Source organism: Pinus tabuliformis, chromosome J (genome assembly GCF_031772625.1).
Source record: "Pinus tabuliformis cultivar Carrire ecotype Pingquan chromosome J, CPIR1, whole genome shotgun sequence".
In the NCBI taxonomy this organism is placed as follows: Eukaryota; Viridiplantae; Streptophyta; class Pinopsida; order Pinales; family Pinaceae; genus Pinus; species Pinus tabuliformis.
Window position 1 is genome coordinate 329,752,314 of NC_142295.1, and position 288,358 is coordinate 330,040,671.

The window sequence follows — 288,358 nt, forward strand, 5'->3', positions numbered from 1 at the left end:
CATGAATTTCATTGAAGCTATTGTAGATCGTAGTAATAATTAGCGACCACCAGATTTGCATATTTTTTAAAATGATTTTGTTCTTGTTTAATTAGATATTCCAGCATATGATCAATGGAAGAATGTGGATTTTCATGTTGGACGAAGCATTGCACCAATTGTTCCATGCCTCCTTGATGTTGTTTCCCTTCCATCGCTGAGTGATGTTCAACGAGGAAAGCACTTGCACCCAAATATGTCTAGTGGTTGTGCAGGACAAGGGTAAATGATGATTTGATTCCTCCTCCCGTTGACAAATGACACACCAAGAAGGAACCATAAAAGATCTTTTCATCAGATTGATGCCTATAGGTGTCTTTTTCATGATGTTATTCCACATGAAGAGTCACGTTCAAGGTGGTGCCTTGAGTTTCCAGATCGCACACCACCAACATTCCACGACAGTGGGCTTGTGAGCAACATGTATAATAGGGTATCCCTCTTTAGGTGAATATGCTCCATATGTTTTCGAGGCCCAAATCAGATGATCATCGTCATCCCTTATTTGAATGTATGATTCAAATAATGCAGTAGTGTAATTAGTCCAGTCCCGTGTCCACTGATCAAGGATACCAAGATTATCTACAGACTTCCATGCTTGTTGGAATATCGATGAATTTAGTTGATCTACAAAATGTGTTATTGAGTAGATGCCCCTGCCGTTAATAAATGTAATCAGTGTCTGAGAGACTTGGTATAGATTTCTGCATCAAATCCATGGGCCAACCCCAATGCGAACTATTGTGCCATTGTTTATGCACCAAATTAATCCACTCCTCATGATGGGGAGGGTTTGTAGGACAACTTTCCAAATAAAAAATATACCATGTTTGTTCCAAGATGGTAATCGAACCCAATCATTGAGATTTTGGGGCCAAATGTATTTATGAAGATCACTTCTGTCCATAGATTTTTGGTCTTTAGAAGGATCCATCATAATTTGGCAGCCAATGCATGTGAAAAGGCAGGGAGATATTTAAGTCCCCATCCCCCCAATTTTTTTGGCAAAGCAGTGTGGCTCCATTTTACCCAGGCAAAAGGATTTCCCTTGTTGTGCCCCTTCCAGAGGAAATTGCAGCAAATTCTTTGTATTATAGAGAGGATGCCAATTGGTATCTAGGAAAGTGACATCTAGTAAAGCACAATGGCTTCTACAACGGATTTGATAAGCACCCTCTGGACAAGAATCGATTGTTCCAGTTGGTCATCCTTTTTTCTACCTTAGACACCAGCGAGGTCCAGTCGACTATTCTGTATCCATGTGATTTAATGCAGAATCCTAGGTATTTTAATCCCTCCTCCAGCTGAAGGCTTTGGAGGGGAAACTTCATATAGGCTTGTCGATATTCTTGTGGTGAGCATGTCGAGAAGGTAATGGTGGAATTTGGTTGATTAATTTCCAGCCTTGTTGTTGTACAAAATAATTACATTACTTTAGATAGGGTATTGAAGTTATGAATGCCTCCATTGAGAAAAATGAGCACATCATCAATGAAAAGGAGATGACTAAGGATGCATTGATCCATGATTTTGAGGTCCTGTAGCCTCCTAGCTCTTTTCTCATGTGAAATCAGCCTGCTAAATACCTCTGTGACAATGAACAAGAGAAGAGGGGAGAGTGGGCAGTTGTTCCTGAGACCCCTGTAGGCATGGAAGAAATTGGAAGCTGATCCATTTATGAGAACGCTGAAAGAGACATAAGTTATACAACACATAATCCATCGAATGAAGGGGATAGGGAAGCCTAGGTGGGTTAATAACATCCTGATATGGAGCCAACTAACTCAGTCAAAAGCCTTTGGGAGATCAATATTGAGAATGGCACCATTCAAATTCTTCAACTTGATTGAATGGAGGACTTCCTATGTAGTGCCAATGGCTTCGTGAATCTGTCAATTGTGGAGAAATCAAAATTGTGCAGGGGATATGCTATCTAAGAGGATGGGCTTGATACGATTTGTGATGATCTTTGCAATAATCTTAAAAAGGCAGTTGCAAAGGGATATGGGCCGAAAGTCATTAAATGATTGAGTAGATCCCACCTTACGTATGAGAGCAATGAAATTAGTATTTATAGCTTCATACATTCTTCGAGTAGATGTGCATTCCTCGATAACATTGAGAAGGTCCGAGCCTATGGTCTCAAAGAAAGAAAGGTAGAATTCCACCGACCAATATTCCGGACCGAGGCTTTTGTCCTTCTTGAACCATTTCAGGGTGCTCTCCAATTCTCCCATAGATACAGGTTTGTTAAGATCCTCAAATAATTCAGGTTCCACAAATCTAGGGAAGTGTCCAGCTATGCGAATAATTTCAGGAAGTGATGCTCCAGGGGGAGCTTTGAAGAGCTGCTGAAAGTGTGTATTCCCCAAATGTGCCAACTAATGAAAAGTATGAGTTGGTTGACCAGGTTCAGTCGGCATCTTCTAAATGGTATTACTAATCCTCCTCCCCTTAGCAAAGTTGTTAAACAATTTTGTGTTGTCATCCCCTACTTGTAGCCAAATAGCTTTGCTTCTAAGTCTCCATGTCTCCTCCTGATCTAGAAGAATCTTGGATCTCTGTGCCTCCAGCTCAGTGAGTGTGGCCTTTGCTTCAATAGTAGTGAACCCCCCTCCCTAGTCATGAGTTAGATCAGCAATTTGGTGTTCTATATCTGATATGAAATCACCCCTAGGTGACCTCAGGAAATTAATGAAGGTATTACAGACAAATGTGCTAGTGTGTGTGTCTATGTTATCTTGTGCAATGAATCGATAAGATTGGGAAATATACAGAAACTTGAAATAGTAAGAGATCACAGTAACCAAACATAAACACAACAAAATTTAATAAGGAGTTCACCAAATCCTCCTAGGCTACGTCTCTTGGTCCAGCCTTCAGTGGTGGCCTTTTTATAATGTTTTTATAACAGAGTCTTACAATAAGGAGCTCAATCTGAGTCTCAATTGACAGAGGATGATCAGTAGGATGGCACTTGGAATTCCCAAGTCCTTAGAGTTCACAGACTCCCCGTATCAAATTTCGACCTTAATTGGTCTTTGTCTACTCGATTTTTCCCTTACTCTTATGGTCAATTTGGCTTCTCTACCCTCTGTAACTTTGCCTCTCTTTCTGTGTCTCTCGGTCTTCGGCTTCTTCCCTGCTTCTCTGCCTCACTGTGCCCCTGCTTCCCGTCAGCTCGTCGCTTTAAAGCCAGTTCATTCCTTTGACTGTTCATTTTGGCTTCTTGGCTTTCTGGATCATCTGGCTTTGTCCGCTGCGATTCATCTGCCTTGCGTCATCATCACTGTGTAATGCTTCGCAGAGAGGTGGCCACCTGTCTCTTTGCGAACAGAGTGTCAGTTCTTCCTGAACGGTCGTTTTTTTCCATTATTTACTAGATGCCTATGAAACGGATCCTTCTGTCAATTCACTAGTCAAATCAGACTTCAAATCTTATGCATCATAGTTTATTTCTCCCCCAAGTCTGGTCATCCATTGGGTTGAACCTCTGCCATTAATCTGGAGCCCCTAGATCCTACGGTCTTCACTTATATTGCGCAGTTGAGTTGCTCAACCGTTAGTTTGTGATGTAAGCAGTTTCTCTCTCTCCCTGCCGGACATGCATCACTCAGTGTATGGAATCGCTGCGTCCTCGGCCAAATCCACTTAGCACCCGAATGCCTTCGATATTCCACCGGTTTTGAGAGCGGAACCCGCCTTGTCGGTTTTAGCGCTTTTCCATGATTTTCCGATTTTCCTTGTGACCGAGCGCTCGGGGCTTTTCCTTCTTGAGGGGTTTTTCCCAGTGATATGCATATCAGAAAGAGCCTCCATTTCCGGATCTGAGCTTCCCAATTGCCATTTTTGCGCCATGCGCAGTCTCCATGGGCCCTCGATCAGCGCACTTTGACCGAAGGTCGTCGTTGCTCCGTGCTAGCTGCAAATTTCCATTATTCAGAGGTTATTTCTGATAGCTATAAGATTTCTTGAAGCCTGTCATTCATTCTTACCAATCATGAAATTTCTTGAGGATCCAATTCGGATCACGGCCTTGCCATTAAAAAAGCTTTTGGACCACCAAAAATTGGTTTTCAAGCATCGAATAAGTGAGGATACAACTTTCTCACATGTCCAATCTCTATTCGTTTTTCACTACTTGGCTTTGAACCTCTGAGCCCAATTTTGAGGTACTCAACATCTCCCCTGCGCGTCATTCTCACCTTCCTATCCAGAACTGTGTCTTCCTGTAATTCATTAAGATATTCAGGTAATAGGTCATTAATAGAAGGAAATTAACTCTACTCTTCAGGATCTTCAATTAACAAAGGTTCAAATAGTCTCAAGTTGTCTGCATTGACGACTGAGTAGATGTGCATATAAGCTGGCAAATCAAGGCGAAAAGCATTCTCAGCAATTTTCTCAAGGATCCTAAAAGGTCTATACCTTATTGGTTTTAGCTTTTTACCTTCACCTTGCATCCTGTCCTTGCTAATATACAACCAGACTTGATCACCAACTTGGAAACTATGCTCCATCCGATGCTTTTCATGCCTTACCTTGTATTTGGCCTCGCTTTTTTCCAGGTGTTCCTATACTGCCTGATGGATCTCTAGGATTTGTTCAATGAACCTAGTTGCCTTGTCCACATCACTGTGTCCCTCAACTATTGTGTCCTTACCAAAGACAAAATCCAAGGGAGATCTTGGTGTGAAACCAAAACAGGTCTCAAAAGGAGATCTTTGTTTGGAAGAATGTTAGGCTCGATTGTAAGCATGCTACACATAACACAAATGTTCATCCCAAAGCTTAGGATGTTTGCTGCAATATCCCTTGAGCAACTGGATCATCGTCATGTTGACTACTTATATCTGGCCATCAGTTTGTGGATGGAAAGCTGTGCTTTTCTTCAGTTTTGTGTCCATCAGTTCCCACAGACTTGACCAAAACTTCCCCATAAATCTAGTGTCTCGATCAGATATAATGGAAGTGGGTAATCCAAAATGAACCCATACATGTTGAAAGAATAGTTTTGTAGTTTTTTCAGCTATAATCTATTTATTACAAGGTATCAAGATACACATTTTGCTGAACCTATCCACAACAACATATAGATAATCATGACCCTTCCTAGATTTAGGCAGTCCTCCAACAAAGTCGATGGAAACACTTTCCCAAGGATGAGAAGGAACTCGCAATGGAGTGTATAAGTCTAGTTTCATATTGTTGGGCTTGCTTTTACCACACATAGTACACCCTCTTACATATCTAGAAATTGTCTTGTTCATTTTTTGCCAATAAAAAAATCTTTGCAGCTGTGCAACTGTTTTTCTTACCCCAAAGTGACCTGATATTAGAGAAGTGTGTGCTTCTCGAATTACCTTTACTCTTTCAATTTGTGGAATACATAGCTTCCCACAATGATACAAGAGTTGTTCCTTAATATGATAATCCAATTCTTCTACTTGTTTGCCTTGACTTAAAGTTGCATATACATCTTTAAAGTCTATATCTTGAACATATTGTTTAATTTAACTTTCATGTAATACAGAATTATACTTAAGTAGAGTAGATGCATTTATAATGGGTCTAGATAACATATCTGTAATTTTATTATGTATGCCCTTTTTATATCTCATGACTAAATGAAACGACTGTAGGAACCCCATCCACCTATAGTGTCTTGATTGCTGCAACTTAGTCTGGGAGTGTAGATATTGAAGTGGTTGATGATCAGTATGGATAACTATTTCTTTGCCCATTAAGTAATGTTTCCACTTTTTCACACTCTGTACTAATGCGTACAATTCCTTATCATATGTGGGATAGTTATCTATTGCAGAGTTAAATGTCTCATAATGATAACATATGGGTTTACCGTGCTGTATCAACATTGCTCCCATGGCATAGTCACCGACATCTGTTTGGATCTCAAACGGTCTTGGAAGATCTGGCAGTGCTAGTACTGGTGCTGTACTAATCTTTTCTTTCAAGGTGTCGAAATATTTTTGCTGTTTTCCTCCCCACCAAAACTCCTTGTTCAATCCTGTTAAAGCATGTAAGGGAGCTGTAATTAAGGAAAAGTTAAAAATGAACTTTCTCCAATATTGTGCTGCTCCTAAGAAGCTTCTAACTTCTGTAGCAGATTTGGGTTTAGGCTAGTTTACAATGACTTCCACCTTACAGGGATCTATCTTCAATTCACCACCCCCTACTATATGCCCCAAATAATGCAAAGATGTTTTTCCAAATTCACATTTTGAGAGTTTAACATAAAGTTTTTCTCTTTTCAAAACATCTAGTGTCTGCTTAACATGCTTTAAATGTTCTTCCCATGTTTTCCTAAATATAAGAATGTCATCCAGATATAAAATAACAAAATCATCAAGAAAATGTCTAAGCACAACATTCATTATTCTCATGAAAGTAGTAGGAGCATTAGTTAAGCCAAAAGGCATAACCAGCCACTCATACAATCCCTACTTTATTTTGAAAGCAGTCTTCCATGCATCTTGTTCTACGATTCTGACCTAATGATATCCACTATGCAAGTCTAACTTGGAAAAATAAACAACTTCCTTTAACTGATCTAATAGATCATCAATGCAAGGAAGGGGATAACTATTTTTTATTGTTATTTTATTCAGTGCTCGGTAATCAATGCACATTCTCCACGAGCCATCTTTCTTTCTCATAAAAACGATTGGTGACCCACATGGTGATGTGCTAGGTTTGATGAACCCCTTCTCGAGAAACTCCTGCACCTGCTTCTTGATTTCTGCATTCTCTAGAGTGGACAACCTGTACATCCCAATGTTAATCAATGGAGCATCTTGCTGCAAATTAATATCATGCACTATTTCCCTTTTGGGTGGCAGACCTTTAGGTTCTTGAAACAAGATATCATACTCTAAAACAAATTTTTCTAAATCAGCTTACTATTTAGCATCATAGCCCTCAAATACATTAGTTTTATCAGGTTTCTTTTCCTTTACAACCATCAGTAAAAGTTGTTTCCATGAATTTACAATTCGTTTCATCTGCCCTGAGTTTATGAGACTATAATTATTCTTGAGCTTATGAGCTCTTACAAAGTATTCGATTCCATATTTAACAAGTAGATACTTGTTCTCAGCTCTATAGAAAATAGCTTTTCTATCATACAAGTAAGGACTTTCTAAAATAATTCCACATATAGCTAAAAGAATTATATCTAACTCAAACTCATCTACAAATGCTGACCCAAATGAAAACTTGAGTTTGCATTGTCTAGTCACTTGTAGTTGTGCTTTATCACTTAACCAACCTAATGGGTATGGTTTCTTGTGAGGCATAGTTAGTAATCCCAGCTTCTTCACAACTGCTTCAGAAATTAAATTTACTTGTGAGCCACTATCAAACAAAATATCAATCTTTTGATGTTTGGAAATAACTTGAATATGGAAAAGCTCGTGTCTTTTTCTCTCATTTTCTTCATCAATAGTAGATTGTGCAAAATTACTATTAGATGCTTCAGAATTCTTACCTTTTATACCTGTGGCTGCAATGGTTGTTTCATCTCCTGATTCCGACCCCAAATCTTTCTGGATAGCTGCAGCAGCCTTCTTATTCTTGCCCTCGAACTTCTTAGGTCTCAGCTCTGGATGCAGAATCTAACAATGCTCATCATCATGCCCATCCTTTTTATAGTGAGTGCCTGAAGACTTGATTTTCTGTGTAGTGTTGGCCTTCCTCTCTTTCCATTTCTATTTTCTTTTCTCCTTATTCTTGATTGCAATGGGCTTGGATGATCCTCCAACCTATGGGTTCCCATTCTTTCCTCTTGCTTCTAGATGGGTAGCTTGAATAGATACCTCATCTATACTAGTGGGTTTAAACATGAGGATAGTGTGCCTCATGTAGCTGTGTAGGCCACCGATGTACTTCAACAGAGTCTCAGGTGAGTCTAATGAGATTCCTAGGATCAAAGCTCTTTTTGTAAATTCTTGGGTGTAACCTTGTACACTTTTCCCTTTCAATTGGCGAAGAGTTTGCCAGCTCATCATGGTTTGCTGCATGTAGGCCAATCGATAGAACTTTTTTTTTATTACAGAAACAAATTCACTCTAGACAGAAAGAGTCTTACCATGTCTCTTTATGTCAGCTTGTGTCCTGCCTTCACACCAAACCAAGGTAGTGCCCCCAAGGCGTAGGCTGGCCAGCTGAATCTTTCTCTTGTCTGAGTCGATACTCTGCACACTGCAATAAACATCAATTTGTCTAATCCAATTGTCCAGCTTTTCTACATTCAACTCTCCATCATATATTGGTAAATCAAATTTAACATCTAGTTTAATCAAAGATGTCTTCTTTTCATGTTCAGGGCTATTAGGAGGTGTGAGAAATTTTTCTTCTTTCCCTTTGCCTTTTGAGTTGTCATGGAGGAGAGACTCTTCTTCTCCTTTATCTTGTTTGGAGCCTGATGATTCCTCATCTTTATGTTTCCTAAAGTCCTTATAACTTTCCTCTACCATGGATCTCATGGCCAGGAAACTATCTATAAATTGAGGGTCTGGGCCCATGAAACCTTCCTCCGACATTGTCTTCTGAGGGTAGACTCTTCCAATTTCAGGATTAGTTTTGACCAAATCTCCTGCTCCTAATTTGAGCTTTGATCTAGTTAGCATTCAACAGCTAAATCCAACACAAGCTTGTCTAACCTTAAAAACCTATAACTCTGATACCACTTGATCTGAAATCACCCCTAGGTGACCTCAAGATATTAATGAAGGTATTATAGACTCGTTTGCTGGTGTGTGTGTCTATGTTATCTTGTTCAACGGATCAATAAGATTGTGAAATACACAGACACTTGAAACAATAAGAGATCACAGTAAGCAAACATAAACACAACAAAATTTAATAAAGAGTTCACCCAATCCTCCTAGGCTACGTCTCCTGGTCCAGCCTTTAATGGTGGCCTTTGTATTATGTTTCTAAAGTAGAGTCTTACAATAAAGAGATCAATCGGAGTCTCACTTGATAGAGGATGATTAGTAGGATGGCACTTGGAATTCCAAAGTCCTTAGAGTTCACAGACTCCCCTTACCGAATTTCGACATTAATTGGTCTCTCTCTGCTTGATGCTACCCTTACTCTAATGGTTAGCTCGAATTCTCTGCCCTTTGTAACTTTGCCTCTCTTTCTGTGTCTCTCAGCCTTCGGCTTCTTCACTGCTTCTTTACCTCACTGTCCCCCTACTTCCTGTCAGCCCGTGGCTTTCAAGCCAATTCGTTCCTTTGACTGTTCATTTCAGCTTCTCAACTTTCTGGATCACCTGCCTCTGTCCACTGCGACTCCTCTGCCCTGCATCATCATTGCTGTGTAACACTTCGCAAAGAGGTGGCCACTTGTCTCTTTGCGAACTGAGTGTCAGATCTTCCTGAACAGTCGTTTTCTTCTGTTATTTCCCAGATGCCTATGGAACGGATCCTTCTGTTGATTCATTGGTCAAATCGGACTTCCAATCTTATGTGTCGTAGTTTATTTCTCCCCCCGGGTCCGGTCATCCATTGGGTTGAACCTTTGTCGTTGATCTGGAGCCCCCAGATCCTACAGTCTTTGCTTATATCGCGTGGTTGAGTTGCTCGACTGTTAGTCTGTAATGTAAGTGGTTTATCTCTCTCCCCGCTAGACATGCATCACTTAGTGTATGGAATTGCTGGGTCCTTGGCCAAATCCCCTTACCGCTCGAAATGCCTCCGATATTCCACCGGTTTTTAGCGCTTTTCCACAATTTTCTAGTTTTCCTTGTGACCGAGCACTCGAGGCTTTTCCTTCTCGAGGGGTTTTTCCCAACGATACATGATTAGTGCTTTGCACTAATCACGTATCAGAAACAACCTCCATTTTTGGATCTGAGATTCCCAATTGCCATCTTTGCACCATGCACGATCTCCATGGGCAACAGTCAGCGCACTTTGACCGAAGGTCCTCGTTGCTCCTTGTCGGCTATAAATTTCCATTATTTAGAGGTTAATTCTCATAGCTATACGATTTCTTGAAGTCTATCATTCGTTCTTACCAATCATGGAATTGCTTGAGGGTCCAATATGGATCAATATCACAGAGAGTCTGATCATCTTTGGCTTTCTTAGCTTTGACCAAATGTATGGAGAGTATTTTAAGATTCATGGGATTCCTATAGAATCCTTTAGTGAGATTGTGACCGTTTGATGGGGGGTGGTCTCTCCAATACTCGGTAACAAGCCTATGGTAGTCAGGATCCTTTAACCAAGTCGAGTTGAATTTGAAGGGAGCCCTGGGCTTTTGGGATGAACCAACCAGCTCCAGATAGATGGGAGGATGATCAGAGATCCCACCAAATCCCACCCACTGTTTGTAATTTGAGAGAGTAGAAAGAAAATCCTCTTTGATTAGGGTTCTATCCAATCTCCTTCCTAATGATGCATCTCAAATCCTCTTGTTATACCAAGTAGGCATATTTATGTTCATAGGGATAACAATAAGGTGATGCTTCTATAGTAATTGATCCAATTGATCTGAGAGAGGATCCATTTGTGAATGATGTCCCCATGATTCTTCATGTCTAATAGGGAAGCTGAGATTACCTCAAAAAATGGTATTATTGTCATTTATCAGGGAGAGCCCTAATAGGTTGTTCCAGAATTCCAACCTATTACGATTAGGAGCATATATATTGACAATGCGAAGATTTCTTCCGAGCTCCAAGGAGAAGATGTCCATTCCAAGGAAACTAGGGCCTCCCCAAATAGAGATAGGGTTTATGGAGCGAGAATTCATGACCAATGCAATACCCCCTGATCTACCATTAACATCTAGGGCATGAAAGCACCAACCAGGCATCAAAGAGCAAAGTATCCGCATAATATTCTTGGCCTTCCCTAGGGTTTCTTGTAAAAATATAATGTCACATGGCTCAGTGTCCAAGAGCCTCTTGAGAGCTAGTTTTTTAGAGGGACTACCTTGATCCAGGTGGATGTTGGTGGCCACCCACCAAGTCGGCTTGCACCCCAACCATTTTTTCTTTCATATTTTCAGTTTCATTAATTTTAGCACAGTTTACTATTTTTAGTAGTTTTTCGGGTCTTGAACTTCTGGAGCCGTTTTGAGGCCGTAAACAATGTTTTTTGGGAACACCTGGAACAACATGGGTCCATTAATGCTGCTCTTTCAAAAGTGGTAGTTCTCGGATAGATATTTCTAACGAGATATTGTGCACGCCAAACAACGATCGTATGCCAAAGTTAGATCCCCGAGAATTTGATGTACCAATTTACCCAAATGGGGCCCACAATTTGGCGTTTCATCTTCTAGGGTTAGCTTTTTGGATGTTTGGGGTTTTCCATTGTTTCTCAACAATAAATAGGCCTTCGAGCCTCATTGTAACACAGTTCAAAGGCATGTGTCTGCCACATCTCTTCTTAGAGATCAGCTACCATTTCCCTAGCTGTTTTATTTCCATTTATATTTGTAAGCATATTTTAGTATTTTACATTAATGAAATGAAGTATTATTTCCGCTGCAGCTCTGTATTCATGGTTATGTTTGTACGTTATTGCATTCCTGTTTAAATCTGGATCAGTGGTATCAGATTGGTTTTCTTTTTCTGTTTTTTTCTTTGCATGTCCCCAACGAGGTTGGGATATAAGGAGCTAGGGCTCGATCTGGTTTAACCTTTGCAAGATCAGCGTCACAAATCTTGACAGCCTCCCATGGCGGATGAAAAGAAAGATGAGGGGGCAGGAGATCCTATCAAAATCTTGCTCAAAGAAGCCCTTGAGTGTCAAAGGAATGCGATGATGGACAACTTTGCCCAAATCTTTCAGCGACTACCCAGAGGTGATGCATCGACTTCCAACAGCTACTTTGGAAATGCCACACCCTTTAAGGTACAAGTTAATTTTGAAATCCCCATCTTCGAGGGTAAAATAGATGCAGATGCTATAGGTAAATGGTTAAATTTGTTAGAAGGTTATTTTTCTGTTCATGATTTTTCGCGTCAGGAAAATATTATTTTCGCTCTTCTCAAAGCAGCCCCCCACATCAAGGACTAGTGGGAAAACTACTACGAGCAGAAGGATGAAAGTACAGGCTCACTATTTTCAGCCGCAGCCAATTGGAATTCCTTCTAGGATGCCATGAAGGAGAAGTACTACTCTGTCAAAAGCTATGAGGATGAATAAATAAAGTGGAACATGCTGCGGTAGGGAAGGGACCAAGATGTCCCAGAGGTCACAAACATTTTTCATACCCTTCGCACACAATTGGGTACCAAGGATTCTAAGCTACATTTGGTACTCAAATAGTGTAGCTACCTACACAAGTACATCTAGGAAGAGATGGAGTTCCCAAACATCTCCTCACTCAGGACGACGTATTGATACACTGTTAAAATCGAGCAGAAGTTTAAACAGAAGAAGCGAGACTTTGGATCTGCGAATCCGAAGAAAGGGAAAGACTTGCCTAAATCACGGAACCAAGGACAAATCCAAGACAGGGCAACCCAAGACAACCTATCAAAGCCATAAGAAAAGAAAAACACCATAAATTCAAAGGACACAGGAAAGTGGTGTGAGCTCCATAAGAGCCCCACTCAGAATGCAAGTGATTGTTAGAGCAAGCAGTCGTTGAGTGTGAGTTGAAGGCTTTAGAACTCAACAAGGGAAATGGAAAAGGGAAGAAGATCATTGACACAAAGCCTAGTGCCACTGTTGCCACTACCAAGATCCAGAAGAATGAGCCTGAAGATCGAGAGGAGGGGGAGCGCATTTTCCACTCATAGATGTGGGTGAAGGGTTCACTGCTACAATTCATTATTGACAGTGGCAGCCAAAAGAACCTCATTTCAACAGAGGTCATGAAGCGGTTGGGACTACTGACCATACCACACCCACAACCATATAACATCAAGTGGCTTCACCAAGGACGAGATCTCTGAGTTCGCGAGTAGTGTTGCCTTCCCTATAGCATCAAGCCCTTCACAGACAAGGTATTGTGTGATGTTGCACCTTTGGATGTTTGTGATGTATTATTAGGCCAGCCATACTTATGGAGGCGACGTGTTGTGTATGAGTCAAGACCTTGCATTGTTATTATTACTTTGGGTAATTCATTATATAGGATACCAGAGGTAGCCCCACCTACCACCACCTCTTTGATCACTGCTAAGAAAAGTAGCAAGCTCATCTCCAAACTAGGAAATTCATTTTCTATCTGGTTTTCTCCCAAAGTAAGGGGAAGATCATCGCCACATCCATGACCCCCACGAAGGGTTGCTCCACGCAACAACAAAAAAAGGTATATACGGTCATGAAAGAAGATAAGAACATCTTCTTGTCACCCACAGCGACACCGTTCCAATATCAAGTACCGCACAAGTTTCAGGTGGGTGACAAAGTTTGGCTACATCTGCAGAAAGAATGCCTTACAAGAACCCATCAGAAGCACAAACCACTCTAACATGGTCCTTACACCATTAACAAGGTTATGGGAAACAATGCTTTGGAGCACAACATTCCCTCATTCCTTCGCCTGCACCAAGTGTTCAATGTGTACTACCCTCGACCATGCTTCCCACCATCACTTGACACATCAAAGATTGTAGAATAGCTCACCAGGGACCCAACTCAGTAGAAGTTTCCTCATCTGAGGGAGGAACTCAACGCAATGGGGACCATTGCTTCCTGAGGGGGGAGGAATGATCCATGTGGATGTTGGTGGCCACTTGCCAAGTCCACTTGGACCCCCACCATTGTTTCTTTCAGGATTTCAATTTCCTTAATTGTAACACAGTTTACTATTTTTAGCAGTTTTTCTGGTCCTGAACTTCTAGAGCCGTTTTGAGGCCCTAAACAATGTTTTTTGGCAAAAATAGGAGCAAGATCAATCCATGGACCAATGTTCCTCTTGCCAAAGTTGTAGTTCTCGGATAGATCTTTCTAACGAGATATTGTGCATGTCAAATAAAGATTGTATGCCAAAGTTATGACCCCGGGAATTTGATGTACCAATTTACACAAACTGGGGCCCACAGTTTGGCGTTTCATCTTCTAGGGTTAGGTTTTTGGATGTTTAGGGTTTTCCATTATTTCTCAACAATAAATAGGTGTTCGCACCTCATTGTAACACAGTTCAGAGGCATGTAGCCACCACATCTATTCTCAAAGATAAGCTACCATTGCCCTAGCTGGTTTATTTCCATTTCTGTTTGTAAGCATATTTCAGTATTTTACATTAATGAAATGAAGTATTATTTCCACTGCATCTTTTTATTCATGGTGACATTTGTACTTTATTGTGTTTCTGTTTAAATCCGGATCATACCTAAACCACTCCAATTAAAGGATAGCCACTTCATGGGGAGACCGAAGAAAGGGTGTTCTTTGCTCTAAGAACCCTATCCATGGTGCTTTGTCTACCAAGGGCCACATCAATCCCAACAAGAATAATGGCTTTGGAAATCTTAGAAGTTTTCCCCCAAGAGGGTTTGGTCTCAGCCGAAGGTGATGTGATTCCTCATCCAATCGAATCAGCTAGAGTAGGGTTCCAGGATTAGAGATTGTATGAATGTGTGTGAGAAGAGGTGGTAGGCTCAGATGGAATGTATGGGCCAGTGGTATTGACAAAGGGTGGGGCGGTGGAGTAAATAGCCGGTGGAGGATAAAGTAGGAAAGTGAGAGGGGTAGAGTTCAAACAAAGGATGGATGCAAAGAAAACTGAGAATGCGGTAAATCACAATTTCATGAAACATAGGAGTATAGAGGAGGCGAAGTACCCGTGGAATAAGAAACCACCGCAGCAGTCCAGGATCTCATCATGGGCGGGGATATAAGCTGTATATGGACAGTGCATGATGGATGTGATGTGTCCCTAACCATATCTATCAGAATCGCAGGGCATGAAGGTTGATCTTCCACCTGAGGTTCTTCTGGTTGTTGATGCTTTTTTCCCTTTGTTGAAGGAGAATCATATGTCGATATCAAAGGACATTCCTTATACAGGTGCCTAACCTTGTGACATCTTTGACACCTAAAGGGGACCCCTTCATAGTCAAGGATTTTCTTGCGAGAAAAATACATCCAGTGTAGGGTGATCTTCTCCTCCAGTCCTTCCCTAGTATCTAGATGAACCAGGATGGGTGCCATGGATTTGGTACTAGAAGATTCGTATGTCTTGTCATGATCCATATATGTGCTAAGACCATTACCAATACGAATGAACACATCCTCTGACCAGAAGTGTAGCAGCAGTGCAGGAAGATGGACCCATATCGGACCTGTGCACACCCAACTGCTCGCTTTCTGGATCGAAGAGGGGGTTCCATCATTTAAGTAGCACCGAGGCAAGTTCTATATGCCAGTAGCGTGAGAGGATCCAAATTGTATATTCCTCCCTATAGAAGTTGAGGGAAAACCACCCGGAGGTAAGTACAGTGATTGATGGTAGATCTTTAAGGAGGGTGCCCTAGATTTCCACGGTCCAAAGGCGAAGTCTCTCAGCTATGTAGTTTCCTCCCTTAACTCGCCCCACCAAAACCCTATTAGTTGTATCCACCACATCTCCCATAGTGATATCTTCCCCTAGCATGAGATTGATGTCCTTGTCTGTCATTTTGCCACACTTCCTTTCATAACTTTGTTGGATTGAGGTTATGGCGGGTGCTCCTGAAAGGGATCCGTACAACTCTGCAATTTCGCCTGTGGTGAGAGGGATGTGCTCCTATGACTAGAGACAAGAATACTAAAGCAACCTGAAGGAATGGGGAAACTACACAGTGAACATCTAGGGTTAGGGTTAGCTACGCTCGCTGGAGATGTGAAATGGGGGGAGGAAATCCATGATTGTGAGATCTTGAAAGTCGAGGGGGTGATAGAGGGAGCAGAGAATTTGGGAATATCATTGGGAGGGGAATCAAATGTAGGCGAGGGAGAAATGCAGGCCGCAATAAGGTTTAGCATTGTAGGAGAAAGAAAAGGATAGTCTAGTCCAAATGAGGCATCTAGAGTAGCAGAATCTAGTGTGCAGGGCACACATGGCCCATGAAGATCCGTGACAGGTATTTGTTTAGTCCGTGAGAAAGGTGGTGAGCAATAGGAGCCAGAACCCGACATGGCAAGTGGGCATGCCCATATTGTCTCGTAGGGATTCAGGTCAACGAAATAGTCGACAGCTTCTGAGTCCATTCTGACACTTGTGAACGAAATTAGGAATGTAGTAACGGGTGATCCATGGAGGAGGGAGCGTGTCCGCACATCGTAACAATGAAGGTTGCTACAGGGGGGTAGCAGATGGATAATGATTGTAGGAAGTCAAACAGGTCCTATTACCTTAGACCCTGAGGAGTTGTAGCACGGAGCATCGAAGCCATCCTCCGAATGAAAGGTCAGGTTAAAATTCACATTCAAGTAAATTTTTATTTAGAAAAATGGTCCATTACTTTCAATGGTCCAATTCTAATAAGTTCCTCTTCGTAAAGAAATTCTTCATGTTGCAATAGTTTTTGGGTTATATTTATAAAGCTTTTGGTTATGTCAATCATATTAATATTTTTAATGGGATTATTTCCAAAGCAACTCAAACTTCTAGTTCATTTTCGACAATTAATTATATAGTTTTTAAAAACTGCTTTGAAAATTATTTAATTTATTTTTTGTTGATGAATTTTCATAATTATTAGATATTGTTCATCTAAAAATAATAATAACCTCATATATAAATTAAAATTAATAGCCCCCGAGGGTTAGCTCAAATGGTCGAGTTCCCGCTGATAGTACTCTTCGGTTTGAGAGGTCACGGGGTCAAATCTCCTCGACGCCCTCGGGGGTAGGCCTGATGGCCGTGCAGCTCTACGTGGACGTAGCGGCCCACCTCCGGTGCCCCCGTGAACCACATCGAAAAAAAAAAAAAAAAAAAATAAAATAAAATTAATAACCTCACTATTAGATATACGAAATTATAAATTTGGTATAATTTAAAAATTATATAAATTAATTATCACCCCGTAACCACCCTTTTTTTAGAAAATGAAATTAAAAATTAAAATCCCCATTTGTCAAACCAACCAAAAACAACTATAACGTTTATAAAATTCATATCCAAGCCTCGAAAGACTAGAGTTACAATCAGATTAGCTTACTAGTACCTCATTTATGTGAGATAATTTGATAATTTGTGTCAAACGTGTTGTTACACGATTCATGATTATTAATTGGCTCAATCATTTACAGTTTTTTTTAATCAATAATACACAATATATTCAAACGTGTTAGGCACGATTCATGATTATTAATTGGCTCAATCATTTACCCTTTTTCGAAAACAATAATAAACCATTATTCAAATATGTTAACCTACGATTCATGATGATTAATTGTCTCAATCATTTACTTTTTTTGATTAACAACGATAGACAAAAGGATATGCTATGATGCCCGACCCGTCGGCATGATTATAGCTATCGATTCATACCAGATTTATTACTAGCAATTGTCCCAAAAGGTACAAAGAGAGGCCGATAGGATTATTAATTTGGAATTGTAAAATTTAGTAGCAAATATTGCAGAGGGAAATCCCATGATATTACAGAATGAAATCCCATCCTATTACAAGTAAAACTGAGAACCAATCTTGTAGAGTGAAATGCCATCATATTACAAAATGAAATCTCATTATACCACAATACAAGTAAAATTGAAACCAATCTTGTAGAGTGAAATCCCATCATATTACAAAATGAAATCTCATTATATAGGATTTATTAGGGTCATTACAAAGAAAATTAGCATAAGTGGAGAGTTGATTCAGAAGGTATGACATGGACTCTGTAGAGTGAATCCCCTAATATTGTAGAGCGAATCCCATCATATTACAAAATGAAATAGAAGTCTAAAGGATTTATCAGAGACATTACAAAGAACGCTATCCCAGTGGAGAGCTCCTTCACAAGGCAGGACATGGATTCTGCTTATTCACCACAGAAACTCTTGTTGTTGAAGATGAGAAGCAGCACAAAAGTAAGTCATTCCACAACTACTACAAACTTACAACAATATTAACATCCTGCAAATATTCTCATCTATGAGGAGCTTTGGGGGCCTATAGATTACAAGAGAATAGCAGAAATTCTTCACTAAACATGTTAGTAGCGTACTGATCATCTTGGCGGTTGGAGACAGAACTGGTGTTGAAGCTCTCTTTCCTCACAAACCGAGCAGGGGCTTTCTTGTCATAATTCTGAGTACAAAATTTCGCTGTCATTTTCTGCATCTTTCTATTTATATAGATTGTTTGAACTCCTGTACAAAATTTCCCACATAAGAGAAACAAAAGATATTACAATCATATTGTAAGAGAAACAAAAGATATTACAATCATATTGTAAGGGAAATGATCTGGCTACTAACAAATGAAAACCAACATGAAATGATGATCTGTATTAACTGCATGTGGGCATCATACTGTCCTTGTACAGTGACTTAAGCTATTTGGCCAGCAAGAAATGAAAAGAATTCAAAACAAAGATGTTATTACTAATCAAGTTTGACACAAGAATAGATATGCATATTAAGGGACACATCCACCTTTAAAGGAAAAGAAACAAATAATACTAAGATCCCCAGATATATATATATAACAATAGTGTGGAGTTATTTCAACGAGGCTTGTCAAGGTAATCCCAGCTATTGTGGATCATGAGGCATTACTTTAAGAGACAATTACGAGGTCAGTTTCAAAGCAGAGTTGTAGGAGATGGATCAAACAACAGAGCAGAACTTTATGCTTTTTGGTAGATTCTGAAAATAGCAATAGAGAAAGGTTTAAATTGTCTATAGGTGATAAGAGATTCCAAACACATTGCAAAGAGGTCAAATGGAAATTTTAATCAGGAAAATTTGCAGCTGGCCCATCATTGGATGGAATCAGAGAAGCAAGGAAAAATTCCATGTCATTATCTTTTCAGCATGTCTGCAAGGGATAAATATGAAGGCTGATATATTGTCCAAGTAAGCACTGAGGAAGCAAAACAGATGGATGGAGATGATTGAATACCCCATCTGGACCTTCTCATTCAATCTATTTCTAATCAAGCTATTACAGTAATGACCTTTTGGATGGCTGTTTTGGAAGCAGTGTGTTGTAAAATTTCCATGTTTAAGAAACTGATCGTAAGTAGTTTTCTTTGGTGTCTTGAAAAACCTGGAGGATTGCATTAGGTGAAGGTTTTTGAAATTTCTTAAGAGTTCATGTATGGCATAAAACACACACACATATATATGAGAGCACTGGATTTATCAGAGGGTTGGTGGATGGGAGATTGCTGAAGAAGCTGTGGTCTCTTTCCCAATTTCCCTGTGATCCCAGTTTCTGTGGGAAAACTCTCAACATCCAATAAAGGTTGCCAACTACACTCAAGGGAATCAAGTTTTTCTTAAACTCTCAATGAAATTTTGTTTTTTCCTTCTAGTAGAACCCTTTCATTCAGATGTGCTTTTGCATGCTGCAATCTAGAAAAACTTGTTGTCACTTTCATCTTGCCAAAACATGAAGAGTGTAAGTTTCAGACAATAATCTAAAAAGATTTTGCGAACAATTTTTGTCACGTTTATCAAGCCAAAGCATAAAGACTCTAAGCTTCAGAGAAAATTCCATCTTTCAAATTAAACAACATAACATTACAAAACATGCAAGTCTAGAACATAATTTTTTTAAAACTCACAAAACTAATTTCATTACTAATAGTTGGGCAAAAGTTAAAGCATTGCTTCCTGGAAGAGGGCACATATAGATCACAAAACTAATTTCATTACTAATAGTTGGGCAAAAGTTAAAACATTGCTTCCTGGAAGAGGGCACATATAGATTTATATTAAAGAAAGGGTTGAAACGAAAATAAAACACAAATCTCTGTTCTTAAAGTAGTCTTAAGCATGGAATACAATTCAAATTATTTTTTCTGGCTGACTACTGACCCTAAAGAGAGGGGAATTAGTTTAAAAACGTTTTGCCTGCTGGAAACCACATTGAGCTAGCACAGAATCCAACTACCAATTAACTCATAAAGTCACATTTAACTTCAGATACAAGGCATCGCACTAGATATATGGAAGCTTATGTAACAGAAGCTACACATAATGATTTGATCTTAGAGAAAAGCACAACTCAGCAAAACATAGTATGTATTTGTACCTCAGCCAAGGAATTGTGCAGATTGAGCTCCTCCTCAGTCGCTTTTCCTAGCTCACTGATTGATGATTTATCATCGTCATCATCTGCGCAATCCTCTGCCATCTTGTACCTATATGCAACCCATGAAAGCATCCATTTAGGCAGACATTTATATTCAATACAAATCTATGGCTTGGTGTATAAAGAAAGAAAAGCCAACAACCAGAGTCGTCTTTCTTATATTTCTTTACATTCATCAAAATGTGAATATAACTATTAATGGCTGATAACAAGTTCAAAACACAAAGATGTACAGTACATGACATGTGCAACAACACCCTCAGTGAGAATTCCTATGGCTAAATACCAACTGTGTTTGCAATTGTAGCAAATGACAAGCCATTTGATTAAAGACTACCCTCTTGAATATCTTGCACTGTAGAGGAAACAAAAGTTAAAAACCCAGCCTGTGTCATCTTCGTCAAGTATATTTGAGGCCCAGGACCTCACACAAACATCTATGTTTAACGCAGAATACTAATGTAAGATTTTGTAATAATAAAAAATGTCAACAATCAGACTTGTGATTCTCTTATTTCTTTATTATATATTCATCTGTTCGAGAAAACACAGAGATACAGAGCGTGAGATGTGCAATAAATTTTGCCCGCCAAGTTTTGTGCATTATTGAATATCTTATTATAATAAACTACATTAATAACAACCACAAAGAAAACATCCACAAGGCATGAGACTAAAATTATTTCAGCCAAAAACCTATTGCATATCCATTTTAAGTATATTGAATGGCACATTTCAATTGCTCAGATTCAGTTAACCCTTAACATACCCTCAGGTCCATCTCTGCACTTCAGTATCTGGTGTCCAACACTAAGAGTATTATCAATTATATGGAAATTCATTTCTCAGTGTTAATTGATTGATCAAATATAATTGCTTGGAGGTCCTTACATTGAACTGGGAGTTATATATAGATAGCAACCTAACAAGTTTATGTAATATGCACAGCTCAAGTGTTTACACATCCTAATTTTGTTATACAAATTTGGATACTTGGATATGTTTCTAGTTTGGAATTCAAGCTTTTTTCAGAAACAAGAATGGAAACAAGAATTGTAACTTGATCAATACCAACTTACCATTCAATTAAGAGCAGTGGACAACAGACTTCAACAGACTTCATCTGAAGGCATGATGCAAGAACATATTGTTAAACAACCCGCTGTGTCCAGATTCCAGCTATTATAAAAATAGAATGCATATCATACAAAAACAGCTAATTTATTTATGAGATACAAGAGGTTCCAACAGGAAAAAGCCATGAGTGGCAACAAAAGAAAAAGGTTCCTACTTCATAAGCACATGCTCTCGAGCTATGATACATACAACGCATGATTTATGAGAATGCGACCCAACTTTAAGCATAGATTGCAGTATGGGCCATGATGTTCTACTGACAGAAAGGTCATGGTTTCCCATTCTACCATTCCGGCAACTTATTAATTTCTCCAAAAAAATACCATCTCAGCCCTGGTTCAGGGGGTATATGCTAAGAACATATAATAAACTCTTCTTTTCAGCAGGTCTTCCTGCTGTTTATGTATCAACCAATTCAACAATCCACCTCCCATTTTGCAGGAAATGGCACCGAGAAAACAAATTTTACAACATCCAGAGAAGTAGATTACTTGTTGATGCTACCCCTTGCTGACCCCTGTGCTTCTATCTGTTGCATACCCATTTGCAAGTAGGTAGGCGTAAAGAAGATGATTCCAGGTGTCTGGCACCCCAGGTAGACACCAATGGCTGCAATCTTGCCTGTACATCGGAGCTGTTCCTTGTCCTTCCCCTAAATAATACAATGAGGGATGACCATCCTTCCTGAATTCTGTTAAGTATGTTATGTTCAATAACTGAGCATTCTTCTTGCCACTGAGTTGTTTGATTGCTTCAGACATGATTTGATTACTTACTAGCTCCCTTTGAAACCAAGTAGAATTTACCTCTGCCCGAGTTTCCTTATGACACTGCCCTCCAGTATTCCATGACCCTCCTCTGCATTTAAAGATGTCAAACAAGACACTTGATGTCAGAGATTCAGCTTTGCAATACAAGTAGCCTTGAAAGTCATCAAATCCTACCATTTAAGAGGAAAGCATGGTGTAGTGTTTGTGCCCTGAGTTTCAGCAGCTCAAAATCAAAATCAAAATATTAGATAGAAGAATGGTTTTAATTTCCTTTTTCATTTCCATTACATACATTCTCCATCTTCTGAACTGAAAGCATTTGCAAGCAAATTTTATGAATAAATCATTTCTCTAAGTTTAGACCAGTGAAGCCAAAACTACCTGAAGTGAACAGGAGAATAACTGTGCAAGAACACATGGGTTTTCTCAGATTTGGCATGTTGGAGGACCCATTGAACCCATGTCTTCATTGCTCTCCTAAGTGTAGTTTCGACATCCATCTTCATGTCCACAGTATTTCCCTCCTGGAAATAACAACCCCTGCAAAAAACTTCTATCAAAATATTCCAATCCCCTCAAACTAACATAGTTTCTTCTCTCAAAAACTAAAGACCAAAAAACCATGCATACCCTCTTATTGTCTTCTCATAGTTCCACCAGTGTCCTGTGTTGAAGATGAGCACATCTCCATTAGACCAAAGATGTGAAGTATAATCCATGGCATTGACTTTAAGCGTGGTTCGAACCTCAGGAGGAGCTCCCCTAGGCGGGCGGCCCTGGAAAACCAAAAACGGTGACATGTAATATTCTACTATACAATTATAATCTTCAAATTTGAAGGACAGAAATCCCTTGTGCTTTGTGATGGGATTTCCGTGGACTTCGTAAATCTGGGACTTGTTCGGGATTGCTCCGGATAGCATGCAAATCGGAGACTCCCACTGGTTCCTTCCAATGGAATCCCCTACAAACACCACACGATTGTTCCGAATCCTTTTTCATGTCCATTACATACATTCTCCATCTCCTGAACTGAAAGCATTTGCCAGCAAATTTTATGAATAAATCATTTCTCTAAGTTTAGACCAGTGAAGCCAAAACTACTTGAAGTGAACAGGAGAATAACTGTGCAAGAACACATGGGTTTTCTCAGATTTGGCATGCTGGAGGACCCATTGAACCCATGTCTTCATTGCTCTCCTAAGTCCAATTTCGACATCCATCTTCATGTCCACAGTATTGCCCTCCTGGAAATAACAACCCCTGCAAAAAACTTCTATCAAAATATTCCAATCCCCTCAAACTGACATAGTTTCTTCTCTCAAAAACTAAAGACCAAAAAACCATGCATACCCTCTTATTGTCTTCTCATAGTTCCACCAGTGTCCTGTGTTGAAGATGAGCACATCTACATTAGACCAAAGATGTGAAGTATAATCCATGGCATTGACTTTAAGCGTGGTTCGAACCTCAGGAGGAGCTCCCCTAGGCGGGCGGCCCTGGAAAACCAAAAACGGTGACATGTAATATTCTACTGTACAATTATAATCTTCAAATTTGAAGGACAGAAATCCCTTGTGCTTTGTGATGGGATTTCCGTGGACTTCGTAAATCCGGGACTTGTTCGGGATTGCTCTGGATAGCATGCAAATCAGAGACTCCCACTGGTTCCTTCCAATGGAATCCCCTAAAAACACCACACGACTATTCCGAATCCTCTCCAGAAAAGTGTTTGCATTGAACCTGAAGTTCAATTCAAACAAGATATTAAATCTATCTGATGAATGTTGAGAAGAATATGAGCTCAGAAATACACGCACAGATAAACCATAGATTTCAAACTTTTAAAGACACAGAATTTAGCATCAAAGGTCTGAGGGACCGAAAAGAACAGAGCTCATGGCGAGGCCACGTAAAATATTTTCACAGGACCAAGAAGGAGAAAGGATGAAGCATGCCCTCCTAGTTTTCGGCCTCGATCTGATCTGTAACGACACTTGCCCTTATTTTGCGATGGCTAGGTCATGCAGCATGAACTCCCGTAATACGCAGGTAATGAGGTGTCGTAAAAAGTCAGTTCCTGAACAAATACGCAAACAATTGCTCACTCTATACCCGCTAAGTGGTTTCCGTGAACAAATATGAAAAACATTGCCCACTCCGCCAGGTGTCAGCATGAGAATAAGCCTGAACAAATACTAAGAAAATTGTCCAGTCCGCCAGGTGTCAGCATGAGAATTAAAAGGACGACGAAAGTCCCTTTCAAAGGAAGGCCTATTGGCCTAATTAGTTTTATTTCGATTAGTTTTTGAACACTATAAAAATAAAAATATTAGAAATGGAAAATACAATTTTCTATAGAAAAATTATTCTTTTAGATTTAATTGGAAATTAAGTTTCAAGTGTTATCATAAGATTATATTTTTCAATATAGTTTTGCATGTTTAAATTTTAATATTTTTTTAAGCTAAAAATATTAGAGATGGAAAATACAATTTTAAAAAGTTATTCTTTTAGATTTAATTGGAAGTTAAGTTTCAAGTCTTATCATCGTATTATTTTTTTTCATTTTTAAATTTTAATATCTTTCAAATTTTTATGTAGACCTTCAGTTTGAAAGTGTTAATTCATAGTTGATAACTATGAATGCTAGGTATGCTAGGTTGTAAAATACTCATTCCATTGGTATTCCGCTACTTGTCACTATTTGTTGGTCACTATTTGTTTGTGACACTACTATTAATATAATAATAATAGTCATTCTCATTCTATTACTATTCTATTAATTATTTTTTCTCATCTAGTTACTTCTTATTATTTATTATTTATTGGTAAGATTATTATTAATATAATAATAATTTTTATATACATAGAAGGTAGATGAAGAGGTGATGCAATGAATTTGAGCGTCTATTATTTAGAATTAAATGGAAGAGGAAATGCAATGAATTCGAATTTCTAGCATTTAGTTTTATAGGTGCAATGTCCTGAATTATGGGGAGAGACTAACATGATTGGTAAGCTCTATCAAAATACTTGATGCAAGTTGCTTTAGATCTATGCATACGCAATTACAGAGTTAAGAATAAGATGAAACAAATTGTAGATTGCCAATTTTTTTTATCCTAGTATGCTACTATCTCCTATAAAACTATACAAAAAAACGCATTCTTATCTTTACTCTATATTAACATTACCAATCATCTTTATTGTGTCATTCCTCGAAAAACGTGTTAAAATTTGATCCTTTGTTTTGAACTAGTTAGCAATATTGAATTCAAAAAGGAAAATATGTAAATGTAAATGTCTTAAACACAAGTTGACTTGAAACATATTCCTTACAAATATCCTTATCTTACTTGTGTTAGGTACAACTAATATTGTCATGTTTCCTATTAAGTACATAGTCATGCCCACTTTGATAACTATACAAATTCATAGAAACTTCATTAAACACTTGGCATCGCTTCCATGTTTTACAAAAAAATGCTTTATGAAAAGGAAAACTTATACATTGTGGTGGTTACTCTCCAGGAAACGATAATCATGTTCTCACCACCCTTTCATCCTTCAATGTTCATCTGCACCTACAATTGGAAATGTAACGTATGTTGTCTCTTTGAGTCTATTATTGTAAATATACATGCATTGAAAATACTTTTGAAACTAGTGATGTAGTTGCATTACCTAATGATGGGGTTATTGTGGTTGAAAGATGTTCCTTTTATAGCATTTACAAGAGATCAATAAAGAAGTAATCTATGAATGGATATAATCCTAGTCAAAATCTCTATGCATATCATATCCACTACCATGGAAGAAAAAAATTATCATACAAATATTTCCCAAACAACCTTATTGATATTGGAACTAACAGAAATTGGATACAACTAAAAAATATCATATTTCCAACTTCCTTATGAGCTTGCTAGGCGATGGGTGTCAAGAAAGCTCTTGCTTTTCGAAATTCTTCCATATTCAATTTGTATTAGCCACCTGATTTCATTTTGAAATAACAAGTGTTTTAATTATCCAGTTTTTGCAACTTCCATTTCTCAATTAAATCCCTAAGGTTTGAATGAGGTGCACCTACAGAAGTTCCTCCTTCTAGCTTGCTAGGTTGTGGGTAGGGATTTCCCTCTTGTGGCGGGTGGTAGTAAATATTTTTCTTTTGAAACTCCTTCCATGTGCAGCTTAGATTATCTACCTAATTTCATTTTTACAAAATAGGTGTTTTAATTATTCATTTTATGCAGCCTCCACTACTATATAAAAGCCCCAAGATCTGAGACCCAACCGTGCTATTCAATAAGAAGTGGAATCGTAAGGGGTATAGTAATACAAAATTAAGGAAGGAGTGTAAAATAATCATGCTAGAGTAAGGAGAGTGGTCCACCCTATCTAATAGATAATACATTCCAACTCATTTAAGAGTGATCCACCTAGAGGTATCTGATTAGTACAAATGAACCAATCAAAGGATGTGATCTTAGAAGAAAAATCTCTAGTGTAACATAATATAAGAAGGTTTTAAGATCGTTTTTTTTTTGCTACTACCTTGACTCTCACGAGCAATTTCAAACAAGGAAACCATAGAGCCAATAATGTAACATAATATAAAAAATAAGTATTATGATAGCTTTTATTTAGCTTCTACCATGATTCTTGCTGGAAAGTTCACATGGGGAGATCATAGAGGAATATAGGAGGCATGTGACCACTCCCATAAACTAGAGAAGGGACAAATGTATTTCTGACAAGAGTATAGAAATGAAAAACCTCCCCCTACAACCATTTACAATGTTCAATAAAAGAGGCACTTGTAATCCATGTAGCTGGGGTCACATATCTACTAGGTTATATGTTTGGGTCTCAACCATAACTTGTAGGTGGGGGCTCACATCTATGTATAAGTCTTAATTGCAGTTAAAAAGTAATGAATCAATTAAAAATAAATTTTGGTTAAATATATTTACTCATATACTCACCAAGTTCCTATCATGATATACGCCACAACATGCATAATTCCTATAAAAAAAATGGATCTTACTCATCATAGGTATATTATTTTCAACATCGAAATAACAGTAGTAGTGAACCTGTGATTGTCATAAGGAACATTAACGAGAGTGACAACAATGTAAATGGAAGTGATACTAACCTAAATTAGTGTCAAAAATAAAGTTACATGCCTCATTGTAAGGTTATCACCTTCCTATAAGTGTAACAACATATATATGGTGCGAGGCTATGCTTGTCTCTATGTACTAAGGTGAGTAGGCTATAGACTAGTATGCAAGAGCCAAGACCTAGTATTTAGAAAACCTCAATTATTGTACTTCATAAGTTTTTTTGATTTGTTTAGAATTATATACCTAATTTCTTTTACATAAGATGGATATTATGAAAATTCTATAAATTCATGGTTATAAACTTGTAAATATGGCTATTCTTAAAATTATAATATTTCATGATCATAACTTTATAAGCATTTCTATTCTAAATGATAGGTTAACATCACATTTTGATTAAGCAGGGTTTGTTGTTTTTTATATAGGGTCTCTTCAATAATGGAATACAAATTCAATAGTTCCAATATCATTGTCTCTTTAAAGAAATTCATTATGATGCTTAGTAGCACAACATCCATATCTCCAAGTGACATCAATTATGAAGGAATTCGATGCATTTTTCACTAGAATCAACCTATTGGTAAAGTTGTTTCCATTTTTTATTTTCCCAATTTCAATTATTTGAGTGTTTGAATCAAATTACAAAAAGAAAATTGTATTTTCATTTTTTCCAGTATCCACTTAATTTTTACTGATAACCCATTTCACTTTTCTCAATACCAATTTTTGTTGTGTCAGTGGTAGCAAAAATGAAAATAAAAAACCAATTTAATGACCTGTTGGATTTAATAACATATAAGAAACACATGCAAATATGAACGAAGAAATATGAACGAAAAACATAGAGAGCAAGAAACCCCTGTAGGGGAAATATATTAAATTAAACTAGTCCCCTATGTTACATTTTAAGTAAAAATGATTTGATACATAGTTATAATTGACCATAACCTTTAATCAACGATAGTTATTCTGTTCCAACGAAATGTGTAATGTTTCATCCCTATCTTCCTTCATTTCTTGTATCATAAGTAGGATTTACTCCAACATACTAATATTTAGTGAGTACTTGTGATATAAATATACATTCTTCAACTATCTTTGAAATAGTCCCTTCTTCATCTTCATTTTCTATGCCCATTTTTCTTTGCCTTTATGTTCCTACGAAAACATAAAGAATTTCGCTCCTCCATATAATGTGATTAATCGTCATCTTTGGTTATCTTTGGATGACCTATAGGTGTTACACCTATGGTATTTTGCAGTGGCTTACCCGTAACCATTACAATCCTAAATACCTTAAGTGTTTTATTCTTACCACAAGCAACACATCATATCTTATCAAGTGATTTTTATGGTTTCTTCTAAACCCAAACAATGCATTACATTAAGTGATTTTTGTATTTTTTGGTTACCATAAACATCAATGGTTTCAAACATGAACCATCCTTTTATGAATAGGTTTTTACAAATTGGTTTTTTGAGTACCAAGAACTTCTCAACATAGGATAATTTGGGTGTATACATGTATGGTCAAGATTATCATATCATTCATTCTATTACATAAAATTACTAATTCCTATTCAGGCCAATTTATCCCTTATAAAAATAACTAAATAAAGATGATTCCATTTCCATATTAAAATATTATGTAAGGACGATCAATAAACTTCTTGGGGATTCAATTTTATGGATTCATTGCATCCACATCTACATGGTACTATTATTCTTACCTTGCTTCTCTTCTTTCTTCTTTCATTGCATGTTTACCATTTTTCATTCTTCTTTGTGTCTGCACATTCATTTTCCAATGATTCTACGTCATTCTCCCTATCATCATCTTCTTTAAATTTTAAATTCACTTTATTACTACATCATTCTCTCTCTTTGTTTATACCTAATTTTCTTTCTTTGTTGTTGCATCAGTTTCTCTTGCATTATATTCTCTCATCATTCTCTTTGTTGCTACATAGTTATCATTGTATAAAATTATTTTTTTTCATCTTATTCTTTAATTGAATCATCTTTTTTATCCTTTATTCTTCCTACAAAGAACTAATTTTTGATGTCCATATAAAAATAAATCCATATATCGAAATACATGAGTGTCATCCACTATATTTTCTAGTTCTTTATGAGTTCTTTTTAGCTATATGATTCATCAACATCACATATATCTTCCTTGTATCTTGGTCCTCACCTTATAAAACTATCCCAACCTTCTTATATTGATATATCTCACTTTACCCACTTAATCAAAGACTCAAATTTCCTAATTTTGTTTCAAGCTAGCATATGAGTATAGTTGACGCCTCAGTACTTACCCTAGTGGTTAGCTACACAACATGATGTCACAACCTCTATATTCATCACGATACATGCTACATGACTACTACATGTGGGGCTACATGACTACATGTGGGGCCTAAATTAATAGGGCTTACAAAACACCAAGGGGAAAATTGGCCTATTCCTAGACTTTTACAAGACCAAAACTTTCGAGGGTGATAAGTACAAATTGTCATGCACTATCAATAAAAAATATTCACAACACCATGAAAAATACTTTGAAAACTTTTAAAAAATTTCATTTCGAATATGAAACTTAATTTTTTCACTTAATGATTACTTTAAAAATTTAATTAACCGCTTAAATGTAGAGGTTACTCACTTAACTTGGACTTAATTTCCAACTCTCTTCAAACTCTTTGATTTTAATATTTTAACTCAATTTACAAGGACAATGTTACTTTTTCTAAACTCTTTGCATTAATTGTTTTTTAAATAGAAAATATCTTAAGGACTTCACCATATAACTATATGATTCTCATTTTCAAAAAACAAAAGTAATGCTTCCTACTAGTAGATAAAACCCATAATTTTAGGAGGTATTGTGCTTCTCACTATTCACACTTCCATTACCATTAACCACATATAAATTGTTATTGATCGATGCACAACCTAAAATGACCTTTCTCTTACAATTTATGCTAGGATGGTTGGAATGTACTTTAAATAATTGATCCCATAACCTCTATGTGCTTCATAGAATTGCATCTATCTTCTTCAATGATTGGCCAAGATCCCTCTCTCACTAATTTCTTCTACTTTATTTAACTAATTTCCAAAGTTGGACTAGTTTCCCTTTGGCAACAATTATTTTCCTTCAAGCGTTTTTTGAAAAAGGTCTTTTATCACTTAAAGTAACTGCCCACATTCCAGTATATTCAATGCTCAAGAAATTCATAAAGTGGTGTAGTTCTCTAATGCCCTTACTCAAAAACTTTGCAAACATGGTATTTTTAAATTCAACAAAGTAAGGGTGGCCTCGTATTAAAAAACACATTTAATTGCATGTCTCCTTCTTATATCTCAATGTGGATTGAACATTATTATCACATATTTCAATGTGGATTGAACATTCTTATCACATGCACTGGGATTTGATACCAATGATTGGATTTAATATCTTATAATAAACATATGCAAATACATGCAAATATATATGAAGCAATATTAAGAAAAAACACGGGGAAGAAACCTAAAAGGGAAAATCAATTAAAATAAACTAATCCCCTATTTTATATTTTGAGTCCAAATGGTCCTATACATAATTATAGGTGACCATAATAATTATCTTAAGACAGTTATTTTGTTCCAACAATTATTTTGTTCCAACAAAATGCATAATAGTTCATGCCTGACTTCATTTCTCGTTTATAAGTATGAATTATTCCAATATATCCCAAACAATATATTGGAGACATGGGATATGAAGTTAGTGGACCCTTGCAGTTGACATGAATACCTGTATCTAGACGGATCTATTACAATAATGTCAATTATCTTACAACTTATTTTCTCACATTATGTATGGATAATTTCAGTTAGAAGTTGAGAATTTTTCCACGCTTTTGGAATTTTAGTGGAGGAGATGAATTTTTTGAAAAAATAAAAATTGGTAAATTATTCTTCGTTTGCATGTTTCCAAGGTTTCATAGTTACATTAATGGGGAAACAGGGGATTAATATGAAGCATCATCTCAGGCTATGCTAGAATGTCTCACATATTTTTGCTAGGAACAAACCCTATCATTGTGAAAGGAGTTGAGCTCTAATGAGCATGTTCTTCTTATTAAAGAGTTAAGATTTTTAATTTTTATATAATTATTGATTATATTTGCATCATATACTATTGATGAAAATTCGGTTGTCTTTATTTTTAATTTATTTTATTTTCTTACTGTTTTAGAGACTCAAACTTTTATTATCATGCAATTCAAACTTAGTTTCAAACATAGAATTATACTTTCAATGAAGTGTAGATAAATTTGATGATCATTGTGTTTATTTAGAAATTTTATATGCAAGATCTTGACTTAATTATAATAGCTAACAATTAATGTATTCATTTTTTTTCTGTATTCATTTATTTTTTTGTTTCACAACTTATATGTTTTATGCCATTTATAGGTTTTGGCATTTTCTTTTAAATTTATTTTTTCCTTTTTGAACATACTTCATTTGTCCATATATATTGTTCGAAATGTGATACTCTGGTATTTTTGAGGCATTGTAAATAATTAAAAATATTATTAATATAAAAGACATTCAAATCTATTAGAAGATGAAACCAAAAAACAGCCATCTATTGTGTCAAATATGGTCATAATCTTAATAAAGCTATAGAATTATAGAGTTATTTCTAACATTAATATCAAATCCTATTAAATCTATGATTCTCTTCTTTTCAATGGCATGTTAGACCTTGTAACAAACCTATAATGACCTGTGATGGCTAAAATTCATATTCGAGCATTCATGTTATTTGTCATTCAAGAATTACTCCTTATCTTGATTCTAATTCAAGTTCACTCTTGTCAACATAAATTTAATTTGGGTTTCCTTAGCCCTTATCCGTGTAGAAAACCATTGCATTAATACTCATTTGTTGAAGTTCTTATCATTCAACTCCATTATCTTTGTGTTCTAGTATGAGCATGATTTTTCTATGTGCCTGTTGGTGTTGCAACTATAGTCACGCCTTACAATTTCCCATGATTCTAGAAGAACCCTACAATTTTCCATGGCCATAAATTAGTGTGCTCTCTTTTTTTCTATTAAAGTTACAAGTTATGGATAATATATCCAAGACTGGTGTAGTTTTATTTTTATTTACAAATCTGATGATGAATGATTCAAATATTTATTTTAATTGAAAGCTATAGCATTGATGATGTAAGAGCATCTCAATTTCCAAGTCATTCTTGAAAATAAGAAAAGGTGGTTTTGAAATTTGAGAATGAACTCTAATTCCTTGATGTAAATAATTGTATTTTTCAAGTTCTACATAGGATGACTCATAATTTAGAATGTTTGAATAAGATGAGAATTAGTTTATTTGAATGTAATTGAATATGATCTTATAGGAAGAATTCGAATAAGACTCTTATTAAGAAATTGTAGGATCTTAAGAGTGATATTAGGAGGTTGATTAGGAACCAAAATAGGATCTGAAACCAATTCATACCTATCTTTGTTTGTTTATATTCAATGTAATCCTAAGGGAAGTGAATGGTCAAATAAATGAAAATAAGACCATAGAGAGGATAGAGAGAATGAGAAGTTCCATGTAAAAGAACATGTAAATATTTTAATTGAATGAAGTGGAATTTCATGTTAATTGTATTTTATGCATGTTAATGGAATAATTTTAGTTTGTGTAAAATCTATAATTAACAAAATATCAAGGTTTGTGTAAAATATGGGATTATTATGAATTTCAATTTTGTATGCTTGAATAAATTGATGATAGACAAGGGATATATATCATGCATGGAGATTAGATCCTATTTTAAGGATTGGAGATGAGTTGGAAATGAATTTGTATAGGTAGGTGTTCGTAGACAAGATAGGCATAAGAAATCCTTGTTTAGAGATAGTGAAGTTGATTTAAATTTAGAAGGTCAAATTTGGGTTTCAATATAAATCCAATCTTGTGCGGAGTGAGAAGGAAATAGCTTCATATGTGTATTTTCCAAAATAGTTGCATCTATGTTTAGCTGGAATATTATATTTTGTTGAAGGCTCCATAGAGAAAACCTCTCTTGCTAAATGTGAGATCCCACAGAGTGGATTTCTGTATCAAAAGAGAGCGAATGGATAGAAGAGGGTTCTCTATGCAATAAAAAGTTGTAAAAGTGACAAAAGAGGATTTTTGTGAGTCCTGTGGTGTCTGAATTTATATGGTCAAGATATTATAGTAAAGGAGATGGAGGCAGTCTCATTTAAAATAATCTTGTTGTAGGAAGGTGGGATGGAAGAGATTGAGATTGATAGCATGAGGAAGTTACTAAGAGTGAGATGAATACAAGTCACAAAAGGAAAAAAAAATTGAACTTGGAATCACGAAAAAACGCATGGTTCCTTTATACCAAGAGTGATTTGGGAATTTTCATTTAGAGGTAAGCATGGTTTCCATTATAAAGGAAATTTCCTTTTTTAGTATTAATTTGTAATTGTGTTGTAAAGGGAATTCTATCTCTTAGTGAATTGATATATTCTTCAAGACCAAGATGTGGTGAACTGGCATCATTGTCCAATAAGAAATAATGACAAAATCATGGAAATTATGGAATACAACCTAGAAATGTTAATTAATAGAGACTAGAAATTCATGTCTTTTGTTGAATTGGAATCTCGACCAAGATTTTATCATGTAACACACTCATCCCACATCTACCCAAGAAACTAGCCAATCAGGGTAAATCTGTGACGACAGAATACTATAATGGGATTCAACCTCCTAGGTGACCTTAAGGAAGTGTATTCGATGGAAACACATCACACAAACCTTCCATGTCAGCAAAAGAGCTCCCAATAGCCAACCCAAAAAACTCCCAGGAGCTCCCTTGATATAGACAAGTATGCATCCAAAAGGCTCCAGATGCTCCCATAGCATGGGTATGCATGCATTTGGGGACTTTTCTCCCCAAACATCTGCTTGTGACTATATGATTTGTGCCACTTTTTCAGGCCCAAATCCCATGTCACTGACCAAAACTCAATGACACTTTTGGAAATGAACGTACACAACATAACAATGATGCATTTGCAAAAAAAAAATGACAAGGTCTATACTAGACCTCTACTATCCATAACAGGCATTTCAGCAAACATGTCAAAAATATGTAATGTACATGTCTAAACAATAGAGATGAGCATAGGGGTCTCATACTTGTCTGAGAATCAATAAGGAGCATTGTTCCCTTATATCATTAGTTACACTATCATCTACTAGTTCATAGATATATTGTTCATTCATTTACAAATCAAAACATGAGGGCAGCCATACATCACCACTATTATAATCATACTTATAACCAACATAATAACAACAGAAATACCAAGGATACATCAACCATAAAATACATATATAAACCAGTACATTTACATATAATATGTCAAGAGAATAATTTATTATTAATGAATGCAAAAGCTAACATGGGATGGGACTACCACGTTCCACTCGGCTATAGAATGGCTGAGCCAATTCTCTCTTTAGCCATTCACCCCCATGCCATATTCCAAGCGTGAATGTGGGACTCAAACCAAAAGAACCAACCAGGGAATCTCGATGCTACAACGCCTCACTCTCATCCATAGAAACCAGGATTTACTGTAATCCATCCCGAATCACTAGGAAAAACAATAAACATGTGATAATGGGATTCACCACGATCTCCATCGGATCACTACACCAAAACAAGCAGGGATGCCAGTGGATTTATCCACCTACACCGTGAGAAATTTTCCTGTCTCCTAGTCTCTCAGGCTTTACTGCAATCCCCACCAAATCACTAGGCCCCGCACCAAGACCCACTCTCTAGGATTTACCACATATTCCGTTTGAGGATTACTAGGCTTTATGGAGAGCACCCACCTCTAGGCTTTACCATATATCTTGCAATTCACCGGTTTAGGATTGCCAGGCCTGTCGTGGAAACAAAAAATTTTACTTTACCGCAACCCACAATCTAGTTTAGGGGTTACTAGGCCATGTGTTCTATTATTAAAATATCCACCTCACTCAGCTTCGAATCCATCTGGCAATCCAGCTCAACCGAAACATGAGAACCCCATCACACCATGGCTATTCATAAATTTCAAGGCTAGGTTCGAAATACTATCACACCTGGAAAAACCCATGTCATAATAATAAAGAACAACATGCAATACCATGCATGCCAAATCTAGAAAGGAAAACACACATGCAAATCGATACCTGTAAAGAATCTTGTTGTTGCTACTTCATCCTACTCTTCCTTGTTTGCTCTTTCCTTCGTCTTGCCTTCTTTGCATTTCTTGATCCAATGCCAAAGTGCTCCAAGAAAACTCTAAGTGTCCAAGAGTTAGAGAGAGAGAGAATAATGAGAGAGCTCCAAAGTTGAACTGACAAAAGGTTACAAACTGATCCTCATAAACCTTTTCTATCAATTAGGCTTCTATTTTCTTCATTTTCCATTATTTTCCTTCATTTTCCTCCTCACATAAAACCTCTGCCCTTTTACCTTCCTTTTCTCCTAATGTTCATTATTTTGATAAATAAATGTGCAAAAAATGCATTTTTTCCTTTCCAAAGCCTTAGTCATTGCCTTTGCCAATTTCCTTAGCCATAATAAGCCAATGAACACCCACACTAGGATGTGTTTACTAACATTTAGCTTGGAATAAGTGTCCCATCAACCGCGTTATTATTTTTCCCTTTATTAATTCTTATTACATGGAATTTTTACCAGGGCTATTACAAAACCCTCCCCCTTGGGGGAAACTATGCTCGGTGTTCAACCACACCTATACCTCAAAAAAATCACTCAAAATCAAACATTATACCCATGGATATTTATAACATAGCTCAATGCAGTATTTACAATGATGACCCTGTTGAAAAGAAAGAGAAAATAACGACATGAAAACTATAATGACATGCCCCCCATACCACTTATTGGAGCTTTATAACATAGCTCATGGAAGTATTTACATCCATTTCATATGTACATATATCAAAACATCACCAAAAGATGTACCAAAAACATATACCATACATCATACCAAAACTACTTTGCCTCAACTGGCAAACAATGAAGGATACATAGCCTGCATCTAAGCTTCCATCTCTCATGTAGCTTCATCAGGGTTAAAGTTCTTCCACTACACTTTAAACTACTCGATTGCTTGGTTCCGGACCATCAGCACCTTTCTCTTCAATATACACTGAGCTTCTAGTACGAATTCTCCACCTGCAATAAAGACCATTCAATCACATGATCAACATACTTAACATATTTATTAAGTAATGAAACATAGAAAACATCATCGAATTTCATTGTTGGAGGCAACACAAGCTGATAGGCTACTGGTCTGATCCTCTCAATAATCTTGAAATGTCCACAAAACCGTTGTGCTAGCTTGCCACATCATCCAATCTGCAAGGATCTATTCTTTGGTTTAATGTGTAAGTACACCTGTTCCCCAACCTAAAACTCCTTGAACAACATGTTCCGATTTTCATAGCTCTTTGTAACACCATCCTTGCACATCTACCAAAGTAAATGGCCAAACAGGGTAAAGAGGTGATGACAAGTTACTTTGATATGATCCTACCTCCTAAGCGAGATTAAGGAAGTGGAACTGATAGAAACACACCATACAGACCTTCAACATCAGTAATAGGACCACTAGGAACCATCCCAACCTTTCTGCTAACCAACCCCTATGTCCCTCTGAGATTTTAGACCACTTAACCCCCATATGCTCCCATGATATGGGCATGACAAAGTCAAGCAGGCTCTAGATGCTCTCATCGTAACTCATGCCAATATTTAGGGACTATTTCCAGCAAACCTAAGCCAGAGTCCGAGGAATTTAAGGCACTTTTCAAGCCTAGAATTCTAGCCACATCCCAAAACTTGTTGTAACTTCCAAAATCCATTAAACACATTATGACAAGACTACTAAAGAAAAATTAACTCTAGTACTAAGCTTGACCATCCCCAACTAGGACTGACATTCTGTCAAACACTTGGCATCAATGCAATCTACAGGTGTAAACAACATATTTAAGCATAGGGGTCATGTACTTATCTGAGATTCATTATGAGGCACTGCTTCCTTATCACACTAGCTTCATTATCTTCTAATAGGCCATAGATACATTGTTCATTCATTTACAAGTAAAAACATGAGGATATCCATACGTAGCCATTGTCATAATACATGTTTATAACCAAACTAATAGCAACATAAATACCAAGGAAACAATAGCCATATAATCCACATATAAACCAATATAAGAATCATGATATAACAAGGAGAAATAACCTCATATTAATGATGCAAAATCCAACCCAGTATGGGACTACCATGTTCCACCCGACCATAGAATGGCTGAGCCAATTCTCTCTTAATCGATTCATCTGCATGCCATATTCCAAGCATGAATGTGGGATCTCATAGAACATGTCAATCTAGAACCATCTAGGGCTTCCAGAGGCCAACCAACTCAACCCATCAAATAGTGATTCCACCTCACGGTCAAACATCAAAAAACCATCATCATAATGGTCTCTATCTAATCCTTCCAGGGCTCTAGAATCTTTGTTCCAAACAAGGATCGAGGACTAGTAACTCAACCCACAACTTATACCGGGTTTCAGAGAATTTTTCCAACCAAGGCTCCATGACTAGTAACTCAACCCACCAAGGGTTCCAGAGCATTTGTCCAACCAAGGCTCATGGACTAGTAACTCAACTCAAGTTGATGTAGGGCTCTAGAGTGTTTGTCCAACCAAGGCTCCAAGAACTAGTAACTCAACCCAAGCTAAGGAAACATCATAACCAACCCAAAAAAAAAGGAAATAAATCAAGAATCACCATGACTATCTAGGAAATTGTAAGTCTAGGCAAGTTCATTATCAATCCCAACCATCCTCTATGCCAATGACAGATCATGACCAAAAAACCACATGCATATGCCATTCATGCCAAAACTAGTGAGGAAAGCATATATGCAACTCAGTACCTGAATGAAAAACATGTTTTAGTTGTTGATCCCAATGTCCTCCTGTGCTTTCCTTCTCTTCCCTTTCCTTCTTGCTCTAAAACTCTAATTATGGTACACTCTCTAAGTATCCAAGAGCATGAGAGAGAGAGAATAGAGGAGAGCTCCACCAAAATTGAATTGTTCAAGCTTACACTAACCAAGCCTATCCACCGATCCTCATAAGAATTTTTATTAATGAGGCCTCTATTTTCTTCATTTTTCATTATTTTCCTTCATTATCCTCCTCACATGCAACCTATGACCTTTCACCTTCCTTTTCTCCTAATTTCCATTATTTCATAAAGAAAATGCCAATTAATACCTCGTCCCTTTCGAAAGCCTTTGTCATCTCCTTTTGCCAATTTCCTTAGCCGTAATAACTGAAATGAACACCCACTAGGACTTTTTTCCCACCATTCATCTTTGAATATGTGTCCCATGACCATGGTATTATATATTTTTACATGAATTTTTAACCAAGGTTGCTACAGAACCCTCCCCGTGGGAGAACACCATTCTTGGTGTTAAATGACACCTATAACCAGAAAACTGTTAAAAACAAAACATACTACCCATGAAGATTTATAACATAGCTCTTTGTAGTATTTACAATGAACATCTACTAAAACATTAAAAACATATTGTTTACTAGAGCTTTATAACACTGACTCATTATAGTATTTATAATAATACACACATACACATATGCACATTTTCTCAACTAGAAAATAAAATGATATGATGTTTGCATCCACAAAAACGGAATCCATAGGTTCACACCTCCACCCTCATAATAATACTAGGATTCACCTCCTTCCCAGGAATTCCATAATCCATTACAGATTCAAAGTTGCATCCAATGTCTAGCGCTATAATCTTGCGCCAATTTTCCTCTCAGTGAATAGTTACTGACTCATTGTTCCAGGGTGCACTCCCAATGTGCATATGATTCCATCTAGAAATGCTAATGACGAAAATAAATCCATCCCCGATGTTCCCTTCTCTACTACATAGTCCCTCGAGCAATTTGGTCACCCCCTTTCGTGCAATCACATGCCTTCCATGTTCCGCTGGCAAACCCATCCCGAGAAGTCCATCCCTTGGCAAGGCATCCTAACGTAAAAATATAAAAATGAAAGCATATCCATGCCTTAAAACCATCAAATCAGTGATTTCATGCTCATGGCAATAAATGGACACTATTGGGTATTGGTTTCCCACAATGGCCTTACCCTTGAAGTGCTTTACCAACATACTCTTGCATGTTCCAATTCCTTTCACTGACACTGCTAATTCTTGTAGTCAATTTCAACCACCCAACCGGGAATTTTCGTGCTTCTTGTACTAAGCACATAACTTACATTAGATTCAAAATAATTATAAATAAATTCACATCATATCTCATTGGTAGCTCGTTAATAAGGTACACTTGCAATCCTATTCATTTCCTGACACAAGAAGTTAAACTAGTATCTTTGACCAAATCATCAGTATAAACATATCACATCCGGCTAGATCAAATCACAACCATCATAGATCAAAATCATAAATCATATGTAACCATCATAAACCAGAATCGTAGATCACATGTAATTAGCATGAATATAGAACAAAATCATAAATCACATGCATAATAAAACTGAAATAAAACGTTGATACTTATCCTTTAATCAACCCTTAGCTTCTACCTTTGACTTTATTCCGTAGGTACTTTGGATCGGTTTCGACACCCGAAAAACACCTAGTGCCTTATCCTCAACCATGTACACATACACATAGTGTGCATCACTCACACGAGGCATACAACAACATGCATTACATGCACCTACACCTCACATACCACATATATATCTACACCTAGGGTACAACACAACACATACATACACCTACACCCAGGGTACAAACAACAAATACATACAACTACACTTGATGTACAACACAATACATCCATCTTTACCTGATGTACAATACCACACAATACATGTACCTACACTTGGTGTACAACACAAGACAATACATCTATATCTGATGTACAACACCACACAATACATGTACCTACACATGGCATACAACACAACACAATATGTGTACTACACAAAGTACAACACAACAAGTACACATGTCACGATAACATGAATGCGCAATGCACATACATAGTACTACATGTACACAACACAACATGTACGACATGCACATAATACCACATGTACAACACGTACACACTACAACTTGTATAAAGCACCACTTGCACAACATGTGCACAACATCACATCTACACAGCACCACCTGCATAATGTGTAAACAATGCCAAATGTACATCATACCACTTGTACAACGTGTACACAATGCTATATGTAGATAGCACCACATGAATAACATGTACACGACACCACATGTACACAACATCATATGCACAACATGTACATAACACCACCTACACAACACCATATGTACAACATGTACACGACACCACATGCTTGCAGCTCCACTTGTACAATCATGTAGACAACACCATATGTACATAGCATCATATGCACACACCACCACATATCCATCATGTGTTCAGTACAATATATACACAACACCACATATCCAACATGTACATAGCACCATCTATACCCAGCAATGCATATGCAATATTCACATAACACCATATATACAATATACACATAATATCATATGTACACAATACTACCTATGAAACATGTACATAGCACCATATGTACATAGCATCGCACATACTATACGTACACAATACCATATGTATATAGAACAATATATGCAACATGCACGCAACACTATATGTACCACCCTGCCCATAACATTGCATAAACAACATGTACACACATTATATATACACAACACCACATGTGCACAACATCACATATGCAACATGTACCACATATACAACAATAGTACCACACATCCAAAACTACACTGTCTCTACAAAGAAACCTTGCTTCCAATGTCTTATCCATGCTTGTCCTAGCATGTCACAGATGACATTTAGTTCATTTCACTAATGTATCCCTTAGTATATCCTATCCATATCATAGACATAACATAATCGCATATTATTAACTCATAATCACTTGATATTGACCTCATATATTTTTCATGACTACTCTTCCACTTCATTCCTCATAAACGAGGAACCTCTTCATGTCATTAACCTATGTAAGAAATCATTCCTCAACAAGAATGATTCCTAACGACCTTGTAAAACAACAACATGCATACATAAATATATATACATATAAATATTAGCCTTAATAATCATGATATATGGTGACCCTGTGAGACATGACCTACATACATACATACATGTGTACACATATAGACATCAACATAATCATGATTACAACATAATTACTAGATATCATAAGGTCAAGGTTAAGATAGCTCCCTTTATGCATGTAACACATGCACAACATCAAGACCAACAATTCCCAACATAGCCAAGGCATATGATGCCTCAAATCCATTCACTTTACCTTTCTTGATTACCTTTCCCATGAATATCTTGCCATCGTCCATTTACACCAATGGACCCAACCAGTCCAACTGGTTGTCATACTCTTTCCTTCAACTGCCCTTACACATCCACGAAGCTTCATCCAGGTCTTACCTTACCTATTGGGTACCACACAACTCTCCCCAAAATCCATTAAATTTCTCCTTCCCCAACCAATTCTGAAGGCTCTCAAAACAATAAAGGAAAGACGAAGAAGCAAACACAAAGAAAACCATGGAAAATCAACAACAATACAACACCAAAAACAAAGTGGCATGACCATGCACAAGACACAAACAAAACAACAATCAAGCACAAAAAACAACTGAAAGACCAAAAGCACAAGACTGACAACAAATACCATGACTCAATCCCCATGGTTTCAAATGCTTCCAAAGGAAAGGTCAACTTAGGCCTTCTTCAGAATTTCATAGTAGCCTCTCTACCATCCAATCCGTTGCATTGGATTTCCATAAACAGAGAACTATCAGTGCATAAATAAACATAACAATACACTAGTTACCTTATCTTGTTGTATCAAGCACATTGCTTGAAACTAAACACATCCATGCCATCTCTTAAGGGACTCCAATCCTTTGATGAATCTATCCATAAATAGAACCAACTGTTATACCTGTCAACTCAATATTTATGAATATAACACATCCACATAATGTAAGATGAAATCAAGTTTAAGAAGACTTCCAGTATGCAAAAAACTCATTCATTTGGAAATAGGGTTTACAAACATAACCAAAAGAATTCTTGCCCAATTCCTTTCTTTAACATTTTCCTTGTAGCAATTGAGTGTTACTATGCACTATCACATCACCCAACTATTATGTATATAAACACATCAACTATTACCTTTTCATGCTAATACCAAGCATGGATCCTACAACTGGTTACATATGTCAACCACATGTTCCAAATACTAAGACAGTCATATCTATCTAATTGAAATCAACCTTTACAAAGACTAGCAATCATGTCATAATCCATAGTCAACTCACAGCCATTAGACATGTTGCTACAAATGTCACCTACTTAAACTCAAGTATATATCAGCTATCTCAACACATATTTGTTTATAAAATCATCTTAAAACAAGAGCATTTGAATGCATACTCATATTATAAATTCATCAAACATCCAACCAACTTGCAAACATACCATGTTAATTAATCAGCTAGATGAATTAATCAAACAGTCAAGCACCAATATACAACATAAGCAAACTCATACTTTAATCTATCTCAGGGGAGGCTATCTTGTCTACACAATCAATCTAGTTAGCATGATATAACTATACAACACATCAACTCAAACTCAAATAAGATCATGATATCCAATCACTAACTAACTAACATGTTCACATCATAAGCCCATAAACATTTGTCATTCCTGCATAACAATCACGTATGTATGATCGGTATAGGTTAGTACAACACAATGTCACAACTAAGTTGATTCATACTTGAATGTCATAACCCTAACCATTTACATAGACCAATCCAAATTAGTATGATACATATGACGTCAAAATCTTAATTTAATAACCCTAATCATCAAGTTATGAGCATATAACAACAACAAGTTATATATCATGTTCATCAACAACATATAACCTAATCATCAAGCTAACTATCAAAAAATAAGTTAACCTATAACATAACAACAACATATAACATATAAGGTAATCATAAAAACTTAACCTATAACATACTTATCAACAACATATCACATAATCATCTAGTTATCTAACATAAACAACAATAACAATGCATATAACCACAGGTTACTACAACTCATGACAATCTAACACATGTGCACATGACTGCACTAGTCAACTAAAATTTACCATACATGTAACCATAATAACAATATATTAGCAACACGTATATAACCCTAATGCATACAACAATACATTAACTAAAATACCTGCATGCCAAACATACAATCTTGTATGATGATATTCTCTTACCCCAAAGTCTAATGCCACAACCTCATTTTGAGAGTCTGCATCTCATGTTCTATATCAACCAACACATTAGCATCATAACATACAAATATCACAATGATGACCTAATTTCATACAATGACTGCACAATCCATGTCTTTCCTGCCATACATGCATAACCATAACCATGACAATGCATGCATAACATCATATAGACACCAACATGCATAACAAATGTATATACAACCATACACTCAAGACGATACATCCCACAACAACACTATCAACCTTGACATGGTGACATCACTACAACCATGATAAACACCATGCAAATGCAACAAGCATATGGACTATAAGCATAAGCAACACATATGCAACTGACGTAAATCCATGACCAACACCCCACCCATCCAGTCTGAGGGGTGAACCATGCTTTGATACCACTGTGTAAAACCCTCCACCCACATCTACCCAAGTAACATGCAAACTAGGGTAAACATGTGATGAGAAGTTATTATGATATGATTCGACCTCCTAAGTCATGTTAAGGAAGTGGAACCAAAGGACACACACCATACAAGCCTTCAACATCAGCAATAAGACCCCTACGAACCATCCCAACCTTTCTACTAACCAACCCCTAGGTCCCACTAAAATTTTAGACCACTTAAACCCCAGATGCTCCTGTGATAGGATGAAAACGTCCAGGAGGCTCTGGACACTCTCATGACAAGTCATGCCAGTGTCGAGGGACTATTTCCAGTAAACCCGTGCTAGAGTTTGGGGAATTTAAGACAGTTTTCAAGCCTAGAATTTCAGCTACTACCCAGAACTTGTTATAACTTACAAAATCCATTAAACACATTATGACAAGATTGCTAAACCAAAATAACTCCAGTAGTAAGCATGACAATCCACAATCAGGACTGACATTTTGTCAAACACTTGGCATTAATGCAATCTACAGGTGTAAACAACATATTTAGGCATAAGGGTCTCGTACTTATCTGAGATTCGCTATGAGGCACTTCTTCTTATCACATTATCTGCATTATCATCTATTAGGCCATAGATATATTGTTCATTCATTTAAAAGTAAAAACATGAGGAGAGCCATACATAACCACTGTCATAATACATGTGTATAACTAGCATAATAATGACAAAAATACCAAGGAAACAATTGCCATATAATCCACATATAAACGAGTCATTAGGTGAATTTTGAGGTCTAAAATGGGCCTCCTCAGAAAAATGTACAACCAAAACAGACTTTATAAGAACCAATAAGATTCAAGGTGATGATGTCAACCATGGGGGATGACTCACCATTTTTGGAGTAAAAAAGTAAAAATATTAAAAAATAATATAATAATAAAACTATTTTTTCAACTCGTATTTACAACTTATCTCCCTAAGTTTTTACTCAAATTTCGAGAGCGAATACTCGTTGGATGAAAAATTTAATTCCTCATCTCAGGAGTACCCATATTGCATACTTTTGATGGACTCTACTACACGAAAAATGAGAAATACATGAAAACACGTGATTGCAATCACGTTTTTCATGTATTTCTCATTTTTAATTTAGAATGATCCATCAAAATTATACAACACGGGTACACCTTGGATGAAGAATCAAATTATGCATCCAACGAGTGTTTCTACTCTAAATTTGAGTAAACTCATAAGAAGATAAGTTGAAAATACAAGTTGAAAAAATAGTTTTTTCATTTTTCCCTCTAAAATTTGATGATGTCATCTAATCTTATTTTATTATTTCCACTATTATTTTAAATTTCCTTAGGAGGCCCATTTTAGACCTCAAAATTCCCCTAATGATAATACTCATGATATAACAAGGAGAAATAACATCATATAAATGATGCAAAACCCAACCCACTATGGGACTAACATGTTCCACCCGATCGTAGAATGGATGAGCCAATTCTCTCTTCATTCATTCACCATCGTGCCATATTCCAAGCATGAATCTAGAATGTTATCGAACATATCAATCTAGAACCATCTAGGGCTTCCAGAGGCCATCCACCTCAGGCCATAAAACATTGGTTCCACCCCACAGTCGAACATCACAAAAACATCATCAGATTGGTCTCTATCCAAGCCTTCTAAGTCTCCAAATCATTTGTTCAAACCAAGGCTCTAGGACTCCTAACTCAACTTACAACTTATATTGACCTCCAGAGCATTTGTCCATTCAAGGCTCCATGACTAGTAACTCAACCATCTAAGAGCTCTAGAGTGCTTGTCCAACCAAGGCTTTAAGACTAGTAACTCAACCCAAGCTGATACAGGGCTCCAAAGCATTTGTCTAGCAAAGGATCTGGGAACTAGTAACTCAACCCAAGCTAAGGAACATGAGAACCAACCCAAAACAAATAAGGAAATGGAAAGTCTAGGCAAATCTGCTGTCAATCCCATCCATCCTCCATTCCAATGACAGATCATTACCGACAGACCACATGCATATTCCATGCATTCCAAAACTAATGAGGAAAACATACATACAACTTGTTGCCCAGAAGGAAAACTCATTGTAGTTGCTAATCCTGATGTCCTTCTATGCTCTCCTGCTCTTACCTTACCTTCTTGCTCCAAAAATCCAAGTATGACACACTCTCCAAGAGTGCTCCAAGAAACTCTAAGTATTCAAGACTATGAGAGAGAGAGAGAATGGAAGAGAGCTCCACCAAAACTAAACACGCCAAGCTTACATTCACCAAGCCTACCCACTGATTCTCAGAAGCCTTTTTATTAATGAGGCCTCTATTTTCTTCATTTTCCATTATTTTCCTTCATTATCCTCCTCACATGCAACCTGTGACCTTTCACCTTCCTTATCTCCTAATTTCCATTATTTCATAAATAAAATGTCAATTAATGCCTCATGCCTTTCCAAAGCCTTTTCCATTCCCTTTGCCAATTTCCTTAGCCATAATAACCAAAATGAATACCCACTAGGATGTTTTTCCCACCATTCAGCTTGGAATAAATGTCCCATGACCGTGGTCTTATATATTTTTACGTGAATTTTTAAACAGGGTTGTTACAGAACCCTCCCCATTAGGGAACTCCATCCTAGTGTTCAATGACACCCATTACCATAAAATTGCTAAAAACAAAACATATTTCCCATGGATCTTTATAACACAACTCATTACATTATTTACAATGACCATCCACTAAAACATGACAAACATACTATTTACTATAGCTTTATAACACAACTCATTACAATATTTACTATCTTCAAAAGGACGAACACATTAGATCGTGAAGCTAAGACACTAATGTCCCAAGAATTAGAAGAGATGAAGGAGATACAAGATAAAGAAAATTGGAAGACTGTACAAAACAAAAAGAAAGCTACAACACCAATCTCACCAAGAAAGATGAGGAGCCAGACAATTAGAAACTAAGAAAGAAAATTATAGGTTTGATAGACCAATTTGGTCTCAGTGGACGTTAACCATCATCATCATCATCATCATCATCATCAATAATACACATATGCACATTTGCTTAACTAGCAAATAAAAGGATATGGTGCCCACATCTGCAACAAGGGAATCCAAAGGCTCACACCTCCACCCTCAAAGTAATACCAGGATTCACCTCGTTCCCAGGAAGTCTAGAATCCACTACAAATTCAAAGTTGCATCCAATGTCCAACTCTATAATCGTACGCCACTTGTCCTCTTAGTGAACATTTACCATCTCATTATTCTAGAGAACAACCCTAATGTGCATCTGATTCCATATGGAAATTCTAATGATGAAAATAAACCCATCCCCAACCTTCCCTTCTCTGCTACATAGTCCCTAAGAAAATACGGTCACATGCCTTCCAAGTTTCCCTTGCACCCACATCCCGAGTAGTCAATCCCTTGGAAAGGCTTCCTCACATCGGAAGATAAAAAACCAAGGTGTATCCCTACCTTAAAACTATCATACCGAACATAGCATGCCCATGGAAATCAGTGGACACTATTGGGTATCAGTGTCCCATAATGGCCCTACTTCTAAAGTGCTTTACCAACATACTGTTACATGTTTCAATTCCTTTCATTGACGTTGCTAATTCTTATAGTAAATTTCAGCCATCCAACTAGGCATTTCCGTGCTTCTCATATGAAGCACATAACTTCCAATAGATTCAAAATAATTTGAGATAAATTCACATCATACCTCATTGGTGGCTTGTTAATAAGGTACACTTGCAATCCTGTTCGCTTCCTATCACAACAATTCAAACTAGAATCTTTGACAAAATCATCATGTATAAACATATCACATCAGGTTAGCTCAAAAAAAATCCATCATAGATCAAAATCATAAATCATATGTAACCATCATAAACAAAAATAGTAGATCACATGTAATCAACATAGACCATAATTATAAATCACATGCATAATAAAATTGAAATAAAATGCTGATACTTATCCCTTAATCAATCTTTAGCTTTTGCCTTTGTTTTTATTCTGTATGCACTCTAGATCGGTTTCCACACCCAAAAAACACCAAGTGCCTTATCCTCAACGATGTGCACATACACATAGTGTTAACCACTCAAACACAACATACAACACCATGCAATACATGCACCTACACCTCACACACCACACATACATCTACACCTACGGTACAACACAACACATACAGACACCTACACTTAGGGTACAACATAGCACATGCAAACACCTACACCCGATGTACAACACAATACATCCATCTATACCCAATGTACAACACCACATAATACATGTACCTACACCTGGCATACAACAAAATACATTTATACCTGATGTACAACACCACACAATACATGTACCTACACTCGGCATACAACACAACGCAATACATTTTTATCCGATGTAATACACCACACAATACATGTACCTACACATGGTGTACAACACAGCATAACACATGTCCTACACAGAGTACAACACAATGAGTGCACATGTCACGATAACATGACTCAAAATGCACACACATAGTACTACATGTGCACAAAACAACATGTACGGCATGCACATAATACCACATGTACAACACGTACACAGTACCACTTGGACAGAGCACCACCTGCACAATGTGTTCATAGCGTCACATGTACATGGCACCACCTGCATAACATGTACACAATGCCAGATGTACATCATACCACCTATACAATGTGTACACAATGCTAGACATACACAACACCACATGCACGACATGTACACAATAGTACATGTACACAACACCATATGCACGACATGTACACAAAACCACTTTCACATAGCACCATATGTACAACATGTACATGGCACCACATGCTCGCAACACCACTTGTACTATCATGCACACAATGCCATATTTACATAGAACTACATATACAACATCTATATAGCACCCTATGTACACAAAACTGCATATCCAACATGCACAGAGCACCATATGCACACACCATCACATATTCGTCATGTGCACAGTACAATATATACACATCACGGCATATTGAACATGTACATAGCACCATCTATACCCAACACTGCATATGAAATATTCACATAACACCATATACACAATAGACACTCAAAATCATATGTACACAATACTACATGTGCAACATGTACATAGAACCACATATCCTATACGTACATAGCACCATATGTATATAATACAATATATGCAACATGCATGCAACACTATATCTACCACCTTGTACATAACATTGCATGAACAACATGAACACACATTATATATACACAACACTGCATGCACACAACATCATAGATGCAACATGTACCACATATACAAAATATGCACAACATTAGTACCACACATCCCAAACTACACTGTCTCTACTGAGCAACCTTGCTTCCAATCTCTTATCCATGCTTGTCCCAACATGTCGCAAACCATATTGCTTTCATTTTGCTGATGTATCCCTAGGTATATCTTATCCATAACATAGACATAATATAATCACATAATATCAACTCATAACCACATGATACTAACCTCATATTTTTCAAGACTACTCTTCCACTTCATTCCTCATAACCCAAGAAACTCTTCATGTCATTCACCTGTGTAAGTAATCATTCCTCCATAAGAATGATTCCTAATGACCCTGTCAGACAACGACATACATAAATACATATATATACATATAAATATTATATTTAATAACCATGATCCATGGTTACCCTGTCAGACATGATATACATACATACATACATGTGTACACATATACACATCAACATAATCATGATTACAACATAATTATTAGATATGATAAGGTCAAGGTTAAGAGAACTCCCTTTATGCGTACAACACATGTACAACTTGAGGACAAGAGCTCCCAACATAGCCAAGTCATATGATTCCTCAAATCCATTCAGCTTACCTTTCTTTATTACCTTTCCCATGACTATCCTGTCATCATCCATTTACACCAATGGACCCAACCAATCCAACTAGTTGTCATACTCTTTCCTTCAACTTCCCTTATACATCCACCGAGTTTCATCCAGGTCTTACCTTACCTATTGGGTACCACACAACTCTCCACAAACTCCATTAAATTTCTCCTTCCTGACTAATTCCCAAGACTCTCAAAACAATAAAGGCAAGACCAAGAAGCAAACATGAAGAAAACCATGGAAAACTGACAACAATACGACACCACAAAAAAGTGGCATGGCCATGCATAAGACACAAACAAAACTTCAATCAAGCACAACAAATCAACAAAAGAATAAAAGCACAAGATTTACAACATACACCATGAATCAATCCCCATAGTTCCCAGTGCTTCCAAAGTAATGCTCATCTTGGACCTTCTTCAGGATTTCATGGTAGTCTCTCTTCCATGCAATCCCTTACATCATATTTCCATAAACACATAATTGTCAGTGCATAAATGAACATAACAATACACCAGTTACCTTATCTTGTTGTGCCAAGCATGTTGCTTGTAACTGAACACATCCACGCCATATCTCAAGGGACTCCAATAATTTGACAAATATAGCCATAACTAGAACTAACTTTTATATGTGTCAAATACATATTTATGAATATAACCCATATCCAGAAAATGTCAGAAGAAAACAAGGTTAAGAAGACATCTCGTATGAAAATCATGCATTCGTTTTGAATTAGGGTTTATAAACATAGCCAAATGAATTCTTTCCCAATTAATTTATTTTACCTTTTCCTTGCTTCAATTGAGTGTTACTATGCATTATCACATCACCCAATTTTTATTTATATCAAGACATCAACTATTACCTTGTCATGCTAATACTAAGCATGGTTCCTACAATTGTTTACATATGTCAACCACTTGCTCCAAATATCAAGACAATCATATCTATCCATTTGAAATCAACCTTTACAAAGACTAACAATAATTTCATAATCCATAGTCAACTCGTAGTCATTAGACATATTGCTACAACTATCACCTACTTACACTCAAGTATATATCAGCGATCTCAACACGTGTGTGTTAGTACAATCATCTTAAAACAAGATCATTTGAACACATACTCATATTATGAAATTCATAAAACATCCAACCAACTTGCAAACATACCATGTTAATTAATCAACTAGATGACTTAATCAAATAGTCAAGCACCAATATACGACATAAGAAAACTCATACTTTAATGTATCTCAACGGAGGCTATCTTGTCTGCATAATTAATCTAGTTAACATTATATAACTTTACAACACATTAGCTCAAGCAAAAATAATATCATGATATCCAATCAGTAACTAACTAACATTTTCACATCATAATAACATAAACATTTTTCATTCATGTATAACAATCATGTATGCATGATCTACCTAGTTTAGTACAACAAAATGTCACAACTAAGTCGACTCATACATGAATGTCATAACCCTAACCATTTGCATAGACCATTCCAAATTAGTATGATACATTTGACGTCAATATCTTATTGTAAGAACCCTAATCATCAAGTTATGAGCATATAAGTTATATGTCATGCTCATCAACAACATATAACCTAATCATCAAGCTAACTATCAAAAAACAAGTTAACCTATAACATGCTCAAAAACAACATATAACATATAACATAATCATATAAATTTAACCTATAACATACTCATCAACAACATATAACATAATCATCGAGTTATCTAACATAAATTACAAGAGAAATGCATACAACCACAGGTTAGTACCATTCATGACTATTTAACACATGTGCACATGACTAAACTAATAAACTAGCACTTACCATACATATAAGCATAATAACAATAAATTACCAACATGTATATAACCCTAATGCATATAACAATCCATTAACTAACATACCTTCATGCCAAACATACAATACATATACGATGATCTACTCTTACCCCAAAGTCTAACGCCGCAACCTCATTCTAAGAGTCTGCATCTCTTGTTCTATCTCAACCAACACAATAGCATCATAACATACCAATATCATCATGATGACCTAATTGGATACAATTACCTCACAATGCATGTCTGACCTACCATACATGCATAACCATAACAATGACAATGCATGCATAACAACATATAGACACCAATATGCATAAAAACTTCATATACAACCATATAGTCATGACGATACATCCCACAACAACACCATCAACCTTCAAATGGTGACATCACTACAACCATGATCAACACCATGCAAATGCAACAAGCACGTAGACTACAAGAATAAGCAACACATATGCAACCGATGTGAATGCATGACAAACACATTACCCATCCAAATCAAGTGGTGAACCGTGCTCTAATACCACTCTATAACACCCTTCTCCCACATCTACCCAAGTATACAGACAACTAGGGTAAACATGTGATGAGATGTTACTATTATATGATTTGACCTCCTAAGTCATGTTAAGGAAGTGGAACCAGTGGACACACATGATACAAACCTTCAACATCAACAATACGACCCCTAGGAACCCACACAACCTTTCTGCTAACCATCCCCTCAGTCCCTCTGAGATTTTAGACCACTTAACCCCAGGAAGATCCTATTATATGGGAATGACAACATTTAGGAGGCTCTAGACACTCTCATGACAAGGCATGCTAGTGTCTAGGGACTATTTCCAGTAGACCTATGCTAGAATCCAGAAAATTTAAGGAACTTTTCATGCCTAGGATTTCAACCACTACCAAGAAATTGTTGTAACTTTTGGAATCCATTAAAAAAGTTATGATAATACTACTAAATGAAAACTAACTCTAGTACTAAGCCTGACCATCCCCAACTAAGACAAACATTATGTCAAATGCTTGGCATCAATGCAATCTATAGGTGTAAACAACAGATTTAAGCATAGGGGTCTTGTACTTATTTGAGATTCTCTATTAGGGAGTGGTTCCTCATCACATTAGCTACATTATCATCTATTAGGCCATAGATGAATTTTTCATTCATTTACAAGTAAAAACATGACGAGATCTATACATAGCCACTGTCATAATACATGTGTATAACCAACATAATAATAACAGAAATACCAAGGAAACCATTAGGGGATTTTTGATGTCTAAAATGGGCCTCCTAAAGAAATTATAAAATAATATTGGAAACAATAAAATAATATTAGATTACATCATCAAATTTTAGAGGGAAAAAAATAAAAAAATATTTTTTTTCAACTCGTATTTTCAACTTATCTCCTTACGCGTTTACTCAAATTTCGAGTGGAAACCCTCATTGGATGAAAAAATTTATTCCGCATCCAAGGAGTACCCATGTTGTACACTTTTGATGGACCCTACTATATGAAAAATGAGAAATACATGAAAAATGTGATTGCATTTAATCCTTTTACTTTTTTACACCAAAAATGGTGAATCATCCTCCATGGTTGACATCATCATGTTGAATCCTATTGGTTCTTATAAAGTTTATTTTGGTTGTACATTTTTCTTAGGAGGCCCATTTTAAACCTCAAAATTCCCCTAATGAATAACCATATAATCCACATATAAACCAGTATAATACTCATGAGATAACAAGGAGAAATAGCCTCATATTAATGATGCAAAATCCAACCTGGTATGGCCCGACTGCCACATTCCACCTGACCATAGAATGATTGATCCAATTCTCTCTTTAGCCATTCACACCTATGCCATATTCCAAGCATGAATGTGGGATCTCATAAAACACATCAATCCAGAACCATTAAGGTCTTCCAGAGGCCAACCACCTCAACCCATCAAACAATGATTCCACCTCATGGTCAGACATCACAAAACCATAATCATATTTATCTCTATCCAACTCTTTTAGGGCTCTGAAGCATTTTTTCTAAGCAAGGCTCCATGACTAGTAACTCAACCTACAACAGGCTCCAGAGCATTTGTACAACCAAGGCTTGACAACTAGTAACTCAACCCACCAAGGGATCTAGAGCGTTTTTCCAACCAAGGCTCCAGGACTAGTAACTCAACCCAAGTTGATACAGGGATTCAGAGTATTTGTCCAACCAAGGCTCCATGAAATGGAAAAGCTAGGAAATTCCACTGTCAATCATGACAATCCTCCATTCCAATGATAGATGATGACCAACAAACCACATGCATATGCCACGCATGCGAAAACTAGTAAGGAAAACATACATGCATCTCAGTACCTGTAAGAAAAACCCGTTGCAGCTGCTGATTGCTATGCCCTCTTGCACTTTCCTGTTATTCCCAATTCAATTTTGGTATGCCACACTATCCAAGAGTGCTCTAATAAAATATAAGTATTCAAGACTATGAGATAGAGAGAATAGAAGAGAGCTCCACCAAAACTAAATTGGCCAAGTTTAAACTGACCAAGCCTACCCATTGATCCTCAAAAGCCTTTTTATTAATGAGGGCTCTATTTTCTTCATTTTCCATTGTTTTCCTTCATTATCCTCTATTATGAAACCAACTCACAAAATGATAGGAAAGAAAGATCAACGCCTTAGAAATCAACCTCTTCAAGGGGGAATGTCAGATGGAAAGAGTCGATCTTGTGGACAAGATAGACCTTCCTAGAATCTAAAGAAGACCTAATGACAAGCAAACCAACCAGACACTATCTTTCTCTAAATATGCTTCAATAAACAATAGCAAACAAGTGGTTTTAGGGCCTACCTTTGGTCCAACGCAAGCTTGTGGATGCCCTCGCTCCTTTGATCCAAATGCTCCTTTTCACAAATTTGCAAACACAAACAACGCAAACAAATTAAATAGCACCTGAAAAGCCAATTGCATAAAACATATTTAACATGAAAGTCAAGGAGTCCATGAAACAAATAACATAATATACTTGTTGAGAAAAATGAGTTTGATTGTATTAATTCAAAAGAAGAACCTTACAACCTTTGCCTTGACGCTGTACAAGCTCCTCCCAGGGTCCAACAAGATGTCTTCTCTACTTTGACAAGTTTCACTCACTCTCCAATGGAACCAAGAGGTATGTGATCTCTCCTCTCAAGCTCAACCAAAGAGTCTTAATTTCACCAGCATTTACCCTCAAAATGTTCAGCTTCTAACCTCTCTAGTCCTCATCCCAACGCCTGTATTTATAGTGCAATGGAGGGAAGTTACTAGGTCCTCCCTCAAAGGGATAAAGCCCTCCTTCAAAGGGATAGCTCCTTTAGTCAAGGGATTAGCTCCTTCTCTTTTGGGATGCATGAACCACCTCAGAGCGAACAATCCACGTCAAAATTCCTTCTAGAAAACTCTAGAATTAACCCAAAGTGAGTTTTTTAAGATAAAAATTGCGCCTTTTGACTTTCACAGGGGTCCGCAACTACACCGTTAGGGACAGAGCAGGTAGGTACGCAGCTTTTGTACACAGAAGGTGCGGGGCCACAGGTGACCATAGAAGAAAGTGCGGAACCAGAGTTACATTGATTTTTAATGTCTTTCTCCCATTTCCAAAGCTTGATTTGAAGATTTGAGGTCTTAGACTTGCTTAGGAGGACTGTACAAGTGATGATGGACCCATACTGACTGCAAATAATCATGGTGACGATATTTTTCTGTAACAGGGAAGCCTCCTTTACGTTACAAAAATGAACAATTCTTGGATGATACAAATGACTAAACCTACTTTCTATATATAGGAGTCGAAGGGGTCACAATATATTCAAAGTAGACATAACAATAATAATATAAGGGAACAACAAAAACAATAGTGGGGACAATAGGGGCACAATAATAAGAATAAGAGATACATTGACAATAGTAATGAGGGAATCACTAGTATTATAGGGACCTAACATGCCCCTCTCCTTCAAAAGGTGCTGTCCTCAACGATTGAGTATTTTTGGATGCTTCTGTATGAAATTCTCATTCTCGGATGTGGAATCTTCAGTGGGTAAGTTCTTCCACTTGATGAGATACTCCGGAATTGATCAATTTCGTAGCTGTTGAGTTCTTGTTTCTGTGATTACTTTAGGTTCCAATATGATTTTCCCTTCCGTGTCAAGTTATGGCAATATTGTTTGAACTAGGAGCTTGTCACCTATAACCTTCTTTAAACATTAAACATGGAAAACAAGCTGCACTTGGGAAGCTGCAGGAAGCTCCAATTTGTATGCCATTGTACCATTCTTTTGCAACACCTTTTATGGACCATAATACTTTGGTGATAATTTATTATCCTTCTTAGCTTGCCTAAGGGACATTTGTTTATATGGTTGTATCCGTAGGAATACCCAGTCACCAACATCAAAACTTCTTTCACTGTGATGTTGATCTTCCTGTTGTTTCATTCTATTATGTGCCAGAGTGAGGTTATCCTTTAAGAGTTGGAAACTTCTTGTTGATGCTCATTGTGATCTTCCACTACTTGAACCTTAGAATTTTCTCTTAAATATGATGTGATGGATGGTGGATGACATCCATAAAGTTCCATAAATGGGGTCATTTTTTCTATAGTATGGAAGGAAGTGTTATACCACCATTCAGCCAGAGGCAACCATTTCACCCATTGTGTCTGTTTATCAGAGACAAAGCAACACATATATCCTTCCAAACATTCTTTTACTATCTCATTTTGCCCATAAGATTGAGGATGATAAGATGAGCTATGAGCTAACTAAGTACCAAGACAAGAAAATAATTCTGTCCAAAAATTTCCAGTGAAAATGGGATCTCTGTCGCTTACAATAATATTTGGGTTTCCATGTAGCTTTTGAATTGTTTCCATAAATGCATTAGAAACTCTACTGGCTTTAAATGGATGACATAATTCACAAAATTGTGCATACTTGGTAAGTCTGTCAACTACCACCATGATGGCACTCTTTTCTTCAGACTTGGGTAAAACTGTGATAAAATCCATTGAAACCTCCTCCCAATGTTGGCTTGGAATGGACAAAGATCGTAATAGACCCGGGGTCTTAATTGTTTCAATTTTATTTTGTTGGCAAACCAAACATTCTTCCAAAAACTTTTGAATATCTGATTTAAAGCCATCCCAAAAAAATCCCTTCTTAACCTTGTGGTAAGTTTTTAAAATCCTGAGTGCACTCCTAAGGGAGAAGTGCGCAATTCCATAAGAATCTTTTGTTTGAGTTGGCAATTATTACCCAGGTATAAGCGATATTTGTACTATAACGAATCATTTTTCTAGCTAAATGTCTTAGATGTACTGGGATATTCTTACATCTTCTGAATGAGTGCCCACACTTCTTCATCATTCTTCCATTCATCACTTGCTTCATTTATCCAATCTAGTTGGATAATAGAAATGGCACAAAGAAATGCTTCCACATCCTCATCCTTTCTTGGGAGTGCATCTGCCACAACATTTTGCTTGCCTTTTTTGTAGATGATTTCAAAGCCATAACCCAACATCTTTGTCACCAATTTTTGTTTCTCTTCTAAAGATAATATTTGTTCTAAAAAGTATTTAATACTATCATCATATGTTTTTACCTTGAAGTGTCTTCCCATTAGGTAGGGTTGCCATTTCTTAAGTGCATGTAGTATTTCCAACATTTCCTTCTCATAAATATCTTTGTGTAAATAATTCCCTTTGATTGGATTACTTTCGAAAGCAATGGGTCTTTCTTCTTGCATTAAAACAACAACAATTCCATTTCCTGAGGCATCACATTCCACAATAAAGGTTTTTGTGAAGCGTAGCTAAGACTGATGCTTGTCACATTTCCACTTTAAGATGTTCAAAGGCCTTCATTGCTTATCGAGTCCATGAAAATGCATCTTTCTTCAATAATGTTGTTAGAGGTGCTGCTATTCTCCCATAATTATTAACAAACTTGCGATAACATCCTGTCAGCTCGAGAAATCCTCGCAGATACTTTATGGATGTGGGTATTTTTCATTCCTTAATGGCTTTAATTTTGCTAGGGTCTACCTTAACATCTTCATGAGATAAATATGACCCATATATTCCATCTCTTGTACTCCAAAAAAACATTTGGAACCTTTTGAATATAATTGTTTCTGATTCAATAGTTTGAGCACCCTCTCAACATGTTGAACATGATCCTTCGAAGACTTGCTATAGATTAGTATATCAACAAAAAATACTAACACAAATTTTATAAGGAAGGGTTTGAAAATGGACTTCATCAAACCTTGAAATGTAGAAGGTGCATTGGTAAGGCCAAAAGGCATGACCAAAAATTCATAATGATCCTCATGAGTTCTAAATGTTGTTTTTAGAATGTCTTCAATCTTCATTCTGATTTGATGATATCCTCAATGAAGATCCAACATGGTGAAGTAAATTGATCCATGCAATTCATCCAATAATTCATCAATGAAAAGAATGGGAAATTTATCTTTAATAGTGAGCTTGTAGAGCTCCCTATAATCCGGACACATGCGCCATGACCCATTCTTATTGTGCACCAATACTACTGGAGCAGAGAAAGAACTTTGACTTGGTTGAATTATACCAGCCTCTAGCATTTCTGCAACCATACATTCAATTTCACTCTTTTGGGCATACGGATATCTGTAAGGCCCGATGTTTGGAGGAACACTTCCTGGAATCAAACAAATAGAATGATCATGATCACGAATAGGTGGGAGGCCTTTGGGAGCTGCAAATATGTTGGAATGATTGTCCAATAATTTTTCGAGATCTAGAGAAATAGATGATTTCGACGTGGAAACCTCTAGATAACATAATTGTGCAATTACGCTTTGTTGTTCTCTCTTTAGGAGCTTTTCCATTCAATTATAGCTGATTATATTTCCCAGTTTCCCTATGATACCCCTTAATTCAACTTCCTTTCCTTCCAAAGAAAATTTCATGAAAAGTTCTTGAAAATTAAAAGCTATTGTAGCTAAGGGTTGTAGCCATTAGACTCCTAGTACAACATCAGCACCACCCATTGGAATGGAAAGCATTGGGCTATTCAATACATATTCATTCATGGATAGCTCGATATTATGGCACTTTCCAGAGCAATTTATGGTTCCTCCACTTGCCACCATCACTTGACACTCTGGTGTTGGATATAGGAAGCAATTCAATTCCTTTGCTATATTACAATGAATAGAATTATGGGTACTTCTTGAATCAATCAACACTATTAACTTTTTCTTCTTGATATGTCCTTCTATCTTGATAGTTTGAGGAGTGGTAAATCTGGCCAATGCATTACAAGATATGGTCGGATTCATTTCTTCTTTCTCTAGGGTTTGTTCCTGGTGTATATCCTCTTATTTTGACATTTATTTTTCCTTTTCTTCCTCCTCTTCATAATCTATTTAAAATAATTTCTTCTCAGGGCACTTATGACCTTTAGTGTATTTTCTATCACAACTGTAACAAAGCCCTTTTTCTCTTTTTTCTTCCAACTATTGTGGTGTCAACCTTGTAGGTTGTGGAAGGCCAGGGGCAACAACACTTCCATCTTTATAGTTGTGAGTGGTAGACGTCCTTGTTTCCATAATTTTACTTTCCATTTTTCTTGCCAACATGAATGGCTTCTCCAATGAATCATGTTCCCAAAGGCGAACCTCATGTAGGATGTTATCCTTTAAAGTCCCTATTAAAACATCAATCCTATGCTCCTCTGGAATATATTTTACCCTTATATTCAATTTTTGAAAGTCCTCAATGTGCTCCCTCATTGAACCCTTTTGTTTGATATTTATCAATTGGCTAAAAAAAGTGTTGCTTTTTGTATCCTCATAATGTGCTATCATTTCTTCTATAAAAATTGCCCAAGTCACAATTTTTTTATGAAAGAAAAGCCATCGATACCATACAAACTGATTTGGTTCCAAATATAAAGTTGCAATAAGTACCTTTTATGTGTTTTTCACATTATGGAGATCAAAATATTGCTCCATCTATAGTATCCATGTTACAGGATCCTTGCCATCAAATTTCCCCATATCGATCTTTGGAACATGGTGGGTCTTCAATCCATCGTTAGAGTCTACAAAATTATGATTAGCATTTATTTTGTTCTCATCATGAGTTTTCACTATTACTTTTCACCATTAGGAAGCCTTTCTTGTAGAAACTTTGTCAAACCTTCCTTCCAAATTTCCATGTCCTTATTCAAATCTTCAATGTTGTCTTTCATACCATCCATATTAACTTGCATTCCATTCATATTAGCGTCCACACCATTAATCTTAGCTTCCACACCTTTCTTCAAACCATCAATCTTAGCTTTTGTTACCTTTTGTGAGAGTGAAATTTGTTGCACTTGGTTTGGTAATTTTTATATATCATGTTGCATTTCTTCATCTTCTTCATGAGTCATGCTAGAGATTTCAGGTTTCTTACTAGGTGTTTTCAAATGTTATGAAACCAGCTCACAAAAAGTTAGAAAAGAAAGATCAACGCCTTAGAAATCAGCCTCTTCGAGGGGGCAACCTCCTTTACATTACACAAATGAACAATTCTTGGATGATACAAATTACAAGACCTCCTTTCTATTTATAGCAGTCTAATGGGTAATAATATAATCAGAGCCAACATAACAATAATAATGTAAGGGCACAACAATAACAATAGTGGGCTACTATGGGGCACAATAATAACAATATGGGGACTACATGGGCACAATAATATAATAAGGGTGTTGCACTAATAACAATAAGGGGTTACACTAGTAGTATAGGGACCTATCATGCCCCTCTCCTTCAAAAAGTGTTTTTGTCAATGCTTGAGTAGTTCTATATGCTTCTATATAAAATTCTCATCCTCCCCATGTGGAATCCTCAGTGGGTAAGTTCTTCAACTTGATGAGATACTCTGAAATTGATTGATCTCGTAGCCGTCACATTCTTGTTTTCATGATTGCTTCAAATTCCAATATGATTTTTCCTTCCTGATCCAGTTCCAACAATATTGTTTGAACTGGGAGCTTGTTAGCTATAACCATCTTTAAGAATGAAACCTGGAAAATAGGGGGTACTCGGGAAGATGCAGAAAGCTCCAATTTGTATTCCATTGTACCAATATTTTGCAGCACCTTGTAAGGAGCATACTACTTTCGTGATAATTCGTTATCCTTCTTAGCTTGCTTGAGGGACATTTTTTTGTATGGTTCTATTCGTAAAAATACCCATTCACCTCTATCAAAACTTCCTTCACTGCGATGTTCATCTACCTGTTGTTTCATTCTATTCTACACCAAAGTGGGGTTATCCTTTAGAAGTTGGAGAACTTGTTGTTGATTCTTGATGTGATCTTTCATTGCTTGAAGCTTTTTCTTCTTCATATGTCCTTCTATCTTGAGATTTTGAGGAGAGGTAATTCATACCAATTGTTATTGAGAAATCTAGTGTCCACTCAGAGCTGCTAGTCCCACTAAGACGGGTAGCTATCTTAGAAATAAACAAACTAAAACTACTTTCGTTTTCCTTTATGAGAAGTAGATGAGAGGGGAGCAAAGAATACCAACCTCAGTCTTGCTTTTGGTTCCTTGCTTGGTTCCTCTCCCTTCTAACAGATCTTTGTCGCTCCTTCTTCATTTACCCAGCTTCAAAGAGCACCCGTGGAATCAAAGCAGCATAAAACTATCAAAGAACATAGATCTACAATCACAAACAATATAGGACCAGATATATATTGATCACACAAATGCATATACCATCAAACATACAAGAACGTGGAGGAAAAATTGAATAGCTTTATTAATATCAAGAGTAGCAAAGAGGATTACAACCCATTGTTCTGACCCAGCGTCATCCTCTTAGCATGAAAGCCCTTCTTCACCTCATGAAAAGCTTACATCACCCAACACTATGATATTGCACCAGGAAACCAGCAGCACTTCCTTACAAGATACAAGATTCCAGCCTCTAGATCTCTGTGATGAGGGATCCATATATAGATGATTGTAGGGGGGTGAGTCAGTTTCTGGGATTTTGATTAGTGTCCTCTCTCTGATAGTTCTTGATTCCACTTGGAGATTGATGATCTCTTACTCATCCCTGAGAAAATTCAGAGAGGCAAGTGTCACAGGAGAAGTTTCTGGAAGATTCCATGATCATCCACCTTGCAAACTATCTCTGGCATTTGTCTATTCTTGCCCATCGCACCCTACAGAAGGGCCTTCCAGTATGCATCACACCCTTTACACTGAGTAGGTGAGATGCATCGTACCCTCTGCACTGGGCATTCTGTATGGTCCAGTTTTGACCAGTTCTGGGTAGTTTTCTGTGGAGAACTTCTGGCAGATGATGTAATCAACTGACCTTGTTCATTTAGGGTATGAAACAACACTTTTAGGGACTTATAAGCCCTTGGTTTATGGACATATATGATTGGGGTTGTAGTGGACGACGTGATCACCTTCACATAGTTTACAAGGAAATTTACATTTTCTTTTCTATCCAGATACTTCTCTTTCACTAGTTGACGGTGTACTTTCAACATGATTATCAGATGTCGATGACACCAGATTGTGAAAATGAGAAGACCAGTCCCTTAAGATTCGAGGGATGCAAGGACAATCTTGATGATAGTGGTCTCCTTTGCAAATGACACATGGAGATTTAGGCTTGGATGGTGCAGTGTGTGGATTTTCGCTAGACGATGCACGGTTGCCCCTTTTTGCCTTTGGCTCCTTCTTCTTCTTTTCCTTCTTCTCCTTCTTAGTTACTTGATTCTCAGCTTTACCAGCTTCGTCAAGCGAAGAGGAAGGAGGAGAGGGAGAAACGGATGAAGTAGAAAGTTGGGGGGTAACTCTAGTATCATCTAGTTTCTGACTTGATTGTTCAGGAATCACGGTGTTCTAAATGACAGAGGTAGAGAAGAGCCATATTGGCAAGCTAATTGTCAATCCTGGAAGTGACAATGTGGCCATATGAGGTGCACCAACATCTCCCCAAGAGGAGAAAGGACTAGGATTTCCTGCAAGGAGAAATCCTTGGTTGGTAGACTCCATTTTCCTCAACCTAAGACCAACGCGGGAATGGTGATGTTATTCTGATTAAAATAAATTTTATATGCTTTGACACAACTTGTTTTTTCAATTTTTAAGAGTCGAGAAAAAAAAAAAGATGACTCTAGTTGCCTTCGATTTTTAATGAGCCCGAAGTGACAAATGCTTAGATGGACCTTTTCCTTTAAGGAGTCTGAAAAGGAACGAAAGAGACTATTCTGGAAGTCTAGATAGAAGGATTACCAAACCAATCGTAAAACTGTAGAATACTTTTTACCGTACAATAGTCAATCTTCCCGAATGCTGTGTTCAGTGCGTTGCGATCGATAGGGCGGTGGACATGGCTTCCTAAGGATAAAGGATATAGCCTATTGTGGTCTCCCAATATATACTCGACGGTACGTGGGAGCACAAGTCCGTACTGGCACTTGTCGTCTCAAAGAGGAGGAATCACCCAACCTACGATGAAATCGATAGTTACCAAGCTTTACGATGCCGGAATATGTCTCTAGCTTAGACTTCTAAATGTTGTGCGTTAGGTTCCAAAGCGTTTTTATGTTCATTGAATTTATTTTACAGTTGATCTTTCTTAAGAAATTTTCCTTTCAGGTTCACCGAATGATGTAGATATATAATTCCTAAAATGCGATCTAAGATGATAAACAATCGTTTAATCTTCTTTTTGCAATGAAAATCCTAGCTACTAAGGAAAGAGAAATGAGATTCTTTCAACATAGAGCACAGAGCACACACTAGATGCACTATCCTAAATCAAACCAACAAGCAGTCTAAATGCAAATGCACATGCATGTATTTTTTTTCAGCCTTCTTAATGTGTGAATGACAAGAAGAATGCTAAGTACAAATCTGAATTATCTTTTCAAAGCGACAGTACTAACAATTTTTCTTCAAAATACGAAAGGAAGATAATGACGACACTTTGCGATTTTGAATTGAAAACTACTTTCGACACTTGAAAAACCACTAATTCAAATCAAATACAAGGGTAACAGTATAATTGAATGTCAAGAACAATAGGATCCTTTTTCTACAACTGAAAATGACACTTGCGACACTTCCAAGTCAAGAAACGACAGTTCGATTACGCTACTTTTTTGTAAAAGAGAACTAAAAATGGCGCACAATACATAAAAAAATTTACAGTTCTTTGCACAATGGAGGCGGAATGATGGAAAGGAAGGGGGTTTCCACAGAGGTGTACTGATCACAGATAGCAAAACTCCTGAATAGAGCTAGAGAGAGTAAACAAACAACCAAAATTTGGAAGCAGAAGAGGCCTTGTCTGGTCAACGCACCTGTTACACAGGGAAAGTGCGCTGCAACGCACCTACTGCACACGGGAGGTGTGATGCATCCATATTCCCAAGAGGAGAAGGTGCAATGGTCCAGAGACGAGACTTCGACTTAGTTCTTGGTCACAGTTTGCAGCTCAGTTCAGGGATTTAGGCCGAGCAAGTGATGTTCAGTAAATATAAATCACAGGAGTTGATCTAATGAGGTTACTAGAGCCACCACCAGGGAAATTAGAATGTTTGCAAATCAATTGTTCAATTGATAAAAAAAACCTGGAGATAGACTGAAGCAACATTGATCTACCTTGTATTTGCATAGCAAATGTAGTTTGAAGGCTAGCTGGCTTAACTTCAGGCTCTGTCTGTAAGTTTATAAAACAAACAAATATAGATAAGAAAACAAGCTATTCGTTCCCCAATGGAGTCGCCATTTTGTTATTGGGAAATCTAGTGTCGACTCAGAGCTGCTAGTCCCACTAAGATGGGTAGCTATCTTAGAAACAAACAAACTAAAACTACTTTTGTTTTCCTTTATGAGAAGTAGATGAGAGGGGAGCAAAGAATACCAACCTCAGTCTTGCGCTTGGTTCCTTTCTTGGTCCCTCTCCCTTCTGACAGATATTTTCCATTCCTTCTTCATTTACCCAACTTCAAAGAGCACCTGTGGAATCAAAGCAGCATAATACTATCAAGGAACAGAGATCTACAATCATAAAAAATATAAGACCAGATATATATTGACCACACAAATTCATATACCATCAAACATACAAGAATGTGGAGGAAAACTTGAATAGCTTTATTAATATCAAGAGTAGCAAAGAGGATTACAACCCATTATTCTTACCCAATGTCATCCTCTCAGCATGAAAGCCCTTCTTCACCTCATGAAAAGCTTAGATCACCCAACACTATGATATTGCACCAGGAAACCAGCAGCACTTCCTTACAAGATAAAAGATTCCAGCCTTTGGAGCTCTGTGATGAGGGATCCATATATAGATGATTGTAGGGGGGTGAGTCAGTTTCTGGGATTTTGATTGGTGTCCTCTCTCTGATAGTTCTTGAATTCACTTGGAGATTGATGATCTCTTACTCATCCCTGGGCGAATTCAGAGAGGAAAGTGTCATAGGAGAAGTTTCTGGAAGATTCCATGATCATCCACCGTGCAAACTGTCTCTGCCATTTGTCTATTCTCTCCCATCGCATCCTACAAAAGGGCCTTCTAGTATGCATTGCACCCTTTACACTGAACATGTGAGATGCATCGCACCTTCTGCACTGGGCATTCTGTGTGGTCCAGTTTTCACCAGTTCTCAGTAGTTTTCTGTGGAGAACTTCTGGGAGATGATGTAATCAGTTGACCTTGTTCCTTTAGGGTATGAAACAATAATTTTAGGGACTTAGAAGCCCTTGGTTTATGGAAATATATGATTGGGGTTACAATGCCCAAAAATGTCTATAACACCAATGCATTACAAGATATGGTCTGATTCATTTCTTGATGCTTGATGTGATCTTTCACTTCTTGAACCTTTTCCTTCTTGATATGTCCTTCTAACTTGAGAGTTTGAGCAGTGGTAATTATTGCCAATGCTTTACAGGATATGGTCAGATTCATTTGTTCTTTCTTTGGGGTCAGTTCCTGGTGTATATCCTCCTGTTTTTACGTTTCTTGATCCTTTTCTTCCTCCTCTTCACAATCTATGTAAAATAATTTCTTCTCAACACACTTATTACCTTTAGTGTATTTGCTATCACAATTGTAACAAAGCCCTTTTTCTCTTTTTTCTTTCAATTGTTGTGTTGTAAACCTTATAGGTTGTGGAAGGAAAGAAGAAAAAACACTTCCATATTTATAGTTGTGAGTGGTAGCTTTCAATTTTTCTTTCCAACTTGAATGCCTTCACCATTGAATCAAGTTCCCAAAGACGAACCTCATATTCAACGTTATCCTTTAAAGTCCCTATGAAGGCATCAATCCTTTACTTCTCTGGAATATCATTTACCCTTACATTCAATTTTTGGAAGTCCTCAATGTGCTCTGCCATTGAACCCTTTTGCTTGAGATTTATCAGTTGGCTAAAGAAGGTTTTGCTTTTTGTATCCTCATAACGCTCTATCATTTCCTCCGTGAAAATTGACCGAGTGACAAGTGATTTATGAGAACAAAGCCCTTTATACCATAAAAATTAATTTGCTTCTAAATATAAAGATGAAATATGTACCTTTTGTAACATTTGTACACCATGTAGATCAAAATATTGCTCCATCTGTAGTATCCAATTTACCAGGTCCTTGCCATCAAACTTCTTCATATCTCTTTTGCTTGCTTTTAGGAGCTCGATCTTGAAATGACTGTAGCTCTGTAATTTCAGATCTCCCATTTCTAAAATTGCATCCTATGGTATCTCTCTGAGTCCTCTTTCTAACCCTACTAGTCTAATCAATATTGGATTCTTCAAGAAAGAGTTATGTCAAATATCCTATGATGACATGATTATACACTGGTTCATTAGAGCTAGCTTGTATGACATTCCACATGTCACTGTTTTGACCTTAGGATCTAAAAGCAATTTACATAAAACTAGAGCCCATCTTCTTTCTGTAACATCTTACGAAATTTGAATCTGATTCTCAGAGAGAAAGTTATGACGATTTTCCCAAGGTCACTTGTTTGGAATGTAATTTGGGAGTCTGCAAAAACACTACCTTCATCAGAGCATATCTATGCAAATAGAGCGAGACAAGAACTAAAATTTGGACCCAAGATTCACCACAATTCAAGCTCAAATGGGTCTTTTTTAGCTTCTAAAACATTGTAGAAAAAAAGTTATATAAAATTTCCACGATGATCTATTTGAAGCAGGGAAACCCTAGAATCCAAAGCTCTGATACCAAATGTTAAGAAACCAGCTCACAAAAAGATAGAAAAGAAAGATCAACGCCTTAGAAATCAACATCTTCTAGAGGGAAACCTTCTTTACATTACACAAATGAACAATTCTTGGATGATACAAATGACTAAACCTCCTTTCTATATATAGGAGTCTAAGGGGTCACAATATAATCAAAGCCGACATAACAATAATAATATAAGGGCACAAAAATAAGAATAGTTGGCTTCTATGGGGCACACTAATAACAATTTGGGGAAAATAAGGGCATAATAATAACAATAAGGGCTACACTGACAATAGTAATGGGGGAATCACTAGTATTATAGGGACCTAACATCCTCCTGACTTGCAGCCTATGACCTTTCACCTTCCTTTTCTCCTAATTTCAATTATTTCATAGATAAAATTCCAATTAATACCTCATGCGATTCTGAAGCCTTTAGCATTGCCTTTGCCAATTTCCTTAGCCATAATAACTAAAATCAACACCCACAAGGATGTTTTTCCCACCATTAAGCTTGGAATATGTGTCCCATTACCGTGGTCTTATATATATTTTACATGAATTTTTGACTAGGAATGCTACACTCTTCTACCTATCCTGTGTTTCTTTTAAATTCTTCTTGATTTCCTGCATTTCCTACTCCATGGCTGCCAACATATCTCGTCCAATACCCACACTGTTAACTGGATCACTCCAACTGATGGGAGTATTGAAACTCTGTCCATACAATGCCTCGAAATGACTCATCATCAATGATTCATAATAACCATTGTTGTATGCAAACTCAACCAGTGGAAGATACTCCTCCCATATTCTTTATTGGTACATCACATACATCCTTAGCATATCCTCCAAGATCCTATTGACCCTCTCTGTTTATCCATTTCTCTACAAAAGATAAGTTGTACTGAAGGCCAACTCTATACCCAAACCTGCAAACAACTCCTTCCAAAACTTCGAAGTGAACTTTTCATCCCTATTTGACACAATCCTCTTTAGAACACCATGCAATCTAACCACATCTCTGATGAAAACCTGTGCCATGTCACTAGCTGAATACATAGTCTTAATTGGAATGAAGTGCGAAAACTTTGTCAATCTGTCCACAAAAATGATGATGCAATCATGTCGTCTCACTATCCTCGATAAACCTATCATGAATTTCATGGAAATGACCTTCCATTTCCACTCTAGAATCGCAATAGGTTGTAGCAATCTAACTAGATACCTACACTCTTCCTTTACCTATTGACAATCCAAACATATAGTCACGAACTCTACTACATTCTTCTTCAGATCCTACCAATAATAAAAATTCTTCACTACAGTCAATATATTCTGATAGCCTGGGTGACATGTATATGGTTTCACATGAGAATCTCTCAAGATCACCTTCTTGAGCTCACTGTTTTCTGGAACATATATACTGTTCCTAAATCTAACGAACGCATCTGCCGTGAGACAATCGTACACATCCTGTGCACCTATACCTGCACTTGTACCTGTACTTCTACCTATACCACTACATGTACCTGTACCTATACTCTGTTACAACCTATGCATAATCTGCATATACCTGACATCCTGCTATCCTACCCACAAGATCATATCCTATAAATATATCCCATAAGAACTCATAGTTGCTATATGATTTACTTGTATCTTCTTGGTAAGAGCATCTACAACCCTATTTTCCTTTCCCTTGATGTACCTAATCTCGAAGTCGAACTCGCTGATCTTGGCCAACCATCTAGATTGCGTAGAATTAAGATTCAACTGGTCAAATAGATATCACAAACCATTGTGACCACTCATCAATGCAAACATCCTTCCAAGAAGATAGTGCCTCCCAATCTTCAATACATGTATGATCGTTGTTAGTTCAAGATCATGTGTCGAATAGTTTTGCTCATTCTCATTCAACTTTTGTGACTCATAGCACACTACTTGTCCTTCCTTCATAAGGACTTCAACAAGTCCTCTCTTGTGAGAATCTATACATACTACAAACTCTTTGTATAGAACTGTGATCTTTAACACTAGTACATGAGTCAACAACTTCTTAAGCTACTCAAAACTAGCGTCACACTCCTCTGTAATTATGTAATAGGATAATAAATCTACGAGAAGTTCTTGATGAACCTCTTGTAGTATCTTTCTAACCCCATGAAATATATCACCTCATCCATATTCCTAGGAGCTTCCTACTGCATGATAGCTCTTATCTTCTCTAGATCCACTATTATGCCCTATTTTATCACCTGGATTGAACCTCAGGCTGAAGGGAGGCAAGCGAGGGTAACCACAAACCATGCTTAGCTAAGTAGCTAGCCCTACTAGGCTAGGAGAGGGCTCTCTCTCTGTATGGATCTTAGCCAAGATGATTAGATCAGGGACAAGTTTTTAGGCTAGGTACAATAGCACAATGTTTTTATTGAGGTTTTGAAAGTGTTTTTCCAGATTAGGAGGAGCTAGGTAGTTTAGGTCTGGGAAATTAGGTTAGAAATGCAGGGTGTTCTATGGGGTAAGGTAGGCATAGGCTTTAGCACTCTAGGCTTGATTTATTAAGGTGTTTTGAGACTGGTGAGATGATAGGAAGAGCATGTGATTACCATGAGTTCTTCTTAAATTGTAGAAAACATGAAATATTGAATGATTTCCCAAGGCAGAGCACTGATACAATGGATTCTACCTATCAAACTTGAAAACATTCGACTAGAAGCAACGAAATGAATGATGGCATAAATAAAACATGTAAACATATAATCATAGAAGAAGGAACTGTACTAAAACTGCATACCATAGGGATCCGATAAAACTAGCTGCAATTCTTATTAATTTCCTTGCCAAACTGCTTACAAAGGTGTACAATCAGGGTCTGAGCATCCAATTGAGTCCAAACCTAAACAAAGAGAAATAAGAAGAAGATATAGACAAGTATTCAACCTCCTCCCATCCTCAGGGGTCGAATCCCTATGATGAGGAGCTAATCTAACTAATACTGAACAAGAAACAAGAATATAGGCATCATCAATAACTTGCCTCTAAAAGTGAAAAACTGATTCATTTGGGCTCAAACTAACTTCTAAGGCAACGAATCTACCCTCTATTACTATTTATCTATCATAATTACATGCCAATTCATCATTTACAAAGGGTAAATCATCCACCATGAGGGAGAATCGATGAAAACAGTCAAAAACTCAGAAAATGATAATCTTGTGCAAAACTGCCCAAAGCACAGCGCCACTTTCAGGTCCTTTTTGGAGACCTTCCCGGCATCCAAATTGAGACCATGATAGCTAATTGGAAAGGTCTTCAAGTCTACTTTCCAAAACACCTACATTTTTTGCATTTGAAGCTCATGTCACCCCTCAAAACTGTATTCTCTAAAGACTGCTTCTGTGTGTCCAAAAAGTGCCGGAAAGGTCATTTTTAGGGTGTTTTTTGACCTTTTAGTGGACAAGTTCTACCCTAGAAACTTCAAAAATTTCTAGTGTGCATGTCCTCTCTGCCCTAAATCCAAAAATGTAAACCATTTCTTCAATGATTGCCCCTAGGAAAAGCGCAGCGCCACTTCTTGAACACGCAGCGCCACTTCAATCAAACGTTTGACTTCGCTTCTGATGTCCAAATTGAGTGTGGAATAGGTCGTGGGGAAGTATGTTGTGTTTTCTTTCCATAACATCTTGAATTTTTCAATTTGGAGTTCATTTGCCCTGTCAAAAGATCAATCTCCCAGGACTAGTCAAAATGTGCAGAATGAGGCTGCCAAAATGCATAGTGATATTGCAGTAAACTTTTGAAGGTCTTCCTCAACTCCAAATTGAGCTCATGATAGCTCATTGGAAAGCCCTCCATGTCTAGTTATCATTTGACTCATCTTGCAAGTAATTGGGTCACTCTAGCTAGGAGAAAGCTTTATTTTTCCAAAGTCACTCCAAAAGTGTAGCAACTCTCCTGAGACAAATGTTGTTTTGGACATTTCTCCCAAACCATGAGACCTGTGTAAAAAGTGAAGGATTTTTTTCTACTTGAGTCTATTATGGACACAAAACTCTCTTACTTTTGTGAAATTCTTCTTTTCTTGCTCAGGAACGTCATTTGAATAAAACCTATCCCAATGTATGGAACAGGGGATTTGTAGAAATGAAGAGAAATGAAGGGGATGAGGGGCTTCTTAATTCTTGAGAAACTTTTGGGAAGTAGGGAGGGATGTTATGAAGCAAGGGAAAGTGTAATTTCAAGGATTGAGTTATGGGAAGGGGTCCAAAAGCTCAAAGCACAGGCCTAACCTAGAAAAGTGTCAAATTGTAGCAATAGGATAGGGTTTGTGGGAAAATGATGAATATGAGGGATATCAGTGATGGGAAGTGTTGAAGAAGGTATATTAAGGATAGGGGAAGGTGTATGAGCATCAGGATACAAGTTTTGTTGATGATATGACTATCCAAGAAAAATTACCTTCAAAACCCTAGGAGAGGGAAATGAGCCTTATCTAAGCACAACTGAAGCACGAACAAGGTGAAAAATGACCCATTGGAACCTGAAATAATGATGACAGCTCTTCAAATGATGGTACACTCAGCGGAATGGTGACATGGGCCAATACTTGGAAAACTTTGGAAGGAGTAAAAAAAATCCTAAACCTAATAACTAGTGACCAAATTTTACTTGAAGACTCACTGAAATGACAAAATTTGACTTCGACACCCTAAGACCACTTTGTAAGATCATGTTTGATCGCTCGTGGAAGGTTGCAATGACTAACTCTAACACCCTCCTTTGAGACAACATGTCCCAGGTAATGTACCTCAGTCTAAAATAAATTGTACTTGCTGAGCTTCACATACAACTAATTCTCTATCAACAACCTCAACACTGCTGCCAAATGCTCGGCATGATCTTCCTCATTTTTAGAATATAACAATATGTCATTAGTGAAATAAATAACAAACTTATCCAAATAGGGATGCAAGACAATATTCATCAAACACATAAATGTAGTTGGGGCATTAGTTAAAGGGAATGGAACTACGTAAAAACTCATAATGCCCATACTTGGTCCGAAAAGTTGTCTTGTAAATGTCCTCCTCTTTGATGCATACCCAACAATATCTATATCTTAGAAAAATCTTCGAGAACAATGCTACTCGCTTCAGCTGATCAAACAAGGCATCAATCCTCAGAAATGGATATCAGTTCTTAATGGTCAATTTCTTCAACTTTCCGTAGTCAATGCATAATATGAGAGTACCACCTTTATTCTTTACAAACAATACAGGTGCACCCCAAGGTGATACACTTGGCCTAATGTATCCTTTGTCGAGCATCTCTTTTAGCTAGAAATTTAACTCTACCAACTCAGGTGTGTTAATCCTATATGGTTCTTTTGATGTTGGATCTTCCCATGGCACTAACTCAATAGAAAAATCTACTTCCTTGTGATGTGGAAACTCTTAAATCTCTGTGGGAAACACATCCTAAAATTATTGCGGAACTGGGTACCTACTCAAAACATATACATTCTCAACTTCCTTACCTTTGTCACTAGAAATATGCACTGCAAATAACACACACCCTTTTCTATGACTACACTTTGCCTGCATAGCTGTCACCATCCTAAATAATGTGGCTTTCTTTTTTCCCTATAAAACTCTTGGTTCCCCATTGTCATCCAAGCACTCGATGTCTTTGTCATAAAAATCCATCTTAGTCGTATGAAGGTACAACCAATCCATGCCCAAAAACATATTGTATGATAAAACGGTAATACATTCAAATGCGTTTTTGTAGACATGCCATTCAACTTAAATGCACAAGCTCTTACCCATTGATGAAAGTGCTTCTCTGTACTTGTATCCAACTACACTAACCAAGATTTTTCATGCACTTATTTAATCAAACTACACTTATCCACAAAGTTAGGACTAACATAACTATAATTAGATCTTGGATGAGTCAAAATAGAAACAATTGGATCATAAAGCTTACAGTCCATCTCAATGATAGACGCATGATGGTTTTCCTGTCTGTTATCTAGTGCTACATAGATAAGAGGGGCACTCTGACCAATTCCCCAACACTTTTCAGCTCTTTTGCACTATATATTTGAGGCCTACCACTCTAATTCTGTGGACAATCTATCTTAAAGTGTTCATTACCACATGTCCAATGCTCTAATATTCTAGTACCATCACCTCTATGCTATTGTTATGACCCATGTCATTGTCTAGCTACATTGAAATTATTTTTTGGTGCCACATTTTCTCTCTTCTGCATTCTCAGGCCTTGCTCTTTTTGGTTGCCATTACCTTTACCTTTATCTTTCCCTTTCCATCCTTGCTGACATTCATTCTTACACTTTGATTATTAATAGCAATGTTTAAACTTCCAAATAACCTCCTCAGGTGACTTAGACTCATCATACTTAATCCGATCTCTAAATTCTAATGGAAAACGACTGAAAAATCTCTAAACTTTAGCCTTATCATCTTTAAGATACGGTACATACCTTAATAGCTCTAGGAACTTAGTCATGTACTCTTTGTTTTTCATTGATCCCATCATTAGCTCATATAATTCTTTGGCCTTATTATCATAGTACCTTTATGACAAGTACTTCTTCCTGAAAAGCCTCTTGAACTCATGCCAACTCAAGTCCTCTATCCTAATGTTTTTGACCCGCTTCACATCTTCCCACCAGATATCTTCTTTACCTCTCAGGCAAAAGATAGCTACTCTGAACTTCATATTATTTGTGTAATTATGCAACTCAAACAAATTCTTCATCACAAGAATCTAAGCCTCTGCATCTTTCGGCTTCTTCAAGTCTCCATCGAAATTAGGTGGCTTTTCATTCTTAAATTCATATAGAAAGTATCCCCTATCACTCCTCGTTTAAGGGTGATAACGACGACGATCATAATGCCTATCGGAACTAGATCTAGAGTAGTAACTGTGTCCATCACCTCTCCTATATGGAGTATCCAACAACCTTCCATCTCTCACTGTGTCATCTCTATATGACTTGCGATCACCATGAGACCTACTGCTATATGCCCCATTAGTTCTTTCCTCCTACTCATGGATGATCCTAAGTGGCCCCTGTCATTGCAATTCTGACAAACTGTGAAGGAAGTTTGCATTAACCTCTACTTGTTTCTCTTGTCCCTGCATGATCTTTTCATTGTCCTCCTTACAGCTCTTTATTTCTTTTGTCAAGCTTCTCAATGTGTCTACTAACTCAGAAGAGTGCCCAACACCATGTTTCTCATCTAATTCATAGGGAGAATATTTGTAGTCTACCATATTGCTAGTAATTTTGATCTCTTTCCTGCAAGGCATACTATGTTAGCTAAATCAAATCACAATAAAACAACACACCTTAGCAAAATTCTAGGAGGATATCTCATATATAATATCAACTAATCATCATAGTACATGTATAACATAATCATGACAACATATATACATATAATACATAAGCATATAAGTATATAACCATCATTCTAGCTAGAGTCTAGTCATCAATGCATGACCATATCAACTACACATGCCATGACCTCATGCATGAAAACAACAACCATACCAATGTAGACTGACAATACATAAGCATAAACAACATGTAACTAATCATACAATCATGATGACACTTCCCAACAACAAAATCCTCTTTCACATGGTGACATCACTACAACCATGACCGACACCATGCATATGAAACAAGAATATATACCACTAGGATGATTAACACACATGCAACCGACATGAATGCATGACCAACATACATCACCCATCTAGTCTGAGGGGTGAAACATGCTATGATACAACTCTATAACACCCTCATCCCACATCTACCCAAGTAACCAAAAAACTGGGTTAAATATGTGACAAGAGGCTACTATAATGGGATTGAACCTCCTAGGTGGCCTTAAGGAAGTGGAATCGACGGAAACATATCACACAAACGTTCCACATCAGCATCAGAACTCCCAGGAGCCAACCCAATCACCTAAGTTACCAAACCCTGCAACCAACTGAATTTTTAAACAACTAAACCCTCATATGCTCCCTTGATATGGATAAGAATGCATCCAAGAGGCTCCAGATGCTCCCACAACATGGGTATGCATGCATATGGGGACTTTTATCCTCAAACCTATGCCTGTCACTCTAGTATTTGTGCCACCTTTTTAGGCCCAGAGCCTAGGTCACTGCCTAAAACTCAATGACACTTTCAGAACTGAATGTACACAACATAAAATTGATTCATTTTCAAAAACAATGAAAAGGTCTAGACTAGACCCCTACTAGCCATGACAAACATTTCCTCAAACATGTCACAAATATGTAATGTACATGGATAAAAAAGAGAGCTTAACATAGGGGTCTCATAAATACCTAAGAATTGGTAAGAAGCATTGTTCCCTTATATCATTAGCTACATTATCATCTATTAGGTCATAGATACATTTTTCATTCATTTACAAATCAAAACATGAGGATAGCCATACATCACTACTATCATAATACATGCTTATAACCAGAATAATAACAATAGAAATACCAAGGATACATCAGTCATAGAATACACATATAAACCAGTAAATTTACACGTAATATGTTAAGGGAGGAACCTCTTATTAATGAATGCAAAATCCAACTTGGGATGCGGCTAGCATGTTCCACCCAACCATATAATGGTTAAGATAATTCTCTCTTCATCCATTCACACCCGTGCCATACTCCAAGCATGAATGTGGGACTCAAACCAAAAGAACCAACGAGGGAATCACGAGGCTACACCATATCACCCTCATCCATAGAAACCAGGATTTATCGTAATCCATCCTAGATCACTAGGTGAAAAAATAAACATGTAATAACACACTTCACCGTGATCTCAGCTAGATCATTAGGAAAAAGCACGCATGGATGCCACCAGATTTCTCCACCTACACTATGAGGAATTTTCTTGTCTTCTAGCCTTTTAAGCTTTACTGGAATCCACACTGGATCACTGTGCCCTAAATCGAGACCCACTCTACAGGATTTACCACATATCCCATCCTGGGATTACTAGGCCTGATCGAGAGAACCCACCTCTAGGATTTACCATGTATCCCGTCATTCATCTGTCGAGGATTCCTAGGGCCACCGAGGAATTACAAAATATGGCTTTACTGCAACCCATAGTCCTTTCAGGGGTTACTAGGCCATGTGTTCTATTATTCAGAGATCCACCTCACTCAGCTTCGAATCCATCCGTAAATCTAGCTCAACTGAAACTTAAGAATCCCATCACACCATGACTATTCATAAATGGCAAGACTAAGCTAGAAACATTGTCACACCTAGAAAAACCCATGCCATAACAACAAATAACTTTACATTCAAATTGATACCTAAAAATAATTTTGTTGTATTTTCTTGATCCTTCACTTCATTCCTTTCTCCATCCTTCCTCTTTCCTTCTTTGCCTTTCTTGATCCAATGCCAAAGTGCTCCAAGAAAAATCTAAGTGAGAGAGAGAGAGAGAATAATGAGAGAACTCCAAAACGGAATTGAAAAAAGGTTACAAACTGATCCTCAAAATCCTTTTCATAAATTAGGCCTCTATTTTCATTATTTTCCTTCATTTTACTCCTCACATGCAACATGTGACCTTTTATCTTCCTTTTCTCCTAATTTCCATTATTTTCATAAATAAATGTACCAAAAATGTCATTTTTCCTTTCGAAATGCTTAGCCATTTCATTTTCCAATTTCCTTAGTCATAATAAACCAATGAACACCCACACTAGGATGTTTTTCCCAACAATTAGCTTGCAATAAGTGTCCCATCAACTGTTGTTATTCTTTTTCCCTTTAATAACTTTTATTACATGGAATTTTCATGAGAGTTAATACACATTGGAGAAGATACAATGGCCAAGATTCCTTGGAGTAGTACAAAGGATAATTTCTACATATTAGGCCAAGGGAAGATACATTAGTTAACTACCGAGGGATAGATATTACCCTAGAAATTATTGTAAATTGGAACTCCATCTTCATTTTTTTTTTTAAGGTTTAACTAGTGTCAGCATTAAAAAGCATCAAGACAAAACAATTTACATAGGTTGATGTGTTGTCACATATCGTCTCGGTCTTATGACCTCGGGCATTTGTGAGGTATACAAAGTCGTATAATTCATAAATTTTGAGACTAAGATTCAAGGTTATGGTGTGATTCCATAGACACAAATGGTCACATGCGCTGTTTCTGCCAGAGCTAGACTAACCTTCAGGCCACCAAGCATAGACTTTGGGGTTTAATAATTGGCACAATGGAAAGAAAAATAAGTGAGTGATAACGTTAATGTAGAAAAGAAACACACATATAACTTAGTAATTGGCCTACAACATTTGTTCTATTAAAGTAGGTTAAAAACTGCTTATTTTGATGATTTAGGAAACTCAATGATATTGACAGCACCAGAAGAAAACCAGCATAGGAGACATAGGAGACATTAGCAAAGCTATTGAGGTATGGTTTTCAAATTTTAAATTTTGATAGTGTGAAGGATATTTTTTGTAGTGGTTGAAGTAGTGAAGATATTGGAAGAATATGTTTAAGATAGGGAAATGGTGGAGCAAGGCTACAATATATTGAAACATTTGGTAGCACATGGAATCATGGTTTGAAAAAGGTATCATCTAAATATCTAAAGGATTGAAGGAAGGATATAGAGCTTGCAAAACTTGCATGAGCTCAAGTTCGGTAAAATATGATAAGTGAAATGCCTTTACATTATTAATTTGAGTTCAACAAGGAATGGATATTTTTAGGTTAAGCTCTTGGATAAAGAACATTGCACTTCTTTGAGAATATGAGAAAGATTGTCTATATTTGAAAGAAAGTGGAAAATATTTTTCTTGAAAGAAAATTTGAAGGAAGCATGTTCAAAAGAAGAAAATGATATTAGAAGAACTACAATAATAGAGTCAATAGAGGATGATGGAAAATTGCAACAATAATACATGCTCAAGGGAAGCTGAACATAGAGTTAAATTGTGTTATCTTTTTAATTAATTTGTGAAGGAAATTATTGACTACAAGTAGGAGTGGTAAAGGATGTTTGTAGTACAAGGACTATAGCAAGAATAGAGAAATTTCTTAAGATGATGGAAAAGAAACTTATAGTAGGACAACAAAATTTCTTAAAGAGTAGGCAAGATGATTTTAGAAGTTAGAAGAGTAAGGAGGGGTTCCAGAGGAGGGACAACAAAAATACTAGAGGAGACTATTCCATGGAAGATCCTATTAAGGTATTTCGTAGTAGGGTAATGGATATAGTTTGTTACATAAGCTTGACTGCAGCTCACAGTGAACAAGAGGAAGCTCATAGAGCAATGAGGAGTATGATGACTGATGGTCATAAGAAAGTTTCTAAGAGAAACCATAAAAATCCAAGTCATGACAAACTTAATAGAGAAATAGGTACAATTAAAGTACAACTAGAGGTGATGAGAGAATTTTTATAAAGTGATGAGGAAGACCAAAGATGCAGATGGATTATGTGGAAGGAAGTGATGTGGAATATGTTGCAGGTAAATCTTAAGCAAAAGATGAATGCCTAGTTAGGGAATGAGAAGCACAAAGGGGTTGAGTTTAAGCAGAGGATAATGACTAAAGGAAGTGTTTTCATTTATTTTTTAACGAGAGTAAGGACATTTACTTGGGGAGGAATATAATGATGATGCCAATAAGACACTTCATGAGAGTCTCACGAATTATGTCGATTTGATGATTAAAACATCAATTGAACGCCTTATTTTTTTAAAGCTAGCAATTTGGGTATGATTGCGGATTTTAATGAAGATGATGGACAGTGATTGAAGCATGTCTTAAATATGGAGAAGAGTGGACAAAACCTGATTTCTATTCTAAAAGAGGATGGGACACCATTGTCTCATAAATACCTTCAAATAGAGGTTCATACTCAATCAAAGAATGTAGTTTTTAAAGGACAATTACATAAATCTATTTTGGAAGAAAATAGAATGAAATTGACTGGTGAAGATAGTCAAAGGAGAGATGGGAAAAAATTTAGATGCAATTCTTGAGAAATATGAATAAGAGTTACAATTGTTGGAATTTTTTTTTAAATATTCTATGTCAGCAAGGGATATTACAATTTAAGAGGAGGAATGTTCACATGTTCTTGACACCAAATATGTGTTTACAACATTTGAGGAAGCTGAGGTAAGTTTAAATTTATAAATTGATTGTGAAAACACAGGCCTAGAAATTAAAGAAGAACGTGAGACAATAATTAGAGAAATAGAAGCTAATATATTTCCTAATGATAGAGTCAAACCTCAAGTAAAACATTATTATTTAATGTTTAATAATTTTGACGAAGAAATGAGGTCTTTAGAGAAATGGTCAAGAGAGGATACAAGTGATGAACCCTATAAAATGTTTATATAATTACCTTATTTGGAGAGACAAATCATGAAGCTATACAACAATGGCTTAGAGGAGGAATAAATACAACAAACAGAAATCATTAGAAACAATAATTTTATGCAAAGAAGCAACATGTAACAACAAGATTATAGTTAGGACAAAAAAAATTATGGGATGAGAATATTGATGGTGAAAGTTCCTAGGAAGAGGCATCCTGGTATAAGAAGGGGAATCAAATGTAGAGTGAAAATGAATATACATGATTGCATCCGTAAAGCTAATGAAAAATTAAAGTATAAGGTTTGGAAACCTAGAAAGTTGAAGATAGTAGCAATATAAGAAACTAAACAACAACATGAAATGGATGATCAACTACAATATAAAGTTTGGGATCTGAGAAGATTGTGACGTCAAAGGCTTATGATGAGAAGGTCATATTTTTTATACCTTTTTAGTCTGATCCATGAGTCTCTCAACTCCCAAGTCATAATTTGACAAATAAATAAAAGGGGTTTTAACATTTGAGAAGGAACTCTAATTGCCTAATGTAAATAATTGTATTTTTAAATTTCTTGATAGGATGAGTCATAATCTAGGACTTTTGGGATGAGAATTAGTTTATTTGGATATAACTGAACCTTCTCTTATAGGAAAAATTTAAATATGACTCTTACTAAGAGATTATAGGATCTTAAGAGTGATGAGGTTGATTAGTAATGAGAACAAGATCTTAAGCCAATTGAAATATATTCTTATTTGCATATATATTCAATGTAATTCTAAGGGAAGCAAATGGCCAAATAAATCAAAATCAAACCATAGATAGGATATATGGAAGAAGAAGTTCTGTGTAGAAGCATATGTACAAATTTTAATGGAATGAAATATAATTTCATGTTAATTGTATTGTCTCTATGTTAGTGGAAGAATTCTAGTCTATGTAAAGTCTAGAATTAGCAAGATCTTGGGGTCTGTGTGAAATTTGAGATCATTATGATTTTTAATTTTGTATGCATGGCTAGAACTAATTATATATGAGGGAGATATGTCATGCAAGAATATTATATCCTATGTTGAGGATTGGAGACAAGTTGGGAATGAATTTGTATAGGTAAGTGTTTGCAGAAGAGACTAGCATAATAAATCCTTATTGTTGGATAGGTAAATCCCCTCTGTGGACAGAGGCGATCCCACTAGCCTATAACAGAACTAGCCACAATCAAACCACGCTGCTACGCAAGTTCCTAGTTATGCATCAAAGGTAAATCAAGAAGACTAACCTGGAGTCCAACGCTATGATTGAAGCAGAGTTGATATCCCCACTCCCTTGCTCCAACAGATCACAAACGAACACCTGCACATGCAAAGGAAGAGACAGATACCAACATAAAAACTACCAAGGCACAACTATATTTCAGTCAGAAAGGAAATAAATCAACACATCACCATGATAGATAATGAGATTGGAACTATAATAGCAGTCGATCATCAATTAATAAACAGGAAAAGTTACAACCATTGTTCTGACGTCGACCCTTCTCCTGGCTGGGCGAGTAACTATATGTGTCTTGCAATGCATCTCCTCTCTGGCAGCATAACCTCTCTAGCACTCACTAGCATTCCTCCAAGAACTCAAGAACTCAACATCTAACACTCCATGACCAATAATCATCACTACTATCACTCAATCACTAAATCACTAGCACTAGCTTGTCCAATGCATAATGACAAGCTTATATAGATGAAGAAGGGAGGAGGATACGATGAACCGGGACACCTTTCGCGGATTAGCATTATCCTCAAAAGCCATAAAGATGGATAAAGCTCGACAAAAGACTGATTTTTTATCCTCAGAAAAGCTCCATGTAATGAAGGAAACAACAGTCGGACGTGCGTTAAGGAAAAAAGCACGACTAAATTTGGTTGGCGCGACTGTTGCTCTAAGACAGAGCGCCAATGGTCGCGCCCTCTTTTGAGGATCTCCACCATTGGCGCGGGTAGAATACTGTGGACTTGCGCCAATGGAAAAAGATCACTTTTCAGGGATAATCTGCAGAAGATGTCTTCAGGGAACATGGAGTACATACTCAGGGGAACATAATGCAAGTGTTTTTAGACTTTGTCACTTCTTATAACTCCCGGGATGGGTCCTCCAAGGTACGACAAGAGGAGTAACAGGGATGGTGACAAATTACTGTGTAACAGATTCCCCCTAAAGCATGAAGCCCGAGAGGTGGAGAGGGGTGAAATGCTTTACAAGAACACACATAAGAACACATAAGAGCACATATAGTTACTGCCGCCGAGGAGCTGTATTAAGAGACATGACTGATAGTTCAATTACATGAAGTACGTGGTATGGTCGCGGCCATCCATAAGAGAGTACATAAATAATCTGGATCCATAGTATGGACGTAGCCATCTGGTTAGGATCAATGAACTGACTCAGGTATGGTCGCAGCCATCCAGTGAATGAGTCAAGTACCAAGAATCACGCCTGGATTACAACAGACACAATCCAGGGTCTTGCGCTCCATCTCGACCCGAACAAGAGTACAAGTCCAAGCATGTGAATATATGAGCTGAAGTTGAACATGCATGAACATCGTCTGATTACCAGTCAATAATGGAAACTGTTAACAGATGCGAGAGGTAGCACCAATAATGACAATGGCCCTCAAGGTACATAGGTACAATCTACGGCATGTCAATCAATGGTCTGAAGTCGAACACTCGTAGAATCATTCGATCGGAGGCCAATGATGAAAACCTCACGTCGAACACGAAGAACCTGCCATTGAGGCATGTAGGCTCCAAGGCACCGGAAAGGAGTCTCTAGATCAATTCCCTGGATAATGAGTTGAAGTCGACAGGGAGTGACCTTGATCGAAGGTGGGCCATAATGTTTCCCACATTATCGACATGAGACAGAGAGATGAAGTTGTGAATCAAGATTGTGCAAACTATCAGAGGGAGGTTGTTTTGCAGAGGTCAACTTCTCTTGAACATATCGGCGGCACATTAACGGAATTGGCAGTATTTGACATCAATGTATCAAAGGTCATGATGACGAGGCAATGAGTGAATGAGAGGTCAAATAGGGTACCCAAGTCCATGGAAGCAAGTGAAAGATATGAGATGAAATATCCCCACTCCGGACACGAAAGCAAAAAGTGCCATGTTCAAGAGCGACATACTGCCGTTACGGTAATAATTATGGTTCAAAAATTTTCTTTTCTCCCCGCCATTTCTGGCGAGTACCCCAGTTATTTTTAACAAGCTTGATGGGGATAGCATATGCTTGTGTTGTGAAAAAATCTGATGTCATTAAGCTTTAACAAGTCTGACAAAGGAAGAACTCGGTGTCTTTTCATGTTTAGGGAGTTTGAAAAGACAACAGAAAAGGAAACTTCAGGGATGTCCTTTTTCGTAAAGTTGTGTCTCTCGGGCCCGAAAAAGTATAAAATAATACCCGAAAGAACCGCCCGATCATTACGATCGAGGAGTACTTTTCATGATTAGTGACTTCGACCTGAAAAAGTAAAAAAGTGGTCAAAACCACGTCGTTTCGTAACCACTAACGAGTTTGAAACGACAAAAACCCGGTAATCTTTTTATGTTTTAACGGTCGACAAAAAGAACTTAAAACGACTGCCCCTTATCACCATTTAACGAGTCAAGAGGGGCGACTCGGCAATCTTTTCCTCTTTAAATGGTCAGAAAAGAGCTGAAAGCGGACCTCCATTTTTATTTTCTTTAACGAGTCAAAAAGGGAAAAATACTCGGCAATCTTTTCATATTTTACGAGTCAAAAAAGAGCGTAAAGGCGACTTGTCCTGAAGGAACGAGTGGTATAAGGGATAGTAACTAGTTCCGGTAATGGTGGAACTCACTTGAAACACGTAAAGGTTAAGAGGCTGGCTAATAAAACCACTCATCGCTGCGGTTCCTCAGGAAAGGAGAAACAACCAAGTGAAAGCATATGATCGGCCAAAAAGATGGTGGCGATGGAATGAAACAACCAAGGCTCATCTAGCAGGATTTAGCGGATAAAAGACAATCACGGGATGTAAATGGGTTCATTTTTACACAAGCTTGAACCATGGAGAACTTTGCTTGTTAAAATTTTTTGTTGCATGCCCCCAGCATGATGCCCTCAGCATGATCATACAAATCGAGGTACATGCCCCACAAGCTTCATGGCATTCACAGAGTGGATGGAATGAAGGTTTACTTGCAAAGACTTGATTTTGAAGGGGGATGCATGCCCCCCGGGCTTCAGTCACGCGCTCGGGTGAGCTGTCGTCATCAACGGACCTTGAAGTAACCTTTTTCGTGTTTTACCAAGCTCAAAAAATCGAAAAAAAGGAGCTCGTTAATTTGTTTGAGTGGCACTAATCCCTGTCAACATACAAAAACAGCGTAAAATCCTACTTTGACATAAAAATATTCACAAAAACATGATTTCAATGTGTTTTTTAAGCCAAAAGAAGTTATAAATAGTGAAATAGTAAAAAATAAAATTACTTTTCACTTTTTACCTTGTAAGTTTATCGTTGGAGGGTTTTGGGTGCAAACGTCAACTGCTGATTGCGACCAATCCAGGAGACCATTCGAGCCGCCGTTTGAAACAGGTAAGAGGCCTCATCTTTAGCTCCATTTCTATTCAATTTATTTAGTTTTTCTTCCACAGAATGATCTTCTGCAAGGAGGATTGCAAAAATTAGGGTTGCGCCCATTGGCGCGAGTTTTCCTCACGGGACCGCGCCAATGGGCAATTCGCATAATTTTGACCATTGAACCTGCATTTTCTTTGATTTTTGGTTTCACCATTGATCTCATGATGTCATTTTGTTGTTTTGGTTGCAGGAATTGGTCAAAATGGCTATAGAATGGAGAGAAAGGGAACATGAGGCCATAGATGCTTTGGCATTGGAAGATGACGCATGCATGGATGCTTTGCGAGATTGTGGCTTGAAAAAATTCTTCCTTACCTCATATCTACGTGCACAGCCCGAGTTACTAAGGTTTATTGTGGATGTCTGGGATATTGAGGATCAGGTATTCCATCTAAAAGACCAGACATTGGAGTTGGATGTCTCTGATGTCTATTTTATTACTGGACTATCTCGGCGGGGCGTACGGCCCATCTTGACCGGTAGTAGACCTTCTGGGGAAAAAATGGGGGAGGTAATGGCCAGAGTTTGTCCTGGGGCCCATTTTGGATCCAATAGTGCCAAGGTGGACATTGTCACTATCCCAGATTTGGTGCTACGAGTGGTACTATTCACTATCACTCGGATGGCTGGTATATATATATACATATGTTCATGGTTCATTATTGTGTTTTCATGTGCTTGCTTACATAATGTTTTAATTACAAATTATGCAGATGTCTATCTAATACATGATTGGCCAATGCATCAGATAATGTGTTTAATTGTCTCGGAACATGTTGATATGTAATAAAATCAAAATGCCTTTCTAACAACCTTACACGTAAATACAACCTTAGTATATGATGGTTTCTGATGGAATATTGCTCGTTGAGCTGGTGGACAACAAGTTGAGAGTCCAGGTTTACTATCAATGCGCGAATACCGAAATTAATTGCTCTAGCAAGTAGCTCGATTACAGCATAGTATTCGGCGACATTGTTAGTAGTACGGCCTAAACACACACCCTGGCAATCTATTAGCTCGCTATGAGGATCGTAGATTACCCATGCCGCAGAAGACAAATCGCGGGTGCTGCGGTAGGCACCATCAGCGAAACCAACATAAGGTGCATCCGGCATCTGCACAAGAAGCGAAAAACACAATAAGTGGTAGCTATGCCTCGAAAACCGACACACAATACACAAAAGTACATGTATGTACACAATAAAATGTACCATCATCACGCATAGTACTTTTTCAAGTAACGCCCATTTCGGGGCTTCCCAAGAGGGTTTCCTTCATAATCAATCAGCTTGTAGGCCCCTTTCTGCAGGACTCTCTTGAAAATATAAGGGCCTAGCCACATAGACTCGAGCTTTCCTGCGCCTAGCTTATCTTTCGCTTGATCATAGAGTAGGACCAAGTCTCCCTCAACGAAAGAACGTGGATGGACGGTCTGATCGAAGTGAGTCTTGACTCGCTTCTTTTGAGTTTCGATGGCCAAAGAGGCCAGGCGACGAGTCTCATCTAACCGTTCTAGGTAAAGAAGCCGTTCTTCTAACGGGGTAGTGTTGGGAAGCAGTTCGATGGCTAATTTCAATGAAGGGATCTCACATTCAATTGGAAGGGTAGCCTCTAGTCCATAAACTAGTTGAAATGGAGTGAAACCAGTGGCATCCTTCACGAAGGTTCGGTAAGCCCATAAGGCAGGGAATAACATCAAATGCCAGTTAGATTTATGCACACCAATGATACGTTGAAGCATTGTAACCAAGATTTTATTGACAGCTTCAACTTGACCATTGGACTGAGGGTAGTATGGAGTTGAACTATCGTGTTGCAAGCCTAGCTGGGTTGTTAATTCTGACATCATATGATTACGGAAATGCTTTCCGTGATCAATGACAATGGCTTGAGGGACGCCGAATCGCGAAATAACATGATTGAATAAAAATTGCGCCGCAGTGTGACCGTCTTCAGTTAATGTAGGCATCGCCTCGGCCCATTTAGTAAAGTAATCGATGGCAACGATGACAAACCCATGCCCCCCGGCCGAGCGAGGGTTATAGGTCATATAATCAATTCCCCATTTTGCAAAGGGACCGACGGAAACCACAGGGTGCAACGGAGCAGAAGGTGCTCGCATTTTCCGCTGGTATATCTGGCACTCATGACAAGAACAGACGGCAAGGATGCAATCCTTGAAAATAGAGGGCCAAAAATAGCCAGCACGAAGGATTTTTCGGGCTGTAGCATATCCAGACATATGTCCGCCACAAGCACCAGAGTGGCAGTCATTTAGAACCCGTTCAGATTCCTTTAGAGTAAGACAACGGCGGAGAACGGAGTCTGCACCAAGACGATATAATGTATCTCCAATGATACGGTAGGGTTGAGATTGATGACGAATCCTCCGCCGAGCGTCTTTAGACACACCCGGGCGGAAGGAGGACGTTTGCAGATATGTGATTATATCTCCGTACCATGGATCGAGGGTGCTAATGAGGAACAGGGTTTCATTTGGTATTTGGTCTTCTGCAGGCGGGGTTGAGGAAGAAGATGGCAAAGAGCAAATTAACTCAGCAAACACAAGGGATTTCTTAGACTTGGCAGTGGTAAATTCCAAGTCAAACTCTTGGAGGATAACAATCCACTTTGAGTATTTGCCCCCTAGTAACTGGCGTGACAATATATACGTCATGGGGTTGCAATCAGAAATGACAGTAGTAGTACGCAAAAGAATATAATGACGGAAGCGTTGTACAGCACAAACTGCAGCTAGTGCCAACTTTTCGATATAAGCATATCGAGTTTCCGTGTCTAACAGGTTGCGGCTGAGATAGTAAATAACATGTTCAGTGTTATCATCATCAGTTTGGACAAGAACCATGCCGATAGTGGTATCGGCGGCAGCCAAATACCAGGTGTAGTCGTGATAATAATTCGGAGGACGAAGCAATGGAGCAGAAACAAGTAAACTCTTGAGACGTTCAAAAGATTCCTGAGCTGTGGCATCCCAATGGAAAGGGATATCACGCTTCAGTAATCGCGTAAAACCTTTAGCTACCTCGGCATAGTTGGGAACAAAACGGCGTAAAAAATTGGCTTTCCCCTGCAAACTTGGCAACTGATGCAAAGAATTTGGGGGAGGGAGAATGACGATAGCTTCGACTTTAAGGGGATCCAAACGGATGCCTTCTCTAGAAACGATAAAACCAAGAAGTCTGCTAGATTCAATGCAGAAGACACATTTGTGGGGATTTAGCCGGATTTGGTAGTACCGACAGCGAAGAAAGATTTCGCGAAGGTGTTTAGGGTGGTCCTGACGTTTAGCTGAATGAGCAGGAAGATCATCCAGATAAGGTTGCACAATATGCCGAATGTCATGAAATGCATACGACATTGCGCGCTGGAAGGTAGCACCGGCATTTTTAAGACCGAAAGGGAGCTTCTTATAGGCAAAAGTCCCCCATGGGCAAATAAAGGCCGTTTTGTGTTGATCAACAGGAGCAATATTGATCTGGTTATAACCGGAGAAACCGTCCATAAAAGAATACATTTCACTGCCGGCACACTCGTCAATGATCTGATCAGTGAATGGTGTGGGAAAATTATCTTTAGGACAAGCTTTGTTTATATCACGGTAATCGACACAAACCTGGATTGTACCTTGTTTTTTAGTTACAGGGACTATGTTAGAAACCCAATCTGTAAGAGGAATAGGGTAAATAAAACCGGCGTTAAGAAGCTTTTCTACTTCGGCCTTAATTGCCGCAGCCTTCTGAGGGTGTACTGGGCGTAGACATTGACGAACAGGCTTAGCATCTGGGTACGTGATTATTTCATGCATCACTATACTAGAATCAATGCCAGGCATTTTTTCATAGGACCAAGCGAAAACATCACGAAATTTGCGAAAAAGTTCGGAATAAAGTTGACTCTCCGCTGGAGTACAAGTGACTCCGATATGAAGATGCTCGACTATCCCGGGTTTAACAGAGATGTCGAGGGGTTGGGTTCATGTAATGTTTGCCATATTTCCTTCAGAAAAAACCTGATCAATTTGAATAGGTGTTTGAAGGATTTGTGATGGTAGACAAGGAGCAAACCGCTCGAGGCATGTCAGGAAATGCTGCGAGGCAGGGAGAAATGAGGAACGATGGTGAGAACTGTACTAGGGAGGTTCCTCTAGAGACATAGTCTCAATAATAGCTTCGTCGGAGAGGAATATTTCTCCTAGAGAATCCGAAGAAGCCTTATCTAGAAGTCCTGAGGATGGAGTAAGCGTAGAGGAGGGAGCCGAGGCAGCAATGATTTCAACATAATTAAACTCGGCGGGACTCAATGGCATCTGGTCGCCCCAGGAATCTACTTGGTCTGTAGGGGGTACGAGCCACGGATCAGAGCCAATAGCGATCATATTGACAGAGGTGACATTTAGAGGAGGGAGTGGAAAAACACCCATAAGATCAAGATCTTTGAAAAGTCCAGCTCCCAGAGTCTTAGGTAATTTGGAGGTATGGTCCACGAACGGGATGGTGCCTTCAGAAGAAGAAGCAAAAAAAGAGAGCTGGTCAATGGTAACGATCTTCCCTTGATGAGGAAAACGGATGATTCGGAAGAAAGATGAAGCAACAGCTTGCATTGCGTATATCCAGCTACGTCCGAGAAGGAGGTTGTAGGTTAGAGTAGCATCAACGACTTCAACTTCCATCTCGACCGTCTTCCCTTTGAAAGAGATTGGTAAACGTTGGAGTATACCGTAAGGACGGGACGCTCTTCCATCAAAAGCTTCCAAGGTAGTGGGAGATTGACTCAACGTCGTAGATCCAATAGCTTTCAAACAGGCAATGGACATGATGCAAGTTGAGGCACCTTCATCAATAACTGTACGATGAATCGTCTTGGAATCAATAATTAACTGTATAAGGAAGGCGATTTGGGGAGGTAGTCCTAGAGTGTGGCGTTCTAAGTCAAAAGTTATTAAATCTGAATCGGTCGGGTCTATGCCACCAATGGCAGATAGCATGGACTTCCTCTGAGAAGGGCAGCTCTGGAGAACCTCTAAAGCGGACATAGCTGACGGAGTCTGTGCTAAGTCCTCAATGATGTTGTAGTGCTGTGCAGCACGAGCATTCGGATTATACGAGGATTTCCGGAGTACTCCTTTTGGAGGGGGTCGAAGAGGCGTTTCAGTGGTAGGTCTCTCGATGTGGAGCGGACCTGAACTGAACGGGGGAGCACTTGGGGGAACCTCAGGCTCCTTCCCGGCAGATGACGAATAATCTTTCGTTCGAGTACTGATATTAATGGGTATTGTACCAGCCATAAACACTTGAGAACCAAAGGAAGAGGGAGGCTGAGTAGGGTCAGCCACCATTTGAGTTTTTTGAGTGTGTTGGGTGGGAAAAGGCTCTTTGAGCACCGCAGGAGTCCAAGAGGTGCCTTTTAATAAACGACTAACTTCGGACCGCCTCGGGCAATCCTTGGTAAAGTGATTTTCATCGCAAATAAGACAAGGATATTTGGGTTTGCGTTTAGTGCCGTCCTCAGGTTGAGGTTTTTGGGTTTCCTGCTTAGGTTGCTCCGGCTTATTTTTCGCTTTCCGTTTTTTCTTATCTTTCGAGGCCTTGTTTTCCGTATTAGATTGGACAGCATTAACCTCAAAAGTAACATTCAGAGCAGAATTTATCACACTCGAGACTACCGAGTTTGAAAACAACCATACGGGCAAACCGATGGTTAACCCAGGCAAAGACAAAGTTGCGATATACTGAACATCGACATTTCCAACAGAAGGAAATGGACTAGGGTTTCCATCAGGGGGAACACCTTGGCTGGTGGACTCAGGGAAGGATTCCATTTGAACGAGAAAGAATCCTACTCAAGCTAACACAAACAAAATCTAATTGGGTAAATGTTATCGTGGCCAATAAATTTTAAGACACTGAACTTAACCTTTTCATTTTTTAAGAGTCGAGAAAAGGATAAAAGATGACTCTAGTCTCCTTCGAATATTTAATGAGCACGAAGTGACAAGACGCTCACAGGCACCTTTTCGTTTAGGGAGTCCGAAAAGGATCAAAAGTGACTGCTCTGGAATTCTAGGTAGAGGGTGTGCCAAACTTTTCGTAAAACCACAGAATACTTTTTAGGGTACGGGTGGTCAATCTTCGTGAATGTTGTGTTCACTGCATTGCGAATCGTAGGGCGGCTGACACGGCTTCCTATGGATAAAGGCTTTATTCCTATAGGGGTCTCCCAATATATACGTGACGGTACGTGGGAGCACAGTCTGTATTGGCACCTATCGTTTCACCATGGAGGAATCACCCAACCACTCGACAATAAACTACCAGGTTTAAAGACGCCGTAACACGTCTCTAACCTAGACCTCTAGAGTATTTGCGTTATGTTCCAATGCGTTGTTATGTTCATTGAGTTCATTTTAAAGTTTATCTTCGATTATGTTTCAGTTTTTGGTCCTACCGTATGTGATATCTCAAAAACTTCTTAAATGCAAACTATATGCCAAAATTATATCATTTGATTCGATGAATTCTATCTACAGGAGGGTTGAGATCTTGACAAACGAAATGATCACTCAACCAACAACAAAGATCCTAATGCAGCTAATAACAAGAAACAAATTTTTTTCTTTTTAATAGCAACAAATAACGATAAATGCTAACTACTATGATGCAAGAGATTTTTTGTTTTTCTTTCCTTTAAGATGGCATGATGCATGTGAACAAATTCTAAGAGATATACACAATCCAAGTTCAGTCAATGAAATAGAACCAATTCTGAAACACTAAAATGAACCATGCAAGCAAGGAAAAACACAAAGACTAGTGAACTCCAACGAGGCTAGAAGTGAAGTATTCAGAGTATAGAAGATCAAGCTTTAACAAAGCACTGGATAGGTGCAGAACACAACCAACAAGTTGACTGGATAATCAAGAGATCGAAACTTCGCACAGAAGGCTAGACATGCAAAGTCACTAGATATCCTAGGGCTGAGATGAAAATCAATAGAAATGAGCAAACAGCTGAGGGATACAGGCTAAGACCAGTCAAGCAGAGGTTCAACACAGTTCCAGAGGCTGAAAGAGATATATAAAGAGACTGAATGAGCTTTCCACCCACACACAGGAAAAATTTACAGAGCTGGCGCGACTGTCAGCTTGCAACTTGCGCTACCATAGGATTGGCGCTAGTTGCTTTTGAGCAACATGCGCCAACTGACGCGACTGTCAGAGAAATAACCGCACCAATTAAGCTTGCCAACTAGAAAAATAAATGATACGACCTCAGGTTGGGTTGACAGTGCTCAGATGGGTCAAACAGTAAAGAATAAACTCAAAACTGACTCAGGAAGCTCATTCACTCAAGCAAGCAGAAGAAAATTAACATGCAAGACAAAAATAAAATAGTTACTCCCCAGTGGAGTCGCCAAATTGTTGGATAGGTAAATCCCCTCTGCAGACAGAGGCGGTCCCACTAGCCTATAACAGAACTAGCCACAATCAAACCACGCTGCTACGCAAGTTCCTAGTTATGCATCAAAGGTGAATCAAGAAGACTAACCTGGAGTCCAACGCTATGATTGAAGCAGAGTTGATATCCCCGCTCCCTTGCTCCAACAGATCACAAACGGACACCTACACATGCAAAGGAAGAGACAGATACCAATATAAAAACTACCAAGGCACAACTATATTTCAGTCAGAAAGGAAATAAATCAACACATCACCATGATAGATAATGAGATTGGAACTATAATAGCAGTCACTCATCAATTAATAAAAAGGAAAAGTTACAACCATTGTTCTGACGTCGACCCTTCTCCTGGCTGGGCGAGTAACTATATGTGTCTTGCAATGCATCTCCTCTCTGGAAGCATAACCTCTCTAACACTCACTAGCATTCCTCCAAGAACTCAAGAACTCAACATCTAACACTCCATGACCAATAATCATCACTACTATCACTCAATCACTAAATCACTAGCACTAGCTTGTCCAATGCATAATGACAAGCTTATATAGATGAAGAAGGGAGGAGGATACGATGAACCGGGACACCTTTCGCGGATTAGCATTATCCTCAAAAGCCATAAAGATGGATAAAGCTCGACAAAAGACTGATTTTTTGTCCTCAGAAAAGCTCCATGTAATGAAGGAAACAACAGTTGGACGTGCGTTAAGGCAAAAAGCACGACTAAATTTGGTTGGCGCGACTGTTGCTCTAAGACAGAGCGCCAATGGTCGCGCCCTCTTTCGAGGATCTCCACCATTGGCGCGGGTAGAATACTGTGGACTTGCGCCAATGGAAAAAGATCACTTTTCAGGGATAATCTGCAGAAGATGTCTTCAGGGAACATGGAGTACATACTCAGGGGAACATAATGCAAGTGTTTTTAGACTTCGTCAATTATTATAACTCCCGGGATGGGTCCTCCAATGTACGACAAGAGGAGTAACAAGGATGGTGACAAATTACTGTGTAATACTTATCTAGACACAATGAAGTTGAATTAAACATGAAAGTTAAAATTTAGGTTTTGATATAAATCCAATTCTATGTAGATGTTTGTGTGTTTAGATAGGCATATTATATCTTATTGAAGGATTGATAGAGAAAACCTCTCTTGGTAAATGTGAGATCCAATAGAGTGGATCTTTGTATCAGAAGAACTAATGGATATAAGATGGTTATCTATGAAATAACAAGTCTTAGAAGTGATAGAAGAGGATTTATATGACTCCCGTGGTGATTGAATGTATATAGTCAGGATATCCTACTAAAGAAGATAGAGGAAATATCATTTAAGACAATCTCATTGTAGGAAGGTGGGATGGAAGAGATCAAGATTGAGAGCATGTCGAAGTCACCAAGAATGAGTTGAAGATGAACCACGAAAGGAAAACGTGATTAAACTTGGAATGATGAAAAAAATCATGATTCATTGATAAATCATTGAGGAACAAGAGCATTTTCATTTCTAGAGAATGTAAATCAAACATCTTCGAAAAAGAGAGAGGGTGATTTGGGTGTTTTCACTGAGAGGTAAGCATGGTTTCCGTCATAAAAGAAATTGATTTCTAATTATTAATTTGTAATTGTGTGCTATAGATGGAATTCAATCTCTTAAAGACTTGATATATTCTTTGAGATCAAACTTTGGTGAATTGGCATCATTATCCAGCAAAAAATCTTGACAAAATCATGGAAGTGATGGACTGAGACCTAGAAACATTAATTAATGGAGAATAGGCATTCACGTCTTCTGTTGAATGAGAGTCTCCACTTGATTCATGAACAAATATTACTTGTTGTAGCATGGAAGAAAACACTGAGATATTAGGTCGAGGGTTGATATGTTAGTTGACGGTTGAGGGAGAGATATCTTTCCTAGACAATTATTGTAAATTGGAACTCCATCTCAATGTCTTTTTAAAAAAAAAGGCCAGATGTGGTTTCATTAAAAAGAAACAAGATAGAAAAATATACATTTTTTGACGTGTTGTCACATCTCATCTCGATATTGGGACCTCAGGTATTTGTGAGGCATAAGAAGTGGTAGCATTTATAAAAAGTCGAGACTAATATTTGACATCATGATCCCAGTCCTTAGATACAACATGGTCACATGCACTATTTCTACTAGATCAAGTCGCCTAGTGTAAATTTTGGGGTTTTAGACTTGGCACAAGGGAATGATAAAGGAGTCACTGCTAGGGTTAATGTAGAAATCCAATAACACATATAACTAAAGAAACTGGTCTGCACCACTTGACATGTGATAACAATAGTGAATATGAGAAACCTCCAAGCCATTTTGGCTCATCGTAGAGACCACTCCCTATAGTGGTATCTAGCTCCACCACATTTTGTTGTTATATTTTAATTGGCATGCTAGGTAGGGGAATGAAGTATAAAAATAAAAATGGGAATCATATTTATCAATAAACCTATCCATATTCTAGAATGGATTCTTTAGTTGAGCATTGTATTAAACGAAAATTCACTGGTCATAATGGTGGTATAAATATTCCATGCTCAAATGCCTCACGCAATTCTTCAATTCGGTTCTTCTTTCATATATATATAATTGTTTGTATACATTAATCACACAATTTCTTTAACCTAACACTAGATGCATGAATCCTTGTGAGAATTTTAGGCTAATTAATGCTTATTGGGGTGGTTACAGTTGTTTATTCTTAGATTTTTGGCTATGTTCAGGTATAGTATCTATTGATATTAGTTTAGTATTTGATATGTCTTTCATAGAACCACATGATATTAAATGTATGTTTTTAGATGGATGGATCTCAATGTTATATATATAAAGTAGTTTACAATAAGAGAGTACTATTGCTCTTCTTGATTTTCATAAACCTTTGTTGAAAACTCATTCCCTCACCTTCACTATTGGCATAGTGTTCAATAGTAAAGATAAATATCAAGAATGGTTCAAAAATATAAAACATACAACCATTCCCAAAGATTTTTCAGATGGTGTCTCTGAATAAGAGGAGAATAGTGGACCTAATAAGCATACATCAAACATGGTTCTAGTGATATAAAAGAATAAAGAAAATAAAGTTTATGCCCTAAGAACTGTATTAATAGGTGAATGATTGTATCATCATATTGTTGCAACTATATATTCTTATAGTGCTCTAAATAAGTTAAAGTATTTGTATGGCTGACACTTACTATTGGAACTCGTGCAATTGTTAATGAAACTCTTCAACATGGAGCTAAAGGATGATGACCTCATGGCACTATATTCTGAGATGTAGGCCATCATTCATGAAATATATTAAACTAGAGTGAATATAAATCTTTCTCTTACAACCTTCATCAAGCCTCTCTTTCATACACACTTTGTGTAACTTGAATCCCTACAAGCTAGTGATGAACTAAAGTCTATTGCATTTGACTCTTTAGTGGAGAAAGTTCCATAACATCAAAAATAATATGGAAGGAAGAAGAAAATAACTCAACCACTAGAGAGATCATATGCCTTTATCATAAAGGAAATAATCAACTACATGATTCTCTTAGAAGAGATATTGGTAAAAGAGGACTTGGAAGAAGGAATTTTAGATGTAGGGGGACAAGACAAAACAAAAGCAACAAGCCTAACCCTCATTATATCTATTGTGGAAAAAATGGGTATATTTCATATAATCCCCTAGGATAATATCAAATGCAAGAAATATTATAAAGAAGGCATGGTTGAAAAAATGCATCCAACAAAATCTGAAGCACCCAAATATGCTAACCACATTATTTTCCATTAAAATATTCATTCCATGTTTCATTTTCTTACTGGAGATATTATTGGTTTCTTGGCATAATTTCAACATGTCACATGACATTTTGGAGATACTTATTTTAATATTTCAATAATAATGTAGATGGAATAGTGTATTTTGTAGATAAATCAAGTCTCAAATCCTTTGGACTTGGCACCATCAAGCTCAAACTATCTAGATTCCCTAATTTTCTTCTATATGACATATTGTATATACCAGAGCTATGAAGTACTTTTACATCCCTTCTACACATTTGATAATAGTGTAATCCATTCATATATTTTATGCCCAAGTAGAAATAAAGAATGATTCTGATAATGTGGTTGTCATTAATTGGAGTGGAGGATGAAAGATTGTTGAAGTTGAAAGGGACAACTAATCATGCATAGAATTACACATACCTATGTCATCACAATGAAGGTATTTTTCCATCTATTCTTCTATGGAAATCTATATTTGGATATATTAATTATGATATCCTTCATTTATTGAAAACTAATTGTGTTTTTAGTTTTCCTACTATTCCTAGGAAACTAAAGTGATGCGATGCATGTTTCCTTGGAAAATATAAAAATAACCCTTCTATGATTCCACTTGCAAAGCATGTAGAAAACTTGGATTGGTACACTCTAATATATGTGGCACCATGTTTTTCCTATCTGGTAATGTAAATAAATATATAATGACTTTTACTGATGATTACACTAGGGTGTGTTGGGTCTACTTTTTGAAAGATAAATCTCAAGGTTTTGAAACTTTTAGAAATTTTCATGTATGGATTCAAAATGAAGCAAAATCACACATTATCTCTCTTCATATTTATAATGGAAGAGAATATACATCTAATGAATTTATAAACTATCTTCCCTAACATGGGATTCAACATCAAGCCACCATTGCATACAATCCTCAATAAAATGGTGTATTTGAAAGAATGAATAGGACTATCATCTTCAATATGGTTTATTCCATCATATTTTTCATAAATGTAAAGTTTATGTTTTGAGATAATGTAGTTATATGTGTAGTATCTTGGATCAATCTTTGAATTATTGTTTTGAATCACCATCTCCCCCTCATGAAGTTTTAGCTGCTTCATAAGATTAGGAAGATCATTGAATGATTTGATTGAGAGGATTGCAAGGCTAAATATTGATGTAATCCTAATGTAGATTGCTCCATTTCAACCGATCGAGCAATCTAAATTATCTAAAAATGGTCCACCAAAATGTCTCATGAAAACACCTGAAAGTGTTCATCTTTATGACGTTGGAAATTAAAAAACCATTGATCCCACAATTGATTGAGGTGATGTAGATAATTATAATCCAAGTTATATAGATGATATGGATGTTTCATATCATTGTGAACTAAATTCATCTACTAATTTTGAATCAACTTCCTTTTAAGAAGCTACTTCTCTTAATCAATGGAAACAATCAATGTAGGAGAAGTATGATGCTCTCATCAAGAATGGGACATGGAAGTTGAGTTATTCTCCACTTGGAATGAAACCAATTAGCTACAAGTAGTTCTACATGAGCACAAATCACATGGCTCACTTGAAAAGTACAAAGAAAGGCATGTGGAAAGAGAATTTTCATAGAAGCAAGTTGTTGACAATAAGGTTAGTTTTTCACCCATATAAAAATAGGCCACCATCCAAACTTTGTTTCTATTGATAGCATAGAATGGATGGAAATCCCATCAAATGGATGTAAACACTTATTTCTTAAATGGAGACTTGAATGTGTGTCTTTCGTGACCTACTAGAAGGTTTTGTTGTGAAGGATCATGAACAAAAAGTAGGTAAACTCATAAAATACTTATATGACCTAAACAAGCACCGCAAGGCTATTATTAAATGTTATTGAGCATCTTCCAAAATTGAATTTCAAACATTTTAATATTGATGATGCACATATGTTTTTCTAGAAATTTGGAAAAGCTATTGTATATCTTGTAGTGAATGTAGATGATCTTTTAGGATAAAGAACAATAAAATATATATTACATCCATAAAGAAATAATTGAAGAAGATGCTTGAGATGATAGTTTTGGGATGTCTTCACCACTAATTGGGAAGTAATGAAGTGGCTCAACATCCAAAGTACATATTCATTTTCCAAAAGAACTACATTGGATTATTGTTGAATATGTTAGTTGTGGTTAAATGTAAATCCCTATGTAATCCAATGGAAAAAATTGAAACTTGGATCAAAAGAGGGGAAGGAATTTGAGGGTGCAAATAAATACAAATATCTTGTGTGAAGTATTATCTACCTTACCACCCCCAATGCAAGTATTTCATTTGTTGTTGCATTTCTTTCTAGGTTTATGCAAAAACCTTCTGACAAACATTGTTTTTCTACAAAAAGAGTTTTATAATATTTAATGGAACTCAAGGCTTTGGAATGAAATATTCACAGGGGATTCCTTTTGCTTGATTGAATATTATAATTTATACTCTTATGGGAGAAAATAAAATGGAGTATCTAATTTAGTTTATCTCATGAATCTTGGATCAATAGTTGTCTCCTAGGGGTCATGAAAATAATCAATTCCAACCAATTGCACAAAAAAGTAGAATATATGGAATTTGAAAAAGCAACAAAGGAGATTATGTGGATTAGGAAAATACTTGAATATTTGATAGATATATAAGTGAATTATACTCCTTTTTTATTTAAAACAACTTTTACAATCAAGTTGCTAGGAATCCTATAATCTATGATTGAACTAAACAAATCAACATAAAATATCATTTGATTTGACATCATGTCGAGACGAAGACTATTGATTTGAGACATTTTTCCACAAATGAACAAAGTATAGACATCTTCACCAAAGCATTCATAAGGGAAAAGTTTTAAAAGTTAAAAATGATGCTTGGGATCAGAAACACCCCAACAACTTGGCGAGCAGGATGTTAGACACATAATCGTACCAAATTTTTTTCATTATAAATTATTTTCAATATTAGGAATATGAGTATATAAAAATACTAGAATATATGTGAATCTCTTTGAAAATCAAACCAAAGGTCACTCATATATTGGGTTAAATATGGTTCTAAGCTTAATGAAAAGTATCCAATGTTAGAGTTATCTATGTGATATAGAAAAGTCAATTCTTCTATTTAATTTAAAACTTAAAGAAAATATCATCATTGAAGTAAGTCTTATAGAATATCTAGAATTTTCATTAGAAATTTTTGACCTCGCTCGAGTGGACTAGATTATAAAACACTCTCTTTCTTCACTCAATGAATAGTTTGAATCCTTATCTCTTATATCACATGTAACTAAAGTAGATTTTGACATGAATTTTTTAACAAACTAAATTTCATAAATGGCTTCTTTCAATAATAAAATTTGGCAGGTGATTAGTAAGTTTTTTGAGTTTTTCCCAATGAAAATTACCTAGAAATTCTTAGTCCATATGAACTACAATATGGTACCTATCTCTTCGAAACAAACTAGGACTCAGTAGGTTGTCACTAAATTCTTTTTGGGAATTAGTTATGAGTTTTGAGTAGAGTTCATATTATGAGATTTATAACTTAGATTGATTTTTATTAGTTCCCTTTCTATTTTCTACTTTATTTTAGGATAAAAAATTATGTAACTTGTATACGGTTTATGATCACCTTGGGGATTCGTTTTGGTACTAGAAACATTTAAAGACTTGGAAGCATCATTTTTGGTAGTTTCAAGGTGCCTAGAAGCCATGTACATTTCTGAGAAATGTTTCATACAATTTATAATAGTTTTGAGGGGTTTCCAGCTATGTTTTATTAAAATTTCCTTGGGGTTTTGTGGGTTCAAATGAAGCTTTAAGGTATTGAAATCAAATTCCCAGTGTTCTTCAAGAAATTTCGTTCAATTTTTCTTATTGATATTTTATATTTCTATTCAAGTTCTCATTCAGCATTGGACTCTAGTTGTCATCATTTCTAGACGCTTGCTTCCACATTTCCTATTTCATATTTATAAATCTTGGTGGAACATAAAAGTAAAGCCATTTTTGAAGGAAAAGCGGCCATTTTTGTAAGTATAGATATATAATTTAACTTATGAATTTCAATTGATATGAAGTTATAACCCAACTTTCTTCCATTTGTTCATTCTAAATGATAGATTTGTTATTCAATTATTGGTGCTTAATTATGGATGTGAATATTTTTATTGAATGTAATGCTCATTTTTTTTATGTTGCGTGATTGATCTTTTCAAAGATAATAAAATTTTCGTTGTTAATATGTTTCATGATTGTTCATTTGCACTAAATCTAGAACCAATTCCCGAAGAATCTTAACTATTGAGGAAACAACATTTTCTTTTTTTTTTGTAACTAGAAGATCTATCATCTTGCTTGACATGTAGCTACTAGTAAACCTTTAGAGGCATATGATTTGTACAGCTACCAGTAGGCTAGGGCTATCTCCTTAGGGATTGCACAATATTTGAACTCAAGACTAATCTTTGGTGAGGCTTATTTTCACGATCATTGCTAATTGAGCTATCCCAACAGACATTATAAGAGAGAGAGAAAAATGATGTATGGTACTAAAGGCCATATGTGAGGGAAATCTTGCTAAATCTAGAACCAATTCCGGAAGCACCACAACTATTTAAGAAATGACATTATAAGAGAGAAAAAAATGGCGGAGTATGGGACTAAAGGCCATATGTGAGGGAAATATTGTTGTGGTGCATTTCTCTAGAGTCCAAGTACTCGTTATCATAGAATCTATTCTAGATAAGGAGCTAGGAAGAAACAAAATAATAAAAAAAGTTTTGATTATGATTAACTTAGTGAGAAACATCAAGCATCAATTTCATTATTAGAATATTTATATGGTTCTAAGAATGACACAATTAATTATTTCACTTTATTAAAAAATATCATAGGTTAATTATATTAATTTGAAAAAATATAATAATATGGAGTACAAGAAGAATAAATAAATAAGAAGAAGTCAGTGATAAGGTTAATTTAGAAAACAAAACACGCATATAACTTAGGAATTTGCCTACACCATTTGTTGTATTAAAGTAGGTTAAAAATTGCTTATTTTGATGATTTAGGAAATTCAATGATATTTATAGCAACAGAAGAAAACCAGTATAGGAGACATAGGAGACATAGGAGACATCAACAAAGCTATTGAGGTATGGTTTTCAAATTTTAAATTTTGATAGTGTGAAGGATATTTTTTGTAGTTGTTGAAGTAGTAAAGATATTGGATGAATATGTTTAAGATAGAGAAATGGTGGATCAAGGCTACAATATATGGAAACATTTGTTGGCATAGGGAATCAAGGTTTGAAAAAGGTATCATCTAGATATCTAAAGGATTGAAGGAAGGATATAGAGCTTGCAAAACTTGGATGAGCTCAAGTTTGGTAAAATATGATAAGTGAAATGCCTTTACATTATTAATTTGAGTTAAACAAGGAATGGATATTTTTAGGTTAAGCTCTTGGATAAAGAACATTGAATTTCTTTGAGAATATGAGAAAGATTGTCTATATTTGGAAGAAAGTGGAAAATATTTTTCTTGAAAGAAAATTTGAAGGAAGCATGTTCAAAAGTTGAAAAGGATATTAGAAGGACTAAAATAGTAGAGTCAATAGAGGATGATGTAAAGGATGTTTTTAATTAATTTGTGAAGGAAATTATTGACTACAAGTATGAGTGGTAAAGGATGTTTGTAGTTCAAGGACTATAGCTAAGAATAGAGGAATCTCTTAAGACGATGGAAAAGAAACTTATAGCAGGACAAAAAATTTTCTCAACGAGTAGGCTAGATGATTTTAGAAGCTAGAAGAGTAAGGAGGGGTTCTAGAGAAGGGACAATAAAAATACCACAGGAGACTATTCCATGGAAGATCCTATTAAGGTATTTCATAGTAGGGTAATGGATATAGTTTGTTACATAAGCTTGATTGCAGCTCACAGTGAGCAAGAGGAAGCTCATACAGGAGTGAGGAGTATGATGATTAATGGTCATAAGAAAGTTTCTAAGAGAAACCATAGAAATCCAAGTCATGACAAACTTAATAGAGAAATAGGTATAATTAAAGTACAACTGGAGGTGATGAGAGAATTTTTATAAAGAGATGAGGAAGACCAAAGGTGCTGATGGATTATGTGGAAGGAAGTGATGTGGAATATGTTGCAGGTAAATCTTAAGAAAAATATGAATGCCTAGTTAGGGAATGAGAAGCACAAAGGGGTTGAGTTTAAGCAGAGGATAATGACTAAAGGAAGAGTTTTCATTTTTTAAATGAGAGTAAGGAGATTTACTTGGGGAGGAAGATAATGATGATGCCAATAAGAAACTTCATGAGAGTCTCACGAAATATGTCGATTTGACGATTAAAACATCAATTGAGGCTTTAATACCTTGTTGTTTTAAAGCTAACAATTTTGGTATGATTGCAGATTTTAATGAAGATGATGGACAGTGATTGAAGCACGTATTAAAGATGGAGAAGAGTGGACAAAACCTAATTTCTATTCTAAAAGAGGATGGGACACCATTGTCTCATAAATACCTTGAAATGGAGGTTCATACACAATCAAATAATGTAGTTTTTAAAGGACAATTACATAAATCTATTTTGGAAGAAAATAGAATGAAATTGACTGGTGAAGACAATTGGAGAGATGGGGAAAAAAATTTAGATGCAATTCTTGAGAAATATGAAGAAAAGTTACCATTGTTGGAAATTTTTTTTGAAATATTCTATGTCAACAAGGGATATTACAATTGAAGAGGAGAAATGTTCACATGTTCTTGACACCAAAGATGTGTTTACAACATTCGAGGAAGCTGAGGTAAGTTTAAATTTATAAATTGATTGTGAAAATGCAAGCCTAGAAATTAAAGATGAATGTGAGACTATAATTAGAGAAATAGAAGCTAATATATTTCCTAATGATAGAGTCAAACCTCAAGTAAAACATTATTATTTAATGTTTAATAGTTTTGATGAAGAAATGAGGTCTTTATAGGAATGGTTAAGAGAGGATACAAGTGATGAACCCTATAAAACATTTATAGAATTATCTTATTTGGAGAGACAAATCATGAGGCCATACAATAGTGGCTTAGAGGAGGAATAAATACAACAAATAAAGAGCATTAGAAACAATAATTTAATGCAAAGAAGAAACATGTAACAACAAGATTATAGTTGGGACAAACAAAATTATAGGATGAGAATGTTGATGGTGAAAGTTCCTAGGAAGAGGCATACTGGTATAAGAAGGGAAATTAAATGCAGAGTGAAAATGAACATACATTGGGTAAAGCTAATGGAAAATTAAAGTATAAGGTTTGGAAACCTAGAAAGATTAAGATAGTAGCAATATAAGAAACTAAACAACAACATGAAATGGATGAACAACTACAATATAAAGTTTGGGATCTGAGAAGAAAATGACATCAAAGGCTTATGATGAGAAGGTCATAATTTTTCTACCTTTTGAGTCTGATGCATGGCTCCCTCAACTCCCAAGTCATTTTTTGAAAAATAAATAAAAGGGGTTTTAACATTTGAGAAGGAACTCTAATTCCTTAATGTAAATAATTGTATTTTTAAATTTCTTGATAGGATGAGTCATAATCTAGAACATTTGGGATGAGAATTAGTTTATTTGGATTTAACTGAATCTTCTCTTATAGGGAAAATTTGAATATGAATCTTACTAAGAGATTATAGGATCTTAAGAGTGATGAGGTTGTCTAGGAATGTGAACAAGATCTTAAGCCAATTCAAATATATTCTTATTTGCATATATATTCAATGTAATTCTAATGGAAGCAAATGGCCAAATAAATGAAAATCTAACCATAGAGAGGATATATATAAGAAGAAGTTATGTGCAGAAGCATATGTACAAATTTTAATGGAATGAAATATAATTTCATGTTAATTGTATTGTCTCCATGTTAGTGGAAGAATTCTAGTCTATGTAAAGTCTAGAATTAGCAGGATCTTGGGGTCTGTGTGAAATTTGAGATCATTATGAATTTTAATTTTGTTTCGGTGGCTAGAACTAATGATAGAAGAGGGATATATGTCATGCAAGAAGATTATATCCTATTTCGAGGATTGGAGACAAGTTGGGAATGAATTTGTATAGGTAAGTGTTTGCAGAAGAGACGAGCATCATAAATCCTTATCTAGACACAATGAAGTTGAATTAAACATGAAAGTTAAAATTTAGGTTTTGGTATAAATCCAATCTCATGTAGATGTTTGTGTGTTTATATAGGCATATTAGATTTTATTGAAGGATTGATAGAGAAAGCCTCTCATGGTAAATATGAGATCCAATAGAGTGGATCTTTGTATAAGAAGAACTAATGGATATAAGATGGTTATCTATGAAATAACATCTCTTAGAAGTGATAGAAGAGGATTTATATGAGTCCCATGGTGATTGAATGTATATAGTCAAGATATCCTACTAAAGGAGATAGAGGAAATATCATTTAAGCCAATCTCATTGTAGGAAGGTGGGATGGAAGAGATCAAGATTGAGAGCATGTCGAAGTCACCGAGAATGAGTTGAAGACGAACCACAAAAGGAAAATGTGATTAAACTTGGAATGATGAAAAAAATCATGATTCATTGATAAATGATTGAGTAACAAGAGCGTTTTCATTTCTAGAGAATGTAAAGCTAACATCGTCGAAAAAAAGAGAGGGTGATTTGGGTGTTTTCACTGAGAGGTAAGCATGGTTTCCGTCATAAAAGAAATTGATTTATGATTATTAATTTGTAATTTCACTTTATAGAGGGAATTAAATCTCTTAGATACTTGAGATATTCTTCGAGATGAAGCTTTTGTGAATAGGAATCATTATCCAACAAAAAATCTTGACAAAATCATGGAAGTGATGGACTGAAACCTAGAAACATTAAATAATGGAGAATAGGCATTCATGTCTTTTGTTGAAAGAGAGTCTCCACTTGATTCATCATCAAAGATTACTTGTTGTAGCATGGAGGAGAACACTGAGATATTAGGTCGAGGGTTGATATGTTAGTGACGGTTGAGGGAGAGAGATCTTTCCTCGACAATTATTGTAAATTGGAACTCCATCTCGATGTCTTTTTTTTTAAAGAGGTAGGACGTGGTTGCATTAAAAAGAACCAAGATAGAAAAATTTACATTTGTTGATGTGTTGTTACATCTCATCTCAATATTGGGACGTCAGGTATTTGCGAGGCATAAAAAGTGGTAGCGTTTATAAAAAGCTGAGACTAAGATTTGACGTCATGATCCCAGTTCTTAGATACAACATGGTCACATGCACTATTTCTACTAGATCAAGTCACCTAGTGTAATTTTTTGGGTTTTAGACTTGGCACAAGGGAACAAAAAAGGAGCGACTGCTAGGGTTAATGTAGAAAGCCAATAACACATATAACTGAGGAAACTGGCCTGCACCAATTGACATGTGATAACAATAGTGAATATGAGAAATCTCCAAGCCATTTTGGCTCATGGTAGAGACCACTCCCTATAGTGGTATGTAGCTCCACCACACTTTGTCGTTAGATTTTAATTGGCATGCCAGGTAGGGGAATGAAGTATAAAAACAAAAATGGGAATCATATTTATCAATAAACCTATCCCTATTCTACAAGGGATACTTCAGTTGAGCATTGTATTAAAGGAAACTTCACTGGTCATAATGGTGGTATAAATATTCCATGCTCAAATGCCTCACGTGATTCTTCAATTTGGTTCTCCTTTCATATATATATAATTGTTTGTATACATTAAGCACGCAATTTCTTTAATCTAACACTAGATGCATGAGTCATGGTGAGAATTTTAGGCTACTTAATGCTTATTGGAGTGGTTACAACTGCTTATTCTTAGATTTTTGGCTAAGTTCAGGTATAGTATCTATTGATATTAGTTTAATATTTGATATGTCTTTTATAGAACCAGATGATATTAAATGTATCTTTTTATATGGATGGATCTTAATGTGACATATATAAAGTAGTTTGCAATAAGAGAGTATTATTGCTTTTATTGATTTTCATAGATAGAATATAATTTTTACTTTACTCGCTTAAGTCATATCTTAAACCTTTGTTGAAAATTCATTCCCTCGCCTTCACTATTGGCATAGTGCTCAATAGTAAAGATAAATATCAAGAACGGTTCAAAAATATCAAACATACACCCATTCCCAATGATTTTTGGGATGGTATCTCTGAATAAGAGGAGAATCGTGGACCTAATAAGCCTACATCAAACATGGTTCTAGCGATATAAAAGAACAAAGAAAATAATGTTTATGCCCTAAGAACTGTATTAATAAGTGAGGGGTTGTATCATCATATTGTTGCCACTATAGATTCTTATAGTGCTCTAAATAAGCTAAAGTATTTGTATGGCTCACACTTAGTATTGGAAATTGTGCAATTGTTAATGAAACTCTTCAACATGAAGCTAAAGGATGATGACCTCATGGCACTATATTCTGAGATGCAGGCCATCATTGATGAAATAGATTAAACTAGAGTGAAAATAAATCTTTCTCTCACAGCCTTCATCAAGCCTCTCTTTCATACACACCCTCACTAAGTTGAATCCCTACAAGCTAGTGACAAACTAAAGTCTATTGCATTTGACTCTTTGGTGGAGAAAGTTGCATAACATCTGTTAACACCCAGGTTGTTCCCTTTGACTCCCAAGGGAATACGGCCGGGGTAACCACTAACCAATCTTTGGATTACAGATTCTAGCCCAACTGTAATCAGAGAGGGCTCTCTCTTTATGGTTTGTCTCTGTTTTGAGAAGAATTTTAGGCTAGCTATGAGGCTCAAGGTTTGTTTTTTGGACTTGGTTGGGTGATGGTTTCAATCAAGATATATATGTGTTCACTAATTTGTTCTAGGCCATTGGGCATGGAGTCAGTGGTCCTTTAGTAGTTTGGTGTGCTGTGTTGATACAGTAGTGGTGCTGCAGAGCTGGTTAAGTGTCTGAGAAATAATGCTTTGAAATTGTGATTGAGTGTGATGTGTCCAGTTCATGAAAGGAAGTTAAGAATCTTCCAATAAACTGATATGTAAAAGAAGTGAAAATATTATTTAGAGGCAGTGAAGAATTTCTAGACAACATTCACATTATAGAATTAATGAAAAACATGAGCATTTAAGAATTCATGTCCATAGTTAATTCTGAAGAAAACATTTATAGCAATGAAAGATTGAGCACAGGGTGTAACCAAACATATCCTGAACTATCCCTTTTCTCTATTGCTAGATTAGTGAAACATGAGCATTATTTAGTAACATAAGAAGACAGAACAGAGATTAAGGAAAACTTATTATTTCATCAGACAGCACAAGAATTCTGCAACAGCACGTATGTCATTAGCAAGACATCAAAGTTCCAGGAAATCACTGAGCTGGTCCAGCCCTTTGTATTAGATAATCTGAAAGTGTACAATAGATTTGCCTCAGAGTGAAAATCACCAACCCCTTATGCGTTGCTAAGGGGGGTATATATACAAAATTTACATAGAAAAAATATCAAGGAAATGAGTGAATGGCTTATTGATGTTATGCCAACTCCTAGAGCGTTGTAGCTGAGAAATTTAATGCTGTAATAACTCTTCAGTGCCTTAGCGGTCCAAAATAGTCAGAAACTGTTGACTTGGTGGCTGTTGGAGTCGGTTGAGGGTACGCTGTCCAAAAATCTGCGTATCTTCTTATCCTTTGGGCTAACTGTCGTTCTCCATGTGCTTAGTCACCTTTCAGCTGCCTTAAATGCTAACTTTTTCTGTTGTTTGTCTTCTAGTTAATTGGAGCTGGCAATGACCGAGCAACTGGAGCTATCGTGGCAGAATTTGAAGCATTGCCTGCCACCAATCCTCCTTGGGCAGCTGATGTCTTCTAATCTTTATCAAAGTTTCGTCGGCCTCTGTATATCTGTAAAAGTTTGGAGGAGTTTCAAAAAGGTGATTTACCTCATTTTCAATAAAAAACAGGCCTTCAAGTTTATTGTATAGGCTCTGTCCTGTTGGAGGCCCTGTTTCCTCAGATGTACTGCCAGATGTAGTGATTTGATTTTCAATATAAGTTGCCATCCTGTTGGTAAATTGATCTCGGGAGATCAGTCTTCTTGCACCGCTTAGTAGGCTGGGCAGTCCCTTTGCTTGCAACACTGCCATCTTGACTTTATACTCCTCCACATCAGCCTGTATTTCATAGCACTTCCTCTCCACAGTTTGTACATAATTTCTGAGAGTTAGCACCTTTTTGGCTGTGAGGACAGCCTCTGTTCTGTTGACAATGCTGATGGCTGCCAGTTCCTCCTTTTCTTGCCTGTTCAAAAAATCTATCATTATGTTTGCCTGTTCAAGTTTGTCTCCCAGTAATTCTTTGGCCCTCTGAATTTCTGTCTGTGCTTGGCCAATTAAATCCATCTGCTCATGTATAGTTTTGATTGACCTCCATTGTTGAGTGATGGATTGGCCAATTTTGGCCCATATAATTCTTTTAATCTCAGCCATGGCACTCTCCAGATTTAGCTCTTTCTCTAAGGCCTTTATCTTTTCTTTTAGGGCCTTTATTTCTCTACCTTGCTCTGCTACAGTCACTTTTGATTTATCATACCTGGCATCCAGTTCTGCCAATTTTTCCTTGGCCTTTTTTATCTCATTTGCTTGGAGCTCCATTTCTTTGATGGCCTTAGTCAATTCTTCTACGCTTGTGTTGGAATCTGGAGCTGTTGTTGTTGCTGCTACTTCTGTTGTGGGGGCCACTGCTGCCTCTGTAGTTGTTGCAGTGGTTGAAGTAGTTGGAGGAGCTTGGGATGTGGATTCTCCCTGTTTATCTTGTAATTCCCCTTCAAGCTCTTTCTCCAAATCAAGGACCTTTTGGTTTAGCTGCATTATGAGGTCGAGTTGATCATCGACGTACTTTTCCTTTTGTAGCTCTGCTGTTCGAGGGTGCTCTGTGGGCAGCAGCTTTAACCTCTTCTTTAATGCATTCAGGTCATCCTCCTTTTTCTTCATAAGGGCCCTTACACCCTTTGGATCCTTAGGATCATGTCCTAGGTCGATAATAATGTCCTCAAGTGATTTTATTCTGTTGTCTTTGGCTAGGGAGAACATTCTTTCAAAATCCAACTGAGTGTTGGTATTTTTTAGTGATTCTTTCAGCTCATGGGCCATGGTTGCCCTGTCCACCAAAGTTGTATAAACCATCTCTCCAGTCTGTTTGTGGAGTTCAATTTGGTTCATGGGATGGATGTCTTTGGCTAGGACCTCCACCCTTGTCTTCACATAATCTGCCCTTGATTTTGGATTGGGCACTGTAGGTTTGAAATGGTTGAGGATCATTTTCTCCTCTTGAATGCCATATACAGACATTAGCCTTTCTTTTTGGGCTGGTGTTGTATTAAGAAATTGTTTGTAGACTTCCACCCTCAGCAAGTCATTCTGTGCCTTAATTTGCTTGAAAGAATCCTTAGTGATTTTGGGTTTCTGGCTCTACTGAGAGGAGGAGGACACCTCCAAACCCAGTTGTAATCCTTGCTCCTGCTGAAAGGAGCTTGTACCTGTATGCTGGCTGCCCTCCCTCTCTTTCCTTGAACTGTCAAGGATTTCTTCAGTGATGTCTTCTACCTCTGGGGAATCAGCTCTTTGCCTGTTGGTCTGGGGTTGTTGGGAGGATCCACTAGCAGGAGTGGACTCTTCTCTGTCTCTTTTTGTACCCCTCTCCTGCTGTGCTGGGGTCTGCATAATTGGAGCTATTTGTGGCTCAGTTTGTGGAGGGGGAGTCTGCTCTTGCGACTGCTCTGGTTGCTGCCCTTGTTGCTGCTCACTTGAAGGGGCAGGTTTTTCTTTCACGGTTTCTTTTTCATCATCCATTATCCCTTTCCCTTTGTCTATTCCTGGTGCTGCTGTAGACGGTGCCTGTGTGGCTGGTGCAGTTCTTGAGGCCGAGGTCCCTTCTCCTGCTGAGTGCGGTCGTTTGAAGGGTACCTACTGCATAGAATCTAGGTCAAGAGTCTTTTCCAGTTCTCTGACATTCTTTAACATTGTCTCTTCTTCAGTTAATTTTTCAATTAAAGTATCCTACTGCCATTCTTGCTGGTTGGCATGTTTTTCAATGTGTGGATATTTGCAATGCTTATAACCTAGTAGCCTGTACTTGACTCTTCTAGTAGTAATGAAGCCTTCAGGGTCATAAGGGACCCACCGGAAACTATGTGATAGCTTGTATTTGTTTCTGAGGATTAGGTCAGCATCTTCCCATCCTTCTTTTTTATTCATGATGAAGGGGCCCACTTGGTGCTTGAATTTGAGATGGGCTTTCTTTTTGGAGCTGTGAAAGTGAGTGAGGTCAGATTGAATTAACTGCCTATAATACTCCAAGGCAAATATCCTCATAGGCACATATTTTGGGAGCCTGTATGGACAGAGCTCACAGCCATAGACTCTGATGACTGTATGCTCCTCATATAGGTACCAATCACCTATTTTGTAATTCTTGGAGAGCTGCAAGACCTTCTGAATTTCAGTTGATATTCTGGGAGGAGGGGACCTCATCAATAAGCAAGAGACAGGGTATACAAATTGGTCAATAAATTCACAATAGGAATAGGGTGAATTTTGGACTTTGTGATAGACAGATGTCCATAAGATAACAGATCTTCTTTCCCCTCTATAATCCAGCTTTTTGATATAGCATGGAAAAACCTCCGACTGATAGTACATGAAAAGGTGATAGATATAGGATGAATACTTGAAGACACCCTGTCTGTCTACTTTGCACAGCTGATCATGAATCTTGTTAGCTATGAACTTGGCAAAGTTATATTTGCGGGCAGGGGGTTGGCCTGGGCTGTAAGCAGCTAGCAATACTAGCATTGTTTCATCCACATGCTCACTGGTTCTGTATCCCAACACATAAGCAATCATGTCTAGCAACAGTCTGCCTACCTCTGTAAAATAGACATCCAAGTAGGGAGGTGGCCCTGTAGGTTGGCATTCATGTCTCATAAATGTCCTGGTGACCTTCTGAATATCCTCATTGGTCATCTTGGCACCAGTGTCCAGCAGATAATTCATGGAAAATGGGAACAACAGCTCAGTTTGATCAAAGTGGAGCATCTTATTGATGGTTTCTGGATTAATGTGAAAGATGATGCTCCCAAATGGAGAGTTAATAGCTCTTTGTTGCACATCATAGTTTTCAGCACATAGGTGAATAATCTCAGGAAAAACATTGACAGAGGGGAGACAGTAGTATGGCAGATTTGACTCCCATATCCCATATGTATCATGACCATTCAGGTAGTCATCTCTTAATTGCCTGAAGGTCTGCAAAAAGTCCTTGTTGCCCACAAAGTCTTCAGTGAGGTAGTCCCTGTCAGCAAGAGGCAAGGACTCCAAGTCTTTGTTTGGTGCATTTAAAGGAGCAACACTGAGGGCTGAGGGTGCAAGAGCAGCCATTGTGTAATCTGATTTTGAACAAGGTGAGTGCAATGGTTTGCAAGGTTGTTCAGAGCTTGAGTGACAGGCTCACTGTAGACAATGCTTGAAATGTTCTTCACAGTGGAAGAGGCAGGATTGGCAGACTTGTTTCTGCTGTTTTTGGTAAATTCACAGGGATTTTGAATTGATGGGGATGATTGCATAGGGTGAGCTAGCTTCAATTTGGTGACATGCAGCCTTGGGCCTCCACCCGGCAAAAGGGAACAATGTCGGGCAAGTTCGAGGCCGAATTTGTAAATTTCAACCGTGAATTATCATTTTAATACCGAATTCTCGGGGCAAAGGGTAATGCAGGTGGATTTAATGGCAAATTAAGTGGCAGACAGTGTGCAATTTAGGATTTGACCAATGCTTATGGGAGAATTCACATAGAAATGGCATGCATAGGGGTGAAACAGTGAACTTGCGGTGAAATACCTAGAAAACAAGCACGGGACGCCTTCGGGTCGAACAGGGGGAGCTCACTGCAGCTGAATTTCCAAGTTATAGAGGCCGCAACTTCGAATTTGATGGCTGGGGCCAATTTCGCGGTAAACAGGTGGACAATGGCTGCGTCGTTTTCGCGTGAAAATGACCACAAACGGCTAGTTCGGCCGTTTTTAACGACAAAATTGGGCAAAAAGGGACATTAGCGCCTTTTCCGCCAATGACGTCAGCATGACGTCATGACAGGCCCGGGTACGGAGGTGACGTGGATGCTGAGCTGGAGGCTAGCATGGCTGGACGAGGTGGCAGGCGGATGCGGTGGCAGGGCCACGTGGAGGGCCATGGGGCGCGGGGGCGGATGGAGTGGCATGACATCATATTGACGTGGGTGCTGACGTGCGGGAGGGGTGGTATCGGGAAGGCGGTAAGCGGTCTCCCCGCACCACTTTTGGAGATAGGCGGTATCGGGGAGGGGGGCTCCGAACAACCCCAGCACGTGCCACACGTCCCGTCTATGGCCCCCAATACCTCCCTTCCCCGGACGTTAAAGGGAGGCAGGTCGGGATGTGAGATCGACTGCCCACCATTGGATTGGGGGCGGCGGCCATCGGACGGCTGGCGGGTATTGTGGTCAACGGCGCAGCTTTGGGTTGGGTCCTGCCCGACCATTAAAATATTCCATTTAATATTTTGGGCGCGGGACTATAGGTTTAAGGGTTTTTTGTGGGTTTTTTCGGGTTTTTGGGTTAATCTGTAGGAAAAAAGGGTTCATAGTGGGTTTGAGCAGAGGGAAAGGGGTTTTTTGTGGAATTTTTGAACAGAGGGGAGGTGAGGGCTTAGGATGAGGTTATTACTCTAACCAGAGGTTAGAGCAATCCTATGACAGGGTTGACCATAGTCCCTGGTGGACTATTGTCTCCCTTAACAAACTTATTTAGCTATAGTGCTAAAAAGGGAGGATATTTATACATTGCTTTGGGGTTTATACACCATGGTGTTATAATAGTAAGGGGAAGGGAATCATAAGGGATTTAGTATAGATACAGTCAGTAGTTAGTACTGGGGGGAATAAGAATGGGAAATGGTGTTTACTAAGCTTTTTGGAACTCAAACTTAGTTAGGAAGTAGATCAAAATGAAAAGAATTTTTACACAAGAAATGTGGCTTCTTTTCAGGAATAAGAACCAACATAACACCTTAAAAGCTTTCATGAATCACAACTGATGAAGGGATGTTAATAATGAATGTGAAAGGGGGGAAAAGGAAGTTAGTGATGCTCCTTTGCTTTGCTGTAACATGATGGAGAAGAGGAGCTTCTCTATTCACTGATATTCCTTTGCAAACAGGTTATCAAACACTCACTTGAAAGGAATAACATTTCTGCAACCCCATCTGCCTACCCCTCTATTTCCTAGCATTTTTTGTTTCTTCATGAAGGGTGCACTTAGACTTGCAGACCCTTATGTGCCTTTTCTTTTCTTTTGGATTTTTATTTTTATTTTCTATCTATAACTACCCTTATTGCTTCCAAGGTCCCAGATTAAGCAGTTGGGAACCTTACTTCTCTACCTAGCTACTTGTCTGCCAAGGTTAAACAGTTTGGACAGACTTCTTTCTCTATTCTACAACAGAAAATTGAAACATGGCAGGATCCAGATTAGGCTGTTGGACCATCCATCAAAATTGAGTCAACATCAAGCTATGTACACATGTTTTCTCTTGGAAATATGGGATCTTTGCATCACCAAAGCAGAGCATATTTGGACCTTTCTTTGCCAATCATGAAATATGAAACCTATTGGTATAGGTAGCTAACAGTGGCTCCACATGGGGATGGTTTTTCCATCTGAAAGACCAAGAACAGCAGGTCAGAAAGCCTTGGCCCTTGATCTGTTATTACCAAAATTTGAAAATTCTCTCTTTGTATTTCAAAACTAGAGGCTATTACCTCTGTGGAATTTCTGGGATGTAAAGCCCCTTTTCTGCTTATTTGTAGTGACTTCTCAAACTGAACTATTTATCTGCTGAAAGAAAATATATACAGCTGATTATGTACAGGGAAAACTTAGGCTGCACTCATGGATGGTAGTCAAAATAGTGCTTTAACATCCTGCCATTCACAGGACCTTCATCCAAATCAGCTTCATCAAGACTTTTAAGGAAATAAGTATTGTTTCCTTGTATTGCTTGAACAGCAAATGGTCCTCTCCAAAGGGAATCAAATTTTCCATGTTTTCCCTTATCTTCTCTTCTTGAATCCCACTTGAGGACTTTGTCTCCAATGTTGAAATCTTCTGCCTTGGTCCTTCTATCAAAAGCTTTCTTTAACTTTTCTTGTAAAACTTGAACTCTGCTGTAAACTTGGTCTCTAGTTTGCTGCAAGCATATTATTTGATTGATCCTTCTTTGCATGTCATTTGGCTCAGCTTGACTTTCTTGAAGTAGTTTCATAACAGGAACCCCTAGTGATGAAGGGAATTTGGCTTCTAATCCATAGACTAACTCATATGGGCTGACCCCAATTGATCTCTTGGTTGTTAGTCTATCTGCCCATAAGGCATTGACCAGCTTCTTATGCCAATTCTTCTTATTTTCTTCTAACACCTTCTTTATGATGTTTACAAGGCTTTTATTTGATGATTCAGCCAGGCCATTACCTTGGGGATAGTATGCAGTAGAATGGCCCAAGGTAATGTGAAATTTGTGGCAGAAATTCACCATCTTCTTAGATCTGAAGGCAACAGCATTGTCTGTTATTATCTTATCAGGACAACCAAATCTAGAAAGAATATTGGTCTCAAGGAACTGAATGATAGTGGAATCATTTGCTTGTCTACATGGAACAGCTTCGATCCATTTAGTAAAGTAATCTGTAGCTGTTAGAATCCATCTGTGTTGGCCTGAAGATGAGGGATGAATTTCCCCAATGAAATCCAATCCCCATTGTTGAAAAGGTCTCTCTGTTGCAATAGGCCTCAAAGGAAGTTGTAGTAACTTTGTCTTTCCCTCAAACACTTGGAATTTATGACATGAAGTGGTAAATTTTTTGACATCAGCAAAAATAGTGGGCCAATAGTAACCAGCCCTCAGCATTTTATCCACAGTGGATTTCCAATACAAGTGTCCACCACAGTCACCTGCATGAAATTCTTTCATGATACTGTTAGTCTCATTCTCAATCAAGCAATTCAACAATATACCCTCATGGTTTTTCCAAAGCAAATTGCCATCCATAACACAAAATCTTGAAGCTTTCATTTTTAAGAACCTAGATTTAGTTCTGGACAATCCTGGGATAGCACTCAGGTTTTGTAGTACATAACAGATATCAGAATACCAAGGGGATTGTTCAAAGGCTACATTGATCTTTGGAGTCGCCAACTCCGGTTCATTTTCCAGCTGGTTTATGTCTAAGGCTTGGAAGTTTGCTTCTGTCATTAATTTGGCCAAGCCTTGCCCTTTTATCAGTTTTGTGGGTTTTATTTCAATATCAAATTCCAAGATGTTGGCAATCCATTTTCCTCTTCTGCCCTCTAAGTTCTCTTGAGTAAGTATGTCTTTCACAATGGGACTTGGCACATAAGCTATAACATGGGAATAGAGGATATAGATCCTGAAGTCTTTGATGGCTTTGACCAAAGCATAAGCTTGTTTCTCCATGATTTGATATTTCAGAGGTGCATCTCTAAGAGCTCTACTAAAGAAAGCAATGGGTTTCTCATTTCCTTGGTCATATTTCTGTAATAAGACAACAACAATGGTATGCTGGGAGGCAAAAGAGAAAATAATGAATTCTCTATCAAATTGAGGGTTTGTTAAGATTGGTGTTTGGGTAAGGGCCAACTTTATGCCTTCAAAAGCTTGATTTACTTCTACCGTCCATTTCACTTTTGAATCCTTCTTTAGCATGTTATTCAGTAATTTGATCAGTTCTGCTAAGTTTGGGATAAACCTCCTTAAAAAGTTAATCTTTCCCAAGAAAGCTTGCAATTCTTTGATGTTTCTAGGGTGGGGCATTTGTAAGATAGCTTGTATCTTGTCTGGGTCAATTCTAATGCCATCCTTTGAAATGATATGACCTAACAGCTTACCTTCTTCTAAACCAAACAGGGATTTCTTGGGATTTAAAGAAATTCCATACTTCCTACAGGTTATGAATATTTGCATTAGATGTTTCAAATGTTCTTGGTCTGATTTTGAGAAAGGTGTGAGATCATCTAAATAAATGACAAGGAAGTCATGAATCTCTTTAGCAAAAGCAATATCAATTGCTCTTTGAAATGTAGCCCCTGCATTCTTCAATCCAAAAGGCATTTTTACATATTTGAAGGTTCCCCACAGGGTTGTAAATGTTGTTTTGTCCTGATCATCACGGTGAACTAGGATCTGGTTGAAACCTGAGAATCCATCAAGTAAAGAAATTCTTGAGGCCCCCACTACTCTTTGCAAGATGTGATCCATCTTGGGTAAGGGGTAATTATCTTTCAAGGACACTTGATTCAAGTTCCTTAGATCAACACAAAGCCTTATTTCACCAGTTTTCTTTCTGGTAGGAACCAAGTTTGAAACCCAATCAGAAAATCTGATTGGTGCTATGATGCTAGCCTTAAACATTTTCTGTACCTCTTGCTCCATTGTTGGGAGAAGCATAGGATTGATTCTCCTAAGTTTTTGCTTAAAGGGTTTTTGATTTGGCTTGAGAGGGATAGTGTGTTGAATAACAGAGGTGTCATAGGATTTTAGATCCTCATAACTCCATGCAAAGACATTTTGGAATTCTTTAAAGAGGTCAATGTATTTAGGCTTCTGATCAAGTGGTAAAGATGCAGGCAACTTAATTATCTTGGGTTGTTCTGCAGTTCCAATGTTACACTCTTCTATGGTAGTATTGAGGGGCTGCAATTTTGGCTTCCTGAGAATATCATTTGAGTCGAAAATGTCTTCCAAGGGAGTAAGGCCTGTCGGGAGGAAGTTGTCTTTCAGTTGTATAATTTTAGCTTCATTATCAGCTATCTCCTCACAACTGATTTGTTTAAGTTCTTGTAGATTTTCTTTGTTGAAAATGGTTGGATGCAACATTTGGTTTGCTGTTTTGGGCGAAATACTTGTTTGGTGTTGTTCACCTAGTGTTTGTGAATCACTTGCAACATCGATATCAATGTTTAGCCCTGAAAATTCTTGCTGTAAAGTCAAGAATTGATTTATATGGGTATCATCCTCAAACACCTGCCAGTCCTTGACATTGTTTGGGACAGAAGGTCTGTGTTTTACCTTAGCTGTAAAGCAATGTTGGGGTTCAAAAGGAAGTTTACAAGTGCTTGCAAATGTAGCCAAGCTATGAGCATGCAGGTTATGGGTTCTAGGAATTTTGGTAATTTTAAATTCAGTGAAGGACTGCAGTAGTTCAGCAGCAGCAGATCTATAAGATCTCAGTCTTTTGTCATTGCTAACAAAATTACCCTTCACTTGTTGGATGACTAGGTCTAAGTCTCCTAGGATTGAAACCTTTATGGCTTCTAAGGATTTTACTAGCTTGAGGCCTAGTAAGAGAGCTTCATATTCTGCCATGTTGTTGGTGCACCTGAAGTTTAACCTCTAGGCTCGGCCTTCTGCATGACTGTTTTGTTTATTATGTATCCAAACCCCTGCTCTTGCCCCTAATTTGTTGACTGACCCATCGAATTCAAGGAACCATAGGATATCTTGTTTTAGGGAAAAATTGTCAACTGTTATGGGAGTTAGCATCAATAATTTGACATCTTGGCTTGTATTTGGTTTTCCATCTTGAACTGCTTTATTAATTGATTTCTCAATCATTATGTCTTGAACAACAGTTCCTTCATTTATATGTTGATCTTGTTTGAGTGTTTGGTTTTCTTCATCACTTGTGGGACCTGTATTATTACTGAAGAGAATATAGGAGTCTATGTCAGAATGGACAGCATATATGGGAAAGTTTTGAGGTTTTTCTTCGCTGCTGACCATGTATTTCATAAGTGACTCTCTATATAACCTCTTGGGTTGACCAAAGACTGAGATGGTGGCATATGACATGTCTAATTGTAGGGAACCTTGGAGTTTAGCCCCCCATGATCTTGATAATAGCATCCCATATTTAGGTGGGATATCAGCAACTACAACATCCATTAGAATTGTTTTATTTGGGTACTGAACAAGGGACACACATAAGTCTTTTATCAAGCCTAAACACTTAACTTGGCTGGAGTCAAATGAGAATAGGTCCTTATATGGTCTTGTAATATCTAGATTCAATCTCTCCATGACTGATTTAGGCATCAGGTTGTGAGAGGCCCCTGAGTCAAACATTGCATTGTGTAGTATCTTATCATGAACATGTAAACTGACATAAAAAGGTAAGATCCCTGTGACTGCTGTTTTTCCATCAACTTCTGGACCGAACAGCAATTCTGGGGTGTCATCCAACACATTGACATTATCTTTATTGCGAGTAAGTTGAAGGGACTTCTTGATTTGTTGTTTATAAATGTCATGCTTGGCTAGTTCTGAAAGAGGAATAGCTACCTTCAATTTGCCAATCTCAGCTTCTAAGTCAAAGGGTTTTTCAGATTGGATCTTGGTGTTGTGGATGACAGTCTTTTCCTTGTTCACTAAGTCTTCTTCTTGATTCTTATCTTGATCTTGAGGCTTGTCCTTCTTACTCATCTCTTAAGGAGTGTTACTTGGAATGGGCTCTAAGGGTGATGTAGCCATAGGCTGTTGTTTTGCAGGCAATGGTTCAGTGACTTCTTGCACGGTTATTTCATCTGTAACTGAATCAGTTGTGTCATTCGGTTCTGTGACTATGGCTCTTTTGGGCTGCTGGTTATCCTTTATTTTTTCAGGCTGTGTTACATTTATACTTTTGCTTCTTAGCTTATATTTTTTGTGAACTTCATAAACAGCTGTGTCATGGCCTTGTTTAAAGTCAAATGACTCACCTGACCTGGTTTGGAATTGTTGAATGTCATCATCTTTATGATCCTCTTGACTCAAGAAAACTTGCTTCTCATCATTCAGGCCCATCAGGTTAATGTGGGTGTCATCTGTTTGCTCATTCGAAGTGGATGCCTCAGTATAGTTTTCCTGGAAAGGAGGCCTAATGTCTGGATCAGAACCGGCCTTGCCCACGTTTGGGTTTTGATTTCTCCTAAAATTGGGATTTCTGATAGGGTTATTTTGTGGTGCTTCCCATGATGACTTTCTCTCAACTGATTCTACTCTATCACCCAATATCTTCATACCAGTGAGTATTGCATCCAGTTTTTGATCAAAGGCTGAGTGTTCTTCTTTGAAAGTGGTTCTCTTTTCTAGTCTTGCCCTGTTTCTTTTGGCAATGAGGTTAGCCTCTACTGTGACAGCAACCTTCTGGGCATCTTCAAGGGTTTCAGGAGCTCTTTCCTTCAACTGATATGCCATATCAGGGTCAAAACCATCAGGAAACTTGTACAAGGCTAAATCAGGAGGAGGTCTTAAATTTTGTGGTATTGCGTTATATACGTTGTTGAATCTTGCACAATACTCCAAAATGGTCTCTTGAGGACCTCGTTTGATTGTATCATATTCACCAAGTATGTGCAGGGGATCTTTCTTTTTCTCCCATCTGTTAGTAAAGGCTTGATAAAGGTCATCAGGGGTTGTAATGGTATTTACAGCCAGTGATCTAAACCAAGTTCTTACATCCCCTGTGAGGCTCTGAACAAAGATTCTCATTCTCACACTGTCATCATCTATTTCATAGTTCTCAAAGTGGTCTTGCATCCTTCTAGCATGCTGAATTGCTGTGAAAGGGCCAGTGGAGTCAAAATATGAGATCTTAGATTGGTAGTCCTGGGGTAGAGCTGCAGCATTGGCAGGCAACTGCAGGGGTGCATATCTATTAGCCATATTTGCAGGATTTATAGGATTGACAGGGATAAATGGGATAGCATGAACTACTGGTACAATAGGGGGATTGGGAATGGTAGAAACTAGAGTGTTGGTCAAGGGAACATGTGCAGTGGATGGAGGTGTGAAAGAAGGGCTTTGAGATGTGGATGGTGAACTGGGGGAATCAAGGGTAGACCGAAATAGAACCTTGGTCAGAGTTGGAACACGGTTTGGATAAGCTGTCTCAGGACTCAAATCAGTAGGATTTTCCTGCCTTTGCTGTTTCCTAATGATTTTGGGGATTGTATTAGGGTTTTCAAAAATAGCTGGTGGATTGGGGTCAGGATTTGACCTAGTGTGTCTAGTTTCCCTTTTAGGAGCCAGCTTCTGAACTTGTTTTTGTTATTTTAGGATATTTTTAGAACTGTTTCAAGGGACTGCTCAAGCTTTTAGAACCACTGTCTATGGACAGACAACAGTTGAAAAATAAGATGCTGTCCCCAGTGGAGTCGCCAATTATGTTAACACCCAGGTTGTTCCCTTTGACTCCCAAGGGAATACGACCAGGGTAACCACTAACCAATCTTTGGATTACAGATTCTAGCCCAACTGTAATCAGAGAGGGCTCTCTCTTTATGGTTTGTCTCTATTTTGAGAAGAATTTTAGGCTAGCTATGAGGCTCAAGGTTTGGTTTTTGGACTTGGTTAGGTGATGGTTTCAATCAAGATATATATGTGTTCACTAATTTGTTCTAGGCCATTGGGCATGGAGTCAGTGGTCCTTTAGTAGTTTGGTGTGCTGTGTTGATACAGTAGTGGTGCTGCAGAGCTGGTTAAGTGTCTGAGAAATAATGCTTTGAAATTGTGATTGAGTGTGATGTGTCCAGTTCATGAAAGGCAGTTAAGAATCTTCCAATAAACTGATATGCAAAAGAAGTGAAAATATTATTTAGAAGCAGTGAAGAATTTCTAGACAACATTCACATTATAGAATTAATGAAAAACATGAGCATTTAAGAATTCATGTCCATAGTTAATTCTGAAGAAAACATTTACAGCAATAAAAGATTGAGCACAGGGTGTAACCAAACATATCCTGCACTATCCCTTTTCTCTATTGCTAGATTAGTGAAACATGAGCATGATTTAGTAACATAAGAAGACAGAACAGAGATTAAGGAAAACTTATTATTTCATCAGACAGCACAAGAATTCTGCAACAGCACGTATGTCATCAGCAAGACATCAAAGTTCCAGGAAATCACTGAGCTGGTCCAGCCCTTTGTATTAGATAATCTGAAAGTGTACAATAGATTTGCCTCAGAGTGAAAATCACCAACCCCTTATGCGTTGCTAAGGGGGGTATATATACAAAATTTACATAGGAAAAATATCAAGGAAATGAGTTAATGGCTCATTGATGTTATGCCAACTCCTGGAGCGTTGTAGCTGAGAAATTTAATGCTGTAATAACTCTTCAGTGCTTTAGCGGTCCAAAATAGTCAGAAATTGTTGACTTGGTGGCTGTTGGAGTCGGTTGAGGGTACGCTGTCCAAAAATCCGCGTATCTTCTTATCCTTTGGGCTAGCTGTCGTTCTCCATGTGCTTAGTCACCTTTCAGCTGCCTTAAATGCTAACTTTTTCTGCTGTTTGTCTTCTAGTTAATTGGAGCTGGCAATGACCGAGCAACTGGAGCTATCGTGGCAGAATTTGAAGCATTGCCTGCCACCAATCCTCCTTGGGTAGCTGATGTCTTCTAATCTTTATCAAAGTTTCGTTGGCCTCTGTATATCTGTAAAAGTTTGGAGGAGTTTCAAAAAGGTGATTTACCTCATTTTCAATAAAAAACGGGCCTTCAAGTTTATTGTATAGGCTCTGTCCTATTGGAGGCCCCGTTTCCTCAGATGTACTGCCAAATGCAGTGATTTGATTTTCAATATAAGTTGTCATCCTGTTGGTAAATTGATCTCGGGAGATCAGTCTTCCTGCACCGCTTAGTAGGCTGGGCAGTCCCTTTGCTTGCAGCACTGCCATCTTGACTTTATACTCCTCCACATCAGCCTGTATTTCATAGCACTTCCTCTCCACAGTTTGTACATAATTTCTGAGAGTTAGCACCTTTTTGGCTGTGAGGACAGCCTCTGTTCTGTTGACAATGCCGATGGCTGCCAGTTCCTCCTTTTCTTGCCTGTTCAAAAAATCTATCATTCTGTTTGCCTATTCAGGTTTGTCTCCCAGTAATGCTTTGGCCCTCTGAATTTCTGTTTGTGCTTGGCCAATTAAATCCATCTGCTCATGTATAGTTTTGATTGACCTCCATTGTTGAGTGATGGATTAGCCAATTTTGGCCCATAGAATTCTTTTTATCTCAGCCATGGCACTCTCCAGATTTAGCTCTTTCTCTAAGGCCTTTATCTTTTCTTTTAGGGCTTTTATTTCTCTGCCTTGCTCTGCTATAGTCACTTTTGATTTATCATACTTGGCATCCAGTTCTGCCAATTTTTCCTTGGCCTTTTTTATCTCATTTGCCTGGAGCTCCATTTCTTTGATGGCCTTAGTCAATTCTTCTACGCTTGTGCTGGAATCTGGAGCTGTTGTTGTTGCTGCTGCTTCTGTTGTGGGTGCCACTGCTGCCTCTGTAGTTGTTGCAGTGGTTGAAGTAGTTGGAGGAGCTTGGGATGTGGATTCTCCCTGTTTATCTATTAATGCCCCTTCAAGCTCTTTCTCCAAATCAAGGACCTTTTGGTTTAGCTGCATTATGAGGTCCAGTTGCTCATCGGCCTGCTTTTCCTTTTGTAGCTCTGCTATTTGAGAGTGCTTTGTGGGCAGCAGCTTTAACCTCTTCTTTAATGCATTCAGGTCATCCTCCTTTTTCTTCATAAGGGCCCTTACACCCTTTGGATCCTTAGGATCATGTCCTAGGTCGATAATAATGTCCTCAAGTGATTTTATTCTGTTGTCTTTGGCTAGGGAGGACATTCTTTCAAAATCCAACTGAGTGTTGGTATTTTATAGTGATTCTTTCAGCGCATGGGCCATGGTTGCCCTATCCACCAAGGTTGCATAAACCATCTCTCCAGTCTGTTTGTGGAGTTCAATTTGGTCCATGGGATGGATGTCTTTGGCTAGGACCTCCACCCTTGTCTTCACATAATCTGCCCCTGATTTTGGATTGGGCACTGTAGGTTTGAAATGGCTGAGGATCATTTTCTCCTCTTGAATGTCATATACAGACATTAGCCTTTCTTTTTGTGCTAGTGTTGCATTAAGAAATTGTTTGTAGACTTCCACCCTCAGAAAGTCATTATGTGCCTTAATTTGCTTGAAGGAAGCCTTAGTGCTTTTGGTCTTCTGGCTCTGCTGAGAGGAGGAGGACACCTCCAAACCAAGTTGTAATCCTTGCTCCTTCTGAAAGGAGCTTGTACCTGTATGCTGGCTGCCCTCCCTGTCTTTCCTTGAACTGTCAAGGATTTCTTCAGTGATGTCTTCTACCTCTGGGGAATCAGCTCTTTGCCTGTTGGTCTGGGGTTGTTGGGAGGATCCACTAGCAGGAGTGGACTCTTCTCTGTCTCTTTTTGTACCCATCTCCTCCTGTGCTGGGGTCTGCATAATTGGAGCTATTTGTGGCTCAGTTTGTGGAGGGGGAGTTTTCTCTTGCGGCTGCTCTGGTTGCTGCCCTTGTTGCTGCTCACTTGAAGGGGCAATTTTTTCTTTTACGGTTTCTTTTTCAGCATCCATTATCCCTTTCCCTTTGTTTGTTCCTGGTGCTGCTGTAGACGGTGCCTGTGTGCCTGGTGCAGTTCTTGAGGCCGAGGTCCCTTCTCCTACTGAGTGCGGTCGTTTGAAGCTTACCTGCTGCACAGAATCTAGGTCAAGAGTCTTTTCCAGTTCTCTGACATTTTTTAACATTGTCTCTTCTTCAGTTAATTTTTCAATTAAAGTATCCTGCTGCCATTCTTGCTGGTTGGCATATTTTTCAATGTGTGGATATTTGCAATGCTTATAACCTAGTAGCCTATACTTGACTCTTCTAGTAGTAATGAAGCCTTCAGGATCATAAGGGACCCACCGGAAACTATGTGATAGCTTGTATTTGTTTCTGAGGATTAGGTCAGCATCTTCCCATCCTTCTTTTTTATTCATGATGAAGGGGCCCACCTGGTGCTTTAATTTGAGATGGGCTTTCTTTTTGGAGCTGTGAAAGTGAGTGAGGTCAGATTGAATTAACTGCCTATAATACTCCAAGGCAAATATCTTCATAGGCACATATTTTGGGAGCCTGTATGGACAGAGCTCACAGCCATAGACGCTGATGACTGTATGCTCCTCATATAGGTACCAATCACCTATTTTGTAATTCTTGGAGAGCTGCAGGACCTTCTGAATTTCAGTTGATATTCTGGGAGGAGGGGACCTCATCAATAAGCAAGAGACAGGGTATACAAATTGTTCAATAAATTCACAATAGGAATAGGGTGAATTTTGGACTTTGTGATAGACAGATGTCCAGAAGATAACAGATCTTCTTTCCCCTCTATAATCCAGCTTTTTGATATAGCATGGAAAAACCTCCGACTGATAGTACATGAAAAGGTGATAGATATAGGATGAATACTTGAAGACACCCTGTCTATCTACTTTGCACAGCTGATCATGAATCTTGTTAGCTATGAACTTGGCAAAGTTATATTTGCGGGCAGGGGGTTGGCGTGGGCTGTAAGCAGCTAGCAATACCAGCATTGTTTCATCCACATGCTCACTGGTTCTGTATCCCAACACATAAGCAATCATGTCTAGCAACAGTCTGCCTACCTCTGTAAAATAGACATCCAAGTAGGGAGGTGGCCCTGTAGGTTGGCATTCAGGTCTCATAAATGTCCTGGTGACCTTCTGAATATCCTCACTGGTCATCTTGGCACCAGTGTCCAGCAGATAATTCATGGAAAATGGGAACAGCAACTCAGTTTGATCAAAGTGGAGCATCTTATTGATGGTTTTAGGATTAATGTGAAAGAGGATGCTCCTAGATGGAGACTTAATAGCTCTTTGCTGCACATCATAGTTTTCAACACATAGGCGAATAATCTCAGGAAAAACATTGACAGAGGGGAGACAGTAGTATGGCAGATTTGACTCCCATATCCCATATGTATCATGACCATTCAGGTAGTCATCTCTTAATTGCCTGAAGGTCTGCAAAATGTCCCTGTTTCCCACAAAGTCTTCAATGAGGTAGTCCCTGTCAGCAAGACGCAAGGACTCCAGGTATTTGTTTGGTGCATTTAAAGGAGCAACACTGAGGGCTAAGGGTGCAGGAGCAGCCATTGTGTAATCTAATTTTGAACAAGGTGAGTGCAATGGTTTGCAAGGTTGTTCAGATCTTGAGTGACAGGCTCGCTGTAGACAATGTTTGAAATGTTCTTCACAGTGGAAAAGGCAGGCTTGGCAGACTTGTTTCTGCTGTTTTTGGTAAATTCACAGGGATTGTGAATTGATGGGGATGATTGCAGAGGGTGAGCTAGCTTCAATTTGGTGACATGCAGCCTTGGGCCTCCACCCGGCAAAAGGGAACAATGCCGGGCAAGTTCGAGGCCGAATTTGTAAATTTCAACCGTGAATTATCGTTTTAATACCGAATTCTCAGGGCAAAGGGTAATGCAGGTGGATTTAATGGCAAATTAAGTGGCAGACAATGTGCAATTTAGGATTTGACCAATGCTTATGGGAGAATTCACATAGAAATGGCATGCATAGGGGCGAAACAGGGAACTTGCGGTGAATACCTGGAAAACAAGCACGGGACGCCTTCGGGCCGAACAGGGGGAGCTCACTGCAGCTGAATTTCCAAGTTATAGCGGCCGCAACTTCGAATTTGATGGCTGGAGGCAATTTCGCGGCAAACAGGTCGACAATGGCTGCGTCGTTTTCGCGTGAAAATGACCACAAACGGCTAGTTCGGGCGTTTTTAACGACAAAATTGGGCAAAAAGGGTCATTGGCGCCTTTTCCGCCAATGACGTCAGCATGACGTCATGGCGGGCCCGGGTACGGAGGTGACGTGGATGCTGAGCTGGAGGCCAGCGTGGCTGGACGAGGTGGCAGGCGGATGCGGTGGCAGGGCCACGTGGAGGGCCACGGGGCGCGGGGGCGGATGGAGTGGCATGACATCATATTGACGTGGGCGCTGACGTGCGGGAGGGGTGGTATCGGGGAGGCGGTAAGCGGTCTCCCCGCACTGCTTTTGGTGATAGGCGGTATCAGGGAGGGGGGCTCCGAACAACCCCAGTGCGTGCCACACGTCCCGGGTATGGCCCCCAATACCGCCCTTCCCCGGACGTTAAAGGGAGGCAGGTCGGGATGTGAGATCGACCGCCCACCGTTGGATCGGGGGCGGCGGCCATCGGACGGCTGGCGGGTACTGTGGTCAACGGCGCAGCTTTGGGTTGGGTCCCGCCCGACCATTAAAATATTCCATTTAATATTTTGGGCGCGGGACTATAGGTTTAAGGGTTTTTTGTGGGTTTTTTCGGGTTTTTGGGTTAATCTGTAGGAAAAAAGGGTTCATAGTGGGTTTGAGCAGAGGGAAAGGGGTTTTTTGTGGAATTTTTGAACAGAGGGGAGGTGAGGGCTTAGGATGAGGTTATTACTCTAACCAGAGGTTAGAGCAATCCTATGACAGGGTTGACCATAGTCCCTGGTGGACTATTGTCTCCCTTAACAAACTTATTTAGCTATAGTGCTAAAAAGGGAGGATATTTATACATTGCTTAGGGGTTTATACACCATGGTGTTATAATAGTAAGGGGAAGGGAAACATAAGGGATTTAGTATAGATACAGTCAGTAGTTAGTACTGGGGGGAATAAGAATGGGAAATGGTGTTTACTAAGCTTTTTGGAACTCAAACTTAGTTAGGAAGTAGATCAAAATGAAAAGATTTTTTACACAAGAAATGTGGCTTCTTTTCAGGAATAAGAACCAACATAACACCTTAAAAGCTTTCATGAATCACAACTGATGAAGGGATGTTAATAATGAATGTGAAAGGGGGGAAAAGGAAGTTAGTGATGCTCCTTTGCTTTGCTGTAACATGATGGAGAAGAGGAGCTTCTCTATTCACTGATATTCCTTTGCAAACAGGTTATCAAGCACTCACTTGAAAGGAATAACATTTCTGCAACCCCATCTGCCTACCCCTCTATTTCCTAGCATTTTTTGTTTCTTCATGAAGGGTGCACTTAGACTTGCAGACCCTTATGTGCCTTTTCTTTTCTTTTGGCTTTTTCTTTTGATTTTCTATCTAGAACTACCCTTATTGCTTCCAAGGTCCCAGATTAAGCAGTTGGGAACCTTACTTCTCTACCTAGCTACTTGTCTGCCAAGGTTAAACAGTTTGGACAGACTTCTTTCTCTATTCTACAACAGAAAATTGAAACATGGCAGGATCCAGATTAGGCTGTTGGACCATCCATCAAAATTGAGTCAACATCAAGCTATGTACACATGTTTTCTCTTGGAAATATGGGATCTTTGCATCACCAAAGCAGAGCATATTTGGACCTTTCTTTGCCAATCATGAAATATGAAACCTATTGGTATAGGTAGCTAACAACATCAAAAATAATTTGGAAGGAAGAATAAAATGACTCAACCACTAGAGAGATTATATGCCTTTCTCGTAAAGGAAATAATCAATTACATGATTCTTCTAGAGGAGATATTGGTAAAAGGGGACTTGGAAGAAGGAATTTTAGATGTAGGGGGACGAGACAAAACAAAGGCAACAAACCTAACCTTCATTATATCCATTGTGGAAAAAATGGGTATATTGCATATAATCCCCTAGGATAATATTAAATGCAAGAAATATTATAAAAAAGGCATGGTTGAAAAAATGCATCCAACAAAATCTAAAGCACCCAAATATGCTAACTACGTTATTTTCCATTAAAATATTCATTCCATATTTCATTTTCTTCTTGGAGATATTATTGGTTTTTTGGCATAATTTAGCATGTTACATGACATTTTCTAGAGACTTATTTGAATATTTCAATAATAATGTAGATGGAATACTGTATTTTGTAGATAAATCAAGTCTCAAATCCTTTGGACTTGGCACCATCAAGCTCAAACTATCTAGATTCCCTAATTTTCTTCTATATGACATACTCTATATATGAGAGTTATGAAGTACTTTTCCATCCCTTCTACACATTTGATAATAGGGTAATCCATTCATATATTTTATGCCAAAGTAGAAATAAGGAATGATTCTGATAATGTGGTTGTCATTAATTGGAGTTGAGGATGAAAGATTGTTAAAGTTGAAAGGAACATATACTCATGCATAGAATTACACATACCTATGTCATCACAATGAAGGTATTTTTCCATCTATTCTTCTATGGAAATCTATATTTGTATAAATTAATTATGATATGCTTCATTTATTGAAACATAATTGTGTTTTTAGTTTTCCTACTATTCCTAGGAAACTAAAGTGATGTGATTGTTGTTGGGAAAAGTATCCAATACGGAATGACCCTATCCCACTCTAAGGGTGATAGTACCTCAGCAACAACCGAATGCAAAGCTATTCAAGATTACTTCTTTATGAGATGTAAGAGAGAGGACAAAGAGATCCACTAACCGTTATCTTCCGCTAATGATTGATCCAATCTTCCCTCTTTGCTGCTTGTTCCCAGCTCCTTGCTCTTTCACTGGCCTAGCTACACCAAAATCCTGCAAAATGACAAGAGAGGGAAACTACAAGCAACGTACATTCATAATTGATTCAAGGATTAGAATAAATCAAATATACAAGCATCAATACGCCATTGAGACACATGCATATAGAAGAACCTCAAATGCTTTATTAATGGAAGAAATAAAGTTCTGAGAGTGTTACAACCATAAGAGGCCCAATCCAGCAACACCTCCCAGCAGAAAGAAATCTCCTCTTCACCAACTTCAAGCAAATCACCCAATAGTTCTATACTCAAACCAACAGCACTTCCTTACATTCACAAGATTCCAGCCTCCAGATCTCATAGAGTAGAGATCCTTATATAGAAGTTTTGGAGAAAGGATGAGTCAGCTTGAGCTTGGCATGGAGCTGACTAGTGTCCTCTCCCACTTCAGTTATTCTTCAGTTCTTGAGTCCACTTGGAGGTTCTTGCTTCCACTTGGAGATTTAGACCCTCTTACTCATCACTAGGCGAATTCCCTGATCCAAGTGTCATTTTGGAAGCTTCCTGGGCATTGACACCTTGAAGAATGACTGTGCCACTTGGCCAAACTCGCCCAACGCAGGTAGCCTTCATTGCTGTTGACATTCAGCACAGGTACCGAGTGGAGCAGTTGACATTCAGCGCAAATGCTCGGTGGAGCAGTTGACATGATTCAGAATTAGCTTGTTTTTGAGTGTTTTCAGGTGGAGAACTGATATTTAGTGCTGTGGTTTTCTGACCTTGTTCCTCTAGGGGTAGGAACAACATGTTTAGGGACTTTGGATCCCTCAGATTATTGACATTTCATGCTTCATTCTGTAAGGCACAAAAATGTCTATAACAGTTGCCCCCTAAAGTATGAGGTCATTCATCGGGTGAAATGCTTTATCAGGAGGATCCGAAGTTCATTCAATCGCTGAGAGGCGCCCTGTAATAAAATACAATACAATACATTATTTTTCATTCTGCTTTCATGATCTAGCTGAGGCGGGCATTCCCATGCTCAGCTTTATAAATTCATTTTGGTACATATAACAGATGATCGTCTGATGTTAGACTGATAATTCTCTGCTGAAATTATCATCCTTTGAGTAGGATGATCATCTGTTGCAATAATGTACATATCAAATGTCTTTATATTTCCTGAATATATATATCGCAGCCCGGATGGATGAAACTAGATCCGGGGTCTTCAAACTCGTTCGATCTTCACTCTAAGTACAAGTCGATCCATGTGAGAATTGCGCTGAAGTTGAACATGGAAAGACATCGCTTGATTACCGGTCAATAATGTAAACCGTTAACAAGCACGAGAGGAATCACCGATAATGATAATGACCCTCAAGGTACTACAGTACAATTCACGTGGTGTGAATATAGGACTTGGCGTCGAGCACCACGCAAAATCTTCTGGTCGAAGGTCATTGATGTATACCTATCGCCGGAAGTGAGAAACTTACCATTGAGGCATGCAAGCTTCAAAGTACTGAGGGGGGTGTTCCTAGATCAACTTCTTGGATAATGATCTCAAGTCGACAAGAAGTGATCCGTCAAAGGAGGGCCTTAATGAATCCCACATCAATGACGCGGAACGGAGCTAATGATTTTAGTGGAGGTGAAAACAATCTGTGAGATATGATTTAGGGTGGCGATCATGGCTGGATGAAGGATAATGTATGGCAGTGGACGGGACACGGTTGACTCTTTCTGAACAACATCTCTTGAACATATAACGACACTGATGTGATGGATCGGTAGCATTACCCCAAATGTGGATGGTTTGGCGAAGACCATGGTGATGAGACCGGTGAATGAAACAACCCAACCCAATGTGATATGGAGGACAAAGTGTCATGTTCAAGAGCGACTTGCTACCATTAAATCTTTAAGGTTCTCCCAATTTTTCCCCAGTCATTTCTGACCAGTACCTCTTTATTTTTGTCAAGCTTGAGGAGGATAACATATGCTTGTTCTATAACCTGCCCTTCGGGCAAGCCCATCGCTATGTTTTAACGAGCCTAGCGATAGGGAAACTCGTTCTCATCTAAAGACAAGTTTGTCGCTAATTAATTATTTTAACGAGTCTAGCGACAAAGACAACTCGGTCCTTTTCATTTTTAGAGAGTCTGAAAAGGTACAGAAAGTTAACTCCAAAATTCCTTTTTCATCATCTAATCCCTTAATTCCGAAAAAGTATAAAACAATACAGAAGGGATGAGTTTTCGATAACTTTAACGAGCCGAATAAAACAAGCGCTCGACCTTTTTGTGTAATAATCCCTCAAGTCCAAAAAGATTAAAATCTAGAGGAGGGATAGCTCTTCCGGTCACTTTAACGAGCTGGAAGGCCAAAACTCGGCAAACTTTTCATATTTTACGAGTTAGGAGAAAAGAGCTCAAAGAAGACTCGTCTTTTGAGGAACGAGTGATAAACAGGGATAACAGTAGATTCCAGGTACAGGTTGGAATTTTCCAATCACGGCAGTGTCACAAGGATGGCTAAGTGAAATCACTCTTCGCAGTTGTTCCTCAAAATGGGTAAACAATCATATGGGGGTGAACGATCGGCCAAATGGAATGGAGGTGGCAGGTGCAAACACGACCAAGGCTTTTTATGGCTAATAAATTTACGATCACAATGGTTATTTACCGGAATAGGTTCATTTTTTAATGAGCTTAAACTCTGGAGGAAACTCTTGCTCATGCTTTTCTATTTTTTAACGAGCATAAATTCCACGGTAAAACTGCTCGATCTTATGTTTATTTTTTAATGAGCATGAACTATGTGCTAAAACTGCTCGGATCTTCGCTTTTCTATTTTTTAACGAGCATAAATTTCGCGGTAAAACTTCTCGATATACCAGTCATAAGATAAGAAATGTCCCCTGTGAGATCTCTATTTTTTAAGGAGTTTCATCTTCACTAAGCTTTACTCCATCTCATCCTTTCTTTATGCAAGTTCGGAAACGGCTAATCCAAAAAACAGATAAATAACCGCTCTTAGCTTGCACTCCAAAAGGTTTGCATGCCCCCAGGTGTAAAATACAATTTCAAGGCTGCCCCTCCTCTCCCCCACCTCTATTTTTCTTCGGGTGTTCACAGCTACTTATCGTCTTGCTAGTATAATGTTAACGATACTTGTCTTCTCGTTATTTTTAATGGGTCTTATGCGGTACTTGTCTTCCCGTCAGCCCAACTTTTAACAGATCTTTTGCAAGATCGCAAGAGAACAGCTACTTGCGACAAGAGAACAGCTACTTGCGACAAGAGAAGAACACTACTCACAGACAAAACATTTGTGTTATTGAGGGAGGCTTGCCTCTTTCTGGTTACCCAAAGATTGTTCTGTTAATCTTTCAAACTGAACACTTCCTCGGCAATGTCTACCGAAATAGACAAGGGTGAATGACTGTTGTCAAACACGTAACCTTGACAAAAGAATCCTATTCTAGAACAACCCCTCTTCCAACCACGGACGGGGTACGGACTAGTCATATTCTTTCGCGGAAATTCTACCTTATACCCAGGGTTTCCTCTACCCGAAGCAGACCAGGATGCATGCCCCCTGGGTTCCAGTCCTATCTTTCCGAATCACTCGCGCTCATCGGGAAGGAGGACTGGGGGTGGAGACATTTCTTGAGTGAATAGACCATTGAGGGTTGGTATATGACTATTTTCGATGCGTGATCCCGGAAATGAAAGTTGGTCTACGAGCTTGACCATTCTTCCTTCGTGTGGAAAACACATTACTCTAAAGAGTGAGGAGACTATAGCTCCCATGCAATATATATAGTCTCGTCCAAGGAGTAGGTTATAATCCAAGGGTCCTTGAACGACCATCACGTTCATTTGAACGGTCTTCCCTTTCAATGTAACAGGTACATTGGGGAGGATCCCTAATGGTCGACTGGTTCCTTTATCAAAACCCGAGAGATTTCTTATCTCAGGCAAAAGTGTCGGGGAACCCAGTGCTTTCCAAGCAACAGAGGAAAGGATACTCACAGATGCCCCTTCATCAATGATAGTGCCAGCCATTACCATTCTATAAATTTGGACTATGATTCTGAATGGTATACTGGCTGGCAACCGGGGTCTGCCTAGTTGATTCCAATCAAAGGACACAACCAGGTTGCTTGGTGGTGGGACCGAATACACGGCCGGATATGACCCTGACGATGTTCCTTCCTACGATAAAGGAATGGGCGCATTGCCCTGATGCTCATCAGAATCTGTGTTGATGAAAAGAATCTGAATGGTGTCGTCCTTATTCTCTTCAGTGAGGGTGTCATTTGAAGATGAATCTTCAGTGACGGTGTCATTTGAGGATGAAACCTCTGAAGGAAGAACCGGGTCAATTGCCGTATCGACCTTTAGACTTTCGTCTGGTCTGGATTCAGTAGGTTCATTTTCAATGACCGACGCTTCAGCTGACCACTTGAGCAGGCCAACTGTATTTTCAACCAACGAAGGACTTGGCACGAGTTTTTTGTATCCAGGAGGAAGTCTCAACGGTGAAACTGGGCGATCTTCCAAAACTCTCTTCGCTTCGTCTAAGAAGGGACAACGGTGGATGGCATGATTGCCTTCACACAGTCTGCAGGGGGATCTTGCTCCCCCTCTTTGTCTTGAACCTTCACTTTCGCTGGTTGACGGTAAGCATTCAACATGGCTATCAGAGGTTGATGCTCCCGAATTGTGCAAACGAGGGGACCAGTCCCTTAGTATCCGGGGAATACAGGGACAATCTCTATGGAAGTGGTCTCCTTTACATATGACACATGGCGATTTAGGCCCGGTCTGTGCTGTGTGTGGATTTTTGTCAGATGTCTTTTGCTTGCCCCTAGATGCCTTAGGCTCCTTCTTCTTCTTCTCTCTCTTCTTCTTCTCCTTCTTCTCCATGGGAGCTTGGCTTTTGCCGGCTCTACCTTGCGAAGATGAAGGATTGGAGGAAGAGTTATAGGAAGTAGAAGGCTGGTGGGCAGCTCTAGACTGATCTAACTGTTGACTCGACTGTTCAGGAAACATGGTGTTCTGAACTACATTGGTTGAGAATAGCCAAATTGGCAGGCCAATTGTCAGTCCTGGAAGCGACAATGTGGCCATGTGGGGCGCACCAACTTCTCCCCAAGAGGAGAAAGGACTAGGATTTCCATCATGTGGAATTCCTTGGTTGGGGCATTCCATGTTCTCAACCTACAGATCAACGCAGGAATGGGAGGTGATTATGTTCCGTTTAAAATATATTTTATAACGACGCTTTATACACAACTTGCTTTTTCACTTTTTAAGAGTCGAGAAAAAGCTAAAGATGACTCTAGTCTCCTTTGATGTTTTAACGAGCCCGAAGTGACAAATGCTCGGATGGACTTTTTCAGTTATAGAGTTTGAAAAAGGCCAAAAGAAACTGCTCTGGAGTTCTAGGCAGAGGGTGTGCCATACTTTTTGCAAAACCATAGAATACGTTTTACGGTACGAGTGGTCGATCTTCGTGAATGTTGTGTTCACTGCATTGCGATCAGTAGGGCGGCCGACACGGTTTCCTATGGATAAAGGCTTTGTTCCTATAGGGGTCTCCCAATATATATGCGACGGTACGTGGGAGCACAAGTCCGTATTGATACTTATCGCTTCACCGTGGAGGAATCACCCAACCACTCAACGCTAAGATATCACGTTTAACGATGCCGGAACACGTCTCTAGCTTAGACCTCTATGTGTTTGCGTTATGTTTCAATGCGTTGTTATGTAAATTCAATTTATTTTAAGGTTGATCTTGTTTAGCAGTTTGCCTTTATGGATCACCACGAGATGTATAGTAACACTCCTAAATGCAGTCTAAGATGATAAGCAAGCTTTTCAATCTTTCAACTTTGAAAATCTTAACTACTGAGGGAAAAGAAAGATAACATATTTTCACACAGATCATAGAGCACACACTAATGCATTTTTCCCTAAATCAACATGCAAACTGTCATAATGCACATGCACAATGCAAGTATTTCTTTTCTCTTTCTTAATGTTTGTGCGACACAAAAAGAAAGTTGTTGTATAATTTCGAATTCAATTTCAAGTGAAAGCAAACAAGCTTGTCCAAAATCAAAAGAAACCTTAAGATTTACTTGTTTCGACAGTAGAAATGTATGAAATCAAACCATATGACGAAAGCAAAAGCTCAATCAGCTATGAACAACAAACAAACTAACTCTTAAGATCAAAACGACACTTTACCACAGGTCTAGATCTAAGAGGCCACAGCAAGACTAGTTCACTTTCGTTATGGGAAACTGCAAATGATACAAGAAATACACAAAGAACAAACACAGTTTCTTTATACAACCGAGGCGGAATAGTGGCAAGGAAAGTTGGTTTCAGATAGGTACATTGACTGGTAACAGGCTGCAAAAACAAGAGTGAAAACAGGGCAAGAAACAGCAGGAAACCCCAGTAGCACAAGGCAAGACTAGTTCAGCGCAGGTAGTACACAGGCAGTTTGACCTTCAGCGCAGGTAGCCCCTTCGGGAACTGCGCTGAAATGCAGACAGCCTTCACACAACCTGCACTGAAGAACGAAACTTTCGTTTCTCTTGGTTTCCGGGTCACAGATTGCTAAAAAATTCACAGTTTTTGGCCAAATCAGAAGCTATCAGTCAAGTACACACTAAGGGATGAAAAGGAGGATGAAAAGCTATCACTAAGAGCTATTTAGAGTCCTTGTGGATCAGCTCTTCAAATCATAAACTTGCCCAGAAACTGAGCTAGAGTAGCTGCCCTCTACTTTGCATTTGAAAGATCCAAATGCAGTTTGATTCGGTACTCCCTTTGTTTATGAAATGAATAGCAAAAACACAAACAACCAACAAGATACGATCCCCAGCGGAGTCGCCAATTTGTTGTTGGGAAAAGTATCCAATACGGAATGACCCTATCCCACTCTAAGGGTGATAGTACCTCAGCAACAACCGAATGCAAAGCTATTCAAGATTACTTCTTTATGAGATGTAAGAGAGAGGAGAAAGAGATCCACTAACCGTTATCTTCCGCTAATGATTGATCCAATCTTCCCTCTTTGCTGCTTGTTCCCAGCTCCTTGCTCTTTCACTGGCCCAGCTACACCAAAATCCTGCAAAATGACAAGAGAGGGAAACTACAAGCAACATACATTCATAATTGATTCAAGGATTAGAATAAATCAAATATACAAGCATCAATACGCCATTGAGACACATGCATATAGAAGAACCTCAAATGCTTTATTAATGGAAGAAGTAAAGTTCTGAGAGTGTTACAACCATAAGAGGCCCAATCCAGCAACACCTCCCAGCAGAAAGAAATCTCCTCTTCACCTCCTTCAAGCAAATCACCCAATAGTTCTATACTCAAACCAACAGCACTTCCTTACATTCACAAGATTCCAGCCTCCAGATCTCATAGAGTAGAGATCCTTATATAGAAGTTTTGGAGAAAGGATGAGTCAGCTTGAGCTTGGCATGGAGCTGACTAGTGTCCTCTCCCACTTCAGTTATTCTTCAGTTCTTGAGTCCACTTGGAGGTTCTTGCTTCCACTTGGAAATTTAGACCCTCTTACTCATCACTAGGCGAATTCCCTGATCCAAGTGTCATTTTGGAAGCTTCCTGGGCATTGACACCTTGAAGAATGACTGTGCCACTTGGCCAAACTCGCCCAGCACAGGTAGCCTTCATTGCTGTTGACATTCAGCGCAGGTACCGAGTGGAGCAGTTGACATTCAGCGCAAATGCTCAGTGGAGCAGTTGACATGATTCAGAATTAGCTTGTTTTTGAGTGTTTTCAGGTGGAGAACTGATATTTAGTGCTGTGGTTTGCTGACCTTGTTCCTCTAGGGGTAGGAACAACATGTTTAGGGACTTTGGATCCCTCAGATTATTGACATTTCATGCTTCATGCTGTAAGGCACAAAAATTTCTATAACAGTGATGGATGTTTCCTTGGAAAATATAAAAATAACCCTCCTATGATTCCACTTCCAAAGCATATAGAAAACTTGGATTGGTACACTCTAATATATGTGGCACCATGTTTGTTCTATCTAGTAATGTAAATAGATATATAATGACTTCTATTGATGATTACACTAGGGTGTGTTGGGTGTACATTTTGAAAGATAAATCTCAAGATTTTGAAACTTTTAGAAATTTTCATGTATGGATTCAAAATGAAGAAAAATCACACATTATCTCTCTTCATATTTATAATGGAAGAGGATATACATCTAATGAATTTATAAATATCTTCCCTAACATGGGATTCAACATCAAGCCACTATTGCATACAATCCTCAATAAAATGGTGTATTTGAAAGAACGAATAGGACTATCATATTCGATATGGTTTATTCCATGATATTTTTCATAAATGTAAAGTTGATGTTTTGAGATAATGTAGTTATATGTGTAGTACCTTGGATCAATCTCTGTATTCTCGTTTTGAAGCACCATCTCCCCCTTATGAAGTTTTAGCCGCTTCATAAGATTAGGAAGATCATTGAATGATTTGATTGAGAGCATTGGGAGGCTAAATATTGATGTAATCTTGATGCAGATTGCTCCATCTCAACCGGTCAAGCAATCTAATGATCTAAAAAGAGTCCACCAAAATGTCTCATGAAAACACTTGAAAGTGTTCATCTTTATGACGTTGGAAATTAAAAAACCAGTGATCCCACCATAGATTGAGGTGATGTAGATAATTCTAATCCAGGTTATATAAATGATATGGATGTTTCATATCATTGTGAACTAAATTTATCTACTAGTTTTGAATCAACTACCTTTTAAGAAGCTACTTCTCAAAATCAATGGAGACAATCAATGTAGGAGAAGTATGATGCTCTCATCAAGAATGGGACATGGAAGTTGAGTTATTCTCCACTTGGAATGAAACCAATTAGCTACATGTAGTTCTACATGAGCACATATCATATGGCTCACTTGAAAAGTACAAAGCAAGGAACATGGAAAGAGCATTTGCGTAGAAGCAAGTTGTCGACAATAAGGTTAGTTTTTCCCCCATATAAAAATAGGCCACCATCCAGAATCTCTTTTTACTGATAGCATAGAATGGATGGAAAGCCCATCAAATGGATGTGAATACTTATTTTTTGAATGGAGACTCGAAAGTGTGTCTTTCATGTCCTAACTAGAAGGTTTTGTTGTGAAGGATCATGAACAAAAAGTAGGTGAACTCATAAAATACTTATATGACCTAAAACAAGCACCATAAGCCTAGTATTAAAAGTTATTGAGCATATTCCAAAATTGAATTTCAAACATTTTAATATTGATGATGTACATATGTTTTTCTAGAAATTTGGAAAATCTATTGTATATATTGTAGTGAATGTAGATTATTTTTTAGGATAAAGAACAATAAAATATATATTGCATCCATAAAGAAATAATTGAAGAAGATACTTGAGATGATAGTTTTGGGATGTCTTCACCACTAAATGGGAAGTAATGAAGTGGCTCAACATCCAAAGTACATATTCATTTGCCAAAGGAACTACATTGGATTATTGTTGAATATGTTAGTTGTGGTTAAATATAAACCCCTATCTAATCCAATGGAACAAAATTGAAACCTGCATCAAAAGAAGGGAAGGAATTTGAGGGTGCAAATAAATACAAATATATTGTGTGAAGTATTATCTACCTTACCACCCCCAATGTCAGTATTTCATTTGTTGTTCCGTTTCTTTCCAGGTTTATGCAAAAACCTTGTGAAGGCCATTGTTTTTCTACAAAAAGAGTTTTATAATATTTAATGGAACTCAAGGCTTCGGAATGAAACATTCACAGCGGGATTCCTTTTGCTTGATTGAATATTATAATTTATACTTTTATGGGAGAAAATAAAATGGAGTATCCACTTTAGGCTATCTCATGAATCTTGGATCAATAGTTATCTCCTAGGGGTCATGAAAATAATCTATTCCAACCAATATCACAAAAAAGTAGAATATATGGAATTTGAAAAAGCAACAAAGGAGATTATGTGAATTAGTAAAATACTTGAATATTTCATAGATATATAAGTGAATTGTACTCCTTTTTTATTTAAAACAACTTTTACAATCAAGTTGCTAGGAATCCTATAATATATGATTGAACTAAACAAACCAACATAAAATATCATTTTCTTTGACATCATGTAGAGACCAAGACTATTGATTTGAGAGATTTTTCCACAACTGAACAAAGTATATACATCTTCACCAAAGTATTCATAAGGGAAAGGTTTTAAAAATTCAAAATGATGCTTGGGATAAAAAACACCCCATCAACTTGGTGGGGGGATGTTAGACACATAATCCTACCAAGTTTTTTTCATTATAAATAATTTTCAATATTAGGAATATGAATATATAAAAATACGAGAATATATGTGAATCTCTTTGAAAATCAAGCCAAATGTCACTCATATATTCGGTTAAATATGGTTCTAAGCTTAATGAAAAGTATCCAATGTTAGAGTTATGTAGGTGATATAGAAAAGTCAATTGTTCTTATAAATTTTTAAAACTTAAATAAAATATCATCATTGAAGTAAGTCTTATAGAATATCTAGAATTTTCATTACAAATTTTGGACCTCACGTGAGTGGCCCAGATTATAAAACACTCTCTTTCTTCACTCAATGAATAGTTTGAATCCTTATCTCTTATATCACATGCAACTAAAGTAGATTGTGACATGAATTTTCTAACAAACTACAATTCATAAATGAATTCTTTCAATAATCAATTTTGACATGTGATTAGTAAGTTTTTTGAGTTTTTCCCAATGAAAATTACCTAGAAATTCTTAGTCCATATGAACTACAATATGGTACCTATCTCTTCGAAACAAACTAGGAATTGGTAGGTTGTCACTAAATTTTATTTGGGAATTAGTTATGAGTTTTGAGTAGAGTTCATATTATGAGCTTTATAACTTAGCTTGATTTTTATTAGTTCCCCTTTCTATTTTCTACTTTATTTTAGGATAAAAAATTATGTAACTTGGATACGGTTTATGATCACCTTGGGGATTCGTTTTGTTACTAGAAACATTTAAAGACTTGGAAGCATCATTTTTTGTAGTTTCAAGGTGCTTAGAAGCCATGTAGATTTCTGGGAAATGTTTCATACAATTTATAATAGTTTTGAAGGGTTTCTGGCTATGTTTTATTGAAATTTCCTTGGGTTTTTTGTGGGTTTAGATGAAGCTTTAAGGTATTCAAATAAAATTGCCAATGTTCTTCAAGCAAATTAGTTCGATTTTTCTTATTGATATTTTATATTTCTATCCAAGTTCTCATTCATCATTGGACTCTAGTTGTCATCATTTCTAGACACTTGCTTCCACATTTCCTAGTTAATATTTATAAATCTTGGTGCATCATAAAAGTAAAGCCATTTTTGAAGGGAAAAGGACCATTTTCGTAAGTATAGATATATAATTTAATTTATGCATTTCAATTGATATGAAGTTATAACTCAACTTTCTTCAACTTGTTCATTCTAAAGGATGGATTTGTTATTCAATTATTGGTGCTTAATTATGGATGTGAATATATTTATTGAATGTAATGCTAATTTTTTTATATTGTATGATTGATCTTTTCAAAGATAATAAAATTTTCATTGTTAATATGTTTCATGATGATTGATTTGCACTAAATCTAGAACCAATTCCCGAAGAATCTTAACTATTGAGGAAACAACATTTTATTTTTTTTATAACTAGAAGACCTATCATCCTTCCTGACATGTAGCTACTAGTAAACCTTTAGGGGCATATGATTTGTACAACTACCCGTAGGCCTAGGCTATCTCCTTAGGGATTGCACAATATTTGAACTCAAGTTTTATGTTTGGTGAGGCTTACTTTCACTATCATTATCAATTGAGATATCCCAACAGACAATATAATAGAGAGAGAGAAAAATGGAGTATGGGACTAAAGGCCATATGTGAGCAAAATCTTGCTAAATCTAGAACCAATTCCCGAAGCGTCACAATTATTTAAGACATGACTTTATAAGAGAGAAAATAATGGTGGAGTATGGTACTAAAGGCCATATGTGAGGGAAATATTGTTGTGGTTCATTTTTCTAGAGTCCAAGTACTCTTTAATCATAGAATCTAGATAAGGAGCTAAGAAGAAACAAAATAAAAAAAAAAAAGTTTTGATTATGATTAACTTAGTGAGAAACATCAAGCATCAATTTAATTATTAGAATGTTTATATGGTTCTATGAATAACACAATTAACTATTCACTTTATTCAAAAATATCATAGGTTAATTATATTAGTTTGAAATAATATAATAATATGGAATGAAAAAAAAAAAAAAAAAATCATGGGAGTAGATAATTTGACGTATAGCTTTTGAGCGTTACAAATATAAGAATAAAAAGTGAGTTCTCCTTCTCCTTTCTCACTGAATTTGTGAATGTTTTCTTATCTCTTATTTAGTTCACAAGAAGCAATAAATATATATATATATATATATATATATATATATATATATATATATATATATATATATATAAACTTATAATTAAACAAATAACCTCATTTTTCTTATGAACTTTTTTAGGTAAGGACATCACCATTGCAGTGACCATTGTTATTTATAAGGTTATAAAACAAATTTATTATTATCATTATCCAAATAAATATGATTCAAAACAATCAACATGAAAAAAAAGAACATTTTGGCAGGGACATCAATGTCTAAAATGGATGATTACATCACCACTTAATTATAAATAATGACTTGTTCAATACTTTGATTGTTATTATTTATAGAGGTTGACACTTTCAATACATTGAGTATTATTATCAGTCCCTACCTCCACCAGGGAATATAATTTTCATCTCGGTAATGAAAGTCCATTGAACATTAATAATTTCACTGAAATTTGAACCTATATCCAAAGGTTCCTGACACATGTATTCCCATTTTTTATATAAACCAGTTTTTATTTTCCATTATTTTTCAGAGTGGATAAACAATTTAATTTTTTTTATTAATGGTAAGTGTGGATGCTCTACGATTGATCACTATAGCTAAGGATATGAAAATGACCTTTGTTGCAACTAAGGCTCTCACATTGGCATCTTCTATATCCATATTGACATTTAAATCACTGGCATCATTATGGCACACAGGTAAAATGTTTTTATAGTTACTAACAATATTTCTATCATCCTCCCTTAACCTCTCCTCTCCTCTTCGAAGTTCCCACAATATCATGGATACTTGCATGAAGACATATATTCTCCTCCACCTGATTCCATGATCTAACTCCACCTAATTCCATGACAGAAAACAATGAAATATTCTGATGCAACCTTATGGCTGCACAACCAGTATACCTTATCGGGATTTCAATCCCCCTTAATGGCCAATAAATTTTATATATCCATTATTCTTTTCCAGCATAGGTTCAGACTTCAAGAAAGGTTTGATTTTATCCGCAAGGAAGTCCTCTCCAAAAGCCTTTATCTATATTTATTTCAACTTAAAAAAGATATTTGATGGGCTCTCCAGATAAAACACATGCGATTACCTTTGGTTCATCTCCACTTAAGCCAAAGTATTCCATAATTGGGTTCCCAACATTAGCATTGTCAGAATCAACATGCACAAAAAGGATCTTCCCCTTAAATGCTTTTGGAGCTTCTTGAAATGATGGAATGACCTTTTCATAATCCTTGGCCGTTACAAGGAGTAGGATTTGGTTCTTTATAGAACTGTTGATTGTCATATTAGCACCTTCCCTGGTGAAAGTCATCACTAATGGGAGCTTGTTTGCAAAGACAAACTTAGTTACGATAGCTTTCTCGAATTTTCCATGAAAATGGGATATTTTTCAGGTGCCTTCTTCAATAGTACCAATGCTGGCCTCTTTGTCTTTGTCTTAATGCTAAGAATAGTGGCTACATGTTCACTAACTATTTGACAGAAGAACACGTCATCTTCTTTCCTGGATGCTGCTTTGACTTCTTATTTTCAGTGCCCTCTAATGAGTCAAACAAACCAACAGCAGTTGTGGTTCCTGAGTCCAATAGAGTTTTTGTATCCTCAGTTGTGATGAGATCAGATACCTCAGGTCCAGTTTTGTTTTTCCACCTTTCAGGCAGGGTCTCCAGATCTCTGAGTGGATCCCTAATCAATAGAAGTATTGGTTCATTTACACCCAGATGGCGATTTCCATGAACTGGAAATTAACAAACACCACGCAAAGACTTCCCATGGTGATTCTAGTGACATTAACAATTTATTACTGACTCTGGATTTAACCTATGACAGGTTCCTATGATACAACATACAAAACTTGATTCATATCAATCACAATGATTTCCATGCTAGAAAGGTATTCAAACCCTTCTATAGGAACCTCGTAATTCATGTGGCATTAACTACCAGGAGAAACCCATTCAGCGATCACAATTCATGCATTCAAACTTTTCCATTTCATATTACAGGGATAGCACGCGAATTCCCAAGAAACATTTCATATATTCAATAATCATTCATAGACCGTCACAGAAATCACACAGAGATTTCTGAGTAGACACTCACACTTGTCCAATTGATCATGGGGAGATCAAGTCATAGAAGCATAGAACTATTACTGATTTAATATGTAGAATCTTTATTAACATATTGTTATAGACATTTTTGTTCCTTACAGCTTTGGGCATGAAATGTCCATAATCCAAGGGATCCAAAGTCCCTAAAAGTGTTGTTCCTGCCCCTAAAGGAACAAGGTCAACCAATGACAGCTTCTCCCAGAAGTTCTCCACCAAAAACTACTCAGAATCAGTCAAATCAGGATCAATTCAAGTGCTCCACTAGCTGCCTGCGTTGCAAAGCACCCCAGTACACTAGCTAGGTGCGTTGCAACGCACCTAAATGCACTACCAGGGTGCACTAAGCGAGAAATTCCAAATGGCAGTGTCATTCCGCGAGGTGTACAGACAATGGAAGCTTCCAGAATCTTCCTCAATGACACTTGCCTCACTGAGTTCGACCAAGGATGAGTAAGAGGCTCTCAGCCTCCAAGTGGAAGCAAGAACTGACAGAGAGAAGCCACAAGTCAAAACATAAGCTGACTCATCCTCTCTGCTTACATCTATATATGGATCCCTCATCCCAGAGATCCAGAGGCTGGAATTTTGTACTTTGCAGAGAATTGCTGTTGGTTTGAGATTGAGATTAGTACATTGGGTGATTTATGCTTTGTTGGAGGTGAGGAAAGGATTCCTTTGCTGGGAGGTAGATGATGGATCGGGACTCACTTGGTTGTATCTCCTCTCGGACTTTCTTATCATATCAATAAAACTATTTGAGTTTCTTCTACATGCTTGTATATCAGTGACGTTTTGTTATATTTGCATGTTTAGCTTAATCTGATCCTGAGCTTTTTATGAATGTAAATCTATATCTTCATGTAGTTTCTCTCTTCTGTGATCTTGTAGGAACTTAGTGAAGCTGGGCCAGTAAGGGAGCAGGCAGTGGGAAGCGAACAAAGAGAAGAGCGATTGGATCAACAAACTAGCGAAAGACACAGGTTAGTTACATCCTTCCTCTTCATTTACATTTCATAAAGAAGAATACTCAAGTAGTTTTCCTTGTTTGTTGCTAAGGCACTGTCACACCTTAGAGTGGGATAGGGGCGTTCTGAATAGATACTTTTCCCAACAACAAAATGGCGACTCCGTTGGGGAGCGTATCTAGTTAGTCTATTTGTGTTTCTATTGTTGCTCTTCTCATAAACTTAGGAGTGGCGAATCGAACTGCATTTGCCATTTACAAATGCAAAGTGGAGATCTGCTACTCTAGTCCATTCACTGGGCCTGTTTATGATCTGAACAGATGATCCAAAAATGCTCTAATTTCCCTTTTGTGATAGCTCTTAGTCCTCCTTTAAATCATCCCTCTAATTGTACCTTGTTGATAGCTTTTATCCGGCCAAAAACCTTAGATCGAACTGCAAACCGTGACCCAGAACCCGGAGACAATTCTCATTTCTGCTTCAGCGCAGGCTCTGTGAAGAGATTCTGCATTTCAACGCAGGTCCCGAGAGGGCTACCTGTGCTGCAATTCAGTTTCTCTGTGCAGCAGGTGCGCTGATCAGCCTTTGCCCTGTGCAACTGTGGTTCTTTGCTTCTTTTTGTTCAGTTTTATCCTTGATTTTTGCAGCCTGTTATCAGTGAGTGTACCTATCTGAAAACTTCTTTTCTTTGCCTTAATTTCGCCTCGGTTGTATAAGAGAAACTGTATTTGTTTTTATGTATTTGTTACATCATTTGCAGTTTCCCATTACAAAAGTAAACTAGTCATATTGTCGCCCTTAGATCTAGACCTGTCGTAAGTGTCGTTTTCATCTTAGGAGTGAGTTTGTTTGCTGTTGACAGTTGATTACGCTTTTACTTTTGTCGTTTGGTTTGAATTTATGAATTTCTAGTGTCGAAACAAGTGTTTATTTCAAAATCATAAAGTGTCGTAATCGTCTCTACTTTGTTGATTTCGAAAAAGAAGCTTATTTGTGTTTTTCACTTGAAATCGAATTCAAATTTGTACAAAAACTTTCTTTTTAGGCATCAATATTAAGAAAGTGAAAACAAATACATGCACAAGTGCATTTGCATTTTGACAGTTTGTATGGTTTGATTTAGGAAAAGTGCATTTACAGTGTGCTCTTTGCTCTTTGACAAAAGATTGTGTCTTTCTTTTCCCCTTGTAGCTAGGATTTTCATTGTTGAAAAGAGATAAATGCTTGCTTATCATCTTTAGATTGCATTTAGGAATTTCATCTACATCTCGTGGTGATCCAAAAAGGCAAACTTCTAAGAAATATCAACCTAAAATAAATTGAATGAACTTAACAACGCTTTGTAACTTAACGCACAACATAGAGGTCTAGGCTAGAGACGTGTTCCGACGTCGTAAAACCTAGTGACTGTCGGCCTCACTGATGGTTGGGTGATTCCTCCTGAGAGACGATAAGTGCCAGTACGGATTGTGCTCCCATGTACCATCGAGTATATATTGGGAGACCCCTATAGGCATAAAACCTTTATCCATAGGAAGTCGTGTCGGCCGCCCTACTGATCGCAATGCACTGAACACAGCATTCAGGAAGATTGACCGCCCGTACCTTAAAAAGTATTCTGCGGTTTTGCGATTGGTTTGGCACACCCTCTACCTAGAACTCCAGAGCAGTCCCTTTTGTTCCTTTTCAGACTCTTTAATGGAAAAGGTCCATCTGAGCACTTGTCACTTCAGGCTCATTAAAAATCGAAGGAGACTAGAGTCATCTTTTGCTTTTTCTCGACTCTTTAAAATTGAAAAAGCAAGTTGTGTCCAAGCGTCATTAAAATTTATTTTAAACGGAATATTCATACCCTTTTTCCTGCGTTGATCTTTAGGTTGAGAAAATGGAGCCTACCAACTAAGGAATTCCCCTTGGTGGAAATCTTAGTCCCTTCTCCTCATGGGGATATGTTGGTGCGCCCCATATGGCCACATTGTCGCTTCCAGGACTGACAATTGGCTTGCCGGTCTGGCTCTTCTCAACCAATGTCATTCAGAACACCACTATTCCTGAACAATCGAATCAGCAGTTAGACCAGTCCAGAGTTACCTGCCAACCTTCTACTTCCTCTAATTATTCCTCTCCTCCTTCCTCTTCGCTTGACGGGGCTGGCAAAGCCAAAAGTCAAGTTCCTAAGGAGAAGAAGGAAAAGAAGAAGAAAGAGAAGAAGAATAAGGAGCCAAAAGCGACTGGGGGCAAACGAGTGTCGTCTAACGAAAATCCACACACTGCACTGACCAGGCCTAAATCTCCATGTGTCATTTGCAAGGGAGACCACTTTCACAGAGATTGTCCCTGCATCCCTCGGATACTAAGGGACTGGTCTCCCCGTTTGCACAATTCGATGGCGTCAACCTCTGATAGCCATGTTGAAAGCACACCGTCAACTAGCAAAAGTGAAGTCCCAGGACAAAAAGGGAGAGCTAGATCTCCTTGTAAACTGTGCGAAGGCAATCACGCCATCCACCGTTGTTCCTTCTTAGATGAAGCTAAAAGAGTTTTGGATGATCGTCTGGTTTCACCGTTACGACTTCCTCCTGGATATAAAAAACTCTTGCCGAGTCCTTCGTTAATTGAAAATCCGGCTGGCCCACTCAAGTGGTCAGCTGAAGCGCTGGTCATTGAAGATGAACCAGCTGAATCCATACCCGACGAAAGTCAAAAGGTCGAGGCGGCAGTTGACCCGGTCTTGCCTTCGGAGGATTTATCTTCGAATGACACAGTCACTGAAGAGAACAAGGATGACACCGTCCAAATTCTCTTCATCAACACAGACTCCGACGAACACGGGAGCAACCTACCCATTCCTTTATCGCAGGAAGGAAGTTTGTCAGAGCCGTACCCAGCCGTCTACTCGGTCCCACCTCCAAGCAACCTCGTTGTCTCCTTCGACTGGAATCAACTAGGCAGACCCCGTTTACCAGCAAGCATACCATTCAGAATTATCATCCAAATATATAGAATGGTCATGGCTAGTACCATCATCGATGAGGGGGCTTCTGTGAGTATCCTTTCCTCTACTACTTGGAAAGCGCTTGGTTCGCCATCGCTTTTGCCTGAGATGAGAAATTTGACAGGCTTTGATAAAGGAACAAGTCGACCTTTAGGGATCCTCCCCAATGTGCCCATAACATTGAAAGGGAAGACCGTTCAAATGAACGTGATGGTCGTTCAAGGACCCTTGGATTATAACCTACTCCTTGGACGAGACTATATTTATTGCATGGGAGCCATCATCTCCTCACTCTTTAGAGTAATGTGTTTTCCGCACGAAGGAAGAATGGTCAAGCTCATGGACTAGCTTTCATTTCACGGATCACGCATCGCAAATAGTCATATACCATCCCTAAATGGTCTCTTCACGCAAGAAATGTCTCAACCCACGGTCCGTCCTCCCGATGAGCGCGAGTGATTCGGAAGGATATGACTGGAACCCAGGGGGCATGCGTCCTGGTCTGCTTCGGCAGGAAATCTTTAGGTATAGGGTAGGTTTCCACTGGAGAATATGACTAGTTCGTACCCCGTCCATGATTGGAAGAGGGGTTGTTCTAGAATAAGATTCTTTTGTCAAAGTTATGTGAATCGGCGGGCGTCATCATTCACCTTTGTTTATCTCGGTAGACATCGTCGAAGAAGTGTTTTGTTTGCTGCGCAAATGAGACAATCTTTGGTAACCTGAAAGAGGTAGGCCTTTCCTAGTAGAACAAATGTTTTATCTGCAAATTGAGGGGTAACCTTGAAATCGTACTTTATACCTGGGGGCATGCAAACCTTTCGGAGTGCAAGCAAGGGGCGGCTATTTATTTTTTAAATTTTTAGGACCTCTAACCCTTTAAACTCGTAGGATTAGTCGTTTCCGAACTTGCATAAAGAAAGGATGCGGGGCAAAGCTTTGTAAGGCACAAGCTCCATAAAAAATGGCATCTTACATGAGACATTCTTATCATATGACTGGATTATTGAGCAGTTTTAGCACATAGTTCATGCTCGTTAATAAACATAAGATCGAGCAAGTGTTTCAACCCGCATTTAAGCTCATTAAAAAATGAACTATCCTCTGGTAAATAACCACCGTGAATGTAACATTATCAGCCATTAAAGCCTTGGTCGTGTTTGCACCGTCACCTCCACTTTTCCATTGGCCGATCATTCACCTCCATTTGATTGTTTACCCATTTTGAGGAATAGCTGCGAAGAGTGATTTCACTAGCCATCCTTGTGACACTGCCGTGCTTGGAAAATTCCAACCCTTACCTGGAATCAGCTGCTACCCATTTTATCACTCGTTCCTCAAAAGACGAGTCTTCTTTAAGCTCTTTTCATCTGACTCGTAAAATATGAAAAGATTGCCGAGTTTTGGCCTTCCAGCTCGTTAAAGTGACAGGAAGAGCTATCCCTCCTCTAGATTTTAATCTTTTTGGACCTGAGGGATTATTGCACAAAAAGATCGAGCGCTTGTTTTGTTCGGCTCGTTAAAACTATCGAAAATTCATTCCTTTTGTATTGTTTTATACTTTTTCGCACTTAAGGGATTAGATGACGAAAAAGGAATTCCAGAGTTAACTTTACGTACCTTTTCAGACTCTCTAAAAATGAAAAGGACCGAGTTATCTTTGTCGTTAGACTCCTTAAAAACATTAATAGCGAAAAACTTGTCTTTAGACGAGAATGAGTTTCACTATCGCTAGGCTCGTTAAAACATTGCGATGGGTTTGCCCGAAAGGAAAATTATAGAACAAGCATATGTTATCCTCCTCAAACTTGACAAAAATAAAGAGGTACTGGTCAGCAATGACTGGGGAAAAATTGGGAAGAAACTCAAAGAACCTTTATTGGTAGCAAGTCGCTCTTGAACATGACACTTCCACTCTGTGCCTGAGTCGGGTTGGGTTGTTTCATTCACCGGTCACATCACCATGGTTTTGCCATACCATCCACCTTTGGGGTAAATGCTACCAATCCATCATATAAGTGTCGCCGATATGTTCAAGAGAAGTCATCCAGAGAAGTCACCCGTGTCCCATCCACTACCATACATTAAACTTCATTCTTTCATGACCGCCACCCTGAACCATATATCACCAGATCGTTTTCACCTCCATCAAAATCATTTTCTCCGTTCTGTGTCACTGATGTGGGATACATTAAGGCCCTCCTTTGACGGCTCGCTTGTTGTCGACATCAGCTCATTATCCAAGAAGTTGATCTAGGAACGCCCCCCTCAGTACTTTCAAGCTTGCATGCCTCAATGGCAAGTTTCTCACTTCCGGCGACAGGTATACATCAATGACCTTCGACCGAAAGATTTTGCGTGGTGTTCGAAGCCAAGTCCTTTATTCACACCATGTGAATTGTACTGCAGTACCTTGAGGGTCATTATCATTATCGGTGATTCCTCTCGCGCTTGTTAACAATTTACATCATTGACTGGTAATCAAGCGATGTCTTTCCATGTTCGACTTCAGAACATTTCTCACATGGATCAAATTGTACTTAGAGTGAAGATCGGACGAGATTGAAGACCCCGGATCTAGTTTCATCCATCCGGGCTACAATATATATTCAGGAGAAATAAAGACATTGACATGTACAACATTGCAGCACAGATAATCATCCTACCAAAAGGATGATGATTTCATCAGAATCATCAGTCTACCATTAGACGATTGTCTGTCCTATGTACATAAAAATGAATTTATAAAGCTGAGCATGGGAATGCCTGCCTCAGCTAGATCATGAAAACAGTATGAAAAATAATGTATTGTATTGTATCTTATTACAGGTCTCCTCCCAGCATTGAAAAAACTTCGGATCCTCCTAATAAAGCATTTCACCCGATAAACGGCCTCATACTTTAGGGGGAAACTGTTATAGAAATTTTTGTGCCTTACAGCTTTGGGCATGAAATGTCCATAATCCAAGGGATCCAAAGTCCCTAAAAGTGTTGTTCCTGCCCCTAAAGGAACAAGGTCAACCAATGACAGCTTCTCCCAAAATTTCTCCACCAAAAACTACTCAGAATCAGTCAAATCAGGATCAATTCAAGTGCTCCACTAGCTGTCTGCATTGCAAAGCACCCCAGTACACTAGCTAGGTGCGTTGCAACGCACCTAAATGCACTACCAGGGTGCACTGAGCGAGAAATTCCAAATGGCAGTGTCATTCCGCGAGGTGTACAGACAATGGAAGCTTCCAGAATCTTCCTCAATGACACTTACCTCACTGAGTTCGACCAAGGATGAGTAAGAGGCTCTCAGCCTCCAAGTGGAAGCAAGAACTGACAAAGAGAAGCCACAAGTCAAAACATAAGCTGACTCATCCTCTCTGCTTACATCTATATATGGATCCCTCATCCCAGAGATCCAGAGGCTGGAATTTTGTACTTTGCAGAGAATTGTTGTTGGTTTGAGATTGAGATTAGTACATTGGGTGATTTATGCTTTGTTGGAGGTGAGGAAGGGATTCCTTTGCTGGGAGGTAGATGCTGGATTGGGACTCACTTGGTTGTATCTACTCTGGGACTTTCTTATCATATCAATAAAACTATTTGAGTTTCTTCTACATGCTTGTATATCAGTGATGTCTTGTTATATTTGCATGTTTAGCTTAATCTGATCCTGAGCTTTTTATGAATGTAAATCTATATCTTCGTGTAGTTTCTCTCTTCTGTTATCTTGCAGGAACTTAGTGAAGCTGGGCTAGTAAGGGAGCAGGCAGCGGGAAGCGAACAAAGAGAAGAGCGATTGGATCAACAAACTAGCGAAAGGCATAGGTTAGTTACATCGTTCCTCTTCATTTACATTTCATAAAGAAGAATACTCAAGTAGTTTTCCTTGTTTGTTGCTAAGGCACTGTCACACCTTAGAGTGGGATAGGGGCATTCTAAATAGATACTTTTCCCAACAACACATATTATTGTTACCTCAATGGCCTGATCATACAAGGATGGGTGTGCTTTTCCCTGGCCCTCTCTATCTGTCAGATCTCCCCTCATTCAATCTATCTCCCCTCTCTCCTCTGTTACATTCTTCAAATATATCTTCTATACCTAGGATTCTGAACCAGTTATGATTCAGTTCCACCTTTTCCTCAACTAGATCTTCATATCCCCAATGACCCACAAACCTCTAAATAACACCTAACTTAGGATTTCTTATCCCTAAAAAATCTCACCAGACTAGATCTAATCAGGTTCTCAAACATTCGAGAACATCTACAATTCAAACCTATTACTAACTTATAAAAGTACATTTAATCGACCCTAGGAAACCAACTTCCTAGTAATACCAGTAACCCCCTGAGATTACATAGATATAATTTGGTACTTGAGCCAATGCTCCTGCATCAGACTCCCACACTTGAAAACATTCATGATCTCCTAATCATGTGTTTTCAAAAAGAAAAAATTTCCTCCTGGACCCAGACTTTGTTCTGGAGTTGTCCATATGCTCTACTCCTCTGTTTCTGCTGCATGTCAAGTGCGTCCTCCTTCATCTTCCTTCTCTGGTAAATTAGGTTTATGTCCTGACTGATCACTTTTTCTGACGCTGCCAACCTTTGCCTTTTGGTCTGCTTCAACATCAGCTTCCTTATGTTCTCAATCTCTGTTTCTAGTTGATCTTCTTGCTGGTCTTCTTCATTAATTCTTCCTTCCTACTTTAGGTTGTTGTTGTTGTCCAGCTACATCTTCCTCTATTTCACACATTCAAACTATGTGTCTCCTTTCAACAATATTTCAACTTTTTGTTCTGCATTTTCTTCTTTCATCAACACTTCAGTGTGTTGATTTAACTCCTTCAAAGAGTTTTCAAGTTTTTCCTCTGCATCATCTATTCTAATAATGTTTCCTTGCCCTGGTTCACAGTTGTGAACTTCTTCCTCTACTTCTGCTTCCTTTACTACAGACCTCTTGCAGTCTTCATCAGGTACTAGTGCTTTTATCCATTTCTCCAGTAACTCTAGCTCCTTCTCCCATACATTAGCTTCTTGATGAGAGCTTCTTTCTTCTTCTCCTTGATCCTGTTGTTGACTTCTTGTCATTTCCAACTCTTCTTCCTTTTCTTCACCTTTTTCTAGGTGAATTTTTGTTTCATGTCTTCTTCCTTGAGGTATGTTTTTCAGGTTGATCAACTCAACATCTTCCATGGTTGACTCAATCATGCCTATTATCATGACAACATGATGATCTTTTACTATGTTTTCAGAAATCATAGTCTCTCCTTCATGAAATTCTCTAACAATCTTCATTGGTTGTCCTTTTTTACCTTTATATGTTGCTTTCACTAATATTTTTGAGCGCTCACCTTCTATGCAGTTTTCTCTTCCAACACTGTCAACTACACTCCAAGCGGGTGATACTGAATCGCTTGAAAACAATGTTGAGGAGCCATTGGGTGGAGAGGAACCATAGGTAGGACCACATGCTTCCTGCCAAGAAATGTCTCTACCAACTATGTGCAACCCTATTATTGACACATTAGCTAGCTCAATGGAATCAGAATGTCCTGATGTGACAGGGTGATTGTTGTTTCCCAAAGTTAAACTTACCAAATTTCGAGTTTCTTTTAATGCTCTAAGATTACCTCTATCACCACAAAGACAAGATGTCGGCAACTTAACCCTTCCTTCGATTGATATGTCCCCACCTGCCAACTTCTCAAGGTAACCAACTTGATGTGCATCTCAAACCACGGGAGCAGAACAGGGTTGATCACTACTTTTGGTGGCATTTCTGCGAGGTTTTTGTTGACCAACAAATGAAATATTAAACGATGATTTGTCTTCCCCTTCCTGTCAAACTGATACTTCCACGTCATCTAAATCCTCTTTGACCTCTTTTGTCTCTCTCAGGCTGCTCTTGGAAAGTTGCACATCCTCTACAGAATATTTTTTAGATGTTACATCTTGAACTAAAAAATTCTTTTCTACTGATAAAACACTCTTCCTGATGCTCATATGGCCTTCTTGCATACCTGAACTTCCTTCGAGGGGTAACATTGTAGCCAAGCTTTCTGACAACGATGTATGCAATGTTGGAAGCTTATGTGGAACATCAATTACTTTATTTGCATCTTTCCCATAAGGTTGTGTTTCCATGGTTCCATCAGTTTTACCTTCTGTCACCAGTTCAACCTATTTCTCTAAATTTCCTTCTAGTCTTCCTGTCAACATTTTAGGATATCTCCTTGAGCTTTCCTCAAGGTTTCCTGTTAACATTTCAGTATGCTGATCCAAGTTCTCTTCTTAAATTTTGAGACCCTCATACAATCTCACCTCTTCCTCATCATCACCCAGAGATATTCCTTCCTCTGGCTTGTAGATAACTTAATCTACTCCTCCTGCTTCTTCAAGCATTTTCCTCTGAACGATTTTGCCTGTGGCATCTTCAATTTGTATCCTTGACTCAAAGAATTTGATTTCCTTTGTCCATAAGTCAATCTCCTTTTGCTTCCACCTCATCTGTAATGAATGCCAAATCTCCTTCTTTCTTTTTAATGGAAAGTTCCATCCTCTTTTCTGGTCTTCTGGTTCTTGTAGTAGCTCCGTCAATATCTCCAATCTTGCTTTCATGTCAGCAAGTTGCTTGTCAAGCTCCTCTTGACTCATCCTCTTCATGTCGTTTGTCTTGGCATCCTTTCCTCTACAGTGGCTTTCTTCAGAACCTCTCCAATGATCTTCCATCATCTTTGTCTTCACCTTCTCTTCATGAGCTCCTCACTCCACTGCAACAAGCCTCTGCAACAGCAAGTCCTCCTTACTGCAATCTTACCTCACTAAGCTCTCCTCACTCAGTCATTTGGTAAGCATGGTCCTCTATCTGGAACCTTCTCTTGAGCAACATATTTTCTCCTTCTAGGCTTTTTCAAGCTCTCACTCTCCCTTGAGAACAATTCAGTTGTCCTCGCTGTCCAATCTCTTGTTGGATTCTTCAGGTTCATTGCCGCTTCAGAGTGCTTTCTTTGCTCCGCTTTTCCCTTTTCTTGCTACTGAAAACCTTCAATCACAGTTTATGAACTCAGTTAAAACAAATATCATCATATATATTTTTTTATGATCCCTGCAGGATCATGTCCATCTACATTTTGCATGGACTATCTCAAATTATTTGCTTCTACAAATTCTTTCTTTGAGAGTAAAACTCTTCTCCTCTCTGTTCTACTACGTCTTTGGATTTAAAATCTCCCATGAGAATGAAATTCTCAGCTCTCTCAGCTATATTTCATCTATGTTATCTTTGATCTCTATTGTCCTTGGCCATTTTCCCTCTACAACTTTTCCTAGGGAGTATAAATTACATCCCATATTTGTTATCTTACCTCCTTGCTACTATCAGCTTTTGTCTTTTTCCAAGACCTGCATTCTCCCTGTGCAACCTTTGAACCCTTGCACACAAACCACGCATGTTTTTTCCTTTTGTCCTGCCAATATTTTTGATTACCAGCTCTATCACCTAAGCTGGTCACACTGTTACCATTATGTTCAGGTCACACTGTTACCATTATATTCAGATCAGCTCTGCCTTGTCATTAGGTGCTGGCTACCAAAAATTTCACTTCCTCTGTCAACTTTATCTTCACCCTTGATCTTCCATCACACTGTTCATCTAACGGTTCCAAAACTTCATGATTTTGCACGTTCTGCTACAATTCTCTAAGAACTTCGCAAAAGTTCTTCTACAGTCTCACTGTCGTAATCTGGTACCAAACTTCATTCATTCAACATGTTGTTGTTTCCATACCTCTGTAGTCTTAAATCTTCATGAGCAAACATCTCTCCGCAAGAAATTTCTTCCTTAACCTCGCTCTGATAACAAAAAGGATGCAACCTTATGGCTGCACAACCAGTATACCTTATCGAGATTTAAATCCCCCTTAATGGCCAATAAATTTTATATCTCGATCATTTTTTACCGGCACAGGTTCAGAATTCAAGAAACGCTTGAGTTTATCTGCAAGGAAGTCCTCTCCAAAAGCCTTTATCCATATTTATTTCAACTTCAAAAAGATATTTGATGTGCTGTCTAGATAAAACACATGCGATTACCTTTGGTTCATCTCCACTTAAGCCAAAGTATTCCATAATTGGGTTCCCAACATCAGCATTTTTAGAATCAACATGCACAAAAAGGATCTTTCCCTTAAATGCTTTTGCAGCTTCTTGAAATGATGGAATGCCCTTTTCATAATCCTTGGCAGTTACAAGGAGCAGGATTTGGTTCTTTATAGAATTTTCGATTATCATATTAGCACCTTCCCTGGTGAAAGTCATCACTAATGGGAGCTTGTTTGCAAAGACAAACTCAGTTACAGTAGCTTTCTCGAATTTTCCATCAAAATGGGATATTTTTTCAGGCACCTTCTTCAATAGTACCAATGCTGCCCTCTTTGTCTTTGTGTTAATGCCAAGAACAGCGGCTACGCGTTCACTAACTGTTTGACAAAAGAACACGTCATCTTCTTGCCTGGACGCTGCTTCAACTTCTTATTTTCAGTGCCCTTTAATAAGTCAAACAAACCGACATTAGATGTGGTTCCTGAGTCCAATAGAGTTTCTGCATCCTCAGGTGTGATGAGATCGGATACCTCAGGTCCAGTTTTGTTTTTCCACCTTTCAGGCAGGGTCTCCAGATCTCTGAGCGGATCCCTAATCAATAGAAGTATTGGTTCATTTACACCGAGATGGCGATTTCCGTGAACTGGAAATTAACAAACACCATGCAGAGACTTCCCATGGCGATTCCAGTGACATTAACAATTTATTACTGACTTTGGATTTAACCTATGACAGGTTCCTCTGATACAACATACAAAACTTGATTCATATCAATCACAACGATTTCTATGCCAGAAAGGTATTCAAACCCTTCTACAGGAACCTCGTAATTCCTGTGCCATTAACTACCAGGAGAAACCCATTCAGCGATCACAATTCATGCATTCAAACATTGCCATTTCGTATTATAGGGATTGCATGCGAATTCCTAAGAAACATTTCATATATTCATTAATCATTCACAGACCATCACAGAAATCACACAGAGATTTCTGAGCAGACACTTACACACTTGTCCAATTGATCATGGGGAGATCAAGTCACAGAAGCACAGAACTATTACAGATTTAATATGCAGAATCTTTATTAACATATTACTGTTACCTCAATGGCCTGATCATACAAGGATGGGTGTGCTCTGCCCTGGCCCTCTCTATCTGTCAGACCTCCCCTCATTCAATCTATCTCCCCTCTCTCCTATATTACATTCTTCGAATATATCTTCTATACCGAGGATTCTAAACCGGCTATGATTCAGTTCCACCTTTTCCTCAACTAGATCTTGATATGCTCAACGACCCACAAACCTCTAACTAACACCTAAATTAGGATTTCTTATCCCTACAAAATCTCACCAAACTAGATCTAATCAGGTTCTGAAACATTCGAGAACATTTACAATTCAAACCTATTAATAACTTATAGAAATATATTTAATCGACCCTAGGAAACCAAATTCCTAGTAATACCAGCAACCCCCTAAGCTAACGTAGATATAATTTGGTACTTGATCCAGTGCTCCTGCATCATATTCCAATAGTAAAAACACATTTCTTTTGAAATCGCCCACTACTCTTGCATTACCAATTGCTGCTTCTTGTTTCTAAATTTGAAATTCTTACCTTAGTAGTTTTGCTTCTTCTTAATGAATTTAACATTATAGATTGTTTGGTATTTTTTATATTATTTGTTTAACTACCTTTATGTGATGTACATTGCACTCGAATCCATTAGGGATCACAGGGAGTATTCTGAAAAAGCAATTTTTTGCATTTGTTTTTAGTGGTTTTTAACACATTGTTTTCATTTCTAGCAGTTTTGTAGAGTATGGTGGTTTAGCTCATAGTTTTGTAGTTTTGGTTAAGGAATTACGATTATATTCTAATTTGACGTAAATGGATTGGTGATTTATGGAAGCCACTATCTATATATATATATATATATATATATATATATATATATATATATATATATATATATATATATCTCTATATCTATATCTATATCTATATCTATATCTATATCTATATCTATATCTATATATATATATATATATATATATATATATATATATATATATATATATATATATATATATATAGTAATACTATAAAGGGGGATGTTATGTATCAATTTTCCATTGCATTTTTTCTATTTTACTAAGTATTTGTTTGTAGCAATTAACTATAAAGGGTTAAAATCTACATTTGGTATCAAAACAATTTTGGCTTAATGGGGATGCTTTTGTTGCTAATAGATTTTCTTAGGCTTGTGGTAGACCCTACTATATTGGGAAATACATGGAATCAATTCTTGTGATGAAAGGATATGGAAAGCAGTTCAAAGATAGAGATTGATAAATTCAATGTGCAAAGTTTTGAGTTATGGCAACTCAAAATTGGTATAGGTATTAGTGGACAAATATCAATATATCATAATGGTTCTAGTTACTACACTAGCAATGATTCTTATGGAAGACTGTAACAAGTTTAATCAATAGGAAAAGAGCACAATATGATTATGTCTATTGGACTTTGTATTATTGAATGTTCTAGGAGAAACTAAAATGAAGACATTATGGAACATGTTAGGCACCTTCTATTAGTCTAAGTCCCTAGTCAACAAATTGTTTCTATGGAAAAATTTATATAAATGGAGGATGGTGACAGGGCATCTAAACTCGTTCAATACAATTTTAAGTTAGTTTTTATCTATTGACATTAATATATTGACATTAATATTTCAGATGAAGATAAGTTTATTAAATTTTTGTATTCTTTACCTAAATAGTGGGACAATTTGTTTGTTTCCATAGATAGTATTGCAAGTACCTTAAGTTTCTATGTTATAGTCTCATTCTTGTTATTGGAAGAGATGAGATAGAAAAACATGGAACATTAAATTTTTCTATATGAAAGCACTCTCATAATAGAAATAAAAATACGTCCTCAATTCAGAGCTATATATTGACAAAGTTCTAAATCTCCAAGAATATTGGTGAAGGTATGTTCCAGATGTAAAAAATAAGGGCATTACAAGAAATACTATAATCCAAAATTATAGAAAAGAGAAGTGATCTGATGAGGTTCCTTCTATAGAAGTAAAAACCTCCTTAGATGAAAGAGAGGATGTGTATTTGTCTTATTAAGTGCACATGTAGATCATGAGGCTGGGATAGTCAAATCAAGAGCTTCCTTTCATATGGCTTCTCATAAAAGTTGGTTTTACAAGTATAAAAGATATGATGGTGGTGAGTTTCAAAGTTCAATTTGAAACTCATTTGTGGAACGATTTTATGATTGAAATTTATGTATGAATGTATATGTATTATTAAAGAAAACTCAGCTTCACTTATAAATTAAAATGAGAAAAAGAAAAAAATATTAAAAATGAATGTAATTAAGTTATTTGTTGGATACGATTTTACATAATCTAACCTTATGTTTTGTTTACATTGAAACATTTAGAGAGACGAGTACACTACATCGCAATATGTCTAGTAAGATTTTTTTTCCACGTATTTAAAGTGAGAGATATTCTCTATATGTTGTTGGTTTTGATTAGTAGTACATCAAAATGCTCTTTTAATACATTTGTTAATAGCTCCTTTCAACTAATCAAAGGTTAAGCCTATCTTCAAACAAACATTTCAAAATATTGTGAGATTCTAAATGTAAAATTTTATTTCCTTTTGCAAAATATTAAGTGAGGAGTCCAATTTTAATGTATCTGGTAATATTTTCATATTTTCGCTTAATATAAAATCATAGATATCGAAATGTATAAACAACATTATAGCAAATTTTTAATAGACAATTCGAGACATGAGGGAAAACAAATTCTTCCACAAACTAATCAAATAAATTGCAAAAATAAATTTTCCATAATAAATATAGAATAAATACTCTTATGTTAAGGTGGTTAATATAGAATTTTGTTTCACCAACAATGATCAAACATAAAAATCACAATTGGTGATAACCTTGAATGAATATCTTGGTAATTGTGAAATGATTAATAGAATATTTCTTAAACTCAATGTTGATTAACATTCGATGATTCCATAATATGATTCCACATCCCTTCTCTCATTTATGATATTAACAAGGGTGGTTTGCAGCAGTAGTCACTGTCGTATAGATGTGGAAAATAAAGAAATATAACTGAATATACACAAGTCAGAAGCTAACAATAGGAAAATCAAACTATACACTAGTCAGAAGCTAACGTCTACATTTGGAATTCCAATGATGACTGTTAGCCAGTGATGGCTCTTATTTCATGGATTATAGCTCACTTAACATCTTGACTAATGTTAAAATAAGAATATTAAATTTATATTCATATCACTTTTAAATCTACATTACATAAATTCAAAAGAGATTTATGTAAAATCGTTAACTATGAAGAGGAACATGTAAATTAAAAGTTGAATAAATAGTGTTTTTGTTTTTTATCATCTAAATTGCAATCCAAAATACAAAAACATATCTCAGTTACCTAATCACCTAGTTACCAAACACAATCTATTATCCCGATCTCTCATCTTTTCGATTCACACATAGCTGGTCCGAATACATAGCTATCTTACAACAAAAACAACCCAATAGATACTGCTATAGGTCACCTCAGCACCCGGTTAGTTCCCAGATTCCTGAATTTCTATAATGAACATGTTCCCAAATGAAATATTTTACTTCCCATGGGTCTCTACCTTTTATCTAATCAACCAGCTCATACATGGGTCTCTACCTTTTATGTATAACTCATGTATGTTAGTTCAGTTAGAGACCCAGTTGAGATCAGATGGAGGGGCAGTGTACTATCGATTGATAGGATATTCCTTGGCGAATATTCCTTGCATGCAAAAGGAATATTATTCCTCATGGATTGCGCAGTTGGACCTGAGGTTACAGTGAGTGTGATGAGGCCAATTCTCACATGTGATATCATTGGACCGCAATCAAAACTGCATAAGGAAATAGGAGGCTTGGAGGGCTTGAGTAAGATATATTCTATGTCTGTTGAGTCTGTGAGCAGTATTGTTTGATTACAGAGAGAGCATGATAGCTTGAGAACTGATTCTTTTTATAACTTGAACAAGATTTCCACTTGTATGATAATACAGAGTTGGGGTTTTAGGCTAGTGCTTTCCCGAGTGATATATCTTCTGTGTTATGGTTGATTAAATCTCATTCTCAATTATATCTATTTATGCTTGATGATGCTCATGTTCGATTAAGCTTCTGCTAAATTGTTGTAGAAGTAGATCAAGTGTTTTCTTTAGTACATTGCATTACTAGGTGATCTACAGTGGGAAATTTCTACATGGTATCGGAGTAAAGGTGATCAAGGCAGAACAATATACAAGCAGGAGAAGTTCAAAGTTGGGTTTTTGAATATTGAATTCAGTTGTTATCACATCTGTTTCACCAATGGCGTTCAGCGGTTTAAGACTCGAATATGCCCTTGATGGAAGTTCGAATTATATAGCTTGGAAGGATCACATGGAGGCAGTATTGGAAGATAACGGTCTCAAGGACTTCATTGATCAAGAAGTCCAAAAGCCGACTGATGCTACTCAACTGGCGGAATGAAAAGAGTGTGCGGCTAGAGCAAGGAGAATCCTCCTGGAGGGAGTTTGAGATTACATTGTCTCGAGACTCCATGGGAAGGAGACTCCATTTTCGATGTGGAAAACAGTGAAAGATCTTTATCAGAATAGCAGCAATCAGAGGAAGCTAGCGCTGAAGGACAAACTTTGCAAGATCAAGTACGAAAAGGGTGACACAATCTCTACGTTCCTGAACAAGCTCACAACCTGTAGGGATGAGCTTGCAAGTGTAGGGGTCATGACTGCTGATGACGACATGGTGAGTCTAGCACTCCTTAGTCTTCCAAAGAGCTGGCATAACTACCAGGACTCGGTTAATAGAAGAGAGAAACTGCCAAATTGGGAACAACTTTGGTTGGACCTGATGTATGAGGAGATAAGTCGGAGCATTAGGGATGGATCTTCATCAAAACAAGATGATGAAGAGAATATAGCTTTAGCGAGTAAAGCTAAGAAAGGGAAAGGGAAGGCATCCCAATCCAAATCTTCTCATGGTGGGAAGAAGGTTGACAAGTCAAAGGTGTGATGCTTTCACTGTCATGAAGTGGGCCATTATGCTATGAATTGTCCACAGAAGAAATCCAAGAAGGGTTCCTCAAAGGGATCTGATGGTGATGCACTAGCTTCACAATTTGAGCTGGATTTCTTACTTATCGCATGCATGGTTTCATCCATGGTGGGATGTGTTTGGTACCTGGATAGTGGAGCTTCTTTCCACATGTCGGGTGACAAGAATCTTTTCAGTACATTGGAGGAGAAGGATCTCCAGATGCGGATCGAGATGGGCGATGATGGAAAATACTGTGTCTCAGGTGAAGGTACAGTTGTGTTTCAGAGGGAGCATGATGCTCCTCTCACCCTATCTGCTGTGACATATGTACCAGGTTTGAAAAGGAATCTTGTGTCTATTGCTACCTGGAAGTTAAAGGCTATGATGTAGTCTTTAGTAAAGGAAAAGCGTTCTTAAGGCATATCGACACCAGACAGACCAAGCGAATAGGGATTCAAGTTAAGAATCTCTAAGTTGGAGGTAGATGATTGTGCTGCACTGAGTTCCAAAGAAGAGGTGGTGCAAAGCCAAGATGTTGGTGAGTTGTGGGATAGAAGACTGGGCCACTTGCATCACGGGGCCTTGAAGATCATGCAACAAATTTCTACTCGCTTACCCAAGGGAAAACTGGAGCAAACAAACACATGCAAAGGATGCACCCTGGGTAAGTATGTGAAAGCTTCCTTTTAGAATCGGGATAGTAGAGCTGGACCAATCCTAGAGCGAGTTCACTCAGATGTATGTGTACCATTCTCTACAGCCTCCATCACTAGGCAAAGGTACTATGTTATTTTCATTGATGATTTTCTTTGTAGATGTTGGATCTACTTTATGAAAAATAAGGATCAAACCTTCTTGAGGTTTTATGAGTTTAAAGCCTTGGCAGAGAAAGAATCTGGGAAGAAAGTAAAAGCCTTGCATAGTGACAATGGTGGAGAGTATGTTTCCCAGTAGTTTAAAGACTTCTGCGCTGTAGAAGGAATTAAAAGGGAACTGATGGCACCCCATAACCCACAACAGAATGGGGTGGCCAAAAGGAAGAACATATTTATTGTGGGAGTAGCTTGAGCGATGTTGCGTGACCAAGGCCTACCACTTCATCTGTGGGCTAAGGCATGCAATACAATAGTGTACCTTCATAACAGAAGTCCTCATCGTATTTTGGGGATGAAGACACCTATGGAGGCTTTTTCGGGGAGGTGACCAGATGTGAGTCACTTCTGCATCTTTGGATCACCATTTTTCTGTCATGTGACCAAAGATGCTTGGAAGAAGCTATACCCAACAGCTGAGTTGGGGATACTTGTGGGGTACATAGATACACTCCACAACTATCATGTGTTTCTGCCTGCCAGTTAGAGGACCATAGTGCACAGGGATTTGAAGTTCGACGAGCAGAGAGCCATGCGAGTGTCACTGGAGAGGGAGTTCAAGTTGCATGGAAATGAGGAACTTTTAGTTCGAAAGGAAGAGGAGCCTCCTGATGATGTGGATCAGCCACATGCAGAGGATCCAGTAATGGAGACCACGACTCCTGGAGAGTCTTCCAGAGATGGGCGGAAACGCTCGCAAGAAGCTGACAAATTGATGCAGGATGTAAGAGAGAATGTGGGGCAGCCATCCTCTCATCGTAGACAGAGGAGATCTCCCGAGAGATACACTAGCTACATGGCCTTGGTTGGGGAGTGTGTAGTGACCGAACCTTCTTCTTTTCAGGAGGCAGTGCAGCAACCAGTCTGGTTTGATGCAATGGTAGTAGAGTACGATTCTATCATATAGAACAGTGTGTGGGATGTTGTCCCTAGACTTGCGGACAAATCAGTGGTTAGTTCCTAATGGCTTTACAAGGTAAAGTAGGCAACTGATGGTAGTGTTGAGAAACACAAGGCAAGGTTTGTTGCCGAAGGTTTCTCACCGGTTGAGGGGATCGACTACAATGAGACCTTTGCTCCTGTAGCAAGGTACTCATCTATCAGATCAATGCTATCTCTATCAGCTCAGATGGGTTGTAAGATTCATCAAATGGATGTGAAGATGGCGTTCCTCAATGGGAAGATTGAGGAAGAGGTATACATTGAGCAGCCTGAAGGATTTGAGACCTTCAATCGCGAGTCACATGTCTGCCAACTCAAGCGAGCACTGTATGGGCTAAAGCAAGCACCCTGTGCTTGGTATACGAGGATCGACAGGTATTTCACCGGGTTGGGCTTCACCAAGAGTGAAGCAGATGTGAACCTTTACCATGTCATGGTAGAAGGTAAGCCATTGATTATTGTACTTTATGTCGATGATCTGATTTTGACAGGTGAGGATCAGCTAATCAAATCTTGCAAGGAGGACCTTGCAAGAGAGTTCAAGATGGACATGGGGCTCATGCACTACTTTCTAGGCATGGAAGTGTGGCAGAAATATGGGGAAGTATTTTTGTCTCAAGGAAAGTATGCCAATGAGATACTCAAGCACTTTCACATGGAGAAGTGCAAGCCCATGCAGACTCCTCTAGCTGGGAACTAGAGGAAGGAGGATGCTACTTCAGGTGAGGTAGTAGCTGCTATTGCATATTGGTAGTCGGTGGGTTCACTCACGTATTTGGTGAACACATGACCCGGCTTATGTTTTGCAGTGAACCAGCTGAGTCAAGCTATGGTTCAGCCTACCAAGATATTTTGGAAGGCAGCGAAGCATGTGCTGATATATCTCAGAGGCACTACACAGTATGGATTATGGTACAGACAGATAGAGGGAGTGAAGCTGCAAGGCTTCACATATGCGGATTGGGTAGGTATTCCATCAGACCAGAAGAGCACTTCTGGAGGAATCTTCAACCTTGGTTCAGCTACAGTTTCTTGATATAGTAGGAAATAGAGATTAGTTGCACTTAGCTCAGCAGAGGCTGAATACATGGCTGCGAGTCAGGCAGCATGTGAGGCCATTTGGATGGAGAAGATTCTAGTGGGATTTTTTGGTTAGATGATGGATCCTACAGTGATATACTGTGATAATAAGAGTTGCATAAAACTCTCTGAGAATCCAGTGTTTCATGATAGGTCGAAGCATATAGATATCCGTTACCATCGTCTACAGGACTGTGTGGTCAAGAGGATCATGATGTTGCAGTATGTTTCAACCGAGGAGTAGGATGCATATATTTTGACAAAGGCATTGTCAAAATGAAAGTTCGAGTTCCACAAAGACAAGATCGAGGTTGTTGATAATCCCTTTCTTGTTGAGAGGGAGTGTTGAAAAGTGTGCAACAAGAAATGTTAAAAATAGAAATTGCTAAAAATAACACTGCTATAAATAGCCAAGCTATAAATAGTAGTTCAACCATTGGAGATCTTAGCTACAATGGGTGAAAAGTGAAAGTGCTAAAAATAGATTTTCTAAAAATAGCATTTCAGGATCCCTTCTTATTTTAGTCAGTCCTTGGACTAAGCATAGGAAGTAAAATTCGAATTTGATATCAACAGCAGTTTGGAAATTAATTAATTAATTCATCTTGAGTTAATTAGTTAAGGAAAGTCAAACTTGAAGTCTATGTGAGGACATGCAACAGTTTCTCCTTTGATTGATGGATTTAACCTTTAGTTAAAGAGATAAGGATGAGTTGTAATATTGAGTTGTAATCAATTGACTTAGTTTAACTTAGTCAAGTCCAGTTAGATTAATTTAACAATTTATTAAATTAATGAGAGTTTAGTTAGTTAATTGTTGCATGCATGTAACTACTGTATTTCAGATAACTGAGTATTCACTCATCTATAACTCATGCATGTCAGTTAAGCCAGAGACCCAGTTGAGATCAGATGGAGGTACAATGTACTATCAGTTGCTAGGATATTCCTTGGTGAATATTCCTTGCATGCAGAAGGAATATTATTCCTTATGGACTGCATAGTTGGACTTGAGGTTACAGTGAGTGTGATGAGGCCAATTCACACATGTGATATCATTGGACCCCAATCAAAACTGAGGAAGGAAATGGGAGGCTTGAAGGGCTTCAGGAAGATATATTCTATGTCTATTGAGTCTATGAGCAATATTGTTTGATTACAGAGAGAGCAGGATATCTTGAGAGCTGATTCTTTTTGTAACTTGAACAAGATTTCCACTTGTATGTGTTGGCTAGTTGATTTGTTTATTGATTAACAATCAAGTACCACATTAAATTGTCAACCTGGGAAAGTATTTTATTTCAAAGGCTACCACGTACTATATGTACTTAACTCTAAAAGCATTAAAAAGCTGTAGTATACGTAATTCTCACGTTATGTTATAACAGTGTACTGTAAAGATAAAATGAAAGCAGTTAATTTAAGATGACAAATCTGAAAAGAAAAGCGATGGATGCTCTGTTAGCAGAGGATCAGGACCCTATCCTCTTGGAAGGATGTTAAACACCTGCCCCTGTAGCCAGATTGCTAATACACACTGGAATTCTAATTCACCAGTGAAATACAGTTTCAAACGATTAACAAAACAGAGTGCCAGCAAAAAGGAAATTATCAGAGGTAATGCTACATAATCCAAAACAGAATACCAGCATAAAGAAATTACCAAACACACTTACACACTTGACAGAAAAGTAAATGGGTGAATCTTGTGAGGAAGGTGGGCCCAGTCCCTCTCACAAGATTCCCCAGAACACAAATACTAGATTAGATGCTCAGAACAATCTTCTATTCATCTGCCAAAAGATCCAGTTACAATGAGAGTTCAGACTCTGCTGTTGTCTTTCAAAATTCCCTTTACAAAACTATTTTCTCCCCCCCTTCTCTAATGTAGATGTCTCCTCTTTATAGAGGAGACATCTATTACAATAGACTATCACAGTTCATTCAGTTAACCCTTTATGTCCAAAAATAAGAGTTACAGGATGCTGTTATAACAATGTGACAGTGTATTCTTTCTTGAGTTTCTTTCTGTTACATAGCTGGTAACCGATCTTCGACCGTCTTCTTGGGATCCTCGCATTATCCTTCGTCGTTTCCCCATGGTTGTTGATTTAGTAAACCCGTGCTGTTCCTGATATTTTAGCAACTGTGTTTTACCCTTTTTGGACAATTGCTGATCATGATGCGTTAGCGCGGAATTCTGGTGATCTTCAGATAGTTTCCGTTTGTTATTTCCAGTTATCGCAAAATATCATTCCCCTGCTTTAGATAGTTTCCGTTGCTGGCTGTAGCAACTGCGTAGTTGCTACTTCTGGTGTCGGAGCAACTGCGTTGTTGTTGTTTCTGGTGTTACAGCAACTGCGTAGTTGCTGTTTCTGGTGTTACAACAACTATGAATTATAATTCCTGTAGACTTTAGACAGTTCAACGGTTACCTGGCAACTTAGTTAGCTTTTCCAACGATAAATATAAAGATAATCATGAATATCTAATGAACAATTAAACATATAGATATGCGGAGAATTACTTCATACCATGGGGTGATTAAGTCATTATGTAATCAAAGCTTTCAACTATTGAACTGAAAAAGGATAATATTATGGCCAAAATATAAGGTAAAAAATGGTCAATTCTGAATCCTAACATCCCCCCCAACTGAAGAGATTGCATGTCCTCATGCAATGCTTACTCTGAGTCAGAATCGGAGTACTGGGATGAACAGTGTAGATTACTGAGACAATAGTTATAGGAAGTGGCATCAAACTTATCTCTGAACCCACAGACAGTCTTTATTTGCCTCCATGCTGCTGCTTCTTCCTTTTTGGATGATCCAAATTGGCCCTTGTATTGTTCACCAGATAACCATAGAAGTGGAAATTTAAATCTGTAGCCAATCCAATTCTCAGCACAGTATTTCATGAATCTAACATAGTAAGGTACCCTTGAGAGTGCTGCCTATAAATTAGGTGGATTATAAGGGTGATATTCCTGCCTCTCCTTGGGGCAGTTTTCCCAGAACAAGTTATTTGCCTTGACAGCCAAGGGTGCCTTAGTTCTCACATAATGTTGACAGTCTCTCAGGACCACTGCTTGTAGTTTCCTGACGTGGTCCTTCATTTCAGGATCACTTATCATTCTTTGATGATGTGCAATGAAGGTGGCTGCGTTCTGAGGTTCAGCCCTAATCCACAGAAGGAAATTCTGTTCATTATGTTGAGCTGAAGTAAAAGCGTTCTGCCATGTAAGTTGGTTTGTTAAAAAGGAGATGAAAGCTCTCAGCTGTATGTCGCCAACAATAGGTAGCATATTCATATTTCTTTCTTCGGTCATGGCTTCATTATGGAGATAAAGCTCGCATAGCAAATTTTGATGATTTTTAGGTGCCTCTGGAAAGGTTTGCATAAATTGCTCTGATGTAACCACCTGATGAGGTCTTCCTTCCCTAACAGCCTTTATCTGTAAGAATGTCAGTCTTTCCCTAAAAAATGTTGCATAATTGAAAGAGGGTTTCCTTGTGGCAAGTATTCTTTGGAATAATTCAAACATTTGGGACAATCTGGCTTTTAGTTCCTTAATTTCTTTGTACTGAGCTCTACACTGCTCAAGTGCTTCCCAGTTCCTATATGCATAATTGAACCAGGTCCCCTTTTGCTGTTGGAATGCTTTGCCTCGTGACAGCTCATATTCTCTCCACCATTTTCCTTTTAGTTCTTGAAAACTATCTGTTTCTGTGCATGCATCACTAACAGAGGGAAGTTCTGTTTGTGTAAAGGCATCAACAAGGGTAATCTGCTCTGTGATAATTGGAGTACGCCGGGATGATCCAATGTCTTCCTTTCCGTTTCCAGCTACTATTTCTTCTTCATGTTCTATATTCTGTACTGATTCCTGTGTATCTGCTTCCTCTTCTTGTTCTGTGGCGATTTGGGTAGGCCGAGGTGAGTCTATGCCTTTTTCCTCATTTCCTCCTGTTTCCTGTGTAACTGCTTCCTCTTCTTGTTCTATGGCGATTTGGGTAGGTCAGGGTGAGTCTATGCCTTTTTCCTCATTTCCTCCTGTTTCCTGTGTAACTACTTCCTCTTCTTGTTCTATGGTGATTTGGGTAGGCCGGGGTGAGTCTATATTTTCTTCTTCATTTTCTTCTTTTTCCATGGCAGTTTGAATAGGCCTGGGTGAGTCCATGTTTTCTTCTTCATTTTCTTCTTTTTCCATGGCAGTTTGAATAGGCCTGGGTGAGTCCATGTTTTCTTCTTCATTTTCTTTTGTAACCATTTCTTCCTCTCGTTCCATGGCAATTTGGGTAGGTCGTGGTGACTTTTCCTCTTCTTTATTCCCTGTTACCTCCTGCATAGTTTCTGGAGAACTTGCTGGTTCTTGTGTTTCAGCAAGTTCTTCTATTTTCTCCCATGCAGTTTCTGGAGAACTTACTGGTTCTTGTGTGTCAGCAAGTTCTTCTGTTTTCTCTTGTGCAGTTTCTGGAGAACTTACTGGTTCTTGTGTGTCAGCAAGTTCTTCAGTTTTCTCTGGTGCAGTTTCTGGAGAACTTACTGGTTCTTGTGTGTCAGCAAGTTCTTCTGTTTGCTCTGGTGCAGTTTCTGGAGAACTTACTGGTTCTTGTGTGTTAGCAAGTTCTTCTGTTTGCTCTGGTGCAGTTTCTGTAGAGCCTGTTGGTTCTTGTGTGACAACAGGTTCTTCTGTCTGCTCCTGCACCTTTTCTGGAGATCCTGTTGGTTCTTGTGTGACAACAGGTCCTTCTGTCTACTCCTGCACCGTTTCGGGAGAGCCTGTTGGTTCTTGTGTGACAACAGGTTCTTCTCTCTGCTCCTGCACCTTTTCTGGAGAGCCTGTTGGTTCTTGTGTGACAACAGGTTCTTCTGTCTGCTCCTGCACCTTTTTTGGAGAGCCTATTGGTTCTTGTGTGACAACATGTTCTTTTATCTGAACCACAACAGCAGGGACTTCATTCATTGGTTCTACCACTACCTTGTATCCTGCTTGAGTATATATGTCACCACAACTCGTACACACATATTCATTGTCCTTACTCTTCTCTGCTACAGATGCTACTCGTGCTAAAATATGCAGGCTAAATTCATTTTGATAGGCTTCCTTGACCCTTATTATTTCCTCTTGGTAGTCCTGAATCTGACCTTTTAGAAATTCAATTTCTTCCTGCAGAGCAGATATGGTGGGCTGAGCTTGTGGAGCAGCAGGTTCCAGTGGATGCAGAGGTTGTGCTTCAACATTAATTTGATCCCTTATACCCTCGACAGGTGGTTCTTGTGTGTCACCTGGGGTAGTGGCTGTTTCATGTGTTGCAGCTTCTTGGCCAATATTACCTTGGGTGTCGGCAGCTGGTTCTTGTGTGTCAGCTGCCTTAAAATATGATGTCACAAAACTGTGAACACTCTGCATCTCAGCCTCCGAGGGTGAGGGAGAGGAGTTTCTAGGGCTGGTGGAAATGCGGGTTTCTAAGGTGATGGGTGGTGAGCTGGGAGGGGTGTGGCTAGGAGATTCGGCTATTGCAAACGACCGAGTCCTTTGCTTGGGTAGAGAAGCAGGGAATTTAGGCATTTTTCTTTTCAAACTGGCTTTCTTTAAGATAGGGACAGTGGTAGAAATAGCAGCTGCTTTAGCCGAAGCCCTAGTTCTTCTTCTTTTTGGTGGGGTTTCTATTTTCCTCTGCATTTTCCATTTGAGCAAGGTAATAGGGATGTTATCATCAGAGTCGTCGGTAGAAATACCAAGTATAGGAATGGATGGATTGGTTCTGTTGGGGGATGGAGTTGTTTCCGTGGGTATTTCTACTGCTGATTGCTCATTTTCAGCAACTTGTGGGGGTGTTTGCTGGAGGACTTCTTTAGGAATGTCGTCTGCTTGCTGAGGGATTTCTTCGGGTATTTGCTCAGGAATGTTCTCTGTTTGCTGAGGGATCTCTACATCTGGCTGAGGTACGTCTTCAGCTTGGTGAAGAATTTCCTCTTCCTGATGAGGAATTTCCTGTTTCGGCTGTGGAATTTCTGCCTCTTGATGGGGGTTAATGGGGGGTGGAGGGTTATTTAAGGCGAGGCCTCTATTTATCAGCAATTGAGCTAAATAGTGGTGTTTCAAGGAAAGAAGCGGACGCTTTGCATTGACAGTGTAACGTGACATATTTTTAATACATCCCAATAAATAATATGGCATGTTTATCAACTGACCATTCCTCAAATGATTCAACAAGACGAAATCATGCTGGTAAATTACCTGGTACCGGCCTTCGCACGTCAGGTATTGCTTCACAAATTCGGCAACTTTCGACCACGGTTGAGGCAATGACTGAAGTGCTACACCTCTTCCCTTCGATTCCACCTGCTCGCCTTGTTGAAGAAAATCCTACTGCGCATTAAGGATCAAGTGCTTCCTACTGAACCACCGTATGCCATTAGCTGGTAGCCCGATAACTTGGGCTATGACTTCCTCCGTTACTAGGATTTGGACTCCTTGAACAATAGAAAATCCTTCTATTAAATTGCATGCAAAATCGAGGACTTGCTGCACGTCGAAGTCTGGAAGTCTCCTGAAATAATCTAGCCATCCCGCTTGCAGAAAGATTTGATCAACTTCGGGATAGAGCTCAAGAAGTGCTGTTGTGCCAGGTTCATATGTGATGAGATTTCCTCCCATAGCTGTTGTTTCAGTGAATTTCACAGTTCAGGGCCGAGTTTCCGAATTCAGTTCAGAGTAAACCGTTGCAAATGGTAACATGCCGTGATAAGGTGACTTTTACATATTACCGGGAGAGTTAAGGGCGGTGGCAGTTGGCGTAGTATGCAATTATGAGAGCGCTTTGGTAATCCCCCCTCTCTATGCGTAAGCGATATGATTGGAAGTACAATTATTTGGTAGTCCTATCAGCTTCTCCGCATTAACTATTATTTAATGTCCATACATAATCATTTGTACCTTTATGTTTTACCTTTTTGGTTGCTGCGTCAAAAAGTATTGTCTTATCTTTTGCTGGATCATAATGATTACCGTGGGTCTAAGAGCATGAGAATACTGGCGATTTTTGATAATAATGACGGGAAGTGATGGCGGAGTATCGTAATCATCACAGGAAGTGGTGTATTTTATAAAAAAAATCGTTTCTTGGGGCTAAAGTGGAGAGACTGGTGTTTTTATAAATGAGATAATTGCTAAAAAGGTATTACGGGATCGGGAAGTGGTGTTGCAGCAACGGGGCTTGGTGTTGCAGCCACTGGAAGTGATGTTACATCATCGGGAAAAGATGTTGTAGCAATATGAAAAGGTGTTGCAGCATGGGAACTGGTGTTGCAGCAATGGGAATCGGTGTTGCAGCAACGGGAATTGGTGTTGCAGCAACGAGAATTGGTGTTGCAGCAACGGGAATTGCAAGTCCGCAAAGTGATTCCTTTAAAGATTTCATTCTTAGCTATTTTCCATAGCTCAAATCTGCAAAATACTGAAATATAATATGGTAACCCTTGGCAGGGATTATTAGTAATTAAAAATAATACCTATCCTAAAAAAAATGCATAAATAAACAGAAATTTAAGTGCTTTGAGGAACAGCAAGTTCCCCTGGAAAAGAATAATGTTTAATTGCCATGCAAGTGGCCTTAAAATCTTCTTTAGAAACAGGCCTCTGATATAAACGAAGTCGATAACCATTTACTAGTAGTGGTGTTCTGCGTCCATCAATTGTTAAACGTCTAACTGTCGCATTTGGAAAAACAACATCCACTTCATAAGGCCCTAACCACCTTGTTCTTAACTTATCTTGGAAATTCTCGAAACAGGAATCATAAAGTAGAGCCCAGTTACCTTTCTGGAACTGATTTTGCTTTATGGTTCTGTCATGCCACCTGCTTCTTTGTTGCTGTATCATGGTTGTTTGATGGATGGCATCCAGTCTCTTCTCATCCAATTCTTGAAGTTGTTGTAACCTGGCTGTCTGTGCATCAGTCAAATCAAGGTTAACAGCTAAAGCAGTTCTTAAAGTTTTGATCTCAAACACTACAGGGAAAATAACGTTCTTTCCAAAAACTAATTCATAAGGTGAAAAGCCTGTAGTATTCCTCCAAGTAGTTCTATAGGCCCATAATGCCTCGGACAACCTTTGAAACCAGTCCCTTCTATTCTCCTTTATTGTTTTTGTTAGGATGGCTTCTATGACTTTATTGGTGCTTTCTACCTGCCCATTTGCTTGGGGGTGATAAGGTGTAGTCATTTTGTGCTTAATATGATATTTCTGAAGCGTATTTTTGAAGCCATGAGAGTTGAAAGGAGGTCCTCCATCTGTGACTAATTCTCTAGGCAATCCAAATCTAACAAAGATTTCTTCAAATAAAAATGTTAGTACTGCTTCTTCATTAGCTTTAAGGAGTGCCTTAGCTTCTACCCATTTAGTCATGTAATCTGTGCATACTAATATGTACACTCTTTTATTGGATGGAGGATTAATGGGACCTATAAAATCTAATGCCCATTTCTCAAAAGGTTCAAGAATTACTTGGGGATTGAGTGGCATTTCATCCCTGTGATTAGGCTGGCCCATTCTTTGACAGCTATCACAGGCCTTGACATATTTTCTAGCATCTTTGAAGAGTGATGGCCAATAATAACCCATTCTGAGTACCTTGTGTGCTATTCTTTTATCTGCAAAATGTCCTCCACAAGGGCCATCATGACAAGCTTTTAATACATCATAAATTTCATCTTCACCAATGCACCTTCGGATTTCATGATCGATTCCTGTATGGAAAAGACACCCGCTTATCCAGCTGTACCTAGCACTTTGCTGAACGATCTTTCTTCTTTCCCTGTGTGATAGGTGTGATGGTAATTTTCCTGCAACTAGATAATTGGCAATGTCTGCATACCAAGGTGAGTGAGCAGATACTGCAAATAAATATTCATCAGGAAAAGAGTCATCTACTGGAGCATTTTCATCAGTTTTTAATCGAGAAAGGAAATCAGCAACTACATTTTCTTTTCCTGGCCTATCTACAATTTTGATGTCAAATTCTTGTAATAATAACAACCATCTCGTGACTCGGGCATTTGTGACTGATTTATTCATCAAGTATTTAATGGCTGAGTGATCAGTATGCACAAAAGTAGTGTAGCCAGTAATATAATGTCGAAATTTATTGATAGCATAAATAACTGCTAGAAATTCCTTCTCAGTGACTGTATAATTCAATTCAGCCAGTGTCATATTCTTATTGATAAAATAAATGGCATAGGGAAGACTATTTTCTTCCTGACCCAAGATAGCTCCAATTGCAGTGTCTGAGGCATCAGAGGATATATGAAAGGGTAGTGCCCAATCAGGTCCTCTCAAAATGGGAGCTGCAGACAACTGATGTTTGAGTTCATTAAATGATTTTTCACAATCATCAGTCCACTTAAATTCAACATTCTTTGTTAATAACACAAATAGAGGAGAAGCTATTTTGGAAAATTTCTTAATAAATCTTCTATAGTATCGAGCATGTCCTAAAAAGCTTCTTACATCAGTTTGTGTTTTAGGGATAGGGAGGGTCTGAATTACCTATATTTTAGCTGGATCGACTTGAATTCCTAGGAATGAGACAAAGTGACCCAATACAATACCTTGATTCATCATCATATGACACTTTTCAGTGCTTAAGGCAAGGTGTGCTTCTATACACCGCTTAAGTACTTTTTCAAGATTCTGCAGTGCATCCTCAAAAGTCACTCCATAAGGAGTAAAGTCATCCATAAATATTTCTAATGAATCATTTAGCATATCATAAAAAATCCCTATCACTGCTTTTTGGAATGTTGCTGGAGCATTACATAGTCCAAATGGAAGTACCCTGTAAGCAAAGGTCCCCCATGGGCTAGTAAACGTGGTCTTGTCCTGGTCTTGGGGTGCAATCTTAATCTGATTATATCCACTAAACCCGTCCAAGAATGAAAAGAATTTCTTACCTGCCAAATTATCCAATACCTGATCAATGAATGGTAAAGGGAAATGGTCTTTCTGGGTGGCTTTATTCAGTGCTCTGTAATCCACACATACTCTCCATTTGCCATTTTTCTTGGGTACAATCACAAGTGGGGAAACCCACTCACTATCAGATATAGGATATATAAATCCTGCATTCAAGAGTTTTTGAAGTTCCTCCTTCACAATTTCCCTTAGATTGGGATTCATTCGCCGCTGGGGTTGACAGACTAGCCGGGATCCCTCTTTAATATAAATACGGTGAGTGCATAGCTCAGGGGAGATCCCTTTCATATCTGTATAGTCCCATGTGAATGCTTCTTTATTTTTCTGGAGTAACTTTATTAACTGCTGTTTTTCATTATTAGTTAAGTTAGGATTTATATTTAATGTTTTTCCAGGCTCAATTTCTATTGTTGTACTTTTGGAGGGGCTGCCTACTGTTGTCTGAAATAGACTTTTATCTTTTAGGTTCTGCTGAGATTCAGATTCTAAGATTGCAGTGAAGTGATTATACATTTCTGGGCTGACCGAAGAAGGTTCAGAAATGAAGCTGCTGATTAATTCATCTTCAGTAGAGTCTTTGAAGGTTAAGGATTGTCCGATAGTCAATATAGGTTGGGTTTCTTCATCCTCATAATCTACCCATACAGAATTATCATTATTAATCATGGGTGTAGCATGAGGATAGAGGGTAAGCTGTTTGGATTCCTGCCCATTAGAGATGGTCATTGATCCTAATCTACAGCTGATGAAAGCGTCTGCTGTAGCCAGCCAAGGTCTTCCTAGAATCAGCGGATGACCCCCCAACCTTGTTTTAGTTTGTAACACCACAAAGTCAGCTGGGTAATTCCAGGATTCTACAGAAATTATTAAATCTTCAATGACCCCTTCCGGTTTAATTGTAGAGCGATCAGCCAATTCTAGGATGGTTGGAGTTTCCCTAATAAAGTTTTTTAACTGAAGCAATTGTGTTGTTTCAAGTGTCATAATATTTATTGCAGCACCTAAATCTACTAGAACTTTAGAGACAAAAGTTTTTCCAACCTGGACTGTTACTGTAGGGTGACCAAGGTCACCATATTTCACAGGATGATCTTTTTCTGTCATTAAAGCAGTCAGTTCTCCCATCACATGAACTGTGAGGGGGTCCTTAGCTTTTCTTCCAGGTTTTTTTATGCAAATATCTCTAACAGTCCTAGCATAAATGGGAACATCTCTTAATGCTTGCAATAATGGGATTTTAACGTACAAATTCTGTAGCTCGCCTAAAAGGTTAAAAGCAGGTTGCTCAAGTGTTTTAGTGAGAGCTAGCCATTCAGGAAATGGTGGATCTGCTGTTTGATCATTGTTGTTAGATGTTGCCTCTACTGTTTTAGCATTAGCTGATTTTTCTTTTGTAACTTCCTCTTTATCAGAGTCATTAATGTCATCAATGATTGGTTCAACAATTATCCTTGAGCGAAGGTGGATATCATTACATTGCATGGGGGAGACAGACTGATTTTGAATATCAATTGCTTGCAAGGCTTTATTATTATTTGGTTTAGGATTGGGTTGCACAGGCAACTGCGGTCTAATTGCCTGGTTATTTGGAGGAGTATTGGATGGTAAGGAAAGAGACTATTGATGTTGAGGAAATGGCATCTGTTGGGCTGCCCAGCCTGGGTTCCATTGATTAAAATACGGTTGTTGGGGAGCCCAAGGATTCCATATGGTAGGATCAGGAAAAGGAAGATTTGGTTGCTGCATAGGTGGAAAATTCATTGTGTTAAAGGGTGGGTACTGCATTTGGTTCATGGGTGGGTAATTTGTTTGAAAAGGAGAGTGATTCTTCCAACAACTAAATGTTGTGTTAGAATTCATACCTTGTCTTTGTGGCCACTGCCTCCTTTGTGTTATCAGGTACACTGCTTCAGCCTCTTCTTCAGTTGACTGCAATGCTGCTTTAATTCCAGGCAGGGAAGGGCATTGCTGGGTTTCATGGTCCTTTTCGCAGATTGTATAGATTGGTACCTTATCTAGTGGGAATTCCCTGAGTGGGTGTTTTTCTCTGCATTTGGAACAAAAAATAGCTAGGGAAGCTTCTTCTTCTGCCTGTTTCTATTTTACTTGCAGAGCATCAATTTGTGAAGAAAAAGAGCTTAACATTTCAATTTTAAATTCTTCTAATAAATTACCTATTTCAGCCCTTGTTGCTCCTCCACTTGCTGACTTCTGAACTCTTGAACATACATTGTCCCTGCTTTTTGATCTACTCACTGCTCCTCTTGAACATCTCATGCAGAGGTTAACAATTTCATCAAATGGCTCTTTAGAAATGTCTCCTTTTCCTAACATATTCAACATGTCCAAGCAGTCATCTCGGACCCCTTTCAGCAATATTGTTTTCAGAATATCCTTACTCATGTTAGGGTGGTCAGACCGCTGTAAATTATACTGCAGTCTTTCCACAAAGTCTTCCAGATTCTCATCCTCCTTCTGAACCATTTTAAACAATTATTCTTTCCTTTCTCTTGTCTGGCAGTAATATTGATATTTGGCCAGAAATCTTTCTTTCATTTGATCCCAGGTAGTGATTGCCTGAGCTCCTAAGCTCATAAACCACCTTAATGCATTCCCTTTCAGTGTTGCTGGGAATAGTTTTAGTTTCTTATTAGGGCTCACATAATCATAACTTCTACATAGTTTATCGAATTCAAAGAGGAATTCATCTGGGTCTTCAGAGGATAACCCATGAAAGTTGGGTAATGCTGAGAGTGGAATGTTCTTCATGGGGTTTGCTCCTCTTGGGAGCTCCCCAATAGGGAATTCCAGGGTAGAGAGTGAATTTTCCCCTCTTCCTTCTGTTCTATTATCCTCCATTGGTCTTTTTCCTGAATCACTTGCTTTATCTTCTGTATCTTCTGTTTCTTCAGGTTCTTCTACCGGTTCCTCAGTATATTCTGGTACTTCCAGCTTTCTTTCAGGTCCTAGTATTTCCTCTATCTGTCGATCTATTTGTGAGGAATGTTGGATCTGAGGCCTTCAGGAACTCGTCCTCTGTGATGTCTCGGCTTTGGAGATAATTTCGTCAATAAAGGTTTTTCTTCCTCCTCCGCCCTTGCCTCCTGTGAAATTAGGTTTCCTGCGTCCTCTCATGCACTTGTTATTCTCAAAAAGAAATCATCAATGCTTTTAGAAATCTCTAGTCGCCTTCCCCGGAAACAGCGCCAAAATGTTGGCTAGTTGATTTTGTTTATTGATTAACAATCAAGTACCACATTAAATTGTCAACCTGGGAAAGTCTTTTATTTCAAAGGATACCGCGTACTGTATGTACTTAACTCTAAAAGCATTAAAAAGCTGTAGTGTACGTAATTCTCACGTTATGTTATAACAATGTACTGTAAAGATAAAATGAAAGCAGTTAATTTAAGATGACAAATCTGAAAAGAAAAGCGATGGATGCTCTGTTAGCAGAGGATCAGGACCCTATCCTCTTGGAAGGATGTTCAGCACCTGCCCCTGTATCCAGATTGCTAATAAACACTGGAATTCTAATTCACCGGTGAAATACAGTTTCAAACGATTAACAAAACAGAGTGCCAGCAAAAAGGAAATTATCAGAGGTAATGCTACAGAATCCAAAACAGAGTACCAGCATAAAGAAATTACCAAACACACTTACACCCTTGACAGAAAAGTAAATGGGTGAATCTCGTGAGGAAGGTGGGCCCAGTCCCTCTCACAAGATTCCCCAGAACACAAATACTAGATTAGATGCTCAGAACAATCTTCTATTCATCTGCCAAAAGATCCAGTTACAATGAGAGTTCAGACTCTGCTGTTGTCTTTCAAAATTCCCTTTACAAAACTATTTTCTCCCACCCTTCTCTAATGTAGATGTCTCCTCTTTATAGAGGAGACATCTATTACAATAGACTATCACAGTTCGTTCAGTTAACCCTTTATGTCCAAAAATAAGAGTTACAGGATGTTGTTATAACAGTGTGACAATATATTCTTTCTTGAGTTTCTTTCTGTTACACAGCTAGTAACCGAACTTCGACCATCTTCTTGGGATCATCGCACTATCCTTCATCATTTCCCCATGGTTGTTGATTTAGTAAACCCGTGCTGTTCCTGATATTTTAGGAACTGTGTTTTACCCTTTTTGGACAATTGCTGATCATGCTGCGTCAGCGCGGAATTCTGGCGATCTTTAGATAATTGCCATTTGTTATTTCCAGTTATCGCAAAATATCATTCCCCTGCTTTAGATAGTTGCCGTTGCTGGCTGTAGCAACTGCGTAGTTGCTACTTCTGTTGTTGCAGCAACTGCGTAGTTGTTGTTTCTGGTGTTACAACAACTGCGTAGTTGCTATTTCTGGTGTTACAGCAACTATGAATTATAATTCCTGCAGACTTTAGACAGTTCAATGGTTACTTGGCAACTTAGTTAGCTTTTCCAACGATAAATATAAAGATAATAATGAATATGTAATGAACAATTAAACATATAGATATGCGGAGAATTACTTCATACCTTGGGGTGATTAAGTCATTATGTAATCAAAGCTTTCAACTATTGAACTGAAAAAGGATAATATTATGGCCAAAATATAAGGTAAAAAATGGTCAATTCTGAATCCTAACAGTATGATAATATAGAGTTGGGGTTTTAGGCTGGTGCTTTCCCCAGTGATATATCATTTGTGCTATGGTTGATTACTTCTCATTCTTAGTTATATATGTTCATGCTTGATGTTGCTCATGTTCGATTAAGCTTCCGCTCAATTGTTGTAGAAGTAGATCAAGTGTTTTGCTTTAGTACATTGCATTACCAAGTGATCTACAGTGGAAAATTTCTACACTTATCGGCTAGTGTTTTCTCTTTTTGATGTAGTTAGAAAATGGAACCCAAGATGATGCAAAACCTCGTGTAGAACCATTAGACATTCGTAAGATCAATAGGAAAAATTTCACAGCCTAATTCAAGGGAAAAAGAATAGGCTTGGTTCGTTAGGTTTGCTGTATGGATGCCCAATGCTCATTGTTGCCTTGCTCTATCTCTCATTTTTTCCTTGCTCTATCTCAAATCTACCAGTTTGAGAAAGATGGGAAGCAATTTCACTTCCTTCAAATGAAAAAGCCAAGAAGTCGCATGCAACTTGCCATGAAGTTGTGGTCTTGCAATGGCAGTGTGATGCAGAAGCATCCTAGTCAGAATATTTATTGTTCATTTGGTTGATTTAGGGGGTGATGTTTTTAATTATTTTTATGAATGTTAAATAAATTGATTGGAAATCTATGTGTGAGGTTTCCAGTTGTGAAATATTCTCAACTATGTGAGAATATCGCGGATAATTAATGTGTGTAGATCCCGTAGAAATCTAAGGTATTACTGGATCCTTAAATAGGAATTAGTGGAGCGATTTATGGAGAAGATTATGGATTTATAATAATCCATAACTATGTACTTATTTCTATAAATGTGATAGTTTTCAGAAGATTAGAGAGAGTTAGAAAAAGCTAAGTAGTGGAGTGAATAGATCAGAGCACGAGATGTTCTGTACATATATGCAAATACTATTATGAATGAAAGGAGTGTTGTGTACAAAGTTGATTTTGTGTGATTTTATTATGTGATTGAATCCTTTAATCATAGGTTGAATCCTCTATTAAATACTAGTTTTTTTTTATCCCCGATTGAATGCAGATAGAGATTGAATGAAGAAATGAATCATCATTGATCACCGGATGAATCAATGACGATCTATTACGAGAAGATCGACGGTGTTCACTGGTGAATGCGCACACAACTTAACATAAGAAATGGACCCAAAACATTATAAGATTGAGTTAGTTGATAAATTCATTGAGAAACACCGAAGAAGAGTGGAAACCGTCTGATCAACAGATCCATAGATCTAATGGATATCACGCACTAACAAGCGTTGAAGTTTAACTCTAAAATCAGATGCGATCATTTATATAATTGAGTTAATAACTCAGTTAATCTGGGCCGTTCCTTTAAAGGTGGCAAGATTCGATGGATATCACATCAAAAAGTGCATGGGTTTTATTATAGATTTCGGACCCGAGAAGGGTAAAAACTGTAGTTTTATTTCCTTTCAGTTCTATGGGGAAGATAAAGATTTGTGGAAAAGGCGGATGTGATAGGTTTATGTGTCAGAGTCTTAATTCCTTTTGATTCTGTGGTAATTGAAGTTTTGGCCATATTTCGGGTAATTTAACAGTTTCAGTTATTTCTGCAGAATAACTAAAATTAAAGGCGGATGACTAAAACTCCAAAGGAAATCTGAGAAGAACTTCCACTTGTGCTTGAAGAGATCGTTACTGGATTTGAACGATTATCTCTAACACCTGCAGCCAGACCACCACGATGGCTTTGGATATGGAGTGGATTGGGATATAATATGTATTATGTATTATGTATTGCAATGGAGAGTGAAAAACATTAAATGTTATTCCACTAATGTTAAAACAAAACTAGCATTAAACTAGCATTGCATTGAAGTTTAAAACTTTTTATCCTAAGTTTTAATAAAATCATACAATTTTCCAAGTAATAAGAGGTCAAATTTGAAACTTTGGATAAAATTTTGATTGATCAAATATTTATGTTAAAAGATTGCTTAAAAATTTGAATAGGGTGGTTAGTCAAATCACACTAATGTTGGGTCAATTTCTATCGAATGCTATAGTCCTTTTGTTGTTGAAGGCAAGGGCTAATAATGCTACTCTTTGAAAATCAATTACTAATGTGGAGTTTTAAAAGGAAATTAACTAGCATTTGCAACAGATGTTGCAAAGATAACGCCATAAGGTAGTAGAAAAGGAACTAGTAGCTTGAAGTGTCTTGTAAAATCAATGCAAGCTTTGCAAAACATTATAATATTTCAAAATGATATATCTACAAGCTGTCCACGACATTATAATATTTCAAAATGATATATTTACAATTTCCAAGATCATTCAATCAACATTTATTACCACGACATAGAACAATATAAACTTTTGATCACCCTATCAGGACACAAATGAGAATGTTGAAGGTACTTTCCTTGGACACAACTTTTGAAGTGCTTCCATGGTGCTGGATAATATCTACAATAAACATATGATAGTTATTGTATAAAAATAAATATGGGAAGCAAGTTACAATACTTCTAATCAAAATCAACATCACAATTACAGTAATGGAACAAATTGTCAAGCTAAGTCTAAGCAATTCTAGAGACTAATACTAAAAATTAATTGTTTGGCATCATGTATCATTCTAGATGTATTATAAAATATAGCCTTTCTAGTATTACCTTTTTACACAGTCAATGTATAACTTATGTGGTAATGGTAATGGTAGAACCATATGTCTTATTTCCATGAACTTTGGGCAATTTTCTCTTACTCTATCATTATAGTGAGTTGCAACACATTTTGAAGAGTTCTCTTATCTAATATGTTGTTATATCATTAAGGTACATGATTGGCCATGCATTACTATAACATTATAGTGAGTTGCGACATGTTTTGAAGCGTTGCCTTATCCAATATGTTGTTATATCGTGATGGTACATGGTTGGCCATGCATAATTCTAATGCAGAAAATTGACTCTGATGAACTATCTTTAATTGTTAAACACCTTAAGTTGCAACACATTTTTAAGCATTGCCTTATCTAATATGTTGTTATATCATGATGGTACATGATCGGCGATGCATAATTCTAATGCAAAACATTGACTATGTTTTAGATGAACTATCTTTAATTGTTAAACACCTTAACTTGAAAAACACATTTGCTATATTAGTGTGTTAATTACAAATGAGAAAACATATTCATATCTATCTATGTATTTTTTTATATGACTAGTGATCTTGCACAGAAGGTTGTATAATATACCATACAACACTTTGTGATTGAGTTACCAAAAGTGTCACACAAGAAAGCTACTTTTAAAAAGCATGAATCTATTGCAATTAATCTTAAACATTTATTATGTATGTAAATACAAGACCACTCCAATTACCAATTTTATTAATAATAAAGAAAAGAAGATTAATCAATAACAAAATAATTTTAATGTACAAATCCAATTCTATAGATACTGTAACATTTTGTTCAAAAAATTTAATCGAAAAAATTTGTATAGTTCATACGTACTCCATTCCAATTATATTTTTTTTTCCGAAGAAAAAACAAAACTTTTTATTAACATAATAAAAAGTTTACATTCTGTAGGATCTCTGTTCAGAGCTGATGGCTCATCTGGAGCTGATCTGGACTGTCTAAAAGCATTTAAAAACAGAACTCAGTCTAGAGATGACTGACTGTCTCGTCTTCCCCTCTTCCGGAGGTTTAAATACATTCCATTCTGGTGCACGTCTTGGGGTCTCCTTCCGTGAAGGAAAACAACCCCTTACATCAAGCTGTCCATAAAACTATACATCTGAGAATATATAAAGAGTTTTGATAGACTGTTTTTTGTTGCCCGAGCAAAATTTTACAAAATATATATGAGAAATGACTGTAAAAGATAAAAACATTTTGACCATGAGAACAAAAACTGTATGCAGAAAAAAAGAAAGAGGGATCCTCGCTCATTGAGGAGGAGCAAAAGGGGCCTGTTGTGAAATGTTTTGCTGCCCCTGGAAGTATTCCTCTATTGACCAGCAGCCCAAATCCTGTTGTAAACCAGCTTTAGAAAGCTGATCTGCTTCTTCATTTTTATCCCTGTAAATATGACAGATGTGAAAACTGTTAAAAGAGGACTTTAATAACAAAATTTCTTCTAACAGAGGCTTTAAAATCTGGTTTTGACAAGACGCATTTCCATTGACCCATTTTATGACATTCAGTGAGTCGCCGAAGATTTGAATAGTGGAGATGTTCCTCTGAAGTAGCCAGCAAAGAAGAAGACGTAAAGCAGACAACTCAGCATAATTGTTTGACCCAGAACCTAGTCCGACAGAAGCTTTTAGGAAATGATCAGAGGTTAAATGAATGCTTATCCCAGCTCCAGCCCTGTTATTCTGGGATGCTCCATCAAAAAAGGCCCAAGGAATGCCTTCCTTGATAATAAGAGGCTTGTCACGGTTAGGTGGATTTTTTGCTTCAGGGGCCGGGATAGCAGAGTATATGGCTGCGCAATTAGAAGCAATGACAGATGAGGGAATGATTTTGTCTTGAAATATACATTTGTTTCTCGCAAGCCATACACCCCAAAAGAAAATTAGAGGTAGGTTTCTCATATTTCCATCCGGGTAGTTCTGCCACCATTTTCTCCATGCTTCTTCCAAAGGTTCTGACCCCCACTGAGCTTTAACATTAAGCAAAACTGTAAGCTCTTCCCAAATCTTTAAAGAAACTGTGCAAGATGTAAAAAGATGTCTTATAGTTTCCTCATCAGATTTACATAAAGGGCATCTTCCTGGACCAACAAGGTATCTAGCTTGTAAAATGTCCCAAGTTGGGATTTTTCTTTTTAGCAAACACCATAGGAAAATCCTGGCCTTTGCTGGGCTTTGAAGCTTCCAAATGCTTTTAGACCACCACTCGGGATTATCCCACCCTTTCTGTTTCATTAAGAAGGAGTATCCATCTTTGGGGTAGTATTCTCCAGTTTTCCCCTGAGCCCAGATCAGCATATCAGGTTCGTTTTTGAGTCTGACATGAGAACGATGGAGTTCTTGGATGAAGGAGGCCCATTCGTTCTTCCATCTGATATTTAAACCTAAATCTTCATCATTTTTCCATGCCTGACCCCATATAGTGGAGTGGCCTACTTTCTCCACCTGGTTTAGTGTGACTATTCCTTTGCTGTCAAGGTGTCTGAGGAGACCAGGTGACAAAGCAAAAGCTTCATTGCAACCTACCCAGGGGTCCCTGCCGATTCTAATGTGACTTCCATCTCCCACTTTCCAAGCCAGGCCTTGTTCTATCACAGAGAAAGCCTCCAGCGTGGCCTTCCAAATGACTGATATATTCTTCTTTTTCTTTTCCTGGCTCCGGATCCAGTCTTCCAAAGGGACTGGGTCTATATACTTCCTTTTAACCACCTTTGTCCAGAGATTCTCCATCGAGATTATCCTCCACCCGGACTTTGCTGCCAGTGATAAACTGAACTCAGGGAGTCTTTTGATTCCCCATCCACCCCATTCTTTTGGCCTGGCAATCTTATCCCATGCCACCCAGGGAAGAACCGAAGATTCCTTTGCTGAGCCTGCCCATAAAAATCTGCTGCAAATCTTCCTGATTTTCTCCATCACACCTTTGGGGACCCAAGTTAGAGCTGCCCAGTATACTGGGATGGCTAACAAGACTGATTTGAGGAGGGTCAATCTGCCTGCTCTGGAAAGCCACCTGAAACTCCAATGATTTATTCTGGCTTCTATCTTTGCTATGAGCCAGTTCCAATCCTCTTTCTTGTATGCTACTGGCTTTAACCAGAACCCCAAATATTTAAAAGGAGTGTCCAGAGGCTGAAGAGGAAAAGAAAAAAGATTGGTCATTCTGGCTCTTTCTCTTCTGTCAAGGTCTGCCACACAGATTTGTGATTTTCTAGTGTTTATCTGCATTCCAGTGGCTTTCAAAAAGAGATCAAAAATGCTTTTAAACTCCTTAATTTCGTTAGATGAACCATTTGAAAAAATCAAAATGTCATCAACAAAAAGCAAATGAGAGATAAAGAGGTTAATTGCTACCTCGATACCTTTTACCTTCCCCTCTCTTCTGGCTTTGTGGATCAATCTGCTCAGACCTTCTGCCACTAGCAAGAACAGGAGCGGTGATAAAGGGCAGCCCTGCCTAAGACCTCTTTGGCTGTTGAAAAAGGGGGAAGCTGAGCCATTGATCAGAACAGCAAAACTGACATTTGTAATACATCCCATAATCCAGCTGGTGAAAGAATAGTTGAAACCCAAATGAGTCAGCAGCATCCGGAGATAAAGCCAGTTGATGCGATCATAGGCTTTGGATAAGTCTATTTTTAAGACCGCACCCTTCATTTTCTTTTGTCTGACACTGTGAATAACCTCCTGTGCTACCCCAATGGCTTCATGAATTTGTCTTCCATCTAGAAACCCAAATTGTTCCATTGATATGTTTCTTGACAAGATAGGAAAGATTCGGATAGCAATCACCTTGGCTATGATTTTATATATACAGTTGCACAGGGAAATCGGCCTAAAGTCTTCAAAATTCTCCGGATCATCCTTCTTTGGAATGAGGGCTATGAAGGTAGAATTAAAAGGCCTGAAGACTTCTCCCTTCTGTCTTGATTCTTCTATTACATCAGTGATTTCAGAGCCTATAAGGTCAAAGAAGAAAAGGAAGAGTTCAATAGTCCACCCATCAGGGCCAGGACTCTTGTCTTTAGCCATAATTTTCATCGCTGCTTCAACCTCCTCCTTGGTAACAGGAATAGAAAGCTCTTCTGCTTCTTCCTCCTCTACAAACCTCGGAAAGCATTGAGCTGTCCTAAGGACTTCAGCTATGGTGGCCTCCCCTGGATCAGAGAAGATTCTCTCAAAATGTCTCTTTCCTAAGCCCGAAAGATCTGAAAAGGAACTGACCTCCCTTCCTTCTTCATCTTTGAGGCTCCAAATGGTGTTTACAGATTTTCTTCCTTTTGCATAGTTATGAAAAAAGCTAGTATTTTCATCTCCTGATTTTAACCATATTGCCCGACTCTTGATCCTCCATTCTTCCTCCTTGTCTAAAAGAATTTTGTTTTGAAGCTTCTCCAGGTGTAGAATTCTATCCTTTGAAGCCTGCGACTGATAACCATCCTCCTCAATGCTCTCCAAAATCTTCAATTCCTCCCTGATTTTGGATAGTTCTTCATTTTGTTTCAACTTCCTGTCCTTTGCCCATGTTATAGTTGCTTTTTTTAGTCTCTTAAGATTCTCCATGAACAGAAAGCTTTTGTCCTCTCTTACATTATTGCCCGGGTGGATCCATGTATCCTTAAAAAGAGTGCTGAAGGATGGATCTTGAAGCCAGGAAGGGTTGAATTTGAAGGGGGCCGGAGGCTTAGGTGGGGGAAAAGATAGATCCAAAAAAATAGGAAAGTGATCAGAATTGCCTACTTCCTCCACCCACTGTCTAAAAATAGGAGCTTTTGATATGAGGGCCTCGGAAAGAAGAAAACGATCTAATCTCTTGGCAATCCGATCCTCCCCTACTCTTCTATTCCTCCAGGTAGGCTTAAGTTTTACCGGGGAGGGATCTGAGAGATTGTTGTCCACAAGGAGGTTATGAAAGAAATCCGACAAGGGGTCCTCCCTGGCTGAAGGGCCCCATGCCTCAGCTCTTCCTATTGAAAAATTTAGGTCTCCTCCCACAATCAGCATAGAAGACTTCATTAGAGATTTTGCCATCAAATCGACCCAGAATAATTCTCTTCCTTGGCAAGGACCATAGATGTTTACAATAGTAAAGGGGAGGGAAAAAACAGGTGAGAGGACCTCCATACCCAGAACTTGCTTCGTCCCCCACTGATTGATGACTTTAATTCTTCCTTCTTTAAACCCAATTGCAAGACCCCCGGAGTGGCCAGTTGAGTCAATAGCGGTAAAGGCCCATCCTGGCAAGAGGGCCTTTAACATAGCTTCCACCTCTGCACCTTTCCCCAAAGTTTCTTGAAGAAATACAATGTCTGCTTTTGAGTTTAGAATCCAGTCTCGCAGGGCCAATTTTTTAGGTTTACTGGCCAAACCTCTACAGTTCCAGGAGGACAAAATCATTTGATAACCTGATCGGGGGTCTGCACAGCTCTAAGAACCCCAGGGATAGAGTGTTGTTTTCCATCGGCCACGTCAAGCTTGGCTTTCAGCTTTGCCTTTGAAAGGTCCGATTTCCTACCTCTCTTGTTCTTGGCAGAGCTTTGGGCAAGGGACTGTCCTAAACCCCCAGCAGCAACAGGTAAACCAGATTTTCCCCCCATGGATCTTAAGTTATATGGGCACGGGGTATGGATTAATGGGGGAGCAAGAGGAGGCCACTTTTCTTCACTATTCAAATCAAGAGACGGTAATGCATCCGAAATTGTGTCAATATCAGACATGATTTTTGGAGGTTCAGCTTTCTCATTTTGGCCCATGTTATGAGAGGGGAAAATAGATGGCGAAATATGCATAGAATTTGAAATATGCTCAGGATTTTGAAGAGAGAAAGGAGGAGAGCCTGAGCACATACCCTTATCCTGATCGCTGTTGGGGAATTGTTCTGCCGCTGCATCCTTGGCGTTCTCCTCCACTGCTGCCGCCGAAGGGAAATCATTGATCTGAGTCGCCTCATGGATCTGGGGTTCTTCCGCCGCTGACTCTTTCTGGTTCCCCTCGATCTCCATTTCTTCAACTGTCTGGCTCGCATTTCCTTCTCTCTCCTGAGGAGGAGGTGCCCGATTGAAAGCTGGTTCTCTAAAAACAGGGGTCCTTCGGAATCTTCGCCTTCTTCTGAACAGCGGGCAGTCCTTGGCAAGGTGCCCATACTCATGACAACGATGGCACCGAAAGGGCAAGTGCTCGTAATCGAGGAGCTGCTCGAACACATAATCTTTGTACTGCAAATTAATCTTTTGAGGGAGGCCACCGCTCGGATTAAGGCTCACCAGAATGCGGGCCATTGCCCTGTTCTTCGTCTCCAAAAAGGACATATCGGCCTCCAGGAAAGAGCCCAGTCTATTACCAATTGCTTTGAACACAGCTTCTGTCCATAAGAACGAAGGAAGGCCCGGAGCCCTCACCCACACCGGAAATTCATCAGTTCTCTCCTTAAGAGCATCGAAGAGGGGGCTCCATTTCTTCATCAAAACCGGTATATTCCCTATGCTCCAATTCCGTTCCAACACCCATTCTGCAGCCTCCTTATCCTCGAAACGGAACATGAACCAGCCTTTGGCTAAACATTGGGCCTCAAACCGAAGAGGTCTGTCCGAAACGAAGCATTGTTCTCCCCAAGCTTGAATAAATTCTGACGAAAATTTCTTTCCTCTGGCCCTTCCAACAAGGGTACTGTCTGCAACTTCTAAAGATTCTTCAATGGAGATTTCCATGCCTAGGACTAAATTCCCTTCTATTTCCTGAGAACCAATCGGCCTTTGGGGTTTTCGTTTCTCACCTTTCTTCCTTGAATCTTCAGCAGTAACCCTGGTTTCCCCGACACCGCCCGTCCATTCTGGGCCCTCCTGGAACGAATCCGCGGGAAGATCTACCTCTGGCTGTGACTGAACAGGGGCAGAGATGACATGGGCGGGGCTCCCAGAAGAATGAGGACCATAAGTCGCGTCATCGAAACCTCCCGGCTCTCCCGCAGAGTTGTCGAATTGACCCACGAAACCTTCAGCTGGGATTTCTTTAGAGAAAGGGGAAACCTTCGGCAGCGAAACCCTGGAGAGCGGAAAAACCCCACCAGAAGCCCTACCTTTACCAAGGCCAGAGGAAAGCCCCAAATTTGCTGTATCCTCAAAACCCTTCAAGGAGAAATTCCGGAAAGACCCTAGATTACCCTTGTTTTCAGAGAAAATTGCGCCTGTTGACGACCCATCCGCCACAGCCTCCCTGTCCGTCGGCTTGAAAGAGACCTGGTTACGAGGGTTGATGGATCCCCTGCCCGAGCCACTGCTTTGGATTAAAAATGATGGTTTTACCTCCTGAGAGAAAGCCTCCTGCCTCGGAAGCTCAAAAGCTCCGAAATACTGCTCCACATTTTGAACTGTGGGATCCTTACCCCACATAGAAAGGATATCCTCCAGTTCCGGGTCCAAGTCCACCAACTCATTCGGATTAACCATGGTTTAGAGGTGCGAACCAAGGAAAGCGACAGCAAACAGACAAAGATGACGAGCGCCCACACCTAAGAAACTAGTAAACGGAAAACGGGAGACTGCAGCTTCAACTTTTAAAAATGTTCCTTCACAGAAAAAACGCAAAAACGGAAAGACAACCACCTCCACCTGCCAGTCATCCGTGGGGTGTCTTTCTGCGCCTTCACCCGAACGCGGAAACCTGCCTACAGCTCTCAGCCGTGACCTGTGCGAGGTTCCACCCGAAACCCTCGCCTCCAAACCCTAGCCATTTTTTTCGATTCCAATTATATTTATGTAAATCATATATTTAAAATGAACTAAATATTTTTTAATATAATATTCTCAATTGTTGTTTAATTCTTGTTTAGAAAAAAAACACCTTTTTTAAAATTTATAATTTTTTTATTAATTCATCCTTCAAACATACTATACATATATATATATATATATATATATATATATATATATATATATATATATATATATAATTATTAGTGTAAGTAAAATAGTATGCTAATAAATTTATCAAGGAAATAAAAATTAATAATTTGATAAAAATGAATATTTTTTTATTAAGAATTATTGATGTAAAAAATATTCATTTCAATATTTTAATATTATTTTGAGTATTTTGAAATTTTTGTAGATTTCAGAATTTATTATATATTTCTACTTTAAAAAACACATAGCATTAAAATCTAAAATTTCACATGTATTTTGTTGATTTAGAAAAAAAACATTATTTCCTATAAATTCTGGTTAGTGAAAAAAAAATCATCTTCCAAAGCTAAATGGCGAGGGTGACATGAAACAATATACAATGAAGTTCATATAATTTTCTTGTTCTTATTTGCTTGGCTTTGTGTTTGGCAAAGGAAAGTAAGTACTTATAATCTTTTCCAATAAGCATGATCCTTCTTAAAAAACCTTGCTCTGTAAAAGGTCATCTTCCTCCTGCCATGCTACTGGTAATTATTATAATAATAATAATAAAAAAAAAAAATGTGTTATAAATCGGTTCATACTACCATATCACTAAAATCCAAAATTTATCATCTATTTTGCTGAGCTAAAAGAACCCAAATTTTTTCAATGCAAAAAAAACCCTCTACCACAGCAAAATGATGAGGACAAAGTAAAACATCGTTTTACAATGACGTTTCTAAAATTCTCTCGCTAGGAAAAGGAAAGTGAGTACTTATAATCTCCACTATGAAGCACGATCCTTCTTAATAAACCTTGTTATGTACAAAGTTATCTTCTACAGAAAAAGGCACAGGAGGCCATAGGAAAATGCATGTGTTGAAGGTAGTACCCACAGCGTGACATAACCTTGCACACGACAACCATTATTTTGTAGGATCTCGTTTATTGCAGGGGAATATAAGTCCTTACTTTCATCTGCCAACAATATACGAACAAGAATGTTATGGAAAGTTTTTTTTGTACCTTAATGTTTCATCTCGATCTCATTTTTCTTTGAAGGAGAATTTATAAAGTTATGCCAACAATATAAGAACAAGAATATTATGGAGAGTTTTCTGTACCTTAATCTTTCATCTCGGACTCATTTTGCTCTGAAGGAGAATTTATAAAGCTCAGCAGAATATACGATAGTCACTAAGTGAAAGATATGAGAAATTTGACTGGTGGCCGGTGGGATTGCTTCCTCTCCCAACAATATACGAACAAGAATAAAAATATTATGGAAAGTTTTTTGTACCTTAATAAGATATATAACCACCCTGTTCAATATAAAAGGGGGGTTCACTATGTGCTCTGTCTACACATGAGATTAGACCCAAAAAAAAAAAAAAAAAGAAAGAAAAGAAAGAAAGAATGACTACCTTCTGAAGAAGATTGCTTTGCATCTACTTCATTAGACATTGTCCATCGATTTTCTTTGTATTGCACAACTTTTCCGTTTCGAACAATAATGACAGAGCATCATGTCGGGAGAATTTTGTACAAGATAGTTTGAATAGTTCCTTTTTTGCCTGAAATAAAATGCTTGAGGCAACAAGTTGGCCTCACCGGAAGCTTTCAAGAACGAGAACCTAAAATATGAAGCCTTTGGTGAAAAAAAAGGGGAAAAATTTGTATCTTTCAAAGCTTTGCATAGTTAAAAATAAAAAAAAACAAACACACATATTTCTACCCGAGCTTTCTCATCTTCCTGGGATTTCCCAACTGTTTATTGCAAAAACTACACATCACACTAAATTCCTGAGAAGCTTTAAGAAGATATTTCATAACAGTAACATTATTACTTCAAAGTGGGTGTCTGCGAGCAGGTAGTGTCTTCTGAGATTTATTCTATTTGATATGAAAGGCATCTACAATGTATACTACGAATTCAAAAGGCTAGAATACCAACACCGTTAGAACAACCAATTTCCGCAATAGACACTATGCAAGCGCTATTCTGACTAGCGTTTGCATCAAATCTTTAGGGCGCCTCATAAACATAAAGGAATTTGATTTCTATTATGGTAAGATTACAAGATTAATTTCCTTAATGATTTTATTGGTCTTAGCCGAGAACCACGAATGAATTCCAAGCTAAAATCGGGATTTGAAGAAATACACACAAAAAGGATGAAATTTTAAATGCCTGCCATTTAGAAGAGACAAGGAAGGATAGCATACAGTAAGAGCGATCATGGTGTCTCTGGGTCAAGACACAACAGTAACAGTCCACAAAATTAAATCTACTGCTTGCCGAAGGAAACCTATCAATATCACTTCTTGTCATTTCCTGTCGACCTCTAGGCTGGCTCTGCCACCGCTGAATGTGATTTTTCATCTTGCACAAATACTTTTTCAAGTCTCTTTTTAGCTCAGCTACCTAACGCCGAGGCTTAATATTGAATGGGAAAATAAAGACTTCAGTTATTTTTCCACACTGAGAGTACAAGAATTGAAGTAGAAATAGTAATGTAAATTTAAGTCGAAAATGAAAACATAAAAATTGAAAAAACCAAATTTGGGATTAGTTAAATTCATATAAAAAGAGGAATTTCAATATGTAAATATTTTTTAGTACTAAATTTAAAAAAAATTATAATTCTAAATAATTGATCTAGTTAATAATATAATAAATTTAATTAAATATACTTATTATATTTTGATACTTATCATAAATTAATATCTATTTATATTTATCAATTATTTAATTTATATAACCTTATTAACCTATATAATGATTTCATTTCCCATTTCTTTCCGAAAACTACTTAGGCAAATGAATTGGTGATGCATTGTGATTTTTGGGATTTTACAAATGCATCCCTTTTCTTGGTTTTCCCGAGCATTTCTATTCGACTTATATGGGGCGTTTTATAATTAGTAAAATGCCAAGGAAACCCAATAAAAATGTAAATATGCACATAATTGATGGTATTATTTGTATCCACTTGTAATATGTAAAACAATAAAACTTTAACACAATTAGAAATAAGTAATTTGTCTTTTTTTTTTTTTAATTATTACCATATGCTTAAACACCTATGAGTATATGCATTCTTTGAATAATTATTATGGTAATCCGATACTTTGGTTAATGGATGGCATACCATACCTGCTTGAAATGTTATTAAAAACCACACCATAATCCGTCATGCTCCAATAAACATTGCAACTTAACTATGCACTATAAGGTTTGCCCGAAGGTTCGCAAAGGAGGTGAGGGTGACATCTATCGGTCATCACGGTGGAAAACTGGGTACATCTGAACCATTGTCTTTTTCAGAGCTAATCCGATGGTCCAACTTCTTCCACAATCAGTTAGGGTATCAAACGTGCGAAGCCGTGCCATCAGTTTGGCTCATTTGCTCTCTGCTGCTCCTCATGGCCGAGCTCTGCAACTTGGCATCGGTGGCTCTGTTGTTTTGGAATTTCCCCACGTTAACCAACTGAACCAATGCAGGTTCTTTCACCCATTTGGTTAGACAGGTCTCAATCTTTACCATTGGCAATTCCGGCTATGGTTTATTTTTCTGGGCTCTCTCTGAACCCTCGATTGGATTGCAGGGAGCATACAGGTGACTGGTCTCTGATTTTACGTCAGGGTTAATAGAAGGTAACCTACACAGTTTTCAGGTGCAAATGACATAGTTTCCTATTACAGGCGGTGAGCTACTTACGATTTTGTTCCTGCTCTTTAAATTACAGCTTATCCCTTCATTTAGTTTCCTTACGATTCTCACCCCAATTTGTTTTGTATGTGACAGTCATTGCTCCTCAGACAATTTGGGCACCAGTAGCACTGCTGCAACTATATCCTGACTATAAACAGGTGTTGATTTGCTTGCGGTCATGTAGTTTATAGGTTAAGAATTGTGGGTTTCCTTTTTGTGAGTTTTGTTGAACTGTTATTTAGACAAATGTAGAGCCTCTTGGCAATTTTGACTCGGAAGAGGGTTTCCTACTCATTAACTATGAAATTGGTTTCCATTGTCTAGTTGTTTTGTATGTGACATGTATTGCTCCTCAAGCAATTTGGGCACTGGTAGCATTGCTGCAACTATATCCTGACTATAAACAAGTGTTGATTTTCTTGCGGCCGGGTAGTTTATAGGTTAAGAATTGTTGGCTTCCTTTTTGTGAGTTTTGTTGAACTTTTATTTAAACAAATGTAGAGCCTCTTGGCAATTTTGACCAAAAAGAGGGTTTCGTACTTGTTAACTGTGAAATTGGTTTCCACTATCTTTTCCTGTGGGTTTATGGTATTTCATTGAATGCTTTATGTGTGTGTGTATAAATATATATATATATATATATATATATATATATATATATGCTTACAGAATTTTATGCTTTAAATTCTTGATGTCTTGTTGAATGTATTCAGTTCCTGAATTTAGACAATTTTAAGAATGGAAATTGTGGTTTAGTCTGGTTCAGTTTATACCTGAACAGAGGAACTTGAACAGAGGTTTGAAGGGGACTGGACTCAGTAGCTGTGCACTCGACAGCCTGGTCTCAACCCCTTCGACAACCCAGTTCACCTAACAAGGGTATTTCTCCTATACATAACAAAAAATTTATTTTCCGGAACTAGTTATAGTCAATTAACTCTTACTGTATTCATATAATATTTCGCATTCAAGGTCTTATTTTGTTTTTATTGAGTTATCTTTGTAACAACAGTTATGATTTCAAGAACTTGGGGTTCACGGTTAACCCTCTCGGCCATAAGGTCTGTTTCCCTTCCTATTACCTACCGGCCTAATATTTATCCATGTCAAGGACTCGGTGGAGGTTCCGCAGGTTGTAGCCATGAAAAATACCACCTCGTTGAGTCATGGAAACAGGTTTGGGCAGAGAGGTTCTAGGCTTCCAATCTTGTTCTGGCAGTACCCATTTTGCCCGGCTCTAGCACAGGCACACTTTCCTGTAGGTGATACGAGACTGGTTTTCGTTCTGCTTCCATTGTGTCATCTTTTATTATGACTGCTTCAGAAGCAATTTTCTTTTCCCTCCTATTTCATTACTGGAACCTCCCTGCAAAGCCAGAGACCCCTCCCCCATACTGTCCCTTCTTTCAAGGGTTACAGTTCTCGGGCATATACTAGATTTGCAAAAGTTTTATAGAATCAATACATAAATTTTCTTTAATAATTACAATATTACACACACACAATTTAACTGTTATAGGTCCAAAGATTGAATTTTGTTGTGAGAATCAATCATAGTTTTGTTGTAAGAAGCATTATTGGGAAGAAAAAGGCACAACGTTTCAGGGAGTGACTATCACGTGGCAAACAAGGATAACTAGGATGAATTACAACCTCTTTTTCTGCCTACACAATTTCAGTAGAGCATGGAGCTTTGTAAAATGTCGAAATCTATATAATTTTATGTCCAAGAGAATTGAAATTATTAGCAATTTAATTTATATTTTGGTTCAAGTTTTTTCTCTGGCTATGAATTGTCATATCGTGATTCGAATTTTCTTTTCATTATCTAGTGAAGGAATTTTCTTAGAGGCCAATACTCCGATTACTGTAATTTTTTCTTTGGCTATGGAATTTTCGTAAAGGATCGATTCCTGTAATTATTAATTTTCAAGAGAAATTAATCTTTATTTTTCCATTAGAAGTATGTTCAATCTCTGGTTTGTATTATTATCATTCATATTTTTTTTTGGCGTGAAAAAAATAGTTTTAAATTTGGAAAGAAAAAATGTTTTTTGGGAATTATTTTTAGGTCAATGTTGAACTATTCAGAACTTGACATTTATCACAAACTTCATAAATTAATTGATGGTAAATTTTTTTTAATCCAGCATTTACCCTAACTGTATATTGTTTATATTTGATAGATAGTAAGTGTCATTATCAAGTTCCTCGAGATACTCAAATACATCTAGGTGGACAGTTGGGTACATCTGAACAATTGTCTCTTCTGGAGCTAATCCGACACTCCACCTTCTTCCACAATCAGTTAGGGTATCAAACTCAGGAAGTCATGCCCTCAGTTTGGTTCATTCGCTCTCCACTACTCCTCATGGTCGAGCTCTACAACTTGGCATCGATGGCTCTGTTGTTTTGGAATTTCCCCACGTTAACCAACTGAACCAATGCAGGTTCTTTCACCCATTTGGTTAGACATGTCTCAATCTTTACCATTGGCAATTCCGGCTATGGTTTATTTTTCTGGGCTCTCTCTGAACCCTTGATTACATTGCAGGGAGCATACAGGTGACTGGTCTCTGATTTTACGTCAGGGTTAATAGAAGGTAACCTACACAGTTTTCAGGTGCAAATGACATAGTTTCCTATTACAGGCGGTGAGCTACTTATTATTTTGTTCCTACTCTTTAAATTACAGCTTATCCCTTCTTTTAGTTTCCTGAAGATTCTCACCCCAATTTGTTTTGTATGTGACAGTCATTACTCCTCAGACAATTTGGGCACCAGTAGCACTGCTGCAACTATATCCCGACTATAAACAGGTGTTGATTTGCTTGCGGTCATGTAGTTTATAGGTTAAGAATTGTGGGTTTCCTTTTTGTGAGTTTTGTTGAACTGTTATTTAGACAAATGTAGAGCCTCTTGGCAATTTTGACCCAGAAGAGGGTTTCCTACTCATTAACTATGAAATTGGTTTCCACTGTCTATTTGTTTTGTATGTGACAGGTATTGCTCCTCAAGCAATTTGGGCACCGGTAGCACTGCTGCAACTATATCCTGACTATAAACAAGTGTTGATTTTCTTGCGGCCGGGTAGTTTATAGGTTAAGAATTGTGGGCTTCCTTTTTGTGAGTTTTGTTGAACTTTTATTTAAACAAATGTAGAGCCTCTTGGCAATTTTGACCAAAAAGAGGGTTTCGTACTTGTTAACTGTGAAATTGGTTTCCACTATCTTTTCCTGTGGGTTTATGGTATTTCATTGAATGCTTTATGTGTGTGTATAAATATAAATATAAATATATATATATATATATATGTTTACAAAATTTTATATTTTAAATTCTTGATGTCTTGTTGAATGTATTCAGTTCCTGAATTTAGACAATTTTAAGAATGGAAATTGTGGTTTAGTCTGGTTCAGTTTATACCTGAACAGAGGAACTTGAACAGAGGTTTGAAGGGGACTGGACTCGGTAGCTGTGCACTCGACAGCCTGGTCTCAACCCCTTCGACAACCCAGTTCACCTAACAAGGGTTTTTCTCCTATACATAACAGAAAATTTATTTTCCGGAACTAGTTATAGTCAATTAACTCTTACTGTATTCATATAATATTTTGCATTCAAGGTCTTATTTTGTTTTTATTGAGTTATCTTTGTAACAACAGTTATGATTTCAAGAACTTGGGGTTCACGGTTAACCCTCTCGGCCATAAGGTCTGTTTCCCTTCCTATTACCTACTGGCCTAATATTTGTCCATGTCAAGGACTCGGTTGAGGTTCCGCAGGTTGTAGCCATGAATAATACCACCTCGTTGAGTCATGGAAAAGGTTTTGGGCAGAGAGGTTCCAGACTTCCATTCTTGTTCTGGCAATACCCATTTTGTCCGGCTCTACCACAGGCACACTTTCCTGTAGGTGATACGATACTGGTTTTCGTTCTGCTTCCAATGCGTCATCTTTTATTATGACTGCTTCAAAAGCAATTTTCTTTTCCCTCCTATTTCATTACTGGAACTTCCCTGCAAAGCCAGAGACCCCTCCCCCGTATTGTCCCTTCTTTCAAGGGTTATAGTTCTCGGGCATATACTAGATTTGCAAAAGTTTTATAGAATCAATACATAAATTTTCTTTAATAATTACAATATTACACACACACAATTTAACTATTATAGGCCCAAAGATTGAATTTTGTTGTGAGAATCAATCATAGTTTTGTTGTAAGAAGCATTATTGGGAAGAAAAAGGCACAACGTTTCAGGGAGTGACTATCACGTGGCAAACAAGGATGACTAGGATGAATTACAACCTCTTTTTCTGCCTACACAATTTCAGTAGAGCATGGAGCTTTGTAAAATGTCGAAATCTATATAATTTTATGTCCAGGAGAATTGAAATTATTAGCAATTTAATTTATATTTTGGTTCAAGTTTTTTCTCTGGCTATGAATTGTCATATCGTGATTCGAATTTTCTTTTCATTATCTAGTGAAGGAATTTTCTTAGAGGCCAATACTTCGATTACTGTAATTTTTTCTTTGGCTATGGAATTTTCGTAAAGGATCGATTCCTGTAATTATTAATTTTCAAGAGAAATTAATCTTTATTTTTCCATTAGAAGTATGTTCAATCTCTCGTTTGTATTATTATCATTCATATTTTTTTTTGGCGTGAAAAAAATAGTTTTAAATTTGGAAAGAAAAAATGTTTTTTGGGAATTATTTTTAGGTCAATGTTGAACTATTCAGAACTTGACATTTATCACAAACTTCATAAATTAATTGATGGTAAATTTTTTTTAATCCAGCATTTACCCTAACTGTATATTGTTTATATTTGATAGATAGTAAGTGTCATTATCAAGTTCCTCGAGATACTCAAATACATCTAGGTGGACAGTTGGGTACATCTGAACAATTGTCTCTTCTGGAGCTAATCCGACAGTCCACCTTCTTCCACAATCAGTTAGGGTATCAAACGCAGGAAGTCATGCCCTCAGTTTGGTTCATTCGCTCTCCACTACTCCTCATGGTCGAGCTCTACAACTTGGAATCGATGGCTCTGTTGTTTTGGAATTTCCCCACGTTAACCAGGTGAACCAACACAGGTTCTTTCACCCATTTGGTTAGACAAGTCTCAATCTTTACCATTGGAAATTCAGGCTATGGTTTATTTTTCTGGGCTCTCTCTGAACCCTTAATTGGATTGCAGGGTGCATATAGGTGATTGGTATTTGTTTTTATGTCAGGGTTAATAGAAGGTAACCTACACAGTTTCCTGGTTTCCCCATTCAAGGTAATAGCTACTATGTGTTTGACCTCCAGTTTGTGTCCATTCCTTATAGATACTCTGCTTCCGATGTCCATTCCCGGTAGATACTTTGCTTCTGATGGAATTAAGACTGCTCTTGAGAGTTGTGAATGATGTTCCATCCAAAATTCCAACACCATCTTGCCCTAATTCCCCGAATTCATCAGTCAGGTTTCCTAAGAGGATGGTGTTTCAACAGTTTGATGCCTTCTCTAAAATGTTCTAATGGAGATTTAAAATTCATTTATTTAGTATATAAATGATGCAATCTAATGGAGATTTTACATTTTTTGGAAAAATTTATTGAAATTAAAATTTAAGATTACTTCATTTATATATTTAGTATATAAATGATGAACTCTAATGGAGATAACAATTGGTTCTTATGCATTAGTACTTTACTTTCTATATTATTGAATGTTAATTTTACATTTTTGAAATGTTTATTTTCTAGAGGGGAAAGACAATTAAAAAATTGTGGAGAAAATTTTACATTTTTGAAATGCAACACAGCAGTCCATCCAGTTCACTGATGCAACACAACGATAGGGGAAAGACAATTAAAAAGTTGTGGAGAAAATTTTACATTTTTGAAATGCAACATAGTAGTCCATCCAGTTCACTAATGCAACATAACAGTCTGTCCAGTTCACTAATGCAACACAATGATAGGTGTAAGAGTGAATCGAACCTTAAACCTCTAGATGGAAAATTCTTTAAAAGAAAGATGCATTACTAACCATGATGTAGTGGCCCTTGTTGATGAGCGTTGCAAGTGCAAGGTCATAGCTTCTATGTAGTGGGCCAAGCTCCCGACAAAATGTGGCATTGCTCTTCACAACATTGATGGGAGACTGTTGCGGCCTTGCTCTTCACAACATTGATGGGAGATTGTTTCATCCAACGACCGCAGGCCCCACCATTCATCGTTGAGATTCCACCAATTTTCAGGCCCCTTGGGACCCTGTTTGTACTCAAATAGTCGTTATAGTATGAGCAGTTATAACTAGTTTCGCTTCCGCAGGCCCACCATTCATGGTTGTGCTTCCACCAGTTTTCAGGCCCCTTGGGACCCTCTTTGTACTCGAACAACCGTTACAGTATGAACCATTAGAATGATTTTCCTTTATCGAACAGTTGAACCTCTTTCAATCGTCTAACACATAATCGTATGGTCCACAAAAATGACATGTGGGCAAGAGGAGAGTTGATTTCAAAGGGGAATGCCTTACTGCATAATTACTTGGAAAAGGATCAAATTTAGTTCTATGTAGATTTTCAATCCAATTTTTTCGCATGTATGGGTATCAATGGTGCGTAAGACATTTAGTCAAGGATAGGAAATATGGAGGTCCATCCTCAAAATCCTTATGTTCCCTTATTTATAGCTCATGTTCCCAAGAAAAAATATCATATTGATAAATAAATTATGATTATTGCCTTATATAATATTATGTATGAAATCATTTCCAAAGTGTTGATGATTTCCTTAAACCACTTCTTTCCAAAAATTGTATTCCAAGAGGAAGTATGATTTATGATAAGGAGTTATCCATTGGATAAGGTCATTGTTGCACGGAAAATTGTCCACTCCATCGAATCCTAAAAATAAAATGGAATGAACATCAAATTAGATATGTCCTTGGTTGTTTATCCGTGAGATATTGAATAATTTTGTGTATGATGATCATGGATCTAGTGAGTGGATAGTTGTGTTAAAAATATTACAAATAGAAGACTCAAGGTTGGGTGGGAAGGGAATGCGAGGGAACCCTAATGAAATCCCTTGAAAATGCTAAGCTTAAGCCTGTTTCTAAAACCCTAATTATGATTTATGTTAGGACAATATAGGAGTGAGAAAAGGGATGAAATATGGATTGGTTTCCAATAGGAGAACCCTAGCCACTTGATCCTTGTGAGAAAGATAGTGATTCCATGTGAGAAAGAAAGTAGATATTGTAGGTTGATGACCTATGTTTTTGTGTGGAATAGGAAAATTGCTAATAAACTATGGAGGAGCTAGAGAGAGGTGAATTAGTGTTAAGTTGTGGAATATAAAACATAATAAATAAATAATATATTTTTATGAATTATAATGGATTAGATCCTACCATCATGGATATTATATCACATAAATGAAATTAGGCATATCATTGAAACGCCTATGATAAAGTATTGGATAGGAAAAAAAAATCAAATGAGAGGTAATGGATTGCAATAAATATTGTGTCCACTTGGGGCATAGGGAAGGTGGATTCTTATAAATAGCTCCAAAGGTTTGCAAATCCTTGGTTGTATTGCTAAGAGTTTGAATTTTCAAGAGTATATGGAAGCCAAGTTAAATTCGTTGATATCAAAATATGAGTATCAAAGAGCCTTACATAAAAAAACCATGAACAAAAAAAATAAAAACCATAACAATAAAGAAAATAGAGCAAAAATTGAAAAAGTAGAATTGATTGCTTACTTTATTACTAATGCAAATGCCTCTATATAGTAAATATGGAATGTTGTATTGGATAAAATCAATATTATGTTGGTTGTGATCCTTGATTGTCTTATCGATGCATATGTTAGTTGTGATCCCTATATTATAAGGTAAAATAGATGCATATGTTGTAGATAAATGACTGAATATGTTGGAAGGTTAGTTTTCAATCCATAGTTTCTTTGATAGGGAGAATATTAATTTTTCACTACTTAAGGCTACCTTGCATGGAAAACACTATTGTGAAACTTACAATGAGAAAAGGTCCAAGAAACGCTATTTGTTTACAATGGCCCCCTCTTGGAACTCTTTTCAAGACATTGTCAAGGAATAATATTACCTCGTGGGGACCTATGAGGACAAGTACATACAATGGACCACACTATGGAAGCGAAGGGACTAAGACATGCATGAGTTAATAAATACTTATATTATTGTACACACAAAGGTGGGTATCAAAGACTCTGAGTGACATTTGGTGCTCAAGTACCTCGAATGTCTACAAAAATAACTTCAGGAAGAAATTAAGTTCCTAGACATCTCCTTGCTTGGTATAGCATACTGATATGCTGCCAAGATTAAACAAAAAGTTAAACAAAATAAACTGTTGGGCCCCTATAATACCAGTGATTACCCATTACTATTGTAGTTATACCCCTTATTAATATTGTTGTGCCCCGATTGCCCCCATATTGTTATTACTGTGCCCCATAGAATCCCTTTATTGTTATTTTTGTGGCTTTATATTATTATTGTTAGGTCGGCTAGATTATATTGTGACTCCTTAGACTCCTATATATAGAAAGGAGGTTTTTTCATTTGAATCATCCAAGAATTGTTCATTTATGTAATGTAAAGGAGGTTGCCCCCTCGAAGAGGCTGAATTCTAAGGCGTTGATCTATCTTTTCTATCTTTTCTTGAGCTGGTTTCGTAACATTTGGTAAAAGAGCTTTGGATTCTAGGGTTTCGCTGCTCCAAACAGTTCATCGTGGAATTTTTGCTATAACTTTTTTTCTGCGATGTTTCAGAAGTTGAAAAAAAAACCCATTTGAGAATATATCACGCTGAACCTCGGGTCCAAATTTCAAATATTTTTGTAGTATATTTGCGGAGATATGATCTGAGGAAATTGGTATTTTTCCAGACTCCTGAATTACATTCCAAACAGGTGACCTGGGGAAAATTGTCATAACTTTTTCTCTGTGGATCGGATTGAAATTTTGTAAGAAGGTACAGAAAGAGGATGGACTATAGTTTCTTGTATACATTTTTCAAATCCAAAGGTTGAAACAGTGACTCGTGGCACGTCGTACAAGTTCGCTCTACTGAACTAGTCTATAATCAAGTCACTGTGGGAGATTTCGTATAACTCTTCCTTGGAGAATCCAATTTGGGTCAGACTTGTGGCATTGGAAAGAGGACACAAAGGGCTACTGCAGGTCACAAATTCAGAACTAGATGATTGAAAAGTACAGAGATACATCAGAGGCAATATCGAGCTCCTACAAAGTGAAAAAAGGTGTGTAGATTTTCTTAAATGTTTGCTTAAGCTTGGTTTGAAAATTTATTTTGAAGGAATTCAAAAGGCATAATAGAGCATTATTATCGGTAACTGATGCCCCGAGGAAAGAAATGCAAACACCTAGTAAGGAACCTGAAAGCTCTAGCATGACTCATGAAGAAGAAGAAGAAATGCTATATGATATATCAAAATTACAAGAACAAGTGCAACAAGTGTCACTTGCACAAAAGGAAACAGAATCTAAGATGGATGGTTTAAGGAAAGATGTAGAAGCTAAGATGGATGGTTTAAAGAAAGGTGTAGAAGCTAAGATGGATTGTTTAAAGAAAGGCATAGAAGCTAAAATTGATGGCATGGATGATAAGATGGAAGAATTGAAGATAAATATGAATAAGTTGCTACAAGAAATGGTCACTAAGGTGAAAGGGTACTAAAGGAAACTCATGATGAGAACAAAAGAAATGTTAATCATGATTCCATAGACTCTAATGTTGGATCGAAGACTCACCATATTCCAAAAATCGATATGAGGAAGTTTGATGGCAAGGATCCCGCCACATGGATATTACAGATGGAGCAATTCTTCGATCTCAATAATGTGCAAAACACACAAAAGGTACGTATGGCAACTTTATATTTGGAACCAAATCAGTTTGTATGGTATCAATGGCTTTGCTCTCGTAAACAATTTATCACTTGGGCAATTTTTTTGGAAGAATTGATAGCACATTATGAGGATACAAAAAGCAACACTTTTTTTAGCCAATTGATAAGTCTCAAACAAAAGGGTTCAATAATGGAGCACATTGAGGAGTTCCAAAAATTGAACATAAGGGTAAAAGATATTCCAGAGGAGCATAGGATTGATGTGTTCATAGGGTCTTTAAAGGATAATATCCAACATGATGTTCGCCTTTGGGAACCTGATTCATTAGAGAAGGCATTCAGGTTAGCAAGAAAAATGGAAAGCAAAATTATGGCAACCAGGAAGCATACCACTCACAACTATAAAGACGGAAGTGTTGTTGCCCATAGTCTTCCACAACCTATAAGGTTGACACCACAACAATTGGAAGAAAAAAGAGCAAAAGGGCTTTGTTACAGTTGTGATAGCAAATACACTAAAGGTCATAAGTGTGCTGAGAAGAAATTATTCTACATAGATTGTGAAGAGGAAGAAGAAAAGGAGCAAGAAAGGTCAAAAGAAGAGGATATACTCCAGGAACAAAGCCTAGATGAAGAACAAATAAATCCGACCATATCTTGTAATGCATTGGCGGGAATTACCACTCCTCAAACCATCAAGATAGAAGGACAAATCAAGAAGAAAAAGGTAATAGTGTTGATTGATTCAGGAAGCACCCACAATTTTATTCATTGTAAGGTAGCAAAAGAATTGAATTGCTTCCTATATCCAGCACCAGAGTGTCAAGTGATGATTGCAAATGGAGGAACAATAAATTGCTCTGGAAAGTGCCATAATATCAAGCTATCCATGGGAGAATATGTATTGACTAGCCCAATGCTTTCCATTCCAATGGGAGGTGTTGATGTTGTACTAGGAGTCCAATGGCTACAATCCTTGGGTACAATAGCTTTTAATTTTCAAGAACTTTCATCAAATTTTCTACGAAAGGAAAGGAAGTTGAATTAAGGGGTATTGCAGGGAAACCAGGAAAGATAATCAGCTCTAATGGTATGACAAAGCTTCTAAAAAAGGAGCAAAGAGGTGTAATTGCACAATTATGTTCGCTAGATGTTTCCACATCGAAATCATCTATTTCTCCAGATCTCCAAAAAGTCCTGGACAATCATTCCAAGGTATTTGAGACTCCCAAAGGTCTCCCACCTATGCGTGATCATGATCATGCTATTCATCTGATTCCAGGAAGTGTTCCTCCAAACATCAGGCCGTACAGATATCCCTATGTCCAAAAGAGTGAAATTGAACGTATGGTTGCAGAAATGCTAGAGGCTGGTATAATTCAACCGAGTCAAAGTTCTTTCTCTGCTCCAGTAGTATTGGTGCACAAGAAGGATGGATCATGGCGCATGTGTCCGGATTATAGGGAGCTCAACAAGCTCACTATTAAAGATAAGTTCCCCATTCCTGTCATTGATGAATTACTGGATGAATTGCATGGATCAATTTACTTCACCAAGTTGGATCTTCGTTCAGGATATCATCAAATCAGAATGAAGACTGAAGACATTCTGAAAACAACATTTAGAACTCATGAGGGTCATTATGAATTTTTGGTCATGCCTTTTGGCCTTACCAATGCACCTTCAACATTTCAAGGTTTGATGAATTCAATTTTCAAACCATTCCTTAGAAAATTTGTGTTAGTATTTTTTGATGATATACTAATCTACAGCAAGTCTTGGAAGGATCATGTTGAACATGTTGACAGGGTGCTACAACTATTGGAGGAGAAACAATTATATGCAAAAAGATCCAAATGTTTCTTTGGAGTCCAGGAGGTGGAATATCTGGGTCATATTGTATCTCATGAAGGAGTTAAGGTAGACCCTAGCAAAATTAAAGCCATTAAGGAATGGAAAATCCCCACATCCATAAAGCATCTGCGAGGATTTCTTGGGTTGACAGGGTATTATCGCAAGTTTGTTAAGAATTATGGGAGAATAGCAGCACCTCTAACAACATTATTGAAGAAAGATGCATTTTCATGGACTCTGGAAGCAACAAAGGCCTTTGAACATCTTAAAGAGGCAATGTGCCAAGCACCGGTCTTAGCTACACCGGACTTCACAAAAACCTTTATTGTGGAATGTGATGCTTCAGGAAATGGAATTGGTGCTGTTCTAATGCAAGATGAAAGACCCATTGCTTTTGAAAGTCGTCCAATCAAGGGAAAGTTTTTAAGCAAAGCTATTTATGAGAAGGAAATGTTGGCAATACTCCATGCACTTAAGAAATGGCGACCCTACCTAATGGGAAGACACTTCAAGGTAAAAACGGATCATGATAGCCTTAAATACTTTTTAGAACAAAGATTATCCTCTGAAGAGCAACAAAAGTGGGTCACAAAGATGTTGGGTTATGACTTTGAAATCATCTACAAAAAAGGGAAGCAAAATGTGGTGGCAGATGCACTCTCAAGAAAGGATGAGGATGTGGAAGCATTGTTGTGCGCCATTTCTATTATCCAACCAGATTGGATAAATGAAGCAAGGGAGGAATGGAAGAATGACGAAGAAGTGTGGGCACTTATTCGAAAGTTACAACAAGATTCCAGTATGTCTGATACATTTAGCTGGCAAAATGATTCGTTATGGTACAAAGATCGCTTATACCTCTGTAAGAATTCCCAGCTAAAACAAAAGATTCTTATGGAATTGCACACTTCTCCCTTAGGAGGGCACTCAGGATTTTTAAAAACTTACCACAGGGTTAAGAAGGAATTTTTTTGGGATGGCCTTAAATCAGATATTCAAAAGTTTGTGGCGGAATGTTTGGTTTGCCAACAAAATAAAGTTGAAACAATTAAGACACCGGGTCTATTACAACCTTTATCCATTCCAAGCCAACGTTGGGAGGAGGTTTCAATGGATTTTATCACAGGTTTACCCAAGTCTGAGGGAAAGAGTGTCATCATGGTGGTAGTTGACAGACTTACCAAGTATGCACACTTTTGTGCATTATCACATCCATTTAAAGCCAGTACAGTTTCTACTGCATTTATGGAAACAATTCAAAAGCTACATGGAAACCCAAAGATTATTGTAAGTGACAGAGATCCCATTTTCACTGGAAATTTTTGGACAGAATTATTTTCTTGTCTTGGTACTCAGTTAGCTCATAGCTCATCTTATCATCCTCAATCTGATGGGCAAACTGAGATAGTAAACAAATGTTTGGAAGGATATCTTCGTTGCTTTGTATCTGATAAACAGACACAATGGGTCAAATGGTTGCCTCTGGCTGAATGGTGGTATAACACTTCCTTCCATACAGCAACAAAAATGACCCCATTTATGGCACTTTATGGGTATCAACCACCATCCATCACATCATATTTAAGAGAAAATTCTAAGGTTCAGGCAGTGGAACATCACATCGAACATCAACAACAAGTCCTCCAACTCTTAAAGGATAACCTCGTGTTGGCACAGAATAGAATGAAACAACAGGCAGATCAACATCGCAGTGAAAGAAGTTTTGATGTAGGTGATTGGGTATTCCTATGGCTACAACCATATAAGCAGAAGGATAATAAATTATCACCAAAGTATTATGGTCCATACAAGGTGTTGCAAAAGATTGGTACTATGGCATACAAATTGGAGCTTCCTGCAGCTTCTCGATTGCACCCAGTTTTCCATGTTTCATGTTTAAAGAAGGTTATAGGCGACAAGCTCCCAGTTCAAACAATATTGCCAGAACTTGACGAGGAAGGAAAAATTATATTGGAACCAGAAGCAGTCACAGAAACAAGAACTCGACAGCTACGAAATCGATCAATTTCAGAGTATCTTATCAAGTGGAAGAACTTATCCGCTGAAGATTCTACATGGGAGGATGAGAATTTTATGCAGAAGTATCCAGAACTACTCAAGCGTTGATGAAAACACTTTTTTGAAGGAGAGGGGCATGTTGGATCCCTATAATACTAGTGATTACCCCATTACTATTGTAGTTATACCCCTTATTAATATTGTTGTGCCCCTATTGCCCCCATATTGTTATTACTGTGCCCCATAGAATCCCTCTATTGTTATTTTTGTGGCTTTATATTATTACTGTTAGGTCGGCTGGATTATATTATGACTCCTTAGACTCCTATATATAGAAATGAGGTTTGGTCTTTTGAATCATCTAAGAATTGTTCATTTGTGTAATGTGAAGGAGGTTGACCCCTCGAAGAGGCTGAATTCTAAGGCGTTAATCTATCTTTTCTATCTTTTCTTGAGCTGGTTTCATAACATAAACACGACTTTGACTCTGTGGATCAGAAGAATGGCAAGAGCGCCCCCAAACTATAGAACAAAGGAAAAATTCAAGGTGGAGTGACCCAAGACAACCCATTGAAGCTGTAAGAAAATAATGGCACCATGAAGATGAAGAAGAACATAGGAAAGTGGTGCAAGTTCCACAAGAGCACTACTCACAACATGAATGAGTGTCATGCTAAGAATTCATTGGTGACTGAACTGAAAGCTTAAGATTTTGATGCATGTTATGATTCTAAGCGAGAACTTGAGAAGAGGAATGACAATTTGAAGTAGATTATTAATGTAGAACCCAGTGCCAATGTTTCCACCTCCAAGGTCCAGAAGGTGGAGCCCAAATATCTAGAGGAGGGCGAGCATCTCTTCCACTCATAGATGTGGGTGAAGGATTCTCGACTACAGTTCATTATCGACATAGGGAGCCAAAAGAACCTCATTTTAGCAGAGGTTGTGAAGTGGTTGGGCCTACTGATCACACCACACTCATAGTCATACACCATTGGGTGGTTTCACCAAGGAAGAGATATTCACATCATCAAGCAGTGTTTCCTTCCCTACAACATCAAGCCATTCACAAATGAGGTATTGTGTGATGTTTCTCCTTTTGAATTTTGTGATGTGTTATTAGGCCAACTATACTTGTGGAAGCGTCATGTTGTGTATGTGTGTAGACCTTGCATTTTTATTGTTACTTCGGGAAATAATTTATAAAGTTTATTGGAGATATCTCTGCCTACCACAATCTCTTTGATCTTTGCTACGAAATGTAGTAAGATAATCTCCTAGACCAAGAACTTTGTTTTCTTTATAATTTTCTCTCAAAGAAACGGGAAGATAGTGACCACATCCATGGCCCCCATGAAGCTTCCCCCACATAGCATAACCAGGTTGATAAAGTCATGGAAGAATACAGGAAGATATTCTCCTCACCCACATGGGTACCTTTACACTATCAGGTCAAGCATCCAATCGATCTAACTCCCATAGCACCTCTACAAAATGGGCCTATATACAAACACTCTAGTCGTGAAAATGAAGAAATCAGGTGGTAGATAAAACCTTGTGGGAGCTTGATTGTACTTGTACAGAAGAAGGATGGAACCTAGAGACTTTGCATTGATTATTGGACACTAAAAAAATTCTTTGTCTGGAATAGGCATCAATTCCCATGGATTTATGACCTTCTTGACCAGCTCTAAGGGGGAAAGTCTCTCAGCAAGATCAATTCGAAGTCTGGCTATCACTAGGTTCCATTAGAACTCACAAATGTATGGAAGACTTCCTTGAAATCAATGGAAAGCCTTTTCGAGTTGTTGGTCATCCCTTTTAGATTGACAAATTCCCCTGTAACTTTTATGAGGACGATGGACAACATCTTGTTTCACTTCACCAACTCATTTGTGGTTGTATATCTGGATGACATACTCATCTTTAGCAAGAGTTGGAAAGAGTACCTGCAACACATTTGGCAGGTCCTTCAAAACTTACATTAGCAAAAAATATGTACAAACTTGGAGAAATGCACATTTGGCATGAGCGAGGTCCAATATCTGATCTACATCATTGATGGGAAAGGCCTACATGTGGATCCAACTAAGATCGAGTTAATTCAGTATTTCCCAACCCGGCCACTCTAACAGAGCTTCACAACTTTTTTAGCCATGACAGTTTTTTATCAGAGGTTCATGTTGAGGTTTTCTCATATTACTTCACCTCTGAGTTAGGTTACCATAGATAGAGCGAAAGCAATTTTTTTTTGGTCTGAGTCCTGATAGAAGGTGTTTGTTGAGCTTGCACTGCCTTTGTTATGCACCTGAACTCACATTCCCAAACCTACAAAAACCATTTTAAATTGACATAGATCCCTTTGGCTATTTGATTGGTGCAGTTCTCACCCAACAGGGGCATACAGTGGCCTATCACAGTGAAACACTTTTTGATACAATTTAGAAACACCCCACCTATGATAAAGAGATATATTCCATCATGCATGTGCGCTGACAATGGAAGCATTAAATTATGGGGAAAGAGACAATCATCCACACATATCACTAACGTATTTAGTTTATCCAAACAGAAGGTAAGTTGCAGAATGATACTCATTAGAAGTGGTCTACATATCTACCACAATCCACTTGAAAATGAAATATAACAATGGCAACACCAATCATTTTGAAAATTGCCTTAGTTGGCCCCCAATTGCAACATTGACTATTGTTCTCAACTCTTGTGGCCATGAGACCTCCAGATGGTCATAACTATACTAAATGATCCAAAGTTCACCACCACATACCAAATTGTATTGGATGGTAAGAAAGTTCGAGATTTCCACCTCCATAATGCATTATTATGTTACCTGGGCCAATTTTTTGTTCCTCCAAGTGAGCATTACAAGTTGATTTTGGAGCCACACTATAGTTATGTTACAAGTTGCTTTGGTGTGATGAAAACTATGGTTGTACTACAGAAGTATTTCTATTGTCCAAGACTTTGGCAGGACGTTGCAAAATATATCAGATCCCACACTTGTGCCATCGCCAAGTCAAACATAAAAAAGAAAGGCCTATGCACACCTTTGTGTACTCCCATCTGGCCCTAGGAATCCATTTGCATGGACTATATACGAAGCATCCCTTATACCAAGCATGGTAATGACTATGTATTTGTGATTTTGGACCAAATTTCTAAGATGGCTATATTGACAACTTGCAAAAAGAGTATCACAGCAGAGGACACTGCCAAACTCTTCTTTGAATTAGTATGGGTACATTTTTAGATCTTGTTGACCATTATATTAAATTGAGATAACAGGTTCCTAGGAACATTTTGGTTGATCCTCTAGACATTATTGGAAACTATGCTCACCAAGTCGACTATGTTCCATCCCCAAATTGATGGTCAGATAGAGGGAATGAACAAGATGACAATGCACATACTACGCATGTACAGCTCCAAACATCCATCAACCTGGGATGAGATCCTTCCTTATGTTCAACACAATTATAACAAAGCTATCCATAGATTAACTAGCCATAGTTATTTTCAAGTGTGTCTAGGCTTTCAACTATTGTTTCTGATTGAGTTAGGATGCATCATATGACTACACATATAGAATCCACACATGTCTAGTCTGATGTTGATAAAGAAACCCAGTTTATTGAATGCACCCAACACATATTCTAGCAAGTGCACGACATCTTGGATAAGTCCAGTGCCAAGTACAAGTAGCAGCATGATCAACATTGGGTGCCACACAAGTTTCTAGTGGGGGACAAAGTTTGGATTCATTTGCAGAAACAATGCCTTACAGGAGCCCATTGGAAGCTTAAACCACTCTAATATGGGCCTTAGACCATCACCAAGGTTATGGGAGACAATTATTATGAGCTGAAAATTACCCTATTCCTTGGCCTACACCGAGTGTTCAATGTGCACTACCTTTAGCCATACTTTCCACCATTACTGGACACATTAGACATTGTAGAATATCCCATACGAATAAAGTTAAACTTAGACTTGGTGGAATAATACAAAACTAATCATATCATGAATATGTAGATTAAGAGCACTCACCAATAGAATATCCAACTATATTGGGTTGTCAAAGCTGTCGAATTTCTGCACCAAAGCAAGTGGCTCACCAAGGACAATGTTCAATAGAGGTTTTCCCATCTCATGGAGGCACTAAATGCAATGGGGACAATTAATTCCTAAGTGGGGAGGAATAATCTAGGAGGATATTGGTGGCCACCCACCCATTACACTTGGACCCCCACCATTTTTTACAGTATCTTTCATTGTAGCATAATTTACTGTTTTTGGCAGTTTTTTGGGTCCTAACATTTCAGAGTCGTTTTGAGGCACCAAACTACATTTTCTTTTTTGTTTTTTTTTATCGCAAAATAGGAAAACCCATAGCTTGCAATAAAGGTTTGCAATCAAAATTTATAGTCCACAGATAAATCTTTCTAACTAGGTATTATACATGTCAAATAGAGATCATATTCCAAAGTTACTGTTATGAAACCAGCTCACAAAAAGATAGAAAAGATAGATCAACGTCTTAGGAATAAGCCTCTTCAAGGGGGCAACCTCCTTCACATTACACAAATGAACAATTATTAGTTGATTCAAATGACAAAACCTCTTTTCTACATATAGGAGTCTAAGGGGTCACAATATAACTAAAGACGACCTAACAATAATAATATAAAGGCACAAAAATAACAATAGTGGGATTCGATGGGGCACAATAATAACAATATGGGGACAATAAGGGCACAACAATAACAATAAGGGATACAATGACAATAGTAATGGGGGAATCACTAGTATTATAGGGACGTAACATGCCCCTCTCCTTCAAGAAAGTGTTTTCCTCAACGCTTGAGTAGTTTTGGATGCTTCTATATAAAATTCTCATTCTCCCATGTGGAATCTTCAACGGGTAAATTCTTCCACTTAATGAGATACTCTGAAATTGATCAATTTCATAGCTTTCAAGTTCTTGTTTCTTTGACTACTTCAGGTTCCAATATGATTTTTCCTTCCTCATCAAGTTCTGGCAATATTGTTTGAACTGGAAGCTTGTCACCTATAACCTTTTTTAAGCATGAAACATGGAAAACTGGGTGCACTCGAGAAGTTGCAGGGAGCTCCAATTTGTATGCCATAGTATGTATCTTTTGCAACACCTTCTATGGACCATAATACCTTGGTGATAATTTATTATCCTTCGTAGCTTGCTTGAGGGACAATTTTTTATATGGTTGTAACTATAGGAATACCCAATCACCTACATCAAAACTTCTTTCGTTGCGATGTTGATCTGCTTGTTGTTTCATTCTATTACATGCCAAGGTGAGGTTATCCTTTAAGAGTTGGAGAACTTGTTGTTGATACTCGATATGATCTTCCACTGCTTGAACCTTAGAATTTTCTCTTAAATATGATGTCATGGATGGTGGATGATATCCGTAAAGTGCCATAAATGGGGTCATTTTTGTTGCAGTATGGAAGGAAGTTTTATACCACCATTCAGCCAGAGGCAACCATTTGACCCATTGTGTCTGTTTATCAGATACAAAGCAACAAAGATATCCTTCCAAATATTTTTTTACTATCTCAGTTTTCTCATCAGATTGAGGATGATAAGATGAGCTATGAGCTAACTAAGTACCAAGACAAGAAAATAATTATGTCAAAAAATTTCCAGTGGAAATGGGATCTCTGTCACTTACAATAATCTTTGGGTTTCCACGTAGCTTTTGAATTGCTTCCATAAATGCAGTAGAAATTGTACTCGCTTTAAATGGATGAGATAATGCACAAAAGTGTGCATACTTGGTAAGTCTGTCAACTACCACCATGATAACACTCTTTCCTTCGAACTTGGTTAAACCTATGATAAAATTCATTGAAACCTCCTCCCAACGTTGGCTTGGAATGGATAAAGGTTGTAATAGTCTCGGGGTCTTAATTATTTCAACTTTATTTTCTTGGCAAACCAAACATTCCACCACAAACTTTTGAATATCAAATTTAAGGCCATCCCAAAAGAAATCCTTCTTAACCCTGTGGTAGGTTTTTAGAAATCCTGAGTGCCATCCTAAGGGAGAGGTGTGCAATTCCCTAACAATCTTTTGTTTGAGTTGGGAATTCTTACATAGGTATAACCGATCCTTGTACCATAACGAATCATTTTTCCAGCTAAATGTATCATATGTAGTGAGATCTTGTTGTATCTTATCAATCAATGCCCACACTTCCTTGTCATTCTTCCATTCATTGCTTGCTTTGTTTATCCAATCTAGTTGGATAATAGAAATGGTGTAAAGAAATGCTTCCACATCCTCATTCTTTCTCGAGAGTGCATCTGCCACAACATTTTTCTTCCCCTTTTTGTAGATGATTTTAAAGTCATAACCCAACATCTTTGTGACCCATTTTTGTTGCTCTTCTGAAGATAATATTTGTTATAAAAGGTATTTAAGACTATCATGATCTATTTTTACCTTAAAGTGTCTTCCCATTAGGTAAGGTTGCCATTTCTTAAGTGCATGTAATATTTCCAACATTTCCTTCTCATAAATAGCTTTGTGTAAATACATTCTTTGATTGGATGACTTTCGAAAACAATGGGTCTTTCTTCTTGAATTAAAACAACACCAATTCCATTTCCTGAGGCATCACATTCAACAATAAAGGTTTTTGTGAGGTCCAGTGTAGCTCGGACTAGTGCTTGGCACATTGCCTCTTTAAGATGTTCAAAGGCCTTCATTGCTTCTGGAGTCCATGAAAATTCATCTTTCTTCAATAATGTTGTTAGAGGTGCTGCTATTCTCCCATAATTCTTAACAAACTTGCGATAATACCCTGTCAACTCGAGAAATCCTCGTAGATGCTTTATGGATATGGGGATTTTCCATTCATTAATGGTTTTAATTTTTCTAGGGTCTACCTTAACACCTTCATGAGATACAATATGACCCAGATATTCCACCTCTTGTACTCCAAAGAAACATTTGGAGATTTTTGCATATAATTGTTTCTCCTCTAATAGTTTGAGCACCATGTCAACATGTTGGGCATGATCCTTCCAAAACTTGTTGTAGATTAGTATATCATTAAAAAGTACTAACATAAATTTTCTAAGGAAGGGTTTGAAAATGGAATTCATCAAACCTTGAAATGTAGAAGGTGCATTAGTAAGGCCAAAAGGCATGACCAAAAATTCATAATGACCCTCATGAGTTCTAAATTTTGTTTTTGGAATGTCTTCAGTCTTCATTTTGATTTGATGATATCTTGAATGAATATCCAACTTGGTGAAGTAAATTGATCCATGCAATTCATCCAATAATACATCAATGACAAGAATGGGAAATTTATCTTTAATAGTGAGCTTGTTGAGATCCCTATAATCTGGACACATGCACCATGATCCATCCTTCTTGTAAACCAATACTACTAGAGTAGAGAAAGAACTTTGATTAGTTTGAATTATACCAGCCTCTAACATTTTTGCAACCATACGTTCAATTTCACTCTTTTGGACATAGGGATATCTGTAAGGCCTAATGTTTGGAGGAACACTTCTTATAATCAAATTAATAGCATGAACATGATCACGAGTAGGTGGGAGGCCTTTGGGAGTCTCAAATACCTTGGAATGATTTTCCAAGACTTTTTGGAGATCTGGAGAAACGGATGATTTCGATGTGGGAACCTCTAGTGAACATAATTGTGCAATTATGCCTCATTGTTATTTATTTATAAGCTTTGTCATTCCGTTAGAGCTGATTATCTTTCCTGGTTTCCCTATGATACCCCTTAATTCAACTTCCATTCCTTCTGAAGAGAATTTCATGAAAAGTTCTTGAAAATTAAAAGCTATTGTACCCAAGGATTGTAGCCATCGGATTCCTAGTACAACATCAGAACCACCCATTGGAATGGAAAGCATTGGTCTATTCAATACATATTCTCCCATGGATAGCGTGATATTATGGCACTTTCCTAAGAAATTTACGGTTTCTCCATTTGCAACCATCACTTAACACTCTGGTGTTCGATATAGGAAGCAATTCAATTCCTTGGCTATCTTACAATGAATAAAATTATGGGTACTTCCTGAATCAATCAACACTGTTACCTTTTTCTTCTGGACATGCCCTTCTATCTTGATAGTTTAAGGAGTGGCAATTCCAGCCAATGCATTACAAGATATGGTTGGATTCATTTCTTCTTTTTCTAGGGTTTGTTCTTGGTGTATATCCTCTTCTTTTGTCATTTCTTGTTCCTTTTATTCCTCCTCTTCACAATCTATGTAAAATAATTTCTTCTCAGCACACTTATGACCTTTAGTGTATTTGCTATCACAACTGTAACAAAACCCTTTTTCTCTTTTTTCTTCCAATTGTTGTGGTGTCAACCTTGTAGGTTGTGGATGGCTAGGGGCAATAACACTTCCATCTTTATGATTGCGAGTGGTAAGCTTCCTTGTTGCCATAATTTTGCTTTCCATTTTTCTTGCCAACCTAAATGACTTCTCCAATGAATTTGGTTCCCAAAGGTGAACCTCATGTTGAATATTATCTTTTAAAGTCCCTATCAACACCTCAATCCTATGCTCCTCTCGAATATCTTTTACCCTTATATTTAATTTTTGGAAGTCCTCAATGTGCTCCATCATTGAATCCTTTTGTTTGAGATTTATCAGTTGGCTAAAAAAAGTGTTTCTTTTTGTATCCTCATAATGTGCTATCATTTCATCCATAAAAATAACCCAAGTGACAATTTTTTTACAAGAGCAAAGCCATCGATACCATACAAACTGATTTGGTACCAAATATAAAGTTGCAATGCACACCTTTTGTGTGTTTTGCACATTATGAAGATCGAAAAATTGCTCCATCTGTAGTATCCATGTTCTGGGATCCTTGCCATCAAACTTCCTCATATCGATCTTTGGAACATGGTGGTTCTTTGATACACTATTAGAGTCTATGAAATCATGATTAACATTTATTTTGTTCCCATCATGAGTTTCCTTTACTACCCTTTCACCATTAGTAAGCATTTCTTGTAGAAAATTTGTCAAATTTGTCTTCAAATCTATCTTTAAATCTTCCATGCCTTTCCTTAAATCATCCATCTTAGCTTCCACACCATCCATCTTAGCTTCCACATCATCCATCTTAGCTTCCATGTCATTCATATTAGCTTCTACACCTTTCTTTAAACCATCCATCTTAGCTTCCACGCCATACATTTTAGCTTCTACATCTTTCTTTAAGCCGTCCATCTTAGCTTCTATTACTTTTTGTGTGAATGAAATTTGTTGCACTTGGTCTCGTAATTTTAACATATCATGTTGCATTTCTTCCTCTTCTTCATGAGTCATGCTAGAGATTTCAGGTTTCTTACCAGGTGTTTCCATCTTCTTTCTTCGGGGCATCAACTACCGATAATAATGTGTCACTGTGCCCTTTGAATTCCTTCAAACTAATTTTTCAAACCAAGCTTATGCAAAAATTTAAAGAAAACTACACACCTTTCTTTACTTTATAGGAGCTCGATATTGAATCCGATGTATCTCTGTAATTTTGGATCTCCAAGGTCTGAAATTACTTCCTGCGGTAACCCTCTAAGTAATATTTCTAACCCCTCAATTCTGATCAAGATTGGATTCTTCAATGAAGAGTTATGTTGAATCTCTCACGATGGCTTGAGTATAGACTGGTCTAGTAGAACGAACTTGTACGATGTGTCGCAGGTCATTGTTTCAACCTTAGGTTCTCAAAATGATACCCAAAAAACTACAATCCGTCCTCTTTCTATAACTTCTTACGAAAATTCAATCTAATGCTCAGAGCGAACATTATGATGATTTTTCCAATGTCACCTGTTTGGAATGTAATTCAGGGGCCTGCAAAAACCCTAACTTCCTTAGATTATATCTTTGCAAATATAGCAAGACAAGATCTAAAATTCGGGCCCTGGGTTTAGACTGATTCCATCTCAAATGGATTATTTTTTTAGCTTCTGAAAAATTGTAGCAAAAATTCCACGATGACCTGTTTGGAGTAGCAAAACCCTAGAATCCAAACCTCTGATACCAAATGTTATGAAACCAGCTCACAAAAAGATAGAAAAGATAGATCAACGCCTTAGAAATAAGCCTCTTTGAGGGGGAAACCTCTTTTACACAAATGAGAAATTCTTAAATGATTCAAATGATAAAACATCCTTTCTATATATAGGAGTCTAAGGGGTCACAATATAACCAAAGCCGACCTAACAATAATAATATAAAGGCACAAAAATAACAATAGTGGGATTCTATGGGGCACAATAATAACAATATGGGGACAATAGGAGCACAACAATAACAATAAGGGATACAACGAAAATAGTAATGGGAGAATCACTAGTATTATAGGGACCTAATAGTTACGACCCCAGGAAGTTGATGTACCAATTTACCCTAATGGGGCCCATAAACTTTTGGCGCTTCATCTCCTACGGTCAGGTATTTGGATGTTTAGGATCTTCCATTGTTTCTCAATAATAATATTCCTTTAAGCCTCATTGCAACAAAGTTCATAAGGCATGTAGATACCACATATCTTCTCGTAGATAAGCTACCATCACCTGATCTAGTTTATTTCCATTTTGCATGTAAACAATTTTCAGTACTTTGTTATTAATGAATTGAAGTTTTGTTTTCATTATATCTCTATTTTTATGTTTATATATGTATTTAATTTGATTCCTTCATAAATACGGATCAGTGGTATCAGAGAATTTTTCTCTTTCTCTGTTTTTTTGTGCATGTCCCCAATGAGGTTGGAGTATAAGGAGTTGAGACTTGAACTGGTTGAGCCTTTGCAAAACCATCCCTATCGACACTGATGACTTCCCATGGTGGAAGAAAAGAAAGATGAGGGATCAGGAGGTCATATAAAATTATTTCTAGAAGAATCCCTCAATTGATAAAGGAATGAGATGACAAAAACATTTTCCCATATCCTTCAGTGGATGCTCGCCAATGATGCATCTTCATTTGACACTCACTTTGGAGGCATCACCCCCTTCAAGGTAAAAGTGAACTTTGATATCCAAATAGCAAATGTCAAATAGATGAAGATGTTGTAGATAAATGGTTGAATATGTTGGAAGGTTATTTTTTTGGTCCATAGTTTCTCTAATAAGGAGAAGATTGCTTTTTCATAGCTTAAGTTTGTCCCCCATGTCAAGGACTAGTGGGAAAATTAATATGAGAAAAGGGAAGAGGAACCCTCTTTGTTTACAACCACCCCATCTTGGAACTATTTTCGAGACACTGTCAAGGAATAGTATTACCCTGTGGGGAGCTATGAGGACAGGTACATACAATGGACTACACTGTGACATCAATGGGACCATGATGTGCATAAGATCGCAAATATTTTTCATACTCTCTACAAAAATTTCAGTATCAAATATTCTGAGCAACATCTGGTGCTCAAGGACTAGGGTTGTCTACACAAATACATTTAGGAAGAAATGGAGTTCCTGGAATCCTCTTTGATTAGTGCAGCATACCAATATGCTGCCAAGATTTAACAAAAAATTAAACAAAATAAGTGTGACTTTAGATTTGTGAATTAGAAGTAGGGCAAGAGTGCCCCCAAACCACAGAAAAAAGGATAGAGCCAAGGTGGAGAGACCTAGTAGAACCCATCAAAGCCACAAGAAAAGAATGGAATCATGAAGATAAAGAATGGCGCAGGAAAGTGGTGTGAATTCCATAAGAGCCCCACTCAAAACAAAAATGAGTGTCATGCCAAGCAGTCATTGGTTGTCAAGTTGAAAGATTCAGATTCCAATGCATGTTTTGATTCTGAGCTAGAAACCGACAACGGGAACAATAAGGGAAAGCAGACTATTGACGCAAAACTCAGTGCATTTAATGTTTCCACCACCAAGGTCCAGAAGATTGAGCTCGAAGATCGATAGGAGGGGGGTGTTTCTTCCACTCACAAATGTGGGTGAAGGGCTCCTCACTACAGTTCATTATCAACATGGGAAGCTAAAAGAGCCTCATTTTAGCAGAGGTCATGAAGATATTTAGCCTATTGACCACACCACATGTTAGGGCCCTATAATACTACTTTATTCCCTTATTATTGTTTTCGTTGTATCCCTTTATTGTTATTTTTGTGGCCATGTTGTTCGTAGATTGTTATTATTGTGCCCCATAGAAGCCCACTATTATTATTGTTCTGCCCTTATATTATTATTGTTAAGTCAGCTCTGATTATATTGTGACCCATTATACTCCTATATATAGAGAGGAGGTTTTGTCATTTGAATCATCCAAAAATTGTTCATTTGTGTAATGTAAAGGAGGTTGCCCAATAGCACACCTTTAGTCATACACCATCAAGTGGCTTAACCAAGGATGATATCTCCACGTCAACCAACAATGCAACCTCTCCTATAGCATCAAGTCCTTCACAGATGAGGTATTGTGTGATGTTTCTCCTCTTGAAGTTTGTGATGTGTTATTAGTCCAAGAATACTTATCGAAGCATCATGTTGTCTATGAGTACAGACCTCACACTATTATTATGACTTTGGGAAATAAATTATACATGATACTAGAGGCAGCCCTGCATATTGCCATCTCTTTGATCTTTGCTAAGAAATGCAGTAATATCATCTCCCAAACAGGGATTTTATTATCATTTTTTATTCACTTTCAAAGCAAGGGGAAGATAGTGGCCACATCAGTGGACCCTAGGGAGGATTCCCACACATAACAGAAGTAGGTGGATAAGGTTGTGGAAGAATACAAAAACATATTATCCTCCCTCACATGGGTACGTTTTCACTTTCAAGTCAAGCATTCGATCGATTTGACTCCTAGAGCACCTCTACCCAATGGGTCGATATATTGTTGCACCATTTAGGAAAATGAAGAAATTAAGTGGAAAATTTACGAGTTACTACAAAAAGGGCACATCTGACCAAGTTACTCAACTTGTGGGAGCTTGATTGTACTTGTATATAAGAAATATGGAACCTGGAGACTCTACATTGATTATTGGGCACTAAACAAAATCACTATCAGAAATAAGTTCCAATCCCATGAATTGATGACCTTCTTGACCAGCTTAAGGGAGCCAAGTATTTTAGCAAGATTGATTTGAAGTTTAGATATCACTAGGTGCTAATAGAACCCTTAGTTATATGGAAGACCACCTTCAAATCCAAGGAGTGCCTTTTTGAGTGGTTGGTCATGCATTTCAGTTTGACAAATTCCCTTTTAACATTTATGAGGCTGATGGATGACCTCTTGTGGCCATACAAAAACTTGTTCATGGTTGTATATATGAAGGACATCCTCATCTTTAGCAAGAGTTGGGATGAGTGCCTACAACACATTCAGTAGGTCCTTCAAACCCTATGGCAACATAAACTATGTGCCAACTTGGAGAAATGCACATTTGGCATGAGTCAGGTCCAATATCTGTGCTACATCGTTGATGAGCAAGGTGTGCATGTGGATTTGGCTAAGATCCAAGTCATTTGAGATTGGCCAGCCTCGACCACTCTAACAAAGCTTCACAACCTTTTGGGCCTTGGTAATTTTTATCAAATGTTTGTGTTGTTATTCTCTTATGTCACTTGGCCTTTGAGTTAGGTTACCAAGGGTAGAGTGAAAATGATTTTTTTTTGTCTAAGTCCCAATAGTAGGCATTCATTGAGCTAAAGCACCATCTCTGCTCTATATGTATATTCACATTTCCAGACCTATAACAACAATTTTAAATTATGACAGATTCCTCCAACTATGCAACTGGTGAAGTTCTAGCCAAAAAAGGGAATTTAGTGGCCTATAACTGTGCAACGCTTTCTAATACAAATAAAAAATACCCCATCTATGATAAAGAGATGCATTCCATCATGCAGGCATGCCAACAATGGAAGCATTACATTCTAGGTAATGAGACGGTCATCCACACAGATCATCAAACTCTTGAATTTACCCAGACATAAGGGAAGCTGTAGAATGATCGACATCAGAAGTGGTCTACATATTTGTAAAAATTCCACTTGAAAAATAAATACAAGAAGGGAAATACCAATCATGTTGTAGATTGCCTCTGTTGGCGTCAATTTTAGCACTAACTATTGTTCTCAACTCTTGTGGTCGCTAGACCTCTTGATGGCTGTAGTCATACCAAAATGATCCAGAGTTCACCAACACATATCAAATGCTAGTGGATGGAAATAAAGTTCGATATTTCCACCTCCATAACACATTATTGTTCTACCCGGGTCACCTCTATGTTCCTTCAAGAAAGCATGCAAATATTATTTTGGAGGCACATTAAAGTCAGGTCACAAGACATTTTGGTCTAGAGAAAATTATGTCATACTATAGAAGTATTTTTATTGGCCAAGATTTCGACGTCACATTATAAAATATATCATATCCTGCACTGCCTGTGCCATCACCAAGTCAACCATCAAGATGTAAGGCCTGTACACTCCTCTTCCTACTCCCATCCATTATTGGCTTGTTGGGGCCTGACCCAGGTTCAGAGTTTAATTAGCCAAACAAATCCCTGTACTACTGGCCCTTTCGGCAATAGTCCGCGGGGCGCAGACTGAGGTCTCACCCGAAGTAGTATGGGAGGGTGCCAAAACCAAGTTTCCACACCCTTGAGATGTCTGAAAGGTTTGACTAGTCCCACTGTTTGTCCCTATATTCAGGTCACTTTGCACACTTGCCTCTTCTTCACGGCCTGATAAACTGCCTTCGCGCAACCCTAACTAGGGGTTGTGGAGCTTCCATGCTGCTAGAGCCGCACTCTGCACTGTTACCTGAGATTTTACTTATCTTCCTATACTAGTTAATTACCTTTGCGTACTTGGATGTCTTATGTTATAATTATTTATACAAAACATTCATATAAGTTCGTGCAACAAATAAACAATATACTTGTAAATTATACCAAATCATATATTAAAATAGGAAAAGATGAACAAAAATATGGTAAAATTCTCTTTATTGATTCTTCCAACATTTACAGACTCAACCTGCCCTACGCACTCAGCTATGGACTACTAGGCCTCTGCGCACTCAGCTGTAGAGCCTTCCCCTACCCTACAACCCAAAGAAACACTTTACACTTTTACTTAATCACTTAGAATTCTCATCCTCCTATTTTATTTTTCATTTCGTTATCTTATACACTTAGAGCCTCGCTCTATTTATACAATCCCATGGTCCGCAGACCATGTGTAGGTCTTACATTACAAAAAGTAGGGCAGACAACCTTGTGACTCTATTATGATTTTGCGCTCCGCGCCCGCAATTTGCGGAGCTTTCACAAGAGGATTTGGCCAACACTTGGGCTTTAAGCCCCAAAACATGTCTTGGGGGGATTCTATGCCCAACATGCCCCCAACACAAAAATCATGACTCGCCCTCGAGTCACTCTGTCGGCGTGGAGATCTTCGCGTGGAGTCCTTCCAACTCTGCTCAAACTATTGCAAGGTTGGTAGCACATTGAGTTGTTGCCTGTTGGATCTGCTGCATGCGTTATTCCAATACCGTGGTGTCGGAAGTGTTTCTCTGCATCTGTGCTTGTATCCCCTCCATGTGTGCGAGCTTGCCTTCAATATCTGCTATGATGGTGAAGGCCTCGTCAATCCAAGGATGCACGCACACCTTCAGGACTGCTTCCTTGTGTTGTGTCGCGTCCACCGGTTCTTTTAGCGCTTTGGCATGTTGCATCCATGCAAGCCTCTGAGTGAGGGCCACCATCTGTGTAGTTCCTTTGATGTTGTCATACTGCTATTGGAGTTCTCACGCCTCTGTCTCTAAGCACTGTGTTATAGACATTTTTGTGCCTTACAACATTGAGCATGAAATGTCCATAATCTAAGGGATCCAAAGTCCCTAAACATGTTGTTCCTACCCCTAGAGGAACAAGGCTAACAAACCACAACAATTCACAGAAGTTCTCCACCAGAAACTGCTCAAAAACAAGTCAATTCAGGATCATGTCAATGGCTCCACTGGCTGTCTGCGCTGAATGTCAAAGCCAACACTGGCTACCTGCGCTGAATGTCAAAGCCAACACTGGCTACCTGCGCTGAGCGAGAGTGGACATGTGGCAAGCTCATTTCTCAAGGTTTCAAAAGCCAGGAAGCTTCCAAAATGACACTTGCCTCAGGGAATTCGTCTATGATGAGTAAGAGGTTCCAAATCTCCAAATGGAAGCAAGAACCTCCAAGTGGAATCAAGAACTGACAGAGGGAGAGGACACTAGTCAGATCTCAAGCTGACTCATCCTCTCTCCAAACATCTATAAATGGATCTCTCCTCCATGAGATCTAGAGGCTAGAATTTTGTTATTGCAAAGAATTGCTGTTGGTTTGAGACTGGAATCATTGGGTGCTTAATGCTTTGAAGGGAGGTGAAGATAGGAATTCCATTCTGCTGGGAAGGAGATGCTGGATTGGAGCCCTCTGGGTTGTATCTCTTCCTGAACCTTGTTATTCATCAATAAAGCTATCTTGGTTTCTCCTATATACTGATGTATCTTTGATGTATGATTGCATTAGTATGTTTAGTTTACTTCTAATCCTGAACTAGTTATGTTTATGAATCTATGTCTTTGTGTAGTGTTCTTCTCTTGTAATCTTGCAGAGACCTGTTGAAGCTGGGCGAGCGAGAAGACAAGTAGTTGTGAACTCCCAAAGAGAAGAGAAACCAGATCGAGGGACAAACGGAAGACACCGGTTAGTCCATCCATCTCTCTTCATTCTTAATTCATAAAGGAAGAATACTAGAATAGCTGTCTCTGTTTGTTGCTAAGGCACTGTCACACCTTAGGTGGATAGGATCGTCCTGTATAGGCATTTTTCCCCACAACAAATTGGCGACTCCGCTGGGGAGATTTGTTTTAGTCATTTTATTTGTGTCTCTATCATTGTTTATTTCATAGACTCAACAGCAACAATCGAACTGCTTCTGCTATTCTCAGTTGCAAAGTAGACAGTTTCTGCCTTGATCCAATCGCTGGATTTGTCTATGATCTGAACAATGGACTCACAAATGATTTGATGATCCTTTGTGATAGATCTTAGTACCCCCTCAAAGCATCCCTTTGATTGTACCTTGCTTGTTGCTTTTATTTGGCCTGAAACAGTAGATTAATTAGCAATCTGTGACCCAGAACCTAGTGAGAAACTCTCGTTTCTCCTTTAGCGCGACCCCTGTTAAGGGATTCTGCATTTCAATGCAGGTCCCGTGAAGGCCACCTGCGCTGAATGTCAAAACCCCAGTGTTGAGGTTGCACTGATCCAGTTAGGCCTTGTGCAGCTGGTGTTCTCTGCTATGTTTTGCCTTGTTTTGATCTCTGATTTTTGCAGCCTGTAACCAGCATAGGTACCAGTCTGATAACTCCTTTTCTCTGCTTAAATTCTGCCTCCTTTTGTACAAAAATATTGTGAGTGTTTTTATGTGTTTGTGGCGTCATTTACAATTTTCCTTTGCATGAGTGAAATAATCATCCTGTAGCCCTTGATTCAGATCTGTTGATTGTGATCTTAGGAGAGAGTTCATTGGCTGTTTACAGTTGATTATACATTTACTTTTGCTTGTGGTTTGAGTTTGTCTCTTTTAAGTGTCGAAACAAGTGTTCATTTCGAAAGTCGTAAAGTGTTGTATTCTCTTCTACCCTTTCTGATTTCGAAAAAGTAAACTTGTTTGTATTTGTCATTTAAAAGCAAATTCAAAGTTGTACAAAAAGCTTTCTTCGTAGGCATCAACACTAAGAAAGCGGAAAACAAACACCTGCATTGTGCATTTGCATCTTGATAGTTTGCATGTTTGATTTAGGAAAAGTGCATTAGAGTGTGCTGATTGCTCTTTGAGAAAAGATGGTGTCTTTCTTTTCCCTTAGTAGCTAGGATTTTCAAAGTTGAAAAGATATAAAGCTTGCTTATCATCTTTAGACTGCATTTAGGAATTGTATCATACATCTCGTGGTGATCCAGAAAGGAAAACTTCTAAAAAGATCAACTTAAAATAAACTGAATGAACTTAACAACGCTTTGCAACATAACGCACAACATAGAGGTCTAGGCTAGAGACGTGTTCCGGCGTCGTAAAGCCAGGTGACTGTCGATCTCGTTGAAGGTGCGTGATTCCTCCTGAGGGACGATAGCGCCAGTACGGATTGTGCTCCCACGTACCGTCGCGTATATATTGGGAGACCCCTATAGGAATTTAACCTTTATCCATAGGAACCCGTGTCGGCCGCCCTACTGATCGCAATGCACTGAACACAACATTCAGGAAGATCGACCGCCCGTACCTTAAAAAGTATTCTGCGGTTTTGCGAAAAGTTTGGCACACCCTCTGCCTAGAACTCCAGAGCAGTTCCTTTTGGCCTTTTTCAGACTCTATAACAAGAAAAGTCCATCTGAGCATTTGTCACTTCGGGCTCGTTAAAACATCGAAGGAGACTAGAGTCATCTTTAGCTTTTTCTCGACTCTTTAAAAGTGAAAAAGCAAGTTGTGTCTAAAGCGTCATTAACAATTTATTTTAAACGGAACAATCACCCTTTATTCCCGCGTTGATCTTTAGGTTGAAAAGATGGAGCCCACCAACCAAGGAATTCCCCTTGGTGGAAATCCTAGTCCCTTCTCCTCTTGGGGAGATGTTGGTGTGCCCCACATGGCCACATTGTCGCTTCCAGGACTGACAATTAGCCTGCTGGTCTGGCTCTTTTCAGCCAATGTCGTTCAGAACACCACGATTCCTGAACAGTCGAGTCAACAGTTAGACCAGACTAGAGTTGCCCACCAGCCTTCGACTTCATATAATTCTTCCTCTCCTCCTTCCTCTTCGCTTGACGGAACTGGTAAAACAAAAAACCGGGTTCCTAAGGAGAAGAAGGAAAAGAAGAAGAAAGAGAAGAAAAAGAAGGAGCCAAAAGTAACTGGGGGCAAACAAGTGTCGTCTGACAAAAATCCACACACAGAACTGACCAGGCCTAAATCGCCATGTGTCATATGCAAGGGAGACCACTTCCACAGAGATTGTCCCTGCATCCCTCGGATACTAAGGGACTGGTCTCCCCGTTTGCACAATTCGGTAGCGTCGACCTCTGATAGCCATGTTGACTGCTCACCATCAACTAGCGGGAGTGAAGCCCCAGGACAGAGAGGGAAAGCTAAATTTCCCTACAGACTGTGTGAAGGCGATCATGCCATCCACCGTTGTCCCTTCTTAGACGAGGCAAAAAGAGTTTTGGAAGATCGCCCGATTTTACGAGCGCAACTTCCTCCTGGATATCAAAGACTCCTGCCAAGTCCTTCGCTAGTTGAGAACCCGGCTGGCCCACTCAGGTGGTCAGCCGAAGCGCTTATCATTGAAGATGAACCGTCTGAATCCATACCTGACGAAAGTCAAAAGGTTGAGGCGGTAGTTGACCCGGTTTTTCCTTCAGAGGCTCTATCTTCGAATGATACCATCACAGAGGAGAATAAAGACGACACCGTCCAAATTCTCTTCATCAACACTGACTCTGATGAACAAGGGGGCAATACCCCCATTCCTTTATCACAGGAAGGAAGTTTGTCAGAACGATATCCGGCCGTCTATTCGGTCCCACCACCAAGCAACCTACTTGTCTCGTTCGACTGGAACCAACTAGGCAGACCCCGATTACTAGCCAGCATGCCATTCAGAATTATCGTTCAAAGATACAGAATGGTAATGGCTGGCACTATCATTGATGAGGGGGCATCTGTGAGTATCCTTTCCTCTATTGCTTGGAAAGCGCTTGGTTCGCCAGCGCTTTTGCCTGAAATGAGAAATCTATCAGGCTTTGATAAAGGAACTAGTCGACCTTTAGGGATCCTCCCCAATGTGCCCATAACATTGAAAGGGAAGACCGTTCAAATGAACGTGATGGTCGTTCAAGGACCCTTGGATTATAACCTACTCCTTGGATGAGACTATATATATTGCATGGGAGCCGTCGTCTCCTCACTCTTTAGAGTAATGTGTTTTCCGCATGAAGGAAGAGTGGTCAAGCTCGTGGACCAACTTTCATTTCCCGGATCACGTATCGCAAATAGTCATGTACCATCCCTAAATGGTCTATTCACGTAAGAAGTGTCTCAACCCATGGTCCGTCCTCCTGATGAGCGCGAGTAATCCGGGAGGATATGACTGGAACCCAGAGGGCATGCGTCCTGGTCTGCTTCGGCAGGGAAACTTTGGGTATAGAGTAGGTTTCCGCGGGAGAATATGACTAGTCCGTACCCCGTCCGTAGAGGAAGAGGGGTTGTTCTAGAATAAGATTCTTTTGTCAAGGTTACGTGAGTTGGCAGGCTACGTCGCTCACCTTTGGTAGACATCGCCGAAGAAGTGTTTTGTTCATAGCCACGAACGAGACAATCTTTGGGTAACCTGAAAGAGGTAACCCTCTCTCGTTAAAACAAATGTTTTGACGGAAGAGAAGTAGAGGTAACCTTGAAATCGTACTTTATACCTGGAGGCATGCAAACCTTTTGGAGTGCAAGCGAGGGGCGACTATTTATTTTTTAAATTTGTAGGACCTCTAACCCTTTAAACTCGTAGGATTAGTCGTTTCCGAACTTTCATAAAGAAAGGATCTGGAGCAAAGCTTACGTAAGATCTAAGATCCCTAAAAAATAGCATCTTCAATGAGACACTCTTATCATATGACTGGGTTAATCAAGCAATTTTAGCACAGAGTTCATGCTCATTAAAAAATAAACACAACATCCGAGCAGTTTTAACGCGGACTTCATGCTCGTTAAAAAATAAACATAAGCAATGAGCAAGTGTTTCCACCGGCGTTTAAGCTCATTTTAAAATAAAAAATGAACCACTACCCGGTAAATAACGACTGTGAATGTAATTTATCAGCCATTAAAGCCTTGGTCGTGTTTGCACCGTCACCTCCACTTTTCATTTGGCCGATCGTTCACCTCCATATGATTGTTTACCGATTTTGAGGAACAGCTGCGAAGAGTGATTTCACCTAGCCATCCTTGTGACACTGTCGTGATTGGAAAATTCCAACCTGTACCTGGAATTAGCTGCTAACCCTGTTTATCACTCGTTCCCCAAAAGATGAGTCTTCTTTAAGCTCTTTTCAACTGACTCGTAAAATATGAAAAGATTGTCGAGTCCTTGGCCTTCCAGCTCGTTAAAGGGACAGAAAGTGTTATCCCTCCTCTAGATTTTAATCTTTTTGGACCTGAGGGATTATTGCACAAAAATATCGAGTGCTTGTTTTTTTCGGCTCGTTAAAACTATCGAAAACTCATCCCTTTTGTATTGTTTTATACTTTTTCGGACTAAAGGGATTAGATGACGAAAAAGGAATTTCGGAGTTAACTTTATGTACCTTTTTAGACTCTCTAAAAATGAAAAGGACAGAGTTATCTTTGTCGTTAGACTTGTTAAAATCACTAAATAGCGACAAACTTGTCTTTAGACGAGAACAAGTTTCACTATCGCTAGGCTCGTTAAAACATAGCGATGGGCTTGCCCGAAGGGCAGGTTATAGAACAAGCATATGTTATCCTCCTCAAGCTTGACAAAAATAAAGAGGTACTGTTCAGCAATGACTAGGGAAAAATTAGGAGAAACTCAAGAAAACTTGATGGTAGCAAGTCACTCTTGAACATGACACTTTTCCTCCGTACCACAATCGGGTTGGGTTGTTTCATTCACCGGTCACATCACCATGGTATCTCCATACCATCCATATTTGGGGTAATGCTACCGATCCATCGCATCAGTGTCGCCATATGTTCAAGAGAAGTCGTTCAGAAAAGTCAACCATGTCCCATCCACTGCCATACATTATCCTTCATCCTTTCATGACCGCCACCCTGAATCATATGTCACAGATCGTTTTCACCTCCATCAAAATCATTAGCTCCGTTCCGTGTCATTGATGTGGGATTCATTAAGGCCCTCCTTTGATGGATCGCTTGTTGTTGACATCAGCTCATTATCCGAGAAGTTGATCTAGGGACAACCCCTTCAGTACTTTGAAGCTTGCATGCCTCAATGGCAAGTTTCTCACTTCCGGTGACAGGTATACATCAATGACCTTCGACCGGAAGATTTTGCGTGGTGTTCGACGCCAAGTCCTTTATTCACACCACGTGAATTGTACTGCAGTACCTTGAGGGTCATTATCATTATCGGTGATTCCTCTCGCGCTTGTTAACAATTTACCTCATTGACCGGTAATCAAGCGATGTCTTTCCATGTTCGACTTCAGAACATTTCTCACATGGATCGACTTGTACTTAGAGTGAAGATCAAACAAGTTTGAAGACCCCGAATCTAGTTTCATCCATCCAGGATGCGATATATATTCAGGAAAAATAAAGACATTGACATGTGCATCATTGCAGCAGATAGTCATCCTACTCAAAGGATGATAATTTCATCAAAATTATCAGTCTACCATCAGACGATTGTCTGTTCTATGTACAGAAAAATGAATTTATAAAGCCAAGCATGGGAATGCCCGCCTCAGCTAGACCATGAAAGCAATATGAAAAATAATGTATTGTATTGTATCTTATTACAGGTCTCCTCCCAGCATTGGATGAACTTCGGACCCTCCTGGATAAAGCATTTCACCCGATAAACGGCCTCATACTTTAGGGGGCAACTGTTATAGACATTTTTGTGCCTTACAGCATTGAGAATGAAATGTCCATAATCTAAGGGATCCAAAGTCCCTAAACATGTTGTTCCTACCCCTAGAGGAACAAGGCTAACAAACCACAACAATTCACAGAAGTTCTCCAACAGAAACTGCTCAAAAACAAGTCAATTCAGGATCATGTCAATGGCTCCACTGGCTGTCTGCGCTGAATGTCAAATCCAACACTGGCTACCTACGCTAAATGTCAAAGCCAACACTGGCTACCTGCGCTGAGCGAGAGTGGACATGTGGCAAGCTCATTTCTCAAGGTGTCAAAACCCAGGAAGCTTCCAAAATGACACTTGCCTCAGGGAATTCGACTATGATGAGTAAGAGGTTCCAAATCTCCAAGTGGAAGCAAGAACCTCCAAGTGGAATCAAGAACTGACAGAGGGAGAGGACACTAGTCAGATCTCAAGCTGACTCGTCCTCTCTCCAAACATTTATAAATGGATCTCTCCTCCATGAGATCTAGAGGCTGGAATTTTGTTATTGCAAAGAATTGCTGTTGGTTTGAGACTGGAATCATTGGGTGCTTAATGCTTTGAAGGGAGGTGAAGATAGGAATTCCATTCTGCTGGGAAGGAGATGCTAGATTGGAGCCCTCTGGGTTGTATCTCTTCCTGAACCTTGTTATTCATCAATAAAGCTATCTTGGTTTCTCCTATATACTGATGTATCTTTGATGTATGATTGCATTAGTATGTTTAGTTTACTTCTAATCCTGAACTAGTTATGTTTATGAATCTATGTCTTTGTGTAGTGTTCTTCTCTTGTAATCTTGCAGAGACCTGTTGAAGCTGGGCGAGCAAGAAGACAAGTAGCTATGAACTCCCAAAGAGAATAGAAATCGGATCGAGGGACAAACGGAAGACACCGGTTAGTCCATCCATCTCTCTTCATTCTTAATTCATAAAGGAAGAATACTAGAATAGCTGTCTCTATTTGTTGCTAAGGCACTGTCACACCTTAGGTGGATAGGATCATCCTGTATAGGCATTTTTCCCCACAACAAACTGGATGTTGGGGTCCTCCTGTAGATTTGTGAGGACCTCAAATGACTCTTCCAACATGCTGGTGCAGCCTCGCACTGCACTGCCAATCTCGTCCAGTCCTGTTGTAATAGTGCTAGCGTGCTATTCTTTGAATTCCATAGGGGTGGACGGTTGTGCCTTTAACCGCAACTCAACGATCTGAAGGTTCAGCTCTAGCTGAACCTTTGTCATTTCCTCCCACGCCTTGTGCACCACTGCTGCTAGCCTATGGATGTGTGCCTTGGTTGGTGTGTCTGTTGGGATGGCTAGCTCCGAGACACTTTGGCAAGCTTCATCTAGTACCTATACCAGCTATTGATTCTATGACACCACTTCGTCGTGCTACAAGCTCAACTATTCCATGCTCATTTTCTACTCACTGGGGACTTGCAATGCGCAACCCTCCCTAGCCGACAGTTCTGCAGTTATCCCATCCTGCGGGATGTATAAGGTCTCTTACAGGAGTGAAACCATGTTGATGCTGAGACCCTTCAGCGCACTAACCATAGGCCTGTCGGCCTCATTTGTTGTCATTAGTGCCCCTTCTAGTAGAACTATGGTATTCATCACCCAAGCACGCAATATCTTTTCTGCTACCATTTTTTCGACTGCAAGGCTGGTCAAAAGGGTACCAGCTGGAGGAGGGCTCGCCTACAACTCCTGCAGTTGCGCTCTGAGGGTCCCTAACACAATCTAGTTCCCCTGCATAAAATTTTGGAGGGCCTCGGAGGTGACATCACGCACTGTCTCACCGATGTCGTGCAAATCACCCTCGGTTAGGGTGATTAGGTCAATAGACAACTTCAATGCCTTGACCTTCTTGCACAGTCCTGCCCGCTCAGTCGGGTGTTGACGCGATTTGTTGGTCTGCGCCTCGCACTTCTTCCTCTACTTCCTGGCCATGCGAAGGTGACGTTTGGCCCTTGCGCACCTACATGGCTACCTCCTGTGCTACATTTGCTGCAGCCTTTTCCTGTTAAGTTATTGTCTGTGCAGTGTCCCGCACCGCTCGTGCTTCTGCTGCCACTGCTTCCTTCCTTATCTTTTCTGCCAACTGTGCGATGCACAGTTTGGCCTCTTCTTTCTTCCTCTGTGCCGCCGATTTCTCTATCTCCACAATGTCTGGAGCATGCCACTCCGACGGCCATGTCTCCAGTATGTCAAAGATGACATCATTTGTGGCTACAAAAGGTAGCTTTCTCCATTCTTTGGCCAGGTCCTTGCGCGCTCTGATGTATATGCTATGGATGTCCACTTTAAATTCCGCAAAACTCTACATGTTGTAGACAGTGGGTGACAACCGCGGCTTGCAGTTAATCTCCATTCTGAGGTTCATCTCCATGAACACCTAGATTATCTTATTATCGCGGATCCTATTTGCATCCCTTGTGGCCAAGAGCGAAGCATACTTCGTGGCCTCCAGCAGATCCCTATCAATTGTGGGGAATTGACTATCTTCCGACAATTCCCCTACCACAAGTACTATGGATAGCATAAGCCATGCATAGTGGAATGTTTTTCCGTATTCCTGAGCTTCGCGACAATTCTCCAAGAATTCCTTGTAGAGGAACTCTGACGAGTTAAACTAGACCCCCTCGGTGCACTGTTCAGCAAGTGCTACCACCGGTGTGAGTACCTCGTCTGTGTGGCACTTGTGCATAACCTTACCGTCTAGTATTTGGGTTGTCACTCTCACTGCTTTATCATTGATGCTAGATATGGCGTAGCCCCTTTTTTTTTCCCAGCTTGTATTTCTTCTTCATGGCCTCTGTAATGGCCAAGTCACTGCTCTTCCCTTCCAAGATGTTTGCGAGGTCCTCTCCTTTGCATGGAAGCCAAGAAATGTGGTTAATCAAGTCTATCGTGATGGGGATGGGCTCCTCCAGCCATAAACACCCATCATGCACCAAGTAGAGCAGCTGCCTAATGATGAAAATTTTTATTGGGGCGCGGTGGAAATGTGGCACCTAGAGCAAGTTAACTACCTCGGCCTTTTCCACTCCGTGCAACCACTGTTGCAGCTCTAATTCTGTAACCGCTAACAAGATGTTCTGCTTTGGATTCATGAGGTTCGAGGTCTCAAGGTGAGGGAACTTCTCATGGTCAATGAGCTCCCAATCTTCAAATTTTAAGCTGGGCACCTGTCCCAGGTGCGTGCCATGAAAAATAATGTTGTCTGGGGGGAGCAGGGTCTGGAGTGAGCTCTTGGTATTGTCAAGGTCCTTGGGTAATCTAGGCTTCCCTTTCCACAGGGGGACATAGGCGGGTAGCTTTGTCAGGGGGTGCGCAGGCTCAGTTTCCTCCTCCATGCCTTTGTACTCATCCTCTTCAATGATAAGGTCCTCCAGGTCTTCTTCTTCTTCATCGGTCTCTATGGTGGCCACTTTTCCATTCTCCAACATTCACAGCTTGGTGCACACGGAGTTCTGCGAGGACACGCGTATGGGAACCATCGCTTGTTTGTCCTTCATTGGTCTTGGCGTGCATAATGATTTCGAGATTTCTACCACAATCTCGGCACCTTACAGAGCATTCCCCACAGCCAAGGCTTGCGCGGCCTCTTCAACAATCATTTCTATTATTTCCATAACTTCCTTACTTGCTGCCATTGTGTCCATCCAAAAATCTATCACTTGCGAACTCAGGGGCTCAATCAACACTCGGCACAAAACAAATAGGGCTCTACTCAATACATCAATTCACAAATGATCAAGTGTTGTTTGTTGGGTAGCCCCTTATAACTTATAGCTATTTTTGAATTTGAATTCGACTGTTCCCCACAAATCCAGTTCATTAATGCTCCCTTGGTGGCAGATTTTCTCAAATCTTGCCCATAAATCGTGTCTTAAATGTTTGCCACCTACTCCATTTGGTCTCAAGTCAAGCATCCCATCATGAATAGTGACTTCAATGGTCACTTTCTGTCCAGCTCGTGTGGTAGTGCAGCCCCCCGTGCGCGGTTGTGGACCTTGTGAATCTTTGCTTCTCCGTGCAGCTCCCAGGCATAATAGTTTATAGTCCTGCACTTCCTTTCAACTGCCTGGAGTGCTAAGACTGTACTTCCCTCAGCTAGTCAGGTGGTCACACCACCTATGTAACGTTTCATCCTGTCATCCATTACGTTTCCTTGAAAATACCCACCTTTTATTGTTACGAGCAGCATTGCACACATTATCATCTGCAATGCGCTACCATGGTTGATTTGCTTAGTAATGTGCGGTCCAAGCCAAGGCATCAGACTGATCAATTCGTGGAGACTGGCCTCAAACTTGTCATCGTGGTCATGCGCATCCTGCCTTATCACCCTGTTCCTTTTACAGATGAAATATTTCTTCATCTCGTCCTCCAACTTCTTGACTTCCGCGTCTACCAAAGCGCTTTTCTTCCCTAACCGTACCCTTTCTTCTTCAAGTTCTTGGATCCTAGAATTTCCCTGTTGGATTTCTTCTTCCAAGGTTCCACAAACTGTTGTATCTACCGGTGCTATCATGTGTGGTCTAAGCTTTTCATATACTATAGGGCTTACAACGTTTTTTTTATACTCTAGCCTTGGCGGTGCTGGGGCGGTCAGGTTCTTGCATGCGGTCCTATAAGCCCATAGAATCGCTAGTACGCGTAGGTCCTAGTTAGTCCACTTCGCATTGTGGACCTTGTTCAGCACTGCGCGTACTTTGTTAAAGGCTTCTGCGTGGATATCCTTCTGTGCACCTGGTCTTTCTATACTTTGTGGTCCTAATCGGAGGGGTCATTCACACCATTTCCTTACCTGCACCTACTTACTGATTGTGTCTCCTACCACGAGGACTGTGTGCATTTGTGATAGTTTCACACCATATGCCTGTATCCACCTAGATAGCTAGGTGCACGGGCCATTTCGTCTGATAATCTTGTCTGTTAATTGCATCGGAGGCTTCCCAAATCATGTGCGCATCATTATTTTACAGTTGCGCTAGTCCTCAAAACTTCTTTGGTGCGTACCCACCATCTTGTCGGCGTAGCTCATGGTACCCATTTCAGAGCATCGAAGCACTACTATTCTGACACTTCTCTTTCAAATTTGTTCAGGAAGTCAGCTACCTCGCTTAACCTGTCATACGTAGGAAGATCTCTTACCTCTGTTGCTACGCATCGCACCGACCTTGTCATCATGTTACAGTTGAGCATGGTTACCTCGTCTAACCGATTCTACCATCGTTCTATCTACTTGTGAGAATATGATCTGCAGGAGCTTTTTTGCTCCCATGATATTTGGCCATCCGCGGTTGGATTTACCCAGTCTTTCTCCCACGCAGTTATCTTGTAGATGCAGTCCAGATCATCATTGATGTTGTAGTCGCGCACTAGCTTTGTGTAGTGTGATCCTTCTGCAAGGTCCAAAGGTACCACTATGCACAAATGTTTTCTCAAATATTATCTTGTGCTTCTTTAGATTATCACTCCATTCATGTCAGTGGCCCAATCTATTCCTGATAGCACGAGGTAGGAATTGTTGTCATCAACAATCTCTATCACTTCGAAATCTGCTAGTGTTCTTGCTCCTTCGATATCTACTGTGATTCCTTGAAATCTCCCCATAGGTAGGATATTTTGTTGGTTCTCCATTCACAGTTGGATAGGAGACCATTGCAACATAGGCCTACCCATGCACTCCCATGTCTGCTTTGGCAGGACGTTTGCATCTGATCCTAGATCTAGAATCACTTGGTCCATCTCATATTCCCCAATCTGAGTGGTCAATCTCATCTCCCTTCCTGTTCACGTCTTGTGCTTCCTGAGCTTTCGGACTACGTGCGGTTCTCCTGGCGCAGTCCTAGCGCAAATAGTTATGAATTATTGCCACCCCTTTACAACCTTGCTATCACACAGCAGCTTCATGCATGTCTCCAAGAACATAGTGAGCATTGATGGGTCTATCTCTGGTTCTAGTCTGTCTTTACTTCCTGAAGTGGAGGCATCAACAAAGCTCCTCTTAGCTCCAATAAGGTCTCCTTAGCGTGCTCCAAATCAAATTCTGGTTCCTTCATTGGAGCCTTGCAAACGCAGGTACTTTCTTCAGGTTGCTTGCCCTTGTCATCCCCTCTCATAATTCCACTCCGGAGCACGATACTTACATTAGGGTCTTCCTCGTGTGGCTCAAACCTCATCATTTGTAGGTTCTAAGTTGGGGGAGGTTGGAGTGCTCCTTTATCCCCAGCCTCGCTATCAGTGTGGGACAATCCTCCGTCTCATGATCAAAAAATGTACAATACAAGCATGATCGTCATGTTGGATTCCTACAATCGCGGGCATAATACCCTTGCCCTCCACAATTGTAACATATCAGTTGTTCACGACCTCTTCCTTGTCCCCCTCCACCTCGGCCTTGTGCACACCCCTAAAATCCGTTGTGCGCCATTCCTATGTTTTGATCGAGGGCCCGTGTTTTAGCCTAAACTCTGTAGGCAGGAGTTCGATCCATCATCAGCTCATAAATTCTATAGGTGTGCTCATCATGTCTTGCTGACCTACAGAAATTATAGAACAACTACTGCGAATTTTGCATATACTTCTGTAATAGATGGTAGATATCTGTAGAATGCTTTCCTCCTATCTGACAAATCATGCACCATAGTGCAAGCGCCACGCTTGGTCCTGCTTGTGCCTCTGGTATTAATGGCATTGGCCCTCCTCCCACAAGGTAATTCATGAACACCGGGTAGTGGTCCTTGTCATGCCCCTGGCCCTTACATTTTACGCAGCATACCTCATCGCGCATCTCTGGGCTGGTTTTCCTGTCTTGTTTCAAACTTTGCATCTCAAGGCACAAGTTTTTCAACTGCGCATGAATCTTCTGAACTCCTAGGTTGGGATCTTGTATCGGGGTCTCGTTTAATCTCATCGCGACCTCCAAGGCCTCAGTCTAAGTGGTTAGCCTTTATTGTGATAACGCATTTCATAGATACAGTGTTAACGACGCTACAAACCATTCGCGGTGTTTCCAATCTATTAAAGTCATGTTAGCTTCGTGAATTGTGCACTTCAGTCTTTGATCCAACTCCCAAGGGGTCTCGCCTGGTAACATTGTGATTTACTTCAACCCAATGATCAATTGTTCCTCTGAATTTGGCCTGCTAAATTCTTTGTTTAGCGCATCTTGGATATTCTCGATCCCTGCATTCGGATTTTAATTGGAATGCTTAATGTACCAAGTCAGTGCGATCTTGTAGAGCGCTGACCAATGTCGCCTTCTTTATATTGTCATCCATGATTCCCTATGCTTCCCGTATAGCTTTTATCACAAACCAAAACTGGTCCGGATCTTCATTCCCTACTCCCTTGAACACTGGTAGCTTTATCGCGCTTGCCATACTACTTTGCGGCGGTGGTGAAGGTGGTATGGGTGAAGATGGGGGTGAAGACAGTGAAACTAGTGGTGGTGTGGGTGGGGGTGGTATGTTCAGAATCCTTTGCCTTCTCAGATTGGTCGTACTTCTTGGCAAGACCTTCGCGAGCTCTTCTTCACCCCCTCGTGGAGGTAAAATTGAGGGGCTAGTTTCTAGTTCTATGCTACCTTCATTTTTGTAGACTTTCCCACTTCGTGTAGCCCCAAACATCAATTTATTCACATAACTGGTAGAATTTTAATCCAAGTGTTCAAATAATTAACGTACTTACCTCGCGGTCCTTTGAGGAAGCGTCATTCTGCCTCGCTATAGCTGATTGAAATATCTACTATGAATTCGGTGATGAATCCTCCTATGATTTGATCAAGCTAGTGATCAACAGTGCACGCCATCTTATCTTCTAATTCTTCCAGTCTTCGCACCAATTCTGGAGTCCATAAAATAGTTCTGTCGAGTTTACACCATCCTTGGCTATCTACTAGCTTCGCGATCCACTCATACAACTCAATGGGGAAGGACACAAATAAAATATCGTGGATCTCTGTATATAAGTAGCAGTCTAACCACTCTTCCTTTGATAGTCGCAGATTCCTATTTTCCTGTGCTGCGAACTCGTGAATCTTCCTGTCCGACCAATCTTCAATTACTTTCTTAGTCAGATTCCAGCGATACGACATCAGACATCTCTATGCAGATCCTGGTCCCGGCAACAAAACCATTTTTTGGCTTTTTGGGGCCTGACCCAAGTTCGGAGTTTAATTAGCCAAAGAAATCCCTATACTACTGGCGCTTTCGAAAATAGCCTGTGGGGCATGGACTGAGACCTCACCCGAAGTAGTATGGGAGGGTGCTAGAACCAAGTTTCCACACCCTTAAGATGTTTGAGATATTTGACTGGTCCCACTGTTTGTACCTGCACGCTGGTCACTTCACGCACTTCCTTGTTCCTCACAGCCTGATACACTGCCTTTGTGTAACCCTAACTAGGGGCTATGGAGCTTCCACACTGCTAGAGTTGTACTCTATGATGTTACCCGAGATCTTACTTATCTTCCCATACCAGTTTATTACCTCTGTGTACTTGGATGTCTTACGTTATAATTATTTATACAAAACATTCATATAAGTTGGTGTAGCAAATAAACAATATACTTGCAAATTATACCCAATCATATATTAAAATAGGAAAAGATGCACAGAAATATGTCTCTTTATTGATTCTTCCAATGGTTACAGACTCAACCTACACTGCGCACTCAGCTGCAGGGGTCCGTACACTCAGCTGCGGACTACTAGGCCTCTATGCACTTAGCTGTAGAGCCTTCCCCTACCCTACGACCCAAAGACACACTTTACACTTTTACTTAATCACTTATACTTCTCATCCTCCTATGCTCTTTTTCAGTTAGTTATCTTATACACTTAGAGCCTCACTCTATTTATACAATCCCATGGTCTGCGGACCATGAGTAGGTCTATCCAGTCGACATTACATTACAAAAACTAGGGTAGACAACCCTGTGACTCTATTATGATTTCACTCTCCGCGCCCGCAATTCGCGGAGCTTTTATAAAAGGATTTGTTCAACACTTGGGCTTTAAGCTCCAAAACATGTCTTGGGGGGATTCCATGCCCAACATCCATCCCTTAGAATGCATCTGTATGGACTATTTTTTTGTCCTCCCTTACACCAAGCATGGTAATGACTATGTATTTGTGGTCATGGACAAATTATCTAAGATGGCTATATTGGTTTCTTGTAGGAAGAGTATCACAACAAAAAGCACTGCCAAATTCTTCTTTGAACAAGTATGGGTACGTTTTGGAATCCTGCAAATCATTATATCATATTAGGATAGTAGGTTCCTTAACACATTCTGGTTAAGTCTCTAGACAATATTGGACACTAATCTCACCAAGTCGACTGCATTCCATCCCCAGAATAATGGCCAGACAGAGGTCGTCAACATCATGATAGTGCATACTATGCATGTACAACGCGAAGTATCCAGCAAACTGGGATGAGAGCCTTCCTTATGTGAAAGATAGTTAAATAGAGCTCTCCATATCTTGAATAGAAACAGTCCTTTTCATGTGGGTATGGGTTTTCAACCATTATGTCTTATTGATGTTTCCATGCCTCATGTGACTACAAAGACAAAATCCACACATGTACATTTTGAGGTTGATAAAGCAATAGGGTTTATTTGAAACATCAAACACATCCTCCAATATGTGTACAACATCTTGGATAAGCCCAATTCCAAGTACAATCAACAACATGATCAACATCAAGGGCTAGAAAAGTTTCAGGTGAGTGAGAAATTCTGGTTCCATTTGTAGAAAGAACACCTTACCGGAGTCCATCGGAATATTAGACCACTCTTATATGGGACTTACACCATCAGCAAGGCTATGGGAGATAATGATTTTGAGCTCAACGTTCTCGCATTCCTTGGCCTACACCCAATGTTCAATGTGGACCGCCTTCATCCATACTTTCCATTGTTTTTGGACACATCAGACATTACAAAACAACTCACACCAATGGAGCTAAAATTAGACTACATGGAACAAGCCATAACTGATCGAATCATGGACACATAGACCAATATCACTTGCTAGCATAAGATCCAACATATCGGGTTGTCAAATTTGGCCAACTCCTGCACAAAGGAAAGTGACCCACCAAGGACCAAGTTCAGCAGAAGTTTCTCCATCTGATTGAGGCACTCAACAGAACATGGACCATTGCTTCCTAAGGGGGTAGGAATGATCTAGGTGGATATTGGTGGCCAACCTCCTATTCCACTTGGACCCCAATGATATTTTCTTTCAGTTTCCTTAATTGTAGCACAATTTTCTATTTTTGGCAGTTTTACGGGCCTTGAGCTTCTAGATCAATTTTGACTTCGTAAATGATGTAATATTTTTGGGAAACAAAAAAATAGGGAGCATTCAGTAGGGGATTTTAGTAAAAATTTATATTCCTTATATAGTTATTTCTAATGAGGTATCTTATGCATCAAACGTAGATCATTTGTCAAATTTACGTCCTCAGTAGGTTCATGTACTAATTTACCCCAACAGGGCCCATAGGCGTTTCATGCTTCATCTCGTAGGGATATATTTTTGGATGTTCAGGGTCTTCCATTCTTTTTCAATAATAAAGAGGTATTCGATCCGTATTGTGACACAGTTAAGAACACATGTAACCACCACATCTCTTCTAAGAGATAAGATACCATCAACTGAGCTAGTTTATTTCCATTCTGCATGTAAACAATTTTTAGTACTTTGTTATTAATGAATGGAAGTTCTATTTTTTTTGTATCTCTTTGTTTATGTTTATATCTATATTTCATTTTGTTCCTTCATAAATCTGTATCAGTGGTATCAGAGCAATTTTCTCTTTCTCTATTTTTTCATGCATGTCACCAATGAGGCCAGGGTATAAGGAGTTGGGAATTGAACTAGTTGAGTCTTTGCAAGACCGTCCCTACAGACATCAACAACCTCCCATGGTGGAATAAAAGAAAGATGAGGGAGCAAGATATCCTATCAAATTTTTACTCAAAGAATCCCTTAAGCGGCAAAGGAATGATATGATGGAAAACTTTTCCTAAATCCTATGGTGGATGCTCACTGGTGACACATATTCATCCAACAGTCACTTTGGACGTGTCACCCCTTCAAGGTACAAGTGAAATTCGATTTCCTTATATTCAAAGATCAAATATATGCACATGCTATAGATAAATGGTTGTTTTTCTTTGGAAGGTTATTTTTCAATCCATAGTTTCTCTGATAGGGAGAAGATTACATTTTCAATACTTAAGGTTGCCCCTTATGTCAAGGATTGGTGGGAAGCTTACTATGAGGAAAGGGTCAATGAACCCAATTTTTTTGCAACTTCCCCCTCTTAAAACTCTTTCCAAGATGTTGTCAAGGAATAATATTAACCCATGGGGAGATATGAGGACAAGTACATACAATGGACCACACTATGGCAGCATAGGGATCAACATGTGCATGAGCTCACAAATATTTTTCATACTCTATGTACAAAGTTAGGTATCAAAGACTCTAAGTAACATCTAGTGCTCAAGTACTACAAAAATGTGCATAAATATATTTAGGAAGAATTGGAGTTACTAGATATCTCCTCGCTTGGTGCAACATACCAATATGCTACCAAGATTGAACAAAAATTTAAATAAAAGAAGCGTGACTTTGGATCTATGAATCAGATGCAAGGAAAGCATGCCCCAAAACCACAGAATAGAGGACAAAGCCAAGGTGGAGTGACCCAAGATAAACCATTGAGGCTACAAGAAAAGAATGGCATCATGATGATGAAGAAGGACACGGAAAAGTGGTGTGTGTTCCATAAGAGCCCCAGTCACAACACGAATGAGTGTCACACCAACAAGCCATCGGTGATCAAGGTAAAATATTCAGAGTCCAATGCATGTTCTGATTTTGAGCTAGAACCTGACAAGGGGAATGAAAATGGGAAGCATATTATTGGCGCACAACCTAGTGCCACTTTTTCAACCGCCAAGGTCCAGAAGAATGAGCCCGAAGATCTTGAGGAGGGGGAGCGTCTCTTCAACTCATAGATGTGGGTGAAGGGTTCTATGTTGTAGTTCATTCTCAATAGAAAAAGCCAAAATAACCTCATTTCAGTAGACGTCATGAAGTGGTTGGGCCTACCGACCACACAATTGCTGCAGTCATACTCCATCAGTTGGCTTCACCAATGAAGAGATCTTTGCATCAACGAGTAGTATTTTTTCCTTCACTAGAGCATTAAGCCCTTCATGGATGAGGAAATGTGTGATGTTGCTCCTCTTGAATTTTGAGATGTGTTTTTAGGCCACCCATACTTTGGAAGCATCATGTAGTGTATGATTCCAAACATCAAACTGTTACTATTACTTTGGGTAATAACTTATACAGGATACTGAAGGTAGCCCTGCCAACCACTATCTCTTTGATCTTTGCTAAGAAATGTAGTAAGATTATCTCATATATCGAGAAATTTGTTTTTGTTTTTGTTTTTTTGTTTTTTTTGTTTTTGTTTTAATTTTTTGGTTTTTGTTTTTGTTTTTGTTTTTTTTGCTTTTTTGTTTTGTTTTGTTTTTATGTTTTGTTTGTTTGTTTGTTTGTTTGTTTGTTTTGTTTTGTTTTTTTGCTTTTTTGTTTTGTTTTGTGTGTGTTTTTTTTTTCTTTTCTGATTCCCTCTCAATGCAAGGAGAATATATTGACCACCTCCATAGCCCCAGGAAGGGTTCCCCTATGTAGCATAAGAAGGTGGATAAAATCATGGAAGAATACAAGGACATATTCTCCTCACCTGCATGGGTACCTTTGCACTGTGAGGTCAAGAATTTCATTGATCTGACACCCAAAACACCTCTACCCAATGGCTCAATATACCTTCACTCCATTCGATAAAATGAATAAATCAAGCAGTAGATCAATTAGATGAAGAAAAAATGGCACATTCGACCAAGTTCCTCACCTTGTGGGAGCTTGATTGTTCTTGTACAAAAGAAATATGGAACCTAGATATTTTGCACTAGTTATTAGGCACTAAAAAAAATCATTGTCAGGAATAGGTATCCAATCCCATAGATTGATGACCCTCTTGACCATCTCAAAGGGGGAAATTATTTCAGTGAGAATGATATGAAGTCTGGCTATCACTAGGTGCAAATAGAACCCATAGATGGATGGAAGACTACCTTTGAATCCAAGGAGAGCCTTTTCGAGTGGTTGGTCATGCCTTTTAGGTTGATAAATGCCCCTGAAAATTTGATGAGGCTGATGGATGAAATATTGTGTCCATTCACCAACTTGTTCATGATTGTATATTTGGATGACATTCTCATCTTTAGAAATATTTTGGAAGAGAACCTACAGCATATTCAGTAGTTCCTTTAAACCTACACCAACACAAACTATGTGCCAACTTGGAGAAATGCACATTTTGCATGAGTCATCTCCAATATCTGGGCTACCTCATTGATGAGCAAGGTTTTTATGTGGATCCACCAAAGATCCAAGTCATTCGAGATTGGCCAACCCGAACCGCTCTAATAGAGTTTCACAGTTTTTTGGGCCTTCCCAACTTTTATTGGAGATTCGTGTTGGGATCCTCTCATATCACTCGGGCTCCGAGTCAAGCTTCGAAGGGTTAAGTGAAAGCAATTTTTTTCTAGTACGAGTCCCAATAGAAGACATTCATTGATCTAAATCAATGCCTCTGCTCTGCACCTGTACTCACATTACTAGACCTGCAACAACCATTTGAAATTGAGAGGAACACCTTTGACTATGCGATCGATGTAGTTCTTGCTAGAAAATAAGAAAGGCGGACATATTTTATTATTCTTGATAACTACTTGTGATGTTTCTTATTATTACGATTCTTTATATATTCTTTCACTTATTTCATCAAGAAATTACCAAAGAAGCAGCATATAAAACAATAGACACCAGATATAGGAACTATGCCAGGGTAAAACCCCCCTCGAGGGGAAAAACCAGTCAAGAAATTCTTCCTTTCAATAGTATTCTTTGAGACTCTTCACCCTACACCAACACTAGACCTTCCCTCTACACCAAGTCAGCCTCCCAGAATTTCAACACCTTTTCCAGCAACTTCAACTTGGCAGTAACTTCTGGCAACATAGAAACTTCAAAGACTTCAATCTCCCAATCTAGGGCATGGAACAAAAAGAGAGAGGCACCAAAATTTCAATTTTTCCTTTCTCCTTAGACTTCTCCAAACTCGCATGTACTTCAGCATCCTGGCAATAGACTTCACACTCTTCCCAGATATAAGACATATCAAACTTCTTGTGAGAGAGAGTGTTCCAAATGGATTCAATGTGCTTGTATTTATAGGCTGCATGTGAAGTTGAATTAGTCTCCTTAGGCCAACTTGGTGTGGAGGATACATAAATTATATTTGACTCAATACTTAAACTTTTTGCATGATTCAAAAACCTAAGAAGGGTCTCCTTAAAAGTACAATGACTCTATTGACTAAGAATAAATCCTATAATTCCTTAATGGGGACTTTGACATAAAACATGGTGACCCAAGCATGAAATCCATGCTTTAATAAGTCACAATAATTATAATAAAAATTATTTTATTTATTATTTTGATAAGTACATTACATGATGACTCAAATACATTAAATGAAGAACGAACCTAGTTACATTTTCCAACATTCCCTCTTAACTAGGGAGGTATTCATCATGTACAAGTACAATGAAATATCTCAAACTATATAAACCATGAAGAACTTTAGGCATCACAATGCCACGGACTAGATTCCTAACCAGGGAAATCTATCCATTAGTCTCTCAACAATTTAGGCATCGCAATGCCACAGACTAGATTCATGACCAAGGAAATCTATTCATGTGGGAGAAAAATGAAATCACAAACCACAAACTTGCTAACCACAAACTTGTAACACCCTCCGAGGTAGATGTGCATATAAACAACATAATAGGAACAAAAATACAATAAACATATCGGCCATCAAAATCCATATATATATCAGTACATTTTCACATGAAAATAAAGGGAATGAAATTTTCATTAATAAATGCAATGAACCAACCGGTGATGGGACTACCATGTTCCACCTGACCATAGATTGACTGAGCTAAGTCTCTCTTCAATCAATCACCCCTGTGCCATATTCCAAACATGAATGTGGGACTCATAGAACACATCAAAAAACACCAATCAATGTGGATGCCACCAGAGTTCTCCGCCTACACCGTGAGGAATTTGAGTGCCTCCTAGTCTCTCAGGCTTTACTGTGCATCTGCAGTCTGATCCAGGGATCACTAGGCCCTACATTGAGACATACTCTAGGCTTTACCATGCATTCCATCCTGGAATCACTAGTCCCAACGGAGAGAAAATCCACATCTTGGCTTTATTGTATATCCCACCATTCACCTGCAAGGATTCCTAGGCCCACCGAGGCACACAATATGGCTTTACTGCAACCCAAAGTGTGGTTCAAGGTTTACTAGTCCAATGGCTTCATTCATCCTCAGTTCGGTTCAGGGACCACTACCACCATGTGTTTGTCAATTCAGAGATCCACCCCACTTAGCTTCGAATCCAATCTGGCCATCCCCCACAAAATACATGAGAGAACCCATCTCATCAAAGCTATCAGGAAATGGCAAGGCTAGGCTAAAAATACTGTCACACCTGGCGAAACCAATGCCATGGTAGAAAAAGGAACACATGCAACCCCATGCATGCCAAATCTAGCAAGGAAGAAACACATGCAATCCCATGCATGCCAAATCTAGCAAGGAAAATACACATGCAAGTTCATACCTGCAATGAAGCCTATTGTAGCTACTTGATCCTACCTTTCCCTGCTTGATCTTTGCTTCCTATTGCCTTTTTTTCCTTTCTTCCTCCAATGCCAAAGCGCTCCAAAAAAACTCTAAGTAACCAACAGTATGAAAGAGAGAGAGAGAATAATGAGAGAGCTCCAAAACTAAACTGACCAAGTCTTGCCCACTGATCCTCATAAGCCTTTTTATTAATGAGGCCTCTATTTTCTTCATTTTCCATTATTTTCCTTCAATTTCCTCCTCACATGCAAAATGTGACCCTTCACCTTCCTTTTCTCCTAATTTCCATTATTTTCATAAATAAATGTGCCAAAATACCTTTTTGCCTCTTTAATGCCTTAGCCATTGCCTTTGCCAATTTCCTTAGCCATAAACAATCAAATGAACACCCCCTAGGATGTCTTGCCCACCATTCAGCTTCGAGTACGTGTCCCATCATCCGTGGTATTTATATATTTCACAAGGGTTGTTACACAACCCAAATATACAGGCATGTATCCAAAAACAAAGCTCTATAATCAACACCACCTTTCCAACTTCGAGACTTAGACATCAACACAAAATGTTGGAAAAATGTATTCCTAGGTAATGCTTCACTCACAAAGATTTAACACCCCTTGATCTAGTACCACAAATCGCTCTTGATCAAATATATTGGTAACCAACATGGTATAAAAAAACCTTTGATGGATTTACCTGTACAAACACAACCCCAATCAATAATATACTTTCACATGTACATAATCAAATACAAACCCCCGGGTTCATTCTAGATGTTTCTCCTCAAATCAGTATGACTATCAACTGAATTTTTGACAGAATATTCCTCAATTATATACTTTCCTTTCCTACTTCTCATGTAGCAACATATCCTCCAAAATTCATTAAACAAAACTAAACTATGCCCTCCCTCTCAACTAGGAAGCATTTCTTCATCTAGACTCCCTCTTAATCTTAGGGAGATCTCTTCTATGCAAGTTTCCTTAGAGATATTGGCTTCTTCTTCTTTTTTTATCATGGAATATTTCATGGCTTCCAACCATTTCATTAGATTTATCATCATCCTCATCATTCTTATCACATCAACGGGCCTCTTCACCATATTGAAGATTGTGTACCTACACAACTTAGATATCAAGTACAACCAAAATCTATAGAAACATGATGTTAGCCATATCAGAATCACGAAAGAATTTCAACTTTATTAATATCATATACCAAAACTTAATTACAAACAAGACACTTATACTCTTCAAAATCTTGGTAAGGACCTTGTCATAAACCCTAGACTACTTCATAACAACTTTTATTCCATCTAGCGTTTCAATGTTTCTTCCAAAGGTATGACATAACTTACTACAAGATATAGAAAACTCTTGAAACAATTCAGACAAATGTAAAGCAACCAACATCCTTTCAAAATTCATATGTTAGACTTCTCACTAGGGTTTCATACAAATCCTGTAATTCATACAAAGGAATGAATTGCAGGTTAGTCATTAACATGACTGACTCCTACTAGGGTTAGCTTCAAACCCTAGATTTCCTGTCAACCATCAATCCCAACCAAAACTCAGATTTCAACAATCTTACACAAATCTCAAATTGTCATATTGTCATCATACATCAGAGATTTTCACTTCTACTAAGGTTTAATTCCTAAACCCTAGAATTCCATTTCCACAATCTCAACAATCTTTATATAAATAGATCTCAGATTGTTATATCACACATACTAGAGAATTTACTTCCTACTAGGGTTTAGCTGCAAAACCCTAGATTTTTAAATATCATTATCCTATAGTCTCATACAAGGATTTATATTAAATCCTAAGACTTATGGCCATCAATAACTAGGTCAACACACATATCTAGGAATTCATAATCATATCATATGTCCAAAAACATTAATACATATGACCTATATCAAGCTAGGGTTTCAACTAAAAGGACATATCTATACATGCCTAGATTTCATCATCATGCAAAGACATTTCATATCATGTGTTAGTCAAACCCAACTTCACAAAAATATCAAATAAGAGTTAGACATACAAACTTGATTAGACTAGGGTTTGATCAGAAAAACACACCCATACCAAGGAAATCATTTCTAAGACATTATAAGGGTCTTGCTCACACATTCCACCAAACCCTAATGAGTTAGGGTTTCAATGTAGAAACATAGAAAACCCAACATTACCAAAACTTCAAAGGTTTGGGATTTTAGACCTTATCATTCAACCCTAACAAGTTAGGTTTCTCTGATCATACCAAAATCCCAAACATGACATCATCAAAAAACTTCAAACAACATTTCACAATATCCCTAAGAAATTTATGGTTTCATACATTCACATTAGCATACCCTTTGGTTAGGGTTTTCTAGAACCTTTCTAGGGTTCTACAAAATCAGTTAAGAATATGAGTGGGGTAGGTAGACTTATCAAGTGGTGAATCACCCAAAACAAGAATCATTATGATTCAATAGGAGTAGAAATAACAATGTTAGTACTAGATTGTGAAATAAACCTTTAAATAAATCAACGTATTATAGTTTAAGGCATACCTTCGTTTCTAGGCCAAACTTTTCTTGCGTGGCCCTCTTCAAAATCCTCAAGGATATAGCAGATGTTTTCCTAATCAAGACAATAGAGGGAGAATAGTGATTAGTATTAATATAATAAAAAATTAAACAAGTACATGAAACCAAAAATTGAAAGGAGATGATATACTTATCTTTGGGAGTTTTTCGGGGCTCCCTCCAAAGCTTGAGGGGTACCTACAAACTTATAAAAACAATAAAAATGTGTTTTCCAAAACTATGTTAAAAACCTATAAATTCTAAAACATTAGAAATACAAAACTAGAATATATAAGACTAAAAGCAAAGGACTTAATAGTGTAAGTCCCTTATATCATACTCCTCGGGTTTTTGTTTCGTTGGGTCTCCTTATTCAACAATGTTAGCATAATCTCTATCTCCCTTTTTATTATTTGGATTGTCAGGATAGTCACTCTTGTAATGACCCTTCTTATGGCAATGGTAGCACTCTATCTTGGACATGCCAACTTTCTTCCTTGGTCCTTTTGATTCCATTCCTTTGTGTTCAACAATGTATGAATTTGACACTCCTTCAAGATTGGCTAATGAGATCCTCAATTCTTCCTAACAGCAGGTAGTCCATAGTTCTTCAAAAGTGGGAGCTTCCTTCCAACTATTTAGAGTTGTAACAAATGCACCCCAAGAGGATGGAAAACCTAATAGGGAAGTGATCATGAGTTCTTTACCTGGAACAATTTATTCAATGGCCAAATATCATCCCTGATTCGTCCTATATTCACAAAGAAGGATGCCACTGTGTCTTCTTGAGTCATCTTTGTGGTCCTTAACTCATTCTTCAATCTAGCTACTTGACTAATGTTCTCATTCTTCAAACTAGTTACTAGATACTTTGAAAATACTTATTTCTTGAGCATGATCGGTCTTAGTTATGAATGGGACAAGGTTGTCCTTTAATACTTCTACCATCAGAGTCATGGCCACCAATTCTAGTTCCCTCAATTTCACTTTTTCATCAACACTGGAATCCTCTGTAGGCCTATTTACTTTTCCTTTAACCAAGTCTAGTACCTTTTTCTTTTCAAGGATGAGGTCAATCCTCTTCTTCCAGGACCTATATTTTGAGGCCCCTTCAAGTTTGTTCTCTCCCTTGATTGTATTAGACATGTCCTTGAATATAGTAGATTCCTTCACTGAGATAATCCTTTTGAATGGTTCCTTCATCAAGTGCTTGAGACTGCCTTTTTCTTCCTTCTTCACCAAAGCTCTAATTCCATGTTAAAAAATTAGAAAGGTGAAAAGATTTTGTTATTCTTGATAATTACTGGTGATGTTTCTTATTATTACAATTCTTTATATCTTCTTTCATTTAGTTCATCAAGAAATTACCAAAGCAGCAACACATAAAACAATAAACACTAGACATAGGCACTATGCCATGGAAAAACCCCCCTTGAGGGGAAAACTCAATCAAGAAATTATTCCCTTCAACAATATTCTTTGAGAATATTAACCCTAGACGAAGACTAGGCCTTCCCTCCACACCAAGTCAGCCTCCCAGAATTTCATCCCCTTTTCTAGCAGCATCCACTAGGCAGCAACTTCTGACGACCGGTAGCTTCGGGCAATAGAGAAACTTGGAATACTTTGATCTCCCAATCCAGGGAACGAAACAAAGAGAGAGAGGCACAAAAATGTAAATTTTTCCTTTCTCCTTAGACCTCTCTAAACTCGCACTTACTTTGGCTTCTTGATAATACACTTCGCACTTTTCCCAGGTACAAGAGATATCGAACTTCCTATGAGAGAGTATGTTCCAAATGAATTTGGTGTGCTCGTATTTATAAGCTCCATGTGAGGTCGAATTAGTCTCCTTAGGTTGATTTGGTATTATTCTAGGCCAACTTGGTGTGGAGGATACATAAATTATATTTGACTTGATACTTAACCAACTTGATATTCTTCTAGGCCGACTTAGTGTGGAGGATACATAAATTATATTTGACTCAATACTTAACCTTTTTACATGATTCAAAATCCCAAGAAGGGTCTCTTTAAAAGTAAAATGACTCTATTGACTTGAAATAAATCCTATAAGTCCTCAATGGGGATTTAATTATATTTGACTCAATAGTTAACCTTTTTACATGATTCAAAACCCCAAGAAGGGTATCTTTAAAAGTGAAATGACTCTATTGGCTCAAAATAAATCCTATAAGTCCTCAATGGGAATTTTGACCTAAAACATGGTGACCCAAGCATGAAACCCATGCTTTAATAAGTCACAATAATTATAATAAAATTATTTTCTTTATTGTTTTGACAAGTACATTACATGATGACTCAAATACATTAAATGAAGACTAAACCTAGTTACATTTTCCAATAGTTCTCACCCAACAAGGGCATCCAATGGCCTATTACAGTGACACACTTTCTGATACAATTCCTAAATATTTCACCTATGATAAAGAAATGTATTCCATCATGCAGGCATGCTGAAAATGGAAACATTACATTCTACAGAAGGATATATTCATCCACATAGATCACCAACCTCTGTATTTTATCCAAACACAAGGGAAGTTGTAGAACGATCGTCATCAAAAGTGATCTAGATATCTACAACAATTCCACTTCAACATTAAATACAAGAAGGGAAGAACCAATCATGTTGCATATTTCCTCAGTCATCCCCCATTTGCAGCACTGGTTATTGTTCTTTTCTCTTGTGGTCATGAGACTTGAGGATGGCTACAATTGTACCAAAATGATCCACAGATTGCTACCACATATCTAATGATAGTGGATGACAAGCAAATTCCAAATAATTTCAACCTCTAGGAGGCATTATTATGCTTCATGGGCCATAGTTTTGTTCCTTCAAGTGAGTGTGCCAAGTTGATTTGGGAGGCACACTATAGTTGGGTAGCAAGACAGTTTGATGTGGAGAAAATCGTGGTCATACTATAGAATTATTTTTATTAGCCAAGACTTTGATAGGACATTGCAAAATATATCAGGTCTTACCCTTCCTGTCCCATCGCCACACCAACCATCAAGAAGCAAGGATTGTACACTCCTCTTCCTACTCCCAACAAGTTATGGGAATCCATCTCCATGGAATATCTGTCAGGCCTCCCTTCTACCAAACATGATAATGATCATTTGTTTATCATCATGGATAGATTTCATAAGTTAGCTATATTGGCAGTTTGAAAGAAGAGTATCACATTAGAGGACACTGCCAAACTCTTCTTATTGGACACTAAGCTCACCAATTCAACTACATTCCATCCCTAGACTGATGTCCAGATAGATGTCGTCAACAGGATGACATTGCAAATATTACGCATGTACAAATCCAAGCATCCACAAACCTTGTAGGAAACCCTTCCTTATGTGCAACACAGTTATTTTAGAGCTCTCCATAGCTTGACTGGCTAGAGTCCTTTTCAATTAGATCTGGGATTTCAACCATTGTGTCTAATTGATGTTTCTAGGCCTCATGTGACTACACAGACAAAACCCACACATGTATACTTTGAGGGTGATAAAGAAACCCAATTTATTTAACACATCCAACACATCCAATATTAGGTGCATGACATCTTGGATAATTCCAATGCGATGTACAAGCAATAGCATGATCAACAATGGGTTCTACACAAGTTTCAAGTGGGCGACAAAGTTTGGTTGCATTTGCAGAAAGAATTTCTTATTGGAGCCCATCAGAAGCTCAGACCACTTTGATATGGACTTTACATCATCAGCAAGTCTATGGAAGACAATTATTTTGAGCCCAACATTATCCCATTCCTTGGCCTTCACATAGTCTTCAATGTGGACCACCTTCGACCATGCTTCCCACCATTACTGGACACATCAGACATTGCAGAAAAAGTCACACCAACAGTGCTAAACCCAGACTGCATGGAATAGGAAAAAATTTATCAGATCATGGACATGTAGATGAATAACACTTGTGAGCGGAAGATCTAATTATATCGAGTTTTCAAAGTTGGCCAACTCCTGCATCAAGGCAAGTGGCTCACTAGGAACAAAGTTCAACAAAAGTTTTCCCATCTCATGGAGGAACTCAACACAATGGGGACCATTACTTCCTAAGGAGGGAGGATTGATCTAGCTAGATATTAGTGGCCACCTGCCTATTCCACTTGGACCCCCTCCATTATTTCTTTTAGTTTCCTTAATTGTAGCATAGTTTCCTATTTTTGGCAGTTTTAGGATTTTGAACTTCTAGAGCCATTTTGAGGCCCTAAACAACTTTTTTTGGAAAATGGGCAAACTTGTTTCCAATAGTACAAGTTCTTAGTCGAAATTTATATTACTCAGATAGATCTTGTTAAAGAGGTATCATGCACATCAAACGAAGATTGTATGCCAAAGTTACGACTCCGAGAAGTTGATGTACCAAGTTACCCCAACAGGGACCTCCGACTTTTAGCGCTTGATCTCTTAGGGTTAGGTTTTTGGATCTTTAGGTCCTTTCATTGTTTCTCATAATAAATATTCCTTCAAATTTCATTGTAACACAATTTAGAAGGCAGATAGCCGCCACATCTCTTCTTAGAGATAAGTTTACATTGCCTGAGCTAGTTTATTTCCATTTTGCATGTAAAAAAAATTCAGTATCTTGTTATTAATTAATAGAAGTTTTGTTTTTACTTTATCTTTGTATTTCTATTTATATATGTATTTCATTTCATTCCTTCATAAATGTGGATCAATGAATTACATATATTAGTATCTCCTTTTTATTGTGTCATTCAATGTTCTTTTTCCACATTAATTTGATTTTATAGCCCCATGATCTTATATCTAACACATTAACCCTAACAAAAAGTGCATAAAAATTCTCAATGCACATTATTTAATAGTATATATATGAAGACAATTTCCTACATCCACATGTCCTTATGGAGAAGTATGCCTAGAATGATATAAAGAGATGTACCCATGTTCCATACTAGAAAAAATGATTAAGAGAATAATTTTCCAAAAAAATAAATGAGGTCATTATTGCCATTTGCATAAATAATTCTTGTATAAATTCTTGTTTTTTTTTTTGTAAATTATACTTTGAGAATTGAATTATGTGCTCGAAACAAAGTTGACTTTTAACTTTTCCAAAATTTTGAAAGTAAAATAATTTAATTAAATATAATTTGGCATATTAAATTATATTAATATTTTTTTGGAAAGATATATGGTTATAAGGAAATCATAATTACATAGAAATTATTTTTCTACTAGACATCAAAATTCACAAGAGTTATATGGGTTTTGGAAGTTTCAATTTACAAAATATGTAAATTGTCAAATTTTAATGGTTAAATTTTATTATAAAGAACACATATTCATGAACTCACCCACTACAATAATTACAGATATAATAGTAGAAATAGAGCATTTGTCATTCTTAGCATACATCTAATCTTGGTTTTGATACCTTGAATCCCATTTCTTAAATATTCATCTTCTTAGTGGTGTGAATTCTATTACTTTGCAACTAAAATTCTATTGAGGTAGGACTAATACATGTCTTTGAGTCAAAAGACAACGTTAAGAATGAATACTCACCCTATTGAAGTAGGGGTTGTTGATTTGGTGAACTTGTTTGCATAAAACAATGTAAGCTTGTAAGGTTCCAATCAACCATATAGATGAGTTTTATGAATTATTTTTGTTTCTATATTATAGACGGGGTGAAAGATATTTGGAATCAGAATCTATCTAAACAATGGAAATACATTTACAACTATTAGAACTTAGTGCAGTTTTCATTTTCCATGTGTGAATAATCCCATAAAGTAACAAATCGTCCAATGAAAAGTGGTCATTTACATGGCTTTTTTAATCAAAACTATTGTTTACACCTTTTTTATTAAGGTAATTACAATAAACATTTGAATCACCTCTAATGAAATCAGGGCATACTACCTTTGCTGAAGATAGTCATTTTATCACCTCCTTTTTTTTTTGTAATTTTAAGCCCTTTATATTGCTCTCAAAAAGAGGTACATGGATTTTTTTCAATAGTTACTAATTCTCCACTTGGGAAACAAAACTAGTAGAAAAGGTTAAAAATATTAACATTAAATACTTAAAAATTTATAAGTCTATCATTTAGAGTTTAAAGAAAACTAATTTGAAGTACTTTGCCAAAAATTGACATCCATAAGTATAACAATCTTGTAATATAAAATTATAACATGAAACTTGGCTCACCTGATCATATTATCTTGACAGGGAATCCATATATATTAGTGGAGGAGTATCATTTTCATTGTCAGAGGAGGTAAAGGAAAGATTTTCTAGCCTTTTGGAAAACATAAAAACCTTTTTGTCCAGCATACCTACAATACAAACCAATATTTCTTGGTGCTTGTTTGAACAATCTATAAGATCCCTTCCCATGAGAGTTTTCATGTGATAATATAGATTAACCATTTTCAGTATGATATGTAACAATCCCAAGTAGAATTACCAATCTTTGGAATCTAATTCCTTTTATCCATGTCAACATGATAATTAGGGATGAATTTGTAGTTTTGATGAAAATCTTCCTCAACCTCTGAAATTGTTTTGTGAACTTTTTGAGGAATAATATTCATAAATATAGCGATAGAATGACGATAAACAACCTATTCCTGAGGATCGAAATATGAGGGATGATGATATTTGAGACTAACATGAGGAGTAACTCTACCTCTTACGACTCCTTTTGTTGGAAAATGTAATGTGGCAATTATTAATTTAAATTTTTCTTATTCCCTAATACTCACTTGTGAACTTTATTTATCTTATTTTGTTTCTTAATTAGATATTTTCATTAAACAAATATCAAGATCCAAATATAAAAGACAACGGACACTGAAATGAGGCTCCAAGCTAGGGAAAAACCCCTCTAAGGGAAAACCTAGAAAATCCTTTCTCTTCTTATAGAATCTGCTTCAAATGAGACAACAAAGACCTAATCCCTAGACCAAGTCCTCCTTATAGCACCAAGTCAACCATAAAAAGAGACATTCGAATTACGTCAAAGTCAAACCAAGTCAACAAGAGACAAACCCTTCCAGAACTGCACCAAACATAGAATTTCACCCCCCAGCAACAGGATTTCGGACTTGCATTTATTTTGCAACTTTGACCCCCTATAGTAGCATAGATACTTCAGATGTGTGAGAGAAAACTAGGGAAAAACTTTGATTTTCTTCCTTTCCATCTTTTGCTTCCTTCTTCCTTATTTTCTTCAACTTCTTCTTGATTTTCACACTTTATATTAAGCTCCTTAATTGGATATCAAAATGGTGAGGAAATGAGGTTGAACTTCTTGTATTTATACTCTTCTATGTGGGTCAAATACCCCTTTCTGGGCCAACTTGTCTCTTCGATGGCTGACTTGTGATAGGAGGCTTCTAAGACTTTCTAGAATAAAAAATAAATCACTTTTCAAGGTATATCTTGATTGGAAGGGTCTTACAATCATTATGTTGACTCTCTTGACTCATGTAAATATATCCTATGACCTAACAAACCCAATAAGAAAAAATAATATTCATTTACCTAGAATACCATCAATAAAGAGCATGAAACCCACGCTTTAAAAAATAACTTTTTTTTTCCTTCTTTTGTTTGCTACATAAGATACATATTGAGATGAGTACAATAACAATTATGAAGACTAAAACTAGTCATATTTCCAACACTCTCTCTTAACTAGGGATGTATTCATAATTATACAACTTGTACAACATTATTCTTAGACTGAAGAGTTCTCATATGAAGAGTCAAATTGATAAACCAATTGTAAGTATCATCATTATAACCAACACTATCTTCAAGGCCTAACTAGACAAGCTATACTTCATTAAAGAGGATTATGTTGGGAGGCTTTACGTGTGATACCGCAGTACCTCTACAAGGCACATACCCCATCTAGATGTTCACAATATATGTCCTCTTAGGAATATTTTTATCCTGGACTCAAAATCCTCAAGGAATATCGGTTCTCTTCGACCAATCTTGTCTTGGACACCTTCCATATCCTCAGAGCGTCAATACATTTCCTTTTTTGGATGCTCTATCATCAAGGAAAGTACAGATGTTTATCCAATCCTCCACCATTCTCTATCTAAGGCCTTCACATAGACTTACAGTTGTTAGTCCTAGTTAAGTGCATGACACATAAATAAGAGAATGCACATGTGATTTTTAGCATCACTCCCTCTCAACCTAAGAGGAGATCCCTATTCCCACTTGGTTACGAAATAGATCCTTTCTCCTATTTCAAGGAAACTCCTTCAATCCCTCTCAAATATATAGGAGATTTCAGAATTCCTTTCTATTTGGTAAGTCAACACCACAAGCCATATATCTTGTCTTCATAAAAAAATCAATTACATGTTCTTTCCTTTGCATCTCATTACATCGAGCTTTCTTCCTTCCAAGGAATCATGGAGCCATCTTCTTTGTTAAACCTTATGACAGGATCTAGGTCATCAATCTTGCACATCACTTTTATCATCAATGAAGGTATTATGTTGATCCTATCCAAACTTCAAGTTGATTATAGCTTCCTCATGTAAGTGATCTCCTACTTGTGGTACAAACTTGACCTTCAAATCATCTTCTCACACTGCTACCTTTTAATCCCAAGATGAACACATATTGACTTCATCATTTATAAAATCATATGTTGATCTTGCCTCAAAATTCATCATATATTCCTGCATTATCCTTCTAGGTAGAAAAACAATATGTTAATCAGATAACCAGTAATAGAAATATTAGAGCTACCTCATCATGTTGATATTCTCATCAAAGCATCAACATCTTGATTGTCCATCTCCACAGGAATATCCCTTCATGCATCAGAGTGCCCAAGGATCCAACTTGATTACCAAGTTAAATTTTTCTTAAGGAGACTATACTAGATGTTGAACATTATTCTCTGTAATATAGTGAGAAATTATTAATCTTTTATTCCTTCTATAGTAAGACAAATTCATCTTTTAGGCATCATACAATAAAAATGAAATATTTACCATGCATAATTTATGACCAACTTCTTTTACAGGATTGTGTACATATCAATCCTACCAAAAAGTTACGCCAAATATTCATTCCTATACTTTCATACAATCATCTAGTTATTTGCCATACATTGAGCCTACATTTTAACCGATTGCATTCCTTCATCCTTCAAAAATATTATTTCCATACTATATAGAATGTATACTAACCTTGTCAAAATGCTTCTTCCAAGAACGTTCCAAAATGATGGTTCTTCTAGGATGACGATCCACCTTAGAAAAATTACTACCTCTAACATTATGTTAGAATGTCTAGATGAGAAATAATATGGAAAATGGTCCAATTTTCACAATTTTGAATGTCTAGATGATTCCTAAAAATCATCTCAATTAAGAAGATTCTACATATGCTACTATCACATGATTATATCTATGATGTTATACCAAATAAAAAGTCTACTAGAGTGAACAACAATGAATGCTATTGTAAGGGAAATACCAACAACATAAGTAACCTAAGAGACAAGATGCCTTCTTTAATAGTAAAGATTTTTGACATCTTTCTTTGGCTTCTTCTTAGGTTATCCCATTTCTTCAGCTATTTGAGCTTCACCTCTTTCTTTTCTTTTGTTATTCTACTTGTTTGGAAAGTCCGTCTTAAAGTATCCATATTCACTACATCCAAAACATTGAACCCTAGACATATTAGGCTTCTTCTTGGACTTTCCAAACTTTCCCTTCTTCATCTTATTGGTCCTTGCAACGACGGATTGAGATTGTTCATTGGATTCAATATCATCCTTTTACTTGATCCTAGTTTCTTGTAGGATGTATTGAGCCCACAAATCATCAAAAAAACTTGATTCTTTCTTAGAGTAGATGCTAGTTGCGAAATTGCTTCATTCTGGTGGAAAATCATTTAATACACATATGGTCATTGTTGAATCAGAAATTGTCTCCCCAAGCCCTTACAACTAACCTCTTAATTGAGATATATTCATTAGAAAGGAGTCCATTTCATCTTCCTTAAACCTTATCCATTTTGTATAGTTTATTCTCAAATACATATTTTGTTCAGATATACTTATAGAGTACAAATTCACTAGCTTGTCATACATAGCCTTAAAATTCTTCAAGTTGGAAACAAATGGAAAAAGCTAATCTTAATAGATTCAATGATGATGCTTTGTGCCCTTACTCCCATTTTGATCCAGGTGGATATTAGTGGCCACCAATCTATTCCACTTGGACCCCCACAATTGTCTCTTTCAGTTTTTTAGTTTCCTTAATTGTGGCACAATTTACTATTTTTGGTTTTTTTTCGGGTCCTAAACTTTCAGAGTTATTTTGGGGCCCACCCACCTATTCCACTTGAATGTCATATTCCTCGGACAGATATTTCTAACAAGGTATTTTGGGCATAAAACAATGATCGCATGCCAAAGTTACGACCCCAGGAAGTTGGTGTACCAATTTACCCAAACGAGGCCCATAGTTTTAGCGCTTCATCTCCTAGGGTTAGGTTTTTGGATGTTTAGGGGTTCCATTGTTTCTAAATAATAAATAGGCCTTAGAGCCTCATTGTAGCATAGTTTAGAGGCATGTAGCTGCCACATCTGTTCTCAGAGATAGGCTACCATCGCCCAACCTAGTCTTATTTCCATTATGTTTGTAATCATATTTTAGTATTAGATAGTAATGAAATGAAGTGTTATTTTTTCTACATATTTTTATTTATTGTTATATCTATAATTTATTTCATTCCTATTTAATGTCAGACTAGTGGTATCAGAGCAGTGTGCTCTTTCTCTTTTCTTCTTTGCATGTCCCCAAAGAGGTCAGGATATAAGGAGTTAGGGCTTGAACTGGTTGAACCTTTGCAAGGCCATCCTTGCAAATCCCGATGACCTCCCATGGTAGAAGAGAAGAAATATGAGGGGCAAGAGATCCTTTAAAAATATTGCTCAAAGAATCCCTCGAGCGATAGAGGAACGTAATGATGGGCAACTTTGCCCAGATCCTTCTGCGACTACCCAAGGGCGACCCATCCCCTTCCAATAGCTACTCTAGAAGCACCACACCCTTTAAGGTACAAGTTAACTTTTACATCCCCATATTTGAGGGTCAGATAGATATCGAAATTGTAGACAAATGTTTAAATATGTTAGAAGGATATTTTTCTGTTCATATTTTTTCTAGCTGGGAAAATATTACTTTTTCACTTCTCAAAATCACCCACCACATCAAGAAATGGTGGGAAACCTACTATGAGAAGAAGGACAAAAGTACACCCTCACTATTTTTTTCCGCACCCACTTGGGATTCATTCCAAGATGCCATCAAGCAGAATTACTACCATGTCGGGAGCTATAAGGATAAATACATAAATTACACCATGCTGTTGCAGGGAAGGGACCAAGATTTGCCAGAGTTTACCAATGTTTTATGTACCCTTCGCATGAAGTTGGGTATCAAGGATTATGAGAAACATCTGGTACTCAAGTACCGTGGCTACCTACGTAGGTACGTCCAGGATGAGATGGAGTTCCTAGACATCTCCTTGCTCGGCACGATGTACCGATACGCTGTCAAGATTTAACAGAAGTTTAAATATAAAAATTGACACTTTGGATCTATGATTCCAAAGTAAGGGAAAGGCACCCCCAAACTATAGAGAACAGGGAAAAGGGAAAGGCACCCTAAGCCGCAAGTAAATAAAAACACCATCAAGAAAAACAAGGCCACAGAAAAGTGGTGTGAGTTCCATAAGGGCTCCACTCACAACACAAGTGAGTGTCAGGCCAAACAATCACTGGTGGCCAAGCTGAAGGCTTCCAAGGTAGATGCATGTTCCGAATCTGAGTCAGAACTTGACAAGGGGAATGAAAAAGGGAAGCGGATCATTGACGTAGAGCCCAGTTCGACTATGGCCACCACTAGGATCTAGCAGATTGAGCATGAAGATTGAGAGGAAGGGGAATTCGTATTCCACTCATAGATGTGGGTGAAGGGTTCTTCCTTGTAGTTCATTGTTGACAACGGAGCCAAAAGAACCTCATTTTAGTATAGGTCATGAAGTGGCTAGGCCTACTTACTGCAACACATCCACAACCATACACCATTAGGTGGCTTCACCAAGGATGAGATCTCTGCAACATCCAATAGTTTTTCCTTCCCTGCAACATCAAACCCTTCATGGATGAGATAATGTGTGATGTTTCTCCTCTTTAATTTTGCTATGTATTATTATGACAACCATACTTGTGGAAGCGAAATGACGTATATGAGTCTAGACCCTGCTATGTTATTATTTCTTTGGGTAGTAAGTTATATAGGATACTAGAGGTAGCCCTGCCTACTGCCATCTCTTTAATCTATGCTAAGAAATGCAGTAAGATCCTCTCCCATACTGGGAATTTGTTTTCTTTTTTATTCTCTCTCAAAGTAAGGGGAGGATCGTAGCCACATCCATGCCCCTGGGGAAGGGTTCCACCACTAGTAGAAAATGGTGAAATTAGTGACTATGTGACTAAAAAAGTTAGTAACCAAAACTTTTTCAAGTGAAATACTACCAACAATTAGAAATATTAAGAGACCCAACTAAAAATGACTAACATAAATGACTAATTTGGTCTTGAGTTAAAATATATGACTAGCTAATAAGTAAAACTACTGAAAATGACTAACATGAATGACTAATTTAGTCTAGGAACAAAAATGTGACTAGCTAAAATGAACTACAATAATATGAATTAGTCATTTATGTTAGTCATTTTAATTGTGTCACTTTAACAATATAAACATACAAGTGATAAGGGATTCAAAGTCTTTTATAGAGTGGATGAAAGGTTGTACTTCCTTATACACTTCTTTATTGGATTAGAGGATGATTAGAATTATGGATCTTATTAGAATATTTAGGCTTATATCATTTGATCACATTCAGAGGGAACTAAGTTCAAAGGTTAACAAATTATCAAAAATGGGAGTGGGCCAACACCTCCTTTTGCAACACAACATGATCACCTAGCCTGGGCCACACCCACTGTTAACATGACCATATTTTTACCTATAGAGTTTCAAATCGGTGACCTTAACACCACGAAATGCCTTAACAATACACCCTGTCATCATTTATTCTATGCCCCATGGACATAAATTGCCACTAATTATTTGAGATAATTTACTTCTATTTGCATGACATATAAATTTTAATTAAAAATAATTAGTTCAATACCATAATCTCCCATCCCTACTTCAATCCATTGTATATAAAAAGCCTTAATTACACCAAAGGTGTCCCTTTTTGAAATTTGTCAGGCTAAGCATTGTCTAATACCCTTTTCATCTCCATTTGAGATTGGTCCTGGTGTACACCCATGACATTTGTCTGATTCTCACGATTACCAATGTTATCAAGTGAATTTTGTTGTTGAGGACTACTGGGAAAATTGTTCATGCCTGTCAGATAAATTCTTGGTATATATATTTAATTTGTTGTTGGATATACTCTTGTTGTTATAGTAGTAGTCTCTAGTTTGAACATGGACTTGATCCAGGTTACTCCAAAAAATTATGTATTTAGCACAGTAAGAATAATGGAATAAGAGAAAAAAATATGTAAAACTGTGAAAAACAACAATCATCCAGAAGCATTACACAAATATTTAAAAAAATTCTAACAAACTCAAAAAAGAGAAGTAAAAAATATAATAAAAAAAGTCATATTTTTTTTATTAAAAAATACTAAAACTACATTCTTTATGTTAAAATGATTTTACACAATTTCTTTGAAAAATGAGCATTTCTTTTAAATAGTTGAATCTCCTATTGGCTTATAGTTAAAAAAAAAAGTACCATTAATATTTGAAAGTAAAATTGATACATATTTTACATAATCAATATTAATTTATGTGAAAATACCTTAACCCTAATCCTATTTCATCTATAATCCAATTTCATCTATAATATACTATCATATCAAATATGATTTAAAATATATTATCATAAGATGATAATACATTAAAAGTTAATAATATAAAAATATAATTATATTATAATTCCCTCCACCACCAAAGCTTCCATCTGAACAATGCTCACCATTAAAATTACCCAAAACCTTCTTGTTATTGATTCTAGATAGTGTGCAGTATGCAAGGATGAATTTGAAGTGGGCATCGAAGTAAGACATAATCCTTATAAACACATGTACCATTCTGTTTGCATGATTCTGTGGCTTTAATAGCATAATTCTTGTCCATTTTGTTGATATCAGACGCTGACAGATGATGTCGAGTATGAGAAATCTCTCTCTCGTGGTGTTGTAACGACTACAACCACCCTCCAAAATCTTGTCTTGCATGCAAATTTCAGATTCTATCGTGGATCCTATGATCGAGCATTCCTTGGTCACTTATTAGTAAGCTGATGATCTCAAGCCCCCCTCCTTGATCTTAAGAGTTGTTCATGTCTCATATTTATGCAACATGTGTCATCCTTGGGCTTGGATATTATCATTTGTCATGCAAAGGGAAGTTTGTTCTGATTCAAGGGGAAATATTTGTGCGAAAAGTTTGTTAGGCCCCTATACTACTAGTGTAGGGGCCTAACAGTTGTTCTCATTACATAGACATGTTTCACACTCACTTCACACTATCTTGTCATGAAGGTTGTTGCATCAAGCAGAATATGTTTTATATGTTCAAGTGTGTGATCATAGTCAAGTTCTATCACTGTTCACATCAGTTCTACTGATCCCACACTTACCCAATTTATGGATTTCCCTAGCAACTTAGCCTCATCCAGCTTTCTGAAACTACACACTTCACTTCTGCAACCCTCAATAGCTTTCCCTTTCTTGCTGGAACTTTGCAATGTGCAATGACCCCAACCTCCCTTGGCATCGAAAACTGCACTTTGATTTCCTCCCTAGACCCCATCCCGCAACAGTGTCTAGCATCCCGAAACTATGCAGTTTTGTCTAGGTTGTACAGTCTGCCTTGCATTCAGAAATTACATAGATGTCCTCCCAAGACATCATCCTAGAAGTAGTCACTGCCCACTGAAACTACACAAATGTATCTCCTAGTGACCACAACGAAAGATGAAATGTTAGACGACTCTCAAGGAGTTGAGGAGAAATACCAAGGAACCGAGTTATGATAAAATATCAAGACCGCATGAAAACTTTGTCAAATCCATAACCATCTAGAGGGTAAGTATGGTAAGTGAAGCTCATCCTTTTGAAATACATCTCTTAGTGTAACCTGAAGTACTGTTGATCATCGTCATATCATTTTATCTTTAATTACATGCATGGTTGCCAACACTAAAAGTAATTCCATGTGTTACTTCTACATGTCTTGCTTTGTATTGCTTGTTGGACAAACGGTCATATTTTGGCATATGGATTGGTTTCTCATGCTTCAGATCTTGTTCTGGTGATTTTGAAGGTTTGTCTTTGTGTGCATGAGTTGTCTTCGCTCTATGAACATCGGTCGAACTCACACACAAAGTTCTAAGCATAGTCACGCAAGTGTCGTCATAGTCATCTGAAGGTCTACCTCAAGTGTCACACTTGTTTCTCTTAGCTTTAAGATAGTATCACTAATCACATGTTTTATCTTGGTAGTCTGTGTTTTCTTGTCATCAAGGTATGCTAAGTGTGTGATCACCATGTCAATTTTGCACTAGTTCACTTGCCTCCTTCAACCGGAACTCGACTGAGCTGCATTATAGTCTCAGCCCTTAGAGACCCTGCTCTGACCCCCATAACTATGCAGTACTTGAGGTTGTCCACTAGGTCAGTTGCATTGCACAAACCTGAAAGTGAGAAACCTATCTGCCTCCCAAAATTGCATAGAAATTGCCTCCATGCCCAAACCAAATTGTGCATTTCTCAAGCACAGTTATTTAGCCTCGCTCTGGTCTGTGGAAAACCTATGCTACATCATGACCTGAGACTACACTGCTCTCCAAAGCTGTGAAAACATGCCCATATGATTTCTCTACCGCCTGCCCAACACTGCCTTCAGAAACTGCACAGTCATGATCAACAAGGCCTCTGTTACCTTACTTTGTATCATCCCCAAAAATTGCACAGTCCTATTCGGAAGGTCATGTGTTGGCTTGCTCTGCATTGCTATAGGAAACTATGCAAAATTCCCACCTGGTCTCCTAAGTGGCATGCCCAGTATTCCCCTTGAAATTGTGTATCCTTGCTCTATCCGTCCTCTAGAAGCTACGCAAAACTGATGAGAAGTCCCTCTGAAGCCCTGCTCTATCCTCTCTATCAAAACTGCACAGAACTACAAAATAGTCCCTCTGCAACCCGACTGTTTCCTCCCTTTGGAAACTACGAAGAAATTGTTCACCTTAGTGTCCCATGTTGCAGTTGAGACTAGTGATTGTCACTACGCAATTCTGCCTCCCAATGGTCATTGTGAAATTTTTTCCCGATAATGCAGACCAAGCTCCAGAATTCCTCATCCCAACCTGAGTTGTGCTCTACGTATATTTAGTGTTCTATCCTCTGTCTTGTTCACCTAGACCCAAACACGGAAAATAATACATCATGCTAGATTAGGAGATTTTCGAATTTGATGTCATGCCATCATGAATGAATTGTAGGAATAGTTACATTGATGAAACATGGTGAGATGATGAGCAGGATGAATAAGGAGCACATTTTAGAATACTTGCTTATAGTTGGATAGACATATAAAGAACAACAAGCAGCAAGCAAAAGGAGTACATGCATGGAACCATATTGCACAGACTAAGACCATTAAAGACCCCACATCATCAAGCTATGTGGAGGTGTATATTCTTGGCATTATGATATAGGGTTGTCATTGATCGAAGCTCACTCATAGGTCCACTCAGATTTGATAAGAGGAAAATCATAATGTAATCGGTCAATTCAGAGGTAATAGGTATTGGTATAGAAGAACAGGAAGTTGGAAAAAGGTCTACTGATCAAAATCAAGAATTTGAAGGAAAATGATGTTTTCATATAGTTTAAGCTATATACATAGGTCCAGCTTGTAGAAACAATGTATACATGCAGGTTCACATAACAAAAAGAGCATATATGTATGCACGCACTTTCACAAGAGAAAAAGTGTGTATGGGTTGGAAAATCAAGGAAACTCAAGAGTAAAGGATACTAAGGGTCAATACCATGGTATTAGCCCACAATATTGCATGGAGTAATGACTATTTCAACCCATCCAAGAATACCACAGGTCCTAAGTGTGGTTTTGGTCCGAGGTATTGAGGAAGGCCAAAACTATATAAGGAGGAGAAGATCAAAGGGCCAAGTGTGCAAGTGAAAGGGTTTCTCAGGAATACTTCTATTTGAAGTATATTCGATGTTGCAGGGGCTATGATTATGATATAATCTAAAATATTTTGTGCACCTTGAATTCAAAGTTGGATCAGGATCATGAGAGCTAAAATGATTTATCATTGAATGATCTGATGTTGGTTGGGCTGGATCTGATTTCTTACACATGTTTTATTATTTAAATATCATGATCTGGGTATGTCTAAAGTCTATAATAGCAGGGAAGTTTTGAGTTAATATTTGCAGATCTATACGCTGTTTCCCCTTGGTAAAGGTGTGTGTACACGCAGGTTCGACTCTTCCGAGTAGCACATCCAAAGGAAAATCCTATTGTTCAGAAATGACTGATCTATCTGATCGCTGCTGTTTTTTTACTTCTGTCTGTCAATGAAGTCTTCTTAGATCTGAATGTAAAACTGAATGCATAAGGAGTTTGTGTCTGATTGATTGATTAATTAAGTTAGAAGGGTATATTTGATGTTGACTATCTACATCTCTACAAATTGACAGTAGATTCTCAGAATATTATTGGTTGGTACAGATCTTATTAAGAAGTTGTTATGATTCAGTAGTTTTGAAGGTATATACATGTTTTGTTAAATAAAGTAGCGGATACACGTAGGTTGGGTTCAATAAAGTAGTGTATGGATTCTGATGTATGATTTTTGAGGTTGCTGCTCGTTCTGAATGATGATGCAGGTTTCTGGGTTCAGTACAGTGTTCTAGTGACAATGATTTGATTGTTTAGATTAACTAATTGTTGATTGATGCAGTTTGAGTTTCAAATTTTCTGATGGGTCTGGTATGAAAATTTGATGAAATGAGGCCTTCATATTGTATTTTTGTGTACCAGGAGCATCTAGTCTGAAAAATAATGAAATGTGGTCCTTGGAGAAAGAGAGAAGGTCGTAGCCTTCTATAGGCTAGCACCTATGTACTAGTAAACACATCGGCTAGTGCAAGATCTAGGGGGTTGTATCTCCCTTCTAGTAGAAGCTGGAAAATGAGAGAAGGTTGTCGCCTTCTGTAGGTGGGTGCCTGTGTACTGGTATGAGTTTGCACCAGTACAATATTGTAAACAAATTTTATTTCTATTAAAATAAGACAAAGATGACAACAGCAGGTGGTTTTTCTCCCACATTGGGTTTCCACCTAAAATCTTGGTGTTCATGTGTGTTGGTTATGTGTGATGGTTTATTATGTTATTAATGCACATAGTTACCGTATAATAAGATATTGATGCTCTAATTAAAGATCAAAACATGATAAATTGACTAAATCATAAGTTATTTGGGTATATGCTGGTTTCCTTAATCACAATTGTGTACACATGCAAGTTCACTTCATTGAAGTAGCGTATATAAATCTACTTGGAAATTGAAAATTTCTTGAATTACAAATACTAATTCATGCCCCCTCTCAGTATTATTTCCAACAATTGGTATCATAGTAGTTACTTCAAAAGAAGCTTGATCACTTGAAGGCAGATCTTTCAAGATGAACAATCATAAAGGCATGGGATTTATCAGATTGCCAATATTCAATGGGAACAACTTCATATATTGGAAAATAAGAACCAGAGTTTATCTTCAATCGATTGGAGTAGATGTTTGGGAAATTGTGGAAGTAGGATATCGATTTCCAGCAACAATACCTACAGATACAACAAGTAAGAAGTTACATGAAACCAATGCCAAAGCAATCAATACTTTATTAGGAAGCCTGTTAGAATAAGAATTCATCGAAGTCATGCAGTTCAAGACATCCTAAGAGATATGGGAGAAAATCATTCAAATCTACAAAGGAGACTCCCAGGTAAAATGTGTTAAGCTTCAAACTCTCAAAATTCATTATGAAACCCTTAAGATGCATAGTGATGAAAGTATTGCTAGTTAGTTTTTTTGTGTAGATGAGATTGCTAATTGTATGAAGAATTTGGGTGATGAGATAAAGGAGGCTACTCTAGTAGAGAAAATTTTGAGATCTTTGTCTTCTAAATTTGAGTCAAAAGTATCTGCCATAGAAGAAAAGAAGGATCTTTAGTCTATTACTATGGTTGAACTTCATGGAATTCTAACTTCCTTTGAAATGAGGAAAGGAGGTCCATTAGATATGAGAGAAGTCGTTATCAAAGCTTCAGCAAAGGGAAAAGAAAAGGAAGAACATAATGAATCAGAATATATTTAAGAAGAAGAAGACAAGGCAAACTTTGTCAAGAAACTTCAATGGGGTTCTGGAATATTCAAAGGTAAGCTACCATTAAAATGCTTTGCTGGTGGTAGAGCCGGCCATTATGCTACCAAATTTCCTCATAAATATAAATATGAAATGGGAAAGGAATATGCAAAAGGGAATAGAAAATAGGTTGTTAATAGAAGAATTTACTATACCCATGAAGATAGTGATGGTTTATCTAATAGTGATGAAGATGAAACTGAACAAGATTATAAACTACTCATGGCTTATGACAATGATGATTTTTTGGATGCCTTAGAAGAGGAAGAATTTCTTGAAGAAATCACAAAACTCAAAATCTATTTAGAAGACAACAATATGATCATAGACACATTGACACATCAATTCACTGAAAGAGAAAAGAACAATGAAAAACTAGAATGTCAAGTTGTGGGTCTAAGAAAAGAACTTGAGAAGACAAAATCTCTTAATCTTAGATTTGCTAAAGGGTCAGGAAGTTTACATGAAATCATCAAAGTTCAATGTTCTCCTCTTATAAATATAGGTCTTGGATATACTAAAGAATCATCCCAATCAAAAAATCCATTAGCCTCCACCAGAAGTTATCTTGATGCAACAAAGACCAGTGAACAATACGTCAATCATTAGCCAAAGCCTAAAAGTACTCATCAAGTAAATCATGATAAATTCACTCCAAGGATAAACATCAATAGAAGCATAAACCAATAGGTAAACAATGCCAATAGATTCTATGATCGCAGAAAATTCTTTAATGGACAATGTTTTTCATGCCATAACTTTGGGCATAATGCTGCTCAACGTGTTGCTTACAAAGCCATCATGACTAGAGAAGCATGAAATCAAAGGAGTGTAATAGGAATCAAGAAAATTTCCTATAATAACTTTTCTCCTATTGAAGATGAAACTGAATGTTCGTTTTGTAATAACTTTGGTCGTGAAGAAACTGAATGCAAGAGAAAATTTCGGCCAACACTTCAAAAGGAGCAAACATCATCAAATTCCAAGGTATGTAGAAAGAAGGAATTTCAATCAGAAATATGTGGCATAGCTTTTTTTGCAGAAGGACAAGAGAATTAGTGGTACATCGACAATGGATGCTACAAACATATGATAGGAAATAAAGAGAAACTTCATTCATATAGTTCTTTAGAAAAGGAAAAGAATGTCTCCTTTGGAAATGACACACCAGTTGTCATTAAAGATAAAGGTTCTGTTTATTTGAAAGGAAATGTTAAAGATGGAAATTTCATGTATGTAGATGGTTTAAAGAATAACTTGTTAAGTGACAGTCAAATGTGTGATGAAGGAAATGAAGTTGTGTTTCAATCAAACGAGTGTGTGGTTCATGAGCTTGATACAGGAAAGACAGTTATCAAAGGTACAAGAACTCCAAACAATTTATACATACTAAAAGGAGGACAAAAACAATGCTATCTAAGTAAAACAGATGAAAATTGGTTATGGCACAGACGATGGGGGCATCTAAGCTTTTCTCAAATAAGAAAAACATGCAGGCTCAAGGTGCTCTGTGATCTTCTAGATATCAACATTCCAAAAAATATCATATGCAATCCATGTCAATTCGGTAAGCAAACCAGAGTTCATTTCATTGAAAAAGAAGGATCATCAAGTAAGCCTCTTGAGCTCATCCATACTGATTTATGTGTACCAACAAGGAAAAAGTCACCTTGTGGAGAAGAATACTTTATTTTATTCATTAATGATTTTACTAGAATGTGTTGGATAGGTCTACTACAACATAAAGATGAAGCATTTGAAAAGTTTCAAGCCTTCAAAGATTTAGTTAAAAATGAATCAGATCGAAAAATAAAATGTCTAAGATTTGATCGAGCGGGAGAATTCATATCGGATGAATTCTTTGATTTTTGTGAACAACATGGAATAAAAAGGCAGTTCTTAGTCGCCAAAACTCCTCAACAAAATTGTGTAGTGGAAAGAATAAACATAACAGTTCAACAAATAGCTCGAGCTATGCTTGATGAATCTGGAACTCCTGCAACCTTCTGGGGTGAAGCTGCATTTTCTATTGTGACTATTCTCAACAAAGATAATGTTCAAGTAAATAGTGATCAAACTCCATATGAACACTCGTATGGTAAGACTCCTATTGTAAAACCCTTTAGAGTTTTTGGAAGTAAATGTTTCATCAAAATGAATGATGAAAAACTTGGTAAATTTGAACCCAGAGCAGATGAAGGAATTCTTCTTGGTTATTCATCTAGAAATAAAGGATACGAATGTTATAATAAAAGACTTTGGAAAATTGTTGAATGCATTGATGTAGTAATTGATGAAGCATGCAAGAATCCATAACAAATGAAATCAATAGAAGAATATGACAATGACGAAGACGGTGAATTCTTTCCCATATCAAAAAAATGATATAGAGGAAGAATCCAATGAAGCAACAGAAGAAGATACAACAAACAGGGAAAAGACTCCATGCAGGTATGTTCAAAAGAATCATCCAGAATCTCAAATTCTAGGTGAAAAACGGTTTGGAGTACACACAAGAAAAACTCTTACAGGTACCTCTAGTTATCTAGCATTACTATCCTCCATAGAACCACAAAATGTAAATGAATCCAGTAAAGATGAATGTTGGGTTAAGGCCATGGATGAAGAACTTAACCAAATTGAAAAGAATGATAGTTGGGAATTAGTTACTAGACCTCATGATAAAAATATTATAGGAACAAAATGGATATTTAAGAATAAGTTGAATGAAAATGGAGACGTTATTAGAAGCAAAGAAAGAATTGTTTGTAAAGGGTATGCTCAACAAGAAGGTATAGACTTTGAAGAAAATTTTTCACCTATTCCCAGACTTGAAGCCATAAGAGTGTTTCTTGTTATTTCTAGTTTTCGAAAATTCAAAGTATATCAAATGGATGTAAAATCAAATTTTCTTAATGGATATTTAGAGGAAGAAGTTTATATTTAGAAACTAGAAGGATTCACTTTAGGAAATGATGCAAAACTTGTATGCACTCTCAAATAGGCTCTTTATGGACTGAAACAAGCTCCAAGGGCTTGGTATTATCGCCTTGAAAAATATCTACAACAAAAAGGGTTCACAAAAGGTTCCGTAGAAGACAACTTATATACAAAGATTGAAAATGATAAACTGCTAATTATTGTTGCTTATGCTGATGATATCATCTTTGGTAGCAATGAAGAATCTATGAGTCAGAACTTTGCCTCGGTTATGCAACAAAAATTTGAAATGTCCTTACTTGGTGAACTTACTTATTTTCTTGGTCTACAAGTACATCAAGAAAAAGATGGTATTTTTCTTTCACAAACTAAATATCTCAAGCAGATTCTGAAGAAGTACAGAATGGAAGATTCTAAACTAGTGTGTACTCCAATGGTAACATGATGCAGTCTCAGTTCTAACGATGAATCACCTGCATTGAACCAACCAACATACAGATCTATGATTGGAAGTCTGCTTTATCTAATAGGTACCAGACTTGATATCAGGCATGCAGTAGGAATTGTTGGAAGGTTCCAAGCAAATCCAAAAGGAATCACATCTTCAGGTAGTAAAAATAATATTCAAATATCTTCATGGAAGTCAAGACTTTGGTCTATGGTATTCTAAAGATACATATCTTACTCTTCATGCATATACAGATGCAGATTGGGCAGGAAATTTTGATGATCAAAAAAGCACTAGTGGAGGTGCATTCTATATGGGATCACGGTTAGTGTCTTGGTTCAGCAAGAAACAAAGTTTTATTGCCTTATCTACAACTGAAGCAGAATATGTGGCTGCTGCATATTGTTTCACACAACTACTTTGGATGATGCAAACATTGCAAGACATTCAAATCACATGTAATCCACCCATCTCCATTCTATGTGATAATACAAGTGACATCAGTATTTCAAAAAATGCAGTCATGCACTCCAAGACCAAGCACATACCCATTAAGTACCATTTTCTATGAGAAGAAGTGCTTAAACAAAAGGTTAAATTGAAGTATGTTCCCTCCAAACAGGTTGTTGATATATTCACCAAACTGCTTCCTAGAGAAACATTTGAATATCTCAGACAAAAGCTAGGAGTAGTTTCTGCATCATCTTGTTGTTAAATCTAGATTTTCAGAGGAAGGTTCATATACACGGTTTTCATGAAGGATAGTCGCATATATACACGAGTTTCTGTGGCTGCAGGAGTGTATATGTTTTTTTGATAGAAAAACAGTGGGTCAGACTCTGATATGGGTGCTCAGTCTGATATTGATGATTACAGTCTACTGATATGCTTTGTTCATTGATTTTTATCTGACTGATGAAGATGCCTTAATGAATAATTTGTTGACAATGCACAGATAGCACAGGTTTAGGTGGAGCATTAGCCTTCAAAAACATTATGCATTGTTGGCAATATGTTTGCTAACTTCTGCTATGGTTTAGATATTTATATCAATTGTTGCATAAGTCATGTATAGATCTAGGGTGTTATATGTCTGCTTCTATCATAGTCTATTTTTTGAGTCCTATTACACATATGATGTAATTTGTATCCCCACTATGATTGGGATGGATGATGTAATAATTGTTGTATTTCATTCATGTATAAACAATTGGTGTATCCCCACTTGGTTGGATGGATGAGTACAATTTCGTGTATACCCACTTGGTTGGGTGATTGAAGTATGTTGAGTGATTGGTCTTAGGGAGGTCATACTGACTTAGTTGAGTTATAAAGTCATGTTATTCTTTAGAAACATATCTTTGTAGACTCTGGGTGTAATTAGGGGGAGCATGAACATCATAGTTTATCTCAAAGGCAGACAATATCTTGGTCTGCCCTTTGCCCTTGATGTTAAAGGGGGAGAGTATTTTGGTGTTTTTTGATATTTCTAACAGTTTATACAACTTGCAGTAATCAATACCAATATGGTTTCCATCATGTCCAAAGGGGAATATTGTTGGCATTATGATACAGGTATTGTCCTTGACGGCAATTCACTCACAAGTCCGCTCAGATTTTATAAAAGGAAACTCACAGTGTAACATGTGAATTCAAAGGTAACAGCGCATTGGTATAGAAGAACAACAAATTGGAACAAACTTCTACTGATCAGAATCAAGAAGTTGAAGGAAAAGGATGTTTTCAGATATTTTAAGCTGTCTACGCAGGTTGACCTTGTAAAAACAGTGTATACACATAGGTTCACATAACAAAAAGAGCGTATATGTATGCACGCAGTTTCACAAGAGGAAAAGTGTGTATGGGTTGGAAAATCAAGGAAATTCAAGAGTAAAGGATACCAAGGGTCAATAGCATGATATTAGCCCATAATATTAAGCGGAGTAATGACTATTTAATCCTGTCGAAGAATACCATAGGTCCTAAGTGTGGTTTTGGTCCGAGGTATTGCGGAAGGCCAAAACTATATAACGAGGAGAAGATCAAAGGGCCAAGGGTGCAAGTGAAAGGGTGACGTTTGGCCCTTGCGCACCTACATGGCTACCTCCTGTGCTACATTTGCTGCAGCCTTTTCCTGTTAAGTTATTGTCTGTGCAGTGTCCCGCACCGCTCGTGCTTCTGCTGCCACTGCTTCCTTCCTTATCTTTTCTGCCAACTGTGCGATGCACAGTTTGGCCTCTTCTTTCTTCCTCTGTGCCGCCGATTTCTCTATCTCCACAATGTCTGGAGCGTGCCACTCCGACGGCCATGTCTCCAGTATGTCAAAGATGACATCATTTGTGGCTACAAAAGGTAGCTTTCTCCATTCTTTGGCCAGGTCCTTGCGCGCTCTGATGTATATGCTATGGATGTCCACTTTAAATTCCGCAAAACTCTACATGTTGTAGACAGTGGGTGACAACCGCGGCTTGCAGTTAATCCCCATTCTGAGGTTCATCTCCATGAACACCCAGAATATCTTACTATCGCGGATCCTATTTGCATCCTTTGTGGCCCAGAGCGAAGCATACTTCGTGGCCTCCAGCAGATCCCTATCAATTGTGGGGAATTGACTATCTTCCGACAATTCCCCTACCACAAGTACTATGGATAGCAGAAGCCATGCATAGTGGAATGTTTTTCCCTATTCCTGAGCTTCGCGACAATTCTCCAAGAATTCCTTGTAGAGGAACTCTGACCAGTTAAACTAGACCCCCTCCGTGCACTGTTCAGCAAGTGCTACCACCGGTGTGAGTACCTCGTCTGTGTGGCACTTGTGCATAACCTTACCGTCTAGTATTTGGGTTGCCACTCTCACTGCTTTATCATTGATGCTAGATATGGCGTAGCCCCTTTTTTTTTCCCAGCTTGTATTTCTTCTTCATGGCCTCTGTAATGGCCAAGTCACTGCTCTTCCCTTCCAAGATGTTTGCGAGGTCCTCTCCTTTGCATGGAAGCCAAGAAATGTGGTTAATCAAGTCTATCGTGATGGGGATGGGCTCCTCCAGCCATAAACACCCATCATGCACCAAGTAGAGCAGCTGCCTAATGATGAAAATTTTTATTGGGGCGCGGTGGAAATGTGGCACCTAGAGCAAGTTAACTACCTCGGCCTTTTCCACTCCGTGCAACCACTGTTGCAGCTCTAATTCTGTAACCCCTAACAAGATGTTCTGCTTTGGATTCATGAGGTTCGAGGTCTCAAGGTGAGGGAACTTCTCATGGTCAATGAGCTCCCAATCTTCAAATTTTAAGCTGGGCACCTGTCCCAGGTGCGTGCCATGAAAAATAATGTTGTCTGGGGGGAGCAGGGTCTGGAGTGAGCTCTTGGTATTGTCAAGGTCCTTGGGTAATCTAGGCTTCCCTTTCCACAGGGGGACATAGGCGGGTAGCTTTGTCAGGGGGTGCGCAGGCTCAGTTTCCTCCTCCATGCCTTTGTACTCGTCCTCTTCAATGATAAGGTCCTCCAGGTCTTCTTCTTCTTCATCGGTCTCTATGGTGGCCACTTTTCCATTCTCCAACATTCACAGCTTGGTGCACACGGAGTTCTGCGAGGACACTCGTATGGGAACCATCGCTTGTTTGTCCTTCATTGGTCTTGGCGTGCATAATGATTTCGAGATTTCTACCACAATCTCGGCACCTTACAGAGCATTCCCCACAGCCAAGGCTTGCGCGGCCTCTTCAACAATCATTTCTATTATTTCCATAACTTCCTTACTTGCTGCCATTGTGTCCATCCAAAAATCTATCACTTGCGAACTCAGGGACTCAATCAACACTCGGCACAAAACAAATAGGGCTCTACTCAATACATCAATTCACAAATGATCAAGTGTTGTTTGCTGGGTAGCCCCTTATAACTTATAGCTATTTTTGAATTTGAATTCGACTGTTCCCCACAAATCCAGTTCATTAATGCTCCCTTGGTGGCAGATTTTCTCAAATCTTGCCCATAAATCGTGTCTTAAATGTTTGCCACCTACTCCATTTGGTCTCAAGTCAAGCATCCCATCATGAATAGTGACTTCAATGGTCACTTTCTGTCCAGCTCGTGTGGTAGTGCAGCCCCCCGTGCGCGGTTGTGGACCTTGTGAATCTTTGCTTCTCCGTGCAGCTCCCAGGCATAATAGTTTATAGTCCTGCACTTCCTTTCAACTGCCTGGAGTGCTAAGACTGTACTTCCCTCAGCTAGTCAGGTGGTCACACCACCTATGTAAAGTTTCATCCTGTCATCCATTACGTTTCCTTGAAAATACCCACCTTTTATTGTTACGAGCAGAATTGCACACATTATCATCTGCAATGCGCTACCATGGTTGATTTGCTTAGTAATGTGCGGTCCAAGCCAAGGCATCAGACTGATCAATTCGTGGAGACTGGCCTCAAACTTGTCATCGTGGTCATGCGCATCCTGCCTTATCACCCTGTTCCTTTTACAGATGAAATATTTCTTCATCTCGTCCTCCAACTTCTTGACTTCCGCGTCTACCAAAGCGCTTTTCTTCCCTGCCCGTACCCTTTCTTCTTCAAGTTCTTGGATCCTAGAATTTCCCTGTTGGATTTCTTCTTCCAAGGTTCCACAAACTGTTGTATCTACCGGTGCTATCATGTGTGTTCTAAGCTTTTCATATACTATAGGGCTTACAACGTTTTTTTTATACTCTAGCCTTGGCGGTGCTGGGGCGGTCAGGTTCTTGCATGCGGTCCTATAAGCCCATAGAACCGCTAGTACGCGTAGGTCCTAGTTAGTCCACTTCGCATTGTGGACCTTGTTCAGCACTGCGCGTACTTTGTTAAAGGCTTCTGCGTGGATATCCTTCTGTGCACCTGGTCTTTCTATACTTTGTGGTCCTAATCGGAGGGGTCATTCACACCATTTCCTTACCTGCACCTACTTACTGATTGTATCTCCTACCACGAGGACTGTGTGCATTTGTGATAGTTTCACACCATATGCCTATATCCACCTAGATAGCTAGGTGCACGGGCCATTTCGTCTGATAATCTTGTCTGTTAATTGCATCGGAGGCTTCCCAAATCATGTGCGCATCATTATTTTACAGTTGCGCTAGTCCTCAAAACTTCTTTGGTGCGTACCCACCATCTTGTCGGCGTAGCTCATGGTACCCATTTCAGAGCATCGAAGCACTACTATTCTGACACTTCTCTTTCAAATTTGTTCAGGAAGTCAGCTACCTCGCTTAACCTGTCATACGTAGGAAGATCTCTTACCTCTGTTGCTACGCATCGCACCGACCTTGTCATCATGTTACAGTTGAGCATGGTTACCTCGTCTAACCGATTCTACCATCGTTCTATCTACTTGTGAGAATATGATCTGCAGGAGCTTTTTTTCTCCCATGATATTTGGCCATCCGCGGTTGGATTTACCCAGTCTTTCTCCCACGCATTTATCTTGTAGATGCAGTCCAGATCATCATTGATGTTGTAGTCGCGCACTAGCTTTGTGTAGTGTGATCCTTCTGCAAGGTCCAAAGGTACCACTATGCACAAATGTTTTCTCAAATATTATCTTGTGCTTCTTTAGATTATCACTCCATTCATGTCAGTGGCCCAATCTATTCCTGATAGCACGAGGTAGGAATTGTTGTCATCAACAATCTCTATCACTTCGAAATCTGCTAGTGTTCTTGCTCCTTCGATATCTACTGTGATTCCTTGAAATCTCCCCATAGGTAGGATATTTTGTTGGTTCTCCATTCACAGTTGGATAGGAGACCATTGCAACATAGGCCTACCCATGCACTCCCATGTCTGCTTTGGCAGGACGTTTGCATCTGATCCTAGATCTAGAATCACTTGGTCCATCTCATATTCCCCAATCTGAGTGGTCAATCTCATCTCCCTTCCTGTTCACGTCTTGTGCTTCCTGAGCTTTCGGACTACGTGCGGTTCTCCTGACGCATTCCTAGCGCAAATAGTTATGAATTATTGCCACCCCTTTACAGCCTTGCTATCACACAGCAGCTTCATGCATGTCTCCAAGAACATAGTGAGCATTGATGGGTCTATCTCTGGTTCTAGTCTGTCTTTACTTCCTGAAGTGGAGGCATCAACAAAGCTCCTCTTAGCTCCAATAAGGTCTCCTTAGCGTGCTCCAAATCAAATTCTGGTTCCTTCATTGGAGCCTTGCAAACGCAGGTACTTTCTTCAGGTTGCTTGCCCTTGTCATCCCCTCTCATAATTCCACTCCGGAGCACGATACTTACATTAGGGTCTTCCTCGTGTGGCTCAAACCTCATCATTTGTAGGTTCTAAGTTGGGGGAGGTTGGAGTGCTCCTTTATCCCCAGCCTCGCTATCAGTGTGGGACAATCCTCCGTCTCATGATCAAAAAATGTACAATACAAGCATGATCGTCATGTTGGATTCCTACAATCGCGGGCATAATACCCTTGCCCTCCGCAATTGTAACATATCAGTTGTTCACGACCTCTTCCTGGTCCCCCTCCACCTCGGCCTTGTGCACACCCCTAAAATCCATTGTGCGCCATTCCTATGTTTTGATCGAGGGCCCGTGTTTTAGCCTAAACTCTGTAGGCAGGAGTTCGATCCATCATCAGCTCATAAATTCTATAGGTGTGCTCATCATGTCTTGCTGACCTACAGAAATTATAGAACAACTACTGTGAATTTTGCATATACTTCTGTAATAGATGGTAGATATCTGTAGAATGCTTTCCTCCTATCTGACAAATCATGCACCATAGTGCAAGCGCCACGCTTGGTCCTGCTTGTGCCTCTGGTATTAATGGCATTGGCCCTCCTCCCACAAGGTAATTCATGAACACCGGGTAGTGGTCCTTGTCATGCCCCTGGCCCTTACATTTTACGCACCATACCTCATCGCGCATCTCTGGGCGGGTTTTCCTGTCTTGTTTCAAACTTTGCATCTCAAGGCACAAGTTTTTCAACTGCGCATGAATCTTCTGAACTCCTAGGTTGGGATCTTGTATCGGGGTCTCGTTTAATCTCATCGCGACCTCCAAGGCCTCAGTCTAAGTGGTTAGCCTTTATTGTGATAACGCATTTCATAGATACAGTGTTAACGACGCTACAAACCATTCGCGGTGTTTCCCATCTATTAATGTCATGTTAGCTTCGTGAATTGTGCACTTCAGTCTTTGATCCAACTCCCAAGGGGTCTCGCCTGGTAACATTGTGATTTACTTCAACCCAATGATCGACTGTGCCTCTGAATTTGGCCTGCTAAATTCTTTGTTTAGCGCATCTTGGATATTCTCGATCCCTGCATTCGGATTTTAATTGGAATGCTTAATGTACCAAGTCAGTGCGATCTTGTAGAGCGCTGACCAATGTCGCCTTCTTTATATTGTCATCCATGATTCCCTATGCTTCCCGTATAGCTTTTATCACAAACCAAAACTGGTCCGGATCTTCATTCCCTACTCCCTTGAACACTGGTAGCTTTATCGCGCTTGCCATACTACTTTGCGGCGGTGGTGAAGGTGGTATGGGTGAAGATGGGGGTGAAGACAGTGAAACTAGTGGTGGTGTGGGTGGGGGTGGTATGTTCAGAATCCTTTGCCTTCTCAGATTGATCGTACTTCTTGGCAAGACCTTCGCGAGCTCTTCTTCACCCCCTCGTGGAGGTAAAATTGAGGGGCTAGTTTCTAGTTCTGTGCTACCTTCATTTTTGTAGATTTTCCCACTTCGTGTAGCCCCAAACATCAATTTATTCACATAACTGGTAGAATTTTAATCCAAGTGTTCAAATAATTAACGTACTTACCTCGCGGTCCTTTGAGGAAGCGTCATTCTGCCTCGCTATAGCTGATTGAAATATCTACTATGAATTCGGTGATGAATCCTCCTATGATTTGATCAAGCTAGTGATCAACAGTGCACGCCATCTTATCTTCTAATTCTTCCAGTCTTCGCACCAATTCTGGAGTCCATAAAATAGTTCTGTCGAGTTTACACCATCCTTGGCTATCTACTAGCTTCGCGATCCACTCATACAACTCAATGGGGAAGGACACAAATAAAATATCGTGGATCTCTGTATATAAGTAGCATTCTAACCACTCTTCCTTTGATAGTCGCAGATTCCTATTTTCCTGTGCTGCGAACTCGTGAATCTTCCTGTCCGACCAATCTTCAATTACTTTCTTAGTCAGATTCCAGTGATACGACATCAGACATCTCTATGCAGACCCTGGTCCCGGCAACAAAACCATTTTTTGGCTTTTTGGGGCCTGACCCAAGTTCGGAGTTTAATTAGCCAAAGAAATCCCTGTACTACTGGCGCTTTCGAAAATAGCCTGTGGGGCATGGACTGAGACCTCACCCGAAGTAGTATGGGAGGGTGCTAGAACCAAGTTTCCACACCCTTAAGATGTTTGAGATATTTGACTGGTCCCACTGTTTGTACCTGCACGTTGGTCACTTCACGCACTTCCTTGTTCCTCACAGCCTGATACACTGCCTTTGTGTAACCCTAACTAGGGGCTATGGAGCTTCCACACTGCTAGAGTTGTACTCTATGATGTTACCCGAGATCTTACTTATCTTCCCATACCAGTTTATTACCTCTGTGTACTTGGATGTCTTACGTTATAATTATTTATACAAAACATTCATATAAGTTCGTGCAGCAAATAAACAATATACTTGCAAATTATACCCAATCATATATTAAAATAGGAAAAGATGCACAGAAATATGGTAAACTTCTCTTTATTGATTCTTCCAATGGTTACAGACTCAACCTACCCTGCGCACTCAGCTGCAGGGGTCCGTACACTCAGCTGCGGACTACTAGGCCTCTATGCACTCAGCTGTAGAGCCTTCCCCTACCCTACGACCCAAAGACACACTTTACACTTTTACTTAATCACTTAGACTTCTCATCCTCCTATGCTCTTTTTCATTTCGTTATCTTATACACTTAGAGCCTCACTCTATTTATACAATCCCATGGTCTGCGGACCATGAGTAGGTCTATCCAGTCGACATTACATTACAAAAACTAGGGTAGACAACCCTGTGACTCTATTATGATTTCACTCTCCGCGCCCGCAATTCGCAAAGCTTTTATAAAAGGATTTGTTCAACACTTGGGCTTTAAGCTCCAAAACATGTCTTGGGGGGATTCCATGCCCAACATCCATCCCTTAGAATGCATCTGTATGGACTATTTTTTTGTCCTCCCTTACAACAAGCATGGTAATGACTATGTATTTGTGGTCATGGACAAATTATCTAAGATGGCTATATTGGTTTCTTGTAGGAAGAGTATCACAACAAAAAGCACTGCCAAATTCTTCTTTGAACAAGTATGGGTACGTTTTGGAATCCCGTAAATCATTATATCATATTAGGATAGTAGGTTCCTTAACACATTCTGGTTAAGTCTCTAGACAATATTGGACACTAATCTCACCAAGTCGACTGCATTCCATCCCCAGAATAATGGCCAGACAGAGGTCATCAACATCATGATAGTGCATACTATGCATGTACAACGCGAAGTATCCAGCAAACTGGGATGAGAGCCTTCCTTATGTGAAAGATAGTTAAATAGAGCTCTCCATATCTTGAATAGCAACAGTCCTTTTCATGTGGGTATGGGCTTTCAACCATTATGTCTTATTGATGTTTCCATGCCTCATGTGACTACAAAGACAAAATCCACACATGTACATTTTGAGGTTGATAAAGCAATAGGGTTTATTTGACACATCAAACACATCCTCCAATATGTGCACAACATCTTGGATAAGCCCAATTCCAAGTACAATCAACAACATGATCAACATCAAGGGCTAGAAAAGTTTCAGGTGAGTGAGAAATTCTGGTTCCATTTGTAGAAAGAACACCTTACCGGAGTCCATCGGAATATTAGACCACTCTTATATGGGACTTACACCATCAGCAAGGCTATGGGAGATAATGATTTTGAGCTCAACGTTCTCGCATTCCTTGGCCTACACCCAATGTTCAATGTGGACCGCCTTCATCCATACTTTCCATTGTTACTGGACACATCAGACATTACAAAACAACTCACACCAATGGAGCTAAAATTAGACTACATGGAACAAGCCATAACTGATCGAATCATGGACACATAGACCAATATCACTTGCTAGCATAAGATCCAACATATCGGGTTGTCAAATTTGGCCAACTCTTGCACAAAGGAAAGTGACCCACCAAGGACCAAGTTCAGCAGAAGTTTCTCCATCTGATTGAGGCACTCAACAGAACATGGACCATTGCTTCCTAAGGGGGTAGGAATGATCTAGGTGGATATTGGTGGCCAACCTCCTATTCCACTTGGACCCCAATGATATTTTCTTTCAGTTTCCTTAATTGTAGCACAATTTTCTATTTTTGGCAGTTTTACGGGCCTTGAGCTTCTAGATCAATTTTGACGTCGTAAATGATGTAATATTTTTGGGAAACAAAAAAATAGGGAGCATTCAGTAGGGGATTTTAGTAAAAATTTATATTCCTTATATAGTTATTTCTAATGAGGTATCTTATGCATCAAACGTAGATCATTTGTCAAATTTACGTCCTCAGTAGGTTCATGTACTAATTTACCCCAACAGGGCCCATAGGCGTTTCATGCTTCATCTCGTAGGGATATATTTTTGGATGTTCAGGGTCTTCCATTCTTTTTCAATAATAAAGAGGTATTCGATCCGTATTGTGACACAGTTAAGAACACATGTAACCACCACATCTCTTCTAAGAGATAAGATACCATCAACTGAGCTAGTTTATTTCCATTCTGCATGTAAACAATTTTTAGTACTTTGTTATTAATGAATGGAAGTTCTATTTTTTTTGTATCTCTTTGTTTATGTTTATATCTATATTTCATTTTGTTCCTTCATAAATCTGTATCAGTGGTATCAGAGCAATTTTCTCTTTCTCTATTTTTTCATGCATGTCACCAATGAGGCCAGGGTATAAGGAGTTGGGAATTGAACTAGTTGAGTCTTTGCAAGACCGTCCCTACAGACATCAACAACCTCCCATGGTGGAATAAAAGAAAGATGAGGGAGCAAGATATCCTATCAAATTTTTACTCAAAGAATCCCTTAAGCGGCAAAGGAATGATATGATGGAAAACTTTTCCTAAATCCTATGGTGGATGCTCACTGGTGACACATATTCATCCAACAGTCACTTTGGACGTGTCACCCCTTCAAGGTACAAGTGAAATTCGATTTCCTTATATTCAAAGATCAAATATATGCACATGCTATAGATAAATGGTTGTTTTTCTTTGGAAGGTTATTTTTCAATCCATAGTTTCTCTGATAGGGAGAAGATTACATTTTCAATACTTAAGGTTGCCCCTTATGTCAAGGATTGGTGGGAAGCTTACTATGAGGAAAGGGTCAATGAACCCAATTTTTTTGCAACTTCCCCCTCTTAAAACTCTTTCCAAGATGTTGTCAAGGAATAATATTAACCCATGGGGAGATATGAGGACAAGTACATACAATGGACCACACTATGGTAGCATAGGGATCAACATGTGCATGAGCTCACAAATATTTTTCATACTCTATGTACAAAGTTAGGTATCAAAGACTCTAAGTAACATCTAGTGCTCAAGTACTACAAAAATGTGCATAAATATATTTAGGAAGAATTGGAGTTACTAGATATCTCCTCGCTTGGTGCAACATACCAATATGCTACCAAGATTGAACAAAAATTTAAATAAAAGAAGCGTGACTTTGGATCTATGAATCAGATGCAAGGAAAGCATGCCCCAAAACCACAGAATAGAGGACAAAGCCAAGGTGGAGTGACCCAAGATAAACCATTGAGGCTACAAGAAAAGAATGGCATCATGATGATGAAGAAGGACACGGAAAAGTGGTGTGTGTTCCATAAGAGCCCCAGTCACAACACGAATGAGTGTCACACCAACAAGCCATCGGTGATCAAGGTAAAATATTCAGAGTCCAATGCATGTTCTGATTTTGAGCTAGAACCTGACAAGGGGAATGAAAATGGGAAGCATATTATTGGCGCACAACCTAGTGCCACTTTTTCAACAGCCAAGGTCCAGAAGAATGAGCCCGAAGATCTTGAGGATGGGGAGCGTCTCTTCAACTCATAGATGTGGGTGAAGGGTTCTATGTTGTAGTTCATTCTCAATAGAAAAAGCCAAAATAACCTCATTTCAGTAGACGTCATGAAGTGGTTGGGCCTACCGACCACACAATTGCTGCAGTCATACACCATCAGTTGGCTTCACCAATGAAGAGATCTTTGCATCAACGAGTAGTATTTTTTCCTTCACTAGAGCATTAAGCCCTTCATGGATGAGGAAATGTGTGATGTTGCTCCTCTTGAATTTTGAGATGTGTTTTTAGGCCACCCATACTTTGGAAGCATCATGTAGTGTATGATTCCAAACATCAAACTGTTACTATTAATTTTAGTAATAACTTATACAGGATACTGAAGGTAGCCCCGCCAACCACTATCTCTTTGATCTTTGCTAAGAAATGTAGTAAGATTATCTCATATATCGAGAAATTTGTTTTTGTTTTTGTTTTTTTGTTTTTTTTGTTTTTGTTTTAATTTTTTGGTTTTTGTTTTTGTTTTTGTTTTTGTTTTTTTTGCTTTTTTGTTTTGTTTTGTTTTTATGTTTTGTTTGTTTGTTTGTTTGTTTTTTTGTTTTGTTTTGTTTTTTTGCTTTTTTGTTTTGTTTTGTGTGTGTTTTTTTTTTCTTTTCTGATTCCCTCTCAATGCAAGGAGAATATATTGACCACATCCATAGCCCCAAAAAGGGTTCCCCTATGTAGCATAAGAAGGTGGATAAAATCATGGAAGAATACAAGGACATATTCTCCTCACCTGCATGGGTACCTTTGCACTGTGAGGTCAAGAATTTCATTGATCTGACACCCAAAACACCTCTACCCAATGGCTCAATATACCTTCACTCCATTCGATAAAAGGAATAAATCAAGCAGTAGATCAATTAGATGAAGAAAAAATGGCACATTCGACCAAGTTCCTCACCTTGTGGGAGCTTGATTGTTCTTGTACAAAAGAAATATGGAACCTAGATATTTTGCACTAGTTATTAGGCACTAAAAAAAAATCATTGTCAGGAATAGGTATCCAATCCCATAGATTGATGACCCTCTTGACCATCTCAAAGGGGGAAATTATTTCAGTGAGAATGATATGAAGTCTGGCTATCACTAGGTGCAAATAGAACCCATAGATGGATGGAATACTACCTTTGAATCCAAGGAGAGCCTTTTCGAGTGGTTGGTCATGCCTTTTAGGTTGATAAATGCCCCTGAAAATTTGATGAGGCTGATGGATGAAATATTGTGTCCATTCACCAACTTGTTCATGATTGTATATTTGGATGACATTCTCATCTTTAGAAATATTTTGGAAGAGAACCTACAGCATATTCAGTAGTTCCTTTAAACCTACACCAACACAAACTATGTGCCAACTTGGAGAAATGCACATTTTGCATGAGTCATCTCCAATATCTGGGCTACCTCATTGATGAGCAAGGTTTTTATGTGGATCCACCAAAGATCCAAGTCATTCGAGATTGGCCAACCCGAACCGCTCTAATAGAGTTTCACAGTTTTTTGGGCCTTCCCAACTTTTATTGGAGATTCGTGTTGGGATCCTCTCATATCACTCGGGCTCCGAGTCAAGCTTCGAAGGGTTAAGTGAAAGCAATTTTTTTCTAGTACGAGTCCCAATAGAAGACATTCATTGATCTAAATCAATGCCTCTGCTCTGCACCTGTACTCACATTACTAGACCTGCAACAACCATTTGAAATTGAGAGGAACACCTCTGACTATGCGATCGATGTAGTTCTTGCTAGAAAATAAGAAAGGTGGACATATTTTATTATTCTTGATAACTACTTGTGATGTTTCTTATTATTACGATTCTTTATATATTCTTTCGCTTATTTCATCAAGAAATTACCAAAGAAGCAGCATATAAAACAATAGACACCAGATATAGGAACTATGCCAGGGTAAAACCCCCCTCGAGGGGAAAAACCAGTCAAGAAATTCTTCCTTTCAATAGTATTCTTTGAGACTCTTCACCCTACACCAACACTAGACCTTCCCTCTACACCAAGTCAGCCTCCCAGAATTTCAACACCTTTTCCAGCAACTTCAACTTGGCAGTAACTTCTGGCAACATAGAAACTTCAAAGACTTCAATCTCCCAATCTAGGGCATGGAACAAAAAGAGAGAGGCACCAAAATTTCAATTTTTCCTTTCTCCTTAGACTTCTCCAAACTCGCATGTACTTCAGCATCCTGGCAATAGACTTCACACTCTTCCCAGCTATAAGACATATCAAACTTCTTGTGAGAGAGAGTGTTCCAAATGGATTCAATGTGCTTGTATTTATAGGCTGCATGTGAAGTTGAATTAGTCTCCTTAGGCCAACTTGGTGTGGAGGATACATAAATTATATTTGACTCAATACTTAAACTTTTTGCATGATTCAAAAACCTAAGAAGGGTCTCCTTAAAAGTACAATGACTCTATTGACTAAGAATAAATCCTATAATTCCTTAATGGGGACTTTGACATAAAACATGGTGACCCAAGCATGAAATCCATGCTTTAATAAGTCACAATAATTATAATAAAAATTATTTTATTTATTATTTTGATAAGTACATTACATGATGACTCAAATACATTAAATGAAGAACGAACCTAGTTACATTTTCCAACATTCCCTCTTAACTAGGGAGGTATTCATCATGTACAAGTACAATGAAATATCTCAAACTATATAAACCATGAAGAACTTTAGGCATCACAATGCCACGGACTAGATTCCTAACCAGGGAAATCTATCCATTAGTCTCTCAACAATTTAGGCATCGCAATGCCACAGACTAGATTCATGACCAAGGAAATCTATTCATGTGGGAGAAAAATGAAATCACAAACCACAAACTTGCTAACCACAAACTTGTAACACCCTCCGAGGTAGATGTGCATATAAACAACATAATAGGAACAAAAATACAATAAACATATCGGCCATCAAAATCCATATATATATCAGTACATTTTCACATGAAAATAAAGGGAATGAAATTTTCATTAATAAATGCAATGAACCAACCGGTGATGGGACTACCATGTTCCACCTGACCATAGATTGACTGAGCTAAGTCTCTCTTCAATCAATCACCCCTGTGCCATATTCCAAACATGAATGTGGGACTCATAGAACACATCAAAAAACACCAATCAATGTGGATGCCACCAGAGTTCTCCGCCTACACCGTGAGGAATTTGAGTGCCTCCTAGTCTCTCAGGCTTTACTGTGCATCTGCAGTCTGATCCAGGGATCACTAGGCCCTACATTGAGACATACTCTAGGCTTTACCATGCATTCCATCCTGGAATCACTAGTCCCAACGGAGAGAAAATCCACATCTTGGCTTTATTGTATATCCCACCATTCACCTGCAAGGATTCCTAGGCCCACCGAGGCACACAATATGGCTTTACTGCAACCCAAAGTGTGGTTCAAGGTTTACTAGTCCAATGGCTTCATTCATCCTCAGTTCGGTTCAGGGACCACTACCACCATGTGTTTGTCAATTCAGAGATCCACCCCACTTAGCTTCGAATCCAATCTGGCCATCCCCCACAAAATACATGAGAGAACCCATCTCATCAAAGCTATCAGGAAATGGCAAGGCTAGGCTAAAAATACTGTCACACCTGGCGAAACCAATGCCATGGTAGAAAAAGGAACACATGCAACCCCATGCATGCCAAATCTAGCAAGGAAGAAACACATGCAATCCCATGCATGCCAAATCTAGCAAGGAAAATACACATGCAAGTTCATACCTGCAATGAAGCCTATTGTAGCTACTTGATCCTACCTTTCCCTGCTTGATCTTTGCTTCCTATTGCCTTTTTTTCCTTTCTTCCTCCAATGCCAAAGCGCTCCAAAAAAACTCTAAGTAACCAACAGTATGAAAGAGAGAGAGAGAATAATGAGAGAGCTCCAAAACTAAACTGACCAAGTCTTGCCCACTGATCCTCATAAGCCTTTTTATTAATGAGGCCTCTATTTTCTTCATTTTCCATTATTTTCCTTCAATTTCCTCCTCACATGCAAAATGTGACCCTTCACCTTCCTTTTCTCCTAATTTCCATTATTTTCATAAATAAATGTGCCAAAATACCTTTTTGCCTCTTTAATGCCTTAGCCATTGCCTTTGCCAATTTCCTTAGCCATAAACAATCAAATGAACACCCCCTAGGATGTCTTGCCCACCATTCAGCTTCGAGTACGTGTCCCATCATCCGTGGTATTTATATATTTCACAAGGGTTGTTACACAACCCAAATATACAGGCATGTATCCAAAAACAAAGCTCTATAATCAACACCACCTTTCCAACTTCGAGACTTAGACATCAACACAAAATGTTGGAAAAATGTATTCCTAGGTAATGCTTCACTCACAAAGATTTAACACCCCTTGATCTAGTACCACAAATCGCTCTTGATCAAATATATTGGTAACCAACATGGTATAAAAAAACCTTTGATGGATTTACCTGTACAAACACAACCCCAATCAATAATATACTTTCACATGTACATAATCAAATACAAACCCCCGGGTTCATTCTAGATGTTTCTCCTCAAATCAGTATGACTATCAACTGAATTTTTGACAGAATATTCCTCAATTATATACTTTCCTTTCCTACTTCTCATGTAGCAACATATCCTCCAAAATTCATTAAACAAAACTAAACTATGCCCTCCCTCTCAACTAGGAAGCATTTCTTCATCTAGACTCCCTCTTAATCTTAGGGAGATCTCTTCTATGCAAGTTTCCTTAGAGATATTGGCTTCTTCTTCTTTTTTTATCATGGAATATTTCATGGCTTCCAACCATTTCATTAGATTTATCATCATCCTCATCATTCTTATCACATCAACGGGCCTCTTCACCATATTGAAGATTGTGTACCTACACAA

The 288,358-nt window shown here is 38.3% G+C and overlaps 1 protein-coding gene and 1 long non-coding RNA gene across 4 annotated transcripts; one reads left to right on the forward strand and one right to left on the reverse strand.

The window, feature by feature from the left end:
• Positions 1–21,669: 21,669 nt before the first annotated feature.
• On the reverse strand, positions 21,670–142,423 carry LOC149227095 (protein trichome birefringence-like 9). Its single transcript, XM_089380402.1, has 6 exons — positions 142,199–142,423; positions 141,715–141,939; positions 24,312–24,394; positions 23,550–23,939; positions 23,301–23,459; positions 21,670–22,284 (listed from the first exon to the last, which is right to left on the reverse strand). The coding sequence occupies exons 1-6, from the start codon at positions 142,421–142,423 to the stop codon at positions 21,927–21,929; spliced, it is 1,440 nt and encodes a 479-aa protein (XP_089236528.1). The 3' UTR covers positions 21,670–21,926.
• Positions 142,424–195,465: 53,042 nt separating this feature from the next.
• Positions 195,466–196,473, forward strand: LOC149227096 (uncharacterized). Of its 3 annotated transcripts, none has more exons than XR_016247105.1 (3): positions 195,466–195,742; positions 195,830–195,929; positions 196,030–196,473. It is a non-coding gene; the product is annotated as an uncharacterized LOC149227096 (long non-coding RNA). The 3 variants fall into 3 exon arrangements; XR_016247106.1 differs by having other exon boundaries at positions 195,466–195,725; XR_016247104.1 differs by having other exon boundaries at positions 195,466–195,725; positions 195,834–195,929.
• Positions 196,474–288,358: the final 91,885 nt, after the last annotated feature.

Bases quoted from the DNA above. Each gene is read 5' to 3' on its own strand.
- LOC149227095 (XM_089380402.1), bottom strand. From the start codon at position 142,423: ATGACTTTCACCAGGGAAGGTGCTAATATGACAATCAACAGTTCTATA. The intron at 23,460-23,549 runs GTATGCATGGTT...AGTTTTTTGCAG, and splicing joins TATGAGAAGACAATAAGAGG to GGGTTGTTATTTCCAGGAGG. The intron at 22,285-23,300 runs GTAGTTTTGGCT...CTTTAAATGCAG, and splicing joins TATTCTCCTGTTCACTTCAA to AGGAGGGTCATGGAATACTG.